This window comes from Pithys albifrons, chromosome 27 (genome assembly GCF_047495875.1).
Source record: "Pithys albifrons albifrons isolate INPA30051 chromosome 27, PitAlb_v1, whole genome shotgun sequence".
NCBI lineage: Eukaryota > Metazoa > Chordata > Aves > Passeriformes > Thamnophilidae > Pithys > Pithys albifrons.
The window spans coordinates 1,111,910-1,380,109 of record NC_092484.1 but is presented as its reverse complement, the minus strand read 5'-3'; the positions used below and the strand labels follow the sequence as shown (position 1 = coordinate 1,380,109).

The 268,200-nt window shown below is 56.9% G+C and overlaps 21 protein-coding genes and 2 non-coding genes across 45 annotated transcripts in view; 14 read left to right on the top strand and 9 right to left on the bottom strand.

Annotated features, from left to right (window-relative positions):
• Positions 1 to 24,946, top strand: part of EFNA2 (ephrin A2) — a 40,386-nt gene extending 15,440 nt beyond the window's left edge. Inside the window, exons 2-4 of the mRNA XM_071578270.1 lie at positions 18,476 to 18,765; positions 21,096 to 21,161; positions 22,419 to 24,946. Of these exons, the coding sequence (XP_071434371.1) occupies positions 18,476 to 18,765; positions 21,096 to 21,161; positions 22,419 to 22,540 (478 nt within the window). The 3' untranslated portion in view covers positions 22,541 to 24,946. The remainder of the gene's footprint in view (positions 1 to 18,475; positions 18,766 to 21,095; positions 21,162 to 22,418) is intronic.
• Positions 24,947 to 39,621: 14,675 nt separating this feature from the next.
• Positions 39,622 to 52,431, top strand: LOC139683296 (calcium/calmodulin-dependent protein kinase type IV-like). Of its 2 annotated transcripts, XM_071578288.1 has the most exons (13): positions 39,622 to 39,739; positions 40,104 to 40,445; positions 40,850 to 40,977; positions 44,294 to 44,372; positions 44,719 to 44,781; positions 47,178 to 47,260; positions 47,344 to 47,416; positions 48,210 to 48,300; positions 48,394 to 48,468; positions 48,840 to 48,915; positions 49,003 to 49,129; positions 49,219 to 49,371; positions 50,112 to 52,431. In XM_071578288.1, the coding sequence occupies exons 3-13, from the start codon at positions 40,880 to 40,882 to the stop codon at positions 50,343 to 50,345; spliced, it is 1,152 nt and encodes a 383-aa protein (XP_071434389.1). In that variant the 5' UTR covers positions 39,622 to 39,739; positions 40,104 to 40,445; positions 40,850 to 40,879; the 3' UTR covers positions 50,346 to 52,431. The 2 variants fall into 2 exon arrangements, with proteins under 2 accessions (XP_071434389.1, XP_071434390.1); XM_071578289.1 differs by lacking the exons at positions 39,622 to 39,739; positions 40,104 to 40,445; positions 40,850 to 40,977 and adding an exon at positions 42,979 to 44,007.
• Positions 52,432 to 53,453: 1,022 nt separating this feature from the next.
• PWWP3A (PWWP domain containing 3A, DNA repair factor) lies at positions 53,454 to 64,601 on the top strand. 2 transcript variants are annotated; one of them, XM_071578168.1, is made up of 15 exons: positions 53,454 to 53,516; positions 55,141 to 55,183; positions 55,895 to 55,990; positions 56,855 to 56,946; positions 57,192 to 57,262; positions 57,656 to 58,615; positions 59,922 to 60,035; positions 60,394 to 60,464; positions 60,938 to 61,014; positions 61,460 to 61,520; positions 61,764 to 61,839; positions 62,117 to 62,167; positions 62,713 to 63,143; positions 63,800 to 63,888; positions 64,096 to 64,601. In XM_071578168.1, the coding sequence occupies exons 3-15, from the start codon at positions 55,934 to 55,936 to the stop codon at positions 64,169 to 64,171; spliced, it is 2,226 nt and encodes a 741-aa protein (XP_071434269.1). In that variant the 5' UTR covers positions 53,454 to 53,516; positions 55,141 to 55,183; positions 55,895 to 55,933; the 3' UTR covers positions 64,172 to 64,601. The 2 variants fall into 2 exon arrangements, with proteins under 2 accessions (XP_071434269.1, XP_071434271.1); XM_071578170.1 differs by lacking the exon at positions 62,117 to 62,167.
• Positions 64,602 to 66,302: 1,701 nt separating this feature from the next.
• On the bottom strand, positions 66,303 to 66,375 carry TRNAF-GAA (transfer RNA phenylalanine (anticodon GAA)). The gene has a single exon. It is a non-coding gene; the product is annotated as a tRNA-Phe (tRNA).
• A 1,224-nt stretch (positions 66,376 to 67,599) lies between these two features.
• TRNAN-GUU (transfer RNA asparagine (anticodon GUU)) lies at positions 67,600 to 67,673 on the top strand. Its single transcript has one exon. It is a non-coding gene; the product is annotated as a tRNA-Asn (tRNA).
• Positions 67,674 to 67,763: 90 nt separating this feature from the next.
• On the top strand, positions 67,764 to 72,291 carry NDUFS7 (NADH:ubiquinone oxidoreductase core subunit S7). Its single transcript, XM_071578247.1, has 8 exons — positions 67,764 to 67,871; positions 68,117 to 68,153; positions 68,938 to 69,003; positions 69,373 to 69,487; positions 70,960 to 71,139; positions 71,212 to 71,258; positions 71,577 to 71,665; positions 72,094 to 72,291. The coding sequence occupies exons 1-8, from the start codon at positions 67,856 to 67,858 to the stop codon at positions 72,189 to 72,191; spliced, it is 648 nt and encodes a 215-aa protein (XP_071434348.1). The 5' UTR covers positions 67,764 to 67,855; the 3' UTR covers positions 72,192 to 72,291.
• GAMT (guanidinoacetate N-methyltransferase) lies at positions 72,175 to 78,548 on the bottom strand. 2 transcript variants are annotated; one of them, XM_071578244.1, is made up of 7 exons: positions 78,401 to 78,548; positions 75,903 to 76,088; positions 75,200 to 75,345; positions 75,053 to 75,116; positions 74,614 to 74,681; positions 73,608 to 73,718; positions 72,175 to 73,517 (listed from the first exon to the last, which is right to left on the bottom strand). In XM_071578244.1, the coding sequence occupies exons 2-7, from the start codon at positions 76,084 to 76,086 to the stop codon at positions 73,377 to 73,379; spliced, it is 714 nt and encodes a 237-aa protein (XP_071434345.1). In that variant the 5' UTR covers positions 76,087 to 76,088; positions 78,401 to 78,548; the 3' UTR covers positions 72,175 to 73,376. The 2 variants fall into 2 exon arrangements, with proteins under 2 accessions (XP_071434345.1, XP_071434344.1); XM_071578243.1 differs by lacking the exon at positions 78,401 to 78,548 and having other exon boundaries at positions 75,903 to 76,156.
• Positions 78,065 to 102,993, top strand: DAZAP1 (DAZ associated protein 1). 3 transcript variants are annotated; one of them, XM_071578241.1, is made up of 12 exons: positions 78,065 to 78,318; positions 84,050 to 84,090; positions 84,493 to 84,659; positions 84,944 to 85,009; positions 85,670 to 85,777; positions 87,798 to 87,846; positions 92,144 to 92,226; positions 95,411 to 95,564; positions 97,504 to 97,533; positions 97,967 to 98,107; positions 98,902 to 99,084; positions 102,015 to 102,993. In XM_071578241.1, the coding sequence occupies exons 1-12, from the start codon at positions 78,287 to 78,289 to the stop codon at positions 102,185 to 102,187; spliced, it is 1,227 nt and encodes a 408-aa protein (XP_071434342.1). In that variant the 5' UTR covers positions 78,065 to 78,286; the 3' UTR covers positions 102,188 to 102,993. The 3 variants fall into 3 exon arrangements, with proteins under 3 accessions (XP_071434342.1, XP_071434341.1, XP_071434343.1); XM_071578240.1 differs by having other exon boundaries at positions 85,667 to 85,777; XM_071578242.1 differs by lacking the exons at positions 78,065 to 78,318; positions 84,050 to 84,090; positions 84,493 to 84,659; positions 84,944 to 85,009; positions 92,144 to 92,226 and having other exon boundaries at positions 85,690 to 85,777.
• A 2,198-nt stretch (positions 102,994 to 105,191) lies between these two features.
• RPS15 (ribosomal protein S15) lies at positions 105,192 to 108,597 on the top strand. The gene is made up of 4 exons (XM_071577980.1): positions 105,192 to 105,242; positions 105,633 to 105,718; positions 107,257 to 107,491; positions 108,443 to 108,597. Exons 1-4 carry the CDS (start codon positions 105,240 to 105,242, stop codon positions 108,554 to 108,556), a joined length of 438 nt encoding a protein of 145 aa, XP_071434081.1. The 5' UTR covers positions 105,192 to 105,239; the 3' UTR covers positions 108,557 to 108,597.
• Positions 108,598 to 110,086: 1,489 nt separating this feature from the next.
• On the top strand, positions 110,087 to 126,462 carry APC2 (APC regulator of WNT signaling pathway 2). 2 transcript variants are annotated; one of them, XM_071578310.1, is made up of 15 exons: positions 110,087 to 110,169; positions 114,431 to 114,589; positions 114,700 to 114,790; positions 114,864 to 115,032; positions 115,105 to 115,213; positions 115,302 to 115,415; positions 115,635 to 115,712; positions 117,187 to 117,267; positions 117,557 to 117,932; positions 118,038 to 118,133; positions 118,268 to 118,407; positions 118,490 to 118,567; positions 118,651 to 118,767; positions 118,848 to 119,062; positions 119,458 to 126,462. In XM_071578310.1, the coding sequence occupies exons 2-15, from the start codon at positions 114,449 to 114,451 to the stop codon at positions 124,835 to 124,837; spliced, it is 7,185 nt and encodes a 2,394-aa protein (XP_071434411.1). In that variant the 5' UTR covers positions 110,087 to 110,169; positions 114,431 to 114,448; the 3' UTR covers positions 124,838 to 126,462. The 2 variants fall into 2 exon arrangements, with proteins under 2 accessions (XP_071434411.1, XP_071434410.1); XM_071578309.1 differs by having other exon boundaries at positions 117,557 to 117,938.
• LOC139683312 (granzyme M-like) lies at positions 125,275 to 128,368 on the bottom strand. 3 transcript variants are annotated; one of them, XM_071578318.1, is made up of 6 exons: positions 128,242 to 128,368; positions 127,973 to 128,150; positions 127,732 to 127,876; positions 126,855 to 127,109; positions 126,454 to 126,670; positions 125,275 to 125,536 (listed from the first exon to the last, which is right to left on the bottom strand). In XM_071578318.1, exons 1-5 carry the CDS (start codon positions 128,300 to 128,302, stop codon positions 126,476 to 126,478), a joined length of 834 nt encoding a protein of 277 aa, XP_071434419.1. In that variant the 5' UTR covers positions 128,303 to 128,368; the 3' UTR covers positions 125,275 to 125,536; positions 126,454 to 126,475. The 3 variants fall into 3 exon arrangements, with proteins under 3 accessions (XP_071434419.1, XP_071434421.1, XP_071434420.1); XM_071578320.1 differs by having other exon boundaries at positions 126,855 to 127,073; XM_071578319.1 differs by having other exon boundaries at positions 127,973 to 128,132.
• A 1,090-nt stretch (positions 128,369 to 129,458) lies between these two features.
• C27H19orf25 (chromosome 27 C19orf25 homolog) lies at positions 129,459 to 130,659 on the bottom strand. 5 transcript variants are annotated; one of them, XM_071578239.1, is made up of 3 exons: positions 130,569 to 130,659; positions 129,718 to 129,891; positions 129,459 to 129,640 (listed from the first exon to the last, which is right to left on the bottom strand). In XM_071578239.1, the coding sequence occupies exons 2-3, from the start codon at positions 129,863 to 129,865 to the stop codon at positions 129,459 to 129,461; spliced, it is 330 nt and encodes a 109-aa protein (XP_071434340.1). In that variant the 5' UTR covers positions 129,866 to 129,891; positions 130,569 to 130,659. The 5 variants fall into 5 exon arrangements, with proteins under 5 accessions (XP_071434340.1, XP_071434337.1, XP_071434339.1 ...); XM_071578236.1 differs by having other exon boundaries at positions 130,573 to 130,650; XM_071578238.1 differs by having other exon boundaries at positions 130,550 to 130,616.
• A 56-nt stretch (positions 130,660 to 130,715) lies between these two features.
• On the bottom strand, positions 130,716 to 135,536 carry REEP6 (receptor accessory protein 6). The gene is made up of 5 exons (XM_071578234.1): positions 135,286 to 135,536; positions 132,993 to 133,086; positions 132,607 to 132,745; positions 132,219 to 132,387; positions 130,716 to 131,091 (listed from the first exon to the last, which is right to left on the bottom strand). The coding sequence occupies exons 1-5, from the start codon at positions 135,398 to 135,400 to the stop codon at positions 131,042 to 131,044; spliced, it is 567 nt and encodes a 188-aa protein (XP_071434335.1). The 5' UTR covers positions 135,401 to 135,536; the 3' UTR covers positions 130,716 to 131,041.
• A 158-nt stretch (positions 135,537 to 135,694) lies between these two features.
• Positions 135,695 to 141,716, top strand: PCSK4 (proprotein convertase subtilisin/kexin type 4). The gene is made up of 15 exons (XM_071577979.1): positions 135,695 to 135,898; positions 136,322 to 136,426; positions 136,510 to 136,605; positions 136,779 to 136,907; positions 137,894 to 137,970; positions 138,053 to 138,141; positions 138,679 to 138,851; positions 138,929 to 139,141; positions 139,349 to 139,449; positions 139,809 to 139,912; positions 140,037 to 140,154; positions 140,354 to 140,524; positions 140,753 to 140,877; positions 141,138 to 141,257; positions 141,331 to 141,716. Exons 1-15 carry the CDS (start codon positions 135,695 to 135,697, stop codon positions 141,714 to 141,716), a joined length of 2,211 nt encoding a protein of 736 aa, XP_071434080.1.
• A 902-nt stretch (positions 141,717 to 142,618) lies between these two features.
• On the bottom strand, positions 142,619 to 143,944 carry LOC139683298 (CTD small phosphatase-like protein 2-B). Its single transcript, XM_071578290.1, has 6 exons — positions 143,860 to 143,944; positions 143,512 to 143,574; positions 143,339 to 143,418; positions 143,132 to 143,258; positions 142,940 to 143,035; positions 142,619 to 142,860 (listed from the first exon to the last, which is right to left on the bottom strand). The coding sequence occupies exons 1-6, from the start codon at positions 143,899 to 143,901 to the stop codon at positions 142,798 to 142,800; spliced, it is 471 nt and encodes a 156-aa protein (XP_071434391.1). The 5' UTR covers positions 143,902 to 143,944; the 3' UTR covers positions 142,619 to 142,797.
• A 1,469-nt stretch (positions 143,945 to 145,413) lies between these two features.
• ADAMTSL5 (ADAMTS like 5) lies at positions 145,414 to 150,566 on the bottom strand. 4 transcript variants are annotated; one of them, XM_071578312.1, is made up of 13 exons: positions 150,358 to 150,566; positions 149,415 to 149,475; positions 149,172 to 149,332; positions 148,743 to 148,803; positions 148,549 to 148,657; positions 148,327 to 148,454; positions 148,125 to 148,248; positions 147,479 to 147,562; positions 146,731 to 146,894; positions 146,402 to 146,645; positions 146,068 to 146,139; positions 145,838 to 145,949; positions 145,414 to 145,725 (listed from the first exon to the last, which is right to left on the bottom strand). In XM_071578312.1, the coding sequence occupies exons 1-13, from the start codon at positions 150,504 to 150,506 to the stop codon at positions 145,464 to 145,466; spliced, it is 1,731 nt and encodes a 576-aa protein (XP_071434413.1). In that variant the 5' UTR covers positions 150,507 to 150,566; the 3' UTR covers positions 145,414 to 145,463. The 4 variants fall into 4 exon arrangements, with proteins under 4 accessions (XP_071434413.1, XP_071434416.1, XP_071434415.1 ...); XM_071578314.1 differs by having other exon boundaries at positions 145,553 to 145,725; positions 145,888 to 145,949; XM_071578315.1 differs by lacking the exon at positions 146,402 to 146,645 and having other exon boundaries at positions 145,888 to 145,949.
• Positions 150,002 to 154,060, top strand: LOC139683311 (inactive serine/threonine-protein kinase PLK5-like). The gene is made up of 9 exons (XM_071578317.1): positions 150,002 to 150,200; positions 151,019 to 151,129; positions 151,430 to 151,537; positions 151,720 to 151,836; positions 152,348 to 152,477; positions 152,562 to 152,649; positions 152,738 to 152,833; positions 153,238 to 153,436; positions 153,515 to 154,060. Exons 2-9 carry the CDS (start codon positions 151,034 to 151,036, stop codon positions 153,824 to 153,826), a joined length of 1,146 nt encoding a protein of 381 aa, XP_071434418.1. The 5' UTR covers positions 150,002 to 150,200; positions 151,019 to 151,033; the 3' UTR covers positions 153,827 to 154,060.
• On the bottom strand, positions 153,712 to 162,778 carry THOP1 (thimet oligopeptidase 1). Its single transcript, XM_071578311.1, has 13 exons — positions 162,659 to 162,778; positions 162,125 to 162,328; positions 160,375 to 160,523; positions 159,759 to 159,866; positions 158,764 to 158,866; positions 158,469 to 158,629; positions 158,204 to 158,339; positions 157,744 to 158,110; positions 157,246 to 157,447; positions 156,978 to 157,164; positions 156,513 to 156,641; positions 156,104 to 156,240; positions 153,712 to 156,018 (listed from the first exon to the last, which is right to left on the bottom strand). The coding sequence occupies exons 1-13, from the start codon at positions 162,672 to 162,674 to the stop codon at positions 155,860 to 155,862; spliced, it is 2,058 nt and encodes a 685-aa protein (XP_071434412.1). The 5' UTR covers positions 162,675 to 162,778; the 3' UTR covers positions 153,712 to 155,859.
• A 280-nt stretch (positions 162,779 to 163,058) lies between these two features.
• Positions 163,059 to 176,904, top strand: SGTA (small glutamine rich tetratricopeptide repeat co-chaperone alpha). 2 transcript variants are annotated; one of them, XM_071578210.1, is made up of 12 exons: positions 163,059 to 163,120; positions 164,835 to 164,995; positions 166,479 to 166,582; positions 166,740 to 166,824; positions 167,128 to 167,227; positions 168,269 to 168,373; positions 168,540 to 168,678; positions 169,750 to 169,812; positions 170,878 to 170,915; positions 171,891 to 171,980; positions 174,642 to 174,765; positions 175,764 to 176,904. In XM_071578210.1, exons 2-11 carry the CDS (start codon positions 164,896 to 164,898, stop codon positions 174,754 to 174,756), a joined length of 939 nt encoding a protein of 312 aa, XP_071434311.1. In that variant the 5' UTR covers positions 163,059 to 163,120; positions 164,835 to 164,895; the 3' UTR covers positions 174,757 to 174,765; positions 175,764 to 176,904. The 2 variants fall into 2 exon arrangements, with proteins under 2 accessions (XP_071434311.1, XP_071434310.1); XM_071578209.1 differs by having other exon boundaries at positions 163,115 to 163,139.
• Positions 176,905 to 178,723: 1,819 nt separating this feature from the next.
• Positions 178,724 to 184,372, top strand: SLC39A3 (solute carrier family 39 member 3). Of its 3 annotated transcripts, none has more exons than XM_071577941.1 (4): positions 178,724 to 178,777; positions 179,531 to 179,686; positions 180,131 to 180,430; positions 181,717 to 184,372. In XM_071577941.1, exons 3-4 carry the CDS (start codon positions 180,224 to 180,226, stop codon positions 182,440 to 182,442), a joined length of 933 nt encoding a protein of 310 aa, XP_071434042.1. In that variant the 5' UTR covers positions 178,724 to 178,777; positions 179,531 to 179,686; positions 180,131 to 180,223; the 3' UTR covers positions 182,443 to 184,372. The 3 variants fall into 3 exon arrangements, with proteins under 3 accessions (XP_071434042.1, XP_071434044.1, XP_071434043.1); XM_071577943.1 differs by having other exon boundaries at positions 178,746 to 178,777; positions 179,625 to 179,686; XM_071577942.1 differs by having other exon boundaries at positions 178,749 to 178,801.
• A 1,702-nt stretch (positions 184,373 to 186,074) lies between these two features.
• On the top strand, positions 186,075 to 190,432 carry DIRAS1 (DIRAS family GTPase 1). The gene is made up of 2 exons (XM_071578009.1): positions 186,075 to 186,321; positions 188,650 to 190,432. Exon 2 carries the CDS (start codon positions 188,674 to 188,676, stop codon positions 189,268 to 189,270), a length of 597 nt encoding a protein of 198 aa, XP_071434110.1. The 5' UTR covers positions 186,075 to 186,321; positions 188,650 to 188,673; the 3' UTR covers positions 189,271 to 190,432.
• A 5,547-nt stretch (positions 190,433 to 195,979) lies between these two features.
• Positions 195,980 to 260,030, top strand: GNG7 (G protein subunit gamma 7). Of its 5 annotated transcripts, XM_071578034.1 has the most exons (6): positions 195,981 to 196,069; positions 200,150 to 200,265; positions 209,893 to 209,961; positions 219,124 to 219,198; positions 253,917 to 254,035; positions 256,001 to 260,030. In XM_071578034.1, exons 5-6 carry the CDS (start codon positions 253,955 to 253,957, stop codon positions 256,124 to 256,126), a joined length of 207 nt encoding a protein of 68 aa, XP_071434135.1. In that variant the 5' UTR covers positions 195,981 to 196,069; positions 200,150 to 200,265; positions 209,893 to 209,961; positions 219,124 to 219,198; positions 253,917 to 253,954; the 3' UTR covers positions 256,127 to 260,030. The 5 variants fall into 5 exon arrangements, with proteins under 5 accessions (XP_071434133.1, XP_071434135.1, XP_071434136.1 ...); XM_071578032.1 differs by lacking the exon at positions 200,150 to 200,265 and having other exon boundaries at positions 195,980 to 196,069; XM_071578035.1 differs by lacking the exon at positions 209,893 to 209,961.
• Positions 260,031 to 264,663: 4,633 nt separating this feature from the next.
• On the bottom strand, positions 264,664 to 266,550 carry GADD45B (growth arrest and DNA damage inducible beta). Its single transcript, XM_071577967.1, has 4 exons — positions 266,359 to 266,550; positions 266,161 to 266,262; positions 265,491 to 265,707; positions 264,664 to 265,349 (listed from the first exon to the last, which is right to left on the bottom strand). Exons 1-4 carry the CDS (start codon positions 266,394 to 266,396, stop codon positions 265,236 to 265,238), a joined length of 471 nt encoding a protein of 156 aa, XP_071434068.1. The 5' UTR covers positions 266,397 to 266,550; the 3' UTR covers positions 264,664 to 265,235.
• Positions 266,551 to 268,200: the final 1,650 nt, after the last annotated feature.

Sequence of the window (268,200 nt, the reverse complement as noted above, 5' to 3'; positions counted from 1 at the left end):
CATGTTGGAGTTGTGTGAATTCCCGAGGGGCTGGTGGAAGGGAGCTGGTGGGTGGATGGTGTGGTCAAGTTGTTGGGATATGATGGAGCCGTCAGGGCTGGAGAATCAGGGACAGTGGGAGAACTCCTGGTTGCAGAGCGCTGGAGGGAACTGGGACCTGCTGTGGAGTGAGGAAGAGGAGGGAGGTCTGGGGCAAGCCACCATCCTGCTCCCTGGAGCTGCTGGGTGGAGCTGGAGGAGAAGGAGCATCTGGGCTGGGAGGGAATGAGCCAGGAGGCTCTGGTGCAGGTCGATGGCTCCTGTCCCTGGTCGATGGCTCCTGCCCCTGGTTGTCACCAAGCCCCAGTGGTGCAAGGAGAGGCACATACAGGGTCTCAGTCCTGGCTCCTCCACAGGGTTTGGGACAGGACAGACCGACGTCAGCGTCCCCATGCTCGGACTCTGCTCCGTGCCGTTAATAACATCCCGGCAATTAAACTGGAACTAATGCAACGATAAAAATAACCTGCTGTCCTTCCGCAGCGCCGTATCCCACAAGCTCAGAGGTGTTTAAAACCCATTTATCGCCAGATCCTGCCGTCAACCTGGCAATGGGGTGCCCGGGGTGGCACTGGAACCTGCGGGACTGTGACTGGGATTTCCAGCCCTGACCCTCTCCCTGCCTTCTGCAAGGTGTGAACAGCTCCAGTTCCCTCCAAGTGCAGAGACTGGTTTACCAAGTGCCAGGTTTTAAATAATCTAAATTACATGAATATTTTATTTTTCTTCTTTCTAGAGTTGTGGAATTCCCAGGGGTTGGTTTTCAGGCTTTTCTCCGTAATGGAGGAGCAGGAACGTGTTCTTTTAATGGTAATTGAGATTCTTGTATCATTGCAGGACTTGGAAGCTGGATGGGCTTTAAATAACAGGAGAGTGGGGGAATTCAGGTTCTGGCTTCTCAGATGGGTTTCTGAGTGGTTTTACTCCCTCCCACCGAGACTGGAGGGCCCAGAAAGCCGTGTCCCCATCCCACTGCCCTGGGAATCCTCCCCAAAGCTGGAGGTGACTTGAGGGGGTGACAGTGACCCTGTGGATGGTGGTGTCCTTCAGGAGACCTCTCAGGAATGGCATTGGGGGTGATGTGTATCATGTGCCCCCATTGCTGGAGCCACTTCCTAGTCCTTTCCCAACCCACGTGCACCCAGATATTGAAGCTGGATCTTCCCAGAATGATGTTTGGGGCTTTCATTTTTCTCTTTGTTACCTTCTGGCTGGCACAGTGAGCACCCATCCTGGGGAACACCCATCCTGGTGGGCACCCATCCTGGTTCTGCTGCAAGGGTGCTTGTGGAGCTGGCACAGGGAGGGTTTGGTGTCCCTCTTTTGCTGCACGAGAGACTGGGGTGGTTTTGGAAGGATGAGGATGAGCAGAGGGTGAAGCGTGGCCACTGTGTGTGGGAGTCCCATCACTGGGAGTCCCAAAACTCCAAACACAGGAGCTGGATTTGCCATCCCTGTGCCCTCCCGAGCTGCCTTGTTCCTCTGCCTGCTCTCACCACGCCAGGGTAGATCCCAGCCCTATTGGCACAGCGCGGTGCTGGCAGGGCTGGTCCCCACCACAGCCATTGTGGGGCGGTGGGAGGGGCTGCCAAGCACTTTCTGGATCGGGGGAAAGCAGTTTCCGGCTGCTGGGGGAAACATCTGGATCCAATTCCTGCTCCACGTGCAGCTGGCTGGGCCAGCCCCACTTCTCCCGCACGGCGTGACGGGAGTGGCTTTGCTGCAGAGGGACCCGCCAGGTCCCTGTCCTGTGGTTGTGAGCCCCATATTGTGTTCCCATCCCGTTGTGAACCTTCCTGCTGCATCCCCATCCCACCAGGAGTCCTCCTGTGACAACCCCATCCCTCCAGGAGCCCCACCACTGCATCCCTATCCCACCAGGAACCCTCCTGCTGTATCCCCATCCCTCCAGGAGCCCCCCCCACTGCATTCCCATCCCATCAGGAGCCCCCCTACTGCATTCCCATCCCTCCAGGAGCCCCACCACTGCATCCCTATCCCACCAGGAACCCTCCTGCTGTATCCCCATCCCATCAGGAGCCCCCTCACTGCATTCCCATCCCATCAGGAGCCCCCCTACTGCATTCCCATCCCATCAGGAGTCCCCCCACTGCATTCCCATCCCATCAGGAGCCCCCCCACTGCATTCGCATCCAACTGGGAGCTCCCGTGCTATATCCCCATCCCACTGGAGCCCCGCCATTCTGCCCTGGAGCTCCCCTTGCCCCGATGGCATCACTCGGGGCCATCAGTGCCCGTCCCCAGCGTCCTGCTGCCCCGTCGGGGGCAGGGGGAGCTGCTGCCCGCCTGTGCTTTTTGTCAGCCTCAGAGAAGTTGACCTTGACGCGCGCTGGAAGAGCCCTGCAGCTAATCGTGTTAGAGGTGTCTGACTGCGGCTCGCGCGGCTCTACCTGAGCGGCATCAGCAACGGGGACGCGGCGGGCTCGGCGCCCCGGCTCAATAATTGATGCGTTTTTCTCAGCTCCCCCTTCCGTGAAAGGAAACCCAAGTGCTGAGTGGATGGCAGGGCTGGGAGGATGGCAGGGCCGGGAGGATGGCAGGGCTGGGAGGATGGCAGGGCCAGAAGGATGGCATTGATGGCAGTGCTGGGTGGATGGCAAGACTGGGAAGATGGCAGTGCCAGGAGGATGGCAGGGCTTGGAGGATGGCAGGACTGGGTGGATGGCAGTGCCAGGAGGATGGTAGTACCAGGAGGATGGCTGGACCAGGAGGATGACAGGGCCAGGAGAGTGGGATGGGAATGAGGATGAGGATGGCAAGGTTGGGTGCCATGTGGGATGCTCAGGGATGCTGTTGTGGGGTCACCCTACTGCAGATGGGGATGTGCTGAGGGTGCTCCACAGTTATGGGGAGATACAGAGAGCTGGGAGCAGCCCCTTGGGTGCCTTCCTGCTCTGCCCAGCTTCCTCCCCTTGGGAAGACCCCAAGTAACACATTTCCACCTGCTTTTTGGGGGATCTCTGCAGAAACCCTCAAAATCTGCCTTCCCATGGGAGCACTGAGCATCCTCACACCAAGGATCTCCCTTTTCCCTGGGAGCATCTCTTGCTCCGGAGCCTGTCATTGTCCCCTTGGTGCCTCCACCACAGCACTCTTGGCACCCCTGGCACAGCCACCTTGGTGCCCCCACCATGGACCCCTTGGCTGCCCCTGCTCTCAGCTGGGTCCCCATGACTCAGCCACCCGGGACCCCACAGAGGGGACTCTGACCCAGGTGCCCCCCAGCTCATCCCCCCTGTGCTGCCCTGAGCTGTTTTGCCTCCACACAACCCTTCCTCCCTGCCTCCCCCTTTTTCCCCCCCTTTCCCCTCTTAGCCGAGTGCGCAGGGAAGGGGAGAGATTTTAACCTTCTGCCTGGAACCAATTAAAAAGGTCTTTCCACAGAGACGAAAGTGCTCGTGCACCTTTGTGTGCTGCGAGCGGGGGGAAGAAAGCAGAGGCGGCCTTTGAAGGGGGGATGAGGTCCCTCCGCTGGGACCCCTCCGGGCTTTCAAAGCCTGCGTTATTTCTTTATTTTTAAATAGCCAAATTAAAGTGCCTCCTGCTTCCTCCCCTCCCCACTCACACATCATGCACGTGGTCCCTTCCAGCTGTGGGGGGGATGCAGGCTTTGGGCACAGCTGGTCCAGTGCAGGGTGTTCTGGACATGGAGAGGGTCTGGGCACCCCAAAACCCATCTGGGACCCTTCTGGGATGGGGCAGTGCATCCCTCCTTCCTGCTGGGGTTGCAAAGGCCAACAGTGGGAGGCAGAGGGACTGGCTGGGCGGTGCTGGGCAGTCCTGGCTGAGCAAGAACAGGGCCACACTTGACCCTCCGTCCAGGGTACCCCCTGCTCCTCCAGTGCAGCCCCCCACTCTCCCCAGCCAGGGCAGCCCCCAACTCACCCCAGCACAGCCCCCCTGTCCAGCCCCACCTCGCCCAGCACAGCCCCCTCCTCGCCCCACCCGCTGCCCCTTGAACTCAACCAGCCAAACGCATGAGTGGGTTTCTTCAAAGGGTCCCCCAAGCCCTGTGCCCCCCTCCCTGCCGCTCCCTCCCCAGCCCTGTAAGCCCCCTCTGAAAGGGCCGCAGAACAAAGCACAGGAAGGGATTCCGGTGGTTTCCGCACGGACCTGAATGTGGAGTCGCTCAATGGAAGAGGAGCCGCGACGCGCCGACGCTTTTCATCCCCTCGCCCCACTCCAGCCAAGGGCCGGGCGCTGCCTCCCCGGCCCCCTGCCCCTCTTGCCTTTATTTTTTTAATTTTTTTTTTATAGTCTCAGATTTATTTTTCCACAGTGTAATTCTGAAAGACAGCGGGGATGAATTATTCATTCCCCCTCTCCGCCTTTGCATACAATCCCGGCCATGGAGGGGGCCGTGGCGAATGTGTTTGTGTGCAGGGCTGGGCCAAGGGGAATTGAAATCAATTTTTAAGGTTTAGTTGGGGGCATTTGGTGATTGGGAGGGTCTGGAGAACAAGGGATGAGGCCAGAAAGTTTCTAGTGGGGAATTATTCCCTTTCCAAAGCTGCCACTGGGTGCTCATGGGTGACCCCAGTGTCTGGGCATTGGGTCAAGGTCTCGTGTGTGTTCAGGGGGCTTTGGGGTGGGCACTGTGGTCCCAGCTTTGCCCACTGCTGCCCACAGGCAGCACCTGTCACAGCCCCCAGATTCTGTCCAAGGGCAGCATTGGCACACAGGGGCCTGGGCAAAAAGAGGGAAAAAAGTGAAAACCACCTTTTTTCCCTAAATTTCTGCTATTAGATGTTCCTTTAGCCCAACTTGGAATGTGAAGCCAGGTTGAGGAGGAGGAGGGATTCCCCAAAGAGTGGGATGGCTTTGGCAGGGAGGCCTGTGGCCGCTTCATCCCCCTCCTGCCACCTCCTTCATCCTGCTCCTGCCACCCTCTTCTATCCTCATCCTGCCACCTTCATGCCCTTCCTGCCACCTTCTTTGTCCCTATCCTGCCACCTCCTTCATCCCGCTCCTGTCACCCCCTTCATCTCTGTCCTGTGCCCCCATCACTCCCTCTCCCCCTCAGCCTCTCGTTCTGTGCCCTTCCCTGGGGACAGAGGGGCAGCTGGTGCCACCACCAGTCCTTGGCATGGCAGTGCTTGCACCTCAGAGTGGCTGCCAAAACCTGCCAGAGGATAAAGGGGTGAAGTGAGGGGTGAGATAAGGGAGTGAGCAAGGTGGGGGTAAGGGGTTGAAGCCAGGAAGGGATAAGGGGATGGAGGGAGGAAGGGAGAGGATAAAGGGGTGAATCGGCGCGAGTTGGGGGCAGCATCCCAGGCAGAGTTTTAATCTGATTAGTCTTGGAGTGAATGGACAAAGTGAAAAGGCTTTAACCCCAGTGAAAGGAGTGGGGAGGGGGGCGAGATGAGAAGTGGAGACTCCGGCTGGTCGCGCCAGATTAGGTCAGATTTGACTGTGGGGGACATGAGAGGAAGGAATAAGAAGGGGAAGAGCCAGGTGAGGAAGTCAGTGCGGGTCTGCTGCCCCTGTGACCTCCCCGGGACTGCTGGTCTTTGTGCCGTGGGCGTTCGCCCCCTTCCCGCGGGACCGGGATCCCGTTCCCTCCAGCCCGGCGCGGTGATGGAGGTGTTGGGGAGAGCCCTCCTCGCTGCTGCCTGCGCCTCCTGTCACCTGAGATGGGGAAAAGGGGCTTCCCCGCGCCCCCTGCCCCGGACCCGCTGGGTCCCACTGCGCTGGGTGCCAGGGTTGCTCCTGGAGCCGCGCTCGCCTGCAGTGCCCGGGGCTGGAGCAAAGGGCTGCCGGGGGCTGCTCCCCGCAGTCCCCTCCGCGGCAGTGGCCGCCCTCCCCTCCATCCCCTTCTCCACCCGATCGATCCTTGCCCCGATCGATGGGCGCTTCCCTGCGGGCGAGGGGCGGTGCTGCCCGGCCGGGCAGGAGAAATGGCTTTTCGCAGAGCCTGGAGCGGGATCCAGCATCGATCTCTGGTGCCTCGTCAGAGATCAATTAGGCCGGTCATTAGCCGTGCCCAGAGCGCCGCGGGAGCCTAAGCCGGGTGGGGAGTGGGGAAATGCCGGGCTGGCAGAGGGTGCCCACCCTGTGGGATGCTCGTGAGCCGCCGAGCGCACGTATCCCACCCTGCACATCCAGAAACCCCCTCCGTGCCTCGGTTTCCCAGATTAGAGCTGGGATAGAGGCTGTTCCAGCATGACCGAGGATCTGGGGATGGTCCCGGGGCTGTGAGAGCCGTTGTTGTAGCAGCCGCGTGGCGGGGTTGGCTCCAGCTCCTCAGCAGCATCGTCCTGATGGGAATGTTTGTTTGTAAATCATTTCGGAGCTGTCGGCATGGCTGGAGCCATCCAAGGAGCAGGAAAGGGCCCGGCAGGAGTGTGGCTGTCCTGGGGGCAGACAAATGATGCAGTGTTTGCCAACACCAGGGCGTGTGTCCAGCCTGGCTTAGGGAAAGCAGCGCGTGGGAGGCCCCGTGGGACCAGCACAGAGAAGCAGGACAGTGGCCAGGTCATTGTCCTGCTGGGAGGCTGAGTGGCTTGGCTGAGACCACCCAGGCAGTGGTGAGGGGACTGAACAGGACCTCTGGGATGGGGGAGTGTGGGCAAACCCTGGGTCGGAGATGGCCATGAGCATTCCAGGGAGCAGGAATGTGAGGAAGCAGGAAGAGTGATGCCTGGGGGGGAGTAGGACCAATGTTGTCTCTTGGGCTTGAGTTTTTAAGGTTATGAAGGACCTAAAGGTCTTTGTCATCTGTGCGGGGACATGTTGTGAGTAACCTCTGCATCCTCCTGACCTGGCATCTCCCACTCTTACATTCCCCTGGCCTATTGTCCTCCCAACCTGGCATCCCCCTGACTCGACATCTCCCATCCCTGACATGCCCCAGCCTCCTCCTTTGCCCATTTTTCCCCCGGCTCGTGGGTTTATGCCCATCCAGGTGCGCTCACAGGTAGCAGAGGGTGGTGGGAGCAGCACAGCATCATGGCACGGCATTTGACATCCACCCTTTGTGCTGCTGCTGCTGCTGCTCTGTCATCCCCCTCCATTCCCTCAGCCAAAATCCAGCTGGAGAGCGGAGCTGAGCAGAGCAAACCCTTGGGTTTGGGCAGGATGACCTGGTGCAGGTACTGCCTGCAGCAGCCGCCTCTGCCTGCGAGCTGCAGCTTCTAAGAAACAGAAAATAAGGAGAGTTTCAGAAAGAAAGAAAAAAAAAAAAGAAAAGTTCCCCGATTACATCTGGTGAAGTGACAAATCTGCCAGGCAGGTGATTATTCCGGGTACGGACGTGCCGAACACAGATGCCGATAGGATTAAAGGGGAAGGGGGGGAGCTCGCCCTGTTAAACCAACACCTGATAAAGGAATAAACCAGCCCCAGGAATAAATTCCCGGTGCTGCCAAGGTCGTGCGATGCTGGGCCCACTGCCACAGGGAGGGGACAATGTCTGAGCTCCAGGGTGACCCATCCAGCACTGAACCCCCGTGCCCGGGCACCCCGGCAGTGCCGCAGCCCCCGCTCCCCGGAGCGCCCGTACCCGGCATGCCCTCGGCTGCCTGGTTGCTTTCCAGGCACGTCCCGGGCATCCCCTTGGGATGGCGCAGAAAATTAACAGCAGTTCAGATCTGAGGAACTTTATGACACGTGTATGATAGGACTGAACCAGGGCGTAATTGAATGACGGATGAGCTTCCAAGAGCCACATTTCCAGGGAGTAATGAAAAATAGAAGTGCTATTGACTAAAGGAGCTTTCGGCGGCCGGGCGGCTCGGCGCGGGATGAGCCGCTGCCGGCGGGGGGAATGCATCAATACGGCGAGTAATAGCTCAGTTATTATAACTCTGGAAATGTCATTCAGGCCTAACCAGAGAACACTGGCTATTAACTAGCCTTAAACAGAACGCGCCGGGCGGGAGCCCGAGCCGGCAGCGCCCGGTAATTATTTTACTTCTTTTCATGGCTCTGTTGCCTTTCCTGTCGCGGGGGGTGGCCTGAGTGCCCACAGCCCCAGGGGTCCTTGTGCCTGCCTGTGCCGTGGCAAGAAGCCAGACTGGGCTCCTTGGGAGCTGCTCCAGGGCAGGGGCCCCATTGCACCTTTGCAGGAGATGCTGTTGTTGCTCCTTGTCACCTGCGGCCACGAGCTCAGGGCCGAAGCCTTTGTGCACATCCCTCCCTGCATCCCTCCTTCCCACATCCCTCCACATGTACAACCCTCCCTTCATCCCTTTCCACATCCCTTCCTGCATTCCTCCCCATGCACATCCCTCCCTGCATCTCTTCCCATGTCCTTCCCCATGTAAATCCCTCCCTGCCTCCCTCCCTATGCAGGTCTGTCCCCACATCCTGTGGTGCCTCTGCCGAGACAGGCAGCTGGCAGAGATGGGATCTGGGCTGGCAGAGGCCGGCTCAGGGCCCAGTGCCCTGCCGAGCCCCAAGGTGTAATGAAAGCCTGGGGGAGAGTATTGAGTGATCCTAAATGGATTTTCTCCATTAGCTCAGCTCCATCAGCCAGTTATCCACTCCTGGAGTGCTCCAGGGCTGCTGCACTGACACTCAGAGTGCTCCCAGCACCTGCTGCCGCAGCACAGCACCCGCTGCCATGAGCAGGACACATCCTGCCATCCCAGCACCCGCCTTGTTACAGGGCCATCTGGTTTCAGGATGCCTCTTTTGGGGTGCAGAATGTCCATGGGAAGGATAGTGGGATGAAAGAGGACCCCACAGCCCAGCCTTAGCTCTGGATACCCCAATATCCCCCACTCTGTCATGTGGGAGATGTGGGGAGGGACATGGCAGGGTGAGGGAGGGGTGGCTCATTCTGTCACGCAGCCATTTCCTGCTTGGCAAGTCAGAGTTCATCATTAGCCAGGAAATAATTAATTGTTGGGCAGACAAAAGGCATCACTTGGCCCCCCCAGAGACCCCGTCAAAAGGAGCTGTCAGGGGCGGGTGTGATAAATTACGGCTCCGCAGCTCAGCTCTGCCAGGATAGGGGGACAGGCCCACGGTGTCCTTTTCCTGGGGGTCGCCACGGGTCTGGATCCCACCCAGTGTCCCCTGTCCACTGTGGTGGCACCAGACTGAGGCAGAGGCAGTGGGGTGACAGGCAGGTCCCTGCCCCGTGTTGTGCTGTGCCTGCTGTGTCCGTCCTTCGAGCTGTGTCCCTGTGCCCGCCTGGCCCCGCCGTGACGTCCCGCTGGGCAGTGGCGGCCGATTTCCACCGCGTCGGCGTTTTCCCGGTGATTGCGGGGCCAGCGCTCACCCGGCTCCCGCCGATCAAATTACTGCCATCGCTCCTGCCGCTCGCCCCAAATTCCCTGAGAATCCAAGTGTTCCAAGGTCAAAGAGTCACCGGTGCACCCGCCACCCCCCGTCCCACCACCACCCAGAATTTGGCCACTGCCGGAAAATAGAGTGACCAGTGACAGAAATAATGCACCAGTACGTGTTTATGCTTGTTAATTTGTGTGTCTTTAACCAGCTGTGGTGGGGAATGTTCTCCTTGTTTGTCTCTCTTGCTGCTGGACCCACACCGTGCAGGAAGCACCAGCCTTGGGACAGGGAAACTGAGGCATGGAGGCAGCAGATGCGACTCTGGTGTCACAGCAAGACTGTGCCACATCCCATTTGTGGCTCTGGGATAAGACCAATGGCAATGGCTCCGGGAAGTACTGGAACAGCAACTGGTTTGTCTCAGAGACCAAAGGATGATACTGATCCCCCAGGTACCCTTTTCTGCTGCCACACATCCCCTCAACCATCCCCTCCCAGCACCCAGGACACCCAAAATCTCCCTCCAGACTGGTGACAGTGGGACTGGAAGGGTGAGCATCCAAGTCTGGACTGTCCCTCACCCCCAGGATGGCAGGGAACTGACAGCAGATGGGACAAGACTGCCACAGTGCCGCTGGCGGTGCTGCTGGGGACCCCCCCAGCCTGGGGCTGTGCCTGCAACATGCCAGAACCAGCCACAACACGTGTTGGGGCTTGGCTGTGCTAACGAGGTCACTCCCAGGGGGCTGTTTACTCCGTCCCCCGCTGGAGACCCCCAAAGGGCGCCTTGATCCGGCTGTCCCAGCGGGTTGTGGCGCGGAGCCGGCGCGGGCGGTAGGGGGGCCTGGCTGTCACCGGCTGATAACCCCCAGCAGCTCCGTCCCGTGCCCGTTATCAGCGCCCGCCCGCCTGGCCAGACGCGGTAATTAGGGCGCTCAGCGTGAGCCGCCGGAGCACGGATGAGCACGCGTGGTCCTGGGCACGGGCTGGCACGTGCACGGGATCCGGCTGGGAGAGACGTGCCGGGCCTGATGGTGGCCCAAACGTGAGCGGGGCTGGCGTGCAAAGAGCTCAGTGTATGCAGAGATACGTGTGCCAGGCTGGTCTGCACAGGTACAGGTGTGTTGGATGGTAACAGTCTGTAATTGGGAGGGTGGCCTCTCCTCTCTCGCTTCCTTCTGGACCCCAGTGCCCTTGTCACCTTTGCTGCCACCGCTGTGACCCCTCTGGCCACCTGGCTCTGCCCCATCTGAAACCATCTGGCTCCACGTGCCCTCCTCTGTTCCTCACCCTTCTCCCTCTTGGACCCTCATTCCTCTCCCTGCTGGGTCTGTGGGATTTGGTTGTCCAGCAAGCCTGTTGTGCCAGCATCACCATGCCCATCCTGTTGTGTCCACCCCTCTGTGCCCATCCCACTGTACCTACCCCACCATGCCCATCCCACTGTGGCCACCTCGCCATACCCACCCTGCCATACCCACCCTGCCATACCCACCTTGCCATGCCCACCTCGCCATGCCCACCTCGCCATACCCACCTTGCCATGCCCACCCTGCCATGCCCTTGTGGCTCCCTGGGAGCAGCCAAGGCATTGCTGTCAGTAACACAATTACTGTTACGCTTTCCAGCCCTCGTCTCTCCGACAGTGAATTTCTGCTGTGATTTGATTTCCGCGGATCCCGGCCATGGATCCCGGCTGGCTGCCGCCATCCCTGGAGCCGGGCGGGCGCCGGCGCTCCCTGGAGAGGGCAAGGGGCAATTGTGGCAAGAGACCCCTCGATGCCATCCCACCACAGTGAGCATTGTGTCACCGAGGGCTGGCAGAAAGGATGTCACGTTCACAGTCCAAGGGGCTGCTGGTGCCTCGGTAACTGGGAGCTGCTCCAATGGTGCCACTGGCAGAGCCGTGCCAGGGTGTGAGGGCAGTGCCAGCTCCCCTGGGCACACACAGTGCTCCCAAAAACATGTGGGGAGGGATGTGGGGCCGCGTGCCCTGCTCTGGGTGGGGTGCTGAGGGGAGACATGTGGGTGGCAGTGTCTGGGGGTGCCACAGGCACGAGGGGGGCACAGAGGAACACTAGGGCGGGGGTCCCAGAGGGGTCATTCACCCACATCCCATGCCAGGGCTTGTGGTGCCTCCCTGATCCCCATCCCGGGGGCTCGTGGCCGGCTCTGCTCGGTGGCCGCAGCATCCGGGGCTGGGCTATGGGAGAAGGAGCTGGAGGGGGACCTCTGCGCCGCCCCACTTTATTATTGAATTTAACCTACAGTCTTCCTTACATGCCACAGTGCCCGTAACTAGTGCAGAGGCTGCTTTTATGTGCAAATGAGGCTTTTTTTTTTTAATCTTTGACAGAGAATGTGCTGTGTTTACATAACAGAGGGCCCTGGTACTCTGGAGAGGGCCACTGACAGTGCTGGCAGGAGATGTTAAGAAAGATCTAACATTTCTGATCTCTGTTTAGCCAGAGGCACTGCGAGGCGGCGGGAGCAGCAGGGGAGGGTGGCTCCGGGGTGCCCGGGAGAGCAGCTCGGCTGTGCCTGCCCGGGGCCAGGAGGGCACCGGGGCCGGGGACCTGGGGCAGAAGGGATGGAGCAGCTGCAGGGACGTGGTGGCACTGGAGGGTCACATCCTGAGGGTCCCCACCCTGGAATGGATACCGCAGAGTCCTCTCCAACCCTATGGTGTGGGGCAGGGTCTGCCCTTCCCTTGAGCTGATGATGCTCCCAGTGGTTTGGGAGCATCCAGCAAGCTTGGGATGACCAAAAGTCTGTGGTGAACTAAAAGCTGTTGGTGAAGCCAGAAGCTGTTGGGATGAACTGTCCCAGTTTCCTTCCTTGATCCACTGCCACCAGCAAAGGGAAAAACTCCTCCTGCCAGGTTAAGTGGAAAAATGACCAATATCCTCCGCCCTGCCAGGTTCAAGCGCATTAATTCTGGGGACTCGGTTAATGGCAGTATTGATTAGTCTCAGCCCTGGGCTAACGAGCATCCATGCTAATGAGGGGTGAGTGGTGGGAATTGCAGCAATTGGAGCAGTTCCAGAGAGCTTTGGTTGGGGGACGAGAGTAGAGCACCCCGAAAAGGGGCTTTACCTGCCTGGTGAGTGGGTTTGCTCCCCCTAGAATAATCTCTGGCACACAGAAAAGGAGTATTTGTGTGCCAAAAATACGATTTCTGATTGACATCTGTGTTTTTTTCTGGACAAGAGAGTGATGTCATGAGTCTGAGGGGAAAAACTGTCCGATCTGTGCTGGCATCATGGCAGGATCCGTCCACCCATCTTGTCCATGCTGTGCTGGGTCATTGTGGAGCAGCTGCATGTGGAGCCATCCAGGGTCATCTGTGGAGTCAGCCAGCTCTGGGCTCATCCCTGGGGTCAGCCAGCTCTGGACTCATCTATGGGGTCAGCCAGCTCCCAACTCATCCCTGGGGTCAGCCAGCTCCCAACTCATCCATGGGGTCAGCCAGCTCCCAGCTCATCCCTGGGGTCAGCCAGCTCCCAACTCATCCCTGGGGTCAGCCAGCTCCCAACTCATCCATGGGGTCAGCCAGCTCTGGGCTCATCCATGGGGTCAGCCAGCTCTGGGCTCATCCATGGGGTCAACCAGCTCCCATCTCTTGTGTTGTCTGCTCTGGTTGGGTTTATCTGAGGCACATCCAGGGCTACAAGCTCCAGGTTCCCTCTCAGGGAGGCCTTGGGTGGGAAGGGATCTCTACAATCCCAATCCTGTGCACGGTGCGGTGGGACCTGGGGCAAAGCCGCCCTGGCTCTTCCCTGAAAAGCTGCTCAGTTTTTGAACTCTTTGCTTTTTTCTTTCTTTTCTTTTTTCACTGCAAACACTTGAAAGGCCCTGTTCCTCCCTCCACTGTTCCTGGCAGCCCCTCCTTGCTCTGCCCCCCTGGCACCATCTCAGCACAGTCCCTGAGCGGAGCTGGAGGGGGTTTGGTGACACCCCAGGTTTGGCTTTGCTTTTTCTTTGTGCAACTTGGCAAAAAGTGGGTTGGAAGGGAAAGAATTAATGTGGAATTTGCAGGAACAAGAGCAGGTGTTGCTTTGGGGTGCCCATGAGTATTCTTTGGGTGATATCACAGTGGGGTACCAGCCCTGCAATAGGGTGCCAGCCCTGCAATGGGGTGCTGGCCCCGAAATGAGGTACCAGCCCTGAAATGAGGTGCTGGTGGTGCAATGGGGTACCAGTGGTGTAATGGGGTACCAGCCCTGCAGTGGGGTGGGGTATCAGCCCTAGAATGGGGTGCTGGCCCCACACTGGGGTGCTGGCCCTGCAATGGGGTACCAGTCCCAGCCCAGTCTGAGCTGCTGCTGAGGATCAGTTTGTACATGGACAACCGTGTTATTCCATGAGTATCCCTGCAGCTGGAGGAGGCTAGGGCTGCCTCAGTGGCATTTTCGGCATCGGTTTGCTGGGAATCCTCTCCGAGGTGCCACGTGCCCAGGCCCCGACAGGCTGACACTTGCATTTAAACAAATTTGGTTTTCTCCTGTGTGCTAAAGCCTCCCCATAGCCCGCGGGAATGGGCTCCGGATCTGCTTCCGGATCCGCAAACAGGCTGAAATAACAGCTCCGGGGGTCCCCATTTATCTCCGTGTCTCTCTGCTCGTACATCCCATCTCATCCCGCTCTGTCGCCCCGTCCTGTAATATCTCAGCATCTCCCTAAAGCAAAAGATGACAATAAAGTGTAAATGGGGAGTGTTGGCTCTGGAGTGTAATGATGGCAATTTAGATGCCAGCCGTCATTTCCCCGCCGTTGCCCCAGGTAACAGGAGCCGCCGAATCCTGTGGGAGCGCGGCCGAGGCGGGACGAGGTTACCTCGGAGGCTGATGGCTGTCCTGGGATTTTCTGTCATTTGCCTTGAAAGAAGGGAAAGGGAAATAGCTGTAAATGAAGGTGTGAGCCTTGGGAGTGCCAGGAGAAGTCGGGGCAGAGGAGCTGCTCCCCCATCCCAGCTGGGCCATTGCTGGTCCCTGAGCAGCTCCAGGGGTACCAGGGTGGGGAAGCACCATTCTGCATGGAATTTGCATTCATTACCCAGTGCCTGCCCCAGTCCCCATCCTGGTCCTCATCCCTGTTCCCATCCCTGCCCCAATCCCTGTTCCCACCTCTGTCCACATCCTTGTCCCAGTCCTCGTTTCTATCCCTATCCTCGTCCCCATCCCCAGTCCTGCCCCCAGGAGAAAGAGAAAAGGAGTGGGAAAGAGAAAAAGAAAGGAAAGGGGAGAGGAAGAGGAAAGGGGAATAGGAAAAGAGAAAGGAAAGGGAAGGGAAAAAGGGAAGGGAAGGGAAAGGGAAGGCAGGGCAAGGAAAGGGAAAGAGAAAAATACAACGAGCATCCCTAAACCACCCCATGCCCATCTCCTGTGCCCCCTGCCCTGTGCCCGTCCCATCTCCCGCCCCCCGCGCTCCCACTCGCTCCTTCTTTATTTTTTTAGTCGCTTTCCTGGCGCCGAAGCGTTTCCCAGCCCCGCACTCAGGAAACCTCATTAACACAGATCAAAAGGAGCTTTTAATGATTTATAAAGGTGCAGCAGTTTGGAGAAATTAAATAATTTAGGTGCTGTGTGTACGGCGGGTCCCTCCGGACCACATTACCGGCGCTCCGTGAGCCGCGACGCCGTCCCCGCCCTGCCCCGCCGCGGCACCGGGGACAGCGCCGGAGCCTCCAGGGACCGAGACTCGGCACCGCCACCGCCCTGGGGGCTGGCGACGATGGCGACGAGATGTCCCTTGAATGTCATCTCATCCCTTCCAGCACTGGGGCTTAGCGAGGGTGGAATGCTGGGATCCTCCGGCACAGCCCGGAGAGGGTTTGGGATGCGCTGGGTGCTGAGGATGCTGCCGAGGTGGCTGTTCTTGCTCTCTGCCATGGAAAATATTTGCCGACATGGTTAAATAAACCTTTACACTGGTGGGATGGGGCGGTGGGATGGGGTGGTGGGATGGACGAGCCCGCTGGGCTGACACTGGGTGGACAAGGGTGTCCAGGTGCATCCGGCTCTGGCTCCATCCGCTCCCGACGCACTCAAGTGGCTTTTGCCTCTTGAGGAGGGAACATGGATCTGCCTCCGGGACACTGGGACCAACCACCACGTGGCCCAAATTCTCCCTGATGGCCTCGCCCGGTGCTGCCGTTTGCATCCCTCGGGATAACACTCGGCTTCACTCGGCTCGGCAGCGATTCCGGCTGCCCAAGGAGAAGGAGAAACAGATGGAAAACCAGCTTAAACGTTCCCGGCGTGAAGTCCATTGCCGACCATGGACATGCCAGGCACCAGCCGAGCAACAGGATTAATGGAGAAAAGAGCCACTGGAAGGGGTCGGTGGGCACCGGCGCCCCAGGGTCCGTTCCCTGCCACCCCCCAGCTTTGTCCCCAATTCTTGGGATGGGGGGCACCGGTGGGGTTTGGGGGGCTTTTTGGGGGGAGTTGGCATTGGCTGCTCTGCAGCTGAATTCCCCTCAGGTTGTGTTTAATAGCCAGGGAGAGGGCGGTGGGGCTGGGGGGGCTGGTTTGGGGGGGCGGGGGGGCAGCTGCTGTGTTTTATTTTGCTCTGTAATAGGCTTATTACTCCTGATCACGCTGTGACTATTTGAATGAAGGAGATTTCGGGAGATGAAAGCGGAAGGGAGATTTTAAGTCTCTCAGTGCCTGGCCCTGCAAGGACGGGTGCCCTTGGAGAAGGGGGGCACCCCATACCCAGCACCTCCTGCCCCAATTCCCCGCTCGCCTCGCTGCCCCCACGAGCCCTGTCCAGCCCCCAGTGGTTACAAGCCTCCTAATTTCCAGCCTCAATTTATTCATGACCAGTTTATACCCATTTGTTTATGTGCCAACACCGTTCCTCAGCTTAAATAGCTCTTTTCCATCCATAATATCCTCCCCCCCATTCCAGCGGGCGCAATCATATCTCTTTTCAAGCTGTTCAGGAAAGAAAAATCTGAATTATTTAACCCTTGGGACACTGGCTGGTCTCACGGGGTGTAGAGAGACAAATCTGCTTTGTTCCTATGCTGGGTTGCCACCTGAATTTGGGGAATTTTGGGGGATGCTGCTGCTGCTCAGAAGGGAAACTGAGGCAGTGGCTGTGGCTGAGGGGACCAGGACCAGGGTTTGGGCAGAGGATTTGCTTTCCTGGTTGACTTTGATCTGCAGGGGCCGGGGGTCTTGGGCTGTGGCTGCCTCTTGGAAGGGCTTTTCCCCTCCATTGTGAATATCCAAGAGGTAAAAACTTGGGAAGCCAATGTGCTTCCAGCTGGGGGACTGTGGCACTGGATCCAGTGATGGCATCAACCCCATCGTGTGGCATCATCCCTGAGAATGGGATCATCCTTGTCCCGTGGCATCATCCCCATCCCTTGGCATCAGCCCTGGTGATGGAATCATCCTCGTCCTATGGCATCATCCTCGTCCTATGGCATCATCCCCATCCTATGGCATCATCCCCATCCTGTGGCATCAGTCTGGGCCACAGGCTGGGGTGCACTGGGGGGAGCCCAGGACCCCCTGCAGATTGGGGTGCACCGTTCTGGGGGTCCCCACGGCTTCCCAGCCCCTCACGGAGGGTGACCCTCTCCCCACAGCCCCCCTGTGAAGGGTGACCCCTTCCCCACAGCCCCCCACCCCACATCCATCTCCATCTGGGCCATTTATCAGCTTTAATCAGCTTTAATTCAGCAATTTGTCAGGCGGGCAAAGGCCCTCATGGTGAGTTTTTCCAAAAAATATAATTATTATTATTATTATTCCCCTGATACCTGGGCCCCCCCTCCATCATCTTTGCTTGGGCTTTAGTAACGATCATTAAAATAAATAATTTTTTAAAATAAAAGGCAGCGAGAAGAGGGTTTTTTGTGGATTTTTTTCCCTCAATATTTTTTATTGTTCTCTGTGCGTTTGAAAATTGTTTCCCAGTAAATTCCAGCCCTTTGTATTAATTTTACATTTTCCAATGTTACCTTGCCAGGGGCAGGGTTGGCACAACTGGCTCGGGAAAGGAGAGGGAAGGAGAGGGAGAAACCCTGCTCCTTAATTAGCGCGTTCTCTGTGTGATCAGAGAGCTTATGAGGCAGGTAATGAGCTGGAGGGGGGCTGCAGGACCCCCCCTCCCTGCACCACCTCCCCTCTTCCCCTTCCTTCCCTTTTTGGGGTGCCTTTGGGATTGCCCTCCATCCTGCTGGCCCCAGGGATGTGGGATCATGTTTGGGGTGTCTGTGTGATGAGTTTAATCCAGTCTCAGCCCCTCTCGCAGCTGCCGCAGGCTCAGGGGGTGTTGGGGAGCCCCGAGATGCTGCTTTGGGGGGGCCAAGGGGGTCGTGGTTACCATCCCATCCCACCAGGGCTGTGCTGACCCCTCTGGCCAAGCCCTGGAGCCGTGGGATGACCCCCATCCCTGGTCATGCCAAGGTTGGAGGGGCTTCCTGCTGAGTGGGGGGAATGCTGTGGAGTCTCAAATTAATTAACAAAGAAAACTCACTCAGTGGAAGCCAAGCTGCCAAATTGGCTCCTGGGGGTGCCTGTGAATTTGGCCTTGAGCTTCACCGGCTGCAATGCCGGGAGCTCCGGGGTCTGGAGTTTGGGGAGGGGGGTCACAGGGGTCACCCCAAGGAGCTGGAGTGGGGCTTGCTGGCATGTGCCATGGAGTTCTCCAGTGCTGCTAATCCCTTAATCTCTTGGATAAGCAGTGCCAAGAACACAAATTACACTGGGATTGTGGTGCTTGGCTGCGGCGATGCTGGTGCTCCGGTGGGATTGCTGGGAATAATCATTTTTGTGTGATTTGCTACCGAGTGGTGCCAGTTTATCAGCGTAAAATAAAGAGGCTCTGGGTTAATCTGGAGGTTAATAGGGATCTTGGGGTGGGATGGGTGGGATCAGGCTCTGGATTATGGTTAGACCAACTGGTGAGGCCATGGCACAGATTCCTAGACAAGCTGTGGCTGCCCCATCCCTGGAAGTGTCCAAGGCCAGGTTAGATGGCGCTTGGAGCAACCTGGGCTGGTGGAAGTTGTCCCTGCCCATGGCAGAGACTGGCACTGGATTATCTTTGAAGTCCCTTGCAACCCAAACCATTCCAGCATTCTGGCGTGCCGGGCTCTCCCCGCATCCCCACGGCAGATCCGGGGAGTTGTCACCCACTGAGCCGGCTCTTCCCACAGGTTCCACCGCGGGGACTACACGGTGGAGGTGAGCATCAACGACTACCTGGACATCTACTGCCCACACTACGAGGAGCCGCTGCCGGAGCGGATGGAGCGCTACATCCTGTACATGGTGAACTACGAGGGACACGCGTCCTGCGACCACCGGCAGCGCGGCTTCAAGCGCTGGGAGTGCAACCGCCCCGACTCCCCCAACGGGCCCCTCAAGTTCTCCGAGAAGTTCCAGCTCTTCACCCCCTTCTCGCTGGGATTTGAGTTCAGGCCCGGCCACGAGTACTATTATATCTGTGAGTGGGGAGGGGATGGAGGAGGGTCTGGGAGTGTATCCTGGGGATGTCCCAGCACTGACCCACGGCTTGGTTTGTGTTGGTGACCCAAAATGCTGCAGAACCCCCAGATCCAGCTGTTCCCTGTGCCACAGATCCCATCAGCTCACACTCAGTGCCGGAATCCTTCATAGGGCTGAGCCACAATCATGGGCATGAGAGTGACCAGGACTGTCCAGGGTCACGGGATGATGGGACACCAGTATCAACCCAGTGGGAACACCACTGGCACCAGTAATGGTGCTGCACCAGGGCAGTGACACAGCCCTGCCAGCCCTGGGCACTGTTCCTGTGTTCTGTGTATTCCTGTGCTCTCCCGTGCATTCCATGCTCTCACATGTAATTCCTCTGCTCTCACATGTATTCCCATCTTCCCACATGTGATTCCTATGCTCTCCCATGTGTTCTTGTGCTCTCACTTATATTCCTGTGCTCTCCCACATATTCCTGTGTTCTCACATGTAATTTCTGTGTTATCCTGTGTATTCCCATCCTCTCCCATGTAATTCCCATGCTCTCCCATGTATTTCTATGCTGTCCTCTGAAATTCTTGTGCTCTCACATGTAATTCCCATGCTCTCCCATGTATTGTTGTGTTTCCCTGTGCTCTCCCGGGTCTGGGCTCCCCTTTCTCACCCAAACCTGAACCCCAAACTGCCCAATCCCCTCTGGAGGAAACTCCCCTGCTGGTGCCTGGCGCTGGCTGCAGGATGGGGGTCCCTGGGAGGGAATTCCCATCTCTGGAGTGTCTGCAGGGGCCAGGGCAGAGGTGGGAGAGAGGAGCCAGACTGGCTTCCTCAGGAGCTTGTTGGAGTCATGGAGAAATAATCCAGCAGTGCTGGGAGCAGGCGCTGGGATAAAGCCCAAACCCAAACAAGGCAGAATGACCCCGGTGACACCGGGAGCCAGGGACACGCCGTCCCCTCTGGAGCCACCACCACACTCTTCCGCCTTATCATTTCTCCCTCTTTTTCCTAAAGCAGCTGTTTTCAGCCCACTTAATTTGTTCCTTTTATCTATATTAAATTACCATTTCCCCCCATCTCCCTCCCCCCTAAAATGTCACCGGTGCAATAACTGTGGCCACAACTCTCTCTCTGCCCCCCCCCGCTTTATTTTATTTTATTTTTTTATTTTTTAATGTCGTTAGGGAGAGATTACACAGGAGTAAATGGGAAGCTGATCATTGCTAACCCGGTTAGAATTCCCGTCATGCGGAACATTAGAAATTATGCCTCTTTGAGGAACCGTATTTAGCAGACATGAAAGAAAAGAAATTACCTCCTCCTCAAGCCCATGGATTGGAATCCATTAACCCTCCGGCACTGGGACACACTTGTGGCCCTGGCATGGGTCAAGGGCACGTTGTGGCCCCGAGGACCAGGGGATGGAGCTGGGATGGGCTCCTGTGGGATGGGATGCTGTGGGATGGGGTGGGATGCTGTGGGATGGGATGATATGGGGTGGGATGCTGTGGAATGAGATGATATGAGGTGGGATTCTGTGGGGTGGGATGCTGTGGGATGGGTTGATATGGGGTGGGATGCTGTGAGATGGGATGCTGTGGGATGGGATGCTGTGAGATGGGATGATATGAGGTGGGATGCTGTGGGATGCTGTGGGATGGGATGCTGTGAGATGGGATGATATGAGGAGGGATGCTGTGGGATAGGATGCTGTGGGGTGGGATGCTGTGGGATGGGATGTTGTGGGATGGGATGATATGGGGTGGGATGCTGTGGGATGGGATGCTGTGAGATGGGATGCTGTGAGATGGGATGCTGTGGCGTGGGATGCTGTGGGGTGGGATGCTGAGGGGTGCCCATGGTGCTGCTCAACACAGCACCTTCTCCTTCTCTCAAGGGGTGCAGGACCAAAAGGGGAAAGAAAAGGGAAGGGTTAAAAAACAAACAAACCATGGAGGGTCTTCAGGAACTCTAGGGATGGAGATGGAGGATGTAGCTGGGATGCTGCAGGATGCCCATGGTACCTCTTGGCTTGGCACCTTCTCCTTCCCTCATGGTGTGCAGCACCAAAATGCAAAAGAAAAGAAAAGGGTTAAAAAAGAAAGATCTTCTTTAATTAAAAAAAAAAATAGAGAAAATCAAATTCCTTTATAAATCTGTATTAAAAAAATCCCATTTTCTCATCCTGAGAGGGACTTTCACCTAGATAATTACTGCAATTCCTCCATTTCTTCCAGTGTTTATTATTTTTGTTCAGTGCTTGACCCTCGTTTTGTCTCTGCCCCTCCCAACCCATCCCTCTCTCTCTCCTTTCCTTCCCCACAGCTGCATCCCCCCCGAACATGGTGGACAGGCCCTGCCTGAAGCTGAAGGTTTATGTTCGACCAACAAGTAAGTGAGAGACTGGGGAGTCCCTGGGAATGGGGACAGGGATGGGGACAGGAATGGGGACAGGTCCCCCCAGTCCTGCCAGAGCCATCTCAGCCTGTCCAGCCCATGGTGGACAGATAGAGAAAAAAAAATTATTAACAATAATCATCTTTGCACAGCAGCTATTTCTCCAACTCGCATAAATCAGCCATTTAAAAAAACAAATTAATAATTTTCTTCTCCTGTTAACGTGTAATTAGCAAATGGCAGCGACTCTCCCTGGGGACAGTGGAATGTCACCGGGTAACGGATCGCTCTTGCCTCCTTTCTTTAGTGGCTTTAAAATAAAACCCAACATAGTGGAACTGTCTGTAAAAAGTCATCATGTTCTGTTCAGGACGAGGGGAAAAAATCTCTCCTGATACTGATTTTTAGTATTTTAATAATGCTGGGATTTTATTCCACCTTGCGGAGGGGAAGGGAAGGGGAGAGGGGCCGGGCTCTGGGAGTGGTGAGGGGTCCCTGAGGGGGCACCTGGACATCCCTTGACTGGCTCTGTCCCTGGGATGAGTCCTGAAACATTCCCAAGTTCAAATGCCTGGCACAGAGGACCCCCAGTCTTGGGGCACCCCATACAGGAACCCTCCAAAATGAAGGGGAACAATAAGATTGGATGGGTGGAGCGATGGAGCCTCCCTAGACAGGACCAGGCTCTGCTTTTCCTGCCTCCAGGTCCATAAAAATCCATAATCCAGTAACAAACTGGAGTGAGCCAAGCCTGGGAGTGGCCACATCTTTAGTCACTGGGTACTGTGTCCCCCCTGTGTGCTCCTGGGTGGGGGGTGTGGGCAAGGGGTGTCTGTGGCCCGTGTGGCCCCCAGCACCAGAGATAATCCCCCCAGACAATGTCACCTGCCTCTGGCACATGTGGGCTTAGGAGGGGGCAGGACACAATGCTCCCTAATCCCATTAAAAGGCAGGAACCAGAGCACTCTGTGCCCTTGCCCACCCTCCATTCCCAGAGAGCACCCCAGTCAGCCCCACACTCTCCATCCCTGTGACACAGGGCTGTGGAGCCACACGTGGCTGACCCTGTGTCAGGTCCCAGGAGTGGCAACAGCACTTTTGGGGAAGCTGGAATTTGGAGGGTGGATCAGTACCCTGCTCCTCACAGGACCCCAATCCCAGAGTGCTGAGCATCACTGCCAGGGCTGGGTCCAGCCTGGATTGCAGCCACCCCTCCGGCTCACACATCCCTCTCTTCCTCCTTTCCCACAGACGATTCCCTCTACGAGTCCCCGGAGCCCATTTTCACCAGCAACAACTCCTGCTGCAGCCTCAGGGTCCCGCCGGCCGCGCTGGCGGTGGTGCCGGTCGTCTGGACGCTCCTGGCCTCGTAGCACCGACCTCGACACGCCGGCAGTGGCTCCACGGGGCAGGAGCAGCCCGGGCACGGATCCTGCCCACCCCGAACCACCTGGATGGTGCCTGGGGCGGTCGCTGGTGCTGCCAACGAGGATCCTGCTGCCACGTGAAGTCCCTGTCGTGGCACGGCCAACCCGTCGGGAACAGTGCCGGGCTGTCCCACTGGATAGATCCGACTCTCATCCCTATCCTGCAGCTCAAGCTCCGGCCGTCCTGGTCAGGCAACGCTTTTTACATTTCTAGACCAAATACAGAGTCCTCGTCCGTTTGTTGTTTTTTTTTTTTTAAGGAAAAAAACGGTTTTTATTTTTATTTGTTGGGTTTTTCCTGGCTGGACCCCTATCCAGGCCAGACTGACCTGCCTGGGCTGGGCTCAGCCCCCACGCCGTGACCCCTGGAGGAGCCTCCGGAGTGCCGGGACCGCCGGACACAGCAATGGTGCCAATGGCTCTGTGGGCATGGACTCCTTCCCAGCCCAGCTGCAGGATGTCATGGAGCCGGTCCGGACACAGCTGGACACTCCTGGACACAGGGGGACTGGACAGACAGAGCCACCATCCCACTGAGCCCCTGGGGGAGTCACCCCCTTCCCTCCACTTATGCCACAGATGGCACCAATGTCCCCTTGGAACGCTGGGACAGCTCCGTGAGCAGCAAAGGAAACTGGATACAGACAAGAGGAGCACCGGGAATGGCCGGCATGGGGGCACTGGGGTGGCCAGTGCTGGAAGCACTGGGATGGTCAGCATGGGGAGCAACAGGAATGGCTGGCTGATACAGGGAGCACTGGAGTGGATGACATGGAGAGCACTGGAATGGCTGGCATGGAGAGCACCGGGAATGGCCGGCATGGAGAGCAGTGGGAATGTCTGGCCAGCACAGGGAGCACAGGGAATGGCCAGCGTGGAGAACACCAGGGATGACTGGAACTGGGAGCACCAGGAATGGCCAGCACTGAGAGCACCGAGGATGGACAGCACTGGAGATGGCTGGCACTGGGAACACCGGGAATGGCTGGCCATGAAAATGGCCGGCACTGGGAACACCGGGAATGGCTGGCAATGAAAGTGGCCGGCACTGGGAACACCGGGAATGGTCGGCTGGCACGGGGAGCACCGCCGGGCGCTGGGAGCCGGCAGGCCGGGCTCGCCCAGCCATGGGCATCATTCCAAGGGTGTTTGTCCGAGGCTGGAGCCCCTGCCAGAGCAGGGCTGAGCTCGCCGGGGCAGGAGGAGGGTGTGCCATGGATTTTCCTCCTCCCCTCTGCACTGTGTGCCCCCAATGCCTTGGGGGTCCAAGAGCCCCCCCGGGGGGCCAGCGGCCACATGCAAGACCCTCATGGTGCTCCCCACGGTCACCCCTTTGTCCCCTGACATTCTGGGGTTGAGCTTGGGGATTTTTCCCTTTTCCTTTGCATTAATAAGCAAAACCCCCTGAACCCCCTGATCCGAGGTTGGCCCTGACCCCAGGGGTGGCAGGTCCCCAGGGAGGGGTTCCCCCGCAGCCCTGGGGTCTGACCCCTCCTCGCCTTAAATCTGGGGCCGTCCCACCTGGGTGGGCCGTCCCACCTGTGCCCGTGCCACAGAGTCCCCCTGTTCCCTGGGGGATTGGTGGTCCCGGGGGGTGCTGGTGATGGGCTCAGACCCGGCCACAGCCCCCCCATTCCAAGTGCATCCCAGCCCTTCCTGCAGCGGGGGCCGGGGGGCTCCGTCCTGTACATACAGCGCTATACTGTGAGCGTTTTTTTTATGTATTGTTGAGAATGGATTTTATGGAAGGGTTTATCTTATTTTTATTTTATTTTTATTTTTTAGACTAGGAAGCTGGAATCTCGCAATAAGCTCATCTTGACCATCCAAAAAAGGGAAAAGAAAAACAAAACAAAACACAAAAAAAAATACAAAAAAGAGAAAAACCCACAATAAAAAATCCGCATTCCCTGCCGTCCCTGTCCCTGTCCCCGTGTGTCCAGACCAGGTTGTGGTTCCCGAAGGTGACAAAAGCATTGTGTTTATGGGGGGGATGAGGGTGTACCCACTGGGCTCCGACACGGAGCCAGCAGCACCCGCCTGGCCTTTGGTCTGTGTTTTATATATATATAGATTATATATATAAATATCTATATTGTGTACAGCGACTGTGGGAGAGTGGAAGGACGGAGGTGGCAGCGGGGCTGGCAGTGAGGAGGGCAGGGCTGGGGGGCCCCCAGAGCAGCCCCCCCTCCTCGGCACTGTCCCTCTGTGCTGGTCCCCGTTGTGCCTCGCTCCGTCCTTCGACATTCCGCTTTCGTCCTCGACGTCGTGCTGATGGTAACCGGATCTATCACCCCCCATTTGGATTCTGTATTTTTTTATAATAAAATACAAATAAATGTCGTGTGAGGCCCTTGCTTTGAGAAATCAATTTCCCTCCCCGGGTGGCTCCGTGTCCCTTGAGGGCTCCGGCACCAGCACCCGCTCCGTCCTTGCTCCCCATGCTGCCCCTCTCCCCTGGTGCATCAGGACTGTGCAGCCAGACCTCTCTGCTGGGTGGTGTGTTAATTACAGGAAGGATTTAATTACCCTGTTAATTAATAATAATGGATATTACATTAATTAATATGCAATTGTTGATAGTACTTAATTATCAGAGGCGATGCTGCCCTGCGGGCGGGCGCTCCGGGCTGGCGGCTCCCACAGCCCCGGCTGCTCACCTGCTGCTGCCTCAGTTTCCCCAGAAATAAGACATCAATCCACCAGCAGGTGACATCCCTGGAGGCCACCAAAGCCAGGACAGACTGCTCAGAGGTGGCATCACAGAGCAACTTCTGCCAACCCTCATTCTCTGCTCTTTTTCTCCTTAAACACTAAACTTTTTTTGGAGCGGGCCGTGCTCGTTTCCCAGCGTTTTATGCTTATTCCAGCATAATTAGCAGAATAGGAACAACCCGCTGGTAATTAATTGAGGCTCCCACAGCTGATCCGAGCTCTGAAGTTTTGCCACCAGAGGGTGAAAGAGTAATTTTGCTTTTTAATAAGGGCCATATGTGTGCCAGGAGCGGGAGTGATGCCACCCACCGCCAGGAACGTGGGTGCCGCCTCCAGCTCTGCCGTCACCGCTGGCTGTGCCAGCGACAGGCTCTGGCAGTGGGAAGCACCTTGGAGAGAGAATGGCAGGGATTTACCAGAAAGTGATTTTTTAGACCAGCTCAGGAGGTTTTTTGAGCCCTGACTCATGACTTTTTTAATGCTGGGTGTTGGAAATAGGGAGGTAAAAATAGCAATCGGGCAGCACAAGGCTGAGACGGATCATCGTTAGTAATTAATTAATGGAGTCGTGGGGTTTTAAGGCCTGAATGGGATCATTTAGAGCCTGTCTCTCTTGCAGAGGCATGAGGTTTGATGTGAGGAGTGGTGGTGATGGGGAGCTGGCCCAGCCCTGGATGCTCCTTGTGCTGCATCCTGACAGGGCTGGTATCACCCACCCTGTATCACCCACCTGGTATCACCCACTGCTCAGTCCTTCATATGTTTAACCTTTATGATGGATGGGGACACATGGGGCTGCATGTGAGGCTGAGGCACATCCAGGTTCCCTGTATCCCACCCTGGCCCCATGCCAGAGGGTCTCTGTGGCTCCAGGATCCCCAGTCTTGTACCAAGGGGAAAGGGAATGTGGTGACCCACTGCAGCATCCCCATCCCATCAACACTGAAACACGAGTGAGTGCAGCTGGATCATTTCAGCTGATGACTGGGGCTGAATCCATGGAATCAAGCTGGGAGGTGCCATCCTGCACTGGTGCTCCCCACCTTCTCCAGAGTGAAGGCACTGGGGGGCGTCCCAAGGCCCCGTGGTGGTCACAGTGTGCTCCTTCCCGAGGTCTCTACTGCTGCTTCTTGCTCTGTTTCAGCATTTCAGCATTAATAGTTTTTTTTCCTTTAATCCCCTGAAGGCAGCAGGTGCTCCGTGCTCCGCTGGCCCGTGGAATATCCCACCTGGTGCGATCTAAAGGCTGCAGAGAGCACGGGGGATGCATCCCCCTCCCAACCCTGGTGTTGTGGTCCGGGTTTGCACCGTGGGGAAGCTCAGGATGTGTCCCAGCAGTCCCCCAGTTCCCTCCTTTCTTCCCTATCCAGTGCTCACTACCACAAGGATGCTCAGCCAGGCTGGTCCCAATCCTGATGGACTTTCCAGCAGGATTTTCATGATCTGTGCCACAGAGGTGCCAGCCCGGTGCCTGCCCAGGCAGGGATGCCACTGTGGCTCCTCAGGCAGCACTGGGGGCAACCATGGCCACCACGTGCCAAGAGGAGTGTTCACCATGAGGCTGAGCTCTTCCCAGGGCTGCTCAAGGCAGAGCAGGGATCTGGGAACATCCTGGGCTACAAATGATCCCTATCCCAGTATCCAGGTTCAATTTTCTCCATTTAAAAAAAAAATTCCCAGTGGCTGGGATGCCTCCCCACCCCCCCGTGGCCCCCATGGCATCGTGCCTTTACACGTGGCTGGTGCATGCTGCAGGGCTCAAGCTCCTGGATGGAGCGGGCACGGTGGCCACCGAGGTTGGCATGATGGCCACCGAGGTCTCGTTCCCGTGTCCCCCCAGTCCCGTTCCACGCAGGGCACCACGACACCTCTCAGCACTCTGTGCTCACCGCGGGCTCACCGGCACCTCCCGGGCTCCGTCACGTCCCTCCGGCAGCTCCCGGCGTGGGCTCCTGCCCCGGATCCAGCTCGCAGGGGTCCCTCCTGTCCCTGTGTCCGCTCCCAGCCTGTCACCTCCGCTCCCCTCCGCACCTGCCCCGGCCATCCCTCTCCCATCCTTATCTCCTGATAGGTAGAAGCGATACAAGCAGGGACGCTCCTGTCACAAGCTGCCGGCTGCGGAGCACCGGGAGAATCCCAGCGCTGGGGATGATTTATGGGAACAGCGCAGAGAGGAGTGCAGGGAGCTCCGCGGCGCGGCGGGGCCGGGGGCGCGGCCGGGGACCCCCACTCCGGTCTGGCCCCTTTGCTGCGTCCCGGCTGATCGGGGTGAGGAGCCCTGCCTGGCCCCGGCGGGTGGGGGGCTGGGGGGAGGCGGGTGGTGGCCCCCCAGCCCTCTGTGGCCATCGATTGCCATGAGTGGCCCAGCCGGGTGTGTAATTGCGCGCAGCGATCGCAGCTCGTTCTGCGCCTTCGCGGGCCCCGCGCGCAGGAAATGGAACTTTTCAGGCCACTGGACATTCAGTTTTGTTCAGCTGTTAATTCCCCCTTCATGGGGAGAGGAGGGGACACTGGCAATGGTGGGAGGGTGATGGAGGGGTGGGAGGGGGCTGCTGGAACCCCCCCGACTGCAGGGGATCCGTGGGAATCATTGAATCATCAAATCCTAGAATGGTTTGGGTTGGAAGGAACCTTAAAGCCCATCTCATTCCACTCCCTGCCATGGGCAGGGACACCTTCCACTAGACCAGGTTGCTCCAATGTGGCCTTGGGTGTTCCCACAGTTTCTCTGGGAAGTCCATTCCACGGCATCACCACCCTCACAGGGAAGGATTTCATCCCAATATCCCATAGATGAGATGGATGAGAGCACCTCGGGAGGTCACTGCATCCAACCTGCACCCTGGGCACCTTCCCTGCACCTTTGCCCCCAACCCAAACCCAATCTGGATGGTGGGAGACACAAATCCATCACCGAGCATCCGCATTCCAGCCCCCGATGCCGGGGAGTGATTTCTCCCCCAGGCACGGAGTGAGCATCCATTCCCCTCGGAGCTGCTCTCTCGCAAGGTAACCAGCATTATATCCGGACCAATTGCTCCAGCATGATCCTCCTGAATGTTGCACAGCATGTACACGGCGTCTTATGGAAAATACATGCCCCTGGGTGAGCCTTTTAATAGCGCCGGCTCCTGCCCGGGGGGCGGGGGGGCCACACTCCGCCACGGCGCTGCCAAGCAATGATTGAAAAGTTGGGGCTCGCCGTAGGAAACCCCCCGCTGTGGGGAACAACGTGTTTTCATTCCCCTGCCAGGTAACAAATGAAAAGAATTGCAATGAATGCTAATGGAGAGGGGAGCAGGATGCTGCGGAGGCTGTCGGGGCTGGAGATGGGGATGGGGTGAGCAGGGATGGGAGTGTCCGGCCCTGGGAATGAGGGAGCTGCTGGGGGACCCTGGTTTTGTGGGTGGAAGCTGGCACGGGGCTGGCAGGTGTTACAGGGAGGGTGCTCTGGGCTCCTGAAGCGCAGTCACTTCTTTTTGCAACAAAATGCAGCTGGAGGAATGCGTTGGTCCCCAAAATCCTCCTTGGTATGCGCTCCTATCCCTTGGGGAGACTCCGCTTTTGCCGGCAGGAGCTGGTCATGCTGAGGAAAACATGCCTGGCACGGAGCTGGTGGGCCCTACAGGGAGGATGCTTTGGGTTCCTGAAGGAATATAACTTCTTTTTACCCAAAATGCAGCTCAGACTGCACAGCAATCTCCAAAATTCCCTTTGAGGGAGTTGCCATCCCGGGTAGAACCCCAGTTTTGCAGGATGGGGCTGGTCATACCACGGGAAACACTCCCTGGCATGGGGCTGGTGGGCACTGTGGTGAGAATACTCTGACGCTGTACCAAAATCACTTCTTTTTGCAACAAAATGCAGCTGGGGTGATACAGAAATCCCAAAAATTCCAAGTTCCCAACCCCAAGGAGCCTGTGCCAGTGTCACAGCAGAGGTGCCATTGAGCTGCAGCAGTCGGAGAAGGGCTGAGCTGTTTGTCACCACGGCCAGGCTGGGAAGCGGGAGGGTAAACACGGATGAACAGCCTTCACCCACTCCAGTAAATATTTTATATCCCACACCAAGAAAAGACACTCCTATTTAAATGATTTATCAAGGAAGATCATGTAGAGGTTTCCATAAAATATGTAGGGCTCCTAATCCCGACATCATCAAGCCAAGAGGACCGGAATCATTTATTACCTTCCCAACAGCCGCGCGGCTGCGGGGACACGACTGACAAATAAAAGTGTGTTTACAGCTTTTGGGCTCCTCTGGGGAGAGGTAAATCACGGCGGGGGTGGGAAGGGGAAAGGGAGCCGGAAATGAAGTGGCAATTCCTGTCTGTCACGGTGGGTCGGGGCGGGGGAGTGCCGGACACAGCCCTCCGGGTGTCCCCTGGTGTCCCCGGTGTCCCCGTGGGCACGTGATGGATGCAGCGATGCTCATTTTCCAGTCGGGTTTGGGAGGTGGGCACTGTAAATCCCTGTGGGATGCCCCAATGTGCCCAGATGTCTGTGCATGTCAGGGTTGTGCCATCTGGGATGGGTTTTCCATGGGCTCACAAGGACCTGATCCTTTTTCCCTTGTATCTGGAATCAATCCCAAGCTGCCAATTCACACTTGGGATCTTGAGAGGGTGGGCACTGGTCACAACCTCCTCTGGGATGCCCAGATGTTCCCAGATGTGCAAGTTGCAGCTGGACTGGGATCAGCCATCCAGGATGTGTTTTCCATGGGCACCAGTAGGGTCAGGATGGGGTCTGCAGGGATTCGGGCTCTTTCTCCTTGGAGCTCGTGCCCACCCCATGCTCGCACTCAGCACTCCCATCACTTCATCCTTTGGGTCCATTTATCGGAGGTTTTCCCGTATTCTGCCACTCAGTGATCCCATCTCCCCACCCTTTTGCACCCATTTATTTGGGATTTTCCCTCCTCCTCTGCCACTCGATGATCCCATCACCCGACCCCTCCCCGCATCCTTTGGGTCCACATATTGGGATTTTTTCCCCCCCACCCCCTGGCACCAGGATCGGGGGGTGCCCCCGAGAGCCGGGCGGCAGCGGAGCGGGGCGATTTGGAATGCGGCGATTTGGAATGCAGCGGCGGGAGCGCAGCCGTGGGGCCGGCGCCGCGTTATTAAGGGATTAGCAGGTTGTCTTGGCGCTCAATTGTAGATAAGTGCCGCGGTTTGTATTATCTTTTCACGCTGCACCGCGAAGGATGACAAAGAGACAACATGGGTGTCATGGCCTTCAGCATATCATTAAGGGTAATTTGTCTTGCGGGGAGGGGGAGGCGAAGGGAGAGGGAAGGAGAGGAGGCGAGGGAGGACAGGGAAAGGCAGCCTGGGAGGAGAGAGGGGATTAAAAACTAAGAGAGGAGATTAGGAGTGAAATGGGAACTGTATGGAGAGTCAGCCAGGCGGGGAGAGGCGATGGCCGGGAGGGGACGGCAGGGGAGGGACGGGGGTGTCACCCTGGGACCGGCCCCTGTTCCGGGGGGCTCAGCAGGCGGGAGAGAGAACCTGGGCTGGGATAGAGGAGGAGGGATGGTGCGGGGCTTCACAGACCATCACTTGTCCTGCAAGAGTCACAAATCTCTCCCCTGCCTCAGTCGTATACATTAATCTACAGTAACGACGGCATCCCGCTGGGTGTCCCGGGAAGTGGGACACACCCCGGGGAATACAGGGAACCCACCCCTGCTCCATCACTGAGTCACCAGAAACATCAGCCCTGGGGTTTCGTGGGGCTGGTGGGGAACAGCAGCGGGGCTGGGGCGTGATGACAACTCCTTAATGTAACCCCCTCCTCAGTGCAACCTGCTCTTTGGTGTAACCTGCTCTTTGGTGTAACTGCTCCTCACGTAACCTGTTCCTTGTGCAACCCACTCAGTAGAATCCACTCCTCGATGTAACCTGCTCCAGTTGTAACCCCATTTCTCGAAGGCTCTGCAGCCCCCCGGCCCCACTCGGCCCCATTCCTGTGCGACCCACGGCAGATCCCCCTCCCACAGGGCAGGGTCTGCTCTCCCCTCTCTGGGCTCCAAAAGGTAAAGAAGGAGTAAAAGAAGGAGCAGTAAGAGGAAGCAGGAATTCCTGAAGCCCTCGGGCCGGGGAGCAGGAGCTGCACCACAGGGATTCGCCCCATCGGTCAGTCAATCCATTGGGAGTAACTGCGCGGGAATCGATCAGTCAGAGAGGTGGCTTTTCATGGAAATGGGAATATGCGGCTGGAGACAGTCAGACAGCACCGCTAATGCCACGGTCACTGCCACGAGGAGACACCGGGGTGGTTTGCAGGAGGAGAAACCCTGTGGTGGCAGCTCTCCCTCAACCTGTGCCCCTTTCCAAAGAGGCCGTGGTGGGCAAATCCCTGAAGGGCTCGTGGTGGGCCCGGGGGGACACAGATACCCCGCAGCGAGGGACATCCAGGTACTGCTGTCATTCCCCGGATACCACCGTGGTCCCCCAACCTCTCCCTCCACCGCAGGGATAGGGTCTCCTGGGACCGGGACCGGGGATGGGGACGGGGCATCCTTCCGCACCCCCTCCCTCCCCTCCCCTTCTGATAATCCTATTTTTGAACCAGGGGATTAGGATCAATACTTCACTCCTAATGCTGTGGTAATACAGTGTTACACCGCCAGCGCCAGTTCCCTGCTGAAACACTTAAGGTAGTTTAAACCCATTTGTGCCGGGGAGTGCCGTGAATCCACAACGAGCTCCGAGCCCGGCCGAGGCTGAGCCGGGTGCCCACGGCCAGCCCTGGGAGTCCAGGGAGCTTCTGGACCCCAGCAGGGCCACACCAGGCAGACACTGTGGGGAACTGAGGCTGCCGCTGTGTCCCTGCAGCCACCCAGGAGTGTGTGGGCACCATCTGCCCACGCTGCCCATCCTGGGGATGCTGCTGATCCCAACAAGCCTCGTGAAAGCATCCCTGTGAAAGCATCCCTGTGAAAGCATCCCTCATGCAATGAGCCCCTGTGCAGTCGAGCCCTTGTGCAAACAGTTGTGGCTCCCCAAGCTCTGGGTGTCCCTAATTTTACCCCAGTTCGGGTGCTCCCAGCTCTGTCTTCCGGGTGCTCCAGCAGCCCCTCACTGGCCTTGTGGCCGAGGAATCCAGACCATCCTTCACTCCAGATTGGCCGAGGGGTTTGAGCACCTCTCGGGGAACAGAAATGCAAACATTTCCATCCCGCGTTAATTCATAATTAGCTGCGTTTTTATTAGGTGCTAATGGAGAGTGGGGATTTGGGATGCTTGGCACAGCTCGGAAATGCTGATTCACCCGGAGACCTCCCTCTTGCCAGGCCACAGCCCGTTCAAAGCAGCTGCTGGTCAAAAAATCCTGGCCAAGCAAACTCCAGGAATATCTTGGGAGCTGAACAGCGTTTGCTGCACACGTGGCAGCTCCAGCTCTGGCAAACACCATCCTCAGGATCCAGGGATTAACAGCACAGAGAGGGCTGTGCCCTCTGCACACACAGGTCAAAACATGCTGGGCACACAAAAACTCACACACAAACACACTCCCAACCCCCCAGTGCCCACCCGGAGACACCCCTGACTCTACCATAATGCCCCTCAGCCTGAGGGTCCCTCACATGGTCCTTCCCTCTCCCATTTACCAGAGATTCAATGTGGGATGCTCATGACATCTGGCATAAACTGGTCCCTCGGTGCTTGGTTACACCAGTGAGGATCCAGATCGGGCCCCTCTGCTCAGAGTAGTTTTCAATTAAAACCAAAATATCCCGTAATAACTCACAGAGGGGTTTTTATTCCCTTCCTTTCTTTAATTTTTTTTAATAAATCTATTATGAGGAGCTTAGAGATGGATGTAAAACCGGCAAGGGACGATTTGAGGATTAGGGATCGGTGTGTTCCTGTTGTGATGAGCAAAGAAAAGACAATTCGTCCGGGGCCGGGCTGGGGCCGGGAAGGGGACAGTGAAGCCAAGAAGGGGACAGAAGGGCTGGGAAGTGGACACAGTATCCAGCCGGGGCAGTGGAGCAGGAGGGTTCCCTGCCGATGGCTCTGGAAGTAGCAGCAACATCCCAAAGTGAGACCCCCGTGGCCGCCCGCGCTCCCGCCGCGCTCCCACCGCTCCCGCCTTCCCGCATCCCGTTTAGCATAAAAGTCATTTTGGTCGGGGACCCCCGGCTGCTGCTCCCTCATTCCCAGGCATCGGGGCCCCCGCGGGATCTCTGCGCGGGGGGAGCAGCGTTTAACCCCCCTGCCAAGGGGAATTGGCTGCTTCACCATTTCCCTGACCCCAAAAAAGACAATGAAATCGTGCACGAAACCAATAGATTTTAGCCACAGGCCTGCGGAGAGGAGAGAGGAATAAAATACAGATGGAGCCTCGTGCGGCGGGGATGGGAATGGATTCCGAGCGGGAGCGGGGACGTGCCGGGGCTGCCCGGGGTCGGGATGGGGTGACACCCCCCCAGTTCCACGTGCACCTCATGGTGATGCTTTCCGGGGGCCCAATTCTGCTTTTCTTTGAAAAATGTTAAGAATTTTCACCCCATGGAATCACCAGCGCGATTTTCAAACCTGCTTTGAGTGAAAAATCCACGTTCTGAGCAAAATCTGCAGCCGGGGGAGAGCGGCCGTGGTTCCATGGGTAGGAACACAGTGGTAAGTGGAGCATCCAGGGATGGCTCATCCCATATCCCTGCGGAGCTGGAGCCCTCAGAGACTGCTCATCCTCCTGCCTTAACGCACCACCTCTATTTATTCTGCTCCTGTAACTGTAAAATTGATTTTCTTGCAACAAGCCGCTCGTCTTTCACCACCCAACGCACCCAAACGCTCCGACATAAGACAGTGGCAATTTTTAATTAGTTTCCTTTCTCCCTCCTGCCTCCCCGAGCAGGCATGTGGAACTGGAACAGGGCAGCCCGGAAAGGAGCGCGATCCAGAGGTGACAAAAGCACTTTTTATCCTTGATATGATTATTAATAATACACTCGTTTACCTAACGAGGCGGGAGCACAGAGCGGGGGGAGCAGGGAGGTGATTAGTGCCTTCTTCAGCTGCAGGGATGGAGGAGCAGCTTTAACCACTGGAATCTTAAATATTGCCTGGGAGCAGCTCTGGGATGTTGGTCCCCTCCACACAAACACCCACTGACCCCCCAGCCCAGAACTGACTCCACTGGTGGCTTCACCAGCACAACATGGTGGGTGCTGTCAGTGTCCCCTGGGTCATGGGGACACTTTGTCAGGAGCCCCTGAAAGTGACCCCCTCGCTCACACGTGGGTGACCCCAGCCAAGGATTAACTGGAAAATCCACCCAGCTCATCCCACCCCTCTGACAATGAGCCTGGTGTAATTAAAGCCTTAATGGCTGGTTTGGGCGAGCCCTGTGACTCTGTCACCCTTCTCCTGCCCCTCCAGCCCTACCAACCACACAGGGGATGCTGTGAGTCCCCAGTTTGGGGGTCCTACCACCCTGTGCCACCTGAGGGACTGTGATAAGGCCAGGACTCCTCAGATGAAGCTTTGCAGACAAAGTGAGGTGCCAGTGCCACGTGTCCTCTGTCACCAGTGCCCTGGATGGAGGTCACTGCCACTGCCCTTGGCTGGAGCTGAGTGGGGCAGCCCTGGCATGACCCTCCCAGCCCCTCTGTGTCTCCCCTGTGCCTGTCTGGGTGGGAGAGGAGTCCAGAGCCCTGAGCATCCCACTGCAGGAAGGTCCCTGGGAGCAGGGAAAGGGCAGAGGGGCTGCAGGGAGGGAGAAAAGCCCCTCTGCCCCAAACAGCAGCACACGTGTGCACCCCAGTGAGCCAACCAGAAAAAGTTACTGCTGGGGGGGGGGAGGGGGAAGAGAATAAAAGAGGGGGGAAAAAAAAAGAAAAAACAGGGGAAAAAAGGGCAGGAAAGTCCTGCGGCCTTTTGCCTTGTCAGTTCTCCGTCTGCTGTCACTCAGCTGCCGAATTCTCCTTCAAGTTGTCATAGCGAGGCTGGTGGGGATTATGCGGCGGCTCTGTCCAGAATTGATTCATGTGGAACGCGTGCTTGACGGGCGGAACCGCTGGGCTGAGCGGGAGCCGCTGAGACCCCCGATTTTCCCACCTTCCTCACACAATCTGGTATTGTTTGGCCGCAGCCTTAGTGATCCCTGCGCCGGGGCTGTGACTGACACAGCTTTGAGGCTCTAAGGCGTATTTTGAATTTCTAAAACCTCTCAGGAAGTCCCCGGGGTGCCTTCTGCCATTGTCTTGTTTCTCCTTTCGCCTTTTTCCCTTTCCACCCCGAACCCCTCCTGCATCCCCCGCTGCCTCCCCCCTTTTTTTTGCCCCTTCCTCCCCCTAATTCCAGCCCCTCAATCCCTGACACAACCCTGTTTTTTTTCTTTCCCCCTATGTTTATGCTCTGACTCTCTCTGGAGCTGCTCAGCCACTTCGCAAACATGATTTTAAAAAAAATTAAATAAAACAGAGAAAAACTAAATAAAGCTCTAAAAGTTCCCAAATCCTTGATCAGCCATAGAGAAGAAGAGCTTTGCTTGTTTGCTTTTAATCAGCTGACACAAACCCTGGGATGTGTTGAAAAATAATAATAGTAGAAATAAATCTTTCATCATAATAGAAATAAATCTTTCGCCTCAACTTAATAGAAATAAATCTTTTAGTTAATCTTAATAGAAATAAAGCTTTCAGCTAATCTATGGTGTGCCTGTGTCTGTCCTGCTGCCCACACTGCTCCAGTCATCCATCCCCATCCATCCTCATCCCTCCCCATCCATCCCTGCCGGGATCATGCAGAGGGAGAGGGAGGGACTATCCCACATGGTCTGGATGAGGAGTTTCCACCTGGATGAAGCTTTCCCACCGGGAGCCTCCAAAGGGGAGCAGAGCCCTCGTTCCCCCTGCTCTGATCGGGCTGTTCCCGGTGCAGGGTCCGGGCCCCCCACAGCCCCCTCGGCCCCTCCGGGCTCGGCACTGTATAACCATTTCCCATTTCCAGTCTTAATCTTATAAGAATGAATTGAGAATGACCAGTGTAAATACACAGGTGCCACTGGGAGCAGAAACCACTCTTTAATCTCGGATATGAAAACAATTCCCTGCTCCGCGCGCTGGCAATCAGCGAGTGCCATCAGCGCCGCGCTCTCCCCGGGAACACGAGAGCTTATAAATATGAATTAGTGCAGAGAAAATCTACTCTCTTACCTAAAGCTAAATGTTATCTGGGTCCCTTTCCAGCAGTGGCTGACATTTCCAGAGTGCTTTTAGTCACATCTGCGGGAAGACAACTCATTTCTTGTCTTAAAAAAAAAAAAAAAGGGAAGAAAGGGTGTAAGGGAAGTGGAAGGAAGCAGAGGAAGAGGCAGAGACGCTGGGAAAGAGGGAATGCTGGATGCCTGGGCCTCCTCCAGGAGAGGGGAGATGCTGAGTGGGCTCTGGGTTGGCTGCTGGAGGTCACTGGGGTGAGGATGGGAAGCCAAAGCCCTGGGGCAGTGGCACAGGGTGATCCCCCCTGAGCAAGGCCTTGGAATGTGGGCACTCATGACCAGGACATCGAGCTGCCTCAAGGTGGGTCTGAGTGCCCCCCTAATGCTGGGGTCCTGCTGGAGGGGACATCGGAACAGGGTCCTTGACCAGCACCTTGGCTGCAGCACCGAGTGGTGAGAGCAGCCAGTGCTGCAGGAATGGTGTGTCCTGTGGGATTAGACTGTCCTGGGGGATCAGTGCCCACAGCCCTGGCATGGAGCTTGCTGGATTCTCATGGATGAGGGGAAAGTGGGATGGTCTGAGTGGGATCCTGATGTGCCACCTCTTCCCAGAGTCCTGGTGATCCATGGATGGCTCTCCTGCTGCTGCTGGAGGGGCACTGCTGGAGCAGCACCTGTGGAGCACCAAGAGCAGGAGCTGATACCCAAGGTGGAATCGGGAACATCTCCAGGGATGTCCAGAGCCAGGGAGGGCCAGCACTCCCAGCCTGGTGCAAAGAGGGCCTGTTCTGCCCTGCCAGAGCCCGGGAAACTGAGGCACAGGGTGGGAACTGCTCCCAAAATCCGGCCATGGGGATCTCCTTGGAAACAGGGGAGTTGATGGAATAGGGGCTTCCTGGGCATTCCCAGCAGCAGGACCGTGTCCCAGACACGGGGCTTGCTCTGCTCCAGGAACATCCCATCCAGGATCTCTCCTGCCTCTCCTAACCTCTGTCTCTGGGAGCAAGATGGACCACCAAAGTGTCCCACAACCCGCCGGGCTGGAGATAGGGCAGGATGTGACCCCCAAAACAGGCGCAACCCCCCATCCTGCTTCTTCCCACCGCCCGGCTCCGATCCTGCTCTCCCCGGCAAACACGTCTGCGAGGGAAGGATCCAGAGCCGGGAGTGGCTCTAATGGGATGCTTAAGCCGCCTTTTAGGTTTTTAATGAGCGGATCCCGGCAGGAATGCTAAACACGGGCAGGTACAGCCCATCCTCGCCGGCAGCCGCGCGTGTTCCCGTGTCCTTGTCTGGCTGAAGTGAGCTCTGACCTCATTTGCTTCGCGCCGTTCAATTAACGAGGCGAGAGACGCTGGAACGGGGGGGGAGAATACTTGGAGGGGTTTCACCCCATGTATTAATTTCCATTTTATGTTCCAAACAATTGAGCAGCACACGGAGGCAGCCGGTCCCTCGCGGGGCCGTTCTCAAACTCCGCTCTGCCCGTGGTGGGATTTGCTGGGGACACCCAGCTCGGTGGTTTGGGGGGTCTGGAGGGACTGTGGGGGTCTCCACTCTGGCCTCGCCATCCCTTTCTCCACCCTGGGAAGGGCCCTGTGGCCGTATTTGGTTAATGTCCCTCCATCTTGTGCTTCATCCGGAACGTCGATGGCTGCCAATGATACAGAAATGATTGGGAAAAGGGCGACAGAGGGAGAGAAATGTTTCTCGGGATGTTAAAATAGAGACTTCAGGCACCTAAATTTATGCTGCTCTGAAATGGATTTTAGTCCAGTGTAATGAGAGAACAAAATAATTAATTCCTCTCCCGCAGACAAAAGGCTGGAGGCTCAAATCCAGCCCCATCGTCCCACCGAGCTGGTGGAGGATGGGACAGTTCCTGGAGCCAGAGCTGGATCATGGAGGTGCAGCCCAGGGGGTGGATCCACACCCTGGGAATGTGTCCCGACTGGGGACAGGGTGCTGCAAAGAGCAGTCCCCTCGTCTTGGGGATTTTGGGGTGCTGGGGTGTGCAGGGGACCAGGGCTGGCCCCTTCCCATCTCCCACTGCCCAGGCTTGATCCAGCCCCACACCCCATCCTGTGCCCACCCATGGCTGCCTGGGGGTGCCGTGGGGGGGATTGTGCCCCTCATTAAGGCCTGAATTGCGGGGTTTTCAAAGGGAAGGGTCTTCCTTTTTTCTTTCAGCACAGCCCCCCACTCTTTTGGGGCCCGGGATGAAGGGGAGGATTGTGCTTGTTTGGGATCAAGTGATAAATATTAATTATGCAAACCAGCCTTTCCCAGCCCACTCTTGTCTCCACAGCATTCCAGGATGGGGGAGAAATGGAGGCAGAGTCAATTTATTCAGGAACAGGTCACTCCCTGTACTAACATCCCTTTCAAAAGGGAGTTGCAACTGGAGGAGATCAAGCAGGGCTGAGTTTGCCTCCTTCAGATATGATAAAATGTTCTAATAAATACTTGGGAAGTCCATGACAAGGAGAATATTTTGTGCCACCAGGACCTTCACGGCAGCGACTTTCATGGGGGTCTCCCTCTATCCCTTGGCCCCATCAGAGGGTCACTGCCTCTTCTTTTCCAATTTCTGTTAAGAAAACATAAAAATCTTCCGAGTTTTGGGTGTTCAGAAGGAATTTCCTCCTCCCTTTGGTGCAGGGAACACAACACCCCACAGGGCTCTCTGACAGTAGGTGGCCCTGGACATGGGTACAACTACACCCCATCCCTATGCCCGCTCCCACACCATTCCTGCACCTATTCCAACTCCATTCCCATCCCATCCCCATTCCCACCCCATGCCCACTCCTATCCCACCCCTGGCCCTATCCCAAGCCCATTCACAGTCCCAGCCCAGTCTGATCCCCAGTCTCATCCCATCCCTGGCCTCATCCCATCTCTATTCCCAATCCCACGTCCATTCATATCCTGTTCCTGGTCCCAACTCACCCCATCCCTAATCCTAATCCCACCCCAGCTCTACCATTCCCAGTCCCCTTCCCACCCTTCCCAGTCCGTTCCCACTCCATCCGCGTAACCCAATCCCGCCCCAATTCCAATCCCAGCTCCGCCTCGTCCACTCCCACCCCCATTTCCCCCCCCGCCCCCCCCCGTTCTCATCCGGTGGGCGACGGCGTCACCGTGCGGCCTCTCCAGGCAGCGCCCGCGCCCCCCGGCAGGACGCGCCCCCCGGTCCCGGGGGGTTACCGGGCTCCGGGTGCTCAGGGAGGGGGGCAGGACCCGGTCCCCGGTGGGTGCTGGGCTGCGGGTGCTCCCCGGGGTGCGGGGCAGGGTTGGGGGGCTCAGTACCCGGGGGGTGCCGGGTGGTCCCGAGGTGATGCCGCGGTGACCCCGCCCCGGCCCCGCCGCGGAGCCCGATCGTGCCCCTGCGGGGGCAATGGAGGGGTCGGAGCCGCCCGGACCCCGCGAGCAGCGGGCGGGTCGCGCAGCCCCGGGGGGCGGGGGGCGGCGGGGGGGATGCAGTGGCGGCGCCGGGCCGGGGGGTGGCACGGCCGAGCCAGGCGGGAGCGCGGCGGGCGCGGGTGATGCTGCCGGGGAGGGTCCCGGTGCTCCGCATCCCCGGCCCCCATCCCCGTCTTCCTCTGTCCCTGCAGCCCCGCGCTCCCGCATCCCGGCGGCTTCCCATCCCTCCATCTCTTCATCCCTCCATCCTCTCATCCCTGCATCCTCCCATCCTTCCAGCCCTCCATCCTCCCATTCCGCTATCCCTGCATCCTCCCATCCCTCCACCCCAACGCCGCTTAGCGCCCTGTGAAGCCCCGACAAGGATCTGAGCTCTGAGCCCCCCGTTTTGGGGAGCAGCGGAGGGGGCGCACGGGCCTTGGGGACCCCCGGCCGGGGCTCAGCACCAGCCCCAAGGCGGGCAGGGGCTCAGGACCCCCCGAGCTGGGGATGAGGCAGCGCCGGCGGGGCCACGAGCAGCGCCGCAGGTAACGGTACGTGCCGGGCCCAGACCCCACCCCGAAATTACCGGAGCTGCGGGGCTGGGCGGGGGGCCGGAGGGGTTTAGGGGTGGTTGCAGGAATCGGGGTGCGAACACCCGACGTGCTCCGTGGGTGCAGCCTCCGGCCTGCTGATATGTGCAAAGCCGGGGCATTCCCAGAAAGGTGGGGATGGGGTGGGAAAGCGGGAGGAGAGTGGTGGGAAAACCGCGGGGGGACACAGGATACAGCATGAGGGGGGTATTATCTTGGAAAAGGCAGCGTACGTGCCTGGTGGGAAGGGGATTTGTGGCTGTGATTCCACGGCGCTCGATAATCCCGAGCGCTGGTTTTTCCTGGGCCATCTGGGCGCTTGCAGGGGGGGCCGTGGCCATGCCGGGGTCTCCCCTTCCCAGCAGCTGGCGGGAGCTCGTCACCCCCGGCCCACCATGCCGTCCTCCAAGAGCGGGAGCGAGTTCTGGATCGATGGATCCCACCGGGAGGTGGCCCTGGAAGATTTCTACGTCGTGGGCCCCGAGTTGGGACGGTACGGGCTGGTGGCGGAGAACAGGGAGGAGCTGGTGGGGACAGGAGACCCCCTGGAGTGGGAGCATGTCCCGGTCGGGACAGGGGGTGGCCTGGTGGATAGAGGGGCGGAAGGATGTGGGGAGGATGGAGGACTGTGGGATGGGGTGGGATGGAAGGATGCAGGGGAAATGGAGGGATGGGGGGAGGATGGGGGGATGTGGAATGGGGTGGAAGAATACAGAGGGGATGGATGATGGGGAATGGAGGGATGCAGGGATGGAGGAGGGATGGAAGGATGCAGGAAAAGATGCAGGAAGGGATGCAGGAAGGGAGGGATGAATGCAGGGGAGTGAACGGATGTGGGAGGGATGGATGAAGGGGGATGGAGGAATGGAGTGATGCAGGAAGGGATACAGGAAGGGAGGGACAGATATAGGGGGATGGATGATGGATGGATGGATGGATGGATGGATGGATGGATGGATGGATGGATGGATGGATGGATGAAGGGGGATAAAGGGATGCAGAAAGGGATGGGAGGATGGAAGGGTGGATGAGGGGGGTTGGATGGTGGCAGACCCTCCCTTCACATGTAACCTGGTCCTTGGTTTGTGCTGTGATGCTGCAAACACGGTCTGGGAGCATCACTGGGGGTTTGCAGGATGGGCCTGGGGTCCCTGTGCATGTGGAGCTGGATAATCCCCACCCCGTGGTGGGGAGCAGGATCCTGGGGAGATTCATCTCCCCTTTGAGCACCCCAAGGCTTTGGGGGTGGACAATAAGGGTCCCACCTGCAGCAGCCCCTGCAAAGGACAGGCAGTGCCAGCCCCACACAGGGACACAGGGTCTGGGTTCCCAGGTCTGGATTTGTCCCACCTGGGTGGAAAAACCTGTCCATTATCCCAGGTGAGGTGTCCCAGTGCCCTCCAGGACAGGGGGTTCAAAGTGGTGCTGGGAGTCCCCGGGGAAGCTGGGAAGGTTGGTGGTCCAGTTTGGAGGTGCTCTGGACTGTACAGCTGGGTTTGGTGGTTCAGACTGGGCTGGTTCCAGCTGCCACTGGGTTTCCATTGGCAGAGGATGCAGATAAACAGCAGTTTTGGTAAAAACAGGAATTTAAGGGTTCTCACTGAGGTGTGGCCAAGTCTGGCCAGGACTTGACAGTTCACAGCCCTGCACAGATGGATGTAGGGACAGGCCTGGAGCCCCTGGAATGAATCAATCCATCCATCCATCCATCCATCCATCCATCCATCCATCCATCCATCCATCCATCCATCCATCCATCCACTCACCCAGTTTCAGCACCCAGCTTTAAACCACACTGGCCTCAGGGTGGGAACCACCCACTCGCAGCCACAGGCCCGGATCCAGGTGGGATCTGGGACATTGGAAGCCCACTCACCATGCACAGCTTTCCCTTAGTGCCTCTCCTGGCAAGGTTGGATCCAGCTGTGGCCAGGAAGCCCCAGGGAGCAGGAGAGGGATGGAAGGAGCAGGGGAGGGATGGGGTGGCAGCGGGGAGGACCCAGCCTAGAGCTGCTCCCGGCCGTCATCCCTGCACGTTCCTGCGCTGACGGTCCGGGCTCTCTCTCAGCAAATCCCATTGTTCTACATTTTCCAGTTCATCTGGAAAGCAAATGCAATTATCTCCTGTCCAGCCAAGGTTGATTGGGGATATTTATTTGAGGCCTTGAGCGGCGGCTGCCGGGGCCGGCGGGGCCGGGGCACGGGGTGTAGCGAATTCCAGCGCGAATCCAACCGCGGCCGTAATTGGGGGAATGTGAGGGGCAGCCGCGGGCACAGCGGGCCCAGGAGCCACCCCGGCTCCTCCTAAACGCCGAGCCGAGAGCTCCTAAATGAGCTTGTTAACGGCGGGAATCAGGCTGGGAATTGTCCGTGTGGAAAAATCTACTGGGAGGGCAATGGGTCCAGGCTGGGATTCAGCTGTTGAGGAGGGAATGGAAGGTCCTGTCCCATCATCCAGCCTGGCTGGGAAACTAGGAGGAAACCTCACTGCTTGTCCCACTGGAAGTGCATTATTGTGGTGGTCGCAGCAGCAGTGATGCAATTTTGGGTTCAAATTGCGGCTTTTGCCCATTTTCCCGGAGCTGAAGCAGAGACAACAGTTTGCTTCCAAATCGCTTCTCGTTTGCAAACTAAAATTTCATGGGAAATATTGGGCGAAGGGATGAAAATGTTTTATAACAGGGCAAGGTTTGGGGTTTGCTCCCCCCCAGGCTCGCAGCATCCGGGTGGAACCCGGTACCCGGCTCTGCCGTTGCCATGGGAACACCGTTCCCAAATTCAGCCGGATGAGTTGCAAAATCCGCTCTGGGTTTGAAGGCAAATCCTTCTTTCAGGAGAGCCCCTGGTAGCGCGGGGGCTGCAGTGGAGGTCACACTGACTGCCAGAGGGCGGGTTTGGGCTGGGGGGACGTTTTGCTGTGGAGGTCGGTGCTTTTGAGTGTCTGTTCTTGCCAGCCCGAGGGCAGGGGCAGCCGGGGGTGCCGGACACCTCCTGGCACAGCCTGAGCTCCGTCCCAGAAGGCAGCGAAGCCAAAGTGCAATAAAACGCGGCCGATTACTCGGGGACAGGAATTAATGTGCTCCAGGAGTCAGGCAGGGAAGATGGAATTGCAAATGAGCCCCGGAATGGCCCCGAGCGATGGGCTGATTTCACCGTCCAGCGCTCAGAAAACGTGATTAACTCGATCTGAAATCGACATCGGCTGAGGGCACCGCGGGGGTATGAAAGGAATGGTCCCCGATGTCACCCGGAGCGGTTCGACCCGGCAGGGAGGTGTGTGGTGACAGCGATTGTCCCGCGTGCCGTGGCCTTGGGGACACGGCTGGGCTGGGGCCCTGGCAGTGCCCCCGCTGTCCCCGAGAGGTTGTGAGAGGCTCTGTCCTGTCGTGAAAGCCGCTTAAGGATTTAAACCCCCTGCGGAACTCGGTTTTAATTACAATGGCTTTGGCCAGAAAAGCTGGGAATGATGCTGGAGGGGGGTGCAGGAGGAAGGGGAGGCAGAAGAGGGATGCAGGAAGGAGATGTAGGTGGGGGAAGCAGGAGAGGGGTACAGGAGGGGGATGCAGGAGTGGGGGAATGCATGAGGATGGGGGCACAGGAGGGGGATGCAGGAGTGGGGAAATGCACAAGGATGGGGGTACAGAAGGGGGATGTACAAGGAGGGGGATCCATGATGAAAGGGATCCATGAAGAGGAGGACCCACACTGAGGTCCCAGGACCTGGCACTGGCAAAGGTGATGGTGAGGGGGCACAAGGAGAGTGGGACCCCCTGCCCTATCCCAGCCTCATGCCATCCATGCCCTGCCAGGGGAGCCACCTCGGTGGTGTTCAGCTGCCAGGAGAAGGGAACGGGAGCCCCGTACGCTGCCAAGATCCTGAAGAAGACGGTGAGTGTTTGGGGAGAGGTGACTGCAGGTGAGGGGGCTGCAGGGTTGGGAATGCAGTGGGAGGGTTTCCCTCCTCTGCTGCCAAAGCACCTCAGCACCAAGGCAGGCATGGGGCACTCCCTGGGCATCACCCCTGTGGTCTGGAGGTCCCAGGTGGAAAAAATCACTGAGATTTGGGCTGGGAGTGCAGCGAGGGGGGCACTGGGTGCATTTTGCAGGGGAAATGGGCCCTAGGACAGACATGGGAATTTGCTGGGAGTAATGAGGGGATCTTTGTGTGGTGGGGTGCCAGACCCAGGCCTGGCAGCACAGGTGACACAAGCTTTGTGTGGGCTCTACTTTCCAGATTGACAAAAAGATTGTGAGGACAGAGATCGGGGTCCTGCTGCGGCTCTCACACCCCAATATCGTGAGTACAACCCCTGTGGCAGCTCCCAGCTCCCTCTGGGTCAGGTCCAGGGCTGCTGGGGGGGGGGGGTTCCCTTCACTCTGCCCACAGGCAGCCCAGTGCTGAGGGAACAGCTGGGATGTCCTTGTCATCGTCCCATCTCAGCACAGGATGAACCCACCACTTCAGGGGAAACCCTCCCTGCACCCCGTGTCCCTTCCCTGCACCCCATGTCCCCTCCCTGCCTCCCACACCGGGTCCAGGTGACTCCCCACCCGCTGCCACATGAAATTCCTGGTCCTTGCAGCTCCTTTGAGCTTCCAGCTCTGATATTAAGGACCCTCCATCCTCCCCCTCCCCTGGCCTGAGATTTCCATTCAGTAAGCAATTTCCAGAGAGGAGATCAAATGAATCCCACAGAAAATTGCCCGTCTGTAATGAATCCTGTGAGGGGAGATAAAAGGGGAGGCCGGGGCCGCGGGGGCTGGGGCCGTGTCCCGCCCCTGCCGTGTCCTTGCTCAGCGCTCGGGGGAATAACAGGAGCTCGGGGGGGCGGAGAACGGGAGCGGGGCTGGAGCGATTCGCAACGCCCAAAGCGGAGCTAATCCCGCGGTGTCAGCACAGCCCCGCTGCAATGGCAGGGGGAGTTGGGGGGCTCCGTGCCCTCCCCGTGTCTCCTTCCAAAAGGCTTATTCCCTGCTGCTTAGTTCCACTGGAAAATCGCAAAAGCACCTTGGAGAGCACCTGAGTTTAGGAAATGACACAAAAAGCCACCGTGGGGCTGAGGTGGGACAGGCCCTTCTTCTCCTGTTGGGATTGTGGCCGGGACATCTCTGGGAATGTCACTGGGACATCCCTGGGACATCTCTGGGACATCTCTGGGACATTGTCTTCCACTGGCTGCTCCTGCCCAGCTGCAGCATCCCTCAAACCTCGGGCACAGGTGCTTCCAGCCCAGCCACATCAACCACCCTCAGAGCTTTACTCTCTGGAGGAGCCCCAAAAACCTTGATAAAAAGAAATGAAACCAAGAGAAATCCAACATGTCCCAAACCCAGGGATAACGGGGGTAAAGTGCTGGGGCTGGGATGTTCCTAAGCCCCTCAGCCAGCTCAGTGTGGGCCTGCCTTGGGGTGTTACACTGTTTTGGGGCAATTTGGTGCTTTCCATGAAGACATGGAAAGCAGATGCAGGGAAAACACCCAAGAAGGGCATAATCCACTCAGAGCAGCCCAGGTGATACCAGCCATGGATGGGAAGAGGCTCCTCTCTGATGTGTTATCAGAAACACAACAGAAAATCCAATTTCTGCCCTCCCTCCTCCTCCCCTCCCTCTCCAGGCAGCAGCTCCAAGGAGCCATGGAGGAGGATCCAGCCACTTTGAATATATAAATCCCTGAGGTTTCCGTAGGGTTCTGCTCATCCCAAGTTCAAGTGATTGTTGAAGAGGAGCTTCTCTGTTCCATTATTGACGCCGGAGCCGTCTCCGCTCTCTCTGTCGTGCGGCACCGACCTCGACAGCGGCTGATAATAGGATTGTAAACTTTTGAAGTTAATAGGAAAATTATAGTGCTCCGTGTATTATTCTAATGCAATAAGCTGCCACATAGTGTCTCTCACCCCGCGGGGGCTCTCAGCTTGTCACCCAGCCTGGGAAGGGAATGATTAAAGCCCCATGAAATTCGTGGTGTCACAAAAGTCTTAAGAAGCATGAAATTCTTGGGTTTCCATTAAAAAAAAAAAAAAAGAAAGGAAAAATTGCATTTTGACGTTGTTTTGAGAGAGAATTGTTAATTCCAGATGGGCTGTGGAGGCACAAAGGGCTCGTGTAGATGTGCTGAGCCCGTGTGGGAGCTGAGGAAACAATCAGGAGACAGACACTGCTTGGTGCCTCTTCTGCTCTGGAACAGTCAGAGGGATGCTCCCAAAAGTGCCAGTGCAGTCCCAGAGTCCTGATCCCAGAGTGGCTGAGACCCCACAGGGCTCTGTCTCCCATATCCTGGCCCAGGGAGATGTGCAGAATCCATCCCATGGGATGCAGGTAGGGCTGGGCAGAGGCACCGAGGCCCTGAACAGCTGATGGAGCCGCAGAATTAAAACGCTCTTGGGGATTTCCTCCTCTGGCAAATGAGCCTGAAGACATGAAGAGGATAAAGGTACCAGCTCTTCCCATTGCCAGATTTACCTTCAATCCATGTGAAGTGAGCGGGGCTGCTGCAAACACTTTGGGAAGCTGCAAACACTTAAAAAAACTGGTGTTAAAACAAATCAAGAAGCAAAGAGGGAAATGTGCTGGTTGCCCTGAAAAAGCTGATTTTCCCCTCGTGGTCAGACCCTCCTTCCAGCACAGCCAGGATGTATATCCCACATCTGCATCCCACACCTGCATCCCACACCTCTCCTGTCACCCTTTCCAGATCAAGCTGAAGGAGATTTTCGAGACGCCCTCGGAGATCGCGCTCATCCTGGAGCTGGTGACGGGGGGAGAGCTCTTTGACAGGTATGTCCTGGGGAGATGGATCCCACCTGGACAGTGGGGGGAGGATGAGGATGGAGGGGGCTGATGGTCCTGTGTGCCCACAGGATCGTGGAGAGGGGGTTCTACAGCGAGCGGGATGCGGCTCATGTGGTCAAGCAGATCCTGGAAGCTGTTTCGGTAACATGTCCTGGGGGACAGCCCTGGGAGGGGGTCCCATGGGGGGCTTGGGGTGTCACTGTGGGACCTGCACCCAAATATCCCTGGGGAGAGGCACCCAGACCTGCACCCATCCCAAATATCCCCGAGGAGAAGCACCCAGACCTGCACCCATCCCAAATATACATGGGAAGAGGCGTCCAGACCTGCACCCATCCCAAATATCCCCAAGGAGAGGCACCCAGACCCACACCCATCCCAAATATCCATGGGGAGAGGCACCCAGACCTGTACCCATCCCAAATATCCTCGAGGAGAAGCACCCAGACCTGCACCCATCCCAAATATCCATGGGGAGAGGCACCCAGACCTACACCCATCCCAAATATCCATGGGGAGTGGTGCTCAGAGTTGCACTTATCCCAACTACCCCTGGGAGAGCAGCACCAGGAGCTGCACCCATCCCAAATACCTCTGGGAAGAGGCATTTCCTCACTCACCCTTGGCCTTCCAAGGGCATCCCTGGAAGGTGGATCCACTTTTAGAGGGGATGAAGGGGAGGAGGGAGGAAGGTCAGCACTGCTCTGCATCCCAGGCCTGCTGGAGAGGGAAACAGGAGGGTTTAAAAATGGGAACTCCTAACTGGAAAGGTCCTTCTCAGACCCTCCATGGTCATGCCAGTGGCTCTGACCCGCAGTGGGGGCTGTTCTCAAAGGACTCATTGAGCGAGTTGGTCCTGGGTTTGTGACACCTCCCAAATCCTGTCCGAGGCTGTTTCCTTTCTTCTCTCATCCCAGTTTTCCTCTCTGTGCAGTATTTGCATGAAAATGGGGTCGTCCACCGGGACCTGAAGCCGGAGAACCTGCTCTACGCTGACCTGTCCCCCGACGCGCCCCTCAAAATCGGTGGGTCTGGGGCCCCACTGGGGGGCCGTGGCACGAGGGGTGTTCCCAGTGCCTCCCCCTGATGGCAGCGCTGCTCTCCTGTGTCCCTCCAAGGTGACTTCGGGCTCTCCAAGATCGTGGATGAGCAGGACACCATGAAAACGGTCTGCGGGACGCCGGGATACTGCGGTGAGTGAGGGGAAGGGCTGGGGTGGGGAGGGGACTGGGGGGTCTTTCCCTGCCTGTGATTGTGCATAGTTGGGGTGGGAGGGGGATTTAGGAAGGGTTTTCCCTGCATGAGGCTGTGCATAGCTGGGATCAGAGTGGGATTTGGGGGGTCTATCCCTGCCTGAGGCTGTGTATAGCTGGGGTGGGAGGTGGATATGGGGGGGTTTCTCTGCCTGAGGCCGAGCACAGCTCAGTGCAGGGATGGCTGGTGGCTGTGCCAGACCTGGGAGACACCACTAAAGCCCAGAAGGTGTTTCCTCTGCCATGAGCTTCCCACTACGCTGGGAAACTCCACACACACACAGAGTTTGAACCCCAAACTCTGCTTCCAGCCCCTGAAATCCTCCACGGGTGCCCGTACGGCCCTGAAGTGGATATGTGGAGCGTGGGCGTCATCACCTACATCCTGTGAGTATCTCCATGGGGCAGAGCCGGGGTGGGAGGGTTTGTCCCGCCCCATCCCACAGGTACAGCTCCTCTCTCCCCACCTCACAGGCTCTGTGGCTTCGAGCCCTTCTTCGACCCCCGGGGGGACCAGTACATGTACAGCCGCATCCTCACCTGCGACTACGAGTTTGTGTCCCCGTGGTGGGACGAGGTGTCCCTCAACGCCAAGGACTTGGTGAGTGGGGCAACCCCGGGGCTTGGGATCGAGGTTGTGACTCAGTGCTGGTGAAATAAAAGAACTCGGGGTGTTTTTGTTGCTTTCAGGTCAGAAAATTGATCGTTTTGGACCCGCAGAAGAGGCTGACGGTCTACCAGGCTCTGGAGCACCCCTGGGTCACTGGGAAAGCTGCTAAATTTGCTCACATGGACAGCACGCAGAAGAAATTGGAGGAATTTAATGCCAGGAGGAAACTGAAGGTAAGGGAGGGAGGCACCCGTCACCCCGGGGGGTGGTTCGGGCTTGTGTCCCCTCGGTTAAAGGGCCAGGACCACCCAGGGCTGTTGTCACTGCGTTTATGGAGCCCTCACCCCAAGCAGAGAAACATCCAGTGACAAGTGACAGTGCTGGGGGGTGGTGTGGAAGGTGAAGGATGATGGAGCTGCTGCAGGAAAAAGCATTGCCAGAGGAGAAGGGCTGAGCTGCCACCTCCCCTTCCACTGCTCCGGGGGGTTGAGAATGGCTTGGAAGGGGGGGATTCTGCCAAAGACCCCCTAACACCCACTAACTGTGCCTGAGGGAAAGGCTGGAGCTGTGTCAGGGAGGTTGGGATGGGTCTCAGGAAAAGGCTCTTCCCCCAGAGGGTGGTCGGGCACTGAACAGGCTCCCCGAGGCTGCCAGAGCTGCCAATGCTCTGGGGGGCAGGGTAGGATTGTTGGGGTGACTGTGCAGGGCCAGGAGCTGGATTGATGATCCCTGTGGGTGCCTTCCAGAGTCACAGAATCACAAAATCACAGACTATTTTGAGTTGGAAGGGACCCACAAGGATCATCGATCCATTGACTCTTCAGTCAATGGCCCACATAGGGGGATTGAACCCACGACCTTGGCGTTATTACCACCAAGTTTTAACCAACTGAGCTCATCTCAGGATGTTCTGTAAATCTGTGGCTCGGTAGTTCTGTGACCCTTTGCCCCTGTTTGTGCCTTTGCCACACAGGCTGCCATGAAGGCTGTAGTGGCCTCCAGCCGCCTGGGCAACCACGGGCACCACGACTGTTCCCGCAGCGGGCGCAGCCAGGGGGGTCCCCGGGCCACCCTCTCACCCCAGGGCACAGCAACCACCGGCCCCGGAGCTGCGGCCAGCGAGGACCTCACCGTGTTCCAGAGCGACCACCCCACCGTGCCCGCCGTGCCCCCGGTGCCCGTGCCCGGCGCCGGCTGCGAGAGTTAACGGGGTTTTATCTTCGACCACCAACACCCACCGAGCCTTGTGGGGGGAGCCGGGCGGGCTGGGAGAGCCCCGAGCCCGCGGTCTAGGGGGTGGGACATCCTTCTGTCGTGTCCTGTTCCCGTGAGTCACCATCCGTGTGTGTCTGTGCCCACCCGGCTCAGGGAACCAGGCGGGGGTGGGATGTCACTTGTCTTCCCAGGAATGAACAGTTTGGGCCACTGGGGCTTGGGAAGGTCCCGAGGGGCTTAAAAATAAGGAGCCAAGAGAACAAGGGATTCCCTCCCCTCCCCTCCAGAGGCAGCGAGTTGCCTTTAGGGGTTTGTACTTTCCTGTAATAGTCCTGGAAGGTTTATTTCTTTGGATTATTGCTGCCCGTTGCTGTGACGTCTCTGTGGGTTTCCTGATGTGTTAGACGAGGTTTTAGGAGCCTTTGAACCCAGATTTTTGATCCTCTCTGGAGAAAAGCCTGTGCCAGTGGTTCCCGTGCCATCCCCAGCTGGCAGCCAACCTCCAATTTGTGTTTTTCCTCCACCTGGTTTTGTGTGTTCCCACCTTGTCTTGCTGTGGATTCGTGGTGGTGCTGGTGGGGTTGTCATGGACTGGGAATGCTGGTCTGGCCTCTCCTTGGGATTCCAGGTCAGGATTTACTCAACAATTTTAAGGAAGAACAACACAACCTTTTCCACAGGCAGGTTGTGGGACTCTCTGACTTAACCTGAGGGAGGACAACGAGTTTATACCTATTTAGGTGGGGGGTTTTTTTAAAGAAATCAGGGGAAAAACTTCTTGAAATTTTTTAGGCAGCACTTCCTGAGCCACAGGATAAGCCTTTACAGATTTTAATACAGAACAAGTGACCAGACAGGAAAAGCCATATTCCACATGGGAATTAGGGAGAGCCAGCAGCTCCACAGCCCCACCTGGGGGGATCCAGCAAGGTTTGATTCCCGAGGCAGTCCATGACCTGCACCCCCATGGTCTGAGCTTATAACTGTGTGTTTAGGGTAAAAATCTCACCTGGAGGAGAATCAGTTTGGGCAGGAGGTTCATTCCCCCAGGATGGCAGAGTAGAACTGAACAGCTGGTACAGGAGGGGCAAAATATCCCCCAAAATGGATGTTTTGCTGAAGCTGCTGGATGGACCCAGGGGTGACAGAGCAGGGTCAGCGGGTTGGGCCATCAGAGCACAGCAGGAAAATGTGGCACAAGGACTTTGTGTTTATTTACAGCACAAGCAGAAATCAAAACGGCTCCATGGAAGGGCTGATCCAGCACATGAAGCTCAGTGATGTTCAGGGAGCTTGTAAAGCCAAATACAGAGGAGAAATAGGATGTTCAAAGGGGGGGTTTACTTTGAAAAATAACAAGTCTGGATCAGAACTGCACCTTTTTAAACTGAGTTGTACCTTCGTGGGATGCCACGGGGGAGGATGTGGATGCTGAGCCCGTGGGATGCTGCAGCACCAGGAAATTATCCCTTTTTCTTTGCATTTTGCAGGAAGGGCAGTTTCTTCTCTCTTTTTTCTAATACCGAGGGCTGAACTTTGCAGTGTGTTCACCTCCAGTTTCTGTCCCACCTCGGTGTGTCCTTCCAGCTCCATGTTGTCTCCATGTGCTCCAGCAGGACCAGAACCCCACCCTGAACCTTCTTGTTTACTAACCCAGGTTTTAAAGACTATTTTATATCCTTTGACATAAAATACTGATTAAAGCACCTTGCAGGACCAGGCTGGAGTGCTCAGCACCCCCAGAGCCTGGGAAGCAGGGACTGGTGCTGGGAAAAGCTGAGTGGCATTGCTGAGCATTCCCAATCCTGCAGAAAAGTGGGAATTAAGGTTTCAATGAGGTAACAAAAAATTACAGTGATGGAAGGCACTGGGGAGGGGGAACTGTGAGCAAAACCAGGAGTTTGCTGCTTATCTTAACAATTATTCCACAGGTATCCCTATTTAAAGGTAGGACAAATGTGCTCCTGGAGGTGCATTTGGGTTTGCAGAGTGTGTTTGAGTAACTGCTCCGGTGTCGTGGTGACAGTTCTGGTATCGAGGTGTTTATAACCAAGTAGAGACAGCGAATAAAGTGTCAAATATCAGAGCGCCGGCTCCCGTTTTTTTCACTGTTATCCTCGGAAAACGCGGCTACAAATGGACAGGGAGGGGGTTGGGTGGGAAGGGAGTTTAAGGGTCACCCCCTGCCATGGGCAGGGACACCTCCCACTATCCTGGAACAGGCAAAACAACAGAGCGTAACATTTAACGCTGATACTGTTACCTTTAACAGTGTCAGAGTAATTTTGGGTGTGACTTTGCAACAGTAAACAGGGACTTGCCCAAAGTGCAGGTAGTTAAAAGAGAAGGGAATTAGAGCTTGCCTGAATATGGGCAATTGAGAAAAGGGGGAATTAGGGACTTGCTTGAATGAAGGTCGATAAGGAAAGCGCTTTTAGCACGTAACAAGCGCTCTTTAGCACAACAATAACGTCGCAGAAGCGCAAAGTTTTAAAAGCATTTAAAAAAAGGAAATGAGTGGAAGGGCACAGTTGCTTGAAATTATAAAAGTTATATAAGTGCCTTATGGTGGAATATACAGGGAATAAGTAATCCAGTGTGGGATTGGGCAAAGTGAACTTGAAGAGTGCTCATGACAGAAAATATCTGAAACTTTCTGTATAAAGCTGTTGAATTTTGGATACCTGAGCCCCCGGGTGACGTAACCGGAATAGGATTGTGCTTTACTGTTTGCATCGAGATTTCCATACACCAACCCCGGGCTGCTCCAGCCTGGCCTTGGGCACTCCCGGGGATGGCGCAGCCACAGCTCGGGTGGAACCGGACCGGCCCCAAAGTCCCTTCCAGCCCAAACCCTTCCACGACTCCATGACGTCACCCTTGCGATGACGTCACCCGTAGCGATGACGTCACCCTCCTGGTGCCGCGCCGCCGCGCGCCCTTCCCCCGGAGTGGGCGGGGCGTGCAGCGAACCCTCCAATGGAAGGCGAGGGGAGGAGGGATGGTCCACTCTGATTGGCTGCGACGCTCGTGTTTTGCGGGGGGGGGGAGAGGGGCGGGGCCGGCGCGACAGGCGGCGCTCGCTGATTGGCCACGGCGGGGCCGGGCGGGCGGTGCATGCGCAGTCCTCATATGGAGGGCGGTGGAGTCGGGAGCGCGCACGGTAATGAGTCCCCTTCCCTTCCCCTCCTCTCATGGCGGGGTCTGAGGGGACGGCGGGTCCTGGGGCTCCTCCGCGCTCCGGGGTGGCGGCATTTGGGGGTCCCGGCCCTTCTCTCAGCAGGGAGAGCGAGGGAGTCCCGACATTCCCCTCATGGAGGAGTGAGAGGCGCGTCCTTCCTCTCAGCGCGGTTTGGGGCGGGGGTTCGTCCCTCCCCTCACTGAGGGGGGTTTAGGGGACCTGTCCTTCCCCTCACTGAGGGGGGTTTAGGGGGCCCGTCCTTCCCCTCACTGAGGGGGGTTTAGGGGGCCCGTCCTTCCCCTCACTGAGGGGGGTTTAGGGGGCCCGTCCTTCCCCTCACTGAGGGGGGTTTAGGGGGCCCGTCCTTCCCCTCACTGAGGGGGGTTTAGGGGGCCCGTCCTTCCCCTCACTGAGGGGGGTTTAGGGGGCCCGTCCTTCCCCTCACTGAGGGGGGTTTAGGGGGCCCGTCCTTCCCCTCACTGAGGGGGGTTTAGGGGGCCCGTCCTTCCCCTCACTGAGGGGGGTTTAGGGGGCCCGTCCTTCCCCTCACTGAGGGGGGTTTAGGGGGCCCGTCCTTCCCCTCACTGAGGGGGGTTTAGGGGGCCCGTCCTTCCCCTCACTCAGGGGGGTTTAGGGGGGCCCGTCCTTCCCCTCACTGAGGGGGGTTTAGGGGGCCCGTCCTTCCCCTCACTGAGGGGGGTTTAGGGGGCCCGTCCTTCCCCTCACTGAGGGGGGTTTAGGGGGCCCGTCCTTCCCCTCACTGAGGGGGGTTTAGGGGGCCCGTCCTTCCCCTCACTGAGGGGGGTTTAGGGGGGCCGTCCTTCCCCTCACTCAGGGGGGTTTAGGGGGGCCGTCCTTCCCCTCACTCAGGGGGGTTTAGGGGGCCCGTCCTTCCCCTCACTCAGGGGGGTTTAGGGGGCTCGTCCTTCCCCTCTTCGGGGTTTGGGGGTGTTCCTGTCCTTCCCCTCACTGGGGGTTTTAGGATCCCCTCCTTCCCCTCACTGGGATTTTGGGGGCATCTCGACTCTCCCCTCACTGGGGGGGTTTAGGGGGCCCGTCCCTTCCCTCCTCGGGTTTTGGGGGGGTCTCGACTCTCCCCTCTCCAGAGGATTTGGGGTGTCTCGACCCCTTCTCTCCCCGGCGGATTTGGGGGGTTCTTGTCCCTTCCCTGGAGATCTGGGGGGCTCATCCCTCAAGGAGGGGCTTGTGGGGGAGACCTGTCCTTCCCCTCGCCGCGTTTTTGGGGGGACTCGTCCCTCCTCTCACTGTTTTTTGGGGGGATTTGTCCCTCCCCTTCCCTCGTTTTTCTAGGGAATTCGTCCCTCCCCTCACTGTTTTTTCGGGTGATTCGTCCCTCCCCTCACTGAAGATATTTAAGGCGCCCGTCCTTCTCCTCACTGTTTTTTTGGGGGTGATTCGACCCTCCTCTCACCGAGCGGGTCTGAGGGTCCCGTCCGCCCCTCACGGGGGTTCGGGGGAGGGTTTTGGTTCCCTCCCGGGAGGTTTGCGGGGTCGGGCGGGCGGAGCCGCTGCCGCCGGTGGGTCCCGCACCGGCCCCGCCGTTCCGGGCTCCGTTAACGGCCCGTCCTCCCTCCCAACACCGCAGAGCCGCCAGCCCGGACCCTGCGGGACCCCCGGACTCGGGCCTGGTAAGTACAGGAGGATTTGCTTGTCCTTAACGCGGCTTTCCTGACGCTCCGGAAGGCTCCGCGGCCGCTTCCTTTGGGTTATCGCTGTGAATTGTGTATAAAAACTGGGCCCGAATTGTATATAAACATTGGTCCAGCAAGCCGCTTTCGGGGTGTAGTTCCCTTGTTTTCGGGGTGTAGTTCCCTTGTTTTCGGGGTGTAGTTCCCTTGTTTTCGGGGTGTAGTTCCCTTGTTTTCGGGGTGTAGTTCCCTTGTTTTCGGGGTGTAGTTCCCTTGTTTTCAGGGTTTGGTTGCTGGGCAGCACTGGTTACTTTGTGACAATGTTTTCCTCACCCAGCACACTGAATGAGACCCACTTAAATCCCTGGAATTATGGAATTATTGAATATTGGTATAGTTTATGTTGGAAGGGACCATAAAGCCCACCCAGTTCCACTGCCATGGGCAGGGACACGAGATCTGGTTGCTCCAACCTGGCCTTGGATGTTTCCAGGGATGGAGCAGCCACAGCTTTTCTGAGCAAACCACAGATAAATGGAATTTAAAATACAATTTTGGAGAATGCTGTGGGGTAGTATCAGTGCAGTGATCCCAAAGGTAAAACAATAATAACTGTAATAATGTGTTTGATTACATCCTATATTTCTTTAAAAAGATAAAGACAAAAGTTGACCAGGGTGGGTGACTCCTTTATCCCTTTTTTTCCCTCAGAGCACCCTGGAATTGCCCTTTTCCACGTGAAACTCAGTCATGACCGACCAAGAGTTTGTTCTCTGCAAGTGGAAGAGGCGTTTGTGGCCAGCCAAGGTAATGAGGAATGAGGAAATGCTTCAGGATATTACTTGGAACGGAGGAAATGGAGCAGGACAAAAGTGAAAGCTCCCAGTTAACTTGTCTCTACTTGCCCAGGCTTGTGCTTGGAAGTGTCCAAGACCAGGCTGGACAGGTCTTGGAGCAGTCTGGGATAGTGGGAGGTGTCCCTGCCCATGATGGGATAAACCTGGAGCAGTCTGGGATAGTGGGAGGTGTCCCTGCCCATGATGGGATAAACCTGGAGCAGTCTGGGATAGTGGGAGGTGTCCCTGCCCATGATGGGATAAACCTGGAGCAGTCTGGGATAGTGGGAGGTGTCCCTGCCCATGATGGGATAAACCTGGAGCAGTCTGGGATAGTGGGAGGTGTCCCTGCCCATGATGGGATAAACCTGGAGCAGTCTGGGATAGTGGGAGGTGTCCCTGCCCATGGCAGGGGGTGGGGTGGGATGGGATGGGATAAACCTGGAGCAGTCTGGGATAGTGGGAGGTGTCCCTGCCCATGGCAGGGGGTGGGGTGGGATGGGATGGGATAAAACTGGAGCAATCTGGGATAGTGGGGGGTGTCCCTGCCCATGGCAGGGGGTGGGATGGGATAAACCTGGAGCAGTCTGGGACAGTGGGGGATGTCCCTGCCTATGGCAGGGGGTGGGATGGGATAAAACTGGAGCAGTCTGGGATAGTGGGTGGTGTCCCTGCCCATGGCAGAGGGTGGCCCTGGGTGGTCTTTAAGATCCCTTCAACCCAAACCATTCCATGATCTGTCTGCCATGGACTATCAGGCTATTCTCATAAAAATGTTTAGATGTCACATCTGTTGGTCAAGGATTTGAAATGAGGATTTTTATTTTTACTGTAGGTTTTGGGCAACCCTGGAGTGTCTGGGAACACTCGTGTTGGCACCCCAAAGAAGACAGGTTTTAAAGCTGAAATCCTTGGCTTGGAGAAGCAGTTGAGTATCCTTGTTCCTGCTACACTGTTGCATTCTTTAAAAAAAAGGGGTTGGACAAAGGAATCACCTTTATCTTAAGGTTCCTGTGGGGTAGGATCATGTATTTACAGAAGGTTTAGGTGTTTAACCTTAACAAGGAGAGGTCTGGGGGGACAAATACTTGGGGTGTATTGGTGGGTGAGAGCAGAGCTGTGCTGTTGGGAGTGTTGTGTGTGCTGGTTCCATGAGCTCTGCTGTGTTTCAGGGTCACTGTGAGCTCTGCAAATGCTGTGCCACTGACAGAGGAGCGAATCAAGGCCATTGCCTCCAGTTTGGGTGAGCAGGGGCCAAAATGTGCTGCTTTGCCCCTATTCCAAGTGTAAAGTAGACACAAAAGCTCAGCCTGGGACATGGTAGCTCTTTATTTCACTCATGTAGTTTTGATGAGCGTTTTTTTGTTTCTTTTTCATCCCTAAAATTGAAAAATAGTTTAAAGACAATCATTTGGCTCTTCCCTGGGGTAGTTTGGTGGTGGGAATAGTGAAGAAATGAGTCACTGGGGGCTTGGTCTTTGTTTGTCTTTATTCTTTGCCTTAAAAATTGTAGATGATTTAAATGTTAAAATTGCACCTTAAACAAAGGAAACTCTATAAGTAAATTTTATATTATGAAATAATACATTATGTAATAATAAAGACTTTGCATTTATTGAATATTCTTCCTCATCAGAGCAAAAGAACAATGTGATTGAGGCTGTGGAGGAACTTCAGTATCGCTGTTCCCTTAAAATTGCCCTGGATATCCTCAATCAAACTGACTCAGACAGACAAGCACCACCTGCAGAAGGGCCAAATCCTGAGTTATCCCGGGAGAACAGTGTGGGATCTGTCCCAGCCACCCCCCAGCACAGGTCTGTGTTGGGCTCTCGCTCCAAAAGGTTGGAGTCTGAGGCTGCCAAGAGGAATAGGAGACACAGTAACCTGAAACATGACACAAAAACACAGACCCTGGGGGGCTCTGTCCCTTCAGAGGAGAGTGGCAAAACAGGTGGAGCTGCAACAAGCCCTGCCAGAGCAGCACGTAGAGGTGGAGCAAACCCTTCCAGATGTGGTCCTGGGGACTTGAGTGATGCACCAGCCCCTGACAGTCACAACTTCAAAGTGCCAGCACCAAAATCATCACCAAGACAGAGAAAGATCCAACCCAAAGCAGGGAATAAAGTGTCCCCTAAGCCAAAAGAGGGAAAAAGTCAGCAAGGAAGAAAAAGACCACATAGGGATGATTCCCCCCGGGATCAAGCACAGCTGCCCACTGAGGAGGGGTCTCTGCCTGTCCCCTCTAAATCTGGCACGGTGGAACCTGCCCAAAAGACAAGAACTCAACCTGGAAGGGCATTCCTGGATTCCTCTTGTGAAAGTGCCACGGATGAATTGGAGAAAAGCATCAGCAGTGAGAGTGAGAATTTGGCAAAGCAGCTGGATGGAAGGAGAAAGGCAGAGGGTGGAAAACAGCTGGAAGGGGCAGGTGTGGCCTCAGGCAGAGACAGGAAATGCAGGAACCACTTTGAATCCTCACCTGGGCCTTCTGGTGCCTTCCCTCAGCCTCAAGAGCAGGAAAACAAGGATCCCTCGTGCCTGGCTGGGAATAAAGACAAGCAGCTGGAGCTGCTTCACTCTGAGGAAGATGAAGGTGGGCAAAACCCTTGGGGAAGGGAGATGTTCATCCCATGTGGATGCCAAGCACTGACTCGGAATGTTGCTTTGCTTTTGGGAATGTGGTTCTTGAATTGTTGATTTAATTTGTTCTGGAGAAGCAAAACTGCTGATCCCTTTGATGCTCAGGTGGCACTTGGGTTGTCTGGAATTACTCAGGGGTTTCCATGGTGTGCTGGTTTAAAGGTAAACCCGCAGGAGAAATGAACCCAACTCAAGAAAGATTACGAGTCAGAGTTACAATTTAGTAAAAAGGTTACAGTAAATACAATGATACAGAATAAAACCCCACAAAAGCAGATGTATAACCAGCACCCTGGGCAGGAACAGTGTGGTGTCTGTTGGCCCCTGTGCTGAGCACCACGTGGGCCCTGAGAGCAAAGGAAAGAAAAAGAAACCTGTTGGGGAGGATGATGTCACAGCCCTGTTGAGGTTCTGCTCCTCTGGATCCCACCAGTGATCCCAGAAGTCCCAGAACCCAAGGATTGTGTCTGCTCAGCTTCAGGAGGCAATGCCCAGTACCTTCCCCAGGGCTCTGTGAGTCAGGGGGTATTTTTGGGTTCTTTGATGGTCCAGGTCGTTGCAACTGCCTGTTGTGCCAGTCCCTGGTGGCCCATTGCATGATGTGACCCCTCGGGTGGGTGTGAAGGTGCTGATGCCTCTCTGGGGGCTGAGTCATTGGTGTGAAGACAAAGAAACATTCCCCTGCCTTGCAGGTTTCTTTAACACCCACCCAGCTTTTAGCTCTGAGGTGTCTCTGGGCAGCTGCTAAATAAGATCCATTATTGACAGTCCATCAGAAATTACACAGTGGGTGGAGAACACACAGTTTTGGTTATACCCTCATAGTGATAAACTGGCCCCAGCCCCTGTATTTTGGAAAGCTGTATTTTGCAGTAGTTGTTGCCCTTTGAGTTCACACTTATCTTCCTTGCTGCTCTAATTAGTGGAGATTAAATGATGTTTTTAAATGAGCAATGAGCAGGTTGGTGCATGGTCCCAAAATCAGCCATATTCCTTCACCTTTTCCTCTTTTATCCACATTATCAGGCTTTTCTGTAACTGAGAGTGTGCAGATATGTCAGACCTTTGTGTCACTTGTGGTGCTCTGGGGTCACTCACACAGGTGGGACAGACCCCGTGTCCCCTCTGGGGTCACACAGATGGGACAGACCCCGTGTCCCCTCTGGGGTCACTCTCAGGTGTGTCTCACCTGCTCTGAAGCTGATCCTGTTCTAATCCCTCCCCACACTTACACCTCTGGTTCTTGCTGCTCTTGACAGGGCCAGAAGCCTCTGGGACATCTACAAGGAGAGTTTCCTCAGAGACTTCCCCTCCACTCTCCCCTCTGGGAGATGAAGAGGAGGAATATCTTCCAAGTGTTCTGTCCTGTCGAGGTGAGACATCACCACACCCTGGTGAGTCTCTTCACCCGGGTGGGGTTGGGAGCTCCAGTTTGCTCATCCCTGGGGATGAGACCCAACCTGCCCAGGAGGGAATCCAACTGTGTCCAAGCTTGGAATAAGATACATTTCCTGGATGCAGAATAAAATGGAAATCCCTGTGAAACTGGGAAAGGGCCTGGGATTGAAATTCCTAAGTTTCTGTTCAGACCTCCTCGTGCTTCATTTTGGGGGATATGAAGAGAAACTGCTGGAGTTTCTCCTGGAGAAACAGCCTTGAGGTGGATAAGAGAGGGTGAGATCTGTGTTGTCTCATTGTTTTTAAGAAAATTTCCTTAATCTTCCACCTCAGAACCCGAGTCCATCAAGGAAGGGATGCTGGTGTGGTGCAAACTCCGGCGGTATCCGTACTGGCCAGCCGTGGTAAGAGCAGCTCCTGCCTACTGATATCCTGCTGATAAGGAGCAGTTTGCCAGTTCTGGAGTGACTTTTACCCTTCCTGACTCATGTAGAGCTCAAAATGTTAAAGATCTTCCAGTAGAAACTTTCCAAAGCTCATAGAAGTGAAATTACATCTGACAAAAACACGTAAAAAGTAAGTGGGGTTAATTCACACCTGGTTGTCCTGGAGCAGAGGATTATCCTGAGCCTTGTGTCAGGGAGTAGGACTTTTTTCCCCAGCTAACAAAAGAAAGGGGATGGTCCTTGTGCACTGAAAATACTCCCTTGGGGTAACTGTTACTCCTTCCAGTTCAATTTTTCATATTGCTGTAATAAAGGAAATTACATAAAAAACTAAAACCGTGGTGTGGGGTGTCAGATATCCATGGAAAAACATCCCTGCTTTGTCAGGGTTTGGGATTTTAGGAGGCTAAACGAGGGTTTTTTCTCTCCAGGTGAAAACAGTGAAGCGAAAGCACCGGAGGGCCTGTGTGCTCTTCATAGATGGGACCACAAATGAGAAGAAAAAAGGGTAAATGTGGGTTTTATCTCATCCTGAACTTTCAGTTTCTGTTACTCCACATCCTACACCCATTTCCTGGTGCAGGATGAGGACAGTTCTTCAGGCTGATCTGGGAGGAGGGGCTGGGTCAGGGGAGGGTTGCAGGTGTGGCTGCAGGTTGAGGCAGGTCCATGTCCCTGGGAAGGGCTGAGGAATTAAAAAGAAAAATGGCCCTGAGACACAGCTAGTGTTTTACTTTTGCTGCCCAAACTTCTGGAAACACAAGCAGTGTTTGTTCTGAACCAGGCATTTCTCACTTGGTAAGAGGTTCCCTTGTTTTAACTTACTCTGAAAAACAAACCTGGTAAAATGTGCTCTCCTGGGAAATCAAATTTTCAGGGAGAAGTGGAATTGCAGAAAATAAACAGGGAGATGAGACAGTTGAAGTGCACCTCTTAACTGTGTTTTCTTTCAGTTTCTCAGTGTCTCTGAAAAGCCTGAAGCACTTTGACTGTGAAGAGAAACAGGAGCTCATTGTGAGTATCTGAGAAATGTGGAACTGCAGCTGTTGGGAAAATCCAGTGGGAAATCCAGGGGAGGAGAGTGTGGTGGGGCCTGGTACCCCCAGAGCTGCTCTAATCCCTGGGACAGCCATGGCAGCAGTGGATTTTACTGCAAGGAACCTTGGATTTGTTATTATTAACCATTTCTGTGACCTGATTGGTGTCTGAGACTGCAAAGCTGCTCTTTTTGGGACTGAACTGGCTCTTGTTTTGCAGGAACAAGCCAAAGAGAACTATCCCCGGGAGATCAAGTGGTGCATCCAGCTGATCCTGGACTATCGGATCCGAGTGGGTAAGGAGGGCTCAGGTGATCACAGATTCATGGAATGCCAGGCTGGATTGGGTGGGAAGGACCTCAAAGCCCACCCAGTGCCACCCCTGCCATGGGCAGGAACACCTCACATAGCCCAGGTTGGTCCAGCCTGGCCTTGGACACTTCCAGGGATGGGACAGCCACAATTTCTCTGAGAATTCCATCCCAATATCCATCAGGAAAAGGTAACCCCAAACTGTCAGCTTTGATTCCTGAATGGAACTGATAGATAAATAACCCTGTTTTGGGTTTTTAGGTTGTCATTCTTTCACTGGGTCCTTCCTGGAGTATTTTGCTGCTGATATCAGTAAGTGAATTCATCATTTTTTAAAATTTTTCTTAGTTTGATAAATTTAACTCCAACATTTACACACAAGTGAGTTTGGCACCAGACCCAGAAAGGGGCTGCCCTTAAATTCACAACACACCTTAATTGCAATTAGGATTTTAATAAGTTTTTTATTAAGTTAAATAAATATAGATGGCTCCAGACAATCGGGCTGCCCTTAAATTCACAACACACATTTATTGCAATTAGGGTTTTAATTAAGTTTTTTTATTAAGTTAAATAAATATGGATGGTTCCAGACAATCAGGTTGTGGAATCAGAGTAGTCAGAGTTGTCACTGGTTCCTTCACATTGTAGATTTCATGTCAGAGGCAGCTCCCTAATCTCTTTTTTTTTTCTTTTTTAAGGCAAATGAAGATTTTGGTGGTGGCTTTTTAACCTCTTTAGTAGGGAAAGAAGCAAAACTTCTCTCTTATCAATGAAGTTTCTTATTTATATATGTAATTATGGATGTGAGAGCCCTTTGTGTATTTAAATAGAAGTGCTTGTGGCCTTTGTTTCAGGCTCCCCAGTGAGGAAAGAGGGACACCAGAGTGCAGAGCAAATGACCTTCCCCAACACAGCAGAGGAGGATCTTGGAGAACCTTCCTCGGACAGTTCCCCCCAGAAACCCCTGAGGAAACTCCTTCCAGACAGGAGCAGAGCAGCCAGGGACAGGGAGAACAAAAAACTCGTGGAATTCATCGTGAAAACCAAAGGGGCAGAAGAACATCTGATGGGCATCTTGAAAAGTGGGAAACAGTCCCGTTGGCTGGAGAAATTCCTGAATTCCCGCCGGTACATGACCTGTGTGGAGACCTACCTGGAGGATGAGGAGCAGCTGGACCTGGTGGTTGATTATCTGAAGGAGGTTTACAGGGAGATGGACACGACAAACCTGCACCAGATCCTGGGGGATGGCATCAAATTCATCTCAGATGTGCTGCTGCCTGAGGTGAGTGAACATGAAGTTGGGAAATCTGACCAAAATAATAAATAAATTAAATTATTTATTACTTTGGTGTGATGTGATCTGTGTGGAGTGACTTGGGGAGAGTTCCCAGAGCTGAGCTGAGCAGGAATATTCACACCTGCCCACGGCCTGAGTCACTTAAATGCTGATTTTTAAGCACAGAAAGGAGAACCTTTAAGTAGTTTGTTGTTTTTAAAGGCAGAATGATTCGGGTTTTGGTGTATTTTAATTACTTCTGAAATGCTTCAAAGCTTTGTCTTGCAGTTTTTACTCTAATTTGGCAAGTTCTGAGGGTTTTCTTGGTCCTTTGGGGGGCTGGGCTGGGGGGGAAGGTGGGTTGGTTGTTTTTGTAGTTGTTTTAGATACTTTTCTGTTCTTCCCAGGAGAAAATTAACTTGTGTAAAAGCAAAATTGTTGTGAAGAATATCTTAATATGGGGATAAAAACACTCCCCTGGGAATGATACAATACCAGTTTGTATTATTTATTTAAGAATTTCAGATACACAACAAGCAGTTTCATCCAGGTTTTCTAAGTGATTGAGGAACCCTTTTCTTGCTCACCTGAGGCAGCTTCAAATCCCTGGCTGTGATTTCTTTTTTGTTTAATGATTATAAAGGAATTAAATGCTTTTCTAGGCCATTATCTACGCAATTGCTGCTGTGGATGACATCGACTACAAGAAGGCAGAAGAGAAATACATTAAAGGACCACCTGTGAGCAAAAGGTATTTTTGTTTTCAACATTCTCTGGAGTTTTTTTACCCGTTAGTACAGAAAGATGCTGAGTGTGAGGGCAGGGAGAGCTCAGTGTCCTCCCTGTGGGGGATGGAAACAAAGAATTAAACATGGAAAACATTCTGGATGGGCCACTCCAACATTGCAAACTTTAGTTTGTCCAGATGGTCTAAAAACTTCCCCATTTCTCTTTTCAGGGAGAGAGAATTATTTGATGAACAGATCCGGGCGAGGAAACAGCTGAAGACAAACCTGGAGCCTGGAGAGAGCTGAGGGGTGGCCTCACCTTCCCAGTGTAAATAACCAGTGGTGATTTGTATAAATGTGGAATTCTTTATAAAATCCATGTGTGTATCCCCAAAACCTGTTCTGGGCTCAGCCCTTGCTGCTCTTCCTGTGGCCTCACTCTGTCCAGCTGCCTGAAAATGTTGCCGTGACCCAACGGATCTGCTGCTTGATCCTCGTCCATCAGTGCCCTTCCTGGGGGCTGGCAGAGCCTCCTGCTGCAACACCGAGTTCTGTGTGGATCATTTTAGCCAAATCTGTCAGGGGAAGGGCCACTGAGCATGGAAAACATGGCCTGGAGCCAGTGGTGCCTGGTGGTCCTGCAGGTTTCCTGATGGGAAATGCTCCCAGTGGGTTCACTCTTATTGCTTCACGTGTCTTCAAATGTGGGAAATAAAATTGGTGCCCAGTGCTGCAACCTGAATCAGAAAGCTTTGATTTTGTTGTCAGGACAGCTGAAATTCTGTGGGGGAGAACTCCAGGTGTGCTTAAACAAAAACATTCCCTTTTCCTGTAACAGGGAGCCCTTGGAATGTTGGTTTGTTGGCTCTTTTGAGGCTATGGATTTAGGGACACTTTTAATTGGCTTTTTCTCATTTAAATTCCCAATTCGATCCTGCCCAGCTTTGCTGGGGCTGTGGCACATGGAATCAGTGTCACCAAGAACTAATTAATGATAAATAATGATAAAACATAGATAAAACCCCCTGATTAGGGTTTCTTCATGATAATGAAATGGGATCTCTGTGCTTGTCCAATAAAACCCAAGATGATTTGAAATGAAGAAGTTTAAATTGGGATCCAGATGTCTATTCTGGCTCTAGTAATTATCTGAATATATTTTAATTACACTTTTAATTGCTCTGTGCTCTCTAACGAGTTTCACTGTGGAATCCTCATTCCCCTTATCTCAAATACCTCAATTACAGGACTAGAACAGGAAGAGGGTTTTATTAAAACTTGTGAGGAGGGATAATGAGTTTTTGGGGATGGGATAAAAAAATAATGAGGGGTTGATGGAGTCAACTTGGAGCTGTGAGTGGCACTTTCCCTTTGGAAGGGAGAGGTCAGGGTGGGGCTTCCTGATCCAGGTGCTGATCCAGGTGCTCTGAGGTAATTCAGAGGTGGGGATCAGCTTCTCCTTCCTTTACACCAACCCTGTATTCCCTTTTCAATCCAAATCCCTTCCCTGCTGATAAGATCATTCTCCACACCAGTGCATGGAAACAATTCCCACCTCACTTTGCCTTCACCTCAATCATGGAATCCTGGAATGGTTTGGGTTGGAAGGGACCTCAAATCCCATCCAGTGCCACCCCCTGCCATGGGCAGGGACACCTTTCACTATCCCAGGTTACTCCAAAGCCCATCCAGCCTGGCCTTGGACACTTCCAGGGATAATCCTGATTTATCCTACACCTGGTTTGATTTAATGTCACCAAATTCCCAATGCCAAACTGTTCCTGTTCCCAGGGCTGTCCCAGGGGCTGCTGTGTTGATGCTCTGAAACACATTTACATCTTTCTCAACCCCTTCCAGCTGCTGCCCCGGGTGTGTCCCAGCTCATTCCTGGGACTGGTTATACCTGGACACCAAATTCAGCCTCACAGTGTGCAGATCCCATGGGCTTAATTAAAGTGGGACCAAGGGAATCATCAAAGACTTGTTGCTTTTGCTTGAATATTTTGATCTGTGGTGGTTGGAGCTCAGGGAGGGGATTCCACCCCGTGTTCACAGCAGGGGAAGGTTATTTTTATAAATCAGGTAAACCTGTAATGTGTTGTGTTGGTGTCTGGGTTTCATGTTATTAATCACAGGGTTGGGAACAGGAACATGAACTCACTGACCTCTTTTCTAGTGCTTTATTTAGAGCAGGGGCTGCCACATCACCTGTGCTCGTTAGTGACTGTCCAGTGCTAATTAATGCACATCCCTCACCTCAGCTGGCTGTGTGTCACATCATTAACTGTTATTTATTATTAATTTATTTAATAATATTTTTCAGTCCCCACCTTCACCCCTCCCTCGTTGTGCATTTCCATGATATTAAAATAACCAGGAGCAGAGTTTGGCGAATTGGTGGCGATTCCAGAAGCCACGGGAGGGCAGGAAAAACTTCTGCCGAAACCCGGGATCGAACCAGGGACCTTTAGATCTTCAGTCTAACGCTCTCCCAGCTGAGCTATTTCGGCTGCTGGAAACGCTCCGCCCCCCGCCCGTCACCGCCGGGGGACACGGACAGGGATGGGAACAGGGATAGGGAGGGGGATATGCGACAGGGATGGGTTCAGGGATAGGGATACAGGACACGGGAGAGGGATGGGGATATGCGACAGGGATGGGTTCAGGGATAGGGATACAGGATATGGGACAGGGATGGGGACAGGGATAGGGAGGGGGATATGGGACAGGGATACAGGACACGGGACAGGGATGGGGATATGGGACAGGGATGGGTTCAGGGATAGGGATACAGGATATGGGACAGGGATGGGGACAGGGATAGGGAGGGGGATATGGGACAGGGATACAGGACACGGGACAGGGATGGGGATATGGGACAGGGATGGGGTCAGGGATAGGGATACAGGATATGGGACAGGGATGGGGACAGGAATGGGACAGGATATGGGACAGGCATGGGGATAGGGATGGGGATATGGGACAGGGATACGGGACACGGGACAGGGACAGGGATAGGGAGGGGGACAGGGATAGGGAGGGGGATATGGGATAGGGATACGGGACAGGGATGGGGATATGGGACAGGGATGGGGGCAGGGGGATACGGGACAGGGATGGGGATATGGGACAGGGATGGGGGCAGGGGGATATGGAACAGGGATAGGGATATGGGACAGGGGTACGGGACAGGGACATGGACACGGGATAGGGACAGGGATACAGGATATGGGACACGGGACAGGGATACGTTACATGGATACGGGACATGGGACAGGGATATGGGATAGGGACAGGGATACAGGATATGGGATATGGGACACGGGACAGGGATACTGGATGTGGACACGGGATATGGAACATGGATACAGGATATGGAACAGGGACACGGGATATGGGACATGTATATGGGATACGGGACGTGGATATGGGACAGGGGGGAACGGCATGGATACGGGACGTGGATACGGGATATGGGATATGGATACAGGACACAGGGGGACACACGGCATGGATGTGGGACAGGGGAGGACACGGAGCATGAATACGAGACACCGTGGGACACTCGGGGACACATGGCAGGGATACGGGACACAGAGGGACACGGGACACGGACATGGGATACGGAGGCACACAGGGACACGACACGGGCACGGGTCATGGGACAGGCGGGAGATGGGACACGTGGGACAAGCGACACGTGGGGACATGCAGGACATTGCGGCGCCAGCGCGGTCTCTGTGGCGCAATCGGTTAGCGCGTTCGGCTGTTAACCGAAAGGTTGGTGGTTCGAGCCCACCCAGGGACGGGGCCCGTCCTTTTCCTGCTCCGGGAACGGCCCCGCCCGGCCCCGTTTTACCGCGGGGCGCGCGGAACGGTCCCGCCCGCGGCGCGCGTTCCCTGCCGGAGCGCTGAGGCGGGGCACGGGCCGCGCCGGGCCCGGTTGGCGGGTGCACCGCGCGCAGAGGTTGCGTGAAGGGCTGCGGAGCGATGGCGGCGCTGGGCCGTGAGCGGGGACCGGGCACGGGGGGACGGGCACGGGGAGGGCGGCGGGGGGCACGGGGCAGTGCGGGCAGGGCCGGCGGACCGCGCTGAGCCGGCAGCGAGCCCTGAGGGGACACCGGGCCGGGGGCGGCGCGGCCCTGAGGGGACACCGGGGACACCGGGCCGGGGGCGGCGCGGCCCTGAGGGGACACCGGAGACACCGGGCCCTTCGCCGGCCGCGCTGAGCGCTCCCCTCCTCTCTTGCAGGTCTGCGGCTCCCCCGGCGCGGCGTGCTGGGCTGGCGGTGAGCGCCGGGGCCTGGGCGGACGGGACCCCTGAGCTCGGGGCCGGGGTGTGCTGAGCGGGCCGGGGATGGTGGGACCCCCGGGCTGGGGGTGGTGGGACCTGCCTGAGCCCAGGGTGGGGGTGCTGGGACCTCTCTTAGCCCAGGGTGGGGGTGATGGGACCCCTCTGAGCCCGGGGCTGGGGTGGGGGACCCCCCTGATCCTGGGCCGGGGGTGGTGGGACCCCCCTGAACCCAGGGTGGGGGTGGTGGGACCCCTCTGAGCCCGGGGCTGGGGTGGGGGACCCCCCTGATCCTGGGCCGGGGGTGGTGGGACCCCCCTGAACCCAGGGTGGGGGTGATGGGACCCCCCTGAGCCCAGGGTGGGGGTGGTGGGACCCCTCTGAGCCCGGGGCTGGGGTGGGGGACCCCCTGATCCTGGGCCGGGGGTGGTGGGACCCCCCTGAACCCAGGGTGGGGGTGGCGGGACCCCTCTGAGCCCGAGGCTGAGGGCACAGGGGGCCAGAGCAGGGAGTGGCACCCCAGACCTTGGGGCTGGGGGCGATGAGACCCCCAACCCACAGCAGAGCCAGAGAGCCCCGAGTGAGCCTTGGGAGGGGTCAGTGGGGGTCTCCTCCCCTGCTGGGGTTGGGGCAGCACTCACTGCCCTGTGCCCAGGGTTGTTCTCCTCCCCTGGCAGGGCCCTGGGGTGTGGTGGGGGCTGTGCCACCTTGTCACCTGTGTCCCCTGTGTCACCCTGTCACCCGTGTCACCCTGTCCCCCCCCGGGCTGTTCTGCCCCCCAGGCCCAGCACTGGGACTCCTGTGCTCACTCAGCTGCTCCATCAGACCGTGGCTGACCATGCAGACAGGTAAGGGCAGCTCCTCCCCTGTGTGGGCACAGGGAGCCCAGGTGGTGACCTGTCCCACCTGCAGGGGCCCTGCTGTCCCTGTCCCTGTCCCTGTCTCCTCACTTTCCTGCTGAAATCCAGGGAGAACTGGCAGCTCTGTGAGCAGCCAGGGGCTCTCTGCAGCCTGGGCTTGGCACAGGGGCTCTGCCTGAGCACAGACCCCACGCTGGGGGACACTCCCCTGCCACAAACTTTAGGGGGTGGGATTGTCCATCCCTGTCCATCCACAACATCCCACGGGTCCCTCAGGGAATCCCAGCTTGCCCAGGGTAAGGGTTGATTATGCAAGGAGGTAATGAGAGACTGAGACCACTGTGGTGTTTCCTTCAGCTCTGTGCAAGTCCAGAAGAGCTCTGCTGTGGTCCAGAAGAAGTCCTATGTCCCCAGCAGCAGAGGGGAGTACATTGTCACCAAGCTGGATGACCTGATCAACTGGGCCCGGCGGGTGAGTCCTGGGGCTGCTGCTCTCCAGGGAGGCCTGGAATCCAGGGAAACCTGGGATCCCAGGAAATGGATTGGAGTCACCTCCTGCTTGGGATAAAAATAGGCTGAGGGCCCGTGGCCAAGTGACGTGGGCAGAGGTGACATTTGGGTCCAGTGACAGAGCAGGACAGGGGCTGAAGGTGCAGGAGCTGTGGAGCCAGAGGGGAACATGGAGCAGGATGGGAGGTCTGGAACTGGTCACCAGCAAAAGGCCCTTTCTGGAGTTACTCAGGCCCTGCCCAGAGCAGCTGCTCTGCTTGTGAAGGAGGTGACATGAGTGACACTGCTCCAGGTCCACTGTGCTCTGCCTTAGCTGGGCTGGCCCTTCTCCAGGGCCCTGGGCTGTCCCTTCTCCTGCCACCACTGCCCCTATGTGGGCTTGAGCTGTTCCTCCTTCAGGGCCCTGAGCTATCCCTTCTTCAGCCACCTCCTGCTGGTGTGAGGCTGACTTCTCCCATCTCCAGGGCTCTGACTTGTCCCTTCTCCAGGGCCCTGAGCTGTCCCTTCTCCAGGGCCCTGAGCTGTCCCTTCTCCAGGGCCCTGAGCTGTCCCTTCTCCAGGGCCCTGAGCTGTCCCTTCTCCAGGGCCCTGAGCTTTCCCTTCTCCAGGGCCCTGAGCTTTTCCTTCTCCTGGGCTCTGACTTGTCCCGTCTCCAGGGCCCTGAGCTCTCCCGTCTCCAGGGCCCTGAGCTCTCCCATCTCCAGGGCCCTGAGCTCTCCCGTCTCCAGGGCCCTGAGCTCTCCCTTCTCCAGGGCCCTGAGCTCTCCCTTCTCCTGGGCTCTGACTTGTCCCTTCTCCAGGGCCCTGAGCTCTCCTGTCTCCAGGGCCCTGACTTGTCCCTTCTCCAGGACCCTGACTTGTCCCTTCTCCAGGACCCTGACTTGTCCCTTCTCCAGGGCCCTGAGCTCTCCCATCTCCAGGGCCCTGACTTGTCCCTTCTCCAGGGCCCTGACTTGTCCCTTCTCCAGGGCCCTGACTTGTCCCTTCTCCAGGGCCCTGACTTGTCCCTTCTCCAGGGCCCTGACTTGTCCCTTCTCCAGGGCCCTGAGCTCTCCCGTCTCCAGGGCCCTGAGCTCTCCCGTCTCCAGGGCCCTGAGCTCTCCCGTCTCCAGGGCCCTGAGCTCTCCCGTCTCCAGGGCCCTGAGCTCTCCCATCTCCAGGGCCCTGAGCTCTCCCTTCTCCAGGGCTCTGACTCATCCCTTCTCCAGAGCCCAGACCTGTCCCTTCACCCCTGTCCCAGTGGGGCTCTGAGGTGGCTTTAGCAGTGTGAGAGGAGCAGCTCAGACTGCACACCCACCTCTCCCCATGTCCATCCCCCCCAGAGCCCCCAGTTTTGCTCCCCACACCTCGAGCTTTTCCCATCCCGTTTCCCTTCTGCCTGACGGACTCTTTCCCCACGGGAGTCACCCGTCCCTGTCCCCTGTGTCCCTGCAGAGCTCCCTGTGGCCGATGACCTTCGGGCTGGCCTGCTGTGCCGTGGAGATGATGCACATGGCGGCCCCTCGCTACGACATGGACCGTTTCGGGGTCGTGTTCCGGGCCAGCCCCCGCCAGGCCGACGTCATGATCGTGGCAGGGACCCTCACCAACAAAATGGCCCCAGCCCTGCGCAAGGTACCGGCACTGGGGGGGCTTGGGCACGGTGGGAAGGGGCTGGACATGATCCCAAATATCCGTGTTCCGCAGGTCTACGACCAGATGCCGGAGCCTCGCTACGTGGTCTCCATGGGGAGGTGGGTGCAGGGGCGTCCTTGTTGCTCTGGGGGGGGATCTGAGTGTGCAGAGAGAGGGAGGGAGGGGATCCCCTGGCAGTGCCCACCTGCTGGGATCCCCTGGCAGTGCCCACCTGTTGGGATCCCCTGGCAGTGCCCACCTGCCGGGATCCCCTGGCAGTGCCCACCTGTTGGGATCCCCTGGCAGTGCCCACCTGCCGGGATCCCCTGGCAGTGCCCACCTGTTGGGATCCCCTGGCAGTGCCCACCTGTTGGGATCCCCTGGCAGTGCCCACCTTCTGGGCTGGCCAAGGGTCTGACCCTGCCCCTCTCCTGCAGCTGTGCCAATGGCGGGGGGTACTACCACTACTCCTACTCTGTGGTGAGGGGCTGCGACCGCATTGTGCCCGTGGACATCTACGTGCCAGGTAGGGTGGGAGTGAGGGGAATTCTGGGCATCCCCACAGAGCTGGGGGGGACCTTTTGAAGGGTTTCCTGTTTCAGACTGTGCTGGTGAAGCTGCAGCAGCTTCGGGGAGCTCTGCTGGGGTTGCAGTGAGGGCTGTGCTGGTGGTGGCACTGTGGGAGGTGTGAGCCGTGGTTGAGATACACTTTGCCTGAAATGAAAGCACTGCTGTTTGATAAAGACCTCTTTTGAAAACCACCATCAATTTAGTTTCTTTAACCTCTTGTCTGTACAAGCAGGCTGTGCCAGCCACAAAGCCAGAGGGAAGTCACAGCTCTGGGATCAATCCCAGGGTTGTCACCTCTCCCACTGGCTCCAGCTCTGGGCAGGTACCAGCCCTGTGAACATCCATCCTTCTTTCCTTCCTTAACTTCCTCTCTCTCCCCCTCAGGTTGCCCCCCTACAGCTGAGGCTTTGCTCTATGGGATCCTGCAGCTCCAGAGGAAAATCAAGCGGGAGAAGAAGATTCAGATCTGGTACAGGAAATAACCTTTATTTATGTCCCCACTCACTGCCCGCGGGCACCGCTCACGTCACGCACAAACCCGGGTCCTCACACGCCTTCAATAAAACTCTACCTGGTCAAGGGGTTTTCTGTCATTAATAAATCCCTCTGATTGAAAAACTGGACTAAAAAGCAGGACCTGGCTTTGGTAAGTGTGTTGGTTTCTGTGCTGAACAAGCTCTGAGTGAAGGAGAGTGGTGTCATATCCCAACATAAAGGCCTTGCCAAACCTGGGATGTGCTTTTTAGCTTGGTTGGGAAGTTTTGAGACCAACACATGTCCAGGTGATCCCAGAGGCCTCCCTGAGCTCTTCCCTTACTCACCACCTGCTCCCTGTTGATAATTCCTACACAGGAACTAATAAATCCCTAATATCTGTGTGCACAGGGGCCAGAAAATCATTCTGGTTCTTTAAGTAAAATATTAGTCCTTAAATCTGACTAATAAAACTGAATGCAGAGCTCCTTAGCAGGGATAAAGCAGCCTGTCCTGGATGTGTGCCAGGAATCTGGGATAAGGAATGGCTGTGGTAGAGTGACAAACACGCTTTGGAAAGACAAATAAATAGCTCGGGAACAGCAGTTTGGGTATTTCATTCCTTTTAATGGACTTTAGCCCTTCTGGGGAGAGAGGAAACATTTACTGAGCTGTGAGGGGGGTGTCAGGACTCTCTGCTGAGGGCTTTGGCCAAAAGGGTTTGGAAACTTCCCTGGGGAGTTGCTCTGGGAGCAGCCAAAATGCCTCAGGATGCCTCAAACTGCTCCACCTTCCCAGTTTCTCTTGTCTGGTTTGGATTATTTGGCTCATGGGTGGGAAGGCACCTTGAGATTTCTCAAAATAATCCAGTTTTTAAAGGAAACAGCTGGTTCTGGAACCCCTTTGGCTAAAGCTCTCAAATTCCAGCTTAATTGAGGAATTGGGAATGAAAACCCCAAGGGGACAGAGCAGGGTTGGATCTTCTTCCACAGAGTCCAGAAGACCCCTCAGGCAGGGAGCTTCCAGTCCTCTTGTCCCCTGGAATCCGGGACTTCCATCCCAACCCTCCAGCTATCTCTGGGTGAATCAGCTTTGACCTCTCTCATGGGCATCAGAGGAGATCAGAGCTTTCCTCCTGCTCATGGTCCCTCTGCTCCCCAGGGTCTGTGTCCTGGGGCCTCCAGGGATTCCCCTCAGTGTTTCAGGATGGTGGGTGTGATCATCCTGGGGAAGGAGTAGTACCGGCACTCCTGGGGCGGCTGCAGCTCCATCACCCTCGTGCTGATGTTCTCCTGCTTGAACCCGGCCTGCACCAGGGGCCCCACCTGGGTCTCCTGTGGGAGAGGAGGGGAGGGAGGAGCAGCCCTGGATTGGGGGTGTCCAGATGGGAGCGGGGACACTGCAGGACATGGGACAACACTCACCTCAAACATCTTCTCGATGTCACTGTACCTGGTTTTCAGCAGCTCCCCCCACGAGGTCAGGTTGCAGTAGGTGAGGACCCCTCCGGGTCGCAGCAGGCGGAAGGCGTGACCCTGCCACGGGAATGCAGGGAGGCTGCTCAGCACCCCCTGCTCAGCTCCCCCCGCTCAGCACCCCTGCTCAGCACCCCCTGCTCAGCACCCCCTGCTCAGCACCCCCTGCTCAGCTCCCCCCGCTCAGCACCCCTGCTCAGCTCCCCCTGCTCAGCACCCCCCGCTCAGCTCCCCCTGCTCAGCTTCCCCTGCTCAGCACCCCCTGCTCAGCTCCCCCCGCTCAGCACCCCTGCTCAGCTCCCCCCGCTCAGCAACCCCCGCTCAGCTCCCCCTGCTCAGCTTCCCCTGCGCAGCTCCCCCTGCTCAGCTCCCCCTGCGCATCACCCCCTGCGCATCACCCCCCGCTCAGCACCCCCCGCTCAGCACCCCCTGCTCAGCTTCCCCTGCTCAGCTTCCCCTGCGCAGCTCCCCCTGCTCAGCTCCCCCTGCTCAGCACCCCCTACTCAGCACCACCTGCGCAGCACCCCCTGCTCAGCACCCCCCGCTCAGCATCCCCTGCGCAGCTCCCCCTGCTCAACACCCCCTGCTCAGCTCCCCCTGCTCAGCACCACCTGCTCAGCACCCCCTGCTCAGCACCCCTCGCTCAGCATCCCCCGCTCAGCACCCCTCGCTCAGCATCCCCCGCTCAGCACCCCATGCTCAGCTCCCCGTGCTCAGCTCCCCGTGCTCAGCATCCCCTGCTCAGCACCCCCTGCTCAGCTTCCCCCCGCTCAGCACCCCCCGCTCAGCACCCCCCGCTCAGCACCCCCCGCTCAGCACCCCCCGCTCAGCATCCCCCGCTCAGCACCCCCCGCTCAGCACCCCCCGCTCAGCACCCCCCGCTCAGCATCCCCTGCTCAGCACCTGGCCCCAGCACACCCCTCCAGGCTCCCACTCCTCCCCAGCCATTAATTACCTTGATGAAGTTGAACTGATGTGTGTGCCAGGTGTCCTCCGACAGCGGGTACGTGTCGTACAGGATCCCTGCCCGGGGACACCAACCCGTTAACCAGGAGAGACCCTGAGGTGCTGTGGGGGCTCCAGTGCCAGGGGAAGATCCCCCTTCACGACCTGGCACTGGGTTTTCCTACTCCAATTTACCCTCCTTGTGTCTGACACTGGACACAGCGACCTTCAGCTCCCCAGGACAAGATGCCCCTCCCAGGACAAGATATCCCTCCCAGGTCCCCATGGGATGGAGCAGGCTGGGTGCTCACCTGCACCCTGGACAAATTGCTCCCCCACTTTCCATGGTCCCAGCACCCACATGCCCTGGGCTTCTGCCTTTCTGCACCCCTCCTTCTGCCATGGGGACCCCCACCCAACCCCTCGCTACCCCTCTGGTGATATCTCACCACTGAAGTGCCCATCTGGCAGCGTCGGCACCACGTCCTCCCACAGCCCTTTCAGGGGCACCACCTGCGAGCAGGGGGGGCAGAGGGGTGAGGTGTGGGGGTGGGACAGGCACCCCCCAACCCTGGCACAGCCCACCCTGGGCTGACCTTGTGTGGCTGTTCCTTGGCCCACTGCTCCAGGCGCCGGAACACGCCCTCGTTGCACTCGATGATCCAGTGCTCCTCGATGTCGAACTGCTGCACCTTGGAGGCAGCGATGGCCATGCCGAACCCCACCTCGAGCACGCGCCCACCTGGGATGGGAGGGCAGCTCAGGGGGTCAGGCCTCCCCAGGGACACACCCAGCCCTGGGTTTTCTCTGCCTTGGAGCCCCCCAGCCCTGAATTCTGCCCTGTTCTTTCCCCATATTGGATGCTTTTGGTGCAGGTTGGGAGCACGTGGCACCGCTGGCACTGGAGGGAGAAGCTGAGCTCAGCCCCATGTCCCTGTCACCTGCTGCCCCACTGGGTGATCCCTACAGTGACCCTTTGCCCCCACCAAGCCCCCCAGGTGATCACAGTGGGAACAAACACCCCACAGCTGTGCTGCCAAACCCTCCCTCCACTGGCATGCCAAAAGTGGCAGGTCCTGGCTGGGAGTGGGCACAGCCACTCCCCCATCCCCTTTTGTGAATGTGTCACCCTGACATGAGCACACAAGTGCCACCACAGCCACGCTGCCACAGTGGGGGACACCATGGCAAGTGGGGCACATGCAGTGGGGTCTCTGGCACAACATCCCCCCACACACCAGTTGCTTATGGGGCAGCAGCACCCCTGGCATGTCCCCAAGCCCGTGGGGTCCCTGTTACCCTTTGATGCAGCCACGGTCGCCAGCGAGTGCATGTAGGGGGTCTCCCAGCGCTCCATCACTGGCTTGCCCAGGATCTCCAGGTGGGCGTCGGGCTCATCGTAGCCGGCACTGGCCTTGCTCCAGGCGGCCCGACAATCCTCACCCTCGGCGAAGATCGGCCCTGCAGCCTCCACAGAGCTCATGGCTGTGGGAGAAAAGTCCAGCTGGACGGGCCGGGACGTGCCAGGGGAGGGAAAAGGGCCACTCGGCTCTTGGCCGGCTTTAAATAGCCGGGCTGGAAAGTGCTGAGTGTGCACAGGGAGCTGGGGCCCCTCTGGGGAGCAGGAGCTCTTATTGGGATTGGGAGCCCTTATCGGGATTGGGAGTCCTTATCGGGATTGGGGCACTGCAGGGTGGGCAGGGGCTGCCAGGCCAGGGTGGTCACACGCCTGGGGGGCACTGGGGTGACCTGGGGGTGCAGGGGATATCCCAGCTCCTGGAGAGGGAACAACCAGCATTCCTGTGTGATGGAGCTGGGCTGGATCGGTGCAGCTGTGGGGGACATGGAGGAAGGGGGTTTCCTTGTGCATGGTGCTGAGCCCCATGCTGTGCCACACTTGGGGGCTGCACCAGGGCCATGCCACACTCTGGGGATGCACACCAAGGCTGTGCCACACTTGGGGGCTCCACACCAGGGCTGTGCCACACTCAGGGATGCACACCAGGGTTGTGCCACACTCAGAGGATGCACACCAGGGTTGTGCCACACTCTGGGGATGCCCACCAGGGTTGTGCCACACTCTGGGACACGCATGGAGCTGTGCCACGCTCGGGGGATGCACACCGGGGTTGTGCCACACTTGGGGGCTCCACACCAGGGTTGTGCCACACTCAGGGATGCACACCAGGGCTGTGCCACACTCTGGGGATGCACACCAGGGCTGTGCCACACTCGGGGTCTGCATACCAGGGTTGTGCCACACTCAGGGATGCACACCAGGGTTGTGCCACACTCGGGGGATGCACACCAGGGCTGTGCCACACTCGGGGTCTGCATACCAGGGTTGTGCCACACTCAGGGATGCACACCAGGGTTGTGCCACACTCTGGGGATGCACACCAGGGTTGTGCCATGCTCTGGGACAAGCATGGAGCTGTGTCACGCTCAGGGGATGCACACCAGGGTTGTGCCACACTTGGGGGCTCCACACCAGGGCCGTGCCACACTCAGGGATGCACACCAGGGCTGTGCCACACTCTGTGCCACGCACGGAGCTGTGCCACGCACCAGGACCGCGCACGGCGCTGTGCAATCCCCTGCACGCCACGCACTCGGGCCAGGCACGGCAGTGTGCGCTGCAGGGGGTGCTGAGCGGGTGGGCGACAAGACCCCGTGGTCGGGCTGTAGGACCCTGCAGTGGGGCATTAGGAGCACGGGGGTGGGTGTCGGGACCCAGCGGTGGGCATTAGGACCCCGCGGATGGGTGCTGGGACCCTGCAAAGGGGCGTTGGGACCTCCAGGGCGGGCAATAGGACCCTGCCGGGGGGCGGCAGTGGGACCCCGCAGGTGGGTGCTGGAACTCCGTGGATTCCCCGCCCAGCCTGGGCTTTAGGACCCCGCGGGTGGATGCCGGGACCCCCGGTCGGGCATTAGGACCCCGCGGGTGGGTGCCAGGACCCTCAGGCCGGGCATTAGGACCCCGCGGGTGGGTGCCGGGACACTCAGGTCGGGCAATAGGACCCCGCGAGTGGGTACCGGGATCCCCAGGGCGGGCATTAGGACCCCGCGGGTGGGTGCCGGGACCCCCAGGCCGGGCTTTAGGACCCCGCGGGTAGGTGCCGGGACCCCAGGATGGGCATTAGGACCCCGCGGGTGGGTGCCGGGACCCCCAGGCCGGGCTTTAGGACCCCGCGGGTGGGTGCCGGGACCCCCAGCCGGGCTTTAGGACCCCGCGGGTGGGTGCCGGGACCCCCAGGCCGGGCTTTAGGACCCCGCGGGTGGGTGCCGGGACCCCCAGCCGGGCTTTAGGACCCCGCGGGTGGGTGCCGGGACCCCCAGGCCGGGCTTTAGGACCCCGCGCTCCCGTCCCCGCTCCCGGACTGCCCTTCCCGCCTTCCCCCGCGCGCGCGTCCCCGCCCCTGCCGCCCCTCCCCTGGGCGCGGCCCCGGAGACCCCGTAGCGAGGGGCGGGTGCGCGCGCAGCGGCGGCGCTGAGGGAGCGCGAGCGCGCGGCGGGGGGGGCCGGGCCGGGCCGGAGGCGGCGGCGGCGGGGGGGAACCGGGACACGGGAACCGGGACACGGCCGGGAGCGCCCGCCCGCGGCCCCGCCACCCGCCGCTGGCACCGCTGCCGCCGCCGCAGGGCACAGCCGGGCGCGGCCCCGGAGGAGCCGCCGCCGCCGCCATGAACAGCGTGGGAGGCGCCGATGAGATCGGGTGAGGGGAAGGAGGGTGGGGGGGGCGACGCGGCGGGACGGGGGGTGAGGGTGAGGGAGGGGACGGGAGGGGAGTCGGTCACCTTTTCCCGCAGCCTGAAGCGAAGGTCGCGCCGGGACTCTCCCGGGCCGGGGGATGCTCAGGGGCCCCACTGAGGGGAGCACCGGCTCCGGAGGTGCTGACGGAGGGGGCCGGTCGGGGGGTTAAAGTGGGGCTGGTCCCTCCTTTGGGGGTGCTGCGGGGGGGCCAGGCCTGGGTCGGTGTTGCTGGGGGGGGGGGGGGGGTTGGTCCGTCCCGACTCAGGGGTTGCTGAGGAGAGGCCGGTGGGTTCAGAGAGGGGCTCAGTGTCAGTGCCGGTGCTTCAGGGGAGGTCCCGGTGGTGGTTCTGGAGAGGGGGGGGGGGGGTCCGGTCCCGCCATGAGGGTTCGGTTCTGTCCTCCCCCCCCCCCCCCCCCATTCCCGCCCCCGTCACGTGACCGGCGCGCGCGGGGCTGCGGCAGGTGCGCGCGCCCAAGGTCACCCGCCCGCGCCGCTTCCCGCGCCCGCCCGCACCGGAGCGCGCCCCCATCGCCACAGGCGACACGGGAGGACCCCGGGGAGACCCACCCCGCCGGCCGAGCGAGGGGGATTGCCCCGCTCTGCTCTGCGCTGGTGCGGCCTCACCTTGAGCCCTGTGCGCGGTTCTTTCCGACACAATGTAGGGAGGGTGTTTAAGCCATTAGAAAGCGGCCGGAGGAGGGCAAGGGAGTGGGGAAGGGCCTTGGGGAGCACTTGGTGTGTTCAGCGTGGGGAAGAGGGGATTGAGGAGAGATCTCATTGCAGTTGGAACTTCTTCGGAGGGGCAGGCACTGATCTCTGCTCTCTGTGACCAGTGACAGGACCCTGTGGGTCCCTTCCAACTCAAAAGGAATTCTGTGAACCCGCTGGGGACTTTGTTCCCGTGACTCATCAGGGCCGCCCCGAGGGGTCTGGCTCCCCACGTGGAGGAGAGGGACTGGCAAAGGTGGCACCGGGAGCCTCCCCTTGCCCCCCATGTGTCTCTGCCGTGCTGCCCTCATGAGCTCCTCTCTGCTTTTCTCTGCAGGGGGTGGGTTCCAGGCAGGAAAATCACGGTTTCAAGGGTTCACAGGAGTTTTGTGCCTTCAAACCAATAACCTGACATAGGTCTGGCTTTTCTGAGGTGTGTTAATAGCCACAAAGGCTTGGGTTGGAAGGGACCTTATGGATTATCCAGTTCCATTCAGTATTTTGGTGCTTCAGAGCTATATCTTAAAACCTGTGACACTGAAATTATCAGACTGCAGGTTTGGGCATGGTAGAGCTCGGAGTCTCAGAAACAAAATTAAAAAAACTCTGACTTGTTCTTCCACTGCAATTTTTGGCATAGAATTTGCCCCTGAGAACTGGTCACCTTGTTTGAAACTGTAGCAGACAAGAACCACTCGTCCTGTGCTGCCTGCAGTGCCTTGTAAGCTGCTTATTTACTGCTTGTTCTTAATTTGTAACTCCTAAAAATACAGGAGGCAAGATAAGGGGTTGGAATATCAGAGTGGAATGGTTTGGGTTGGAAGGGACCTTAAAGGTCCTGTAGTTCCAGCACAGGCCTGTTTAAATATGTAATATTTAAATAAATAAATAAATTTGCTCTGAAAGTGTTTTTATTTGCACCTGGGTCTTAATCACTGTTTGGTGCCTTATGAGAGACCTGGTCAGGTGTGACTTCCTGGGCTGTAGGTGAGTGCCAGGCTCCAAGTTATTCCATGGAATATCATCACCTCCCCTCCTGAGGAGGCTCAGCTGTCCCAGAGCTTGTTCCCAGTCATGGGCTGCTTAGGTTGTGATCCTTGGGGCTGTAATCAGATTGGGAAGGATTGGGGGTTAATCAGAGAAGGGAATTGCTTTGTTCTCCTCCTCCAAAAGTGCTCAGAGAGAAAGGTGAGAGGGTGGAACAAACAGCAGCTCTACTCAGCTGCTCTGGCTGTGTGGAGGAAGTTCTGGTTCAAAGCTGTCCTGAGAGGCAGCTCTGAATGGGAAGTTGTGAATTCAGCTGCTTTTCTAGACTGAGATTTTAAGAACAACCACTCAGGGAGGCTGAAGGACTTTCAGGTGTGCTGATATGAGTGAGGGGTGACCTTGCAAAATGTTACTTGTTGTAATTAATTATTACTTGGGCTGTTTTGGGTAAAAGCAAAGTGCTGATCTTTGTCCTTCTGTCCTGCAGCTCAGACACCAGAGGTGTTAATCAAACCCCAGACTGTTCATGTAGGCAAAGAGTTTTTACTTGTGTTGAGTTTTGGTGTTTTACAGCACCTTTTTTACTAATTCTGGGATTATTTGCTCCAGCAGCAAGTGTGTTTGTGGCAACAAAGAATAAATTTGCAAGTCAAATTCTCACAGGAAGGAGTGAGGCAGAACTTGTGAGGAGTCATTATCCTGCTTTCTGCTCCTGAAGCGATCCCTGTGGGAATTCTGCTGCTTCAGGAGTGCTGCACCTGTCGGGGTCTCACACAGCACACACTGTTCATGGTGCACAGACAGACCTGGTGGTTTGTGTTGTCACCTGGCTGAGCTGGGAATGGCTCTGCATTCCATGGTGATGGACTGTGGTGTGCTCCAAACACTCCAGTCTGTGACTTTGGAGCTTTATGGAGGTGTGGGCTGTGGTGGTGTCAGGAGGTGCAAATGAATAACATGGAAGAGGAACCTGAGGAGAGACTCATGAGGGGCAACTCTGCTCTCTGGGACCAGGAGCAGGACCTGAGGGAATGGCTGGAGCTGTCAGGGGAGGTTTAGGTTGGATATCAGGAAAAGTTTCCCCTCCCAGAGGGTGGTGGGCACTGACCAGGCTCCCCAGGGCAGTGGGCACAGCCCCAAGGCTGCCAGAGCTCCAGGAGTGTTTGGACAACACTCTCCTGGACAAGTTGGGATTGTTGGGGTGTCTATGCAGGGCCAGGAGCTGGGCTCAATCCTTGCTGGTCCCTTCCAACTCTGAATTTTCTATGAATTTCCTGTTATTTTGTGAATTTAATAACTGCCAGCCCATAAGCTGTTTGGACCACAGGTTTTTCAGGATGCAGCCTGGGTGAGACCTGAGGAAGGGGCTGAGCTGGGGGACTGAGCACTCACACAGCCCTCCTGCCACACAGCTGGCCTGTGTGGCATCACATCTGCATCCTTGGGAACTCTGGATTTAATGGGATTAGGAAACTCTGGCCCTGCTCTGTGTTCAGACCAATCCACGGAGGTGCCCAAGGCCTGGAATTCCTGGCTTGTGGCATTCCACAGTGTGTGCCCAAACTGGAGCTGATGGAGCTGGCCCTGGGCAGCCCAACTTTTCTGTCTCAGTCCATGTAGGGTGACTACAAATAATTATTAGTGGAATGGGAAGGTTTTAGTGACCTCCCTCCCTGCACAGCTTGGTGTTCTCTCAGAATGCAGCTGGAACTTTCAGATTGATCTAAAATAGATTGATTGTGTGTGCCAGGCTATCAAACTGAGTTAAAAACACCCAAACCCAATCCATAACTCAAATGTGGTTGGTCAGGAAGGTGTGGCTTTCAAAACTTCAGTGTGAATGTCATGTTAGATCAGCATTTTTTGTTTGCTGTTAGGAAATAGAGTTATTTCCTTATAGAACTTACTTTCCCTGAAAATAACAGCACTGGGAGCACACAGATTTGTGAGTGTTCTGTCTGTGGAGGGGGAACATGGTGAAGGGACAGCTGTGGAAGCCACCAGGAGATCCAGGTGTGGTGGGGACAGCAGGGTGAAGTTTGGCTGTGCCATAACATGACCTGTTGCTGAACCCTGGCTGGTGTTGAGCAAGGCCCTGAGCCTGTGCCAGGAGCCAGAGCTGCCAGAGGGAGCTGGGGGCACTTTTCCAATCCTTGAGGGAAACTTCGTCATCCCGAACATGCAAGTAGAAAACAGGCTGGTCTGGAGAGAGGGCAGGGCAGGGGTGACATGTCCTGTGTGTGCCACCTGGGCAGGGGTGGCATGTCCTGTGTGTGCCACTCTCAGAGGGGCTGGGCAGGGGTGGCATGTCCTGTGTGTGCCACCTGGGCAGGGGTGACATGTCCTGCGTGTGCCACTCTCAGAGGGGCTGGGTAGGGGTGGCATGTCCTGCATGTGCCACTCTCAGAGGGGCTGGGTAGGGGTGGCATGTCCTGCGTGTGCCACTCTCAGAGGGGCTGGGTAGGGATGGCATGTCCTGCATGTGCCACTCTGAGGGGCTGGGCAGGGGTGGCATGTCCTGCATGTGCCACTCTCAGAGGGGCTGGGCAGGGGTGGCATGTCCTATGTGCCACCTGGGCAGGGGTGGCATGTCCTCACGCATCACGATAACACAGGAGCAGATGCAGCCTCTGCCTGCTGTGACACTGAGGGCTGTATTTGCTTTGCATGTCACCAGCTCGGTTGTTTTCTGGCTGCTCAAGGAGACGCTTTGATCAGCTCTTAACAGTTGGTCTGTTTTTTTGAAAGACAAGACTTGTGTCACGTCTCGGCTTCTGACTTAGCAACAAAATTTCCCTTGATGGAACAAGGCTTGAAGGTGCTGCGTAGTATTGAATTTAGTTGCTTTGGCTGGTGCAGAAGGGTCGTGACATGTTGTTGTATCACAGAGAAGTGAATCAGAGTGCAAAGGGCTGGCTGGTTTTGTCAGTGCCCTGCAGGACCTTCAGGTCTCAAGGCTTTCACTGCCCTGATCCTCCCCAGTGCACCTGCAGCTCTGACTGGGGGTGACTGGTCTCTCACCACCCGTTACTTGCTCCTGAAAAAAGCAGATGAGAGGAAGTTTAATTTCTTTTCTTAGGAGAAATTCTTAATCCTACCCTGTTCCTGAGGGAGTTGTTCAAACACTCCTTGAGCTCTGTCAGCCTTGGGACTGTGATCACTGCACTGGGGAACCTGTTCAGTGCCCAACCACCCTCTGAAGGAAGATCCTTTTCCCAATATCCAACCTAATCCTCCCCTGACACAGTTCCAGCTGTTCCCTTGGGTCCTGTCCCTGCTCACAGAGAGCGAAGCTGCCCCTCTGCCTTCCCTTGTGAGGAAGCTGCAAACCCCCATGAGAGGGTTTTTCTGAGCTGGTGCCTCTACTGACAAGGGCTGAGCACTGAGGTGGCTGTGACCAACCTTTAATTACAGAGTAAATGACTTTGATGGAAGTTTTGTCACACCCAGAAGTTGATAAAGACGTGCAGAGCCGGCAGCCTGGCAGGAGCTCCTCTGAGCACCTACCCAGGCACCTGGGCATGCTCTGACATGAACCCCTGCAGATTTGGGTGCTCTTTGCAGAGGATGAGTTGTGTCAGTTTTAGGCAGTTTAGTTTGGGGTTTAGCCATGACTTTCTCATCTACTTGGCAATATCTGGAAACTGGATTTGTCCAATGGTTTCACAACGAGTAGCTGGATTAGTGCTGCTCTGTTATTTAGCACCTGCCACACAGGTTTGTCTTCTGTCTCAGGCCTGAGCTTGGCAGTTGTGCTTTTGCTTTCACTCCAGCAGCAGGTGCTGTGAGGCAGCAGTGCCTGACGGGTCTGTGGGTGAATGAGGGAGCTCAGAGCAGGAACGGAGGGAGGGATTGGTTTAATTGGCATGTTCAGTGTGGCAGTGGCTTCATAGGGCGTGTTGGAGGCCTCAGTACCCCCAGACATCCCCAGAACAGCCAACTTGGGCCTTAAATAAGATCTGATGTGTCCCCTAAACCTGCTGTGCTTTGTTTGCAGGAAGCTGTTTGTGGGTGGCCTGGACTGGAGCACGACACAAGGTGAGCAACGTCCTGCAGGTCTGGGCCCTTGTGAGCATCCAGTGTGCTCTGGGGGGAAGACTGGGCTGAGGTTCTCCTGCTCCTCTCTGTTAATGAATAAAACTTTCTGTAGAGAGAGCTCAGGTATTGCTGGGTTTATATTTTCTACCAGTGTTTGATGCTGGAGTTTTGTCAACTCCACAGCCAGCCATTTTTATAATTATTTTCCTGTGGTACTGTTTGTATGAGTGGGAATAAACTGTTAGACAGCATTGGTTTACAGGAGGTAAAATGTGATAATTTTCAGAAGATGAGTTTTAAGTTGTTTTTCTGTTTGCTTGTCTGTTGGCTCATAATTGCCAGCACAGTCTGGTGATGTCAGTGTCTGATTCTGTTTAATATTTGCTTCTTTTGCTTTAACAGAAACTCTTCGTAGCTACTTCTCCCAGTATGGAGAAGTTGTAGACTGTGTAATAATGAAAGACAAAACAACAAATCAATCTCGAGGATTTGGATTTGTCAAATTTAAAGATCCCAACTGTGTGGGAACAGTGCTGGCCAGCAGACCTCATACGTTAGATGGCCGAAATGTAAGTTGCGTTTGTGTTTTGGTTTGGGGTTTTTTCCTACTCCAGATTCAAAGATTTGCTTTAAATTCTTGCTCATTTGCAGACTGGAGAGTGTCAGAGTTACCTGGTTGTTGGTTTCAGTGATGTATTTAAGGCAGCTCTAACTCAGTGGTTTGTGTGGTGTTGGCAGTGGGTTTGTGCTGCAGGGCTGGGTGTCAGCAGGGCTGGGCTCAGCTGCCACAGTCATTAATTCTTAGAGCAAAGCTCTTCATTGTGAGCTCTGACCAAACTGGCACCTCTTCCAGATTGATCCAAAGCCATGTACACCTCGGGGGATGCAGCCAGAACGGACACGGCCGAAGGAAGGATGGGTAAGGAGAGATCCTTGTGTATCCTGCCTGTTGTCCAAGTGCTGGGTTAGCCTGTAGCCGTTGAACTGAATTCCCTTGGATTGCACCCATGTTTAAAGGCAGCAGGCAGTATGCAGGCCGTGAGTGTGGATTTACTTCTGAAAAATGTCTCACTTACGTTTCCATGGGCAGACTCCAAGTGCAGTGCAGTGATCGGGAGCACTTTGTCAGGTTGGGTGTGGTGTCTCTTGAGCTGTTAGTGATGCTTTTAGCGAGTTCCTCAGACTGCAGGGCAGTGTCTGGAGGGGCACTCGCAGGGCTGATGCTCTTCCAGCCCAACCCACACCCTGCAGCTTCATCACATGCCAGTGTAGAATGAGGAAATGGCTGCAGAGCACAGGCCCTGGATTTCTGGTGCTCTGGGACACTGAACCTCAGAGCTCAGAACGTGCTTCTCTTTCTTGCCAGGGAGACTTCAGGGCTGGAGATCTCCCCTCAACCTGCCCGTTGTTCACAGAATCATAGAATGGATTGGGTTAGAAAAGCCCTCTGAGACCATCAAGTCCAACGCTTGGTCCAGCTCCAGTCCCTTTACCAGATCATGGCAGTTCAGTGTGAAATGACAGAAGCAGCCACCTGTATTGTCCTTCTGACTGAGTTTTTTTCTCCTTGGTTTAGCAGAAAGGATCCAGGAGCGATAACAATAAATCCAATAAAATTTTTGTTGGTGGGATTCCTCATAACTGTGGCGAGACGGAGCTCAGGGAATACTTCAAGAAGTTCGGAGTGGTGAGTTACTGGGGGAAGGTGCTTCCCCTCCCTGCTGCCTCCTCTCACATTTCCTCAAGCTGCCAAATTTGGGGGGAGTTTGGACAAACTGCTGCAGGGGCACATGAAGCATTTTGTGGTAAACTGCAGTGAACTTTGATCATCTGGAAATGTCTCTTGACAGAACTTCCTCCTCGTGTAGAAGTTACTGTGCTGCTTCTGTCTCCTTGTTTAAGTATTTTTGGTGCATTATTGTGTCCCTTCTTCCAAAAACTCCCAAGCTGAGGTGGCTTGAGAATGATGTTTCTCTTCTCCATTGATCCCTTGCAGCTGAGCAGTGCACAATTTCTGTTGATATATTTTTTGGGAACAGCAAGTCCCTCAGTGGGCTGAATCATAAGATCCTGGTCTTTGTGTGCACATACAGGTTAAATTTGGGTCTCCTGCCATTGTTTTGGAGCAGTAGCTGCTTTAAGTCATCCCCTGGAATCAGCTGAGTTCTGGTGTCCCTGAAACCTCCATTCTGAGCCAAACTGCTGCTCATGTTGTGCAGCTTTTCATTCAGTTTGTCACCTCAGACTGAAGTTACTATTTCTTCTGATTTTTTTCCTATTTAGTTTTAATTCCCCTTTGTTCTAAGTCTCACTGCCCCTTTAAGACAATAAACCATTGAATTAAACAATTCAGCTGTGAATAAGTTTGAGGAAATTAAAGATTGCCTGAGGTAAATTCAGGACTGTGCAGTGAACATGAACTTGCCACCTCTGAGTGGCATTTAGTGTGGGGTTTTTATACTTCAGTCACCTTTCTCTAGGATTTCTTAGTGGCAGCAGAGGATTTGTAGAGGAACAACTTGATCAACAATTAAATCAATCATTTATCAATGATATTTAAAACTCCATTAAGATAATCTATTAAAACACAGCAAGGAGTGGCTGACAAATGTTTCTTTAGGAATTAGTGGCACTTTACTCATAGTATAGAAATCAGAATGGAGTTGTAATGAGTTCCTTTGGAGCAGTGGAGTCTCCCAGATGTTCTGTGGCCACAGACACTGATTTTAGCCTTGGTAATGAAGGCCAGTGTGAAGGGGATCCAAATGGATCAGTGGGGGGAAAAGTCTGGCACTGCCCTGTGCATTATCCCCCCTGGGGCCCAATCCCAGCTGGGGCATCCAGTAGGAAATTGCCAAGGGAGTGTGTGTGGTGCAGTAACTCAAAAGTGCTTTCTGTCTGTAAATAAAAGGTAAAATTGTGTCAGATTTTTAAGTTAACTCAGGGGATTCTGGTAAAAGTACTTCAGGATTTGAAGATATGACTTCATGAGATCACATCCATTTTGTGGCCACTTTTCTGCACCTGAGAAATTTCAGAGCAGTTCCTTCCAGCTGTTTTAATGTTGCTTTTGACATGAATGTTCCTCCTCTGATTTGTTTAAATTGTAGCTCACGGTGTTGTTTATTCTGAGAAAAATAATGGTGAAGCCCTTGAGCAGCTTGCAATTTCCATTTTTTCCTTGTTTTTTAAGTTAAAACCACAGTGCTGCTGCTCATCCAGAACTTAGAGGGGGTTTAAAGCTGTTTAAAGCATCAGTTTGGTGCTTTGGGCCACAGGGATGCTCCAGGAATTCTTTCAGAGCACATTTCTAAATGTGTTTGGAGCTCAAGCTGATTCTCATGGTGAGAGTGAGAATGGCTAAAAATGGGAAAAGTCATTTTTAAGAAGCTGCAATGATGATCTCCTGGAAAACAAACCTTTGGGGTGTTTTATGGGCCATGGTGTGGGTACAAACAATGTAATGACCTTAATGTTGGATTAAACTGTTAAGTGTGATGAGACAATACAGCAGATTTTTGGGGTGGAAGAGCTCAGGCTTTCTGAACTCCCAGGAAGAGCAATATTCCCGTTTTTAGTGCTGTGCCTGGGATTGGTGGCTGCAGTTGGATTGTGCTTTGTGGGTGCAGAGCAGGAACCAGCCTGTGGTGACTGTTCCAACCCTCCCCTGGCAGCACAGAGAGTAGAATTTCCCTTCTCTCTTCCAGGTCACTGAAGTTGTAATGATCTATGACGCAGAGAAACAGAGGCCCCGAGGTAAAGGCTGATCTAGTTTGTCCTTGAAATTTCTTCATACTCTCCTCTAGTCAGATGGCAAACTATTTCACACCATCAGAAAAGGTAGATTGTTTTTTTTTTCCTTCTGTTGCCTCAGGAAAAAGAATAATTCACTGGGCAAACATCACTTCAAGTCGAGACTCTTCATCTCTGGCTTCACTTGGGTCTGTGCATTTCAGCTCAGATGTTTCATGCTCATTTATGGGGTTTGGTTTTTTGAGATGAAATGAAATTTGATTCTCAAGCCACTCCTGTGGCTTAAGGTGCTTTAGGAAGGAAAAAAATAAGCAGATTTTCCTTCTGTTGCACATGACAGGTATGTTGGGTCTGTGAGTGCTTGGGGGGTGCTCCGGTCAGAGCACGAGGCAGGACAGAATCCATCCATCACCTGCTTTTTGTTTTGGTTAAATGGCTTCACCTCAAATTCAAGCAAAACCCTTCTTAAACCACACAAAGTAATTTGGAAATATATATATATATTTTTTTTATTGGGACCTACAATCCCTGGATGCCAAACTGCTTTTTAAGAGGGGAAAACACCCCAAAACCTGAAAGATTCACTGGATATTGAATCGAGTTGGGAAAACCTTTGGTCAAAATATGAAGGGAGTTCCATGTCACCCATGTCCCATTGCATCCACCATCAGTTTGCCAAGGAAGAGGCAATACTTTAGCTTTGCTCCCACCCTGCAGCATGTTTGACATGCTAGAGAATAGTTTGCCATCTGAACTTTCATTTCTCTTCTGCCTCATTATTAAGAAGTTTATCCTTCACTTCATATTTATTAAGCTGTTAAGTCTTAGTTTTATTTTTAATTTAGACATACATCCTTAGTGACATATTTAAGTGTTTCATAGTAAAGTATGGTAATGTTAAGTAAGTTCTTTTTGTTTCTTTTCTCTCTGTGAATTGTTTGACTGTGATTAACGATATCTCTTTAGATTTCTTCTCTCTAGGTGATAATTTATCACAGAGGTACAGGCCAGTTCCGCAGTCAGAGGAGGGACGGGCTTTGTCTTTTATTGGAGTGTAAACGAAGTTTCAATATATTTGTTTTTTTGTTTTCTTGCTTTAGGTGTCCTAATCTTCTTTCAACAGATACCTTTGAATTAAGCAGCACATAAATCCATCTGTTACAATGCTCTAGAGCAGCTGGGTTTGGGTAGAGGAGACAAAGACTTGGGGGCATCCCAGTGTGATTTGGGGCTGGAGTTCTGGAACATTTCAGTCATTATTGTGTCATCTCTACCCTTGCAATATTTAATCCCAGCATTGCAGCCTCTGAGCAAAAGATACTAAAACATCCTGCCTAGTCTGGATTAATCCTGCCTCTGCTTAAAGCTCTACTAAAAACACAGGGAAAGGAGGGCTTAGGGTAGAGCACAAGTGCCAGGTGGGTGGGTGGTGAAGGTGGGAGAGCAGGTCTGTCTCCATCCACATGTTCTGCAGAAAACTTCCCCCTTAATCCATCTGATTTCTTAAGCACTTCTTGAATCCTCTTGCTCTCCCTTTCACTTTGTGCTGTTGCATTGTCGTTTTAGAGTTGTAACTAACACTCATCTCCTCAGACAGCCTTGTCAGTCCCTGGGGGGTTCTAGGAAAAATTCCTTGGAGTTTGTATTGGGTTTTCCTGGTAGTGCATCCCAGAACACATTTTCTCTTGCTTTCCCTTTCTGCTCTGTGTTCTCTTGCTACTCTGTTTCCTTGTCCTTTTAAGTGATGCCTTAATGACTGTATTTATAAAATTCCAGGGGCCAGTTCAGTTCCAGCTCTCCTCGTCCCCTCCTGAACTTTGCCTTCTCCCACTGACTTTACCACCCTTCCTTTAGGAGTGCACATCATTTTACTGTTTTGCCTTTAGGAGGGGGGGAAATGATCCCTATTCCCAATCCCTGTTCCTGATCCTCCTGCCTTCAGCTCCTCAGGAGAGCCCTGGGATCCACAGTCTCAGGTGATGCCCTTGAGGAGCTGATGGTGTCAAACATGCACGTCCTCTCTGCTTCCCCTCAGTCCTGCCTGTTCCTGCCAGATCCCCTGCCAGCTCTGCTCCATCCCAGCCCTTCCCAGAGCCCCAAGCACAGGCAGCTGTTACATCCCTAAGGAACAAAGTGGCTTTGGACCAGTCTCTGCTTCCCCTGGTTCCTGTTCTTGGCCGAACCAGCAGCTGGAAGGGACCGACAGGTTCTCACTGTGTTCCTTCTCCTCTTCCCTTGGCTGCAAACCAGCCCCACTGCTCTGGTCTGGTCCTCTTGGAGTCCTGCTCAGTGCAATGTGTTTCTCCAGTCCTTAATAATGCCCTGCCCTTCAAAAACTAAACCTGTGAACTGGGGGCTTTCATCACTTCTCTGTTTAAAACTTCACCTTGGAATTTCGCTGTTACACTCTGAATTCTTCACTGTTCCTGGTCTTGTGGCATTTGACCCTTTTGAAACACCTTTTTTTGTTTCTTTACTGGCTTCCTCAATGTCCTCTTCCTCTCCCTCTTCCTTTTCCTCCCCCTCCAGCCCCATCCCACAATCTATTCCTGTCCCTCAGTCTTGGAATCAAGTTGAACAACCACCATCAGATACAGATGGAATCCATTATTTTTTCTTTCCCATCTCTTTTTAGGTAAAGGCTGGAATATTAAACACATGATTTAAGTACCAATAATTTTCCTCTGGCTCCAATACTCATATTTCTGGTTAACTCAGACAAATATATTGTGATGAAATGCTGCTCTCAGCTTGGAGGCTGCTTTCATCACAGCCCCACTAAACTTCGTTTATACTGCCAGTCTCTTGTGTGTGGGAAATGCCAAGTTTTTTCCTTTTTATTTTCAGTTTATTTTAGTGATGTCTTTTGCTCTTGTTGCTGACAGCAGAATTTGACCTGCTGGAATCTATTTTGGCCTGTATCTTTGTGTATTTTTTTATATATATATATATATATAAACTTCCTCTACACTAGGCCTCTTTGGGCTTACCCAACGCCGTTGGGTAAGCGTGGAGAGACATTCCTGTGCTAGACCCTGTATTCTGTAACGCTTTAGAGCAAGATTTGGCTGCTGTCAGCACTAGCTGCAAAGCAAAACGCAAACCAAGGGGGAGATCTTGGGTTTCAGAAAAGCAGAACCGCATCCATGTTCCATTCGCTTCCGACGACGCTTCCGACGCCGCGCCTCGGGTCTCCTTTCTAATTTTTATTGCTCTCCCCTGAGCTAATCCAAAGAATGGCACAATTCCTGTTCTGCATGTTGTCCCTCCCTGCCCTGGGCCGGGGCTGTCCCCCGTTGGGTGATGGCATGAGCAGCCTGTGGGATTAACCACGATTTTGCCACTCTCTCGGCTGCACCAGCAGCTACAACCTACCTGCAGTGGTTCTCAGAGGGACCTCCAAAGAGGGATCAGCCCCGGGGCTCTGCCTCCTCTCCAGAGTCTCCTCCAGGCATCAAAAGCTGCTGGATCCAGCTGAGCTGCCCCCAGCGAGGGCTGTGGTCAGGGGAGAAGAGGGAATGAGCCACCTGTGGGGAGCTGGAGCAGTTGGGGGCAAAAAGGACTGAGAAGTGTTGTGTAGATTTTAAAGAGAAAACCAGCAGGAAATACAAGAAATAAAGTAGATTAAGGATGTGGCAGCAATACCATGTCCTGTATAAGCAACACCCCACAGGGGTTGCTGTGTTGGGAAGGAGCAGCACCCGTTCTGTGCTTTTAACAAGGTGTGGAAAACTTGAGAACCTCTGATGTAGGTTGTTAGTTTCTGAAGCTTCTCATTCATCCATGGAGTGGTAAAATTTTTTCATGCTTTAACAGCTACATTTCAAAACCAACTTTCTTATTTTCCACGGGCAATATTCCCTAACTGGAAGCTGGGCTTAAGGGATGGGAGGAAGTTGCTTTGCAGCTTTGGGGAGCAGGGGTAAGTTAGGTTTTCCTTGGGAAACTAGGCTGATCTGAGAAGAGCAGCAAAGTTGCTTGACTTTTAACCTGCTGTCCCACAAGTATTTTGGTTTTAGCCCTTTTTTCCATTTCCTGGTAGGTGGATGAGGAATAAAATCAAATTAAAAGCCTGTTAAGGAGCTCAGTTTGAAGCTGCATGTGCGAACCACGACGAGGCACTAACTGCCTCACCACAGGAAGTATCCATTGCAATTTTGGCAGAGTTTCTGGCAATTGAACACAAGTGTCGTTATCTGAAACCCCTGCTTGAACCCTTGGTCTGCCCCTAATACTGTTCATCATCCTGTTTTGTGTCACAACACCCTGCTACCTTGATTCACTCTTCGTCGTTGGCTAGGTTTTGGATTTATTACTTTCGAGGACGAACAATCAGTGGACCAGGCTGTCAACATGCATTTTCACGACATCATGGGCAAAAAAGTGTGTAGTTGTAGTTTTATTTTACCTTAAGAAAGAGCCAAGTCTTGGGCAACGAGTGATTTCACTGGGGAGTAGGACTTAATCCTTGATCCAGGTGGGAGAGCACAGAAGTCCAAATTCAAGGCTTTATCCATGAAGGTGGGGAAAGTCTGAGTTTGCAGGAACAGGTGAGAAGGAAGGGAAGTTGTGGGGACAGCCTGAGGAAGGGAGGGCTGGAGTTCAGCCTGAGGGCTCTTCTGGTTGGGGTGAGGCCTTGTGTGTACAGACCTGGGGTTGCTCTGGCAGAGCAGAGCTCATACTGGGATGAACTGGTGCTCACTCCCTTCAGCTTGAGCACTGCTGTGGTGCAAGGATGAGGCAATTTCAGTGATTTCCAGCTGTCTGAAAACCAGAATCCCAGTGAAATCCGAGTTGTTCAGGGCTTGGTTTGACATACCACTCCTTCAGATGTGACTTGATACTCAAATTTTGAGGTGGTGTGAGACAATCTGCTTTGTGTTATCTTAAACTTGAAAAGAAAAAAGGGAAAAAAAAACATCCTGAAGGATTGGTTTTTTAAAAAATTGGGTCACTTACTGTGAAACTTTGATACCAACCCACATACTCTATATAGTATTTAACCACAATGCAGTTAAGTGACCTCTGGTTGTTTCATCTTCATACTGTGTTGTCAGCAAACGAGTGTTGGATAGGGAGGAATTTTTTAGGCTCCTTTGATGTTACTCAGCAAGAAACGTGTTTCTACCTGTGGAGAAAAAGCCCCTAAAAGCAAAGTAAATTGTTGCAGGACACCTGAGTTTTATAGAGAGAAAAGAATAACTTACAGAAAAATGAACCACAGGAAATTCCTGTAAATTGAAGTCCTTGCAAGTTTAAGGTATATTGAGGTTTTAAAGTAAATGTTAAAACTGCTAAACTTGGAGTGAGGCAATTCAAGAAGATTCTTACATTCCTTAAATAATTGCAATGTATGATTTTTTTTTTGTCTTTAAAGTCTTTTATGTGCTGCTATTTCATAAGCATTTCCTCACCTTGTAGGGGAAATATTGTGCATATCAGTGGAGTTTTGGTTAGTGATGTAGTAAATAATGGCTCTGATTCCTATGAACTTGTTTTGGGGATGAGAGGTGGGTGATTTCCTGACAGTGGAAACAAAGGAATGTGCTTGTGTGATCCAGAACATCCGGGCATGTTCTTGGTTCCTGGTGTTCCCCTCCTGTGGGCAGCCACAGTAAATTACATTGGTATGTGTGTGAATTGCCTGAATCCCACAATATTCCCTCATCTGTCCTTGGAATTGCCTTCAGTGACCCACTGAGGTGAGAGCTGATACCACAAAGCAGCAGATACAATGGGAACAAAGATCCCTGAGGTTCTGGGAGAGGCTGGAGAGCCCCATGTGAGTCACCTCATGCTCTGGGTTTGGATCATGTTCTCAAACAAACCCAATTCCAAACTCAAATAATCTATTTTTTCCTTTTATTCCCCTTCCAATGACACAAAAAGCAGAATTCAGGGATTTTCAGCTCGGAACAATGAAGCTGCCTCAGTTTTGGAGGTAACTTGGGATTTAGGCAGGTGTGGAATAATTTGAACCTCCGTATTGCACAGGGAATTTTCAGTCCTCAGTTTGGCAGTTCCTGCTTCCAAACGTGCACTGAAAAATTAATGGGATTCTTCCACGAGGATTAACGAGCTCCAGGTCCCCTGCTCTCCTCCACTGCCTCATCATGCCTGCTTTAAAAATGGTATCTCTGTCTTTTTGGTAATTAAAAAGGTATTGCTGAAATGAATCCATATGTTGTTGAAAGGAGAGGAAAAAAAATTAAAATTGCAAGAAGGCCTCTGCTTTTGTAAGCAATAACCGAATTCCCTCAAGGCAAATGTGTTAAGACTCATTAATTTGAGTCCTTTGAAAAATTCCCTTGGTTCCTCTCTGGAAGGGCCTTGAGCTGACAGAGATTTGGTTACTGTCATGTCTGGTGTCCTTGGGGCATCGGCGGGAGGGGCACGGGGGGCTTTGTCCTTGCCTTGTGCCTGTTTCCTGTTTGTTCTCTGACATGAATGGCTTTTAAGACATGGCAGGAAGAATTCTGAATACTTTATTTTCCATACTACCCAGGCCCATTGATGATTGAGATTTATTTTCTTTGTACTCTGGCACCCATTAAAATTAATCATGAAATAAAAAAAAAAGCCTCGAATTCAGCGAGTGCTGAGAGAGTTTCATTAAATCAGAGCTGGATTTTTTTTTTTGAGAGGTTTATGGTGAATGTGCAGCTTATTTTAAGTAGGTCAAATGCACTTATTCCATGGCTGGGAACACTAGGATGTTTTATCTTGGAATAAAATAAGTTAAGCACTGTGGCTTACTAATTTTTAAAACAGGAGGGTGTTTGTCACTGACTTAACACAGTATGAAGATTTGCTTCTTATTGACTCAACTGTCCATTTTTATTACTTGCATGTTTGTTTACTTTTTTGTTAGATGTAATGTAAGATTCTCTTATCACATCCATTCCCTCTGACATTGTTTGAGTTAATTGAGATTCTTTAAGCGTTAGCCTGGGGAAGGTAAGTCTTTATCTTCCATTAGACATTTAAATAAAATATTAAGTTAAAAAAAAAGAAAACAACATTAAAAAAATCAATCAAAAATGTGTGTTTCTCAGGTATGAGCTGAAATTGCCATTAGCTGGGGTGGGTTAAACTGTCACTTCCAAATGAACCCCAAAAGTGTTTGGTTAAAGCATTAGTACCCTTTTTCAGAGCAGCCTCTTCACTCAAAATTCTGTTTTTTTAACCGAAAACGTTGTCTTTGTAACTCCTGCCTTGACCATTAAATCAGCCTGTCATGAATGTACAAGATTCTGCTGTTGTAAGTGCAGAGCTGCTGTAAGAGGGTACTGCTGTTTTAAGATTAAAGCCAACAACACTGGAGTGATTTGTAGGATTGTTTATCTCGGAATCCCTCAACAATAGGACTTGTAATGTCTTACCATCACCTACAACACTGTACCTGAGAAACATTGTAAATTACTGGCCTTAAGTTTAATAATTAAGTACTTAGACATAAGTCATAAGATGCTAAGTGTAGTCTTAAGTGTACCTGCGGGTGTGTGTGAGGGGTCGGGGGGTGCAGGAGCCCTCCCCGTCCCCCCTGAGCATTCCTCTGTTTGTTTAGGTGGAGGTGAAACGCGCCGAACCTCGGGATAGCAAGAGCCAAACTCCGGGGCCACCGGGCGCCAGCCAGTGGGGGAGCAGGATCATGCCAAGCGCTGCCAACGGCTGGGCAGGGCAGCCCCCTCCGACCTGGCAGCAGGGATATGGCCCACAAGGTACTGGGATACCTCTCTAGCCTTCCCTGTCACCTGTCTGGCCCCTGCAGCTCCACTGCAGGCTGGATTTCTGGCATTGGTGGTATTCCCAATTTCCCTGCTGGATTACTGATAGCAGGACTGGCATTCATAGAATCAGTTGGGCTGGAAAAGACCTCCGAGATCAGCAAGTCCAACCCTTGATCCAACCCCACTGTGATCACCAGCCCAGGGCACAGAGTGCCCTGGGCTGGTGATCACAGTAGGGTTGGATCAAGACGTGGTGGATCAAGACATGGTGGATTCTCCCCCAGTGCCACATCCATAGAATCGATTGGGTTGGAAGAGACCTCTGAGATCATAAAGTCCAACCCTTGGTCCAACTCCAGTCCCTTTACCAGATCATGGCACTCAGTGCCACGGCCAAGCTCAGGTTAAAAACCTCCAGGGATGGGGAATCCACCCCCTCTCTGGGCAGCCCATTCCAATGCCTGAGCACTCTCTCTGCAAAGAATTTTTTTCTGATAATCCAGCTTGAACCTCCCCTGGCAGAGCTTGAGCCCATCGTGCCCCCTTGTCCTATTGTTGAGTGCCTGGGAGAAAAGACCAACCCCCACCTGGCCAGAACTTCCCTTCAGGGAGTTCCAGACAGTGCTGAGGTCACCTCTGAGCCTCCTCTTCTCCAGGCTCCTCTTCCCCATCCCGGTCCTTCCTGAGGCTGCTGAGGTTGTTCCTTACCTGCTTTTCCAAAGATCTCTTTCATAGGGCACAGGGCAGTGTGTTGTGCCAGGTCTGGCACGTGTCCCAGGTGTCCTTCACCTGTTCCATTGGTATCTGCCTCCCCCTGCCTTGGGGGAACTCAGAGAAGGTGTTGAGAAAGCTCCAGGTGTGACTCCAGCTGTGAGAGCAGCGAGCCCTGCATGAGACCCCAAGGACAAATTGGGTTGAAATAAAGCTTTTCAAGGATGAGTCAATTTCAAAGGAAGCTCTAAGGAGAATTTGAAAGGGATGAGGGGAAAACAGATGGTCTTGTCTTTGGATTTCATTGCTTAATGTAGCCTGGAAAAGCACCAGGCAGCTCTGGGGCTGGTAGTGCAGGAGCTCTTACTGCAGATCAGGAACCCTCCGGGCTGAGGAGCAGCCACGTAGTTGGGTTTGATGGCTGCAACCCCCACGGGGTTCTGAAGGCAGGATAAATATGCTGAGTTCATCCAAAGACAATTTTGATAACTCAGGGGAGAAATGCAGTGGGATAATTGAGTTGGTGTGATTTGCTTGCTCTGAGAGATGAGAAATGTTCACCTGGGGCTGCAGGGAGTATGGCTGCTCCGTCCCTGCTCCCAGGGATGGGATTGCAGTGCAGGGATGGCTCGTTTCCCCCGGTGCTGATTAACTGGAAGGCTGCAGCTGAGGGTTGGCATTGTGCACAGATGTGTTAATCTGCAACTGGAGAAACTCCATTATTTTCCATGCAGTGATTAGTAGGGAAAATGATACCTGATCTCCCAGAAAGATTAATGTCAGGCACAAACGTGTTTATCCTTCAGTCTTAAAGCTGCAGAATGGGGAAGGCTTTTTTATGGTTCAAGAACTTCAAAACCAACTGGGATAAACCTGGTAGTAAACTAAAAATCCTTTGGGTGTGTAATCAGCTGGGATTCTCCAGGGTGTTGGTCTTTATAGTACCACAGATTCTTGCACTTGGTAGATGGCAGCTGATTTGGGTTTGGGGACTGCTGTCTATTCTGAGTGTTATTCCTGAATGCTTGAGAGTCTTTCCAGATTTGCATATTCAGAAAGAGACCCAGAATATTTTCTTGGACCATAAAAATAGATGTGCAAGGGACACTGGGTGGATACCAAGTCTATCCCAGAGCCAGATCCCTTCTCTTGCGTCATCCCTGCTCCAGAGTGCGCAGATCCAGCGATGTCTGAGGCTCCTCTTTTTGTTCTGTTGTAGGGATGTGGGTGCCAGCTGGACAGGCAATTGGTAAGTGCATTATATGGGACCAGTTCTGACAGAAAAAATCCTCCTGAGCGCGGGTGCAGCTTCTTGGGGCACTCACAGTGATTTGTGGGTTTCTGTAGGATTTAACCTACATTTAAAAGCTTGATTGAATTTGTCCTGGAAGAAGGAAGGGGAAGACAGTGGATTCTTAACAGCTCAGTAATGGGAGCTGACACACATCCTGCTGTTCCAGCCACATTAATTTGTTATCAAGGGATTACTTGCTAAACTGCAATTATTTACAGTGGGGATACTTGGAGGACAAACATTTCCCAAAGAAAGGATTCATAGAAGGCTGAGCCTGTGTTTGAAATCCATCCAACAGCCTTACCCCATCTAGAGGAAGCTGACTCCAGCAGCAGCTCCTTGATATTATTCACCTGCTTCATTTTTTGGGTTTCTCTTTGTTTTCCAGGTGGATATGGACCCCCTCCTCCGGGCAGAGGAGCTCCTCCCCCTCCACCACCCTTTACCTCATACATAGTCTCCACACCTCCCGGGGGATTCCCACCTCCACAAGGATTTCCACAGGGCTATGGCACCCCTCCACCATTTAGTAAGTGACCCTCAGGAGCTGGAGCACATCCAGCACCAAATTCAGCTTTTCTCTGGGCTTGGATTTTCCCCCTGTGTTTCACTTGTCCTTAGTTATTTTATATTCTGAGTTGTAATTAGCTGAATCCTTATTTTTGCCAGGGACTTGAATTATTTTTTTTCCTTGGATGCAGTAATAATTTATATTCTCTAGTTTAAATCTGTGTTGCTGACAGATATATTGTGTACCACTGTTACATTTGGGAGAAAACCTGGAGCTCACTGCTGGCGACCTGGGCCAGACACAGGCAGGGATTTTTTGGAGGAGCTTAAGGAATTAAGGTCACAACTGGCATGGGAAGTGTAAATAGGATTTTAGCATCCACCCCCTTCAGGGCACCTTTTCAAAAGTCTGGTCACAAACCTGGTTTAAAGAAGATGGAAAATAGCACCCAGTTATCTAGAGTTGCTCTTCCCTCCCAAGATCTTGGAAACTGTGGCTTCCTCCTCCTTTCTCCTGTGTGTGAGCACAGGGTTGGGTCCCCAGGTCTGCTTTCTCCCCTTCTCTGTGCTGGTTGCTGCAGTCTCTGCCTTTGGGGCGACATTTTTCCTACCTGTGGAAGGTGAGTCGTTGAGGTTTCTGCACCCTGGTGGTTACCATTGTGTGGAGATGAGTTACTGTACACCCAGTTTGGTTTTCATAGACTTAGAAATGGTTTTTTAGAAAATTCCATCATGCTGTAAAGCCGAGCAGGACGTTGGGGTGGTGTTTACCTGTGTCTTTTCACATGTGCTTTGTGCTTTTTTGTGCTCCAGGTTTTGGTTATGGTGCTCCACCTCCTCCACCTGACCAGTTTGCCCCCCCTGGGGTCCCTCCTCCACCTGCCACCCCGGGGGCAGCACCACTCGCTTTTCCTCCACCACCACCACCATCTCAGGCAACTCAGGACATGAGCAAACCCCCAACTGCTCAGCCAGAATTCCCTTATAGTCAGTTTGGTGAGTACCTGGAGCTTTCCTTTCCTCTTGGATAGAGAGTCAGTGTTGGACACAGTTTGCCAGCACTGAGGGCACTCCTGCAGGGTGGGAATGCTCCCAGCAGCTCAAGCCATCTTTAACTCATGCAATACTCAACCCAGAGGGCAGTTTCTTAGTCAGCTCCAAATCGTTGCTTGTGTGCTCTGAAATCACCTTCAGAGGCTTGTGCACTGCCAGGAGGAATTCCTGTTTTCCACTCTCCCCAGATCTGCAGGTAAAACTTTTTCCTCCAAGAGCTTCACAGTTTATGGTGAACTTTTTTTGTGTCACAGACATTGAGATTGGAGAACAGACTTCACGAGGGAGAGCAGCATCAGAAGGCAGGCAGTGCAGGTTTAAGGATCCAAGCTGGTGCCTTTTCCTCCCTTTTTCCATTCCTTCCCCATCTCTCTGGAGGTGCAGTTCTGTAAAGTTTTATTGTGCTCTGTAGATGACTTTCAGGTAGGTGATAGAAGACATTCAGGTAACAAGTTTTAAACCAGACAGACAGGATGACAAAAGATGAAATATTTTAAAAATTGCAAGGCAAGTTCTTGTGCTCCTGAGGAAAATTTCTGCTGCTGTTCCCTATGGAAGCTCACTGGGAATTCTCATTCTCATCTTGCTCTTCTCAGCCTTATTTTCGAGCAGAGCTTTCCCAAGATCTCTCCAAAGAGCTCTGAACTGCTTTTTTTTTTCCTTTAAGGGATTGTAATTGGTCACTTTTACTTCTGAAGGGATTTTTTACAAGCAGCAGCCCTGTGGATTCAGCTGTTCCCTGCTTGAACATGTTCTCCATGTGGTAGTGATGCCTGGTGTGAACTGCCTACAGAAACTGCAATGAGATAAACACTTCACAAAATTTATTTAAATAGATACTATTCAAAGTTCCAGAAGCAGACTCTGAAGGAGGATGAGCCTTTCAGATGTGTTTATAAAGCAGAATTTGTTCCCCTGCTGATGAATTCGAAATGTTTTTTTTTTCATTTGTTTGTTACAAACACAGTTGATTTCATGGATAGTTTTGCCCTTGTGACTCAAGGAAGTTTTTCTTGTTGTGCCACAAGTTGGCTCTTTGCAGTCTCTTGAAGGGGGTGAGAGGCAAGAATGGGGCTCAGATGTTGGGTTTTTGTGTAAGGGCAGTACAGCTCTTGATGTTTGTGAGCTGGTTGGGTGGAAACCCACAGTGACTGCCCCTGTTCCCTCCCCAGGCTGCTGCCTGGTCTGGCTTCAACCTGGTAATCGATCTGAGCTCTGCTTCTTGAGCCAGAGTCAAACCATGGAGCTGGCACAGCCCTGGGAAGAGCAGAGGGATCAGGAATCAGGGAATGCAGCATGTCCTGATAGGATGTGTAGGTGTGTGGGGTGTCCTTTGTGATAAACAACACGAGCTGTGGTTTGCACCACATAACTCGGCACTCGCAGTGAGAACAACTCGGGGTTTGTTTTTCCACTCCCAGCAAACAGTTCAGCTGTAGTTTTGGGTCCCAGCTTAATCTGTGTCCAAACAAACGCCAGGAGAAGCATTTGGGGCTCCCAGAGCCTGTCACAGCTGTGTTTTGGTCTTCAAGTCCTGAGGGACAGGCAGAGCTTGAAACTGAGCTACTGAAGACGTGCTAAGAGACTTTGTTTGGGATTAAGAGAGTTAAACCTGCTCTAAGCCTGCACAGAGAGAGGCTGCACTGCAGAAATGCACTTGGTAATTAGGTGCCTTAATACCATCCTTCAGAGCAGGGGCTGGCACTGATGCCAGGATTAAGAGTTGTATTTAATTATGGGAATTTGAATTAAATTTCTCAATTTCTCAGTGTTCTTAATTTACATCTAGTTGATGTTTCACATTGGCAGCAGGAATTCTGCCCAGTCCTCCATCACCTTGTTTTTCTCCCTGTCCCCAAATTCTGCTCACTCTAAACCTGTTCTGAGTGGTCTGTGGTGTGGGTTATGTCACAGAGAGGTGGTGACAATGTCCCTGAGCTGGGGACAGTGTGGCAGGAGAGAACAAAGTGAGTATTTATTAACTTAAGGTGCTGTAGCTTAACTGTAGTTGAGACACAGCAGCTGTCCAGGCTCCAGGGGTACCTGAGCTTGGAGGCTGTTGGTGTAGGACACGTGGGAGAAGGGCTTTGGAGTTCCTCATAGACTCTCTTAGCCAGGTTGGAAGTGTTCCCACCATCTGCAGCTCAGAAGGTTTGGAAGTGGAGCCTTTTTTTTTTCAACTTGGAACAAATAACACTTCTGACAGTTTCTGGGGAAGGGTGTTGCGGTTAGGGGCAGCTTTGGGCCAAGAGTTCCATATGAAGTATGCCCTTCTGGGTTCTGCTTTGCCCCCTTGTGTTTCAATTCACACTCTTGGATTTGAGTGTTTTGAGAGACTGATTAATTAGAATAAATATTTGGGCAGCTAAACGCGTGTTTTGAAAGGGAAGTTGAAATTGTCTGTTCAGGAAGAGAAGGTGTTTGGGTGTCCCAGTGCTGAAGCTGAGTCCAGCAACTGTGTGTTCAGTCTGAGGCACTGTGAGATTCCAGGGAATACTTCCTGGCCCCACCTCTGCCTGTGCTGGATCTGACATTTAAAAACCCAGCCCCAAGTGAAGTTGCTCAGAAGGAGTGACAGGACAAGCACCCTCAGGAGCCCCCTCACACCTCAGAGCAGTCCCAGTGGGATCTGAATGCCAGCCTGGCTGGGATGACCCCAGAATACAGCCCCCCATTCCTCCACACCTGTCCCCTTCCCTTTGTGCCTGTTTCCTCTGTGTGGAAGGTAAATCCCTGCAGGAATTCAGAGCAGCTCCTTCCCTGAGGTGTTGGGCCCAGAGTCTGTCCCAGAGCCCCAGCACCACAGCATGGAGCGGAATTTGTACCCGTGGCTGCTTCTGGAAGCTGATCCTGTGCCTTTCCCTTCTCCCCAGGGTATGGACAAGACTTGAGTGGGTTTGGACAAGGTTTCTCTGACCCCAGCCAGCAGCCCCCTCCCTACGGAGGCCCCTCGGTGCAGCCATCCAGCGGCCCCCCGGCCGGAGGCAGCGGGTTCGGCCGGGGACAGAACCACAACGTGCAAGGATTCCATCCCTACCGGCGCTAGCCTGGGCTGGCAATCAGGGAGTGCTGTCCACAGGGATCTCTGGGACCAGCTGAACCCCGGGATCCCAGACTTCTGAACTTGTGACAATCACATACTTGATGGAAGAAAAACCTAACAACAATTTTTTTGGGGGTGGGGGGTGGGGGCAGATGGCTTCTGAAGGCAGAGCTGTGGGTGTTTGGACTGCAGTTTTTAAAGATTTTTCCTTTCTCTAACCCATCAGCACAAATAAAGAAAATGTCACTGGTTCAAACTACAGGGTTTTAAAAATGTCTTCAGCTTTAATTCAAAACTTCAGGTTTCTTTTTTTTGAAATTATTTTTCCTGAGCCTTTGTTTTACCGTATATTGTAAACTTTTATGTTTAAAAGAAAAAAAAATATATACATTTACAGATTGTGAAATTTTTAAGAGAAATTTTCTACTATGTATGCTGGCTTATTTTTTAATTTAAAACAGGGTTTCCGTGGGTGCTGTCGGAGGTGGGCGAGGGCTGCAGCCCCTCCCTCCCTGCCCACGGTGGCGCTGGGGCGGAGGGATCCGAAACTCTGGGAGTTGACAGAAATCTACTGAGTGTATTTTGCTGTTGTTGTGGGGCAGGGGGGCAGAGCTGGGCCAGGGCAGGGGCAGGACCTGCGGATGCACAGAGGCACTTGTGGGTCTGGGCTCCGTGTGCCCCCCGGGGTGTGGGGGGCTCTGGGGGCCTCGGTGGGGTGGAGATTTCCCTCAGGCAAAAGGTTTCGGTGCGTTTGGCACTGGAGTGCTGAGCCCTGGTTTGAATAAAGACAAGAACCTTTGGATTAGAAACACCAGCCTGTCTCCATTTTTCTGTTGGTTTTTTTGGTTTGGTTTGGGGTTTTTTTGCTTGTGAGTTTGGGTTTTCCTGAGAAATCTGTTGGCAGAGTCACTTTCCCTTGGGGTGCAGCTTTGCTGTGCCTCTGGGTGTTGTCACCAGCTGTGCCCTGGGCCTGTCCCCATGGGGGGCACAGCTGTGCTGGCTCCCACCTGGGTCACATCCCACCTACTGAAGGGCTCTGACCTGGGGTTGGATCCATCCTGGTTGAGGGCTCTGATCTGGGTTGGATCCATCCTGGTTGAGGGCTCTGATCTGGGTTGGATCCATCCTGGTTGAGGGCTCTGATCTGGGTTGGATCCATCCTGGTTGAGGGCTCTGATCTGGGTTGGATCCATCCTGGTTGAGGGCTCTGACCTGGATTGGATCCATCCCGGTTGAGGGCTCTGACCTGGATTGGATCCATCCCGGTGAAGGGCTCTGACCTGGATTGGATCCATCCCGGTGAAGGGCTCTGACCTGGATTGGATCCATCCCGGTGAAGGGCTCTGACCTGGATTGGATCCATCCTGGTTGAGGGCTCTGACCTGGGTTGGATCCATCCTGGTTGAGGGCTCTGATCTGGGTTGGATCCATCCTGGTGAAGGGCTCTGACCTGGGTTGGATCCATCCTGGTGAAGGGCTCTGACCTGGGTTGGATCCATCCTGGTTGAGGGCTCTGACCTGGGTTGGATCCATCCTGGTTGAGGGCTCTGACCTGGGTTGGATCCATCCTGGTTGAGGGCTCGTGAACACCTTGACCTGTCCCTCTGTGTTGGTGGCAGTCTCACCCAACCTCAAGGCCTCAAGATACTGTGGAGAAATGGGTAATTTATGGATTTATCAGCATCTTCTGTGTCTTTAACTTTGATCTGGGTCTTCTGGAATATCACTCCAGGGTTTGGCTCTGAAATGTGGGGTTGAGCCCATGGGAAAGGAGCTGCCTGGGGTGGGACTGGCCCTTGGGCTGAGGTGAGTGGCTGTGTCAGACCCAGATCTCACAGAACCTCCTCCAGGGGCTGTGTCCTCTCTGCTGTAATTAATCACTGTTAATGAAGTGGCCTTGCTCAGCAGGTGTGCAGTTTGGGATGTGCCCATGGCATGGAGGTCGCTGGTTCACTCTCAGAAGGACTTGGATCAGTTCAGAGGATGTTCTGTTGTTTTATGTGGATCATGCCAATTCCACTCCCTGTGGATTCTCCAGGCTCGGATCTGTGTCCCTGCTCCTCCTCCATCACATCCCTGAGCTCAGAGTGCACGGAGCTTCCCTGGAACAGGAGCTGCTCCGGGCATGTTGTGTTTGTGGAGGTGTCACTTCTGAGACCACCCCGACTCCCTTGGTGAGGTTTGGGCTGCAGGAAACCATGGAAAGGGTATGGAAGAACAGCTCGGAGCTTCAGGGATACACGGAATGGAGAGGATCCCATGTCTTTGAGCTCTTCCAGGATAAAAGGACTTGGATTCACATCCCTCCTGTGCAGAACCGGCTCCTCCAGGTTCCCATGGGCCGTTAGAGCTGCTGGAACCTTCTGTGCCCATGGACAAACCGGATTGACCGGAGCCAGTTCTGCTCTGCCACACCTGGTGTGTCCTCGATTCATCTGGGAACGGCCACGGTGGGGAGGCTGCAGGAGGGGAAGGTCCATGGGTGAGCGATGGAGATCCATGGAGGAAGGATGAAGGTCTGGGTGTGAAGGAGGAAAGTCTGGATGAAAGATGGAGGTCCATGGCTGAAGGATGAAGGTCCATGCATGAAGGATGGAGGTCCGTGGGTGAGCGTTGAAGGCCCATTGGTGAGGGATGAAGGTCCATGGATGAAGGTGGAGGTTTGTGGGTGAAGGATGGAGGTCCATTGCTGCAGGATGAAGGCAGCTCCCGGCAGGTGATGATGCTCACACCTGCCCAGGTGTGGGTGTGAGGTCCAGGTCGAGTTGTGGCTGTGCCATCAAGGTGACTGATCTGTCCCTGTGGTGTCGCGCCCTGGGCCAGCGCCAGGGGCGGTTCCGCTGGACCCTGAGCCCCTCGCTGCTCCCGCCGCCTCCCCGGGATCACGGGCAGCGGGTTTAGCGGGGAACAGAAGGGTCTGTCCCCAAACGCCACCTTGGGCGCGGCCCCTTTAAGGGAAGTGAGGGCGGAAGTGGGGCGGGCGCGGCTTCTTGCCCTTTTCCCCGCTCTCGCGAGATCCGCCGGTTCCCACCCTTTCCGCGGAGCCCCGGACAAGATGGTGGGTGTGGGGGAGGCCCCGGCGGCGCCACCGGAGCTCCATCGGGGCCCATCCGCCGCCACCGGGGCCCATCCGGCCCCGCCCGGGCCCCGTCCGGCTCGGGGGGTCCCGGGGGAGCGATGGATGGGCCTTGAGTGGGGTGGGGTGACGGCCAGGGCGCCCCGCGGGGCTCGGGCGGGCTGCGGCCTTCCCGTGTGTGGGGCCGGGCGGCCTTGGCTTTCCGTGAACCCCCTCCCTGATCCCCTTCTATGAATCCCTTTCCCTGACCCCCTCCCTGATCCCCTTCCCTCACCCCCTCCTTGTCCCCCCTTCCTGAATCCCCTTCTCCTGATCTCCGCTCCCTGATCCCTCTCCCTGATCCCTTTCCCTGATTCCTCTCTCCCGCTGCAGGCGGAGGTGGAGCAGAAGAAGAAAAGAACCTTCCGGAAATTCACCTACCGCGGGGTGGACCTGGACCAGCTCCTCGACATGTCCTAGTAAGGGCCGGGCCGGGGGGATCACCCCGGGCCGGGGTTTGGGGGTCGCGGGGGCCGCCCCTGCGTCCCCTGCTCGGGCTGTGTTCAAATCCCTGAAATAACCGGGATTTGGGGGGTTGGCCGCGGCTTTTGGGGCTGTTTGGGGTCCCTCGGTGGGTGATGCTGCGGGTGGGGGGTTCTGGGGGGCCTCCCAGGCTCGGTTTGGGTAGCACTGTGGGGTTGGGGCCTTGGGGTGGTGCCCCGGGCTGCGTTTGGGTAACTCTGTGACTTTGGGGTCACCCCAGACCCTGCTCGAGGCTCAGTTTGGGGTACCCGGGGGTCTCTCCTGGGCATAGTCCAGGCAGTTTGGGGTCTTTGGGGGTCTCCCCTGGCTGTATCGCGGGCTCTTTGGGGTCACTGGGGGTCTTCTGGGTCCATACCCTGGGCTGTTGGGGATCACTGGGTGGTCTGTCTGGCTGTTGAGGGTCTCTGGGGGGTCTCCCATGGCTATTTGGGGTCACTGGGGGGTCTCCTGGGTCCATACACTGGGTTATGTGGGGTCACTGGGAGGTCTCCCCAGGCTGTTTGGGAGTCACTGGGGGGTCTCCTTGGGTCATACCCTGTGCTCTTTGGGGTCACTGGGGAGTCTCCCCTGGCTGTTTGGGGGTCCCTGGGGGGGTCTCCCCTGGCTGTACCCCAGGCTATCTGGGGTCCCTGGAGGTCTCCTTGGGCCATACCCTGGGCTGTTTGGGGTCATTGGATGCTCTTTCCTGGCTGTATCCCAGGCTGTTGGGGGTCCCTGGGGGGTCTCCCCTGGCTGTTGAGGGTCAATTGGGAGTCACTGGGGGGGTTTCCCTGGCTCTATCCCAGGCTGTTGGGGGGTCTCCCTGGCTGTGCCCTCTGACCCTGTGCCCACCGTGCCCCCCTGGCAGTCCCCCCTGACCCTGTGCCTGCTGTGCCCCCTGACCCCGTGCCCCCCTGACCCTGTGCCCCCCTGGCTGTGCCCCCCGTGCCGCCTGACCCTGTGCCCCCCTGGCAGTCCCCCCTGACCCTGTGCCCCCCGTGCCCCCCTGGCTGTGTCCCCCATGCCCCCTGGTGGTGCCCCCCTGACCCTGTGCCCCCATGTCCCCCTGGCAGTGCCCCCCAGACCCTGTGCCCCCCTGGCTGTGCCCCCTGTGCTGCCTGACCCCGTGCCCCCCTGGCAGTCCCCCCTGACCCCGTGCCCCCCTGGTGATGCCCCCTGACCCTGTGCCCTCAAGCCCCCCTGGCAGTGCCCCCCTGGCTGTGCCCCCATGCCCCCTGACCCTGTGCCCCCCATGCCCCCCTGACCCTATGCCCCCATGCCCTGTGCCCCTCATGCCCCCTAACCCTGTGACCCTGTGCCCCCCTGGCTGTGCCCTCTGACCCTGTGCCCTCCGTGCCCCCTTGGTGGTCCCCCCTGACCCCGTGTCCCCCTGGCGGTGCCCCCTGACCCCGTGCCCCCCATGTCCCCCTGGCTGTGCCCTCTGACCCTGTGCCCCCCTGGCTGTGCCCCCTGACCCCGTGCCCCCTGTGCCCAGCGAGCAGCTGATGCAGCTCTACAGTGCCCGGCAGCGGCGGCGCCTGAACCGGGGCCTGCGCCGCAAACAGCACTCGCTGCTCAAGCGCCTGCGCAAGGCCAAGAAGGAGGCGCCGCCCATGGAGAAGCCGGAGGTGGTGAAGACCCACCTGAGGGACATGATCATCCTGCCCGAGATGGTGGGCAGCATGGTGGGCGTCTACAACGGCAAGACCTTCAACCAGGTGGAGATCAAGGTGAGCTGGGCCAGGGGAGGCAGGTCCTGCTCCAGGGTGAGCAGGGCGGGCACTTGGAATTTGGGTGGAATCCTGTGCCCTGTCTGGGGGGGGTTCAGGGTGTTCATCAGAGCAGGGATGGCCCAGAGGGACACCTGGAAGGTCCAGGCTCCTCCTCGTAGCAGGGATGACCCAGAGGGACACCTGGGAGGTCCAGGCTCCTCCTCAGAGCAGGGATGGCCCAGAGGGACACCTGGGAGGTCCAGGCTCCTCCTTGGAGCAGAGGTGGCCCAGAGGGACACTTGGGAGGTCCAGGCTCCTCCTCAGAGCGGGGATGGCCCAGAGGGACACCTGGGAGGTCCAGGCTCCTCCTTGGAGCAGAGATGGCCCAAAGGGACACTTGGAGTTGTCCATCCTGGGAGGTTTGGACTCCCCCTTGCACCAGGGCCTGCCTCAGGAGGTGCCATCCCTGGGAGTGGCATCTCTCAGAGGGGTCTCAGGGCTTCAGTGTGATTCTGAGGCACCAAAACATCACAACATGTGTTGGGCCCTGGCTGTGCTCAGCCCTGGCTTTCTGCTTTGGAATGAAATGGATCTCCTCACCAGCACCACTTCCAGATGAAACAGATCCCTGATCTTTCCCAGGAGTGGAATAACTCGTGGGGTGGTGTCACCTGATACCACCACTGGCATTAAATGCCACTTAGGAGGGCACTTGGCTCCTGTGTCCCCTCTCTTGGGATGGGCAGTGCTGGCAGAAGAATCTGGGGGTGCTGGGGAAGGCCCCCCATCCTGCTGAGCCCCTCTGGCTCCTTGTCAACCCTCTGATTCCCACCGGACAGGAGGAGCCCATCTGGAATAACCAGCACCGGGCTGTGCCCGCACTGGGATGGAAATGGGGATGGGAGTGGGGAGGGGGCATTTCCCTGTGCCCCCCACCCCTGTCCCCAGCACGGATCTCTCCTCCTGCAGCCCGAGATGATTGGCCACTACCTGGGCGAGTTCTCCATCACGTACAAGCCGGTGAAGCACGGCCGGCCCGGCATCGGCGCCACCCACTCCTCCCGCTTCATCCCGCTCAAGTAACACCGGAGCCTTCCAGTGTAAATAAACACATTCCTCCTGGATCCCTCCTGTCTCCTGCCTCACCATTCCCAGGGCTGGGGGGCTGGGCTGTGCCAAACTCATCACTCTGCGCCGTGGTTTGATGTTTTCCTGAAGATTCCCAGGTTTTTGGCACTGCTTTCCATCAGTGCCTGCAGTGGGTGCTCATCTTCACGTGGGTTTGGGAAGTGAATGAAATTCCCTGCTCTGTGCTGGGAAGTGGGAAATGGCACTTCCATATTATGGCATTTCCTTCTATTTAGCTTTATTAATAGTCTGTGAAAGGCTGGGATTGCCCTGGAAAGATGGAAACACTGGATTGAGGGGCAGTGGAGTTGTTTCCCTGGGCCTTGGAAGCGGCCCTGCTCCTCAGGATGCTGCCAGGGACCCTTCATGGGATGCCAGGACCCCAGATGGTTATTTTCTCAACTCGAATTTGGGATTCCAAAGGATTTTGGTGTCTAGGACCAGAGTAGTGGGAGCTGGAGAGTGAACTGGTGGGATTTGGGAGGGAGGAACGTGCTTTGGGGGAGAAGCTGCTTTCTGGAAGGAGGAGGGTGGTCCAGAGATGGATGATCCGAGAGGTTTGATCCAAGGTGGATGATCCAGTCAAGGCCAGTAGCTGGTGCAGAGCTTGGTCTGAACCCAGGGAACACAATGCCTGCCAACAGAAGCCATCAGTGAAGGAGCTGTTTGTCCCCAGGTTGGTCCTGGCTCCTGCCCCTGGCCAAGGCCCTGTGGGGGTCCCTCAAGGCCCAGCTCCAGCCCTTTGGGTCTCCAGCAGTTTATTCTTTAGGAAATACCCCCCATCACTGGGTCTCTTTTGTTCAAACGTGACCTTGAGGGTCCTTGTGCTGATCCCACTGTGGGGAGGAGACAGGGCTGGGGTCGCTCTGCCCCCTCGGTGCCTTCTGGGGACCCTCAGCCTTTGGAGGGCCAGGATGCCCCAGCAGGGAGGTGGGTGATGGTGGGTGACAATGACCTTGGCACGTGGCTGAGGCCACGGCCACGGGAGGGATCGGCTGCAGGGGCCGGGTGAGGGTCCCGCTTGTACTGGGGGCACACCGGGCTCAGGTGGTGGGTGGTGCCACTCCCGGACTGGTCCCCAAGGACCTGGGGGCAGCACCGGCCGGCGCGGTCTGGAGGGCTCTGGTTCGGTCTAAGGGGGATCAGGTTCGATCTGAGGGGGAATCAGGTTCGATCTGAGGGGGAATCAGGGTCGGTCTGGGGGGTCAGGATCGGTCTAAGGGGAATCAGGTTCGCCCTTGGCAGGGGCAGGTTCAGTCGCGACCAGCAGGTGCATCCCCGTGTATGGGGACGGGGCAGATCTCGACGGTTTTGGGGAGGCCGAAAAAGAGGCAGGTGGGGGCGATTGGGGCCCGCCGTGGGGGTCCCGTCTCCCCCTGCCCGGCAGAGCCCGGGGGGGCGCGGGGAGCCCCCGGTGCCGCCCTCTAACGGCGGCGGCGCCGCTGGAAAATCCCGACCGGGAGCGGGGGGGCGGGGGCGGGATGCGGCTGCTCGGGGCCGCGCCGGAGCCTCGCCCAGCTCCGCACCGCCCGCACCGCCCCGCACCGCTCCGCACCGCCGGGGATGAGGTACGGCCGCACCTGCCCCCCCGCGCCCCCCTGGGTGCCCCCCGAACCCCCCGAGGGTCCCGGCGGCTCTGGCCGCTGCAGCCGCCGGGGATTTGGGGGGATCGGGGGGGTGGGGGAACTGCGCGGTGGGATCGGGGGGCGTTTTGGGGTGCGGTGCCGGATTAGGGCGGTTGGATGCTCTGAGGGGGACCCCCGATGTGAGCCCCCCAGCCCCGCGCTGGTGGTGCCCCCGGCCCTGGCTGCGCTGGATCATGCGGCGGGTGCGGCTCCATCCCGCGGGATCGGGGGGGTTTTGGGGGGGTATTTGGGGACAGGGGGGTCCAGAGCGGATCGGGGGATTCAGGAGAAATCCAGCGGGTCGGGCAGAACTGATTCCCCACACACTGCGGGGACAAAGGCTGGACAATGCCGGGGCTCGGCGGGGAGTCCCCGGGTGGGGGGAGCAGCACCGACCGTTTCCATCCTCATCTTCATCCCCATCCCACCCTAACCCCCATCTCATCACCGTTCCCATCCCATCCCCATCCTTTGGGCGAGGCGGGGGGGTCTCCGCAGGGGCGGCAGCAGCTCCCCACATGTCGATGCGGGCTCTGCCCCCCACAGATCCCCCCGTTGCTCCAGGCCGGGAATTCGGGCCGAGCCCCAGACCTGGAACCCCAAAACCGCACCCAAAACCTCACCCCAAACGCTTCCCACAAACCCGCACCCCAAATCCACCTCCCAAACCGGTCCCTCAAAAATCTCGGCTTCTAAACCAGCACCACGACCCCACCCGAGGGCACCCCAAGGGTGCCAGTGCCGTGTCCCCCCTCAGCCCTGGGTGTGGGGGGGAGGTGGGGGCTGCCCTGGGCACGTTCCTGTCCACCGGTGCCCAAGGGTGCCCTGGAGCGTGAGATGGGCGGGGGGGTCCGTGCATGAGGTGGGGGCTCTGCTGGGGGTGTTGTGGACCCCACACTCACCCCACCATGGCCCCACATCCACCCTCAGGCTGTGCCGTGCGTGTGCACGCGTGTGTGTGCACATACGTGTGTGTGTGGACATATGTGTGTGTGCACATGTGTGTGTGTGCACGTGTGTGTGTGTGCACGTGTGTGTGGACATGTGTGTGTGCACATATGTGTGTGTGCACATACGTGTGTGTGCACATACGTGTGTGCACGTGTGTGCGTGCACATACGTGTGTGTGCACATACGTGTGTGTGTGCACATATGTGTGTGTGCACATACGTGTGTGTGCACATACGTGTGTGTGTGCACATACGTGTGTATGTGCACATGTGAGCAGGTGCTGTGCGGGGGTGGGGAGGGACGTGGGGGCTGCAGGGGGATCATGTGGGAAGGGGACAGGTCCCACGTGCCAATGTCCCTGCGTGTGCCCCGACCTGTGTGCGGGGCCTGTGCTCCCCGGGGGGGGTTTGGTGTGGCCGGAGGTCCCCGGGGCCGGGTCGATCAGCCCGAGATGGTGACAACACGCTGTTTGTTTAACGTCCCCGGGGGGCTCCGGGAGCCGCAGCCGGTCGGGGGCTCAGATGTGGCTCTGGCGAGGCGGCTGCACTTGGCTGATGGGCACGGCCCCTGTTCCCAGCCCTGTCCCCAGCCCATTCCCTGAGCTGCAAGGAGCTGAGGGGTGTGGGGAGCTCGGGGTGCAGCGTGTGGGGCTCCCCTGGCTCTGCCCTTCTCTGCCCGGGATGAGTGGGCACCGTGTGGGGGGCAGAGCAGGGAGTCATGGGCAGGACAGTGCAGAGGACAGTGGGGTGGGGGCCATGGGCAGGAGAGGTGGTGGGCAGCATGGAGAAGGGTGGGATGGGCAGTGAGGTGGGTGGGGAGTGGCACAGAGGATGGTGGGATGGGCAGTGGGCGCCGCGGGCAGCTTGGAGGACAGTGGGGTGTGGTGGGCAGTGCAGATGCTGCTTCATCTGCTGCAGTGTCTGCCCTGCCAGGAACCTGCTGGATGAATCCAGTTCCTGCCTGTGGCCTTGGCCAGTCCTGGGGCTTCCTGGGCAGAGAGGGGCAGCGTTGGGGGTTGGAGGAGCTGGGTGCCCAGCTTTTGTGTGCCCATGGCAGCCCCTAGGACTGCCTGAAATCCCACCCATGCGGGGACACCAGATCCTGTGGGACAGTGACCATCCTGGTGCTGGAGCACAGCTGCAATCCTGGCCCCTCATCCCACAGCCCTGGGCCCCCTTTCCCATAGTCCTGGCCCACATTTCCCACAGTCTTGGACCCCCTTTCCCACAGATGTGCTCCCACTTCCCGCAGGCCTGGTTCCCCCTCCATCCCACAGCCCTACCCCCCTTTCCCGCAGCCCGGGCCCCCCTTTCCCGCAGCCCTGGCCCCCCTTTCCCGTCGTGTCTCGGCGCTTGGCGGATGCAGGTGCGGCCGCAGCCCCTCCCTGCGGCTGCAGATCCCGGCGCTGCTGCGGCCGCCGCGCTCGGCCGGCCCTGCTGGGAACGGGGTGGAGGCAGAGCTCAGACTCCTCTCCTTCCCCAGCAACCCCCCGAATATCCCAGCCCCGATACGGGGGCGCGGGGAGGTGGCCAGAGTACCCCTTGGGCACCCCAGGGAAGGGGGTCCTGCCTCTGAGCATTTTGGTGGGTGCCCACAGGTTCGGGGTGCTGGGGAGGAGGGACCGTGTTCCCCTGGAGTAGAGGAAGCCCCCGGATTCAATTCCTTACCCCTGTAGGGCTGAACCCCCCTGTCCCGGGTCTGGGTGCTCAGGAAAGGCCAGGACTTGCCTGTGTCCCCCCCATCGCTGTCACCATAGCAACGGGAGGCCGTGCTCATCCCGCATCCCGCACCCTGCATCCCCCATCCATTATCCCGTATCCACATCCATCATCCATCATCCTGCATCTCTCATCGGGCATCCTGCATTCCGTATCACACATCCCTCACGCTGCATTCTGCAGCTCTCATCCTGCATCTCACATTCCATATCCTGCACTGATCATCCCTCATCCTGCATCCCACACTCCATATCCTGCATGGATCATCCTTCATCCTGCATTCCACATCCCGCATCCCTCAGCCCTCTCCCATTCTCCCACATGCTGTATCCTCCCTCCTGCATCCCTCATTGTCCATCCTGCATCCCCAACCCCTTATTCCTCATCCCACCCCCAACCCTTCCTCCGCTCCCCCCCCAGCTCCCCCCCATCCGGGGGTTATTTCGTGTCCCGGGGGGTTGTTTTCAGCAGCTGGGGGGGGACTGGCACTGGGGGGGCTTTGTCTCCCTTGGGAAGTGCAGACAGAGCCAGGTGGTGGGAGTTGGGGGGCACAGGGACCCCACAGCAGGACCCACAGGGCAGGATGGGGGTCTCCCACCAGTTTGGGGTGTAGGGATGAGGGAACAGTTTGAGGGGGTCTGGGATGGCTCCTGGGGATGGGAAGGACACCGATGGGGACCTGGGGGGTGCTGGGTCCCAGTGCTGTCCCTGGTGGGGGCCCTGAAGGAGAGGAGCCTGCTGGGACCCCCAAAAAGGGTTCATGGAGGCAGAGGGGTCACTGTGGGGTAGATTTGGGGGTGGCAGCGCCGGGGGTCGATGGCTGCTGTCCCGCTGTGGGAGGGGGGTGGGGACAGGGGAGCAGGGGGGTGCAGTGGGGACAAAGGGACCCCCCAGCTGGGTCCCCCCAGACGCCCACCCATTGCCCACACCCCCTGCACACATGGGGTGCTGATGAAAGTGCTGGGAGGCATCGCCAGCCCAACCCGCTGCGGGGGTGACGAGGGGTCCCTGTCCCCGTCCCTGACCTCCCTTATTCCCCGTCGGGTGTCCGCCCCCCCCGCCCCGGCAGGTGCGAGGGGGGTCCGCAGGCGCTGCGGAGAGAGGATTTTTGGGAGGCTGGGGGGGCACAGAGGGGCTGGGGAGTTTTGGGGAGAGCTGAGGGGGGCGGGGGACGGCGGGGGGGCCGGGGCTGCCCCCGGTGCGGGAGGGAGCGGGAGAAGGTTGGGAGCGGGAGAAGACAAAAGCGAGACAAAGGGAGCGAAGGGCTGAGCTCTGCCGAGGGTGGGAACCAGGCAGGGGCTGGCGGGGGCTGGGGGGCCGTGGCTGGACCCCCACCCCGTGCCGGCTGCGCCCCTCTGGAAGGCTTTGTGGGGGCACCAGCTCTCCCAGGGCACTGGGGGAGGGGGCGTGTGGGTGGTGGGGTTCCCTGTGCTGTGCTGTGCTGTGGTCCCAGCTGGATGGTGGGTGCTGGGGGAGGGTCTGTGAGGGTGCTGGGGGGGCCCCTCGGGGTGCTGCCCGTGCCCACCCCCCCGCAGGCGCTGGAGGGGGTGAAGATGTCGGGCTCCATCGCCTCGTACGACCAGCTGGTGCGGCAGGTGGAGGCGCTGAAGAAGGAGAACAGCCACCTCCGGCGGGAGCTGGAGGACAACTCCAACCACCTCTCCAAGCTGGAGAATGAGACCTCGGACATGAAGGTGGGGACAGCCCCGGGTGGGGGGACACGAACCCCGAGCTGGGGCTGCAGAGAAGGGTTTCCCTCCATGTCCCCCCCCGCCCCTTCTGGACAGCTCCATCCTTGTTTTAGGAGGTCCTGAAGCATCTCCAGGGCAAGCTGGAGCAGGAGGCTCGAGTCATGGTGTCCTCGGGGCAAACGGAGGTGCTGGACCAGCTCAAAGGTGGGTGCCCGGGCAGGGTGGGGAGGGGGGATCCCCATCAAGCCCACCCTGACACTGCTGTCCCTGTGCTCAGCCCTGCAGATGGATATCACCAGCCTCTACAACCTCAAGTTTGCCCCGGAGGTGACGAGCGCTGGACGGGGCACCGAGGAGAGTCCACCGGCCCCCACATCCCACCGGGACGGCCCCGGGGACCTGGGCAGGGCCACCCTCCGGATGCTGGAGGAGCTGGACCGGGAGAGGTGATGGTCTGGGGGGTGCAGGGGGCTGGGGTGGGGGCCAGGGGCTCTGCTGACAGGGTCCCCCCTCCCCAGGTGCTTCCTGCTGGGGGAGATCGAGAAGGAGGAGAAGGAGAAGGTCTGGTACTATGCCCAGCTGCAGAGCTTGGCCACGCGCCTGGACGAGCTGCCCCATGTGGAGACGGTGAGATGGGGCCACCCCCAGCCCTCCCCCAGCCCTGGGTCCCAGCCAGGACCCTGCCCCCCTCATGCCACCCCCTTGTGCCCCCCAGTTCTCCATGCAGATGGATCTGATCCGGCAGCAGCTGCAGTTCGAGGCTCAGCACATCCGCTCGCTGATGGAGGAACGTTTTGGGACGGCTGATGAGATGGTGCAGCGGGCACAGGTTGGGTCCTTCACACCCCATATCCCCCATTCTGCCCCTGGGCACCCTCACACCCAGCTCTGGGCACCCCACAGCAGCTCCTTACACACTTGCACCCAGGTCTTTGCACCCTTGCACTGGCTCTTGGATCTTCACCCAGTTCCTTGCACACTGACACCCTCATGCCTGGGTTTTGCGGTCCTGGGGGGCCCCAGCTCTGATCCCCTCTCTGCCCCCCAGATCCGGGCATCCCGGCTGGAGCAGATCGACAAGGAGCTGATGGAGGCGCAGGACAAGGCGCAGCAGCCGGAGCCGCAGGTAGCGGGGATGGCACCGGGGTGTCCCTGGTCCCCATGGGCGCTGGAGCCGGGCAGGGTGGAGGAGGGGGCCAGCACAGCCCCCCCGCCGTTGTCCCCGCTCTGTCCCCGTCGGCACAGCCAGGGCTTTGTGTGGCTCGGGCACCGTGAAATGGGCAGTTGCCATGGAGACCAGAAGTAGGCCATGGCGCTGCGGGCAGGCGGGCGCGGGGGCTCCCGCGGCATCTGCTGCCAAGCGAGGCGCCAGGACAGGCAGGCTGCCATCATCATCATCATCGTCATCTTCATCATCATCATCATCATCATCATCATCATCATCATCATCATCATGGGCTGCCACTGCCACAGCCCCGCTGTCACCCACTGCCCTGCGATCATCATCACCATCATCATCATCACCATCATGGACTGCCACTGCCACAGCCCTGCCATCACCCATAGCCCTACTCTGGTCAGCATCATCATCATCACCATCATGGGCTGCCACTGCCACAGCCCTGCCATCACCCATAGCCCTACTCTGGTCAGCATCATCATCATCATCATCATCATCACCATCATCACCATCATGATGGGCTGCCACTGCCACAGCCCCACTGGCACCCACAGCCCTGTCATCAAGATGGTGCCACCATCACCCACAGCCCCATGTGGCAACACCCACGGCCCCTCCATCACCTCCAGTGCCTCCATCACCCACGGCCCCTCCATCACCCCCAGTGCCTCCATCACCCACGGCCCCTCCATCACCCACGGCCCCTCCATCACCTCCAGTGCCTCCATCACCCATGGCCCCTCCATCACCTCCAGTGCCTCCAACACCCACGGCCCCTCCATCACCCATGGCCCCTCCATCACCTCCAGTGCCTCCAACACCCATGGCCCCTCCATCACCTCCAGTGCCTCCATCACCCCCAGCGCCTCCATCACCCACGGCCCCTCCATCACCCCCAGTGCCTCCATCACCCACGGCCCCTCCATCACCCCCACGGCCCCTCCATCACCCACGGCCCCTCCATCACCCACGGCCTCTCCATCACCTCCAGGCCACCATCTCCATCAACTCCATGTCCATCAACTGTGACCCCTCCATCACTTCTGTCCTTTGATCACCCTCAGTTCCTCTGTTACCTACAACTCCTCCATCACCTCCAGCCCCTCCATCACCCCCAGACACCCCCACATCCTCACAACCCCCCCATTTTCAACCTGCTCCATCAGCTCCTCAGGCTCAGCCCCAGCCCCCTCCCCGCTCACTCTCCCACGCTCTCCCTTTCCTGAGGCTGTAGCAGCTCCCCCATTCCAACCATCCCTGATTTTAGCTTAAAATACACCCCTGGCACTGACGGAAGCAATGACTGGGAATCACTGTCGGGTTTAATGGCACCAGTGGGTGGTGGAAAAGTGGGGAGGGGATGGGTATGGTGGGTGAGGGCAGCACGATACAGCCCCTCCAACTGCTCCCTCCCCTACAGCTCTGTGGGAAGGTGCCAGGCATGGAGGGGGATGGCAGCCTGGACCCCCCAACCCACCCTGAGGAGGGGGGCAACAGCAAGGTGAGGGGCAGCCATGCAAAGGTCGGGTGGGGTGGGCTGAGTGTAACCCCGTGTTCCCCCACAGGTGGAGGTGGGCTGAGCCTGGGGGGCTCAGTGTAACCCTGTGCCCCCCTTACAGGTGGAGGGGGGCTGAGCCTGGGGGGCTCAGTGTAACCCCATGTCCACCCCAGAGGAGGAGGTGGGCTGAGCCCAGGGGTTCTCAGTGTAACCCTGTGCCCCCCTGCCAAAGAGGTGGAGGTGGGCTAAGTCTGGGGGTTCCTCAGTGTAACCCCGTGTCCTGCTCCTGCAGGTGGAGGTGGTTTTCTGGCTCCTGTCCATGCTGGCCACACGGGACAAGGAGGACATGTCCCGCACGCTGCTGGCCATGTCCAGCTCCCAGGAGAGCTGCCTGGCCATGCGCAAGTCCGGCTGCCTGCCCCTGCTCATCCAGATCCTGCACGACTCCGACGGGGAGCCGGGGCCCCCCGAGAGCCCCACGGGGGCCAAGGATGCCCGGATGAGAGCCAATGCTGCCCTCCACAACATCGTGTTCTCCCAGCCCGACGAGGGCCAGGCCAAGAAGGAGATGCGGGTGCTGCACGTGCTGGAGCAGATCCGCTCCTACTCGGAGACCTGCTGGGACTGGCTGCAGATGCAGAGCCGGGACGGGGGACGGGGCCCTGAGGGTGCGGGTATGGGGGGACAGGGGGTCAGTGCTCGTGGGGCAGGGGGTGGGTGACAGGGGGATCACCGGTGCCAACCCCCAGGAGTGACCTCCATTTCCCCCGCAGTTCCTGTGCCCATCGAGCCCCAGATCTGCCAGGCCACCTGTGCCATCATGAAACTCTCCTTCGACGAGGAGTATCGGCGGGCCATGAATGAGCTGGGTGAGTGTGGCAAGGGGGCTTCTCCCCTTTGTGCCACAGCCAGCCCTGCCCACCCCCTTTCCTGGTGTCACAGCACTGAGCAGGGGGTGCTGGTGGGGACAGGAACCTCCAACCACCCCTGTCCCACCCCACAGGTGGGCTGCAGGCGGTGGCTGAGCTGCTGCAGGTGGATTATGAGATGCACAAGATGACCAACGACCCCCTGAACCTGGCGCTGCGGCGCTACGCGGGCATGGCCCTCACCAACCTCACCTTCGGCGACGTGGTCAACAAGGTGGGGGGGCAGCGGTTTCAAGGGGAGTTGGCAGGGTCAGGGGGTCACAGTGTCACCCTCATCACCTTCATCCTCCTCACAGGCGACGCTGTGCTCACGCCGAGGCTGCATGGAGGCCATCGTGGCTCAGCTGGGCTCTGACAGTGAGGAGCTGCACCAGGTGGGTGCTGGACATGTGAGGGGTCCCCTGGGGAGGGGAACAGGCAGGAGGACAGTCCTGCTCACCCTGCTCTGCCCCTCCAGGTGGTCTCCAGCATCCTGAGGAACCTCTCCTGGCGCGCTGACATCAACAGCAAGAAGGTGCTGCGGGAGGTGGGCAGTGTCACAGGGCTGACACGCTGTGCCCTGCACGCTGGCAAGGTGAGAACCAGGGCAGGTGGGAGTGGACATGGAGCACCTGGACAGGGGCTGACAGGAGTGTGTGACCCTCCCTGGGACAGGAATCCACCCTGAAGAGCGTCCTGAGTGCACTGTGGAACCTGTCGGCGCACAGCACAGAGAACAAGGCGGCCATTTGCGCCGTGGAGGGGGCCCTGGGTTTCCTGGTGAGCACCCTCACCTACAAGTGCCAGAGCAACTCCCTGGCCATCATCGAGAGTGGTGGTGGCATCCTCAGGAACGTGTCCAGCCTCGTTGCCACGCGGGAGGATTACAGGTAAGGGGGACTGTTGGCGGGGGATGAAGAACCCCAGGCACCACGGACCACAGGGATGGCATTGGGGGATGCCATGGCTGGGAGTAGGGTGGAAAGGGGGGGATGGGGGACCCCCAAGGGGCCACAGGCTTTGGGGGATACCACGGATCCCAAGGATGGGCTTGGAGGATGCCATTACTATGGGTAGGATGGAGATGAGGGACCCTGGGCACCACAGGGATGGTGTTGGGCAGTGCCATGGAGTGCCAAAGGGGTGGAGGGCACTGCGGACCCAGGGAAAACACTGGAGAGATGTCATGGCTGGGCAGGGGTGAAGATACCACTGACCCCAAGAAAGGCAGCAGGGAGGGAGCCAAGGACCATCCTGATATCGGGGGCTCCCCTCTGTCCTGCAGGCAGGTGCTCCGAGACCACAACTGCCTTCAGACGCTGCTGCAGCACCTGCGCTCGCACAGCCTGACCATCGTCAGCAACGCCTGCGGGACCCTCTGGAACCTGTCTGCCCGCAGCCCCCGCGACCAGGAGCTGCTGTGGGACCTGGGGGCGGTCAGCATGCTCCGCAACCTCATCCACTCCAAGCACAAGATGATCGCCATGGGCAGCGCGGCCGCGCTGAGAAACCTCCTCACCAACCGGCCCCCCAAGTACAAGGACGCGGCCGTGGTGTCACCAGGGTCCTGCATGCCCTCGCTCTACATGCGCAAGCAGAAGGCGCTGGAGGCTGAGCTGGATGCCAAACACCTGGCTGAGACCTTTGACACCATGGAGAAGCAGAGCCTGAAGAGCCAGAGCGCAAAGAAGCCGCTGCGGCACATGGAGAGCCTGGTGAAGGACTACGCCTCTGACTCCGGCTGCTTCGATGATGATGAGGTGCCCAACGTGTCCACCGGTGTGGAGACAGCCAGCGCCTCCGTCCTCTCCATGTTCCTCAACTCCTCCTTCCTGCAGGGCCAGGCGCTGCCACGGGCGCTGGCACAGAGGCGATGCCCGGAACCGGAGAAGGATGGCAGCGGGAAGCCGGTGGAGCCCAAGAAGCTGCCGCTGCCGGAGGATGACGTGTCACTGGCCGCCGAGAAACTGGCCAACAAGATCTCCAACACGGTGGCCAAGATCGACAAGCTGGTGGAGGACATCTCCACCATGCACAACTCCTCGGATGACAGCTTCAGCCTCAGCTCCGAGGACCACTGCCTGGACTGGCAGTACGGCCCCGAGGAGGGGCACGAGGCGCGTGCACAGTCCTGCTCACCGTGCCGGCTCTCGGACGCCGGCGGCTTTGCCAAGAGGGAGAGCCTGAGCCGGGCACACACCCTGCTGCGGCTGAAGACAGCCTACACCAGCCTGTCCACTGACAGCCTCAACAGTGGCAGCACCAGTGATGGATACTGCACCAAGGAGCACATGAAGCCCTGCCCCAGGGCCGCCTTCCTCGACTATCGCGACGAGCTGCAGCGCTACCAGAAGCGACCGAGCCGGCTCGACCTCAAGAGTATCCTGTGTGGCAAACCAGAGCGGGCAGAGCCCCCTGCACGAGACTCGGCTGAGCAGGACAAACCGGAGCAGCGAGACCTGCCTGAACGGGCCAAGAAGACGGTGACTTTCCCCAGCCCTAAGGCCCCAGAGAAGGAGCCTGAGTGGAAGAAGGAGATGGGCAGCAAACAGCCCCTCGACCCCAACGTCCACACCATCAAGCTCTCCCCATCCTACCAGCATGTGCCCCTGCTTGAGAGCCTGGCCAAGAGTGGTGTGGCTGCCAGCCACCAGCCCTCCCTGCTGGGCAGGAAGCAAGCCTGGCTCCCCCCGGCACTGCTGCAGACAGCCGAGACCCTGAGCAAGATCCCAGAGAAGCTGCCGGCACAGCCACCGGCTACGGCAGAGCAGGAGTCGGTGCAGAAGTACTCTGTGGAGGACACTCCAATCTGCTTCTCCCGGTGCAGCTCCCTCTCCTCCCTCTCCTCGGCAGACAATGTGCTGGACGGACAGAGCCACAGTGAGAACGACCTGGACAGTGACTCCTCCCTGGAGATCCTGGAGATGGAGGAAGGGGATGCAGAAGGGGAGGATGGGAGGCAGGAGAAAGTGGTGGATCCGGGTCCCACCACGCCGGTGGGGATTTCCCAGCCCATCACCATCCCCTTCCCGAAGCGGGATAAGGTTTTCCTGAGGGAGACATCGCCCTCACGCCAGGACGACCTGACGCCCTCAAGCTCCTCAGAGAACTACATCCAGGAGACGCCACTGGTGATGAGCCGCTGCAGCTCCGTCAGCTCCCTGGGCAGCTTTGAGAGCCCCTCCATCGCCAGCTCCATCCAGAGCGACCCGTGCAGTGAGATGATCAGTGGCACCATCAGCCCCAGCGAGCTCCCCGACAGCCCCGGGCAGACCATGCCCCCCAGTCGCAGCAAGACCCCTCTCTTTGAGCTGGGCTGCCAGCCCGAGAAGGAGACCAGCCAGTTCAACATCCAGTGGGAGAACAACGTCAAGAAGTTCATGGAGATCACAGACTTCAAGGAACGCTTCCAGCTGCCCCAGGACCTGGACTCCATGGTTTACTTCACGGTGGAGAAACCCAACGAGAACTTCTCGTGCGCCTCCAGCCTGAGCGCCCTGCCCCTCCACGAGCACTACGTCCAGAAGGATGTGGAGCTCAAGCTGATTCCCACCTTCCCAGAGAAGAACAGCCTGAATTTCGCGGCTCATGAGAAGCGGGAGGAGCGGCGGGAGGAGCGGTGCCTGGAGGGGCGGCGTCGGGCCGACCGCCCCGAGCCCCCCGATGACGACGACATCGAGATCCTCAAGGAGTGCATCAGCTCTGCCATGCCCTCCCGCTTCCGCAAAGTCAAGACCTCGCTGCTGTCCGGCCAGGTGCTTCACCCCCAAACCAAGAAGCCGGTGCACGTCCCCGTTTACATGCTGGTGCCGGCCCACGCCCACCCCGGCGTCCCCCGGCACCTGCGAGCCTCTACCCGCGACCTCTTCAAGGACGACGACTCCTTCACCGACTCGGCCGATGGGACCCCCGTCAACTTCTCCAGCGCCGCCTCGCTGAGCGACGAGACCCTGCGGTACCCGGCGGGCGAGGAGGCCGAGCACCCGCTGCCCGAGGGGCGCCGCGAGGGCGGCACCATCCCGGCCAGGAGAGCCGCCTCCGGCAGCTCGGCACCCGCCAGGATCAACTCCACTGGCAAGGGCAAAGCTGGGCCCGGCCGTGGCCAAGGCGGGGATGGGAAGCGGAGCCAGAACCCCCCCAAGAGCACAGCGAGCCTGGAGGTGGGAGTGGGGAGGGCCAGCGGCACCCCTGGGAGGAAGGATGACCCCCAGGAGGACGAGGTGGTATTCCAGTCGCTGTGCCACACCACGCCGACGGAGGAAGCCGTCTACTGCTTCTACGATCCGGAGGTGGACGATCTGCCCGAGGTGGGCAGGGAGGGGTCCGGCAGCAAAGCCCAGCCCGGCCGGGCGCCGAGGAAGGAGCGCTTGGGCAGCTCCATCCCCCGCAGAGACCCCGAGCCCGGTCCCCGTGCACCGAAGGCAAAGCCGCAGAACAACCTCATCGCCGACGAGACGCCGCCGTGTTACTCGCTCAGCTCCTCCATGAGCTCCCTGAGCGACGCCAACCTCTCGGACGGCGAGGAGCGGGGCCAGCCCTGCGGCAAAGCCACCTGGCCGCGGTCGGCCGCAGTGGGGCAGGCACAGGGGGGCTCCCCCAGCTCCCCCAGCCTCAATTCGGAGGATGACCTGCTGCAAAAGTGCATCGGCTCGGCCATGCCCAAGCGCCGGCGACCCGCGGTTCGCCGCAGGGGGCTGGAGCGCAAGCAGAAACCGCCGGGCACTGGCGGGAGGGAGAGGAAAACTGAGGTCAGGAATCGCCCCGACGAGGACGCCGGCTCCGACCGGGGCTCTGACCTGGACAGTGTGGAGTGGCAGGCGATCCAGGAGGGAGCCAACTCCATCGTCACTTGGCTGCACCAGGCTGCTGCCTCCCTCTCGCGGGAGCCGTCCTCCGAGTCCGACTCCATCCTCTCCTTCATGTCGGGGCTCTCGGTGGGCTCCACGCTGCAGCTGTCCCTGGGCAGGCAGGAGAAGCAGCGGCCCGGCAGTGCATCCGGCCGGGACACGGCGAGGAGGGAGCACAGCAAGGGCCGCCCGGAGCGGAAGGACACGGCGGGTTCCCGTCCCGCCGCCCGCGCTGGTGCCAGGGCGGAGCGGAGCCCGGCGCCCGCCAAACCGGTGCCCAACCTGCCCGTGGTCTTCCGTGGTAGGACCGTCATCTACATGCCCAACCTGGCCAAGGATGCCCCCAGTCCACGGGCCACCCCGAAGAAGACCCCGGCGGCCAAGCCTGAGGTGCCGCCGGCCAAGAACCTCTCCCTGAGCCAGCAGCGCTCGCGGAGCCTGCACCGGCTGGGCAAGGCCCCCGAAACTGGGGACCTGGCGCTGCCCAAGAGGAGCACGACACCGCCCGCCCGAATGGGGAAGGGCCCCCCTTCCTCGGGCTCCTCCCGCACCTCCACTCCCTCCCAGCACGGCCCCAAGAAGCTGCCACCTCCCTCCCAACTCAACAAGCCTGGCGCCCCGGCCAAGACAGGAGGCTCTTCCTCCCCTCCGGGACCCCCGGCCAGAGCCCCGGCCCCCAAATCCCCGGCCCCCAAGCAGTCCAAGACGCAAAAGTCGCCCGTGCGCATCCCCTTCATGCAGAAGCCCAGCAGGAAGGTGCTGCCGGGCCGGGGGACCATGCCGGTGCTGGAGGAGCAGGTGGATGGCTCTAAGGCTCGGGCCGGGGGCCCAGGGGGCAGCCGGCTCAACCTGGTGCGGATGTCATCCGCCCGCTCCAGCGGGAGCGACTCGGACCGCTCCGGCTTCCTGCGCCAGCTCACCTTCATCAAGGAATCCTCCAGCCTCCTGCTTCGGCATCGCGCTGGCACCGAGCTGGCCCCGCCAGCCCCGACGGCCTCGCTGCCTCGCCGGGGGTCCCCACAGCGCAGTCGTGCCACCCTCCCGGCCGTGTTCCTCTGCTCCTCCCGCTGCGACGAGCTCAAGGCGGCCAAGCCGGCATCCCCCGGCCCACGGCCCCTCGCCCCCAGAGCCCATCCCGGCGCCAAAGCCACGGCCGGGGTCAAACCGCCGCGCAGGACCAGCTCCGAGAGCCCGTCCCGGCTGCCGGTGAAGACCAGCGTGCCCGCAGCCGAGCCCTTCAAGCGCTACTCGTCCTCGCCCAACATCAGCGTGGCGCGGCGGGCGGCCAGCCCGTCCTCCGTGCGCTCCGAGGCGGCGGCGCGGCGCGGGCAGCCCGAGGCGGCTCCCGGGGGGCAGCCGGGGAAGCCGCCGGTGGTGATGATGAAAGGCACGTGGCGGAGGATTCGGGACGAAGACATCCCCCACATCCTCAAGAGCACGCTGCCCTCCTCCGCCCTGCCGCTGGCGGGCTCTGGAGACGACGAGCCCCTCGGCACCACCGGCACCAGGAAAACCAGCGACGCCGTGGTGCAAACCGAGGACTTCGCCACCTCCAAGACCAACTCCAGCACTTCCCCCACGCTGGAGACCCGCGAGGGTCCCCCGCACCCCCGTGTCACCGGCGATGGCGAAGCCCCCGTGCCCGCCAAGGCTGCCCTGCCCATCTCCTTTGGCCACGAGGCGCCCACTGGGACCTTCCCCACCAGCCGACACGGCTCCCCCAGCAAAGCCGCCCGGGTCACCCCCTTCAACTACGTCCCCAGCCCCATGGCAGTGACGGCTGTGGCGGACAAGGCAGTGGAGAAAATCCAAGCTTGAGCAGCTGTCATGGATGAGGCCCCAGTGAGGGTCCTGGGACACCCCCAGCCCATGGGAGCTGGGCAGGACTGTACTGGGGGTGGACACACGGTGATATGGGACAGCTGGGGACAAGTGAGTCACCCCAACCCACTACCGACCCCCACTGGGGTCCTGCTGTACTGGAGCATCACAGTTCCCAGTTCCAAGGACTGGACATGTCTGGGGACATGCCGGGGCAGACATGTCAACTTGGAGTGAGTCTCATGGACCATCTCATCCCACTGATGAACATCCCGGGACAGACTGAGGGGGGATTGTGTCCCCGTGTCCCTACATCTCGCTCACCCACAGTGGGCAAGGGTCTGATTCCATATGCCGGGAAGCTGGCACGGCACACCCTGGCACAGGGAAACCCCCATATGCTCCTCTGCACCAACGCTGGGCTCTGCCAGTGATCACAGCTCATTTATTAACAGGAGGAAGGGGATGCAGGGGAGAGGTTTTGAGGGTGTGATGAGTGACCACCATCTGTGCTGCTGGAGGTTTCTCATTGCTGATGGGGGACTGGCAGCCATGGTCCCTGCACTGGTCCAAGGTGGCAGAGGGTGGAAATGGCATGTGGGGAGCTGGGCACGGGCTCACAGGGGTGTCTGGGGTCCCAATAGGCTCATCCTGAGGGCTTTCTGCAGGGTTGTGTCACCAGCCTGGATAACTGCCCTGGGAGGGGACAGGGTGCCGAGCTGGCACCAGGCTGACCAACACCCAGGGAAGGGTCTGGGGTCCCTCACCTCCATCTGCAGCCTCCCAACCTCCCATTCCCAGGGCAGAAGATCCCTGTGCCAGCTCGCAACCAGGATTCCAGTGTGTCCTTGTGGATGTGGACACGAATCCATCCAGGACTGGATTACGCCCACGTGGAGCTCCCAGCCCCAGAATCCCGGGGACACTCCACTCCTGCTGCCAGCTGGGCCCGGGTGCCAAGACTGAGGTGTGCAGGAAGTGCCTCAGTCTCTGGGAGTGGGATGTGCTGCAGAGGGACCCCCTATCCAAATGCTCCCTGACCCCTTGGATATCTCCCAGCCCTCCCACTATCTCTACCTGCTTTGGACGGGGTGACCCATGTGCCCTCCATACCCGTGCCATGTTGGGGCTGCAGGGACAGACACAGGACTATGGGGGCATGTGCAGGGGACACACCTGGGGTGCTGTGTGGACAGTCAGGAGCTCTGGGGACATGCAGTGGGATCAGGCAGATACCAGGACTGTGGGGACATGTAGAGGGTCCCCAGGGATATGCACCAGGGTAATGGGGTTGGGCAGACCTCGGTGCCCACTGGACACCCCCTGCTCTGGCAGTGACCAGCACAGGAGACCTGGCCCGGGGCTGAAGAAAAGGGGGACAAATCCCAGGGGCAGCAGGTGTCCGAGTTCCTGGGTGCTGTGACAGAACACAGGGTGGCAGGAGGGCCAGCACTGCCCCCCTGGGCCCAAACCCACCCCCAAGCCCCTCCATCCCCCTCCTCCATGGACAATCCCACCGGGCTCTGCCGTGCCCTGCTCCCCTGCTGCTGTATCTATGTACTAAGGATGTTATTTTACTGGACTCTGCACAGTATTGCAAATTAAAAGCCAACCTGTGTAAATAGGAAGGGGTGCTCAGTCTGTCCTATGTACTGGGGCTGGGGGTGACTTGCAGCCCCTCCTCAGGGTTTTCTGGATCCATTTCTTGTACTTTATGGTCGAGGTGGCAACTGGTGGCTTGAACGGGTCGGTGATATTGGGGCCGGTGAAGGACATCACACCAGCCACCTCTGGTTGCTTCCCACACACCAACGGGCCCCCCGAGTCACCCTGGGGGAAGGAGGTGACGCCAGAGAGTGAACCCCGACCAGGGGCAGGGACTGCCCCAAAGGCTGGGAGGACATCTCACCTCTCTGGTCAGGGTGAGCAGCATCCCCGGAGCAACCCCCCCAGCCTGGGAAAGGTGGCTGAGGGTGGGCAGAGCTTTGTAGCTCTTGGACCCCCAAATCCTCACCTTGGAGGGGGCTGAGCCCCGGGGCTTTCCCTGGAAACAGATCATGGTGGGGGCGATGCCGCCGTCCCAGAAGCGGCTGTTGTTGCACATCCGCGGGTCCATCACTGTCACCTCCAGCTCCTGCAGGGTGGGTGAGAGCCCCCCGCGTCCCCGGGACCCCCAGCCCGCCAGGCTGCACGTGGTCCCCACCGCCGGCCCCTGCCTCGGCAGCCGGATCAGCTGCCGCGTCCGGCTCAGTGTCACCTTCCCCTCCAGCTGCGGGCAGGGGGCCGTGTCAGACCCCCACCATGGCCAAGGGGGCTAGAAGGGAGCACCCCAACACTGCAGGTGGGAGGGGTGAGGAGCACCCTAATGCCTGGGTGGGGGTTTTGGGTTAAGCACCCCAATGCTGCAGGTGGGTGGCTGATGGGGAGCACCCTAAAGCCACAGGTGAGGGGCTATGGGGGAGCACCCCAATGCTGCAGGTGAGTGGCTGATGGGGAGCACCCCAAATCTGCAGATGTGTGACCACGGGGGAGCACCCGAACACTGCAGGTGGGTGGTCAAGGGGGAGCACCCCAATGCAGTGTGTGGATGGTTGAGGGAGAGCAGACCAACACTGCAGATGGAGGGGCTGAGGAAGAGCACACCAACAGCACAGATGGGTGGCTGAGAGGCAGCACTGAGCTGATGCAGCACCCATGGGAGCGGGGAGATGTTACAGAGGTGTGAAACCTCTCGGGGGTAAGAGGAAATGTCACCCAGTTGCTTGTCCCAGCTGCAGGTGCAGCTGCACCAACACGGTGTCAACACCCCCATTCCCCTGGCAGCGCTTCCCGGCACCGCCAACCCTCCCGCTCCTCCTGCAGACCCTTCCTGCAGCCGGCCCGAGCCCCACCTGGAGCAGGAGCAGGTCGTTTTCCATCGTCTCTGGGTCGTAGCCGGGGTGGGGACAGGCCGCCCGGATGGGGAAGGTCTTCGAGGCCGCCCCGCGGTCCTGCAGGTTGTGCAGCCCCACCACCACCCTCCCGCTGGTCCATGTCCTGCACCAGGACCCGGTGTAAGCCCAGTGCTGGTCACTGGGAGCCCTCCCTCAGCCTCCCATCCCCGCGCCGGGCAGGATGTGGCGCTGCACTCACCTCCGGGCCAGGCAGTGGGCGGCTGTCAGGACCCACCGCTGCTGCAGTAGCGCTGCCCCGCAGACGTGAACCCCCCCAAACTGCAGGGACACCATGTAGGGCCGGGAGTGGGGTTTGGCCTCGTGTCCCCCGATGATCGATGGCTGGAGCCAGGCCCGTGCTGCAGGTAGAGGAGATCCTGTCCTGACCCCCAACCAGCACCTGTCACCACCCTGAACAGCGATGCCAAGACCCCACTGGGCACCCGGACCCACCGCCCTGGTGCTCACCCAAAGGCAGGGGCAGAACCAGCAGCAGCAGCAGCGGCCCCGGGCAGCCCCTCGTCCCCATTCCTGCCTCCGTGTCCCAGTGTGGTGTCAGAGGAGCCCCACGTCGTGTGACAGCACAGCAGGCTGTTAGTGGGACACAGACCCCGCTGAGGGGGGCAGGAAGGGGAAGAAGCACCCACAGGGTAACACCTGTGGGGGTGGGAAACACCCGCAGTCCCTCCCTCCCGGTGTTCAGCTTTGCAGACAGAAAGTGGCATCTTCAGCTCTCCAAAAATGGGGTGTTTATGAGATTTATGACAGTTCACAGCACTGGGTGATTCATTCCCAATACTTTTATTAGCAGAGTGGGACAGTTTTCCCACTGTTACCACCACGGGGCCTGCACCAGGTGACAGCGACCCACCCTCCCCAGTGGTCCCCTGGTGCTGGCCCCCTGCCCTGGCCCCCTCAGCGTGTCCCTTTGGGTGGGACCCTCCTGGCTCGGCTCCCTGGGTGGGATCTCAGGCTGGCCAGGAGCCTCTCAAAGAAGAACTCGCTCTGGTAGTCCAGCAGGATGAGGTGCTGCAGGCACGGGGGCACCTCAGCCTTTGTCACCCCCACGCACACGGGGACCACCTTGGTCCCGTGGTGGTGGATGACGCGGATCAGGTTCCACTCGGACACGCGCTGGCACCACGGGTCACCCACGGAGCGGGCCGAGAGGAGCAGGATGGCCACCCTGCTGGCCTCGATGACCTCCATGGCCGTCAGGATGACAGATGTCCCGGCCACTTGGTCCTGGTGCTCCGTGAAGCCCCGGAAACCCTCCTGCCTCAGGCGCTCGGCGATGCGGGAGGCGACGGGATCGTCCTCCGGGAAGTACCAGAGGGAGAAGTCGTAGGGGAAGGGGCAGCGTGAGGGCACAGAGGACGTGCCACACATGGGGGACATGGCAGACTGTGCAGGGAGCAAATGTGGGGTGCAAGCCTTGTTCCTGCACCGGGACCCTGTGGCTGTGCTGGGCACTGGCAGATCCCAGTGTTCCCTGGAGGAAATGTCACCAAAGTGGCAGAGCCAGGCCCTGGCACAGCACTGATGTCCCAGCAAAATCCCTTAAACCCGATGCAAACGTTTTCCAACACGATTTGGGAAGCTGAAACCACAACGTGCGATGTCCCGAGTTGCCCAACACAGTCCGGGGCACCTTTGGAGAGGAGTCGGAGCTCCGACCCCGACCCTCAGAGCGCCTTTTCCCTCATCTCGGCGATGCCGCGCTCCAGCTCCGCTCCCGCCCGCTCCAGCTCCCGGCGCTGCTCCCGCAGCCGCTCCCGGGATTGCTGCAGCCGCTGGTTCATCCCAACGAAGGAGCGGCTCTGTCGGTACAGCCGGTCCCGCTCCTCGGCCGCGGGCTCGGGGGAGCCTGGGGGGCACAGCGAGGGATCAGCGGGGCTGCGGTTTGGGGGGGTCCCCACGCCCCGCTGCCCATCCCGGGCTCACCTGGAGCGGGGCCGTGGTCCAGGGGGGGCTCGGCGGGGAGGACGAAGACGGGGTCGGCCGGGTGGGTGCCCTGCACGTCCTGCAGGATCTGCTCCACGCTGGGGGGCTCAGGGCGGGTGGGCAGCACCCGCTTGGCCTTGGAGCTCATCACGGGGGAGGCTCATGGAGGGGAGGCTGTGGAGGGGGGAGGCGGATGGGTGAGAGGGATGCGGTGCCCCCATCCCGGACAGACAGACAGATCCTTATCTTCCCTATCCCCCTGAGACAGACAGACCACTCCGTGCTGCCCTTAGGACAGACGGACGGACCTCTCGTCAGTCCCCCCAGCCCAGCAGGCACAGCCCCCTCATTGCCCACCCCCGGATGCACAGACAGAACCCTCCCATTTTCTCCATTCCAGGACAGACAGACAGACAGACAGATCCTTCCCTGCCTCCTTGTCCCCCCCAAGACAGAGAGATCCCCCTCACTGCCCTCGCAGAAGGACACACAGATTCCCCCTTTGCTGTCCCCCTGGACAGACCGACTTCCCTCCCCACCAGACTGACAGACACCCCCTGTCCCCCCAGCACAGGGAGAACAGAATCCCCTCACTGCGCCCTCCCCGACAGACACACAGACCCCCCACTCTGCCACCGGACACACTGACAGACCTCTCGCTGCCCCAGGACAGACAGACTCCTCCTTGGGCCCCGTCCCTGGACAGACAGACAGACAGACGGACACAGCCCCCCCCCGGACACACAGACCGGACCCTCCGCCCTCCAGCACACACAGAGCCCCCCGATGTCCCCGCGGACAGACAGACAGACAGAGAGACCCCGCCCGGTACCGCACACGGACAGACGGACCGACCCCGGCCAGCGCCCGCCACGTCGAGCCGCACTTCCGCCCCGCCCCGCAGTGACGTCACCCCTGAGACCCCGCCTCTTCCACCCAGGCTCCGCCCCGCTCTTAAAGGCGCCGCGCGGTGTCACAGAACACGTGGAAGCGGCGGCTCGTGGGCACCGAGGGTTTATTGTGGAACCGGCGAGGGGGTGGAACAGGGTTGGCTTGGACACATCCAGGATCCCGGATGAGAACGATCCAGGCCCAGCGCCGTGGTGCCAATACTGGAGTCACGGGTGCCGGTACTGGGGCCACGGTGCCAGTACCAGGGTCTGTGGTGCCAGAACGGGGGAAGATGGTGCCAGTACCGGGTGCATGGTGGGGGTACTGGGGCCGTGGTGCCGGTACTGGGGATGCCGGTGCCAGTACTGGGAGTGCTGGTGCCAGTCCCAGTACCGGGGCCGTAGTGCCGGTACCGGGGGGGCCGATGCCTCTCTCAATTAATTTTCTCCAATTTCTCTGCCAGGTTCAGGGATGCTCTGGAGGCTGCGGACACACGGACAGCATTAGTGCCCATCCCCAGTGTCCTGGTGCCCAGCCCGTCCTGGTCACTGTCCCATTCCCTCCCTCTCCTGTGGAGCACAGGGGTGGCAGGCACTTGGGAGCTCTGGATGGGAGCCCCAGGCTGGCAGCAACATGAGGAGCACACGGACTCAGGGACGGACACATGGACAGACACATGGAAGGACTACATGGATGGACTCCATGAATGGACACATGGATGGACTCCATGGATGGACACATGGATGGACTCCATGGATGGACTCCATGGAGGGACTCCATGGAGGGACACATGGAGGGACACATGGAGGGACTCCATGGATGGACTCCATGGATGGACTCCATGGATGGACTCCATGGATGGACTCCATGGAGGGACTCCATGGAGGGACACATGGATGGACTCCATGGATGGACTCCATGGAGGGACACATGGATGGACTGCATGGATGGACACAAGGATGGACTCCATGGATGAACTCCATGGATGGACTCCATGGATGGACTCCATGGATGGACACACAGATGGACACACAGATGGACACACAGATGAACTCCATGGATGAACTCCATGGATGAACTCCATGGATGGACACACGGATGGGGTCTGGCTACGGAGAAGCAGGAGGGAAGCGACTGCTCAACCCACGCCACGGGAGAAGGGGCCGGTCGTGCAGGCACCACGCTGGCACTTGCAGGAGCACAGCCATTTGGTGAGTGCCACGGTGGCCACGAGCTCCAGCCATGAGCTCCGGGCCTGGCGGGCACCTGGCACGGCCCGGCCCCGTCTCCCCGTGGCATCAGCAGGAGCCGTGGCTGTTACATACGGACAGGCTGAGCTGCGGGGCCGCCCCGGCCGCCAGCCGGGCTCTGCTGCTGGCCAGAGTCTGCAGGACTGGACCGTGCAGCACAAAGAGAACAGAGAGGTTAGAGAGGGGACAGTGACACCCCCCAGGGGCTGCTGTCACCACAGGGCACGCGGCTGTGGGAGCACGGGCGGAGAAATAGTCACTTGGTGGGAATTAAAGTGAGCTGCCCACATGTCTGCTCTGGGAGAACCACCTGACCTGGACACACAGAGCAGGATGGAGGGACAGGGAGACCCGAGTTACCTTCTCGGGTGACAGTGGAAGCCGCGTCCAGGGCCTTGGTGCTGATGTCACTCATCATGTTGTCCACGGCCTCGTGGTGCTTGAGGAAGCAGGGCCGGATGATGCTGTGGTACAGCACCTGTGAGCCGTTCCAGGGCACGGGGGCCATGCACCACACCAGGAACAGGCACTGTGGGGACAACAGGGGCTCAGCTGGAAGGTGGCGGGGCCGCTCCAGTGCCCCCAGCCTGGTCCAACAGCAGCTCCCAAGGCTGGAGCTCACTGGAGAGACCAGGATCTGAGCTGATTGCAGCCCCACTACCTGCTAAGGGGCAGAGCCCACCACACTCAGTCCCTCCACACGTTCAGCCATCGGGCAAGAGGACCCTGTCCCTGGCACAGCCATTACCTTCCCAGCATAGTAGCAAGGGAACCAGTAGAGGAAGAGGTCAGAGAAGGACTCAGCGATGCAGAAGACGCCGTACACCACCCAGTAGGTGAGCCACATGGTGTCATCCTCCTTGCTGCTGCTCTCGATGGCTTTGATGCTGTGGCAGGAGAGGGCAAGGGCATGGCTGTTGCAGTCCTGGGGTGGGCTCCTCCTTCCCAAATTCTCCATATCCTGGAGCAAACCTGCCCACCAGGTGCTCCTGCCACAAGCTGGCACAGTCCCAGCCTTTCCAGTAAGGCCTCAAGAGCTTCCCAGCCATAACTGCCTCTCATTGAGCAGGCAGACCCTCAGCTAAGGGCAGGGAAGGCTCTCCAGGTGCTGCAGAGGGTGGGACAGGTACTTACGAGACGTAGGCGGGGTAGATGAAGCCGATGAGGTTGCAGAGCAATGAGGCGCCGTAGCCGAACATGAGGTACAGCCCTATGAAGGCCACAGAACCTGCCAGGGGACAGGGGACAATCACAAACCTGCCACCACGGGGGAGAGACCCCGCAGGCTTCTCCTCCCACAGCGAGAAGAGGCGCATTCCAGGACCCCCAGCTGGGGACAGCGACCACCCCCAATTAATTCCAGTACCACAACACTCTGAGTCACGTGGCAGAGGCCACTCCTTCCCAGGGGACCCACGACCTACCCCTATCACTGTTTGACCCCTCCCTGGCCCTGGAAAGGACTTTACCACAACAATCTGGAGGCGCTTTCGCCCCGTCGCCAGCCTGGAGCGGGGCCAGTCCCGCAGCGCCGCTGGAATCGGAGGCACCGGCACACACCCATGGTCCAAAGTCAAGGCCCTGCTTGTCTCCCCCACAGATGGGGCTCGGAGCCGCCCGGCATTCCGATAACACCCGTACAAGGACAAGCCCTGCTCCCGGAGCCGAGATCCTGCGGCTCCTCCTCGGAGTTCCCCGGCCGCGGCTCCCGCACGTGCTCGCCGTGCTGAGCAGCCCTCGGGGCAGGAGGGATTGGCTCCCCCGGGACACAGCAATTCAATCCCGCTTCCCTGCTATTCAATTAGATCGTTAAATTAAGTGGAAGCCAAAGGTTTTGGTTGCTTGGAGCTTGCCCAGCCCTGAGATGCTGGATCAGCAGAGCTGGTGGATGGGGAAGGTGCGACAGGGAGGTCTTGCTGCCGAAACCGCGGGGCTCAGAGGGCAGGAAAACCTCAGGGACACACAGAGCGGAGCCGAGGGCACTTTGTCCCAGCCCAGCAGCCTCTCCCCTGGCCTGGAAAAAGCTCCTCCATTAGCAGCAGGAAAGCTGGGAATTAACCTGTCTGTGCTGGTAAATTAGAGGAAAGTCCTTGCTCGGGCTTGGAGGGCGGATTATCCCCGCTCTGCTCACTGCAGCATTCCTGGGCTCAGCTCCGGGCCCCGATCCGGGGCAGCCACAGCTCCGGGTCTTTCCCAGGAGACAGGCAGGAGCAACATGGCTTTGGAGCAATCCCAAACCTCCCTTCAAGGAGAACAGGCAGGTCCAGGCAGTGCTGGGTTTCATTCCCCAAGAGCCTTAGAAGGGATTTCACGGGATTTTAACCCCCAGAGAAATTTATGTAACAGCAAAACCCAAGGGAAAGGTTTTGCTGAGGGGGTGGCTGGAGCTGGTGCTGCTCAGAGGCCACAGGGATGGGCTCCCAACCCCAGTCTGTGGGTCACTGCTGGCTCCAGAGGTGCAGAACTGACCTTGCTGGGTTCAAGCACAATTTAGGGATTGCTCCAGAAACAGGGGAGGGAGAAATCGGGAATTTTTAGTTTAGCAGCAGGTTCTCCTTTCCAGGACGGGGATCCAGAACACAGAACCATCATTTTTTGGTGCTTCCACTCTTGTCCTACCCCAAAAAAGTCCCTCAAACCCAAGTTTGACAGAATTCCAAGATCGTCTTGTTTGGAAGACACCTGACTGGCACTGCATCCAAACACAACCTGCAGCACATTCCTGTTCATGGACACTTTTCCCCCTCTGAGAGGGAAAACCAGCCCTGCTGCAGGTGAAGGGCCAGGAAAACACACCTGGAGGCCAAAGGCAGAGGGAGCACCTGGAGAGACCTGGGAAACCTCCCGAGCCCCTCCTAAGAGGTTTGATATGAAATCCCAAATAGGAGCACGTGGATGGGCCAGTTGTGAGTTGGCAGAGAGGGCACAGGACCAAGGGTCAGAGGAGAGGGGGCACTTTGTGCCAGGGGACGTTCCCTGGGGAGAACCCGGCTGGTTCCTCATTAATGAGCAACAGGATCCGGCTCATGGCTGGATCCCCACACTCCCTGCAGGACACAGGGACGAGCTCCCGTCACCAGAGCCTGGTCTGACTGGGGGCTCACCCAGAATGGGGACCCCCCCTTTGTCCTGAGGGTCCGTCTGACACCTCCAACACTCAGACCCCGCTGGTTTCGGGGTGCGGGATTTCGGGATTTCACGCCTGCCGAAGGCGAGGACGGCGCGGTGACAGCGCTGTCACCCCCCGGGACCCCCCGGGCCCCTCCCAGCACGGCCCCGCTCTGCAACCCCCAACTGGGGGGGGCCCTGCCCGCCCTCCCCGTGCCCCCCGTGCCACGGTGAGGGGCTGCCAGGGCGCCCCAGGAAAGAGAAGGGGGTGTGGGAAGAGGACGGGAGGACCGGGGAGGCCGCGGGATACCGGTCGCACCTGAGGCCAGGTAGAGCCGTTGGACGCCGGTACGGGCTTCCAGCCGGCCCAGCAGGTCGCCGAGCGGCCCGGGGCGGTCGAGGAAGCGCTGCAGGCGCTGCTGCACCGAGCCCATGGCGGCGGTGGCGGTGACGATGACGAGGAAGGGCACGAAGGCGCCGGCCCCGCACCGGCCCCGCACCGACCCCGCGCCCCGGGCAGTGCGGCGGGGGGCGTGGCCAACCGGGAGGGGCGGGGCCAATGTGAGGGCGGGGCGGGGCTATAACCCAGAGGGGCGGGACCAAAGTAGTGCTGTGGGGCCAATAAGAAGGCGAGGAGACACCAAAGAGACCAATCAGACGAGGGCAGGCGGGCAGGGGCGGGGCCGACGCCGTTGCCATGGCTACAGGCGCTGCGCCGCCGCGGCCTCATGGCGGTGCGGCCCAGCCGGGCGCTCCCGGTGCTGCTCCTGGTGCTGCTCCCGCTCCTGTTCGCGGTGCTGGTGGTCGCCGCCGCCCCCACCGGTCCCGCCAAGCCCCGCGTCTACCTGAGCAGCTGGGCCGTGCGAGTGGCGGCGGGGCCGCGGGACGCTCGGGTTCTGGCCCGCCGGCACGGGCTGCTCTACCTGGGCCAGGTGCAGGCCCAGCCCAGCTCGTGTCTCACTGTCCCGAGTGCCTGCGCTCATCCCCACCCTGTGTCCCCACTGTTGGCCCCTTCACTCGTCCCCTCTGCTCCTCCCATGGGCAGGGACACCTTCCACCAGACCAGGTTGCTCCAAGCCCCTTCCTGCCTGGCCTTGGACACTTCCAGGGAATCTGGGAATGCTGTCCCAGTGTCCCCACGTCCTCAGAGCAAACAGCCTCTGAGCACGCAGGGATGAGGGACCTCCAAGGGTACACACGCACACCCCCCAGGACCCCACTCTCTCTCCAGGGAACACTCTGCGTGTCCTGCCATGCTCAGCTCACATTAAATTCACCTTTCTGACCCATGTGGAGCCAGCACAGGCACCCCCAGCCGGGATAGAAACACTGACAGCAGCTCCCTGTGCCTGCAGGTGATGGAGGGAGAGCCTTACTACCACTTTGGGCACCGTGGCACACAGCAGAGAGCCCTGAGCAGGCACTGGGGGTGGCACATGCGGCTGATGAGGGACCCCCAGGTAGGGAGGAGGGCACGGGGAGTGGGGGCACAGCCACAGGCAGACCCTGCCTGGCACCCACAGCACTGTCCCACCTCCTCCAGGTGCTGTGGTTTGAGCAGCAGACGCTGAAGAGGCGCACAAAGAGAAGTGCCAGCGTGGTGCCAACAGACCCCTGGTTCCCCAAGCAGTGGTACATGGTGAGAGGGTGCTGCTTCCTCCTCTAATCCTCACCCAGGGCACAGAGTGCCCTTCCCACTGCCCCCCTCCCGCCCCCTGACACACAAACAGGGCTAATGCTGGTGGTGATGAGACAGCACAAGTCCCTGAAGGGCACCTGGAGCTGCTGAGCAACTTTAATCTGTTTTTCCAGAACAATGACATCAGTCCCGACCTGAACATCCTCACAGCCTGGAGCAGAGGCTACACAGGGCTGGGGGTCGTGCTGACCATCCTGGATGATGGGCTGGAGAAGGATCATCCCGACCTGGCAGCCAACTATGTAACTACAAGGGGGTGCAGGCACAGGCTCCTTTGGGGCTCGGGGTCCCCAGGGAGGGAGGGTGGGAACTGGTGACTTTGTCCCACTCGTGGGATTGTGCAACGGGAAATCAGCCTCTCCAGGACTGGATCAAAGGTTTGGAGTCCCAAAGAGAATTCCCACATTGAGGAAACTTTAGAACTTGTACACACACTCGAGCCCCCAAAATAGGTGTAATTATAGCAAGCTGCAAAGCCAGAAAAGCTGGTAAACCCTCACGTGCCCAGCAAGGCAGGAGAGTGAAATCCTGGGTGTTTGTACCAACACAATGCCTGTGGGTTGTAGTTCCTCCCTCCTGTGTGGCCCGTGAGGGTCACCCTCAGATGAGTCACCACACTGGGCTCTGTTATCACTGGAAGAGCAAAGCTGTGCTGCTTTCACCCTGTTTCACAGGATCATTTTCAGTTGGAAAAGTCCTCCAAGATCACCAAGTTCACCCTGTGCCCGATGCCCACCTTGTCACTAAGTGCCACATCCAGGCATTCCTTGGGCACCTCCAGGGATGGGAACTCCACCACCTCCCTGGGCAGCCCCTTCCAATGCCTGGCCACCCTTTCCATGGAGAATTTCCTCCTGTTGTCCAACCTGAACCTCCCCTGGTGCAACTTGCTGCTGTTTCCTCACCTCCTGTCCCTGTTCCCTGGAGCAGAGCCCGACCCCCCCCTCCTGGCAGGGAGTTGCAAAGGGTGAGAAGGTCCTGCCTGAGCCTCCTTTTCTCCAGGCTGAGCCCCCCCCCAGCTGCTCCAGCCCCTTCCCTTCTCTGGACTCGACAGAGCTCCAGTCTAACCCAACACAGCTGGGCACAAAGGGGCCTCCCTGTCCCCCCCGGGCTGGCAGTCAGGGTCCCCAGCAGTGCCAGCTCTGGGCTCTGTGCCAGGCGCCTGTGCTGAGCTGTCACAGCCCTGCCCAGAGCCCTTTGCTCACGCTGGTGCCTCGTTCTGTAACAGGACCCGCAGGCAAGTTACGACTTCAACAGCAACGACCCCGATCCCCAGCCCAGATACAGCGATGGGGACAAAAACTGGTGGGTTCTGCTCCAACTCTCAGGGGGCTGATGGTGTCCCAGGCCTCCCCACCCCTCTCAGGGTCACTCTGCCCCCCGCCAGGCATGGGACACGCTGTGCAGGAGAAGTGGCAGCTGTAGCAAACAATGGGATCTGCGGGGCAGGTGTTGCCTACAATGCCAAAATTGGAGGTGAGACGTCGCTCCAGTGGGATGGAGGTTGAAAACCAGCTCCAGCACCTTGGGAGGATGTGAGACCCCAGGTGGGGCTGCTCTGGGGGCTTGCAGGGGGGCAGAGGGTGCTGCAGTGTTACCGCACATCAATCTCTGAGCTCCCCAGAGGTTTAATGCCCACCCCAATACAGCAGCACCAGCTCTGGGCAGGTTCAGGCGCCCCTGCAGAAGTGAGGGTGGCAAAGGGGGTTAAAAGCTGGGAGAAATCCCTGGGCTTAATTACAAAAGACTTAAGGAAGAGCTTTGGGCTCATGGCAAGAGCTTTGGGAACTGGCTCAAGGCAGCAGCACAGACCCACAGGACCCTGATCTCCTTAGGACAGGGTCATGTGAAAGGTGCTCAGGGATGTGGGGGGTGAAGGGGGAGCTGTCAAAGTGCCTCTCAGCCCTCCCCTTGGTGTGGCACACACGTGGCTCCCGTTCCCCCCGAGCCCTCCCGGCCTCTCTCTCGTGCTGCTGCCCCTCGGCCACGGCTGCTCCCGGTCCTGGCCCGCAGGTGTGCGGATGCTGGACGGTCCCATCACGGACGTGGTGGAGGCCCAGGCACTCAGTCTGCACTCCCAGCACATCCACATCTACAGTGCCAGCTGGGGCCCTGAGGACAACGGCAAGACGGTGGATGGGCCGGGCGAGCTGGCGGCAGCCGCTTTCCAGAGAGGGGTCAGCCAGGTGAGCTCAGCACCAGCCTGGGGGGTCTTGGAGACACCAGGACCCCCCTGCTCACCCCCCCTCTGCCTCCTCAACAGGGACGGGGTGGCCTTGGCTCCATCTTCATCTGGGCCTCGGGCAATGGTGGGATCCAGTATGACAACTGCAACTGCGATGGGTACAGCAACAGCATCTACACGGTGTCGGTGGGCAGTGTCCTGGGGGACGGGCAGAGGCCCCACTACAGTGAGGGCTGTGCTGCCATCCTCACCACGACCTACAGCAGCAGGACCAGCAGCGAGGTGCAGATCGTGAGTGTCGTGACAGCTCTGCCAGAGCAACAGCCCCAGGGCAGACACCAGATCACAGCACAGGGAGGGCTCTTCTGAGCCCTCCCCACCTGGGCAGGGGCATGGGGGCTTTGGAAAAGTGTCTGTGTGGACCCTCAAAGGGAAGCAAAAGGAGTGTTTACTGGAGGACCTCAGCTCCCTGGTGCTGAGACAGCCCCTCTCCCCCAGGTGACCACTGACCTGCACCACAGCTGCACTGACAAGCACACGGGCACCTCGGCCTCGGCCCCGCTGGCCGCGGGGATGGTTGCCCTGGCGCTGGAGGCCAAGTAGGTGACTCTGACACAGCAGGACAGCCCCCAGGGAGGGCTGGTGCCTCACTAGGGACAAGGAAGGTGGGAGCTGGTAGCCGGGAGGTTGGGAGTGCAGAGTTGAATTGTCCCTGAGTTCTAGTAGGGAAGCATCTTCTCCCAGAGGCGTGGGAGAGAAGGGGAGAGGAGGAGAATTGTCCCCTTGAGGTGTTTTTGCTCCCATTTTGGCACTGAAGGAGGTTGTGGGGGGACCAGGTTGGACCCAGGCAGCTGACTTATCCACTTCACAAGTTAGAAGAGCTAAAACCCACCCTTTTAAATCCCACCCTTAAAAACCAATGCAGAGACCTCTGTTCCCACACCCTCGTTGCTTCCAGCCCAGCACTGACCTGGCGTGACCTGCAGCACCTCATCATCAGGGCCTCCAAACCTGCTCACCTGCAGTCCGAGGACTGGGCCAAGAACGGGGTGGGACGCCGGGGTGAGTCCAGGGCTTGGCCCTTCCTGCCCCCCTCACCTGGCCTTCAAACACCTTCCAGCAGCCCCTGGTGCTCTCCCAGCACTGAGGGCTCACAGCTCCTGTCCTGGTGGCACCTGCTTTCCAGTGAGCCACTACTATGGCTATGGGCTGCTGGACGCGGGGCTGCTGGTGCAGGAGGCCGTGGCCTGGCCAGGGACTCAGCCTCAGGAGAAGTGTTCAGTCAAGGTCCTTCAGGCCCCCAGGTAAGGGACAGTACCCCTGGATCCAGCCTCACATGGGGACTCACTGTGCCCACTGCAGGAATAGGGATTGCTTCCCAAAAATGGCCTGTGCTGCTCAGTGCCTGCTGTGGGCACAGGGCTGTGCTCAGAGGCTGTGGAGGAGGGCAGGATGCCCATGGAAGGGGAAGGAAACCCCTAACCTTCAGCTTGTCCTTGACAGGGACATTGGCTCCAAGCTCACCGTCTCCACAGAGGTTTTCTCCTGCTCCCAGAGGATTCGCTCTCTGGAGCACGTCCAGGTCCAGCTGTCCCTGAGCTACACACGCAGGGGGGACCTGCTGGTGGCTCTGAGCAGCCCCATGGGAACCACATCCACACTGGTGACTGTGCGGTAAGAACACGGAGCACCAGAACCCCCCAGGGGCTGGGGGCACCTTACACAGCTCTTCTGGGGCCAGGAGACCCCCAACAAGGGGCTCACTGTGCCCAAACCCATGGGCCTCTGCCACATGGCAGTGTCTCCTTGGAGCAAGAACAGGGTGGCTGCAGGGCCTTCTTGGCCACATCCTGCTCCTCCGGGCTCCTGGCTGGCACTCCCAGCTCTTCTCTCCCTCTCCAGTCCCTATGATACCAGCCAGGAGGGCTACAAGGACTGGACCTTCATGTCCACACATTTCTGGGATGAGAACCCCAAGGGGACCTGGACACTCCACCTGGAAAACAGGGGCAGTGCCCATAACACAGGTGGGTGCCCTGGAAGGGGCTTGAACCCCATTTAGGGGGGTCACCCAGTGCCTGGTCATTCTTCTTCCTTCTCCCACTTGGAAAAGCAACTTGTTGGCTTCTCCCTCCCAGCCACAAGCTCTCCTTATCCACAGTGCCACATCTTTGCTCTGAGGGTCTCCCTGGTCAGCACAGGGCCTGGAACGGGGGCACAACCCCAAAGCTTCCAGCTCCATATCCATCACCTGGCAGGTCCTGAGTGCTGTCCCTCCTGTCCCCAGGCAAGCTGACCAACTTCATCCTGCACCTGCATGGCACAAACGAGGACATGATATCCAGGCACTCTGCAGCCTCTGCCACGGACATGTGTCTCCGATGGGACGAGCAGGGAGCCTGTGAGGGTGAGTGAGGCTTTGGGGGGGACAGTGACAGTTCTCTGGACCCTGGGGGGCTCACCCCACCCTCTCTCCACAGAATGTGGCAGCTCTCTGTATGCCCACCAGCACTCCTGCCTGCCCTACTGCCCCCCACGCTACTACGGCCGGACCCGGAGTGCCACTGCCACGGACACAGCCCGTGTGTGTGCCCGCTGCCACCCCTCCTGCTACACCTGCCAGGGTGCCTCAGCCAACAACTGCACATCCTGTCCCTCCAGCCACAGCTTCCAGAAGCTCAGCCACACCTGCTCCCCCCAGCAGGGCCCCCTCAACCCCGGGGTGCTGCGCAGGTACCTCCTTGTTTTCACTGTCCTGGTCTGCAGCACTCTGGTCCTCGCAGGTGTCCTCTACCCCACGTACTGGGTGGCCTTTCGTGCTGGGAAAGGCACTTCCTGCTGTCCCCAGGCTGGGAGGACAGAGTGACACCAGCCCAGGCTGCACAGACACAGCCGGGGACACCGCTGGGATCTTGCCTGGCTTCCAAAATAAACTGGTTGTTGCCTTCCTGGACCACCCTCTATGAATAAGGGTGATCTCCCTTCCCAGCAGTGCCTGGGCTGATCCCACCCTGTGTCCAGCTCTGCACAGGGACAGGGTGGTGTCTCCCCTTCCCCTCCTCATCCCTCCATGCCCCCAGGGACCTGAGCATTTTCAGAGGGGCCAGGAGCCCTGTGCCCTTTCCCAGGAGCAGAGGGATGAGATGTGATGTGTGTCCAAACAGCTGCACCCAGGTGGCCACAGCAGGAGCTCAGCCACAAGCCCACGCGGCTTCCAACGGAGCAGAGGCAGCAGAAGACAGCCCAGATCCACTCCACAGTCCCCCAATTCCTGTTCACCCCCCAAATCCCTGTTCACCAGCAACTTTTAGGCCTTAAAAAAAGGGATCCCAGGGTGGCTGAACCCCCCAGACACCCTGCTGCCCCCACCACAGCAGTGAGAGGGGGCAAAGACCCCTAGTCCTCGCTGTCCCACGGGGACTGGCAGCAGCACAGTGGCAGCTGTGCCCTGGCACGTGGCACTGCGCAGGGCTGGGACAGGGAGAGCTGCCAGCTGGGGCCCTCCGGGGCCACCGGCCCCACGCCAGGACCCTGGACTGCCCCAGGACTTGGGGAATGTGGTTTGTGTTCCCCCCTTCCCAGCTGTGCCATCCCAAGCACAGTGTGTTTGCTCAGCTGAAGTTTTAGGAATTAAAGGAGAGAGCCAGATCTTTCTTCAAATGTATAATAACCCATGAAAACCCTTGGCTGGACCTTACAGAACACAGAGAAGAGGGAGCAGGGATGGAAACTTTGTTTCCAAAGGCAGTGGAGAATGTGGGGCTGTTCCCAGGGGGACCCTGAGCCCTGGAATGAGCTGGAATCCTTGCAAACACTAAGGGAGAATCCCAAGGCAACCACTCAGTCCAGTACTGCAGGTCAAGTTAGAGCTCAATGCGCCAGAGTGTGGCTTCTCCATGGCCTCTCCAAGGGGCTTTCCCCCCCCTGCTCCCCCAGACCAGCCTGGTCTAGTCCTTGGTGGGCAGCTGGCAGGGATGGAATTGCCTCTGGATCTCAGGGCGAACATCCTCCTGTGTGGGAGAGACAGAGTAGGGAGGGCTGTGCCCAGAGCCCGGGATACCCATTCCCACCCCAGCCCCGTGTCCTCACCGCCCGGCCCAGCTGTCCCAGCAGTGGCACAAGGCGCAGCAGCTCCTCATCCTGTGGGTCCCCACACCACTGAGGCACTGGGATCCAGTTGGCAGCCTGGGGGGAGGGAGAACGCTGGACCCATCAAGCTGTTGTGCTCCCAGGAGGCCAGGACACACAGACTTCCCTCCCTCAGAGCCAGCACTGCCGTACCTGGGCAGGGAAGCTCTGGATGGTGTGATCCAGGGCCACCGTCTTGGCCAGGTCCGTGCCCAGGCGGGTCAGGTCCTTCCAGTAGCAGCCCTTGGAGCAGACACAGTCTGACTGGGAGAGGCAGTACCTGGAGGGGAGACAGAGTTGTGGGGACCCCATCCCTGCCACACAGGGGATCCCCCAGCAGGGTCCCACCAGCACCATCACCTGATCAGCTTCTTCCTGGGGTCCAGCACATCCAGGAGCTTCTTGGCATAGTCCTGCTTTGCAGTGGTGTAGATGAAGATCTGGGGGAGCAGGTGAAGACCCCTGGGTGGGCTGCCAGGTCCCCCTTACCCCAGTGAGGTGTCACCCCACCCAACTCTGGGGCCTCCAGGTACCTCATAGGTCTTGGAAAGGCTCTCCAGGAACTGCTGCACGTGTGGACGCAGCTTCACGTGGATCTGGAAGGGAACAGCATCTTGGAAAACCACCAGCACCCACATCTCAACACCAAGGTGACCCCCAAGGGATGTTCAGTCTCCCAGGTAGGATCTGGGCACCCCCCCACACACCCTCTCCCATAGGATTTCAGGGCTCTTTCCCCTCAATCTACAAGGAAGGAACATTGGCACAGAGGCCACATGTATGGTGTGGATCTTCCACCCCACAGCCCCCACCAACACCCCTCAAGACCCAGCACCAGCTGTCCCAACCCCATTGCTGTGTCCCAACACTGATCCACCCACCATGTAGGAAATTCCCTGGAAGCTCAAGGTGAAGGTGGTCATGGTGTCATCCTGCCTGTTGGCAAGTATGGAGGAGCAGAGCAGGATCCCATCCTGGGGGCAGAGAGCAGAGTCAGCCCCCAGCCCCCAGGGCTGCAGCCCCCTCAGCCCCCCCAGCTCACCAGCTCCAGGACCAGGGTGTGCTCCAGAGTGCTCCGAGTCCTCCGGGGAGTATCCGTCCTGGGGGTCAGTACCCCAGGAGTCAGCCTGGCAGGGGGAAAGCAGCATGTCAGTGGTGCTGAGGGGTCATAGGGACACCCAAACACATCCTGACAGGGTGAGGGCTGCGGGGTAACCCCCCCACATACTCACAGACTGGGGGCTGCAGGGACAGTGAGGTCCCAGCACTCATCCTCAGGGTGCCCTGAGAAGTAGGAGCCCCCAGGGCAGGACAGTGACAGAGGGGTCTCAGGATCTGTGGGGAAGAGTGGTCCTGTCAGCATGGCCGGCGCAGCCCAGCTTTCCCGAAACAGGGATTTTCCCAGGGCAGGGACACACTCACCGCTTCCCCCGGGGCAGTGGGGAGCAGACGCTGGGCTGGGACTCTCCTGCTCGAGCCCTCGCCGGACCAGCCGCCCCTTCCCGGGGGTGGCAGGGGAAGACGGGACACGCTCCCAGCCCCACGGGACATGCTTCCCCTGCTCCCCATCTCTCTGCTGGCTCTTGGCCCGAGTACGAGGCCCAGCCTTGGGGGTCGAGAGCCCCAAACCTGCCATGGCTGAGATTTCCCCCGAGAAGGGCACAGCACGGCACGGCACCAGAACACTCACCCTACCCAGGGGCAACCCTCACAACAGCCCCAACTCGACAAGGAGGGAGATGAGAGAGAGCACTTTCACAGGGTGGAGGCACCTTTCCTGCCCCAGTCACCCCGGAGCACCTGGAATCACTCAGGCTTTACTGGGAGCAGCTGGGGCTTGTTACTGGGCACCGCCAGGTGACCCCAGGGCTCATGTCTGTCCCGAGGTGATGAACTGCCCGATGTGACCAGAACCCTCCAGGACTGGCAGCGGCCACTTGGGGCACCCCAGGGCACCCGCCCCTGTGACCTCACGGCTACCCCAGTTTGGGAACAGCCACCAGCGACACGAGCTGGGAGGTCTCAGCCCTTCCCTGGCATCAGCTCCAAACCCATCTCCCAACAGGCGCAAGACCCCCAAGGGACCCCCAAGCGGGCAATGCCCCCCGGGGTGCCCCAGTGCCCCCAGTCACATCCCGTCCCCGCGTGGGCCCCGCGGGTTGGGTTACGGGCGAGGGGGCTCCGGCACGGGGAGAGGGACCCGCCCGCCTCCGCCGGAAGGGAGATAAGCGGGAGGTCCCCGACCCCGGCAGGGAGAGTCTGGCGCGGGGCCATCGGGGACAGGGACACGCTGCGGGGCGGGAGCCGCTCCAGAGGCTCTGCACGGGGACACTCAGGGGGACCCCCTGCCCGTAGGGACACAGAGGAGATCCCCTTGTGCCGGCTCCAGCCAGGAAAGGGCACATCGGGTAGTTCATCACCCCGGAACAGAGAGAGGGGATAAACAGGTTTATTTTCTGCAAAAATAATAAATTACTATCGCTCTTCACCACCCCCTTCTCCAACACGTGGACCCCAAGGACGGAGAGATGCCCGGCACGGCGCTGAGGGCGGGATGGGGGGGTCCCTGGAGGTCCATCCACAGGCACGGGAAAGGTTCGGTGCACGGCAGGAGCACCGGGTTCGCCCTCGGGGTCCCATCCCGGGGGCGGCGGGGCTCAGGGCGGCCGGGGCTGCGGGCAGTGCCGCGCCGCGTCCCGCACCATTCGGCCCTCGCGGGGCGTCCAGGGCCGGGCGTAGCCGCCGTCCTGCAGCAGGATGCGGTTCAGGGTGTGCTCGTGGTTCACGTGCCGCCGCGCCATCAGCACGTACTCGCCGCCCTCCCGCAGCGGGGGGCACCCGCAGGTGTTGGGCACCCACAGGTATTCCCGGGACACCAGCGGGAAGCGGCGCCGATACGGCGTCTTCACCTCCACCTCGTAGCGCGTCTCCTGCCCCACCAAGCGCTGCGCCAGGATCCGGCCATGGAACACTGTGGGGTGAGCATGGGGCACCCTGAGCCCCTTCCCATCCCGGCACTGTTCCTGGCATCGCCCTGAGCCCTGTCCCGCCCCCGACAGCACCCCGAGCCCCTCCCGCCTGGAGCTCACCAAAGTCGCTCTGGCAGAAGTGCTGGATGCGCTGGGAACGTCCCTTGGCCGGGCGGCACCTCCCGCATCGTCCTGTGGGGACAAAGCTGCAGCAATTTAGGGGGCACAGGGGGACTCTTGACCCCCAAGACCCCCTCCCGCAGCCTTGGGAGGGCGCATGGGGGTCCAGATTGCAGAGAGGGACACAGGGAGCGCCTGAGAGTCCTAGAGAGGGTTTTTAGGGCCCATTTTAGGGCCCCCCCTCTCATTCCTATCCCTGGGCTTTCTGGGACCCCTCCTGCAACAGCGAGCAGGGGTGCAGGGGGTTATGGGGACCCTCGAGGGGAGCAGGTACCTGCAGCAGCCCGATCCAGGCTCCAGCCTGGGGGTCTCCTTGGCGGTGGCTCCGTTGCAGAGCCCCCAGGCTGAGGGGGCAGCACAGGGGCTGAGGTGAGCAGGGGCTCCTGGGGTGGGGGGCTGCCAGCCCCCCGGGGCTGGGGCTGCCTCAAGGGGCTGGTGTCCCCATGGCTGGGCTGGGGGTGCCCGTGGGGCAGCCAGAACTCGTACTCAATGCCAGGGTTGGGCTCCTGCAGCAGGACCTGGGGTGGCAGGGGCAGTGCTGAGGGCAGCGATGGGGGCTGGGGGTGGCTGCCCCCATCCTCGTGTTCCCCCCACGCCCCTCACCATCACATGCAGGTCCTGGCTGGTGGGCCCTGGAGCCTCCAGGCTCTCGGTGCCGTCGGGGGCCCGGGTGTAGGTCAGACGGGTGCCGGCGGCCTCGTAGGGCCCGGGCCAGGCGATGGACCAGTCCCCGTTGAGCACGTAGTGCCCGTCACTCGTCATCAGTGCTGCAGGAGGGAGCGGGTCCGACCCGAGCACCGCACAGCCCCCCCGGACCCCCTGCCTGGGTCCCCACCAGAGGCCTCTCCCAGCACAGGGAGGGCAGCGTGGGCCGGCAGAGCCGCGGTCGGGGCTCCGGGGAATCTGCTTTCTTGTAAGATTTTGGCTTTGGGCCCAAGCCAGAGCCAAACCCTGGTGTGCAACCCCCCACGCACCCCCAAACTCTCAGACCCTGTTGCCAGTGGGGGATGGGGCTGCAGCTGCATGGGGAATGGGGCTGGGGGTCCTGGTTCTGGTCTGTGGTGGCCAGTCTGGCCCTGCTCCAGCTCAGCCCTTCCCAAAAACCACGGCTGCAGCCTCTGGAAAACTGCCCCGAGCGCCTGTGAGTTCACTGACCCCGGGATGCTCAAAACAGCATCTGAGCGAGGGAGCGGCACGGCACGATGTGGGACAACATGAGACAACCCGGGATAACAGCATGGAATGACACGGCCACCCCCTGCCCTGCCCTGGCCAGACCCACAGCTGGCACCAGCCAGGACAAACTGGGATAGGTTGGGGCTCACTGGGATAAAGGCAGTTCACATCCTACCCAGGTAGTTGCGGCTCTTATCCGTCACCTTGATGTGGGTGGCACCAGCCGGGATCTTGGTCACATTCATGTACCCAAAATATCCTGTCAGGGGGACAGAGTCAGGGCAGAGCTGGGGCAGGACCCGAGGGGACATCCTGGGGGAAAAGGGCAGGAGGGGATGGGCCACAATGGGGATCCAGGTCTGGGGCATTAACCCAGCCGGGCCCCACATGCTGGGACATTGAGGGCAGCTCACAGTGGCTGTTGGGTGCCATCCAGGGCTGTCTGCCCTATTGGAATCACTGTCCCCACAGCATGGGCAGCACCCCATGGATACTGGATATTGACACAGGGACTTTGGGTGTCCTCAGGGACCCCTGATCACCCTTGGGGACCCCAGAGACCCTCCCACCCACCCCAGAGGAGCAACACCTTCTGCAATGAGGCCAAGTCACCCCGATGATGGGGCTGCTTTGAGCCCACTGTCCCTGTCCCTGTGTGTTGGGGACAGGGAGGGATCAGGGACAATGGGGGAGATGGAGAGAGACAGGGGGACAGGGGATCCAGGCAATGCCTTGGGGACACAGACTGGGGATGGGAGGACAGGAGAGCCAAGAGCCAAAGCATTCACCCATGGAGGGGGCCGGGGCAATGGTTCATTCACCGGAGGAGGGGTCCGTGCCCTGGAACAGCCGGTGCACGAAGAGGCAGGAGCCGTGGCCGCTGCCGCAGTGGCCGCAGGCGTCGGGGCGGGGGCCCGAGCCCAGGATCCCGTCACAGCCCACGCTCTGTGGGACCCCAGATGCTGCCTCAGTGTGAGGGGTCAGCACTGAGGGTCCCAGGGGGTCCCGGCCCTGCACACCCACCAGGCAGCGCCCGCTGATGCAGAGGTCTGGGGAGCCGGGGCTGCAGCGTGTCCCGTCCAGCACCCGGCCAAAGCTGTAGTAGAAGTTGTGCCCCTCGGCCAGGCAGTTGAGGTCACAGAGGTTGGGGGCTGATGGAGCGGGGTGAGAAGGGATGGGGGTGCCACCATGGGCAGCCGTGGCCCCCTGTCAGCCCCGGGATGCCGTCACTACCCCAGCACTCACCTCCGTGGAAGGGCACCCAGCGGTACCGGGCAGAGGTGCCCAGGACAGGCTTGTTGTCATAGAGGGAGCACTGCATGGCCCGGAAGGGCACGGAGCCGCTGGGACAGTCCTATGGGAGTGGCAGGATGGAGCCCGCGGGCCGGGATGGGGACTGGGACCAGCTACATCAGTGCCGTGGCCCTCCCAGCGCTCACCTGGAGCTGGCAGAGCCGGTACTGCCGCGGGTCGCCTGTGCACGGCTCCTCCTTGGTGGTCCTGCAGTTACAGCGTCAGCGCGGTGGGACCGGGCCAGGGACCCCCTGAGCAGACCTGCCTGTGCCCCCCGTTCGCCACAGCGACCCCCCATCTCCAGTGCCACCATGCCACCAAGCCACCACCGGGAGTGACACGTCCCCACAGCAAGGCAGGAGCTGGGCCCCCAATGTCCCAGGATGTCCCAGGATGTCCCTCATCCTGCCAGAGCTGCACCCCAGCGTGGAGCCACGAAGCTCCAGGTCCCCCCACGCGGTGCTGAGGGTCCTCAGGGACATGTGGGAGGTGGTGGCAGAGCCGTGCCAAGAGATTTGGGTGCTGTGTGGGGTTTGGGTTCTGTCATGGGGCTGGGACCCCCGTCCCCCACTCACCGCAGGCACCTCCGGGTGCGGAGGGCGACGCCATCCCCGCAGGAACTGGAGCAGGAGCTCCAGGGTCCCCAAGACCCCCAGGTCCCCTGGGCCAGCTGTCGGCGGGGCCGAGCAGGGGCTGGGGGCTCGGGGACCCTCGCTGGTGTGCCCTGGGCTGGGTCCTGAGTGAGGAAGGTGACAATCAGCACGGTGGTCAGGGTCAAGCAGGCCCAGGGGTGCCACCATGTGCCCCACACCCCTCACCTGTGCTGTGCCAACCAGGCTGAGCCAGGCCAGGAGCAGGAGCCGCCACGGCCGCCGGCACCTGTGGAGCAGAGAGCCCTGAGCCCCCCGTCCCCAGGGAGCAGGGGGTGGCAGTGGGGTGTCCCCACACCCTGGCGTCTCTGCTGGAGCGGGGCCACTGCCCGCGGGGAGGGGGAAGGAGGAGAGACGAAGGACAAGACCAGACCCAGCGGGAGGGTCCCCAGGGCAGGGGCGTGGGGTCTGGTGCCCCCAGTGGGGCCAGGCGGGTGGGTGACCCCGGGTGGGTGACGCCGTGTCCCAAACACGTGCCCACGCGGCACCGGGATGGGCGACGGCCCCGCCACCCCCAGGGCCCCGCGGCGGGCGCCGGGCCGGGATCGCTGCCTGCCGGGACAGGACCAGACCTGCATGCTGGGGCTCCGCGCCGCTCCCCGGTCCGGATCCGGCCCCGCCGTGGGGCGAGCAGTGTGGGGGACAACGGGGGGCCCCCCGCGGTAAAAAGCGCCTGGTCCTGGAGCCCCCCAGAGCGCCCAGCCCGGGGGCGTGGGGGGTGCTGGGAGGGGTGAGGGAGGTGCCGGGAGTGCAAAGGGGTGCGGGCGGTTCCGGAGGGGTGCAGAGGGGGTGCCGAGGTCCCAGCCCCGTGTCGGGGAATCCCGCGGCCGAGCCTGTTCCTTCCCGCCGCGCAGCTTCCAGGGGAACCGGGAGGGTCGCGACTCTGCGTACCCCCCGGCAGGGCAGGGGAAGGGGCCAGGGGGTCGCGGTGCCGTCGCTCCGAGGGTGGTGTTGGTGAGTCCGGACCCCACCGAGGGTCGGGTGATGCCCAGACCCCGCTGGGCAGCGCGGGGGGCACCGCGTGCCTCAGTTTCCCCGCAGGAGCTCCACGGGTGCGTGGGAGTGCGGGCTGGGGGTCCCGCGAGGGGTTAAGCAGAAATCAGGACCTTACCCAGCGCCGAGGAGTCCCCTGCGAGGCACCGAGCCGCCCCCACAGCTCCCCCCGGCCATGCAGACCCCCGTCCGCGGCGTCCCGGCGGGCTCAGTCCCGGCTCGGCGTCCCGGCGGCGGGAGCGGGGGGGACCCGGCAGGACCGGGCATCGCCTGCGCAGCTCCGGGGGGGCCGGGCGAGGCTTCCCCCCCCCGTCCCGGTTCGCCTCCCGTCCCTCCCCGCCGCGTTATTAATATCCAGCCCCAAAGGTGCGCCCAGCCCTCCCCGGCCGCCCGTTAACCCTTCGGGGCCCGGAGCTCCGGCGGTCGGGGTGGGGGCGGCTGGTGGGGTCCCGGTGGGGCACAGATGCTGTTTCTCTACTCTTGCGCCCTCCCGGGACCCCACCAGCCCCAGCAGCAGAAGGGAAGAGTCAGTAGGACCGCCCCCCTACACGGTTGTATCCTGATCCGGGACCCCCCCGTGCTGGGCATCCCGGAGGGGGTTGTTCCCACTGGGGGTCCCTCCTCCATGATCGAGGTCTTCTGAGGGGGTCTTGGGCTGCCAGAGCGCTGGGTGCGAGGGGGGCACCCAGCACCCTTGGGTCCCACGAGCACCCCCATGCTGGAGCTGAAGGGGTTACAGTGTCGGGGTGTGGGCGTCCCTTGGGGTGTCCCCACCGCAGAGCAGAGCGGGCAGGATGGTCCTGAGGCAGGCACGGGCTGAGTCCCCCGGCTGGTACATCGAGGACGTGGGAAGCGGGATGATCTACAAGCGGGGACGGCTCCTGGGACAGGTAAATGCCCCTCCCTGCACCCCTGAACAGCCCCTCACCCCAGCCAGCACCCCCTCCCCACTGGGCACCCCGAGGGGGTCCCACACTCGGACCCCCCAGGGCTGCAGGGGTCCCCGAGGTGTCCTGCTCTGAGGGGGACCCACCACCTCCCCTCTAGGGAGGGGAAACTGAGGCATGGGGGTGACACGGACTGAGCCACAGCAGAAGGAAGGGCACGTGTGTGGGCACTCCGGCACCCGGGACCCTCTCCTGTCCCCACTCTGTGCTGGGCTGCCCATTCCCATGGGATCTTCCTCGCAGGGCACCTTTGGGTGCTGCTACCAGGTGACAGAGGTGACCAGTGGCAGGGTCTATGCAGTGAAGGTCATCCCCCGAGCCCGGCTCACTGCGGTGGGCATCGGGGCGAGGGTGAGTCCGGGAGGGGACAGTCCTCAGGGACGGGGGGACAATACCCATGGGGACCCTGCAGAGCCCCCCAGCCCTGCCCTTGCCCCGTCCTGGGTGGGTTTCAATCCCCCTGGGGTGTCTGCTGGGGGTCCCCAGACCCCGAGGGTTCCCCCGGGGGGTTTGCCGGGCTCGTGTCGGTGCAGGTGGAGCGGGAGCAGGAGCTGCACAGTCACCTGAGCCACCGGCACATTGTCCGCCTGCACGGGCACTTCGTCGACCGCAGCCACCTCTACCTGCTGCTGGAGCTCTGCAGCCGCGGGGTGAGTGGGCACCTGCACCCCCAAATCGGGCACCTGCACCCCGAACCGGGCACCTGCACCCCCAAACCGGGCACCTGCACCCCGAACTGGACACCTGCACCCCCAAATCGGGCACCTGCACCCCCAAACCGGGCACCTGCACCCCGAACCCGGCACCTGCACCCCGAACCCGGCACCTGCACCCTGAAACCAGGCACCTGCACTCCAAGCAATGCACCCAAATCCCCGGCCAGGGCTTCAGCAGGGCCCAGGCTGGTCCTTCACTCTGTCCCCAGACCCTCCTCACTGTTCCCTTTCTCCTCTGTCCCTGCTCTGTCCCCAGTCCCTCCTCACTGTTCCCGCTCTGTCCCCAGTCCCTCTCACTCTGTCCCCGCTCTGTCCCCAGTCCCTCTCACTCTGTCCCTGCTCTGTCCCCAGTCCCTCTCACTCTGTCCCCGCTCTGTCCCCAGTCCCTCTCACTCTGTCCCCGCTCTGTCCCGTCCCTCTCACTCTGTCCCCGCTCTGTCCCCAGTCCCTCGCCGACATCCTGCGTGCCCGGGGCCGGCTGCGGGAGCCGGAGGTTCGGTATTACCTGCGACAGGTGATCTCGGGGCTGCACTACCTGCACGGACATGGCCTCGTGCACCGGGACCTCAAGCTGAGTGCGTGGGGCATCCACAGGGGGATGACCCAGGGTGGTTTGGGGTGACCCACACCAGCCCCACTCTGCTCATCTCCCTCCACAGGCAACTTCTTGGTGACGGAGAAGATGCAGGTGAAGATCGGGGACCTGGGGCTGGCACGGGGGGCGGCTCCAGATGGACAGCGCTGGGGGTGAGGGGGCTGCCAGGAGGGGGGTCACCCTGCCCATGTCCCCGGGGGGCTCCTGGGCAGGGGTTCAGCCTGTTTGCCCCCAACCCAGGGCGCTCTGTGGGACACCCAGTTACCTGGCCCCGGAGGTGCTGGACCGCAGGGGACACGGCGTGCCCTCGGACATCTGGGCCCTGGGATGTGCCCTGTAAGGGGGATTGGAGGGAGGATGGGGAGAGAGGTGGAGGATGGGGAGAGGGGCTGGAGGGAGGCCGAGGGGGCTGCAGGGAGGATGGGGGGAAATGGATAGAGGACAAAGAGTCTGGAGGAAGGACAAGGTGGGGAGCTGGAGGGAGGATGAGGACATGGGAGGGAGAAGAGAGAGCTGGAGGGAGGCTGAAGGAGGCTGGAGGGAGGATGGGGGTCTGGAAGGAGGTCAGAGGGCTGGAAAGGGGATGGGGGTCTGGAAGGAGGTCAGGGGGCTGGAAAGGGGATGGGGGTCTGGAAGGAGGTCAGGGGGCTGGAAAGGGGATGGGGGTCTGGGAGAAGGTTAGGGGGCTGGAAGGAGGACAGGGTATGTCCTGGCCCCACAGAGCAGCTGGACCCCTCCAGGTACACAGCCCTGACTGGTCACCCCCCATTCGAGGCACCCCACAGGCTGGAGCTGTACCGGCGCATCCGGGGGGCTCTGTACCCGCTGCCCCCCCAGCTCTCCCCCCGGGCCCGGGCCCTCATCACCCTCATGCTGGACCCCAACCCTGCAGCACGGCCCAGCCTCAGGGACGTGCTGGACCACCAGTTCTTCACCCAGGTGTGGAGCTGCCGGGGGGCACTGGGGGGCACAGGGGTGGGGACACACACGGGGGTGTCACTGCTTATCCCCCCACAGGGTTTCACACCACACAGGCTCCCGCCCCACGCCTGCCACTCCGTGCCCGTGTTCCTGGGACAGCACTCCCTGTGCTGGTTGCTGCGGGGGGCTGCAGCACTGGTGGGGGGTGCCTGTGCCCCTGGCACCCCCGAGGGAGGCCACGTCCCCCCCTACAAAGGAGCAGCTGCCTCGACAGGACCTGAGCCACACAAACATCGGCAGAGGAAAACCTTTATTAGTGCTGGGAACCGTCTAAAATCCAGTCATGGAAACAAGCAGGGTGGGGACATGACCAGTACGAACGGCACACACACACCAGTTTGCCCTTAAAAATGTTAACAAGGGAAAAAAAACAACCAAAACCAAAATCCAAACCCAAAAGGGAGCTCTCTTCCCTGCCAGCCTGGAATGGGATGGGGAGGTGCAGCTCCAAGGAGCTGTGTCCTGGTGCTGCTCCTGCGGGATGTCACTGGGAGAGGCACCAGGTCACCCCACTCTGCCTCCAGCCCCACCAGCAGTGGGGACACTGCAGAGGGGACAGAGGGACCTGTGGGCTGGGAAGGAGGGAGGAAAGTGCGTGGTTTCCCTGTTCAGCTTCAGTTCTCTCTCTCCTGAGAGAAGAGCCTGGAAGAAAACGCTGAAAGCTCAGAAAAACAGGACACTAAAAACACCCACGGCGTCAGCGCGGGCCGGGACCACCCGCCTATGCCTAAAACAGGGAGGGGGACAGACAAAGATGCTCCACGAGGCCCCAGAAAGCACCAAGGAGCCACTTCCCTGCCCACGTGTCAGCACCAAAGGGGACAGGAGAAGGGGGGGTGTCACTGACCTTCCAGTGTCACCAGCAGGGTCTGGGGAGAGGGAGGTGACAACTTTGTCTGCAGTTGGGGTGTGGCCTGGCTGGGGGGGGGACAGGGCAGCTCCCACGCTGGGGACGGGATGGTGGGTATGAGTTTGGGGACTTGGCTCTCCCCCCTGTCCTCAAACCATGGCAGAGTGGCAGGGATGGATCCCACAGTCCCCAAATGGCCTCGCACCTGAGGCTGGAGGTGGGGTGGGACACAAACCCCTTTGTGGCTCCTCACCCCTCTCCATGCTCCTCAGCCACTGAGGCAGCAGCTAAAAACCTCTCCCAGCCAGCACGTGTTTCCTCCCTAAGCAAACCCAGGCCCCAGCCTTTGCCCTCGAGGTCAGGGATCCACCGGAGCTCCGACCCCACAGCCCTGCCCTGGCACGGCAGCAGCAGGAGGAATGTCCTGCCACAACACCCCGTGCCATGTGGGCATTGGACTGAGGGTCCCTGGGGACATGGGGACAGCCGGGGGACAGGTGGCACAGCCTGGCTAATCCTGAGGCTGGGCACAGGCCTGGCTGCTGTCCTGTCCCTCCCCATGGCGCCAGCAGCCCAAGGCCTGGCATGGAGCCCACAGGATATTTTTATCCCGGCATCCGTGTTGTTTGAAGCTGTCGGCTTGTTTTTGTGGTCATAAACACAGCCCTCCCCTGTCCCACCCTGGCTCAGAGCTGGCAGCAACACCAACACCCTCCACTGGCACAGCCTGAGCCCAGGAGGCACTGGCTGCCCCAGGATGGCCCCAGGATGGCCCTGGAATGGCCCCGGGATGGCCCTGGAATGGCCCCAGGAGCAGCCATTGGTCCTGGCAGCTCCAATACAGCCTGGGAGAAGGTACAGCCCAGCCAGGACACCAGGCAACACAGGGGGTCCAGGCCATGCTCCCCAAACCCTGCTCTGGGAACACCTGCACCAGCCAGCTCTGCCCCACTCCCAGGCAGGAAGGTCTGAGGGGGTCAGGGCAGGATGTTCCAGTAAATTCCATGGGTTTTAAGCTCTGAGATCTCCCCATCTTTATTCCACAGCAAAGAGCTGCCCAAAGATGGGGAGAGCAGGACTCGCTGCCCTTGTTTGGTGCTCAGGACAGTTCTGTCTGTCCCAGGGCACAAACCAAGCCAAGGTGGGAACAAGAAGGTGGGAATTCTGGTTTCTTAAAAAGATGGGATTTAAAAACAACAATCCAAGCTTGGGAACTCCTCTCCCCCTCCTCCCTGGCTCTAAGTGAGGCTGCAACTCACCCTCGTGCAGGAATCAGGTTCAAAGTTCAGCCAATTTGTGGGGTGACCCACAGCCCCATCCCCGCTGGGGGTGACAAGGGCAGGTCACCTCCCTGTCACTGCAGAGCCCAGCCCAGGGCTGAGCTCAGCTCCCAGAGCCCAGGGTGGGCTCAGAGCGGGACCCTGGAGGGGCAGCTCCAGGCAGGGGTGGCCCAGGGGGTGTTTGGTGACAGGTACCAGGTGAGGGCAGGTGCGTGGGCAGCGGTTTCACTGCACAGGGGCCGAGCAGGGTCTCAGCAGCCCGAAGGCAGCGAGCTGCTCTCCACCTTCAGTCCTTTGCTGGCCAGGAAGGCATCCTGCTTGGGCTCCCGACCCAGGAACTTCTTCAGCATGTCACAAGCATCTACGGAACCGCCGGGATGCAGGATGCAATTCCTGTAATCCATGCCCACCTGCGAGCAGAGGTGGGGCCGTGTGAGGGACACCTGCCCTCACACTGACACCGTGTCCCAGCCATGATCAGGATGTTCTCCCTACCTTGCAGTTCATGATCCCCTCCTGCTTGAAGCGGGTGTGGAACATGTCCATGGAGTACACCTCGCTCCAGAGGTAGCCATAGTACTGGGCATCGTAGCCCCCAGCCAGGTGGCCAAAGGTGGCCGGCATGTTTGTTCCTGAGGGGCAAGGAAGGGAAAGGAAGGGAGTTAAGGGGAACTCACAGCATGAAAACCCACCCTGTGCTGTCACTGTGGCACAGCAGGCACTGCCTTAGCTGGTGACAACCCCAGGGGGCACAGGGCAGCACTTTCCGGCCCTTTCTGTGTGGTTCAGCCCTGCTTTTCCAGGAGCCAGCAGAAACTGTCCCCACTGAGCCAGCCCGGGGAGAACCTGCTGAGCCAAGTGTGCAGGCCAGGCCTAGAGGGACAGGAGGGTGGGACACCCATACCTGGGGTGGCAGGGACACCCAGCACCTCTTCACACAGCCGGGCAAACACCTCCACGGGGTCAGCCTTGGTCTGGGTGTGCAGCTCCTGGTCCACCTTGGCCAGGACAATCTGGCGCAGGTTGAAGAGCCCTGTTTCCAAAGGGAGGAGGAGGCAAACTGAGCTCCTGCTGACAGGTAGGATGGGAATTCTGCCTGCAGGGGTGTCACCAAGGCCAGTGGCAGCAGGGCAGGCTGGGGGCCTGGCAGCTCTTGGCACTTTTGCCAGCTCCCAGCCCACGCTGTGCCACGTCAACCTCGGTCTTCCCAGGTAACACAAGGCAGGTGTGGTTCCTTCTCCCAATCCCCTCAGATCCTCCAGCACCACAGGAAACCAGGCAAAGCCTTTCCTCTACTCAGCCAGGCCACAGAATGTCCCCTTGCCCTTCCCACAGGCAGGGGACTCCAGTTCCCTCCGCAGGGACCCACCTGTGTTTGCCTGCCGGGATTTAATGAGTTTCTCCAGCAGCTCATCCGGGATGGGGCTCCCGGTTTTGTAGTGCCTGGACATGCGCAGCAGCGGCTCCTTCTCCCACACCCAGTTCTCCAACATCTGGGATGGAGCTTCCACAAAGTCCCTCTCCACGTGTGTCCCACTGAACATGGCAAACTCCGCCTGGGAGACATGGCAGGCTCAGAGCAGAGCGGGCAGGAGGGGGGAAAGGTACCAACCTCTGCCAGGGCAGGAAGGCCTCACCTGAGAGCACAGCTGGTGCATGACGTGCCCAAATTCATGGAAGTACGTCTCCACCTCGTCGTGCTGCAGCAGGGAAGGGGCATCCGGCGTGGGCTTGGTGAAATTGGCCACCATGGCGGCCACCGAGATCTGCCGGCTGGAGTCCGGCAAGAGGCAGCCTGGCTGGAGGCCGAAGCAGGCAGCATGCCCGTACTTCCCTTCCCTGGAACAGGGAGAGGACACTCACAGGGATCCTCCCCACAGCCATACACAGCCACAGCCTCCCCCAGCATGGTGCTGCTCTGAGCAGGAGCCCCTGGTGACCCCACTGTGCTCCCAGGGCAGTCATTCCCAGCTCACGCCACTCCCTCCACACACCTGGGAGCAGGACCCTGCTCTTCCTCAGGCTCTGCTCCCCCATCCCAGCCCTGCTCCCCTATCCAAGCCCTGCTCCCCCATCCCAGCCCTGCTCCCCCATCCCAGCCCTGCTCCCCCATTGCTCCTTGCCCTGGGCCTCACCGTGGGTACAGGTCCAGGTAGAACTTCCCAATGGTCTCTCCAGAGGACGTGTCCTTCACCGTGTAGAGCTGGACATCCTCGTGCCACACCTGCGCCTTCTCTTCCAGGTGGAAGGTGAGCCCCAGCAGCTCCTGGTAGATGGCCAGGAGGCCTGTGGTGACCACCTGCATGGGGAAATACTCCTTCAGCAGGTTCTGGTCCACGCTGTACTTGGTCTCCTCCACCTGGTTCATGTAGTAGCGCATGTCCCAGGCATTGATGCGGTTGTCGAACTCCAGCCCGCGCTTCTCACACTCCTTCTTCTTCAGGTCCAGGATCACGGCCCGTTCCTTCTCCCCCAGGGGCTTCAGCTTCTGGGCCAGCTCATCTGGGAGAGGCAAAGCAGGCAGGGTTGGTCCCTGAGGTCTGAGGAGCACACCTTGCCCAGGGGGCCCCTGCTCTGCCCCAGGACCCCACGTACCCAGGAATGTGGCCACTGTCCTGCTGCTCTTGGCCATGTTCATCTCCAGCACGAAGTCTGCGTGGGTGCTGAAGCCCAGCAGATTGGCCTTCTGAGCCCGTAAATCCACCAGCTCCTTCAGGATCAGGCAGTTCTCCTGCGAGGCAGAGACACAGTCAAGTGGGGCATCCAGGTGAGGAGGGAAGCAGGAGCTCTCCTGAGGAAAGAAGCACAAATCCCAGGTGAGATCCCTGCGGTGCCCTGGCATTCCATGTGTCCCACCTACCTCTTTACACCTGGAGTTGAACATCTCCTCCACCTTCCTCCTCGTCTCGGGCACATAGCACTTCTTCAGGAGAGGGAAGTAGTGTGGGTATTTCAAGGTGACTTTCAGCTTTCCATCCTCTGTCTTCTCCAGGGAGTTCAGGAAGTCCTCAGGGAGCCCTCCTAGGAAAAGAGCAGACAGAGCTGACGGAGAGCCCAGGATCCTCCAGGAATACCAGCTCTGGGAATGAGCACGGGAAGGGGAATCCAGGAATCATGGCCATGCCAGCACAGAATTCAGCTCGAGCTCTCCATACCTAATTCCTCCTTGGAGAAGGGCAAGAAGGTGGTGTCTTCATTGAGGTTCTTGTTGAAGTCTATGCACAGGATGCTCAGCTTTTTCTTAATAGCTTTGATTTTCTTTAAAATACAGAAAAAGAGCCAAGTCAGTGCTGGGGGAGAAGTCAGGCCATGCCCTGCTGAGCTGCCCAGCAGCAAGTCTGCACTTGGCTCTGACTCAGCCCCAGCGCTGCACAATTAATTGTGTGCAAGCACTGAGCTCTCTGCCCGGAACAGGCTCCCTGGGATCACACCTGCTGGGGAATCAGCCACCTCAGCAAGGTCCTGGCTGTCCCCTGCCAGCTCAGGAGCTGCAGGTGTTCCAGCAACAACCTCCTCTACCCTTATTTCACCTTGTCTTCTATTTTTAACCCAGCTTTGAGCTCCTTCAGTGGTGCATGGGAAGAGAGGGAGACCCTGAGCCACTCAGTCCCCTCACTCCAGCCCTTTGCATGTGGGAATGAGGTGCTACTTCCACAGTTTCAGCTTCCTGGGAGCTCCACGACCCCCAGCATTGATCTCACCTTGTCAACGTCACCCCTTTAATGGAAAGCAAAAAGTGGGGTACAGAGATATCACCCAGTGGGCCCAAAATCAAGGAAATCAGGAGCAAAACTCAAACCAGAGCCTCAGGTCCTGCTCTGAGGTGACACTGACCCCAAGCCCTGCGGGGCCTCCTCTATCTGTGCTTAATTCATCTCTATGGCAAGATAAGGGGGGACGGATTCAAACTGACAGAGGGGAAGTTTGGATGGGATATTAGGAAAAAATTCTTCCCTGTGAGGGTGGGGAGGCCCTGGCACAGGTTGGGCAGAGAAGCTGTGGCTGCCCCATCCCTGGAAGTGTCCAAGGCCAGGCTGGACAGGGCTTGGAGAGACCTGGAATAGTGGAAGTTGTCCCTGCCCATTGTAGTGGGTGGGGACAGGATGAACTCCCTTCCAAACCAAACCATCCTGGAATTCTGTGATCTCACCTCCTGTGTCTCCTCAGGGAGATGAAGCCCGTTCCTTTTTCCCAGCTTGATCAGCCTCTCCAGGTATCTCTTGGCCTCAGGTTTCAGCAAAGCACTCTCTGCTTTCTCCTGGAAAACAGGACCATGAGCGTGGGGAGCTGCAGCCTCAGGTGCTGCAGGAAGCTGCTTCCTGGTGGGAGCTGGAGGTTATAGGAACACCAGTGACCCTGAAGCAGATGGAAACACCCTCCAGGGAAGGCTTTATTTTGGTGCATTGGTTCCTATGACACCTTGATGCATTGGTTCCTACCAGATTGCTGTAAATACACTTTTTGCTGTATCACAGCATTTTTTGGGGCATCACCAGCCCCTTCTCCACCTGAGCTGGGCTGGGCTTACCAACACCACCTCAACAAAGGCATGATCAAGGTCCTGGCAGGGGGAACAAAGCCCTTAACCCACTGTTTTCCAGCTCTCACTAACAGCCAGATCCCTCTGTCGTGATCATATCGTGATTCCATTCTAGACCTGACTCGGTATCATTCACTCTTAAGCTCTGGGACAAGGGGAAAGGCTTTGTTGTAACCCCAGGAGGTTTCAGTGCCCTGCTCAGGTGCAGCCCTGGCAGAGAACACACCTGGAGCCAGACAATCCTCTGGTACACGTCCTGCCTCATGCTCATCTCCACGTCGAACTCCGAGAGCTTCTTGTCGGCCTCGGTGCTGGCGGCGCGGGTGGCCTTGCAGGGGGACACGTGCTGGGGGAAATCCAGCATGTTCCGACGCACTGCAAGGGAACAGGGATCATGGCTCCATGTCCCAGGGCTGCTGGGGACTGGGAGTGCCCACACAGAGCCAGTCTGACAGCCCAGAGTGGCCACCCACACGAGGGAAGAGCAGCTCCCTTTTGTCCCTTCACTTCCATCTGCTGGTTTTCCACCACAGCCCATCAGGAATTTCATGCCTGTGAGACCCCAACCCCTCTGCCCCAGCTGTGGCATCACAGGAATTCTGGGATATCCTGTGTTGGACTTGCTGACTCATGTGGGTCCCTTCCAGCTCAGGATATTCCAGGATTCCACACTGGCACCATCCTTGTGTGCCTCCCTTGAAGGTAAAAGTGGGACACACTTTCCTCTCCAAAAGCCACCACTCCCCAGGTGTGCCCTGTCCTGATGCATTCCCATTTAAGAAGGGAAAACAGGGAGGACATTCCCTGCCAGCCCTCCTGCAAAGCCTCCAATTGCAGCACTCCAGGTGCTCTCCAGACACCTGGACTCTGCCCAGAGCAGAAGGAGAGCAGGGAGCTCACCCAGGGAAGTGCTGACAGTGGTGCTGAAGTCAACATTCCTCCTGCTTAGTAAGGGGGTTTTCCTCTTATTTCAGGAAAAAGAACTGGGAGAGGAGGAAGGCAAGGCTTGCAGGCTGGTCCCCGCTCCAGACAGGTGTGACAGCTGCCAGCACAGGGATCAGGACAGTGACCAGCTGCCTTGAGGCAGGAGGGGCTGCCTGAAGTGTCACTGCTGTAAATAATTAGCCAGAAAGACACCAAAGCTGCATCACTTTGGTGCCACGGTGCCATCATGTTGTGTTACTTTCCCAAAGTTATAGCAATGTGTAAACAAGGCACGTGGAGAAACATTTATCCACTTAAGGAAAAGAATTAGGAAGGAAATGATGATTTCTCAGATATTTTCTGTCATTTGTTCCCATTGATGCTCCCTGACACATGAATGCAGGGACAGCCTTGGGAATGTAGCTGCTCCTCCTGCAGCCCATCCTGCTGCCAAAGGGTTGTCCTTGGGTACATTTGCTCTTCCCTTCCAAATCTGCTCTTTGTACTTGTACCTTCTTGTATAAACATGAACTGGGAAAAAAACCAACACTCTGCTGGGAGCCAAGGGGAGAGTGAAGGAGGTGACAGAAGAAAAACCACCAAAAAATTGTATTAACATAAAATCATGGAACCCTGGAATGGTTTGGGCTGAAGGGACCTTAAAACTCATCTAGTTCCACCTCCTGGCCCTCCAGTGTGGAATAGAGAAAGCACAGGCTGATGGTGACATCCCTCACTTTAATACTTCATTCCCAGAGTTATGACAATCACAGGATCACATCATGGAATCCCAGAATGGTTTGGAGTGAAGGGACCTGTGGGATCATCCAGTCCCACCCCTGCCATGGGGAGGGACACCCTTCCCTATCCCAGGTTGCTCCAACCTGGCCTTGGACACTTCCAGGGATGGGACATCCATAGAATAAACTGTGTCAGGGCCTCCCTACCCTCACAGGAAGGAATTTCTTCCCAACATCCCTCCTAGGTTGAACCCACCCTGCCTTGTCCTGCCAACACCTTCAGTTCCAGAAAGCCCCTCCTGCTGCTCCCACCTGTGTATTCCACCTCCACATCTGCCAGCGCCTTGAGGGTGTTCTCGTAGGACACCTCGCCCCTCTCCTGGGCGCCCACCCGGTCGTACACCAGCTTGGTGCTCTCGGTGAGCTCGGCAGCCATGGCCTCGATCTGCTCGGCCGTCAGGTCCCAGCGCAGCTGGTTGGCCACGAGCCGGGGGGTCTGGCTGTCCACGACATTCCCTGCGTGGGGAAAGAGGGGAAAAAAAAAGGGGTGGGAGATGTCGCCTTACGCGGGCTGGAAGGGAAAGCCGGCAGTGCTGAAAGGTGCTCAAGGAGAGGCCCAGCAGCGCGGCGGGGGCTGGCAGAGCACCGGGATCAGATCCCAGGCACCCCTCAGAAACCCGACTCCCCCTGGCAGTGCCTGTGCCCTGGGTCGGGACTGTGCCCTGCCCGGGGACAAGGCCCGCGGGCCGCAGAGGTGACTCGGGGGGCAGCAGGACGGCCCAGGGGGGCCTGCCCCAGCCCCTGTTCCCGCCCCATCCCTCCGCCCTGACCCCCACCCGCCTGTACCTGTGGGGGGGGCCATGCCGGGGGTGCCGGTGGTGCCGGGAGACCCCGCGCTGCTGACGAGGCCGGGAGAAGACCGGGCCGGCGCCACGCACCGAGCATGTGCCCCGACCGGAGAGGCGGGCGGGGACAGCGGGGCATTGTGGGAGCGTGGAGGACCGGGCCGCTCCCGCCTTCCCCGCGCCTCACCGGGGCCGGGGGATGTCGCGGGGGAGACGATGCGGCCCCGTCGCGACCCTCAGGGCCGGCCCGGAGCATCCCTGGGGTCCCGCCCGCCCGCGCCGTTGCCATGGCAGCGCCGTTCCCATGGCAACGCCGCGTCTCTATGGTACCGGCGAGGGGGCGTGGCGTTAGAGTGTAAACCCCGCCCCCCTCATGGCCATAGATGGACGTGGGCGGGGTCTCGGCGGCGCAGGCGCGCGGCGGGGTTGGCGCGTGCGCAGAGAGGGAGCGCGCCCGGCCCAGGCGAGTGTTGGGGCGTCCGGTGAGCGGGACCGGGGGGGGGAACCGGGGCCGGACTGGGACCCCCTGGGACACCCCGAGACACCCTGAGACACTCCCGGCCATGGCCCTGCCGTCCCTGAGCACTGCCCACTGCAGGGAACCGCCCGCTCCGGTCCCGCGCCGAGCAGCGGGATGGGCACCGGCGGGTACCGGGGGATACCGGCAGCGGGGCGGGGAGGGATGGACCGAGACCGGGTTGTGTGTCCCCCCCTCCCCACCAGGCTGGGACCCCGTGCTGGCGGCGCCGGGGCTGTGCTCCCCGCGGGGAAGTGCCCACTCCGGGACCGGGGCGTACCGGGGGGCACCGGGGATGGAGCGGGAGCACCGGGGATGGGGGGACTGGGGATGGACTGGGGGCACCGGCACCGGGGATGGACCGGGGGCACTGGGGATGGACTGGGGGCACCGGCACCGGGGATGGACCGGGGGCACCGGGGATGGGGGGACTGGGGATGGACTGGGGGCACCGGCACCGGGGATGGAGCGGGGGCACCGGGGATGGGGGGACTGGGGATGGACTGGGGGCACCGGCACCGGGGATGGAGCGGGGGCACCGGGGATGGAGGGACTGGGGATGGACTGGGGGCACCGGCACCGGGGATGGACCGGGGGCACCGGGGATAGGGGGACTGGGGATGAACTGGGGGCACCGGCACCGGGGATGGACTGGGGGCACCGGGGTGGACCGGGGGCACCTGGACTGGGGGGACTGGGGATGGACTGAGGGCACCGGCACCGGGGATGGACTGGGGGCACCGGGAATGGGGGGACTGGGATGGACTGAGGGCACCGAGGGCACCGGGGATGGACCGGAGGGACTGAGGATGGACCGTGAGCGCCGGGACCGGAGGGACTGGGGATGGACCGGGGGCACCGGCACCGGGGATGGACCGGAGAGACTGGGGATGGACCGTGAGCGCCGGGACCGGAGGGACTGGGGGCACCGGGGGCGCTGCGCGGGTTCTCCCACCGGGAATCGCCCTCTCCGGTCCCGCTGCGGGTACCGGGATGTTCGGGGGCTCTCGGGGTCCCAGTGCTGCTCCGGTGCCTCCCGGTGGGTTGGGCCTGGCTTATCTGGGCTGGACTCAGTTAAACCAATTTAACGTCTCGGTGCAGCCGCCCTGGCTGTGCCACAAACCCAGATAAGGCTCTGGGGGTGGGCAGAGCTGGAGCTGCTTCCCTTGTCCTTCAGCCGTGCTGGGATCCCTGGGAATTCCCAGCCTTGGAATGTGCTTTTGGGGGTCTCTCTGCTTCGGGTCCTCCCTCCCTTTCCCTGCCAAATCCTGAGCCCCAACTCCCAGGGACAAATCCCTTTGCTTTCTTTCTGGGAGCAGAAAAGTGGGAATTCTTCGTGGGAATGTCGGTGCTGGGTTTGTCTTTCCAGGTGTTTTGGTCCCTTAAATACCTGCAGCACCTTTGCTGTGTTTCCCTTGGCAGGAGCCCTTTGGGGAAGGATTGTGCTGAGCAGAGGGGTAATTCAGGCCTGGAGAATTCCCAAAGGGAATTCTGCTTACAGCTTTGGGAGTCTTTGGCCAGGCCTAAACAATCCTTTATCCCCCAAATTCACCCCTGGAGTCCTGAACAACTCCCTTACCCCCAGAATTCATCCCGAGGGGGAGCAGCAGCAAAACTCTTTGACTTCTGCCCTCTCAAGCCATAACTTTTCCCTCTCCAGGTGTGTTTTTTGGAGGGAAGGAATCCCAAGGATTGCAGCCCAGCCCCTCAGAGCCCCCAGCATGGCAGACCAGAAGCGTCTGGCCTTCTCCATCATCCAGTTCCTCCACAACCAGCTGCAGAATGGGAACATGTCTCCAGATGCTCAGGAGAGTCTGGAAGGTGTGTTGGGTCCCCCTGGGTCTGGCAGGCTGAAACCTGGGAAAAATTTGGATGGTTTTCCTGTTTTTGGCTGGGCTGATCCTGACACCAAACCAACCCAAACTGGAGTTAATTTGTCCCTTGGGGAGGTGTCCAGGGGTGCTGATTCCTCCTCCTCTGCTTTCTGAGATCTTTCAAAAGCAGATTAGCTTGAGGCAGGGATGGACCTGGGGTCAGAAACCTCCCTGACCCCGGCCTGGAGGTTTGTCTGGAATGAGGTGGAGGCTCTTTGGGAAGGGTAAAATGAGGATTTTGTGGCTGTAGGGAAAGTGTTTTGTGCTTGAAGAGTTTTGTGGTTGTTTTTCCTGTTGTACCCTCAAGATGCTCTTCCCCAGGATTTATCCAGGCTCTTTTCAGAGGGAAGGAGAGCACATGGATCTTAAAAGGTCTCCTTAAGGAGCTTAAGGTTTAGTCTTTGGCTTGTGCATTTGTCCCAGTGAGAGGAGTATGGGCACCTCTGTGGGGTGGGGGGACATTCCTGGGGGTTGGGTGGCAGGAGGGGGGAATTCCTGGTGGTTTGGGGCTGTAAAATACAACAGGAGATCCCTGGAAAGCTGAGCTCTGTTTTCCCTGGGAACAGCTTCCCAACCAGGCTCCTGATGAGGGAGGGGGTGATTTGGTACCTCTGTGTGGCCACAGCACTTCCCAGAGCAAGTGGAATGTGTGGATTTGTCCTTGCCCCATTCCCAGGTGTGGGAATGCCCCTTTCCTGGCTGTGGGAATGCCCCATTCCCAAGTGTGGGGATGCCCCTTTCCTGGCTGTGGGAATGCCCCATTCGCAGGTGTGGGGATGCCCATTCCCAGGTGTGGGAATGCCCATTCCCAGGTGTGGGAATGCCCATTCCCAGGTGTGGGAATACCCCATTCCCAGCCGTGGGAATGCCCTATTCCCGGCCATGGGGATGCCCCTTTCCCAGCCGTGGGAATGCCCCTTTCCCAGGTATGGGAATGCCCCTTTCCCAGGTATGGGAATGCCCCTTCCCAGCCATGGGAATGCCCCATTCCCAGGTATGGGGATGCCCATTCCCAGCCATGGGAATGCCCCTTTCCCAGCCGTGGGAATGCCCCTTTCCCAGCCGTGGGAATGCCCCTTTCCCAGCCGTGGGGTTGCCCCATTCCCAGCCGTGGGAATGCCCCTTTCCCAGCTATGGGAATGCCCCTTTCCCAGCCGTGGGGTTGCCCCATTCCCAGCCGTGGGAATGCTGGTGCGGCCCCAACTTGATTAATTTGCCCCCCAAGGAGTCACTGAGGGATTGGGATTTGGGATTCACTCAGTCCAGGAGCCTGAAACCCAGAGCTGAACTTTGGGCTAAATTTCATGGATTTGGCCCAAATATGTGGGAATTGTGTGGTTTGGGGAGTTTTTTCCTGCTGTTTTAGAGAAATCCCTTTGCTGAGGGACAGGGATGGGTATTTAGGCTAATTCCTGCCTCTCCTTGTCCAGTGGCCATCCAGTGCCTGGAAACAGCATTTGGGGTGTCCATGGAAGACCAAGGCCTGGCTGTGTCCCAAACTCTTCCCGAAATATTCGAGGCTGTTGCAGGGAAGGTGAGTGAGTGCCCTGAAATGTGCTCTGAGGTTCCTTCCAGGCAGCCCAAACACTGACTCCAGCTGTGGGAGGGAAATGTTTGGGATGATTGGGAAGAGGGAGGTGTGGGACAGCTCTGTGGGAATCCTTATCTCAGCCTCTCCCTTTCCCTGGAAGGAGCTGGAACACACCAGGACAAACTCAGAGCCTGTCACCCCCTCTGAAGATGACATAGCTGAGGCTGAAAGACTCAAGACTGAAGGTAACACCCCCTGGAGCTGGTGGGAAATGAGGTTTTGGTGGGAATCTCAGTGCCCTGGCCCCTGGGGAATGCTTGGAATGGGGAAACAAAGCAAAGGGGTTCAACCCTCCTGTCTCTCTCTGCTCCAGCAGTGTGGGGAGCCTGGCACAGTTTTGCTGTTACAGAGCCTGGAAATGCTGGATTGCCCTTTTTCTTTTGTATCCCAGGAATCCCCTGGTGTGTGGGATGTGGATCCATGACCTCTTGCTTTGGTTTGTCCCTGATTTTTCCCCTTGCTAACGAGCCTTTCCCTCATGTTTTTAGGAAATGAGCAAATGAAGGCAGAAAACTTTGAGGCCGCCGTGTCTTTTTATGGAAAAGCCATTGAATTAAATCCAGCCAATGCTGTGTATTTCTGCAACAGGTACTGGAGCAGCTTCCCCAGGGCCTCACCACTGAAATCCAGGACTCCTCATTGGTCAAAACCCCTTTTTTATGCTCCTGTGGATTTCTTGTTCTGTTCCTGGCTCGCTTGTTCTGTTCCTGAGCTGATGATAACACACTTCCCTTTGCCTCCTGGCATCTCTGGATGGGCTGTGGGTGTGGAAATGACCTTTATTAGGCATTTGAGGAGATAAGGGATGCCAAGAAATAGGCTGTGCTTCCATGGAGTTATCTCTGAGTGGGATGGAGAGGCTGTGTTGGGAAAAAAGGAGTGAAATGAGGCAAATTGAAGGCTTGTTACTGAGAATTGTACAGGCTGGTGTGTGCAGAACTGGCTGTGGAAGTGGAATTTTGTATTTTTCAGTTTTAAGAAGTGTGGGAAAGTTGGTGGGAAAATAATTGTTGGATAAAACAGTCTCTGTTGGGAAAATAATTGTTGGATAAAACAGTCTCTGGTGGGAAAATAATTTTTGGATAAAACAGTCTCTGGTGGGAAAATAATTTTTGGATAAAACAGCCTCTGAGTCAGGATTTGATTTGATTACCTGTTCATTGTGGGCATCTGGCTCCAGGAATGACACACATTGATGACATGGAGAGGTGGTTTGGGGCTGGAAACTGGTGCTTTTAGCTGAGCCCTGTGTGAGAATCAGTGCCATGAAGTTTTGGGCACAGTTGGGAGGTTGTGGCTTTCAAACCATTTTCCCTCTGTGTGGGATGTGGGAGAATGGATGGAAATTGTTATGTCTGGGAAATTGAGGGGTCAGGGAAACAGAGATCCTTTTGTGCCTCCCTGGAGCCCTCTGGGAATGTCATCAGGAGGAATAAGAGCCTGGATTTGTTTGCATAGAAGAATTCCAGGGCAGAGTGTGGAGCTGAGGGTCGGGATTGCTCACCTGGATGTGGCTGGGCTTAGGTCAAGCTCATACCTGACTTTGCCTTGAGGGGTAACAGGGGGAATTTTCCTCAGGATATTCCAGCTGCTCAGTGTTTCCTACCCCTCTCTCCCTCTCCTCTCCAGAGCTGCTGCCTACAGTAAACTTGGGAATTATGCAGGAGCAGTGAGAGACTGTGAACGAGCCATCGGCATCGATCCCAACTACAGCAAAGCCTATGGCAGAATGGGGTGAGTAACAGCAGGATTGGTGCTGGAATTCCAATCCCTCAGCACCTGGTGGCAGGGCTGCAAAATCAGGGAGCTCAGCCCTGCAGTGCCATGGAAAAAACCTCCTGGTGTTCCAGCTCTGGGAGGGCTTATCTGACTCTGTGACTTTGGTTTTTCCCTTTCCCAGCCTGGCCCTCTCCAGCCTAAACAAACACACAGAGGCTGTTGTTTATTACAAAAAGGCTCTGGAGCTGGATCCAGACAATGACACATATAAATCAAACCTTAAAATAGCTGAACAGAAAATGAAGGAGACTCCCAGCCCGGTAAGTTGTGGAATTTGTTCATTAATTAAGGTTTTAGAGGGAGGTTTTTCCACTGTAAAAGCCACAGGTGCTGTTTGCAGGGCCCTGGTGAGGTGGGGGATTGTTAAAATTGCAGATTTTGGGTGCAGACAGAGGGGAGATGGTCAGTGATCCTGCTGGGAACATTCCACTGAAACCAGGAGAGGGAAACTTTTCCTCACAATCTCCTTGGGCTTGTTTGAAACAGCTGGAAAATGAGACTGATGAGGGGTTTAAAACAGCACTTTGCCTTAAGCACCTTTTTTAATTAAATCACTGCTGAATCAGCTTTATTTTCCCAGTGACCTGTTGGCAGCACCAAAAGTGATTTTAGGAGGATCTTTTTGTCCTACAAAGGTGTTTTTTTTTCCTGAAAAGAAACCTGGAAGTTTCCCAGCCAGGTTTGACTGCACTGCTGACCTGCTCCAGGCAGGAGTGTGTTAGTTGATAATTTTGGAGGGGATTTTCACTTCCCAAAGACATTTCCAGTGCAGGGGGGAGGGAGGGAGGTGTTTAATTTGGGAGCTGGGTGACAGAGGTGGGAAGAGGTGAGCAGGGAGTCATGGAAGGGGCTCTGTGAGCCCAATCCCTGGGGCTGGATGTGACCTGTGGCTTTGCAGAGGGGTTTGGGCAGAACCTCTTCCCTCTGTCAGGGTTTAAGGGATGGATTCTGGATCCTTCCAGCACTGAAGGGAGCCTGCAAAAAAGACAGGGAGAGACTTTTTATGAGGGATGGAGTGACAGGAAAAAGGGGAATGGCTTCAAACTGCCAGAGGGCAGGGTTAGATGGGATATTGGGAATAATTCCCCCCTGTGAGGGTGGGCAGGCCCTGGCACAGGTTATTCCATGGGTGTCCCATCCTTGGAAGTGTCCAAGGCCACGTTGGAGCAAGCTGGGATAGGGAAGGGTGTCCCTCCCCATGGCAGGGGTGGAACTGGATGATCCCTCAGGTCTTTTCATTCCAGACCATTCTGGGATTCCATGATGTGATCCTGATGACTCTGGGAATGCAGGATTAGTGTCACCATCAGCCTGTGCTTTCTCTGTTCCAGACTGGAGGCCCAGGAGGATTTGATCTGGCTGGTTTGCTGAACAACCCTGGCTTCATGAGCATGGTAAGGGCAGGCAGAGCTCCCAGCTGGGCCCCTGAGGATGAGGATTTCACTCATGTGATTTGGGGAGCTCTGGTGTCTCTTCACATGTGTTGTCACTGCCTGATCTCAGTGTTGTTCTGGTGTTTCATTAAGCTCAAATGAAAAGCCAGTGATGGACTCACAGGTGTGGAGGGGCCTGTTCTGAATTAGAGCCTGTTCTGATGTTGTGCTTTGCTTCTCTGTGCTGGTTTCAAGGTGAACCTGCAGGAGAAATGAACCCAACACAAAGAGATTCCAAGTCAGAGTTTAATAACAATATTACAATAAATCCAGTGGCACAAAGAGAAATTGGGTTTAACCCCCAAGCCCAGCAGTCTAACCCAGCCCCCTGGGGCACAAACACAGGGGGGTTTGGTGGCCCCTGTGCTGAGCCCCACGTGGTTCCTCCGAGTCCAAAGGAAAAGGAAGGGACAAACCTGTTGGTGGAGATGATGGCACAGTCTGGGCCAGAGTGGTGGCTCCTCCTGGCCAGGGGCTGCTCCTCCTCTGGATCCAGTGAGTGGTCCCAGAAGTCCCCAAACCCCAAGACTGTCTCCCCTCAGGTGCAGGTGGGAGCCCCCAGTGCCTCCCCCAGGGCAGGGAGTTCCACCCTGGGGGATCTGACTCTGGCAGTCAGGGGGGATTTTGGAATTGTTGCTGGCCCCTGAGCAGAGCTGAGCCCTCAGGTGGGTGTGGAGGTGCCAAGGACTCCCTGCAGGGCAGTTCTCCCAGCTCCTCTGCCAGGCTTCTTTCCCAGCCAGCTCCCAGCCTGAGGGCTCAGCTGTGCCCTGGGCAGCTGCTGGTCCATTGGTACCAGTTCCTGGGAAATGGTACAGAGGGTTTAGAATCCACAGCTTTGGTCACACCCACACAGGGATAAACTGGTCCCAGCTGCTGAACTGGGACATTCTCTCTTTGCTCTTTTTGTCCTTTTGCTCTGTTTCAAAGCCTTTCTGCCTTCACTTGGTGGTTGAGTGGCATAACATCTGCACGTCCCCCCAGTCAGTGACTAAACTGGGTGTTGTTTTCTCTCCTCTCTTGAAACAGGCATCGAATCTCATGAACAACCCCCAAGTGCAACAGCTGTAAGTTGGATCCTGCTTGTATTTTCCCTTGGAATTGCTCATTTGATGCCCTCTGTGTGTTTGGTATTTGCTGCAGGTCTGGGCTGGTGGGAGCAGGAGGGAATTTGGGGCAGGGGTGTGTGGGGAGCTTGGAAACCAACCCAGTCCCCTGTTTTGAGTGCTCTGGACTGTATTAAAGAGGGATTTTAGTGGAATCTTGGCACAGGGGAGGCAGGATGGGTTGTGGCTCTGGAATTTGGGGAGCTGGGGATCTTTGGCTCTGCTGCAGCTTTATGTGGGCTGGGGACAGGATTTCTCAGCTCCAGCTTGGTCAGAATGGGAATATTCCCATTCCTGGTGCTGCAGAATTATGAGGATCAGCTCACAGTACTTGTGAGATGCTGGAATAATAACATAAATAAATAAATGGATAAAATTAAGGAGGCACAGACCATTCCTGACCCTCCCTTTGGAGCACAGGGAGGTGAGATGGTTTTTGTATGACACAACCTGGCTCCTGGGCTGGGTGTCAGCCCCCACTTCCATCTGCTTCCACCTCACCTTGCACTGCTGTTCCAGCTGGAATTCCCCCCTTGGATGCAGCCTGAGGATTCCAGAGGCTGTTCAGGCTGCCCTGAGAGTGAGTCTTTGCTGCAGAGCAAGAAAAGAGGTGGTGTGAGGAAGGGCAGTGTTTTAATTCCATAAACAACACACAGACAGTGTTTTAATTCCATAAACACCACCCAGGCCTTGCCCACGGAAGGGGAAATCTGGGAACACAGTAACTGACACTATGAGGAGTATTTTTACTTACTGAGCAGCTTAATGTTCATTACTCCTCTGCAGTTAATGACTGAAAAGTTGTTGCAGGAGATTCCCTTGCAGATAATCCCTAATCCATGGGATGGGAAGTTGCTCCCATTCCTTGATGCTCCTGTCCCAGTGTAAAACAATTAATGTTGGGGTCTTGTCCTGCTCTGACTCTTCTCCCCACAGCATGTCTGGGATGATTTCAGGTGGCCACAACCCCATGGGAGCCACAGGCACCAGCCCCTCCACCAACGACCTCGCCAGCCTCATCCAGGCGTGAGTTGGAGCTGCAGGACCTTGGGACAGGGATTTGGGGGTGGCCAGAGCTGGACTGGACACCTGGGGAGGGACTTAAACTGTTGGGTGAAGTTGTGGATCTTTGGGTGATGGGAGCTGTTGGTTGGGTGAAGTTTTGAGGGTTTTGAGCAGAAAAAATCCTTGATGAACAGTTGAGTGAGGTAAATATTGGGTCAAGTTTTAGATGATGGGAACTGTGGGTTGGGGGAAGTTTTGAAGTTTGGAGCAGAACCAGAATCTTAATTTAAGAGCTGGGGAAGGTTTAAGTGTTTGGTGAAGTTCTGGATGTTTTGGTGATGGGAACTGTTGGTTGAGTAGAATTTTAGGCTTTTGAGCAGAAAAAAAATATCTCTTAATTTAACAGTTGGTTGAGGTTTAAATATTGGATGAAGCTTTGGGTGTTTTGGTGATGGGAACTGTTGGTTGGGTGAAGTTTTGGGCTTTTGAGCAGGAAAATCCCTTGATTAACAGTTGGGCAAAGTTTAAATATTGATTGTTTTGGGTGATGGAGCTGTTGGTTGGGTGAAGTTTTGGGTTCTGAGCAGAAAACCCCCTTGATTTAAGTTGGGTAAATTCTAAATATTGAGTGAAGTTCTGGGTGTTTTGGTGATGGGAAGTGTTGGTTGGGTGAAGTTTTGGGCTTTTGAGCAGAAAAAACCCCTAAACATTTGGGTGAGGTTTAAACATGGAGTGAAGTTCTGGATGTTTTGGATGATGGGAACTGTTGATTGAGTAGAATTTTGGGGTTCTGAGCAGAAAGAAAAACCCCTTGATTTAACAGCTGGGGGAGGTTTAAGTGTTGAGTGAAGTTCTGGGTCATGGGAACTGTTGGTTGGGTGAAGTTTTGGGCTTTTGAACAGAACTAGAACCTTAATTTAACAGTTGGGGAAGGTTTAAGTGTTTGGTGAAGTTTTGGCTATTTGGGTGATGGGAACTGTTGGTTGAGTAGAATTTTAGGCTTTTGAGCAGAAAAAAAAGTGCCTTGATTCAACATTTGGGTGAGGTTTAAATGTTGAGTGAAGTTCTGGGTGATGGAACTGTTGGTTGGGTGAAATTTTGGGGTTCTGAGCAGGAAACCCCCTTGATTAACATTTGGGTGAGGTTCAAATGTTGAGTTCTGAACTTTCCTGGGTGTTTTGGTGATGGGAACTGATGGGTGGAGTTGGGACAATGGGCTGGGGAGCATTTCCAGCCCCAGGAAGTGCTGGGGTTGGGAAAGCTCTGGATGAAGTTCAGCAAGGCCAAGTGCAGGTCCTGCCCTTTGGCCACCCCAAGCCCTGCAGCACTCCAGGCTGGGCACAGAGTGGCTGGAGAGCAGCCAGGCAGAGGGACCTGTGGGGACTGAGGGACAGGAAGCTCAACAGGAGCCAACAGTGTGTCCAGGTGGCCAAGAAGGCCAAGGGGATCCTGGCCTGGATCCAAACTAGCGTGGCCAGCAGGCCCAGGGCAGTGACCCTTCCCCTGGACTCTGCCTTGGGGAGGCCACACCTTGAGTGTTGTGTTCAGTTCTGGGCCCCTCAGTTGAGGCAAGAGATTGAGGGGCTGGAGCGGGGCCAGAGAAGAGCAACGAGGCTGGAGAAGGGACTGGAGGTGGCACTGAGTGTCCTCTGAAACACCTCCAGGGACAGAGAATCCACCAGGTCTTGATCCAACCCCACTGGGATCACCAGCCCAGGGCACGGAGTGCCAGAGTGATCCCAGTGGGGTTGGATCAAGGGTTGAATTTGATGAGCTCAGAGGTCTCTTCCAAGCCAATCCATTCTATGATTCTATGGATGTGGCACTGAGGGAGAATCCACCACATCTTGATCCAATCCCACTGTGATCACCAGCCCAGGGCACTGTGCCCTGGGCTGGTGATCCCAGTGGGGTTGGATCAAGGGTTGGACTTGATGAGCTCAGAGGTCTCTTCCAACCCAACTGAGAAGAACAACGAGGCTGGAGAAGGGACTGGAGCACAAGTGCTGTGGGGAGAGGCTGAGGGAGCTGGGGGTGTTCAGCCTGGAGAAGAGGAGGCTCAGAGGTGACCTCAGCACTGTCTGGAACTGCCTGAAGGGAAGTTGTGGCCAGGTGGGGGTTGGTCTCTTCTCCCAGGCACTCAGCAATAGGACAAGGGGGGCTCAAGCTCTGCCAGGGGAAATTTAAGTTGGAAATCAAAGAAATTCTTTGCAGAGAGAGTGCTCAGGGATTGGAATGGGCTGCCCAGAGAGGGGGTGGATTCCCCATCCCTGGGGGTTTTTAAGGTGAGATTGGATGAGGCACTGAGTGCCATGATCTGGTAAAGGGACTGGAGTTGGCCCAAGGGTTGGACTTGATGATCTCAGAGGGCTTTTCCAACCCAATCCATTCTATGGATGTGGCACTGAGGGAGAATCCACCATGTCTTGATCCAACCCTACTGTGATCACCAGCCCAGGGAGAATCCACCACGTCTTGATCCAACCCTACTGTGATCACCAGCCCAGGGAGAATCCACCACGTCTTGATCCAACCCTACTGTGATCACCAGCCCAGGGCACTCCGTGCCCTGGGCTGGTGATCACAGTGGGGTTGGATCAAGGGTTGGACTTGCTGATCTCGGAGGTCTTTTCCAACCCAATCCATTCTGTGTTTCCCCCCCATGTCCCTCCTGCCCCCCAGGGGTCAGCAGTTTGCCCAGCAGATGCAGCAGCAGAACCCTGAGCTAATAGAGCAGCTCCGGAGCCAGATCAGGAGTCGAACTCCAAGTGCCAGCAATGAGGACCAGCAGGAATGAGCCCTCCAGGTGAGATTCCAGCTGGGAATGCTGGGCCAGCTGGATGGGGGGGGGGGGGTTAATTGGGTGGATTTCTAATGGGGTTTGTGCTTTAATTGAACCATTTGGGGACTCTTTGGGGCTCTGCAGGGCTGAGCTTGGGCTCAGCATGGAGGGGTCAGTAAGAATTTATAAAAAAAAAGATAATAATTAAAGCTTTTTACTAAATGAGTGGGGTTTTTTTTTACCAAAAGAGGGGTTTTTTAACCAAAGGAGAGGTTTTTTTACTACATGAGGGTTTTTATATTACAGGAGGGGTTTTTTTAACTAAAGGAGGAGGTTTTTTACCAAAGGAGGAGGGTTTTTTTTAACCAAAGGAGTTTTTTTTTAACCAAAGGAGTTTTTTATTTTAACCAAAGGAGTTTTTTTTTTAACCAAAGGAGTTTTTTATTTTGACCAAATAAGTTTTTTTTAACCAAAAGAGTTTTTTTTTAACCAAAGGAGGTTTTTTTTAACCAAAGGAATTTTTTATTTTAACCAAAGGAATTTTTTATTTTAACCAAAGGAGGTTTTTTAACCAAATAAGTTTTTATTTTAACCAAAGGAGTTTTTTCTTTTAACCAAATAAGTTTTTTTTTTAACCAAAAGAGGTTTTTTTTTAACCAAAGGAGTTTTTTTAACCAAATAAGTTTTTTATTTTAACCAAAGGAGTTTTTTATTTTAACCAAATATATTTTTATTTTAACCAAAGGAATTTTTTATTTTAACCAAAGGAGTTTTTCATTTTAACCAAAGGAGTTTTTTTTTAACCAAAGGAGTTTTTTTTTTTAACCAAAGGAGTTTTTTTAACCAAAGGAGTTTTTTCTTTTAACCAAAGGAGTTTTTTGTTTAATTAAAGGAAGGGGGTTTTTTTTTACTAAAGGAGGGTTTTCTTACTAAAGGAATTTATTTCACTAAACTTCATTAAAATGCCTCAATTAATTTCCTCCCAGGCTGAGTTTCCCCCTCTCTTCTCCCTCTTTCCACAGCCCATCCCAGGGGAACTTTGGTGTTTGCTTTAAAAACTGGAAGCCACGTGTGTGTTGCCATTTCTTCAGTTGGAAGTGTCCAAGAGGGGGAAAAAATCATGGAGAAAAACAAAAAAAAAAAGAACCAAACCAACCCCAAAAACCCCTTTCTGTGACCTGCATGTTCCAGACAGACTCACTTGATCCCAAATCCTCATCCCTGCTCCTCCCTCTCCCCATTCCCATTATCCTTCTTCCCCCTGGAAGACCCAGCAGGCTGAACACAGACCAGCATCAAGGCTTTCCAACAGGACTGGGGGCTCCACATGGATACAATTCCATGGGATTTGCTCCCTTGGGGATGATTTTTTAGCCTGGTTTGGAAGCACCAGGAGCTCCAGGACTCTCCTTGTTGGTTTTCCTGCCCTTGGGCCACTTCCAAGAAGTGTTGGAGTCCCTCCTATCCCAGTCCTGCCACATTCCTGGGACGATGTGTGACCTCTCTGGAAATCCTGGGATCCTGTGGCCTCTGGAATCCGGGATTTGGGTTCATTTGCAGGGCTACATCCCCCACCCAGGGCTGGGGCAGCTTTGCCAGAGGGAGTTTGGTGCTCCCCATTCCCAGAAAAACATGGGAAGGTTGGGAATGCCCAGACACAACATCCCCACGTGCTCCTCGGGCTCCTTCTCCCAGAAAGTCCTGGAAAAACTTCAGCAATTCCACCTGGGTGGGGGCAGTGAGGGAGAAAAGGGACTTTTTAGTGTCTAAAAGGAGTTGTTTGGGTTTGGTTTTTTTTTTTCCTTGGATTTTTGGTTTTTAAATCTTTTCTGCATGTAAGAATCAACCTGGCTGAGTGTGCTGATGGAGGGGGTTGGAGCAGAGGGGAGGAAATTTGGGATTCAGGAATCAGGTGGGGGCTGGAGCCACCCCAAGCCCTGCCTTGGGCCAGCCCAAAGCTCAGCCCAACTTGCCCAAAATGTCCCTCTGTGGAGACCAGAGACTTTTGTACCGACCTGGACTCTGTTTTAAAGCAGATTTTGGGAGTGGAGGGGCCACGGGGGGACCTTGGGAGGAGGAATTTCCTGGGAAGCAGATGTGTAAATGCTCCAGGAAGTAACTGTGGATCCTGTCACTTGTGAGGAATAAAAAGTTTGGACACTTTGGTTGGGATTCCTCGTGCCCAGGGGGCCCTTTCCAGAGGCTTCTGTGGGGCCCTTTTCATCCCCCTCTTCCCATTTCCCTTTGCTCTTCCCAGGTGTGTTTTTTTTTTTCCTTTTTTTTGTTTTTCCCTTTTTTTTTGTTTTTCCCTTTTTTTTTGTTTTTCCCTTTTTTTTTGTTTTTCCCTTTTTTTTTGTTTTTCCCTTTTTTTTGTTTTTCCCTTTTTTTTTGTTTTTCCCTTTTTTTTGTTTTTCCCTTTTTTTGTTTTTCCCCTTTTTTTGTTTTTCCCCTTTTTTTGTTTTTCCCCTTTTTTTGTTTTTCCCTTTTTTTTGTTTTTCCCTTTTTTCCCTTTTTTTGTTTCCCTTTTTTCTGTTTTTCCCCTTTTTTTTTTGTTTTTCCCCTTTTTTTTTTGTTTTTCCCCTTTTTTTGTTTTTCCCCTTTTTTGTTTTTCCCCTTTTTTCCCTTTTTTGTTTTTCCCCTTTTTGTTTTTCCCTTTTTTTCTGTTTTTCCCTTTTTTTCTGTTTTTCCCTTTTTTTGTTTTTCCCTTTTTTTGTTTTTCCCTTTTTTTGTTTTTCCCTTTTTTTGTTTTTCCCTTTTTTTGTTTTTCCCTTTTTTTGTTTTTCCCCTTTTTGTTTTTCCCTTTTTTTCTGTTTTTCCCTTTTTTTGTTTTTCCCTTTTTTTTGTTTTTCCCTTTTTTTGTTTTTCCCTTTTTTTTTTTCCCCTTTTTTGTTTTTCTCTTTTTTGTTTTTCTCTTTTTTGTTTTTCTCTTTTTTGTTTTTCCCTTTTTTTGTTTTTCCCTTTTTTTGTTTTTCCCTTTTTTTGTTTTTCCCTTTTTTTGTTTTTCCTTTTTTTTGTTTTTCCCTTTTTTTTGTTTTTCCCTTTTTTTTGTTTTTCCCTTTTTTTTGTTTTTCCCCTTTTTTCCCTTTTTTTGTTTTTCCCTTTTTTGTTTTTCCCTTTTTTCCCCTCTTCTAGTTTTCTTTTGCTCTTTTTTATTTTTTGTTTTGTTCTTCCCACTTGTTTTTATTCATTCTGGTTTTCTTCCCAGTTTTTTTTAGTTCTTCCCACTTTTATTTTTGGTTCTTCCCCTTCTTTTTTATTGGTTCTTCCTCTTTTTTTTTTGTTTTTTCTCTTCCCATTTTCTTTTGCTCTTTTTTGTTTTCTCTTTTGTTCTTCCTGTTTTTTGGGGTTTTTTTTGTTCTTCCCAGTTTTCTTCCTGTTTTTTTTTGTTCTTCACAGGTTTTTTTCTTCTTCCCTGGTTTCTTTTTCTTCCCAGTTTTTGGGGGGTTTTTGGTCTTCGGTTGTTTTTTTCTTCCCACTTTTTTTTTTCTTCCATTTTTCTTCTTTTCAGATTTTTTTAATTCTTCCCAGTTTTTTTCTTTTGTTCCCCGCAGGATTTTTATTCTTCCCAGTTCCCTGATCCCTTCTCTAACTTTCCTTCCACACTCCCCATCTCCTTTAGGAGACCCAACAGCCAAAATAATGGAATTTTATGGGATTTTAAGTGCATTTCAGCCCCCCCAGGGGCCTCTCGGAGCCACAATTCGCACAGATCTCCCCCAGGCAGTTGGGCAGCCTCAGGGGCAGGGGCTGGCGGGGCGGAGGGCGCCAACCCGGGGGTTTTTTTCCCATTCCCGGGTTTTTTTCCCATTCCCGGTTCCCGCTCAGCACCGGACAGCGCTGCGGGCCCAGCTCTGCCCCGGAACCCGCGGCGGGGGGGACGCGTTTCCCGCGGACCTGAAAAGCAGCGGCTCCCAAGCGGGGTTGATTGACGGCTCGCGCGGCCAATCAGCGGCCGTCTTTGGCACGGCGGCCAATGGGAGAGCGTCGTGGGCGGGCGCGCGTGGGGCGGCCGGGCCGGGAGCGAGCGGGGCCGGCCGTGAGTGGGGGGGCGGTTACCGGGGTAACGAGGGGGCACCGGGGGCGGCCTGAGGGGGTGGCGGGGCCCGGGGGGGGCCGGGGGGCACAGCGGGGCGGGGGGAGCCGGGGGTGGGCGGGGAGGGGGCCCCGCTCCCACCGTGAGGGGCTCAGGGTGGATCCAGGCCCTGTGTGAGGGGCTGGGCCTGCGCCCCTCCTCGCCTTGAGCGGGCTTGGGGTGGGCGCTCGCTCCGTTTTAGGGGCTCGAGCTGCGCCCCCACCCTGTGTGAGTGGCTGGGGCTGAGCCCCAATCCCTGTCAGGGGCTCAAGGTGGGCCCTGGCGTTGTGTGAGGGGCTGGGACCCCTCCTGGCCTTGAGGGGGCTCAGGGTGAACCCCAACCCCTTGTGAGGGGACCGGACCCCTTCTCCCCTCCATGAGGGGCTCGGGCAGGACCCCCCTCTCCGCCATGGGGGCTCAGGGTGGATCCCAACCCCCTGTGAGGGTCTCCCCAGCTGAACATGCCCCTCCCACCCCTCTCCCATCTCCCCTTGTAGCCCCCTCCCCAATCTCTGCTCCCTTTTCGGGTGCTCAAACAGGTTTTCCCTGTGCTGGAGGAGCCCCCTCCCCATCCCACCTTTTCCAGGGTGACTGGGATGGTCTCAAGGGCTTTTAGGGACAGGTGTGGCTGTGGGGAAGGCATCGTGTTTTCAGAAGGAAAACAGGGATTTAGGGGGTTCTCCCGGATCAGGAAACCCTTTGTTTTTCCTCCCACAGAGCCCTGCCTGCTTTATAGAATATTTTTGGCTGCTTGGATACCTCGTTATGAGCCACTAATTGGAGCAGTACCTGAGCTAATCCTTTGTTCCAGGCTGGTGGCACGGCCTGGGTGTGGGTGCTGCTGCTGGAGGAGCAGCCCAGGAGAACCACCAGGTATCCCTGGGGATTCCCTTCCCTCTGAGCTGCTTCCAGCCCCTCTCAGGGGGCACTGGATGCAGCTGCTCCACCTGCACTCAGGAGCTGGAGCGTTTGACAGGGGTTGATTTGGGTTAAAAATGGGAAATAAGTTAAAATTCCTGAGGTTAAGGGGTGTGTGGGTGGGAGCCAGGCCTGTTCTGGAGAGGGGAATTCCTTTCCTTGTGGTTGAAATCCAGGAGCTGATCCCTTGGTTGGGCTCAGCTGGATCCCACAGCAGAACTGGGTGTTTTCCTGTCCCTGTGTGGGTGTTTCAGATAAAACCTTTAAACCTTGGCTGTTCTGGGGCAGCCCCACCAACTCCTCCAGGACTCCAAAGCTACTTTTTAATGCAGTTTGACTTTTCCCTGCTGGTTCCTGCAGCTCATGAGGGAAAAACTCCCTATTTGATCCCACCCACAGGTGCTGATCCCGGGAGCACCTTCCCCTGGGGGTCTCTCCATGCTGATGTCCCAGCTCTGAGTGCAGCCCCACCATTCCCAGACCTCCCTGAGGATGAGGATCGTGGTGGCCAAGGTGCTGTGCCTGCTGGGCATCTCTGTCCTGGTGCTGGCCGGGGCCCTGCTGCCCGTCAGGGTCATCGAGGCTGACCACGACAAGGCCCAACGCTCCAGGAAGGTCCTGGCCCTCTGGAATTCCTTTGGAGGAGGAGTTTTCCTGGCCACCTGTTTCAATGCCCTGCTGCCTGCTGTGAGGGGCAAGGTGAGTGCTGTGGCAGGGGCACCTGAGCCTGCAGGATTCCAGCCCTCTCTGCTGTGGGAATGGGGGTGAAGGGTCTGTCCAAATGGACATGGAGCCCCCTCAAACATCATATGGTGAGGGTGAGCTGTGCCCACCTCCCTGCCTGCTGCTGGGTGTCTCCATGGAGTCAGTGGAGATTTCTGGGAGGCTGTGGGGTGGGAAGATCTGAACTCCCTGTGTTTGAAACACTTGGACAGCTGCACATGGGGGAGGCAAAAAGATTCCCTGTCTCATGACCAGGCCGGTGTCCAGGGGTGTGTTGGGTGTCCAGGGGTGTGTCCTGGGGTGTGTTCAGTGTCCAAGGGGGTGTTCAGTGTCCTGGGGTGTGTCCAGGGGTGTGTTCAGTGTCTGAGAGCTTGTTCAGTGTCCAGGGGCGTGTCCAGGGGTGTGTTCAGTGTCCAGGGGTGTTTCCTGAGGTGTGTTCAGTGTCCAAGGGGGTGTTCGGTGTCCAGGGGTGTGCCCAGGGGTGTGTTCGATGTCCTGGGGCATGTCCAGGGGTGTGTTGGGTGTCCAAGGGGGTGTTCGGTGTCCTGGGGTGTGTCCATTGTCCAAGAGGTTGTGTTCAGTGTCCAGGGGTGTGTTCAGTGTCCAGGGGAGTGTCCTGGGGTGTGTCCAGTGTCCAGGGGTGTGTTCAGTGTCCAGGGATGTGTCCCGGGGTGTGTTCAGTGTCCCAAGGTGTGTCCAGTGTCCAGGGGTGTGTTCAGTGTCCAGGGATGTGTCCCGGGGTGTGTTCAGTGTCCCAAGGTGTGTCCAGTGTCCAGGGGTGTGTTCAGTGTCCAGGGATGTGTCCCGGGGTGTGTTCAGTGTCCCAAGGTGTGTCCAGTGTCCAGGGGTGTGTTCAGTGTCCAGGGATGTGTCCCAGGGTGTGTTCAGTGTCCAGGGATGTGTCCTGGGGTGTGTCCAGTGTCCAGGGGTGTGTTCAGTGTCCAGGGATGTGTCCCGGGGTGTGTTCAGTGTCCCAAGGTGTGTCCAGTGTCCAGGGGTGTGTTCAGTGTCCAGGGGAGTGTCCAGGGGTGTGTTCAGTGTCCAGGGATGTGTCCCGGGGTGTGTTCAGTGTCCAGGGGAGTGTCCTGGGGTGTGTCCAGTGTCCAGGGGTGTGTTCAGTGTCCAGGGATGTGTCCCAGGGTGTGTCCAGTGTCCTGGGGTGTGTCCAGCGTCCATGTGGGGCTGTGTGAGCACCATGGGAATGTTTCCCTTCAGAGGGATCAAAGTGATGGATACACTGAGGGTCTTTTACTTCCTCCCAGCTGGATGAAATCCTCAAGCAGAGCAACGTGACCACGGACTACCCAGTGGCCGAGACCATCATGATGGTGGGTTTCTTTGTGACTGTCTTTGTGGAGCAGCTGATCCTGACCTTCCAGAAGGAAAAGCCCTCCTTCATCGACCTGGAGACCTTCAACGCCGGGTCAGACGCCGGGAGCGACTCGGAGTACGAGAGCCCCTTCATCGCCTCCCCCCGGGGCCGTGCCCCGTACGGCGCCCACTCCCACCCCCTGAGCATCCCCGAGCTGTCCCGCCCCGGCCCCCTGCGCCTCCTGGGGCTGGTGTTTGCCCTGTGCACACACTCCATCTTCGAGGGCCTGGCCCTGGGGCTGCAGGAGGATGGTGGCAAAGTCATCAGCTTGTTCCTGGGGGTGGCCATCCACGAGACGCTGGTGGCCGTGGCCCTGGGCATCAGCATGGCCAAGGCCTCTCTGCCACTCAGGGACGCGGCCAAGCTGGCCCTGGCCGTGTGCCTGATGATCCCGCTGGGAATCGGCATCGGGATGGGCATCGAGAGCACCCGGAGCGCCGCCAGCAACGTCGCGTCGCTGCTCCTGCAGGGCATGGCCGGCGGCACCTTCCTCTTCGTCACCTTCTTCGAGATCCTGGCCAAGGAGCTGGAGGACAAGAGCCAGCGGCTGCTGAAGGTGCTGTGCCTGGTGCTGGGCTATGCCGCGCTGGCCGGGCTGGTGCTCATCCCGTGGTGAGCCGGGAGCCTCGGGAAGCAAAGCTCACCTCGCCCTTCCAGCGGCGCCGGGATGAGCTGCCCCCTCCTGCCGTGGGGACGCCGAAGCTCAGCAGGCAGCGGAACAGCCCCAGCACAGGTGATGTTTCCAGGATTACCTGGAGGAGGAGAGTTTCTTCCCCATGTGCTCAGAGGGTGGAATATCCCAAGGGATTGTCCCTTCCTGTGGGGCTGCAGAGACTGGCTGACACAAACATTAAGGATCTGGTTAAAGGCTGTGCTTCCAAGAGCTCCTCAAGTGTGTGTGGCTTCTGCAATGTCCACAATCTCCCTCTCCCTCCTTCACCTCACCCACACTCAGGAAGGAGCTGGGAGCCTGGTCCGTGGGCTCCAAGGAGGTGAGAGACAGGAGTGGAGCCAGAGCAGGTGGGAGCAGGGATTGCTGGGCTGCACTAAGCTGCTTTCACTGGCTTAGTCTGGAGCAAAACCTGGTTGTAAGAGCTGCCAAAAATAACATCCCTGTGGGGCTCCGGCATTCCCGGGGTGCTGCTCCCTCTGGCACAGCTTCCAGTGCAACCACCCGGGAGCTTGGCTTTCCCAGGGATTCACAGAAGAAATGAGGCCAGGCCTCTCTCCCCTCCATCCTTCTCTAAGTCTCATCCAATGTTGAGCATTCCCTAAGGAAAACCTCCAGCAGTGTGTTAATGTAGCGTTAGAAAATCATAGGATGAATCCCGGGATGGTTTGGGTTGGAATCCCGGGATGGTTTGGGTTGGAATCCCGGAATGGTTTTGAGTTGGAAGGAAACTTAAAACTCTTCAGTCCCTCCCCCTGCCATGGGCAGGGACACCTTCCACTATCCCAGGTTGCTCCAAGCCCTGTCCAACCTGGCCTTGGCACTGCCAGGGATGGAGCAAATTATTCCATTATCCCTATCCATTCCATGGCATTCCCAGAGCCTGGGATCCAGGAGCTTGCAAGAACTGGGCAGTAACAATTTCCAGCATTAATATTTTATGGAAATTGTGTTTTCAGTGCAGTGAGAGGGATTGCACAGTCGGAGCAGGAGCTGCTCCCAGGCTTTTCCAGGTTTCCAGAGGAGTGGAATCTCTTCCCTTGGAGGGGTGGAAGGGCTGCTGAGAGACACAGGCAGATCTCCGTGGCTGCAGAGCAGAGCCCCAGGGGTGCTCCATGGGCTGCTGATCCCCTTGGATTTGCTCTCCTGGGTGAGGAGCCGGGATCAGAGGCTGGAGCTGGGAACGTGCTCCCTCCCAGCTGCGTGACACAGCCGGGCTCAGGCAGGGGCTGCATGTTAATTACCCGGAGCCTTCGCTCCTGCAGCCGCTTCCGCCGGGCTCCTGGAAGCGCTGATGGAATTATAAAGGATGGCGCAGTGCCGGCAGCGGGAAGCAGGCTCGGAGCCGCCGCGGTGGCCCAGCTGCAGCATATGGAGGCAGCTGAGCATCATCTGACAGATCCTGGGGCTCGTTAGTTTAATTGCTGCAACATCCCCGAGTCAATTAATCTTCCTTTGAAAACCTGGAGTGGAGGGGGAGGGCGGAGGGAGGTTATTTTGGGCCTGAGATGACACAAACGAGCAGGGTGAGGAGAACGTGATTTGCCTCGGCGTGGTAAAGCCTCGGGGCTGTTTCACCTCTCCTGGGGGGTGACATCGCTCCCTCAGCGGGTTCTCTGTGCTTGGGGAACAAGGAGGGAGAGGTGACACTGGGCTGAGTGTCTCTTTTTGGCTGTACCCTCCGGTTCACACCCTTTTCTTGCTGGAGTTTTGGATTGAGGCTGCCCTGGGCAGGGGGAGCTGTGAAGTGCCAGGAGGTGCTGAGCTCCCCCATCCTCCTCCTGCTGCCCTGGGTCGTTTATCCACAACATCATCCCGTGCTCCAGAGTGGGTGTCGGAGCTGGAGGAGGCTCCCAATAAATTCCCTGCCCTTCTCCCCTCGCTGTCACTTGGTTTATTTTATGTCCCCCGTGGCTCCTCCACGTCCGGCTCACGTGGCGGCTGCACGTGTTGAGCCCCCCTATCCTCAGCAGCCAAACCCCCTCTCCGGAGCCCCCCAGAGCCCTGCTGAGCTCAGAGAAGGGGACAGGACCCCCCAGCGCCCCCCGAGTGATTCAGCCCTGCGTGAGCAGCCGCCCCGGTGCGTCAGGCCTGGCGGGGAGCTGGAACTCAATGGATCGAGGAGGAGCCGCGGCAGAACGATCAAGGAAACTCATTCATTCCCTCTAACGAGGAGTATCCGCGCTGCGGGGGGACTGGGGGGGGCTGTGGCTGCCACCCCCCACCACGGGCCCTGTCACCTCACGGGGAGGGCTGGGGTCGCCATGGGCCCCCCCTGTTCCCGCTGGGATGTGATGCCAGGGCGTGGGTGCTGCCGTGGCCGAGTGCCTGCTGCCTGCTATTAATAGCAGCTGCGGATTTTAATTGCTGCTGCTCAGGAAGGGCAGGGAGCAGGAACACCCCCCAGGCCCAGTCCTGCCAGACCCTGACTGTGACCTGCAGACCCCCAGGCCCACCAGTCACCTCCAGCCCCCCATGGCAGTGGGGGGGGGCAGAGAGCTGGGGACAGTCACACTCAGGTGTTCTTGTCACTCTCAGGCACTGGGTGGGGGCTCAAGCAGCACTTGGGGGTCCCACAAGTCCCCCCCCAGGCTTTTAGGGCTGTGCCATGGGAAGGTGACACCAGGTGGTGACAAAGGCTCTGTGTGTGAATGGACTCCTGGTCCTGCGCTGGGGTGGCACTGCAGGCACTGTGTCCCCAAAGCCCAGCCCTTCTGCCCAAGACACCCCCAAATGCTGCAGGGGCTCAAGGCACCCTCTGCCACCTGCGCCCTGCCAGGCTGGGGGATTGGCATCCATTTGTCCTGTCCCTATGTCTCCTGTCACCCCCGTCCATGTGTGTCTGGGCTGTCCCTCATTGGTGGGTCCATGTCCACACCTGTGCCCGTGTCCATGTGTGGTTCCTGTCCATGTGTCCTCATCCCCAGGTATCCCTGTCCTTGTGTCTGTGCATCCATCTGTCCCCATCCCATGTCCCCATCTCTCTCCATGTATCCCTGTTTGTGTGACCCCCTCCCTGTGTATCCCTGTCTGTCCATCCCCATCTCTTGCCGTGCATCGCCATCCGTGTCTGTCTCCATCCCTCTCCATGTGTCCCTGTGTCCGTGTGTCCCTGGGTGTGTCTCTTTCAGTGTCCCCATCCCATGTGTTCCTGTCTGTCCCCATCCCTGTCCCCATGTCCCTGTGTTTCCATGTGGTGTATCCCCCCATCCCTATCCATCTGTCCCCATCCTCGTACATCCCTGTCTGTCTGTCCCTGTCTGTGTCACCATCTCTGTCTGTCCCTGTCCATGCACTGCTGTCCATGTGTCCTCATCTCCATCCCTGTCCATGTGTCCGTGTGTCCCTGTCCGTGCATCCCCATCCCTGCCCGTGTGTTCCTGTCCATGCATCCTTGTCCGTGTGTCCCCATCCCCGTCCATGCATCCCTGTTCGTGTGTCCCCATCCCTGTCCATGTGTTCCTGTCCGTGTGTCCCTGCCCCTCTGTCCCCATCCCCGTCCCGTCGCCGGAGCCCCCCGGGGCCGGGCTGGGGGTCCGGGGCCCCGGGCGGGGCGGGCGCGGCGGGCGGGGCCGGCGGCGGGGCGGGATCGGCTCTGCGGCGGCCGCACCGCACCGAGCCGAGCCGAGCCAAGCCAAGCCGAGCCCCGCCGAGCCGAGCCGAGCCGAGCCGGCCCCGCCGCACCGGCCCCAGCCCCAGCCCCGCCGTACCGAGCCGAGCCGAGCCGGGCCGGGCGGAGCCGCCGCGCCGGGGCCGCCCGAGCCGGGCCATGCGCTGAGGCCGCCGCGCCGCCCGCAGCCAAGGGCGGATCCCGGGCAGGACACGGTGAGGCGGCGGCACCGCAATGCGACCGGCGCGGCGGGGGCCGGGGGAGCGCGGCCGGCGGGGGGACCGGGCGGTGGGACCCGCGACCCTGCCCCGCCATCCCTCCATCCCCCGCTCCTGCCTCTCCATCTCCATCCTGGGCGGGATGCTCATCCATCCTGCCCCTTGTCCTGTCTCTCCATCTCCATCCTGCCCCTACATCCCACCTCTTCTCCTGCCTCTCCATCTTCATCCTGCCCTTTTCCCTGCTCCTCCATCTCCATCCTGCCCCTACACCCAGTCCCTTCCCCTGCTTCTCCACCTCCATACTTGCTCTTCCCCTGCCTCTCCATCTCCATCCTGAGCGGGATGCTCATCCATCCTGCTCTTCCTCTGCCCCTCCAATCCAGCTCCTTCTCCTGCCCCTTCATCCCTCCATCCTGCCCTGCCCCTTCCCTGCCTGTCTCTCACCATCCTGGACCTTCCTCTGCTCCTTCACCCCTGCCCTGCCCTCCATCACGATCCTCAGCCCCCTGCACCAGCTGTTTGCCACCCCCAGCACTGGGGGCCCAAGTGGGAGGGTGCTGGGGGAGCAGAGCCCCTCGGCAGGATCAGGCCCGGACTGGCAGGTGTTCCCGTGCCCAGGAACTGAGGGGGGGACACCTGCTGAGCACAGGCCATGGGGTCACCCCAAAGGACACCCCCGGGTTCCATGAAGGTCCACCCAGCCCAGCCCCTCACCCCAGTGCCCCCCACTATGGCTGCAAGGCCAGGGGTGCTTTTGGCTGTGCCTTGCACAGGTGGCACAGGACAGGTGGGACAGGACAGTTGGGACACGCAGGTGAGGTGGGTGGGACAGGGCAGATGGGACACTCAGATGGGATGGGGCAGGTGGGACACTCAGGTGGGATGGGGCAGGTGGGAAAGGCAGGACCATCTCCAGCCCTGGCTGAGGTTGGACGTTCCCACACACCAGCTCAGCCCCGGCCCCCACTCCATCCCCAGCCCCCGTGTGTGCCAGTGACGATTCCAGCGTGGTGGGATCCGAGGAGCCCACGGTGGGATGAGCTCCTTGGGAGCCCGAGGCCGCGCCATTCGGCTCCTTCTCCAGCTCCCAACCTCACTAGCTCTGGTGTTTGGGGACATGCCAGAGTATTGGGACTACTTTGTGGGACCCAGATCCCCTGGTGCTGTGGGATGGGAATGGAGGAGCCGTGGGAAGGGGCTGGTTCCCACGGAGGAGCCCAGGGATGTGGGAGCTGCTGTGCCTGGGCCAGCCGCCAGCACGGGACTGCCTGAGGCACTTTGGTGTCCCCCCTTCCCTGCACTGGCAGGGGGTGGCAGGAGTGGAGCTGACTGGCAACAGACCTGCCTGGAGCAGTGCCCAGGGTCCCCATCCCTCCCCTCCCACCTGTTCATTCCTATGCCTGGACACCTTTGGAAAGCCCATCCTGTGCCAGGTTGAACAGCCCTGAGGCTCTGGGACACTCCCACACACCCATGGGGACCCTCATGGGGCAGAGCTGGTGCTGCCACTCCTGTGCTGCACTGGGGACCCTGAGGCAGGACCAGCCTGGGATTTGGCATCAGTAGCTCTTTGTGCCCCCTCATTTCTCACCCTGGGACTGCATCACTCGGTGTGGGGGGCACCGGGGACCCTGCCCAGGCCTGGGTATCCCCCCCAAGTGTGGGCACTGAGGTTTGGCAGTGTAAGGGTGGCCATGGGGGTCTCTGAGCCTGCAGGTCACCAGCCCACAGCCCACCACTGTGCCATGCTCTCCCCAGTGCCCACGTCCCTCTGCTCCCTGACACACCCCCAGGTGGGAGCAGAGCAGGGGGATGGCACAGGGTAGAACAGGATGGCAGGGGGTGACAGGGCACAGTGCAGGCTGACAGGGGCTGACAGGACACTGGTGGCATGGCCTGTGTGTGAAATGGCACCTCTGTGCCCAACAAGGCCAAATAGCCCAGGTGGGCACTCCAGGTGCCACCACATCCTCACTGGGCTGGCAGCCACCCTGCAGAGCTGCTCCTGCTGTCTGGGGGTGGCTCTGCGGGCCCCTGCCCCGCGTGGCCCCCCCAGCCTGCTGCCCCAGCAGCCTCAGCCGCAGCTGCGGTGCCGGTGGCCACGCTCGGCCATATGGCCACAGCGGGCGGCGAGTAAAAATAGCCAAGGCGGCTGCACCCCAGGCCGGGCAGCAAGGGCATCCCAAGGGCACGGCATGACCCCCACGTGGCACTGGCCTGGCTGGAGCTGCATCTCTAGGGGGGCTGCCAGCTGGATTTGGGGCGGGGGAGGCCATCCCAAAGCCCCCTGCTCCCGGTGTGACACCTCCCTGTCCCTCGCAGCATCGGCAGCACCTCCGGGCCAAGATGCCGGAGCAGAGCAACGACTACCGGGTGGTGGTTTTTGGTGCCGGCGGCGTCGGCAAGAGCTCGCTGGTGCTGCGGTTCGTGAAGGGGACCTTCCGCGACACCTACATCCCCACCATCGAGGACACGTACCGGCAGGTGATCAGCTGCGACAAGAGCGTGTGCACCCTGCAGATCACCGACACCACCGGCAGCCACCAGTTCCCGGCCATGCAGCGCCTCTCCATCTCCAAGGGCCATGCCTTCATCCTCGTCTTCTCCGTCACCAGCAAGCAGTCGCTGGAGGAGCTGAAGCCCATCTACCAGCAGATCGTGCAGATCAAGGGCAGCGTGGAGAGCATCCCCATCATGCTGGTGGGCAACAAGTGCGACGAGACGCAGCGGGAGGTGGAGAGCAGGGAGGGGGAGGCCATGGCCAAGGAGTGGAAATGCGCCTTCATGGAGACGTCGGCCAAGATGAACTACAACGTCAAGGAGCTCTTCCAGGAGCTGCTGAACCTGGAGAAGAGGAGGAATGTGAGCCTCACCATCGATGGGAAGCGCTCCAGCAAGCAGAAGAGGACAGACAAAATCAAGGGGAAGTGCAGCATCATGTAGAGCCCCGGACTGGCCCGCGCCCCCCCTCCGGACCCCCTTTCTCCCTCCCCTCCCACGGCTGGACGTGGCAGTGGCATCGCAGCGGGACCGTCCCCTCGTCCTCCGTGTGCCATCACTGTGACTGTGTGGGGACCTCTGCGCTCGCCCCAGGGCTGGGGGTGAAGATGGGGCGTCCCCATGAGCCGAGGGACACGTGGCCGCCCCCACCGGGCACGGCAGGAACGGGGACACACGGCTGGGACCCCTGGACCACCCGCACCCCCCAACACTCACAGCACAACTGGTGGCACCGGCCCCGGCCCCCGTCGGTCCTCGTGGGAGGGAAGGACCTCGTGGTGGTGTCAGTGTCACCCTTGGGGACAGTCACACACGTCCCAGGCCCTCGCCACGCCCCCGTCCCCACGCCATAGTGCTCTGCTCCTGCAGGCAGAGACCGGGGGCGGGGGCAGCCCCTGCACGGTGCCATGACCCCCCTGAGCCCCCAGCCCCATCCTGGCACCACAGCCCCCTGAGTCCCCAGTCCTGTCCTGGTGCCACAGCCCCCCTGAGCCCCCAGTCCCCTCCTGGTGCCATGGGCCCCCCCCAGCCTCCCAGTCCTGTCCTGCTGCCGTGGACCCCCCCAAGCCCCATCCTGGCGCCGCAGCCAGAGCCACCAGCCCAAGCACAAAGCATCGGGTCCAACGGGAGGTCCTGACCCAGCACAATCCTGGTGAGCTCTGGCGGGAGACCCCCGGCCCCACCGCCAGCCGGGCCCCCCACCCCACGTCCCCCGCTGCCCCCTCCCACGCAGGATGTGCCCCGATGCCCCCCGGGGCGGGCGCTGCCGCTCCTGCCGCTGTGCCCCGCCGGTGTCCCCCCACCCCTCAGAGTCCCCGCTGCGGGGTGGGCTGTCCCCACACCCCAGGACGCCCCGCCCCGCCTCCCCCCAGCTCTGTTGCAGCCCTGCTTGTTCCCCTCTGGCCGGAGCGGGGTCCCCGCGCTGTCACCAGCCCCTCGTCTCCGCGAGGTTTGTCCCCTCGCTCCGGCCCCGCTCTCGCTGGTGTCCCCAAGGGGGTGTCCCCAAGGGGGTGTCCCCGGGCAGGCTGAGCCCCCCCACCCCACCCCACAACCCCCCCCCAGCTCCCCGCACCCCCCGGCTTTTTACACGAGGACCCGCGTGCCCAGGGGACGAGGTGACGATGTAGCCTTTACTCTAGAAATAGTCTTCCTTCAATAAAGAGATGAGAAACGCTCCGCGTCCCCGCCCGGAGCCGCCCCCGGCCGGGCGAGAGGCCACGGGTGGGCAGGGGGGGACCCAAAAAACGGAGCGAGGAGGGGTTGGGGGGCGCACGTCTGTGCACATGTGTACATGTGTGTGTACATACGTGTGCACGTGTGTGTATATGTGTGTACATGCGTGTACACGTGTGTACATATGTGTGCACATGTGTGAGTACATGTGTGTACACGTGTGACTACATGTGTGTACACGTGTGTCTACGTGTGTGTACACGTGTGACTACATGTGTGAATACATGCGTGTGTACGTGTGCACACGTGTTTACATGTGTGTACACGTGTGACTACATGTGTGTACACGTGTGTCTACATGTGTGCACACGTGTGTCTGCATGTGTGTACACGTGTGTCTACATGTGTGCACACGTGTGACTACAGGTGTGCACACGTGTGTCTACATGTGTGTACACGTGTGACTACATGTGTGAATACATGCGTGTGTGCGTGTGCACACGTGTGTTTACATGTGTGTACACGAGTGACTACATGTGTGTACACGTGTGTCTACATGTCTGTGTACATGCGTGTGTACATGTGTGTGCACGTGTGTGCACACAGGGCCCCATGCCAGGGCACACACATGCACACGTGTGCCCTGGGCGCACACACACAGAGGCACACACACACACACATGCCCCACATGGACACACACACACACACACACACACGTGTGCCCCACATGCACACAGACACACACACACACGTGTGCCCCGCGCGCGCGCACACACACATACACACACACAGGCACACACAGATACATACACACGTGCCCTGGGCACACAAGCACGCACACACACACACACACACACACACACACGTGCCCCGCACACACACCCGCGTGCCCCGCGCCCCCCGTGGGTGCCCCCCGCCCCTCGCTGCCCGTGGGGAGGGGGTGGGAGCGTGGCGCGTGCGTCATCACGCCTGTTGCCATGGAAACCATCTGCTCCCCGGGCGCGGGAGCCGCGTGGGCACGGCGGGCGAGGGCGGGGGGAGTGGGGGGGGGGGCGCGGAGCGGGGAGCGGGGCCCAAAGGGCCTCGGCAGGGGCACGGTCCGTGGGGATGGGAGGGATCAATGGGGCTGGCAGGGATCTGTGGGGCTGGCAGGGATCTGTGGGGATGGAAGGGATCAATGGGGCTGGCAGGGATCTGTGGGGATGGGAAGGATCTGTGGGGATGGAAGGGATCAATGGGGCTGGCAGGGATCTGTGGGGATGGGAGGGGTCCATGGGGATGGGAGGGATCCATGGGGATGGGAGGGATCTGTGGGGATGGAAGGGATCAATGGGGCTGGCAGGGATCTGTGGGGATGGGAGGGATCTGTGGGGATGGAAGGGATCAATGGGGCTGGCAGGGATCTGTGGGGATGGGAGGGGTCTGTGGGGATGGAAGGTATCAATGGGGCTGGCAGGGATCTGTGGGGATGGGAGGGATCTGTGGGGATGGAAGGGATCAATGGGGATGGGAGGGAGGGATGAATGGGGCTGGTCATGGATTTGTGGGGATGGGCAGGGATCCGTGGGGATGGGGAGGGATCCGTGGGGGTGGGAGGGATCTGTGGGGATGGGAGGGATCTGTGAGGATGGGAGGTGTCCGTAGGGATGGGCATGGATCAGTGGTAATGGGCACGGCTCCAGGGGGACATGGACATGGATCCGTGGGGATGGCAGGGATCTGTGGGGATGGTCATGGCTCCGTGGGGATGGTCATGATTCTGTGGGGATGGCCACAGTCAGGACTTTGGGACAGTCATGCCTTCCTGGGGAGGTCACAGATCCATGGGGATGTCATGGATCTGTTGGGGTGGCACAGATCCATGGGGATGGTCACAGCTTTGTGAGGATGTTGTGGATCCATGGGGATGGTCACAGCTCTGTGAGGATGTTGTGGATCCATGGGGATGGTCAGGGATCCATGGAGAGGGTCATGGCTCTGTGGGGGTGTCAGGCTTCTGTGGGGATTGTCATGGGTCAGTGGGGACAGACACAGTTCTGTGGGCATGGCTGTGGTTCTGTGTGGACAGCCAGACTTGTCCTTTGGGACAGTCCCAGCTGTGTGGGGACAGTCCCAGCTCAGTGGGGACAGTCATGGCTCAGTGGGGACAGTCATTGGCTCCATGAGGACCATCACAGCTCAGTGGGGACAGTCTCAGCTCTGTGGGGTGGTCACAGGTATGGGCACATGGCCACCAGCAGGTCCCTGGGGACATCATGGCTCTGTGGGGATGGTCACAGCTCCGTGGGGATGCTCAGAGCTCCAGGCAGCTCTGCAGGGATGTCACAGCTCTCTGGCACCAGCCATGGGAACCACTCTTGTCCCTGTATCCCTCATGTCCCTACATCCCTCTGTGGGCAGAAGGGGAGCCAGGACCTTCTGTGGGGGCCAGGACAGGACAGTGGGATGGGCACTCCTGGGCACAGGGACACCCACTGGGACCTCTCAGGACCCTTTATGGGGCTCACAGGTGTTTTTTAGGGCACCAGCTCACCAGAGACCATCACACCAAAACTCAGAGCACCTGTGCCAGAGCACCTGTGCCAGAGCACCTGTGCCAGAGCACCTGTGCCAATACCCAGCGCTTCCAGCTGCTCCTCAATGCCTTGGGGACAGAAAATCTCTGCTTCCCCCCATTCCCAGGTCTCCCACCCCCATTTCTGCTCCCCACCTTCTGTCCTCTGTCTGTCCCCACCCTGATGGTACCAATGGGCACCTGTGCCCGCCGAGGCAGGAGAGGCTCTGAGGGTCCTCCGTCCTGCTGTGGCTTGGGATGTCCCTCTGGATGCTCCAAGGGGTGGCCCTCAGGATACTCTTGCTCTCAGTGGAAGCTCCCAGAAGGGGCTGGGTCGCTGCAACCCCCCCCAAGCCCCAGACTGAGCCCCCCCAAAATCAGCGCAGGATCGGTCTGGAGCATCCTCGCCGGGCGCCCAGAGCCTCCCGCGGGGCCAGGCTTTAAACAAGCTGCTCCTGAGCGTTAATTAGCGGGATGAGCGGCGGGATGAGCCGTGGGATGAGCTGTGGTGCCGCCCGTTCCCGTCGCTCCCCGCTGCTTCATCCCGCGGCCATAAAATGCACAAAATCCAGTTTTTGGGACCCAAACCGGCTCCTGGCTCTGTGCCTCGGGCCGGCCCCGGTGCTTGGGTGGGACACTGTCCCTTCCTGCTGCCCCCCGGGGGACACCCCGGCCCTGCCACCCCCTCAGGGGTTCCCCCTGTGCCCCTCTGCCCATCTGCAGCCAAAGCGGATTAGGACACCGCGGGCTGGGACATACGGGAGCAAACTGGATTAAGGGGAAAATCAGCCTTCTTCCCACTAACAGGATTATTGGGTTTTCAGCCCAATTTCAGCGTGGCCGCCGCCAGTGGCAGTGGCGTGAGCCCAACAGCGGGGACATGTCCCCACTCCCCCGAGATGGGGACAGCCCGTACTGGGTGTTTCCCCACCTCAATTCTTGCAACTGGTGTGGACTGGTGTGGCCCCACTGCCAGACTGGGATGCGCTGGGAAGCAGCCGGGGAGCGATGGCTGCAGCCCCTCCTGCCCCGGGCACGGGGCTGTGTCACCCCACAGGGACCCCCGAAGGGACACGGGACCCCCCTGGCCCCGCCGGGACCAGGCACCACCCGGACCCGGTGGCAGCTGAGGGGGAATCAAAGCCTCGATTCAAGTCGTGATTTCCCGTGACTCCCGCCCGCTGCTGATTCATCCCCCGGGATTTCGCCCCCCGGTGCTCAGCGGGAGCAGCTCCCCGGGGTGGGGGCACACGGAGGCTGCAGCCCCCCCGACACGCAGGGCTGGGCAGAGCCCGGCCTGGGCAGAACACGGGGGGACACAGTGGGGTGGGGGTCTGCCCAGGGGCATGGGGGGATGTCTTCTCGCCCCCACCCCAGGTGGGAAGGGCTCTGCCCGCAGGGTTTGGGGTGTCTCAAGTTCTGTAAAGGGGTCACAAGGTGGGTTTCCAAGCCCTGGAGTCCCGTGGCCTTTCCTCGGGACCAGCAGCCACGCAGCCCTCGGGGGGGTCCTGAGTGGGCACAGGGGGGGATTCGGGGGTGGGGCTGCACGGGGGGGATTCCCTGGGTTGCATCCAGGAGATGAGGGACTGGCATCTCCCTGCAGCCCGTGCCCTCCACCCATCCAGCCGTGTGGGGCGGGGAGGGCACACGACATTCCCGGGGGTGTCCCGGGAGCATCATCCCGGCTGCGTGTCCCGCCAGGACCGGGCGGGGCTTTGGGATCGGTGCACGGGGCAGCACCCACAAGTTTTGGGGGTGTCCCAGGGCAGCACGGGGGGCTCACAGGAGCCTGGCCAGGCTGCATGGAGGACCCTGCGGAGGGGGACACAGACCAGGAGATCCTGGGAGGACCTGTGGAATCCTGATGGGATCCCAAGGTGGGGACACAGATGGGGGGACCCTAGAGGGGCCTGCAGGGACCCTGGCTGGAATGGGGGACCCAGGAGGGGAGACAGCCTGGGAGATCCTGGGGGGACCTGTGGAATCTTGGTGGGGTCTGGAGGCACATGAGGGACCCAGGAGGGGACACAGACCGGGGGATCCTGGTGTGGTCTGGGGGGGACAGGAGGGGACACAGACCGGGGGATCCTGGTGTGGTCTGGGGAGACAGGAGGGGACACAGACCGGGGGATCCTGGTGGGGTCTGGGGGCGACAGGAGGGGACACAGACGGGGGGATCCCGGTGGGGTCTGGGGAGACAGGAGGGGACACAGACCGGGGGATCCTGGGGGGTACAGGAGGGGACACAGACCGGGGGATCCTGGGGGGGACAGGAGGGGACACAGACCAGGGGATCCTGGTGGGGTCTGGGGGGACAGGAGGGGACACAAACGGGGGGATCCTGGTGGGGTCTGGGGGGGACAGGAGGGGACACAGACGGGGGGATCCTGGTGGGGTCTGGGGGGGACAGGAGGGGACACAGACCGGGGGATCCTGGTGGGGTCTGGGGGGACAGGAGGGGACACAGACGGGGGGATCCTGGTGGGGTCTGGGGGCGACAGGAGGGGACACAGCTGGGGGGATCCTGGTGGGGTCTGGGGGGGACAGGAGGGGACACAGACCGGGGGATCCTGGTGTGGTCTGGGGGGACAGGAGGGGACACAGACCGGGGGATCCTGGTGTGGTCTGGGGGGACAGAAGGGGACACAGACCGGGGGATCCCTCGCGCCGCGGCCACCACGTGCCGCCCCTCATTAATATTAATCAAAACATTTGCATATCAACGCCCCCTTTCCCGCCCCGCCCTCTGATTGGCCTCTCCCCCCGCCGCTCCCCGTTGGCCCCGCCCCCTCCCTCCGCGCCGCCGCCGCAACCGAACTTGGCGGCCGCTCCTGGCCCCGCCCTCCCGCTCCAGCCCGCCCCCCGCGCGCAGTGCAGAATGCGCTCCCATTGGCTGGCGGAGCTGTCCGTCAGGCCAAGGGGGCGGGGCCGGCGCCGCCCGGGCCAGCAGGGTGCGTTGCGCCGCGCGGTGTCTGAGGCGGCGGCTCCGCTGCGCGCCCGGTCTCGCCGGTACCGGTGAGGAGCGGCCGGAGACGGGGCGGGACGGCCGGGGAGGGCGCGGGGGACGCCCCGGGGGCTCAGGCCACGGCTTGGCGGGGCTCCCGGCATGGCGCGGCCCTGCCTGGGGCCCCCTCGGGGCCCGGCGTTGGGGGGGGGGGCGGCGGGGCTGGGCTGGGGGAGGTGAGGAGGTGAGAGGGTGTTTGGAGGGTGAGAGGGGGTTTGGGGGCTGTGAGAGAGTTTGGGGGGTGAGAGGGGGTTTGAGGGCTGTGAGGGGCCTTGGGGGGCTGTGCGGGGTCTTGGGAGGGTGTGAGGGGGCTCTGGGCGGGGTGAGAGGGGGTTTGGGGGGGTGAGAGGGGATCTGGGGGGCTATGAGGGGCCCTGGGGGGCTGTGAGGTGGTTTGGGGGGGTATGAGGGGGCTCTGGACGGGGTGAGAGGGGCGGGGAGCCCAGAGGGGCAGTGGGGATGGGGGTGAAGGGCTGGGAGGTGTCTGGGAAAGAGGTGGATTGTGAGGACCCTGGGCTAAAGGGGTCTGGGGTCGAAGGGGCCCTTGGGAGGGGGCGAGGGGGGCGTGGGGTGCGAGGGGGGAGCTCTGCTGGGTGAGTTTTGGGGGGCACAAGGGCTGGGGAAAGGGGAACCCCCGGGCAGAGCAGGGCAGGGGGTGGGCTGGGGGCAGCGGTTTGGGGGTCTGGGGTGGGCAGGGAGAGCCTGGGGGGGCTGGGGCCTGGTGGAGGGGGAGGTTTGGGGTGAGCAGCTGAGAGGGTCCCAGCGGGGGTCTCAGCACTGGGGGGTGTTTTCAGTGAGAGGGGGCGACATGGGGGGGGGTTGTGGGGTGGGGGGCACAAAGAGGGGTTGTGGTGGGGGTTCCCCAGGTTTTTGGGTGAGGGATTGGGGGGGATGGGGCTGGAGGTGGGTGGGGGGGCAGTAGGGGGGTGGCTGGAGCTGAGGGTGGGGTGGTGAGGGGCATCTTTGGGTGGATGAGATGAGAGGGGACAGTGGGAATCCATGAGGGAGAAGGTTCAGCTCCAGCTGCTTGGGGAGTTGGGCGACTTAATGGAGAAGGGTGTAGAAACTGTTTCGGGGTAAAAAAAAGAGGTTGGGGGCTCATCAGAAGGTCGAACATCACATAATTTACTTGTTTATTTTGTGTGTGTGAGTCGAGGGTGGGTTGGTGTGGGGAGGAGGGATAAGAGCTGGAGGAGCAAAGGACAGGGATGGTATCCCGCCCAATCCAGGCGGAATTCGGGAGGCACCGGGGAGTTGTGTGGGTTACATAAAGGAGGGGTGGCTGCAGCAGCTGGGTTTGTGTTACTGAGGTGTAGAGGAGGTGGGTGCTGCAGACAAAGAGAGAGAAACCTGCCTCCTTCTCCTCACTTCCAAAGAGAACTGTGGCATGGAAAGCTGGGTGTTCTTTAGGAGTTTGGAAGTGAAGGGAAGCAGGGACTGGAAGGTGTCCCAGTGCCTGGAGCAGGTGAATGGGATTCACTTCCATCCTGGGCTGTGGCCATCAGGTGTGACCTCAACTAAAAGCCCAACAAGCTGTGCTGGAGCTGGGTCTGCTCTGAGACAGTTCCTGCAGCTGCTTGGGAGAACTTACTGTAGCTTTTCAGGGGTTTTCTCTGGAAAATTGACCCCCTTCAGGTTGGTTTGTAGCTCCTTGTTTGGGCTTCTTGTAGCACCAACACAGAGACATCCAATGGTGGTGATTCCTGCCAGGAGAAGAGCTGGTGTGTGGTACAGCACAGGAGGCAGTAACTTCATATTTAGTCTAAGACTAGGTAAAATTGGGGCATTTTAGGTAATTTCTTGGTTTTCTTCAGACCAGTGGCTTCTGAAACTCAAAGCACTGAAGCCAGACCTTCATCCTTGGGAGGTTCCACAGGTTTTTGTCTCCCTGCCCTGTGGGACAATCCATTGGGAGCTGGCACATGAGCTGATCCCTGATGGTTTGGGATCCCATGGTTCCCTCCATGGCCACAAACCAAACCCCTGTGACTCCACAGCACCGTTTATCCTGTCCTGGTGCTGCCAGGGCTGGGGGAGACTCAGCCAAAAGGCTGGATCAATATTGCTGAGTGGGGTTTGTTGTCCCAGAGCTTTTCTCCTGCCATCTGTGGCTGTGACATGAATGGAAATGCCTCTTCTGTGTGGCTGGGGGTTGTAATGGTTTACACAGTTGTGGTGTCCATACCAGTTTTCCAGCTGTATCCATCTCATCCCTGGATATGGTGTTTAACTGGTGTTGCTTAATTAACGTGCCGAGTGTTGCCTTAGGGGAGGTTTATCCTGCTTTGAAGGAGTGGGAATGGCACCACACCAGCAGTCTGACTCCTCCTGGCTCAGACAGCCCAGAGGAGCCATTCCATGGCCAGCAGAGGATCCTGTGACTTTGGGGACACTGAGGTTTGTCCCCTGCTCATCTCACTTCCCCCTGGGCCGGGCCCAGGCTGTGCCTTCCTGCCCGGGGTTTCCTTATCTGCCAGGGGAGATAACGGGCTCTGCCTCGAGGTTGTCATGCCCTGGAGCTCGTTAGCCTAACGAGGGGAGTGCCTGGCTCCGGGACCTGCTGCTTATCCCTGGACTTGGCTCCAGAGGAACTAAACACTCCTGCCCTTTGGAAAACACTGATTTGATTGCTGGGAACTGCCGTTCTCGACTTCCTTGCGTGCAGTGAAGGTGTCGGGGGGTTGTGGTGAGATCCAGCCCCAGAATAACCACCCTGGGAACACTCTGGGTTGTGGAGGGGCTCCCAAACAGCCGCTTGTCCACAGGGAAGTTGTCTTGGATCCCACTGGGAGGTGGAAAGTGCTGAGCTCATGGTGGCACTTAAAAAAAATCACTTTCTAAAACAATCACTTTCTTTTCAACCTTAAGGATGAGCTCAGGGTGGAAAGATGGGCTTGTGTTGGTTGTCCTGGGCTTGTGTTGGTTGTCCCGGGATTGGTCCCCGGGGTTGGTTTGGTTGTCCCTGGGGTTGGTTTGGTTGTCCCTGGGGTTGGTTTGGTTGTCCCTGGGGTTGGTTTGGTTGTCCCTGGGGTTGGTTTGGTTGTCCCTGGCGTTGGTTTGGTTGTCCCTGGCGTTGGTTTGGTTGTCCCTGGCGTTGGTTTGGTTGTCCCGGAGTTTGTTGTCCCTGGGGTTGTGTTGGTTGTCCTGGGGTTGTGTTGGTTGTCCCGGGGTTGGTCCCTGGCGTTGGTTTGGTTGTCCCTGGCGTTGGTTTGGTTGTCCCTGGCGTTGGTTTGGTTGTCCTGGAGTTTGTTGTCCCGGGGTTGCGTTGGTTGTCCCGGGGTTGGTCCCTGGGGTTGGTTTGGTTGTCCTGGCGTTGGTTTGGTTGTCCTGGAGTTTGTTGTCCCTGGGGTTGTGTTGGTTGTCCCGGGGTTGGTCCCTGGCGTTGGTTTGGTGGTCCCTGGCGTTGGTTTGGTGGTCCCTGGCGTTGGTTTGGTGGTCCCTGGCGTTGGTTTGGTGGTCCCTGGCGTTGGTTTGGTGGTCCCTGGCGTTGGTTTGGTTGTCCCTGGCGTTGGTTTGGTTGTCCTGGAGTTTGTTGTCCCGGGGTTGCGTTGGTTGTCCCCGGGCTTGGTTTGGTTGTCCCCGGGCTTGGTTTGGTTGTCTCAGGGTTGTTTGTTGTCCTGGGTTTGTAGCTCCCAACAGGGCTCTGGAAGAGATTCCAAAGGTTGTGGGGAGCAGCAGAGCTGGTGGAAGGGCTGGAAATCCTGGGAAGTGGGGCTGGGTCACCCAAAAATCACAGAAAACAGGGTGGAAGTTTGGAATTGGAGATTCTTGTGCCAGGAAGGAAAGAAGGAGGAGAAAAGGGGTTTATAAAACACAGCACCTCTGCTGACATGAGAGGATGAAATGAGGCACCTGCTGTGGTAGATCCAGTTTGGTTTTCCCCATCTCTCTGAGGAATCAAAGGAATTGAGATCATCATGGAATGGTTTGGGTTGAAAGGGAACTTAAAACTCATCCAGTTCCACCCCCTGTGATGGGCAGGGAGACCCTCCTGGTTGCTCCAAACCCCATCTGACCTGGTGTAAAGATCTAACAGTTGAACTTTGAGGTGGAAACCTCTAATTGCTCAAATATCCCTGAAATTCTTGCAGCGGTTCAGCCACAGACCAGGAATCTTTCCGTGTGTGTTCCGAGCAAGATTCCCAGTTGGAGCATCCCTGGTGTCTGCTCAGTGCCTGCCAGTTCTTCTCACCTGCTGCCAGATAAGGTGTTGTTTTATCTTTCTCTCCTCTGGGTTTCCCAGCAGTGTCAGAAGGAAAGAAATTGGGAAGGGAACAGAAAATATAAATCCAATTCCCAGTGAGGAACTCACAGGGACAAACCCGGACAGAGCTTTGTCTTAAAAAAACCACTCTTAGATTTACCCGTTTATTTTGTATTTTAAAATAAATTCCTGGGATTTACACAACTGGAAGAGCCAGCCCTTGTTGTTGGTTCCCTCTTATCATCTGCTCTGGGTTCTGCCAAGAGGCCCTTGCTGAAAACCCCGGGACAAACAGCCCATTGTGCCACTCAACACGTTTGGCATTTGCAGTTTCCGAAAGTGAAACTTCTCTCTCGGCTCAGCTCGAGTTTCTCGCATGTAAATTTTTCCCCCCCTCGGCGAACCCAAAACAGTTTCAAAATGTCCTTGGCCTTGCGCAATCCCGCTGTTTTCCTCCTTCCTGCTGCTCCTCCGAAATACCTGAAAAGCCACGGATTAGTTAAAAAAAAACCCAACTAAAAGTGGTCAGGGGGACAAAGTTGTTTAATTCGATTAATTCCTGCTGGTGCTCTTGGGGCGGGTCTGCAGCCGAGGGGGGTTTAATCTTTGTTTCAAGGGGTAGAGGAGCTGGATTTTTCCTGGGAATGAGTTATGAATTCTGCTGATAGTTCCAGCTTGGAATCTCCAGTAGTTCTGGGCTCAGTTTGTGTGAAATGGGTGGGCAGGGATTGGCTGTGACGTTAAAAAGGAGGAAATTTGGGCACACTGTTAATGCCGAGACACAAAACAGGAAATTTAGTTAAGGATTGTACTTTTTCATAATTTATTGTGTGTTTTTTCCCCCTTCTGACAGACAAGGTGAAGTTTTAAAGTAGTTTTAAAGTACTTCAGCCTGGGTTGGGTCTGTGCAACTGAAAATATTTCCAAATTTGCACTTAAAGGGGGGGTTTTAATGGATTTCTACAAAAAGCTGACAAACCTCAGTAACTTCTTTGCCTTGTCTTCATTCTGCAGAAAGGAGGGAAAACTAGAAAACAACCACATAAAAGTGACTTTAAAAATATCCTGGGAATGTGGGAGCAGGAAAATGGGCCCTAATGGGAATGTGGGAGCAGGAAAAGGGGTGGGGGGTGGTGGGTCTGGGGGTGCTGAAGGACATTCCCCCCCTCTGACACCTCCCAGGCCCACTCAGGGAGCTGCCAGGGACTGACATTCCCCCAACGTTCTCCAAAAGCTTTTTGTTTTATTCCCAACTTATCCCCTATGAAACAAAACAGAACAAAAAAAGAGTTCTATTTTTAAATCTATAGAATAGTTTGGGTTGTTTGTTTTGGTTTTTTCTCTTTTTTTTTTTGAGCCCTGAAGGCATTTTGTCCATTTCTGCCTCATCTGCTGTCAGAAAAATGCACAAGATCTAAATGTTCCTGCTCGGGTGGTTTAACCCTTCCCAGCTCATCCCAAGCTGGGAATCTGCAACAGGATTTCTCTGGATGTGCTGCAGAAGCTGCTTTTGGGAGCTCATTGTGGGTATTTTCTGAGGGTCACTTCTCTTTTTTTTTTTGCTGGCAAGAGCTCAGTGTTGATGCTCAATAATTTGTGACAAATCCCACCTTCTCTTTCCAACCCTCGCTGGGAATTACCTGCAATTCCCAAACACAAACAAATTTAATGGGAATTTAATGTTCCTGGGGAGGAAAAAAAAGGCCTGAGAGGCTCTTTATTTCCTTTATTTTTTTTTTTAAAGCAAGACCCTTTGTTAAGGCTGAGAACTTTGTGCTTCCAGCTTTGGAATTGTGTCAATAAGTGGGATCTCAGCAGTTCTGGCTCTCGGGGTGTCTGAGCAGGAAGCTCCAGGTTCCCAGTGATCCACAGGATCTGGCAGCTCTTCCAGGGATCTTCATGTCCATTGTGTCTTTAGCAAAGTGTTGGGAGCCATTTTTCCATAACCCAGGAATGTTGGGAGCATATCCAGTAGATTTTTGCTGCTAATCCCAATTAAACATGGACATTCCCAGGGTGTGGGTTGTGCCATTGATCTCATTGCTTTGGGTTTCATCCTTGGAAAACATGGAATGCAAGTGGTGCTGATCCCCTGGCAGGATGGGAAGTGGGGGTTTGTGGGAAGCTGGGCAATGGAAAGGGAATTCTCTCCTGGTTCTGATTTGGTGTCAGAGCACTGAAATTGTTGCTCAGAAATGGGTAGTCAAATTCCTTATTGGGAACTGACCTCTCTCCGTGTCTTTCCTTCCCATTTAAATCCATGTCCTGCTTTCCCTGGAAGTGCCAGGTGTTCCCTGGAAGTGTCCAAGACCAGGCTGGATAAACTTGGAGCAACCTGGGATAGTGGGAGGTGTCCCTGCCCATCCAGGAGGTAGAACCAGATGAGCTTTAACGTCCTTCCAACCCAAACCATTCCATGTTTTCCCAGTGTGTCCATTGTCAGGAATGTCTGGACATGGCACTCGGTGCTCTGGTCTGGCTGGCAAGGTTGGACTCAGTCTGGGAGTCTTTTCCAACCTCAGCAATTCCATGAACTCCAGTGTGGTGAATCCACACACCTGTTCAAGTGCTCTGAAGGGGCTTCACTGCAAAAACCTCTCTTGGAAAGGCAACAAAATCCCATATTTTTTCCGGATTTCCACCACACAAGTGCAATGCCAAGTTCCTTTGTCAGCGCTCCCATATCCGGAGCTCCGGCCCCTCCTTGAGCTTTGGGATTGAGAAACAGCAGCCACACTTTGCAGGGACATGGACAGAATCCCCCACAGCGTTTCTAACACTCAGGACATTGAGGTGAAATCCAGGATTTCCCATTTGTTAGCACAGATCCAACGGGAGCCGCTGGAAGTGGCAGCACCGGAATACCAACGCTGAGCGGGCTGGTTGGTCGCCAGCCCTTGGTCGTGGGGCAACACCCACTCTGGGAGAGCAGCCCAGGGCTTTGGAGAAGGGATCATTCCCCTCCATCCCTGTGGGGCACGAGGATTGGGCTGGTGGAGGCCAAGGAAGGGCCTTGCTCCAGAGCTCTGTGTGTGTGGGAGCTGCAGCTGGGGACGACCTGCCTGGAATTTCATTTATCCAGGCATTGTTTGTTCCAGGCACTGGGAAGACACGAGGCTGGAACAATTGCTGACCTGGGAAGAGCTTTTGTGGGTGGTGGGAGCAGGAGCTGTGGTGGGCAGGGGGAAGCTGAGCTGCAAAGATCCATCCCAGAGGAATCCGAGGATCGGGGATGTCCATCGGGATGAGCGACCCGGAGCAGCTCTGGCTGTGTGGGTCAGTTCTGAGCACAAAGAAGTGAACGTTCTCCCTGATCACAGAACTCCTCTTTCTCTGATTGCTAATTAGCTGGTTAACATTCCTTGCCTTATTATCCCACCCTCGGCTTTTCTTCCCAGGGATCTGGGCTGACACTTTTCCAGAGGCTCCCAAGGAGCCGTTAACTCGTAGATGGAAACGCTCTAAAAAGCACCTGCTCTTGGGGTGCCTGTTTGTCAGCAGCTTTTGTGGTGCATTTGTGTGAAAATCAGAATTACACGCTCCAGATGTGGCAGTTTTTAGGAATATGTGCCCTACTGACTCCGTGTTCCAGCACATTTTTGTATTTCTTTGGATTTATGGCTATTCCTGTGGACAATTCCCACATGCTGTGGCTGGGACTTGTGAAGGACTCCCTTGCCAGGATAGAGGGAATAGATAATTCCCTGCTTGCTGTGGCAGCTCAGGTTAGGACTATCCTGCTCATTCCAACAGGGATTTTAATTCCATTTTAATTCCATTTTTTTTCCCATTTCAGCCACTCCACGGGTAAAAGAAAAGCTCATTAATACCAGCAGACCTTGGCTTTGCTGCACAGGGTTCTTCACCCTCTGGCAAAAACTTAAAAAACCACGAATTTTTTTTTTTTTAGTGTGAAAAACGCTGCTCTGGTGTTATCTGGGAATAGTTCTCACCTTTGGAATAATACTGGAGTGCTGAAAATAGCAGGAGCTGCCATAGGCCGAGTCGAGTGAGTTGTGTTGTCAGTCATGGGAACATAAATCCAATTCCACCTGCAGATGAGCATTCCTGAAATAGAAGAGGGTTGTCAGCTACCAGAGGAGATGTATTGTTGCATCTCCCCTCGTGCTGCATGCAGGAAAAAAAGAAAATCAAATCCAGAGTTTTTGTGGTTCAGCTGGAGCTTGGGAGAGTCCCCATTTCCTGCTCCCTCCAGGAATAACGGCCAGGAGAGGGGGGTTGGCTAAAAACTGGTGTTTTGGAGGCAAATCCAACCTGTCTGCGGGAAACCCCTTCAATTCCAAAGGGTTTTTTTCCCTGAATTCCTCCTGAATTCTCACAGGGAGGTTCTGCCGACCTGGGGAGGAAGGTGGGAATGTCTCCAGGATCAGGGAGAACTCTCGGGAAGGTCAGTGGAGGGGCAGGAAGTTTTTGTGAGGCTCCACAAAGTGACCTGAGGGAGGTAGGAAATGGATTCACACCCAAGCCCGGGGGGAATTGCTCTGCTGGAGGTGGGAAATGTCACTGCTTCCCTGAATTTCAGCCCTCAGGATCCTCCTGAGTGCTCCCGAGGCATTTCAGGTACAAAGTTCCCCCATGCCCAGGCATTTTCCTGTAGTTAAAGAAGCCAAAGAGCCTCTGGTGCAGCTGGTTTTCTTTTAGAAACTTCCTGAATCCTTTTGTGCATTCCATGAGGATTCCTGAATCCCAAGTTTGTGCATTTAACCGTTTTCCCCCCAATTTAATCATCTCATCCTCAAAACTCTTGTCCCCTGCACAAACCAACCCTCCCTCCTTCCTGTTCTCCATGTGCAGGCTGCTGTAATTGAGGGTTTGGATTCCTGTGGGGACGGATTGTATCCAGCTGATCCGAGTCCTGGTGCCCCTGGATTGGGTTTGGGATGGAGACTACAATAAACCAGAATGGTTGGGTGGGAGGAAGGATGGGCTTGGCCACGTTCCACTCCATCCTAGAACAGGCTTTGAAAGGCTTTTGTCCACATCTGTTTCTTCTGCTGAATGTTCTCCCAGGTTTCATCCCACCAGGAGTGTTTCCTCTTCCATGTCTGGGGTGTTCATAAATTGTGGAGTTCTTAGAATTGGGTTTTTTTACTCTTTCTTGGGTAAAATAACCTCGTTAATTTGTTATTAAACTCTTCACCCCATGGCCTGTGTAGCTCCATAACCTTCAGTGGGGATTATCCAAGGAAAAAGCTGTTCTTGCCACCAGTGGTTATTGTTGTTGAGCTAAAATAGAGGATGATGAAGGTTAACAGTGCTCTTCCTCCACAGATATTCCTTCCAGGATAACTCTGTTTTCCTGATTAGCATCTTGATTTAAAGAGTTCTGGTGGAACTGGTGGTTGGAGTAGAAAGCAAAGGAGCAGGGGAAGCTTTTCCATGATTTAATACCTGTCCCTGAGGCCTGGGTGCATTTCCATTAGCCCAAAGGAAATGGGAATGATAAAGAATTCTGGGAGCAGAGCTCTGTGAGCTCTATGGATGTGCTGGGAAAAGGGTGGATTTGGAAGGAAGAGCCTGTAAAATCCATCACTCTTGTCACCCTCACACCTCTCCAGGAATGGGAATTTGCTCAGTTCTTTGCCCAGCAGGATTCCCAGCAGATCCTGCTCTAATCCAGGTCTATAAATACTCATAGTTTGCTTTCCTGGCTCACGTGGCACTGACAGGGATCTTGTTAGGAGCAGGTTTTTGTGGAATTCAAAGGCTTTCCAGTTTTCTGCCAGCAGTGGCTGCTGCTCTGCACTGCTCTTGGGAGGTTTGTTGATGCAGCTGAGCCTTCATCCATGCTTGGAGTGAGGATGACTCCGCCCTGGCACAGGTTCCCCAAAGAGACCCAGTCCCTGGAATTGTCCAAGGTTGGATTGGAGAGGGCTTGGAGCAACCTGGGCTATGGAAGGTGTCCCTGCCCATGGCAGGGGGTGGAACTGGATGGGCTTTAAGGTCCTTCCAACCCAAACCATCCTGAGATTCCATGATTCCCAAAGTTTTTATAAAAGGCCTGTGATCCTTGAGTGTAATGTTACATCTTGTGAAGGGTTTTCCTGTAAATCCAGGGCTGGAGATTCCAAGCAAATAGAAAAAGGCTCTGTTAGACACCAGCAAACCTGCACTTGGTTCTGTGGTGCCATCTCTTAATCCCAAGCAGTTTTCCTGGTTTATTCCAGCATGTGGTGAGAGCATTGCCACTGTGCCCTGTGCCAGGGCTCAGCTGGGCAGGGATGGGGCTGGGATCCCCTGGAATTCTGTCCTTGTGCTCATGGATGGGCAGCGAGTCCTGTGGGCGACATTTGGCTCTGCAGAGGCGGCTCCTGGAACGGAGCTCCGGCTCCCAGCTGGGTCCAGGGCCTGGAGCTGGGACACAGCGACGCTTTAGCCTCAGGAAGGGAGCCCAGATGTGGCTGCTGACCTGCTGCTGCCTTTGCCAAGGGCTTTGGGGGTGGAGATTTACACTTAAATGTGTTCAGAACATGCCTTGGAGAATCAGGTTTATCCCAACAGGGATTTTTTGGTGCTCAGTGAGGGTGATGCAGGTGGCACTTTTTCCATGCTCATCCATGGAATCTGTCTGTGTGTGGTATCAACCCCCCCCTAGTTTATATCATCTTAAAGCAACCTGGCTTAGCTGTGTTTAATTTTAATTAATCTTCTCTCATCAGGCTCCAGGTGCTGCAGCTTTGGGGGTTCCAGGGAGGGGGTTGAGGTGGACACCCCTCCTGGATGGAGGGCCTGGGAATCCTGTGCCTGCCTGGAAGCTCAGGGGGTTTGCTCTCAGCAGTTGCCTCTGGATTACAGCCCAGAGAGAGGGTTTGAGAGGAAAGGGAACAAACACCTCTCTGTTCCAGGGCTGGTGGGATTGATGCCTCACGGAGTGAGGGAATCTGGTGGGTGTCTGAGCACTGCAGAGTCCTTGGGAAGGGCGAGAGGACTTTGGTGTTTTACGTGTTGTTTTGGTGGGGTCTGTGTTTGTGACAGCCAGGTCAGGGCCCTGAGGACTCTCAGAACCTGCAGGTAGAATCATGGAATAGAATCCTGGAATATCCTGAGCTGGAAGGGACCCAAAAGGACCATCCAGGACCACCCCTGGCACTGCACAGACACACCAGCAATCCCACCCTGTCCCTCAGAGTGTTGTCCAAACACTCCTGGAGCTCTGACAACCTTGGGGCCGTGCCCACTGCCCTGGGGAGCCTGGTCAGTGCCCACCACCCTCTGGAGGGAAGAACCTTTTCCTGTTATCCAACCTGACCCTGCCCTGGCACAGCTCCAGCCATTCCCTGATCCCAGAGCACAGAGATTGGAGCTGCAGACCCCCATGAGTCTCTCCTCAGCCTCCTCTGCTCCAGCTGAACAAGCCAAGTGCCCTCAGCTGCTCCTCCTGAGGCCCCTCCAGGCCCTTCCCTGTCTCCACATTCCAGGCTCGTGCTGATTCCCTGGATCCGCATCCTGCCCATCCCCAGCCAGGTGTATCACGGGGCATCTGGACTCTCTCCTGCTTTAATTCACCTGTTTCCCTCTCAGCTCTTTCAGGGCTCCCACCTGTGTGGCTTTGTCACAGCAAAGGCTCCTCCAGGTGCCCCTCGGGTTTTTTTGCCCTCCCAGGCAGGGAATGGGGGGGACACATTTCCACTCCTGGTTCTCCTCCTCCTCCTCCTCCTCCTCCTCTGTGGCAGCAGCAGCAGCAGAGTGAAGGCCCTGCTGTGTGAGCACAGCTGAGCCTGTGCCTGCACCACTCACTCTCAGAGGTTTGGGGAACAAATGGATGAGTGTTCCCAATTCCCACCGACGCCGTTTCCTGCCCTGCTGTCCCCTCTGTGGAGGAACCACAGCAGAGCCATAACAGGAACAAGCAAACATCCCGCACTTCCTGGTGACTGGAAGTGCTCTGCTGGCTCCCAATGCATCACTGCTGCAGGCCCTGACTTTTATCTGGGGTGGTTTTTGCTGTTAATGATTAGACAGGGAGCAGTTCCCTCTGGAAGCAGCTCCTTGCCCAGCTGGCAGCAGCTGGTTTGGTGCTGTTGCCATGAAAACAGGCTGAGCAGCCCTGGCAGTACCCTGTGGCCTCTTCCAGCACCAGCCGTGGTTACCAGGTCAGTTTTGTCAGCCCTGAGAGAAATCCAAGCTTGAAAAAGAGCTAAAATAATTATATTTATATTCTCTGCTCCCTGTGTGGTTTAATCTGTTAAAATTCTAGCGTGGTTTGGGTGTTTCTCTTTGGACAGTGAAGGGTTTTTTGGGGGTCTCGCAGCCTTGCAGGAACTGTCTGTGTGCTGGGAGTGCTGGGAATGAAATCCCAAATTAAATCCCTCTGCTGTCACTGGGAATTAAATCCCCAAGTCCTCTCTGGAGCCTCGGACACAAAGCAGTGGAAACACAAACCCGACCAGGATATTTACCCTCAAGTCAATGACAAACCTCTCCTGACGTCGGCAGAGCTGGGTTTTATCAGGGGTGTTTTCAGAGGGATAAATTAAACATTGGGAAAGTTCCTGAAGGAAGGTTTGTTAGGGAGTCAGAGCTCTGGAGCCTGGGCCCAAGTTCTGTTTAAAACAAACCAAGGAACTGTTGAGGTATAAAACTTGTTGAGGGCAGTGTCAGGGATGCAGCTGCACTGAGGATGTGGGGGAAGCATTGGGATCTTTCCACATCCACTTGTGTCCTCTGTTCACGGGGCTGGAGCTCCCCAGGTCAACCCCTCCCTAAGATTTCCTTGCTTTCCTTCTGGTTCTGGTGTGCTGGGTCCAAATCCTGCCTTTTCTTTTGCAGATGTCATTCTCTGCCACCTGACAAAGGAATATAATGCAGCAATTTTCCTAACCTAAATAGTGGTTCTGACTGCCTGTATTTCCAGCTCCCCTGGAACTGGAATTAATTTAGTGTGTGGGCTTTTTAATTGGCTCGTTGTGGGGAGGAACAGAAAATGAAATGCTGCAGCTCTGCCTTCCTCTTCCCTTTCTTTAGTTCAATCTTTGTCATTCTTTGTGTCTTTGACTTCCATGAGTTGCTCAGGATTTTTCTCTGGTTTCTTTTGTTGCAGTTTCCATCTCTCAGCCTTAGGAATATCTAAGGCATGGATGGAGCTGCTCCCAAGCCTTTGGAGCAGCGTCGTTGTCAGCCTGTGACAGATCCCATGTGATTGATTGATGGCTGACGAGGCATTTGGAATATTTCTCCATCCTTTGTGTGCCTAATGCTGCTCTTCCCTGGGCTCGGGGAGGCAAAGGGGTGGCATCCCTTGTTCCAATGGAGCCATCTTCAGTCTTGGATATGGAATTGCATGGAGTGCAGGCAGGTGTTGGCCTGGGAGCTGCCTGACCATCCTGGTGGTGGAGCTGCTCCTCCTTGACCTGTCCCTCATGTTACTGGTGACTTGAAATAGTTCTGGGATGGCCTGGGGTGGTTTCCAGCAGGGAGAAAACAGATCCAGTGTGTGTTGGGATCAAAAGGGGCTTTGTAGCTTTGTGAGTGCTCTGAGTGTTTGCAGGGAATGGGGAAAAGGGGTGAGGTGCTTCAGCTGGTGGGATCAAGCCTGGTGTTCAGAGGAGCTGGGAATCCCTGTAGGAGCCTCTTAAGTGCTGAGAACTCTCTCAATTTCCTTTTTTTTAGGAGATCTGTCCTTTTCCCAAGGCAACAAGTGCACCTGCCTGTGCTGGAGGAGCGTGAGCGCCCGCCCGGGTACGTGACCAGCAGCACTCACAGACCACCCAAATCCTGCCCCACAGCTCGAGTTCCCCCCCTTGGAACCCTCATTCCCCAACCAGGAATATCATGGAATCACAGAATTTGGGTTGGAAGGACCTTAAACCTATCCAGTGCCACCCCCTGCCATGGGCAGGGGCACCTTCCCCAGCCCAGGTTGCTCCAAGCCCTGTCCAACCTTGGACACTTCCAGGGATGGGGCAGCCACAGCTTCTTTGGGCACCTGTGCCAGGGCATCTCACCAGGGGACAGTCAACTCTCCCTCCACTGAGAGATGGTGGCAAGTGCCTGAAATTGCCCCAGGGTCACCCAGGCCTGTAAATTGGAATGTTTTTTCTGAATTACATCAATTTGCCTGATACCACGTGGGTGGAAGTGGCTGATCTTTAAGGTCCCATCCCACCCAACCCACTGTGGGATATCCCAGCATTCACCACCCTTTAGATGGTTCCATATTCCCCCAGGCAGGCACTGCTGTGCTGTGCATTGCCTGATTTATTGCCTGATTTACAAGTGCAGATTAAAAGAGCTTTGATAGGATGATATAAAGGTACCTACAAGGTTATTGATCCAACTGACCTACCTCAGAGCAGCTCTTCCCAAAGGGGTCACATTCCTCCCTCAAAGGAATGACCAGGCAGGGGAGCAGGGCCAGAGTTGCTTGGGCAGGAAATCCTTTTTTAGGAGATTCCTCAGTCCTTCCATAGGGCTGGATTTGGAATTCTCCAAGAGAGGGCAGTGTGTCCCTGGACCTGCCGCGTGCTCTGTGAGCTGAGGAGAGCGCTGAGCCTGGAACTCCTCATCCTGAGCTGAGTAATTAACTGACAGCCTCATTAGCAAACTGCGCTCGGGGCTGGGCATCGTCACGTGCTGCGGTCGGTCCTTTCCCCACGCCCTGGCAGGGATTCGGCAGCGCTTCCTCTTGCCTCACTTTCCTAAGAAAAAAAAAAAACAAACCCAAACGTCCCCTCCCGGTTCCACGTGCGTCACTTTTGCCCTACTTTGTGCTCTTGGTGTGTCCTCCAAGAGGGGACGGATGTCGTGGGATCACCCGGAGCGTTGCTGTGAGTCAGAGGCAGCCAAAGGTTTAATTCAAAACATGAGGAATCTGGGAGAAAACCTGAAAAAAAAAAAAAGGAGAACTCCACGAGGTTGTTCTGTTGTGAGGGCACCGAGTGGGAAGTGCTTGTGCTGGGTCTCCAGCTCCATCCAAAGCTTTGTTTGCCAAGGGATGGGTTTTTATGGAAGTGTTGGAAGGATCTCCCCAGCCCAGGGGGCTGTTGAGGGCTCAGGGGGGCCTGGCAGGAGTGGGGGGACAGCTGGGGGTGGGCTCTGCTCCCAGGGAACAACAGGGCAAGAGGGAATGACCTCCAGCTGTGCCAGGGCAGGGGCAGGATGGGCATCAGGAGGAATTTCTGCCTGGAAGGGATGGTCAGGCCTTGGAAGGGGCTGCCCAGGGAGGTTTGGAGTGCCCAGCCCTGGAGGTGCCCAAGGCAGGACTGGCTCTCAGTGCTCTGGGCAGGGGCACACGGTGGGCGTCGGGCACAGGGTGGACTTGATGACCTGGGAGGTCTTTTCCAAGCTCAGTTATCCCATGATTCTGATCTTTTTTCCTTTTTCAGCTGTTTTTGGTGCCCATCAGGACTCTCACACCCCCCTCTTATTTAGGAGCAGCTTTTAATGCTCTCAATTCTTGCCCAGTTGCTGAAGTTACCTGGAGGCCCCTTTATTGGTGATTTATATCCTGCAGAAGTGGTGCTGCCCTGGCCTGGAAATCACTGATAGATCAAGAGCTCCCTGTTTCCCAGGGGTCATTAAGGCATTTAATTTTTTACCTAATTGGCTGTATAAAATTCTTGATACTCCCTAGAAAATTTAGGGCACTTGTGTAACATGAAAACACATTGAAATAACCTCAGAAGTTGCTTTGAGGTGAAAACTTATCCCAGGAGAAACAGCCACATTTAAACCAAAACTGTAACCTGGATTCTAAATCCTTCCTCAAGACATTATTTTTTTTCTTTCCCTGTTTTCCAGAACAAGGTGAACTTCACCCAGCTGGAAGGGAAGGGGGAAAATCCCCTCCCTGGGAAGTGTTTTATTAGTTTGGGAGCAAGGCTGGTTTATCAGGATTGGATTTTATTGTGGTGTTTCCAGTGATTTGAAGTCAACAGCCTGTTGTTGTTTGATATTTGTTTTACTGGAGCAGAATTAGGGGAGCAGCCTATGGAATAATTGTGTTTTACAGCCCTCAGCTGCTCCTCAGAATATTGCAAAGCAAATTCCTGCTCACTGTTAGGATGGCACTCCAGGAATTCCAAACCTCAGCATCCCATCTGTGCTCCACTCTGGTATTTACAGTGCAGGGAATTCAGCTGGATCCTCTTTCACCTCCTCTTCCTGTTCCAAGCAGTTGTTAAGTTGTTGTAGGTTTTAAAATTCCTACAATTTCTGGGAGGTTGTCAGGGATATAAAAGATCTTCTTGTGTTGCTGGTTTGCCTGGGAGAGGCTTTGAGCTGATCTAATTCTGTTAAACCTCAGTGTCCCTGGAGCTGGGACTGGGATTGTCCCTGGTTTGATCTGTTTGGGACAGCTGGAAGCATTTGCTAAAACTGGAGGCTTTTTTTAAAGAATAGTCTTTATAAACATCTTTTACTGCAGCCATACAGACTTTTTGGTTGCTATTCTGCCCTCCAAAAGGAGGAAAAGGTGATTTCTTTGGGATGGAGGGATGTTGGAAACTCAACCCCATCCCTGGTGTATCCCTGGGAGAAGGAGCACAGTGTGTTCCATTAGTGTTTGTACATTTTAAACCTCATTTTCCAGGCAGCTTCAGGAAATTGGCATCCCATAAGTGAAACCTTTAAAAATAGCTCTGCTCCCACTGAAGTGAGTCCTGTTGTTTCCATGGCCCGTTGTCCCAAGTGTGTTGCAGGATCCCTGAAGCTTTGGAAGTGTTCAAGGAGATGCTGCTCAGCAGAGCTGGAGCCCCAGATATTTCCTGAGGAATTGGTTCCTTTCAGGAATGAACTCCTGCCCATGGAATGCTGCTGTCTGCAGGGTTTATTTTAAACTTTTTCCTGCTTTGCTTAGGGGAAAAGCAAAGCCTGAGCAGGAATGCATGAGTGGGTTGGAATGATCCTTTGGAATATCCCAGCCTGGCTGGGTGTGGAAATGTGGTGCTGCTGTACCAGCCTGAGCTGCTCCTTTTCCTTAAATCCACGGGTGTTTAAGGCATTTCACACTCAAAATTCAGTTCTGAATTACCCCTTTTTTTGTGTGGTTTGGAGTTTCACCTTCCCCCACGTGAAACCAGCCCTTGCACAGATGCCTTGGGTGTGAAATTGGGGTGTTGGGCTGTTCCTGTGTGCCAGAAATGCTCCCCCTGCTCTGCCTGAAGACTCAGGAGCAGCTGCTGGGAAGGATTTGCCTTTGGAGGGACTTTAAAGCACCACTGAGGTCAACACAGGTCCTGTCAGATGATTTCTGCATCTTTCCAGCCTCAAGCACAGACCCCTGGAGGTGTTGAAGCACTTTCAGACCTCAAGAAAGGCCCTTTTCCCTTCCCTCTCCTCCAAGCCTTCCCTTTTTAGGCCTTCAAAAATGTTCCAGAGTGAGTTGCCAGCACAGACTTCCCAATTAGCAAATGTGTGCTGGCTGTGGCAGCTGCTCCTGAGCAACAACCCTGGGCTGTGTGTGCTGGAAAAGGGCACAGGGAAACAGGATCTGCTCATCCCTTGGAGGAATTAATGGGGAAAAGTTAAACTTTAGAGCTCTCCCTTTGCCATGGATATTTTGTGTTGGATGCAATTGTTTGATAATTTGTTATTTTTAGTCGGATATTTTTAGGGATGTGACGAGTCCAGCTCTGGACCTCAATCTGTTGCTATTATTGGAGCACTAAGTGGCAGAATTAAACCAGTGTTGCTTATCCCATTAAGGTTACTTAATTTTGAGATGTGTCTGAGCATTGAGACAGACTCTGAGGGGCTGGAAGTGGAAATGGGGAAGGGCTGGAGCAGCTGGGGGGGCTCAGCCTGGAGAAAAGGAGGCTCAGGGGGGGCCTTCTGGCTCTGCAATCCCTGCCAGGAGGGGGGACATGGAGGGGTTGGGCTCTGCTCCAGGGAACAGGGACAGGAGGGGAGGGAATGGCCTCAAGATGTGCCAGGGCAGGGACAGGGTGGATATTGGGAAAAATTCTGCCTGGAAAGGGTGGTCAGGCCTTGGAAGGGGCTGGCCAGGGAGGTTTGGAGTCCCCACTCCTGGAGGTGTCCAAGGAGTGACAGGATGTGGCACTGAGTGCTCTGGGCTTGGGGACAAGGTGGGGATGGGGCACAGGGTGGGCTCAGTGACCTTGAGGGGCTTTCCCACCCTCAGTGATTCTGTGATAACTTCACCTTCAGCACTTGAACTTCTCTGTTCCATCAGGCTGAACTCCAGGTGTGTCCGTGGCAGGTCCTTCCCTTGGGATTGGAGCTGCTCCGAGTCGCAGCCTCTGACACATCCCGGAGTGGGATCTTTGCCTGTGGCTCAGCAGCACCTGCCAGCAAAGCCTTAATGCACCCTCTGCCCTGGCTGGTAACAGTTCCCAAATTCCCTGGGTAGGGATCCAGCAGCATCCTGAAAGGAGTCTTTGGCACTGGGACACCTTAAGGTGCCATGAGCTGTGCTGGGGGTGCTGAATGAGGTCACATCATCCCCAGGACAGGGAGGGCAGAGCTCCCCACACCAACTGCTGGGATGGGAGCAAGGCTCCTGTTGGAATGGGAATGGGAATGTCCAGGCTGTCCTGCACCAACTGGCTTTTCTGAAATCCTTGGCTCAGTGTTGGAACTTGGATAGCAAACCAGGCACTGCAAGCAGGACTCACTCGGTCTTTGCTCCCCCTGCAAATGCAGCTTTTTGTACTTCTTGCCTTAAACCCCACGTGAGTTTGTCAGGAACTCTGGACATGGTTCCTGCATGGCACATTCCTGGCACATGGACCTGCATGGCCCAGGTGGGAATGCTGGGGCTTTGTTCACTGTTGGAACGCAGAGCCTTTGATTTTTTATGCATTTTCATGTGTTGAACCATTCTTGGACAATCTGAAGGCCCAGCAGCATGACCAGCAGCCACCTGCTCCAGGATCAGCATTCCTGAGCTCTCTCTGATCTTTCCATGGAACTTTTTATTAATCTCAGTTGGAATAGTTGATAAAACATCAGGCTCCCCCTGCTCCATGACCTGCCAGATCTCAGAGTGTCCAAGAGAAGCCCAGCAATTCCAGCAGCACAGCAATTCCTCCTGCCAGGGAGCTGGAATTCCTTCCTGGGAAAGGCCCTGGTGCCTCCCTGAGGTTCTGGTGGTGGGCTGGGGTGGAAGATCCTATTTCCTTCCAGCCTTTCCTGGACCCTGAGGGAGCATTGGCAGCTGCAAGGATGCTTTGCATTGCCAACTGTTGCTGCTTCCAGTTAGTTGGGAAGGAAATTCCCCTCAGTTCTGCCCACACCTGTGAGAGTCTAAATTATCCCAGTCTGGGGGAAAAACTGGAATCCTTTATTGAACACAACACACAGTGTAAGGGTCTCGTAGGCAGGACATGCTAATGAGGATGGATTATGGTAACGTGTTAATTAGGGGGTTATACAAGTTTCAGCTGGGTTGCACAATTAGTTAATATTTTCCATAAAAGGGATTTACATGGGGGGAAGGAGACAAGGGGTTTCAACATGAATTGATAACATTATCCCAAGGTCCATCTCTGTCTTGGAGCCAGAGACAGCTCATCAACGTGGTGGAACATCAACAGGCCTCGTCCTGTCCCTGCTGATGGGATTTCTCTCAAACTCTTGACCAAATAGTGTTTAAGTTTGTCAATTCTTTTTCTGCTGGTCGCTGAATTTCCATCCCTACACACCCCCACTCCAGGGGTCTCCCAAAGTGACGGTTCTGCCGCGGCAAAGGCCTGGATAGAACAAGGTTTCTGTTGGTGTGGCACATTCCCAGGATGAGCTGCTGCTGCTCCTGACAGGGAGGCAGAGCCTCTCTGAGCTTTGCAGGGCAGCTCTCCTGCCCCGAGTTGCTGCTGTGCAACATCCGACAGAGGAAATTGCAGCCACTTTTCTCCCGCTCGGAAGCGGCTCCGGAGGGGCCGGGGGAGTGTCTGGGAGAGCGTGGCCACCCCTGGGATGAGCTCAGCAGTGCCAGCTGCCTCCTGAGGGCCTTTCTCCAGCCGGGAAGTGTGGATGGATTGGCAGCAGGAGCATGTCCAGGCAGTTCCCCTCCTTGGCCAGTAAACAGCAGTGTGGGGTCACGCTGTGGGATATCGTGTTCCTTACCTTTGCACTGGGAGAAGCCTGGAAGGAAGGAGGGGGCAGAGTTTATTCCAGCACGCTGAGGTCAGGCTTGTTTTCCTTCTTGGAGCAGGAACAGCTCAGCCCCTGGAGTTGGATCCTGCAAGGCTGTAAACAGCAGGCTGTGGAAAGCCAAAGATGGGATTGTGTTCCTCTGGAAACTTGTTGGGTTGTTTTTTGTCTCCTGTTCCTGGTGCCCTCACTGCCAGTTCACAAGGAATGGGGCAGAGTTTGGGGGCTCTGCAGAGGGGAGGGGGCTGCAGTGTGGCTGATCTGAGATCCAAACACTGGCAGGGCAGGAGTCCCTGTGTTACCTTTAAAGAGAAAGAAGAAGTGCTCCAGAAGTTACAAATTTCAAGGAAAACTAATCCAAATGCAGAATGTGTGTTGTCTCTTCAGGGTTTCAGTTCAGTTGCAGCTTCAGGGCCCTGTTTAGTCAGAAGGTGGATTGGATTTTGGGTGCTTTGTGTCTGACTGAGGTGCTGAGCTCTCCTGCAGAGTGGAGGTGGTGGCTGATTCCTGCAGCAGGTTGGCATTTATGGAATAATTTGAGTTGGAAAAGCCCTCTAAGATCTGGAAGAGCTGGGAGATGGTGGGGTGGGATTGCAGCTCAAGGCTGGCTCTTTCCCAGGTTCTTGGTGGCCTTTCCTGCCTGTGGGACTTTCCAAGTGCTGCTGTGCTTATTTTTCAGCCCCACACTCCTGTTCATGCTCCCTCCCCATCTCCATACTGGGTTTTGTTGACAAATTCCCCTGAATTTCAGTCTCTTTGGGTTTATTGCAGGATTCCAAGGGGAATCAGGCAGGGCTGAGCTGCCCCAGCAGGAATGATCCTGATGAGTGAGGCCCCAGTTGCTATTTTGAACCAGGCTCCTCTCCACCTGCCCTTCCCAAATCCAGCCAAAGCCTCCCCAGATCCAGGGGCTCCTCAGGATGGCCCTATGGAAAACTCCCCTGGAGTAGAGGGAATGGCTGGAAGTGTCCAAAGCCAGGTTGGACAGGACTTGGAGCAACCTGGTCTAGTGAAAGGTGCCCCTGCCCATGGCAGGGAGGTGGGACTGGCTGGGCTTTAAGGTCCTTCCAACCCAAACCATCCTGGGATTCTGTGATCCCAAGGAATGGCTCAGTGGTGGACTGGGAGCCATTCTGAGGCTGATTCCAAACATGCCTTTTAATCCCTGCTCTCCTGACCTGACCCAAGTTTCTGTGTTCCATAGTAAAGGTTTTCTCTTGCTCTCACCTTTCTGTTTCCATGGGTAGCTGGCATTGACTCTCTGGTTTGGAGTGTGGCATTTGTAAAAAATCCTATTTAAAAAAATACTTTCAAATGCTTGTTTTGGCACGAGGGCTGTTCCTCACCCCTTGGTTTACTGAAATCTGGAGCAGAGGGAGGTGAGAGGGGCCAGAGAGCCTTGGCCTGAACCCCAGCACAGAGTCAGTGACGTGGGTTTTACTTCTGTATAAAAAAAAAAAACTGTTTGTGTTCAGGCAGTAAGTGGAGAAAACAAGCAGGGTTGGATTTCAGCTCTGCTGGATTCTTGGAATTAGTCCCTCTCTGGCTCCCAGCTCTGACTTCAGCATGGTGAGCTGGGCTGGCCAGAGAGGGTTGAGCAATGGTTTTACTGGTAAGCAGGAAGGGGCCATGCTGGGGGGGCAGGGGGGGGAGGAGACCCCCCAAAAATGTGCAGCACGTGCAGTTCTCAGGGTGCTGTTACAGCTTTCTTAGAGCCAGCTCGTTCCTACTCCCTGTTTTTGTGCTTTCCTGGGAGCCAAACCTGCCAGTGTGTGTGTTTAGGCAGAGGGCTCTGGTGGCTTCTGTGCTAAAACACTCTGAATTCCCCCCAAACACCTTTCCCTGTCTGCAGCCCCCCAAAAAATGATGCAAGTGCCTCAACTCATTCCCCCTAAAAGGGTGCAAACCCCTCTCCTTCTTCACATTCCCCCTAAAAGGGTGCAAACCCCTCTCCTTCTTCACATTCCCCCTAAAAGGGTGCAAACCCCTCTCCTTCTTCACATTCCCCCTCTAACTTGGTGCAAACATCTCTCCCTCTCTGTATTTCCCCCAAAATGATGCAAACACCTCCTCTTCTCCACATTCTCCCTTCTCCAAATTGGATAAACTCCTCTCCCTCTCCTCATTCCCCCTCTAACTTGGTGCAAACCCCTCTCCTTTTCCTCACCCCCTCCCAAACTGGTGCAAACCCCTCTTCTTTTCCTCATTCCTCCCCAAAATGCTGCAAACCCCTCTCCTTTTCCTCACCCCCTCCCAAACTGATGCAAACCCCTCTCCTTTTCCTCACCCCCTCCCAAACTGATGCAAACCCCTCTCCCCCTCCTCATTCCTCCCCAAAATGCTGCAAACCCCTCTCCTTTTCCTCACCCCCTCCCAAACTGATTCAAACCCCTCTCCCCCTCCTCATTCCCCCCCAATATGAAATCCAGACCCCAAATATTTCAGTGCCTTCTCTCCCCCAGCAGCTGGAGCTTCTTTTCTCCCTGGTTTCAGGTGCCATGTTCAGTGTCTGGAATCCAGAGTGTGACCTCCAGGTTGTGGGTGTTACAAAACCAAAGGAAAATGGGTTCCTTTTTATTATTGCTAATTGATATCAGCCCTAATTTTCCAGTGAATCCCTTGGATATCAATCAGAGCAGAGTCATGCAGTGAGTGTAGCACTGATTGATTATTGCTCACTATTGCTGTGGTGGGACTGCAGTAAACATTCCAAATTATAACTTCATTAATTATGCACCCTCTGCTCAGTGTACCAGTGATGGAACTCCCGAATTCCTGTTTCCTTGGCAGGAGGAATCAACCAGGATCCCTGCAGCACCTGACAGGACAGGACAGTGGCCGAGACTGCTGTGTGGCAGTAGGAAGGTGAGCAAGGACAACTCTGCCCTCGTGGGACTCCAAAGGATCATTTCACTATTCATTTTCCTTCCACTGGGGGTTTGATCTTACCTGCCATGGTGTGGCTGAGGGGGTTGCTGAGCCACAGGTGGGATTTGGGGGTAGGATTTGGAGGTGGTGACTCCAGGTGAGGCTGGTGATCCACTGCCCACGTGGAGCCTCGTTATGTAACACTGATCACCTCCTTAATTAGGGAGGGACATCCCTGGATTCCAGAGGAGATGTGTCCCTTAGTCAGCAGCAGCAGGAGGTGTGGGATGAGGGGAGTGGGAGGCTCTGGCTGCTGGAGGAGGAGGTTGTTCCCTTTGTCCTGGAGATTTGCTGGAGCGTTGGGATGTGTGTGTGGGGCAGCAGGGGCTGCCAGGGGGGGCTTTTCATCCTGTATGAAGTGGTTTATATTTTGTGTTAAAAATATTGGTGCCACAGCTCAGGGCAGTGACTGAGCCCTGTGGTGGGCACTGCTGAGGGGAGTCCTGTGTCCAGGTCTGGGCCCCTCAGGACAAGGAGCATGTCCAGGGAAAGGGCTGGAGCAGCTGGGGGGGCTCAGCCTGGAGAAAAGGAGGCTCAGAGGGGACCTTCTGGCTCTGCAATCCCTGCCAGGAGGGGGGATGTGGAAGGGTCAGGCTCTGCTCCAGGGAACAGGGACAGGAGGAGAGGGCACGGCCTCAAGATGTGCCAGGGCAGGGTCAGGTTGGACATCAGGAGGAATTTCCTCATGGAAAGGGTGGTCAGGCCTTGGAAGGGGCTGGCCAGGGAGGTTTGGAGTGCCCAGCCCTGGAGGTGTCCAAGGAAGGACTGGATGTGGCTCTCAGTGCTCTGGGCTGGGGGACAAGGTGGGAATGTGGCACAGGGTGGGCTCAGTGACCTTGGAGCTCTTTCCCACCCTCAAGAATCCTGGAATTCTGGTTTTGCTCTGTGCTGGAACGTTAAATCCTGTAAATGTCCCATCTCTCCTCATCCTCTGTGAAGGGCAGGGGTAGGAGGTTCACCCCTGATGGGGGTGAGGCCCCTTCCCTTTGCTGATCCACCAAAACTGTTCCTTTCTGGAAGTGTGGACAGTGTGTCCATCCTGCTGAGCTCAGCTCTTCCTCATCACCCTCTATCCCATTATATTTCTTCAATCCTGTGCTCCAGCCTTCCTTATACCAACAATCACACTGAAGCACTGCCTGGTGGTGCCCAGTGACACATTGCAATTAGTGATCTCCAGTTAATGAAGCAGCTCAGTGACTAAACCTCATGACTTTTCCAAGTATCAGTCAGGGGGTTTGAAACACCCCTAGAGCTTCGTGTGGCCTCAGAGCACAGAATGAACTGCTTGGGCTGCTCTGAAATCTCCCACTGGTTTTTCCATCTTGTCAATATTTCCCCTGTGTGCCCTCAAATACAATATTTAAATTAGATTTAAATTGGATTGGGGCCTGTAATGGTTGTTCACCTTCAGGCAGCTTCCCTGACCTCGCTGTGAGGAGATGGGCCACGTTGGGATATATTAGGTATGAAATACTTGGAAATCCTTTAGTAGGCTTTTAAAAAGTTGTATTTATTGCTGCTGGGAACACTCAATAGCTGGAAATTCCACAGTGGGATCAGGCTGTGTGGTATGTCGGGGTTGGTGTCCCTTTTCCCTGGTCACCTCCAGCTTCGTGGTGTCCTTGGCACGAGGATTTTCCCTGGAGCCTCTTTTGTGAAATCCCATGTTTCCTGCCCTGTGTGAGATGCCAGGAAGGTAAAGGAGCTCAAGCTTGGTGAGGTGACAGACCCAGAGCTGGGGATTGTGTCTTGCTCACGTAAATTCTGTCCCAGAGCTGGATCATCTTCAGGGGCACTGGGATTCCAAGAGGAGCAGGAACATTCCTGGATTCTGTTAATGCACCCTTGGGAATTGAAGAGGCAGGAGGCTGAGCCTGTATTTCAACCCTCCCTGGTTTGGGGAGGCATTTGACCTCCCCCAGGAGCTTTGGGAAGCGACAGGTCAGGCAGATGCTGCTTTGGGGCTGGAGGAGATGTGGGTGATGATGATGATGCTGCTGAGCAGTTGCTGTTCTTGAGTCACTCTGAGGAGTTGAGATCCATGTGACTCCACAGCCAGTAGTTCTGCGCTTCCATGTGTATCCCAGCCAGGCTTTTTGGGGGGGTGGAAATGATGGTTAAATACACAGTTGTGGTTTTTGAGTGTCAAATCCTCTAAAAATCCCTTTTATTTGAGGGGAGGAAAACCAGCGCCTGCAGTTCCCGCTGGGGGCGGCAGAGGGCGGTGTTGGGCCACCCGAGGGCGCCCCATTGTTGTGCTTGTATTTTAATATTAATTAATGGATATCCTGTTAATAAAAGAGCCTCCCAAGGCTTTCTAATTGCAGCTGCAGCCAAATGTGGGCCGGCCAGCACAGCGGGGTGAGGCCCTGCAGGGACACCAGGACTCCCTGAGCACTGGGAAGGCACAGCTGGGCTTTGCCAGGAGGGTGAGGATGGATGTTCTCCCCACTCTCAGCACCAACCTGAGCTCTGCAGGGCAATCCCAGCCCACAGACCCCCCAAAATCCCAGTTCCAGCCCCCAGCGAGGGTGTCAGCAGGTGGCAGCAGCCTGTCCTGCCTGTGTTATTCCTGGCTGGGAGATTCTCTGGATTCAACACCACAGTCTAGACTTACTGACAGACAGGATTCTTCTCCTGTTAGGTAAGCAAGATACAGACACCCATTATGCAAATTCCCAGCCGTAGTGGCCCTCTGAAACATTCTTCAGATTGTCTAAATAAGGTGCTGTTTCATACTAAACCAGGCCTTTGGGTGCCTTCCAGCTGCCTTGCCCTGGAGCTGGGGTTTTTTATTTTTTTCCTTTTGGAGATGCTGATCAGCACAGACTTTTGGACTTCCAGATGTGCAGCAGGACAAAGAGGCAGGCTGGGCAAAGAGCTTGAATTGTGCAATTAAAAAACTTTAAGGCCAGTAGTTCTTGTGCCTGTGTCTGCTGCTTGTGCAGGCAGTGACATGGGTGCTATTAAATGCACTTCATATGCATTTTATAAATCATTGCACAGACTCAACAGGCTTTTTTTTTTTTGTCTCTGAGCACCAAAACTCAGTTTTAGGTGTCCCCCCCCGAGGCAGGGGAGGGTTGGAGGGTGCAGTGACCTGGCACTGTCAGCTCTGCACGGAGGTGTTGCCCCTCTGCATGTGACTCATGCCCTGGGCTGGAGGAGGTGGGAATGGATCATCACTGACTATCCAGAGGGCTTGGAAGTGGCTGTGGCATTTGCACTCTTTCTTTTTGTCACAGACAAGTTCAAAGAGCCTTTCAGCCCCGATGACTGTGGAGTTATTCGTGCAGCTCTTCCCAGAGAGGCCCTTGTGGGGTTCTTGTTGCATGAGCCCAAATTTCTGACCACAAATACTCTTCCAGTGTTTTATACTGTGGTTCTGTCACTAAAATCTGTCCTCCTGAAGCTGCTTTAGACTCCTCAAGCCTCACAGCACACAAAGGGCTGGGAAGGGATGACTGGCAGCTTCCTGAGCTGCTCCTGAGGTCAGGATTTGGCAGGCGCCCAACGAGGCTTTGGAATGGCTGTGAGTGCTGTGTGGTGAGCACAGCCCTTCTCAGGAAAACATTGGAAAGCTTCCTGGTCCTGAACTCACTGTGCAGGCACGTGATTTTCTGGGAATTAGCTTGAATGTGCTGCAGACTGCTCAGAAATCCCTACATGGGGTGATGTTGGATCACAGAAAAGCAAGAACAAGGCGGTTGGTCAGGTTTCTTCCTGGTGGCCCTTCAGCCTGTTGACACCAACCAGCTCTGCTGCTTCTGTTTCTTGCCTAACAAAGGGGAAAAGTCTGTATTGTTGGGGTTTTGTTTTGTTTTGTTTTGAAATTGCAACATTGCTCCTGTTTTCCCGAGCATTATTTGTTTTGGGACATAGTTAATCCTCTAAAGAGTTTTCAGGGGAATTGCTGGCTGCACCCTGTGCTGCTGCAGAGCTCTGGATGTTGCCAGCCAGCAGTGAGACTTTGCCCTGTGCTGGCTGGGACTGTCCCTTCCTGTCCTGCAGGTTGTGATCCCATCCCTTCCCACACGGGAATTCTGTCCTTGCCTCCCCACCCTCCCCAGCTCTGGGCTCTGCACCTCAAGGCTGGCTGTGGATGATCACAATAATGACCTTTCCTCGCAGCTTCCCCCACGTCTGAGCTCCTGCAGGAGCCAACCCAAACACCTCCCTGCTCCCAGCAGGGTCTGTGAACTCTCTCCAGCTCAGCTGCTCTGTGTGTTTCACCATTTCTGCTCAAAGATCTGAGATAAGGAGGCGAGCGCTGCTGACTCAGATCTTACTGGCTCTGGGGTTTGTCCTTCCTGCCCTCCCACACTCCACCTGCACACCCAGCAAACCTTCCCCCCCCCCGGGGCTTTCCTCCCCAAAACACAGCCTGCTTTGCAATCCTACTGCTCTGTCACCCCAGAGAACAACCTCGAGTTTTTAGGGAAGAGATTTGGTTGGAGATCTGGGAAGGAAAAGAGGGGTCACCGAGGTTTGTGGCCTGGCAAAGAGCCAGGCTGAGTCAGCCAGCCTTTTCTTGGGAGCACCTGAGTCCTGGGTAAACACCAGTATCTCCCTGTAAACAGCAATATCTCCCTGTAAACACCAATATCTCCTCCTTCCAGCTGCAGAGCTGAGCTCTCAGGGTTTGTCCCCAACCCGGAGCTGCCGAGTTAACTCCGGGCTGAGCAAACCCAGCCCCTGTTCCTGACGCTCGTGCACACTCAGGACATTCCCCTTTTTGCTGTTTAACAGCCTGGTGTGGCGACATCCACAGTGCAGGTCATAAAAATCCCGGATTTGGGGGTTGGTTTTTTAGGAAACCAGCAGTGCTGGCAGCGTGAGGTGCCCTGGGGGAGCCTCAGAGCTGCTCACCAGGGTTTGGTGCTGGTTGTGAATTCTCCGAAGTTCAGATTGCTGTGAAAAAGTTCTGTTACTGTGAAAAAGTGCTTAGTGGGGTTGGTAAAGTGAACCTTTTCTGGTCAGATAGGAAACCTCCCCTGGGGCTGCCTGGAAGAGCAGTTCAGTCCTGTATGAACTCACAGGCAGGTTGGGAAAGGTTCTGTCCTGCTGGGAAAGGTTCTGTCCTGCTGGGAAGCTCAATCTGCTGAAAGTGCAAATAGCTGTGAGGGCACAGGGGATTTGGGTGAATGTTTTAGGTGAATAACCCAACTTTCTCTTGTTTCTGTAACTGATTTCTTCAGCTTTCTGGTGTGCAGCCCTCAGTCTCTCACCTGGATCTCAGTGCATTTGTGCTGTTGTGTTGCAGAGACAAATGGCCATCAGGCAGCTCTGTTTGTCCTTTAAAGTATATATAAATATAATTCCCTGAGCAGCCCTGGATTCCCATCCTTCCCAGCTGGTTTCCCATCCCATCCAACTGCAGTCTGGACAGGCTCACATTCCTCACTCCTGAGGCCAACATTCTTCTGCTCCTCTGCACCAGCTCATTTGCTTGGGATTTGTTTAAAATTTGAATCCCAGCCCTGTCTCCAGCTCCCAGACACCTTTATTAGCTGTACCTCCAGCCCCCTCTCTCTGGAGAGTTAAATCTTGGTCATATTTACTAAAATAAGATGGATATTGGAGCTGGTTGTTGCTGGAGTTCAGTGGAATTCATCTGGAATCCCCACATGCCATTGGCTTGAGTAAAGGCATTGCAGTTTGCTGATTAAGCACTCAGCTATTTCAGTGAAAAACCTGAAAGGAAAGTTGCTTTTTTAAGTCTTTGATGGCAGTTTGGAGAGGAGAAATCCCTGGTTTGGGGCTTCTCCTCTGCTCTGGGTGCACAGGAGCTCATCCCTGAGCTGTTCTTTCCTTGGAATTGCTGCCAGTCCAGCCCCAGCCCACAAGGGAAATGTGTGTGCCAAAGTGTCAGGAGAGACATAAATCAGTCAATAATCAGTTTCCACACCAGTTTTCCTCAGCTGGATTTATCATTGGTAATTATTTAATGGAAACAAAATCCACATCCCCCAGGTCAGAGCAACCTTTGGGGGGAAAAGAACCCAATCCAGCTCCAAAAATTGGACAATCCCTCCTGTCCTTCGGTGTCTGTGAAGTCATTCTGACCCTGGTGCCTCCAGCCTGAGCTGGAACTGGACTAAGACACCACTGCTGGAATTCTTTATCTTTTAAAAACCAGATCTAGGGAGGTTTGGATAAATCTGGATTTTCTGTGTGGCCACAAGGACGTGACCAGGAGCAGTAAATCATTGCTGGGAAGAAACAGGCACTCCCAGGACAAACAAATGAAGGACTTGAACTTTCCTTGGAAGCCTCTGTTTGAGTGTTCCCATCACCTGATGGGGAAATGGGATCAATTCCAAGCAGTCCCAGCAAGTCTCTGACCCTTAAAAGCCAATTTTGTTGGACAAAGCCTGATTTGATCATGTTCCATCATCTCCACACCAGCAGCCTCTCAAACCTGAATCCCCTGGGAATTCTTTGCTCCAGCAGCTCCGAGCTGAAGGGATGGAGCTTGGAGCACCCATGGATAGTGGAAGGTATCCCTGCCCCTGGCAGGAGGTGGAGCAGGATGGGCTTGAAGTCCCTCCCAACCCAAACCAATCTGTGGTTTTATTCCCAGGGCAAATCTCCAGCCTGGTTTGATGTTCCTGCAGGTCTTCCCCTCTCTGGGGTTGGCTTTGGTTCTATCCAAAATACCTGCTGGGAATTGCCTTGTGGAATTTAAAAAAAAAAAAAAAAGAAGCCCCAAACCCCTCAGGAAGACAAGGACAGGCAGTTTCATCCAAGGAATTTCCTTATAAAGAGCTGCTCTGGCTGCAGGGCTGTGCCAGCAGGAGTGGCCCCACTGCCAGGAATTCCTTCCTCTCCTTTCCCTGGAGTGTCACACCCACAGCTCCGGATCGATGTGGGCACAGGGATTGCCAAACATCCACAGCTTGTGGAATTCCTGCCTGACTTTGGCCATGGAGAGGGGACAGGGGGGTCCTGCAGAGCTGCCAGGGGGGATTCTGTTCCAGCCAGTTCCTGAAGTGATTCCTCAGCTTTGCTTTCAGGCTTTGAGGGGGGAAGGAAAAACCCATAAGTCACCTCAAGTGCTCTTTTCCAAGTCTTTGCCCCTCAAACCTGTCCTGCTGCTCCTCCTTCCTCTGGCACTCCGAGGAAAGTGGCTGAAAACAAACAAACCAGCTGGGAGGTTTTGGGGGACAGCAGCAAAACATCCACAGTGAAAAAAAAAACCCTTCTTGTTTCTCCTGAACTCTTGTGCTTGAATTAATCAGCACAAAATGTTGGCAGGATGAAAACCTTTGTCCTTGGGTGCTCTTAATCCCACTGTGACCGAGCTGGGGGTTGGCTTTGGGAAGCTCAGATCTCCCAAGAATGCCCAAATCTTGGCACAGGGAGGTGTTTTGAGGCTGTCCCCAAAAAGCCTTGAGTTCTGTTCAGAACAAAGCAGATTAACTCAGAGAGCAGAAATCCAGGGGGTTTGGGGTTGTGTCCTCCAGAGTTGGGTTGTCCCAGGGGAAGGTGGAGGGGACACAGCCCTGAGGGAGGGCTGGGGGCTTGTCCTGTTCTTGGATGAGGGGACACAATCCTGAGGGATTTTGTGTCCTGGCTGCTGGAGTGAAAGTTACTCATCATTTTTAGTCAAACCTCGTGTTCAGCAGAAAGTGTTGCTCAGTCTGCAAGCACAAGAAATAAGCTGTAATTCCACCTGTAGGTAATTCCAACCCTTAGGTAATTCCAGCCCTGAGGTAATTCCAACCTCTGGGCTGTCTGGAGCAGGGATTTTGTTCCTCAGCTCCCTCCCAACACTGGCTGCACCTTCCAAAGTCTGTGGTGGGTTTTTTAAGGGTTTGGAATCCCCAGAACTGTGAGATCTTGCAGCAGGTGATCCACAGAGGAATTGTTAACTCGTGCACTGTGCCAAAGGTTTCCTGGGGAGCTGCTGGGCCTTGTGCAAGCACATTCCCAGCTTTATCAGTGTCCCAGGAATCCTGCCTCCTCTGTGACAAACACTGTGTTCTGTCTGGGGGCTCTGTTGGAATTCCCAGTGCCCTGGCAGCACAAGCAGGAAAGTTTTCCCGGGGTCAGGCAGAGGCAGTGCAGGAATTCTTCAGGTCTGTGGTTTGGCCTCCAGGTTGTCCTTGGAGCTCTGAAATGGGGGGAGAGTGGAGAGTGAGTTACTCAGATCCCACTTATTTTTTAACTGCAGTTTGTGGCTCTGCAGAGCTCGGTGTGACTGTGCCGAGGGCACTGAAGGTGTGCTGGGAATGCCTCAGTTTGGAAAAAGCCTGGATAAATCCAAGCTGTCCTGCCACCTTCTGTCGAGCTGACAGGTGCATTTGTGCTCATGGAAAAGAAAAAAAAGAGACAACAAACACTTCTAAATTCAACAACCACAGCTCAAAGTTGGAGCAGGGCAGGACTTGTTTACCCTGAGCTCAAACAGGGAACAACTCCAGGTTTTCCAGAAGGTCCCTCTCATCCCTGGGTGACACCAGAGTTACTGTCCCCACAGTGTGTAATTTGTGGGTGTTGACCATCCCCTGATGTCCCTTCCCTTCTCCCACACCCCGACTCACAAACCAGCTTTTCCTCCTTCCCATGAGCTCGAGATGCTTTTCTAAGAATTTCGTTTCTGCAGCATCTGCAAAACCCCCTGAGCTGGATCAGGCACTGTCAGCAGACAGTGAGGGAGAGGCTGAGCTGGGGCTGCCTGGGGGGGGACTTTCTTGGTGTAATTAAGATAATCCCAGTTTAATATGTCAAAAAAGATCTGGGCCAACCTCCTGGTTCTCCCTGCAGTGGCCTCATTCAGGTTTCAGTTCCCCAGGAGGTACCAGTGGTTGGTTGTAGCTTGGTGAGGGTTTTCCCTCCCTCCCCAAGTTTTCTCCTTTCCTTTTATCTCTTGATACTGTCAGGGTTGAGTTTGTATCAGACTAAAATTTGGCTAAAAATTGACTAAAATTCAGTTGGATTTCCAGTGGTGGCTTTTTCTCTGAATGCAGAGGAGGGATGATGAGGCTCCAAAATAAACACCTTTGCCTCAAAAGCTCAGAGTGTAGGGTTGTTGTGTTGGAGATTTGTGTTCAGAGAACAGATTTGCTTTGTAGCAAAGTCACCAAACGACTCTTTGGTGTCTTCTGTCACGAGTCACCCCTAAAACATTCCTTTGCAGCAAAACTTGTGAGCACTGGGGGAGCAGAGGGATGGGGAGGTGCACTGGGAGCACCAAGTACCTGCTGCACCTGCTCTTCCCTCCTTCCCAGAGCTGCCAGGATGGTCCAAGATCTGGGATTTGGCTGACTCATGGAAAAAGGAGAGGGGAGAGCTGTCTGCCCTCATCCACCCCGGGTGCTGAGGCAGTGAGGGTGAAATCAGCACCCAAAATCTGCTCTGTCATCGCTGGGAGTGACGGGAAATGCTTGACCTGGATGTGACTGGAGTGCTCCAACTGCAGTGAGGGGTTATTTTTCTTCTCATGGAATCTCTTCCCATCACTCTCAGACTTGATGCTTCCTTTGTTCTGCCTGTCTTGGGTGTTGCTGTTTGTTCCTTAAACGAGTTGCCACCTCTTTGTTTTCCTGAGCTTTGGGGAATTGGCCTCATCTTTCCCACTGGATTCCCCGCTGGCTGCACCAGGATGGGTTTCCAGCCGGGTGCCATTTGAGCAGCTCAGCTGGGAAAGGCATTGCTGGCTCAGAACAACTTCAGGTGGAGTTCCCAGGCCCAGTTTGAGGAGAGCAGTTGGTTTTGAAGAGCTGCTATTCCAATAACCTAAATCTTAATGCCAATTAATGCTGTGATGGCTAAAAGAGAAGTCCCAGGGCATGGTGTGCATTCCATGGGGTGTTCCAGAGGTTTCCATGGAGGCTGCACAGAGCCAGGGCTGCTGTGGGTGTAAAGGATGTACCTGCCATCCCCCTTTCCCACAGACAATATTCCCTTTTCCTGACCCTGGCAATGCTGCTCGGCTCTGGCTGAGCCCACCTGGAGCTGCAGAAGATTTAGGAAGTTGCCAGTTGATTTCAAGCCCTTTCACACTCATAAACTGGTACCTGCAGGAGAAACATTTCTCTGTCAGACTCCTGAAATCTGCTGGTGAGTTTTGGTTAATTAGGGAAGTTCCTTTAGGATTGATCTTTCCTCTTTTCTCCTGCCCAGGCAGAGGAGGTGGAAGGGAAGGGGCAGGTGGGCAAGGGAATATCTGCAATTCCTGCTTTTCCTGCTTCCAGCACTTTCTCCCTTATATTGGCCTTTCCAGCAGGCTCAGACCTCCTGTGCAGGTTCATATTCCAGATGTGTTGAGGGCTGTATCCCTGATTTCCTGTGCTGGAAGGATCCAGCCCCAATAAGGGAAGAGCCTGAAGTCATGTTCAATCCTGGGGCTTTAGGAATGCTCAGACCAGGAGCTGTGGCCACCTGGGCTGGCTGGCTGGCTCCTGGAATGTATTCCTGCCTCTCCTGCTGGCTGCTGGCCAGGATCAGCAGCTTTTCCCTGTGGATCTTTGGGCTGCAGAGGTTGTGTGGGTAGAGGTTGTATGGATAGAGGATATATGGATAGAGACTGTATGGATAGAGGATATATGGATAGAGACTGTATGGATAGAGGATATATGGATAGAGACTGTATGGATATAGAGGTATGGATAGAGGATATATGGATATAGAGGTTGTATGGATAGAGGTTTTATGGATAGAGACTGTATGGATAGAGGATATATAGGTAGAGACTGTATGGATAGGGATTTTATGGATATAGAGGTTGTATGGATAGAGGATGTATGGATAGAGATTTTATGGATAGAGAATATATGGATAGAGGTTTTATGGGTAGAGACTGTATGGATAGAGGATATATGGGTAGAGACTGTATGGATAGGGATTTTATGGATATAGAGGTTGTATGGATAGAGGATGTATGGATAGAGGATGTATGGATAGAGGATGTATGGATAGAGGATGTATGGATAGAGGTTGTATGGATAGAGATTTTATGGATAGAAGTTTTATGGATAGAGACTGTGTGGATAGAGGATATATGGATAGAGAGGTTGTATGGATAGAGATTTTTATGGATAGAGAATATATGGATAAAGGTTGTATGGATAATTTTATGGATAGAGGATATATGGATAAAGATTGTATGGATAGAGAATATATGGATAAAGGTTGTATGGATAATTTTATGGATAGAGGATATATGGATAGAGGTTTTATGGATAGAGGTTGTATGGATAGAGGTTTTATGGATAGTGACTGTGTGGATGGAGCCTGACTGGTTTTGGTGGAAACTCCCTCCCCCATTTCTTCATTTAACTTCGTGGCTTTCAAACACTCTGAATGCAAATTAATCTGAGTCTGGGAGATTTATAAAACCAGAGTCTTGTGGGCAGAGCAGCTCTTGATCCTCCACCTGTAGCTGTTGTAATTTTAGGATTCTGCAGAAGCAGTTGGAGTGTTCCAGGGAACAGCTGGGCCCAGGCAGGGAGGGCTGAGCAGGAGCAGCTCGGAGCCTTCTGTGCCTCTGGTCAGCACAGCCTGAGCTGCAGCACAGGAGCTGCACAGCCTGAACTGGGTCACTGTGTCTTTGCTGGGTTGCTTTTTCCCCTGTGGATAATTGGATAGTTCTCCAGATGTGCCTGAGAGGAGCAGCAGGACCCGCCTGGAGCCGCGGTGAGACGGCGGCGGCCGAGGTTTATCAGCACTGAAGCTTTTTAATCATGCCCAGATTTAATTTGTGGGATTATTTACATGCACTGAAGGGTTTCTTTTATCTGGTTTAATTCTGTTGGGGTAAACTGATCCCAAGCCAGGCCTGAGAGCACCCACAGTTGGTGCTGTTTTATTTAACCTTGTCAGATCCCTTTTCCAGGGAAAGCTGCTGGTCTCTGGGATCAAGATTCCAGCTGGCCAGGACTGTGGTTGGTCCATGTGGATTTTAATTCCCTCCCTTGTGCTGCTCTGGAAAATGATACACAGCAAAAATGCAGCCTGTGGGTTGCATGAGGTTGGTGGGGGAAAACAAGTGGTAGTGAGGGTTTAGGTTGGATATTAGGAAAAATTCCTTCCTGGAAGGGGCTGTCCAGCCCTGGCACACACTGGAGTGGAGACCCCATCCCTGAAGGGGTTGGAAAGCTGGATGTGGCACTTGGGGACACAGGTTAGTGGTGGCCTTGGCAGTGCTGGGGGAACAGTTACACTCAGTGGTCTCAGAGGGCTTTTCCAGCATAAATGATTCCATGATTCCATGTCCTTTTTCCCCCTGAGTGGAATATTTTGGGCCAGAATCACAGTAAGCCCCCTGGGATGGGCACTGGGTGCTCCGTGCTGGAGGTACAACCTGGGCCCTGCAGGAGGGAGTGCATCCCAAATGGGTGTTTACCCACTTGGAAAGGCAGTGACACTCACCAGGCACTTGCTGGCACGGTCCACTGGGAGCCAGCACATGGGGATTTATTTCTGGAGCTGCCTTTGTTCTGCAGGGTCGCTGCTACTCCCAACTGGAGCTGCTTTTTATCAGCAGCATCTGCGGAGCAGGAGTGACTCATGTGCTCTTTGAGTGAGGATGACAAATGGAGAGTGGAGACAAACAACTCCGGGACCGGCCACCGTCCCAATCACTGCCCTCACGTGGGGCATTTGGCCTTTTGCCCCTGGAGAAATCTAATTTTGGGCTTGTTTGGAAGCAGAGGAGGCAAAACAAACATCGCTGGGAAAGCGGAGCAGCCTGGCCTGGCACCTCTGGTGCTGCCCAGGAGCCATCCTGGCATTCCTGCAGCCCTGGGGGAGGGAGGGCAGGTGCTGAGCAGCCCCTGCACATGCTGCTCACAGCTGGAATTTTAACACCCTGTGTGACAGCCCAGTGGCCTGGGGTCCCAGAGCAGCCTGTCCCAGGCGGTGGGACAGGTGGGGACAGCCAGGGTTGGCTGGTGGGGGAGCTCAGTCACACATTTCCTGGGGTTGGGGATAGCTGGGAAATGTTTGCTGGAGTTTAACCTCTTTTTTTTATCAGGTGACATTTTAGGGATGTCCTTGTCCCATACAGGGACCCCTGAGCCGTGTGTTTGTGGGACCCCTGGGCCGTGTGTTTGTGGGACCCCTGGGCCGTGTGTTTGCGGGACCCCTGAGCTGTGTGTTCCCTCTGTGGGACCCCTGAGCTGTGTTTGTGGGACCCCTGGGCCGTGTGTTCCCTCTGTGGGACCCCTGGGCCATGTGTTTGTGGGACCCCTGAGGGGTGTGTTTGTGGGACCCCTGGGCCATGTGTTCCCTCTGTGGGACCCCTGGGCCGTGTGTTTGTGGGACCCCTGGGCCGTGTGTTTGTGGGACCCCCGGGCCATGTGTTCCCTCTGTGGGACCCCTGGGCCGTGTGTTTGTGGGACCCCTGGGCCGTGTGTTCCCTCTGTGGGACCCCTGGGCCGTGTGTTCCCTCTGTGGGACCCCTGGGCCGTGTGTTCCCTCTGTGGGACCCCCGGGCCGTGTGTTCCCTCTGTGGGACCCCTGAGGGGTGTGTTTGTGGGACCCCTGGGCCGTGTGTTTGTGGGACCCCTGGGCCGTGTGTTTGTGGGACCCCCGGGCCGTGTGTTCCCTCTGTGGGACCCCCGGGCCGTGTGTTCCCTCTGTGGGACCCCCGGGCCGTGTGTTCCCTCTGTGGGACCCCCGGGCCATGTGTTCCCTCTGTGGGACCCCTGGGCCGTGTGTTCCCAGCTGTGGATGGAAGGGCAGGGAAAACAAAACAAAGCCCTTTCCCAGGACCACCTTCTGAGCCTCAGTTGTCACAGCCTCTGTTTTCCCTGTGCCCCCAAGGGCTGGGAATGCAGGTGGGACACTGTGAGGGTGGGCAGGTCCTGGCCAGGTGACCAGAGGAGCTCTGGCTGCTCCATCCCTGGAAGTGTCCAAGGCCAGGTTGGAACAACGTGGGATAGTGGATGGTGTCCCTGCCCACGGCACAGGGTGGGACTGGATGGGCTTTAAGGTCCTTCCAACCCAAACGATCCTGGGAGTCACTTGTGGATTCTGAGGTGGCTTTTGAAGAGATTTGGGGCAGGTGGAGGAGGCTCCACACAGGCCCCAGCTCTGATGTGCAGCCAGGGGTCTCTGGGTGGGTGGGGAGGCAGATGAGGCGGCACTTCCAAAGCCTTTCTGGGAAAGAGGAGCCCTAATTCCAGCAGTTGTTGAAAGGGAATTGCCTCCAGCCATCCTTTTTAGGAATAGTGTGAAATTAAGCTGCCTGATTTCCCTTTGATGTTCCTTTTCATTTGCACCAGAACATGCCCATTTTCTCTTAATTTCCCCGATGAAAAATGCTTTTTTTTAAAATTATTCCTTAGAAGAGACCACGAGCTGAAACTGAAATAGAGTCTTCAAGAAACTGGACAACTTTGATCACTGAAGTTAAAAGCTGGATGGGATCAGAGCTGTGACTTCTGTGGATAAATATTTGTGAGCATTTGTGGCTTGAACAGAAATTAAAGGGGGAATAAACCTCTGTGCTTTGATCAGCTCCCTGGGGAGTGCAGTGTCTGGCCAGAGGGTTCAAGGCCAGGGAGGGTTCAAGGCACATGAAACCATCCCAAATATCTTCCCCTTTCTGCAAACAGTGTTTTTTTTCCAGGGGTGTTTTGTTTGTTCTCTGGTTTGGGTGACAAGGCAGCGATGGGTCAAAGGTTGGACTCGATGGTCTTGGAGGGCCTTTCCAACCTCAGTGATCCTCTGATTCTGTTACTCTGTGTTCCCTCCAGAGATGCTTCCTCCATTTCCAAACATCTGACCTGGATTTGTTTAATTCAGGAAGGTATTCCCTGCAAGCTTCTGGCTTTGCCTCATGAAATATTGCAGGTTTCTGCTCACAGTTCCAGCCGAGTGTCACTGCCCGTCCCACTCAGGGATTCCAGGAGGCATTTTGTCCTCTTGCTGCTGCCAACAATTTTGGGTTGGCAGCCAAATCTTGACGTGATCCTGGTGGGAGCAAGGAGGTGGTGTGATGTTCTTTGAGCTCCGAGGTACTCGACGTGACAAGTCTCCAGCCTTGGCTCAGAGTGGCTTTTCAGGCTTTGTTTACAGAGATCCACGGAGTTCACAGAATCCCGGGATGGTTTGGGTTGGAAGGGCCATAAAGCCCATCTTGTCCCATGGGCAGGGACACCTTCCACGAGACCAGGTTGTTCCAAGCCCTGTCCAGCATGACCTGGAACACTTCCAGGGACTTGGAGGAGCAGTGAGGGCTGGAGTTGATGGAATAGGTGATTGAAGGGTAATGGGAGACTTGGAGAATCCCTGCAAAGCCAGGAACCTGCTGTCCTGTCCCAAGTCATCAAATATCACCAACCCACTGGTGAGACATGCCATGGATTCTTTGTCCTGCTGTGTCCATTCTCAGCTCCTTTGGAATGGTAATTAATGGAGCACTGATCTGCCTTAATCAACCTCTGGAAAATTTATTTAACAGAGTCACTTGAAGAGTCCCCTCACATGGCAGCAAACCCAGGAAGGGAAGGCTCTGCCCTGCTCCTGCCATCTGTCTCCAGCTGATGCAACATCCATGTGCCAGCTCCAAACAAACCCTTTATTTTTAACAAACTGCATTTAAGGCACTTTATGTCCAGCCAGCCCCTAAATTTGGGGCTGTCCTTACTTAATTCCTCGAGGCACGTTCCCACTCTGCATCCCTGGGTGCTGGAGCTGGCACTGCCGAGTGCAGACTCCTACTCTGACATTTGGGAAGATGGGATTGTGTCCCACCAGGGGGCTGATTCACCGGGAACGAGCAGTGTTTGTCTGCAGGGACGTGTGTGCTCACACGTGTGTGCTCACAGGCTCATCCTGGGGGAGGATTTGGGGGATAAATGGGATTTGGAGCCAGGGCTGGGCATGAGGGACCAAAGCTCAGAAGCTGGAGGTGCCACCTCGGTCACAGCTCAGTCTCTCTCCATCTCCTGCAGGTTGTGCTCAGGTCACTGGTGCTTTCCATGAACAGTTTATTTACAGGGGACGTTTTTCCTGCCCCTTTCACCCCCAAATGATGGTGCCTGTGGTGGGGAGGAGAGCTGGGATGGGGCTCCTGGTCCTCAGGGCTCGAGGAGGTGGGACACGACTCACAGCCTGGGGGCTGTGGGAGGAGGAGGAGGAGGAGGAGGAGGAGCTGCACGATGCCAAGGACTGCACTCCTCCTCCTGCTCCAGGCTTTTTTTAGCAGTATCTCAGCAGCTTTTGGCCACCCCAGCAATCCCAAATTGGCATTTTCCACAAGATACTAAATCCTGCCATTCTTCCCTTTATTTTTAGTCTGCAAGACTCCAGCCCACCAAGGGGCCCTGGCTGTGCCAGGGGGTCCTGGGAGAGGGTTCCCCAGCCCATTGAGGGGTCCTGGCTGTGGCAGAAGATCCTGGGAGAGGGTTTCCCAGCCCATTCAGGGGTCCTGGCTATGTTGGGGGTTCCATGGGGGATTCCCAATCCCATTAAAGGGTCCTGGCTGTGTCAAGGGGTCCTGGGAGAGGGTTCCCTATCCCATTGAGGGGTCCTGGTGGTATTGAGGGCTCCATGGGGGGTTCCTCAGCCCACTGAGGGGTCCTGGCTGTGTTGGGGGTTCCATGGGGGGTTCCCAGTCCCATTGAGGGGTCCTGGCTGTGTTGGGGGTTCCATGGGGGGTTCCCCATCCCATTGAGGGGTCCTGACTATATTGGGGGTGCTGTGAGAGGTTCCCCATCCCACTGAGGGGTCCCAGCCATGCCAGGGGGTGCTGTGGAGGGTTCTCTATCCCACTGAGGGGTCCCAGCAATGTTGAGAGTGCTGTGAGAGGTTTCCCATCCCACTGAGGGGTCCCAGCCATGTTGGGGGTGCTGTGGGGGGTTCTCTGTCCCACTGAGGGGTCCCAGCCATGTTGGGGGTGCTGTGGGGGGTTCTCTGCCCCACTGAGGGGTCCCAGCCATGTTGGGGGTGCTGTGGGGGGTTCTCTGTCCCACTGAGGGGTCCCAGCCATGTTGGGGGTGCTGTGGGGGGTTCTCTGCCCCACTGAGGGGTCCCAGCCATGTTGGGGGTGCTGTGGGGGGTTCTCTGCCCCACTGAGGGGTCCCAGCCATGTTGGGGGTGCTGTGGGGGGTTCCCCATTCCACTGAGGGGTCCCAGCCATGTTGGGGGTGTTGTGGGGGGTTCCCCATCCCACTGAGGGGTCCCAGCCATGTTGGGGGTGCTGTGGGGGGTTCTCTGTCCCACTGAGGGGTCCCAGCCATGTTGGGGGTGCTGTGGGGGGTTCTCTGCCCCACTGAGGGGTCCCAGCCATGTTGGGGGTGCTGTGGGGGGGTTCTCTGTCCCACTGAGGGGTCCCAGCCATGTTGGGGGTGCTGTGGGGGGTTCTCTGTCCCACTGAGGGGTCCCAGCCATGTTGGGGGTGCTGTGGGGGGTTCCCCATTCCACTGAGGGGTCCCAGCCATGTTGGGGGTGCTGTGGGGGGTTCCCCATTCCACTGAGGGGTCCCAGCCATGCCAGGGGGTGCTGTGGGGGGTTCCCCAGCCCCCCAGTGGTGCAGCCATTGACGTATTTTCGCTGCATCAAAGCCCCGTCCCCGCTGCCTCACCAAGCCCAGCTCTTGTGTGTGTGTGTTGTGTTTAATATTAAAGTTCAAAGCTGTGCAGAACCCACATGCTTTGTGGCCCTTTGAAGTGGTCCTGGCCAAGTGCCTGCAAAACATTCTCCAGTGGTGGTGGAAAAAAAATATCCCATTACTCTTTACAAATATTTTTGTTTTATTTCACCCCTTTCTTTTAGAACTTGTCAATAGTTCTCTGGAGGCTTGAGCAGAGGCTGAGCCATCCCTGCCTTCAGTGCTGCAAACAGCACTTGTAATTAAGTTTTGCACCAATCAAACTTGCATTTAGGTGGTTGGGTTTGTGTTTTGTTTTCTCTTGACAAGCCCAGAGTTGATCGTGTGCCTGGAGTTTTAAATTCAGGACTGAAATCCAGAAGGGTTTAAGCAGGTTGGGTGTTTAATATGGTGGGATTTAAGGTAAAAACGTGTAATTGCAAACTTTGTAGTGCCTGAGCAGAAAATGCTGGACTCAAAGTTGTTGGAATGGGCAAGCAGCAGTGGCAGGAGGATGAGCTGGAGGTGACAGTGTGTGACAGGGCGTGTGTGTGTCACCTGAGCCTTCTCAACGCCCTGGCAACGAGTCCCTCCTAATTTCAGCTGCTGAATGAAGATGTTAATTAGCCAGGGATTACCAGCTGTGCTTTATGTATCACAGCACCAGGTATGCACAGCCCAGGTGAGTCCCTTCCTTGATCTTTATCCAGGTTTGGTCACTAAGAGGTGGCATTTTGGTGACAAAACCCCTGACTGTGGTTCAGCACAGCTGGGCAGGTGGCACAGCTTTTTCTGGCAGAACAGAGATATTGTTTGTCCATTTTCTACCCAATCAGCACTAAATAGCAGGGATGCAAATTAGGCTTTGCAGCTGGGAGTTCAAAGCCAAGCCATGTAAACACCTCTGGGTCAGCCCCAGAGTTCCCCCTGAGCTGTTGCCAACGAGCAACGTGATGTTGGACAAGCAATGCCAGCAAGGGAGGGTGTATTTGTGTAAATAATTATAAAAACTGGTAAAATTCCACTAATCCCTCTGTTAGTGAGCTTATCATGGGATATGAGTTTCCTGCTGCCTGTCCCTGGCTGCTGGATCCAATAAATTGGGCAGCCAGAGCATCACGTTGGTTCCCGTGCAGGAGGAGCCTGTTATTTGTTCCAGTTGGGCTTCCCTTGCCACTGGAGAGGGGATGGTTTCCAGTTTTCCTCTAGATTTAAACTCTGGTTTGGGAGTTTATTGCTGAGCTTTATAAACATGTCCTTTTAAAATATATAGGCATGATTTTTGGTTGTGGACTCCCCAGGTGTGCTGAGCACCTGTCCCTGTTCATCCCAGCTGGACCCTGTCCTGCCCTGGAGCTTAAATACCTTATAAGGGGACATTTTATTCTTGATTTAAATGGGAAGACTGGGCTGGATTGCTCCTTTTTCCAAACTGCCATGGCTGTCAGGCATCACTCCCACGAGGGAGGAGCTGTGACTGAGGGTGGGAGATCTGCTACTCGCTGTTCCAGCAAATCTGTCTCCAGTTATTTGGGCTCAGCAGGTCCAGTTTTACGTGGAGGTGCCTTAGGAGGCCTTAATTCCTGAACTGAAAGGGAATGTGGGTGGAGAGTTTCCTTGGAGGTGCAGGTCAGTGGGTGCCAGGGGTGCTCAGGTGTGTGCAGGGGAAGCAGAGGAGGGTGGCATCTGTTCCATGGGGAATGTGTGGATTCAGGAATCAGGGAATCAGAACAGTTTGGGTTGGAAGGACCTTAAAGCCCAATTCATGCCACTCCCTGCCAAGGGCAGGGACACCTTCCACTATTCCAGGTTGCTCCAACCTGGCCCTGGACACTTCCAGGGATGGGGCAGCCAGAGATTCTCTGGGCACCTGTGCCAGGGTCTCACCACCCTCACAGCCAGGAATTCCTTCCCAATATCCCATCTGGCAGTGGGAAGCCATTCCCTGTGTCCTGGCACTCCAGGCCTTTGTAAGTAGCTCCCTCCATCTTTCTTGTGGGCTCCCTTCAGGTCCTGGAATGCCCCAATTAGGTCACATGAGCAGTTTGGCAGCTCCCAAATCTGTTTTTTCGAACCTGTGGTGGACAATTTCCTAAACAGAAACCCCAGAGAGCCAAATGCTGCCTGTGGCCTGAGGGCAGGTCCCTCCCGTGCCTTCTCCTCCTGCTCCAGCCCTTTCACACAGCAGGGAAGCTCCTTTTTTAGCCTCCCAGCCCGGGCCCTGAGCTCAGCTCTGGAGCTCTGCCAGCACAACGTGACTCCTCTTCCTGTAAGAGACACAAAAGAGAACGACCTTGTGCTTCCTCTCCGTGTCTGCCCAGCAGATTCCAGCCCCGGCGTGGGAGTCGCTCCCTCTTGCAAACCCTCACATGATGTTTCAGTCATCAGTGTAACCAAAAGGCCGGGCTTTCGCAGGAAAACAGCCGTGGAGAGAGTGGCCTTTTCTTTGAAGGGGATTCTTTGGGTGGTTAAAACAAGTGCACAAGAGTCATCAGGCTGAGCAAAGTGTGGCCTCATCCCGGTTTGGATGGAGCCTCTTTTTGCTGCTCTGGATGATTTGGGGAGGGAGGGAGGGGGGCCCAGCTCTGCTGACCTGTTGTGACTTTTCTCCCAACCATCGTTTTTCCCCTCTGTAGCTCCAACAGGAATGAAAACAAGTTGAGGAGGGAAAGTCACAGGACTGTGTTGATGGGTGGAGGAGGAAAACAGCAGCTTTTGCACTCATGTGATGGCTCTGCTGCAAAAGGTCACTCACATGTCCAGTGGAATGGGAATGAGCTGGTTCCCAAATGCAAACAGGGAATGAGCAGCTCAGCTCAGAGTGCCCCCCAGGATCCTCAAGCTGCTTGTTAGGCCTGAAGGGAGTAATTAAAATTTTGAGGTCTTTGCTTCCCACCAGGTCTGAACTCTCCTGGTTCGGGTGAGGTTCCTGCCTTAGGGAAAAGATCCTCAGTTTGGACTTCTGAGGCTTAGTTAGCAGTGAGGTGTTAATTATAGAGTCCTGGAATGAGTTGGGTTAGAAGGACTTTAAAGTCCATCCAGTTCCACCCCTGCCAGAGGCAGGGACACCTTCCATAGACCAGGTTGCTTCAAGCCCTGTCCAACCTGGATTTGGACACTTCTAGAGATGAAGAGTCCACAACTAATTAGTGGGTGGGATCAGAGGACTTGGGGGTTTTGTTGGCAAAAAAACACCTGTATTTATTGCAGCCCATCCCCAGACATGAGCAACTCCAGCCTTGGAGTGTCTGGGGCATTGTGTCCAGCTGTGCCGTGGTGCTGGGATGTTTCAGGAGGAATTTCCTCATGGAAGGGGTTGTTAAACATTGGAAGGGACTGCCCAGGGAGGCTTGGAGTCCCCATCCCTGGAGGTGTCCAAGGATGTGGCACTCAGTGCTCTGGGGCAAGGTGGGAATCAGGCACAGGTTGAACTCGATCCTGGAGGCTTTTTCCAACCTCGGTGTTCCTGGGATTCTGTGGCTTTGCTTTGTTCAGCACTGGGCTGGTGCTGGAGGGGAGCCTTCCACCAGGACATACCTGTTCCCTCATCCCAGCCCAGCAGCTCCTTGGCCTGTTCCCTCACCCCAACCTGGCAGCTCCTTGGACCTGTTCCCTCATCTCAGCCCAGCAGCTCCTTGGCCTGTTCCCTCATCCCAGCCCAGCAGCTCCTTGGATCTGTTACCTCATCCCAACCTGGCAGCTCCTTGACCTGTTCCCTCATCCCAGCCCAGCAGCCCCTTGGACCTGTTCCCTCATCCCAGCCCAGCAGCCCCTTAAACCTGTTCCCTCATCCCAGCCCAGCAGCTCCTTAAACCTGTTCCCTCATCCCAGCCCAGCAGCTCCTTGACCTGTTCCCTCATCCCAGCTCAGCAGCTCCTTGACCTGTTCCCTCATCCCAGCCCAGCAGCCCCTTGGACCTGTTACCTCATCCCAGCACCCCTTAAACCTGTTCCCTCATCCCAGCACCCCTTAAACCTGTTCCCTCATCCCAGCCCGGCACCTCCTCAGCATCCCGGGAGTTACACAATCCCCCACGTTGCTTCATTCCATCCTGGATCGCTTCCCTTCCTGCTCCCAGCCATCAGGAGCTCCCCATCAGCCTGTGAGGTGTGAGCAGGGCCGGGGCCGGTGTTTGTTCCTCTCCAAGGTCAGGGAAGGGCTGGCTCAGTGGGAGCTGCTCCTCTCTCCCTGCCCGAGGCCGGTGCTCCATGTCTGGATGTGTCTCTGTCGGCTCTGGAGTCGATCCCTCTCTCCAGTTGTGTTGCAACACTGAACTTGCTTTGGCAAGAGCCTGTCTGGGCGCTGTGTTTTTCGGGGCACGCTGGCCTTGAGTCAGGGGTGGCACCAGAATGTCTGCAGAGAGTTTTGCTGTCGGTCTCCTGCCCTTGAAACCCTGTTGTTCCACTCCAGGGCTGTTTACAGCTCGCTTGGCATCTCCCAGGTGACTCTGTGGGGAAAGCAGCAGGTGAACATTCCACACCTGAGTTTCACGGGGATGGAAAGGCCTTTGCAAGCTCTCCCTGTGCCTGATTTCTTCACTGACTCCAGTGGAATTCAGGATTTTTGGCCTGTTTTGCTGCACCCAAACTCACCCCAGAGAGGGTTTGCAGTGTGACCTCCCCCACAGCTTTGTAAACTCTTCACTGCTGGAGTAAAACCACATTTGCAAACCCAGCAGCAGAAAAACTGTGGTGGGGAAGCCAAGCAGGTGTGACCCAGGGCAGAGGTTTCCATGGGGCTGTTCCTGGGTGAGAATTGGGGTTTAAGGCAAAGGGGAAAATCCTCATGAGCAGCTCACACTGAAGGTCTCATCCATGAGCCTGGAAAACCAGATTTTCTGTGGTTTTGGCAGAGTGGAGCAAGTGCCACTTGATGTTAGTTGATGTTTCAAGTCTGTTTGTTGAGATGGGCTAAAAATTCTGCTAAGAAATGTAATTTAAAGGCCTCCAAGGGGTTGTTGTCTGTCCTGGGAGATACCTGGACAGAGAATTGAGCAGAGAAGTTTGCAATTCTCTTTTAACTGACTTGGCCAACCTTGTAGTCACAGCCCATGGTGGCAAACAGGAGCAGCAGGAGGCAAGTGCTGGGAATGCTCTGGTTTGGAGAACGTGGCTTCCCAAAGCCTTCCCGGACACAGAGAGTGTCTCTGACAGCCCAAAATACCCCGTGATGGATGTTTTCCTTGGAGCTGCTTCAGGTGAGCTGCAGCCAACCCTGTGGGAGCCTCTGAAGTCACACAGGAGAGGCTGGAATGCTCTTGGCTCCCATTCCCCAGAGGTTTCTCCACACTCTGAGACTCATCCCGGGGCCAGTCAGCACTTTTGTTGTTTGCTCAGCATCAGCTGCTTCCCAGCACGGGGAGCTGAGGGACAGGAGTCCTGCAGGGAGGATTCCTTATCTCCCTGCCTTCAACAGAAGGGATTTCGTTTCAAAGTCAATATTTCTGCCGTAACCTCAAGCTGTTTTGTCACTTCTGTTGTTGTTTTCCAAGCCTGGTGGATGCAAACACTCCCCTCGTGCAGACATGGGAATGAAACCGGATCCACTACAGGAAATCATCCCCCTCCACAGGGAGGAGAGATGATTAATCCCATGGTGGCATGTATTCCCAAAGCCTTCAAGGGCACACGTGGGGCTTTATCCCTTTGATTTCTGACACTGCAGGAAGTGGGATGAAGGGGGAGAATCCACCCCCAACTCCTCAGATTCAGCGCAGACAAAAGCCTGGAAAGGAATAAATCAGCCTTGAATGCTGTTCTGGAAGTCAGGGAGTGACGCTGGAGCAGATGGATGAGTCCCTCAGGGTGGGATATCTTGTCCTTAGGCATCAGGTGACCTCACTGTGCCACCTCTGCAGTGCCACCAGGGTCAGGGGGTCCCCCTGGATCCCACTGCCCTCGGAGGAGTAAGGAAAGGTCTCTGTGTGTGCAGAGAAGAGGCAGAAGAGGTTAAATGTCAGTGAATTGTGGTGATTTCTGCTCCCAGGCTGATTCCCACCTGTGTGGGATCAGGAGGCTGCTCTTCCTTCCACTGGAACTGTGCCAGTTCTGGGGGAAAACACCCTCAGCTCCAGGGATCCCACCTGGGATTGGGGCTGGAACCTGCTGGGACAGGACGGGGCTGGAAGTGTTGCTGCAGAGGGTCGGAAACAAGGAAACAGGGCTAACTGGTGCTGGTTAATGGGCTAACTGGTGCTGGTTAATGGGCTAACTGGTGCTGGTTAATGGGGTAACTGATGTTGGGTTAAGGGGCTAACTGGTGCTGGTTAATGGGGTAACTGATGTTGGGTTAAGGGGCTAACTGGTGCTGGTTAACAGAGTAACTGGTGTTGGTTAATGGAGTAACTGGTGTTGGGTTACTGAGGTAAGTGGTGTTGGTTAATGGGGTAACTGGCATTGGTTAGTGGGGTAACTGGTGTTGAGTTACTGGGGTAACTGGTGTTGAGTTAATCAGCTAACTGGTGTTGGATTACTGGGGTAGGTGGTGTTGGTTAATGGGGTAACTGGTGTTGGGTTTACAGGGTAACTGGTGTTGCAGTAATGGGGTAACTGGTGTTGGGGTAATGGAGGAACTGGTGTTGGTTACTGGGGTAACTGGTGTTGGGTAATGGGGTAACTGGTGTTGGTTTAATGGGATAACTGGTATTGCAGTAATGGGGTAACTGGTGTTGGTTACTGGGGTAACTGGTGTTGGTTAACAGGGTAACGATGTTGGCTACTGGAGTAACTGCTGTTGGTTCCTGGGGTAACTGGTGTTGGTTACTGGAGTAACTGGTGTTGGTTTAATGGGGTAACTGGTGTTGGGTAATGGGGTAACTGGTGTCAGGTTTACAGGGGTAGCTGGTATTGGGTAATGGGGTAACTGGTGTTGGTGAATGGGGTAACTGGTGTTGGTGAATGGGATAACGTGTTGGCTACTGGGATAACTGGTGTTGGGTAATGGGGTAGCTGGTGTTGGTTACTGGGATAACTGGTGTTGGTTACTGGGGTAACTGGTGTTGGTTAATGGGATAACTGGTGTTGGTTACTGGGGTAACTGGTGTCAGGTTTAGCAGCTGGAGACTGTGCAGCTGCTTTGAGGTGAGATTTGAATGCAGGGAGGTGTAAGAGCTGCAGCAATGCCAGGAACAAACCCTTTCTTTTCCCATAAATCCCAAAAAGGTGGCTGAGGGGCACCTTGTGCTGGGGAGGTTCCTCCCAGCTCCATTCCCCCCAGTAACTCCCAGTTCCCTCCTCCAGCAGAGCCCTGGGTGAGCTGTGCCAGCCACACAATGCCCGGATTGTATCCTGTGGTTCTGATGTAATTCCCACCAAAAACTCTTTCCACAGTGAAAACTCGAACCCAAACTTGGAGCCCTTTCCCTCCCCAGCACTCAGAGCTGGGGGAAGCTCCATAAACACACTCAGCCACTCGCTGGAATCCCACAAAATCCTGGAATCTTGGAGTCCACAGAGACTATAATTGGCACAAAGATCCTTCTGAGGGCTCGTCCTCACAGGGTTTGCCTCGAGTTCCTATTTCAGGGTTTTCCCGTAATCTTCCCTAAATTCCCTGTGACTTAACACTCCTCCAAACACGTGATCCTGTTTTGGGGAGAGGTAAAATAAGTTTGGGATGATACAAATTAAATCTTGGTGCTGCAGGAGAGAGGTGGCTGGGAATTCATCTGATCCCTGTGTGGCACGGGAGGATTTGGGCTGTTTGCAAAGGGAAAACACTTATTCCTGGGATAAGATAAAGGATGAAATTTTATCTGGACATCACAGTGACTGTGTCAGGGATTTGTTCCTGTAATAGTGCAGCTCCAGGAGGGAATTCTGTGCTGTTTTCCTCACTCACCTGTGCACTCAGCTCTGCTTTTCTTTCCTTTTCCCTTATAAAAGTTTGGCATCTCCTTTTACCATTCCCAACCTATCCCAGGGTTGGGTGTCCCAGGTGGAGAGTGAAGGCATGTGTTAAACTGAGCTGGAAAGTTTGGGATTGGGCAACAGGGAAGGAAATACCCGATCCAGGACACTGTGGACACAACTCCCAGTGCCCACAGGTCCTCCACTTCCACACAGGGTGGGATTTTGGGGGGCTGGCAGTTGTTCTCCCTGACTCTATCCCTGTTTTAATGAGCAGATCCAGGTCCATCCTCCCATTCCTCTACCTCCTATGTTGCATCCACGTGGTCTCTCTGCTCTGTTTCAGGTTTGGGGGGGAGGATGAGCGTGGCTGCCTCACTCAGAGGGTTCTCCCTCTTGGGATATTTGCTTAGAAAAATCCAAAGTCACTTCCCAGCCTTCCCACCTCTCAGCCCATGGAGCAGAGTTGATGCTGGGATGGAGATCCCAGTGGATTTGCCGAGCTCACCACGAAGTAACTTGTGCACACGAGGCTCATAAATCCCTGGGACTTCATGGAAGAGCCTTTGTGTGCTCCATAAAATGGGAATGAAACTCTGTGCTGTGGTAAAACTTCCCCTCCTGGCTTTAAACAGCCTGAGCACCAAAGCTTGGGGTGTTTCCCAGCTCAGATCTCGGGAGTGATGGGAAGTTCTCAGGAAGTTTTTGTGATATTCAGCCTAAACTTCCCCTTCTTTTATCTCCTTCTCTAACTTAATCCTCCCATGCCACAGCCCAGCTTCCTGCTTAGTCTTTATCTGTTCCCATGGAATGTGGAGCTGCTGTAGAGCCCTCCCAGGCCAGGACAAATTCCATGGTGGTCCAGCCAGGAGAGACAAATTTAGTTCCCAGTCTGCCCTCTGGAATCCTCAGGTTGGAACCTCTTCCTTTTCAGGCCATAATTGGAGCCTGAGTGGGAATTGCACTGGGCAATTGCAATGTGTGGGCTCAAAGACCTGGAAGTTTATCCCTTCCTAAACAATTTCATGTGGAAATAACAATTTAACAGCAAAGCCATGAAGATTTTAGTGGGATTGCTGGGGTTTGGTGTGCTGGTGTCATGGATTTGCTGCTGGAAGAGGGGAGCCAAGCCAGGTGATTCCCTTGCAGGACAGAGCAGTGTGTTTGCAGTTCGGGTTTTCATGCTGGGAAGGAGATCCAGGATTTTGGGAGGCTCAGGAGTTCTTGCCATGGTTTGTGCAAGCACAGGATGAACCCAGGGGTGCTCCAGGCCTTCCAGGGCTATCCAGATCCCCCCAGGAGCCCGTTCTGTGCTCCACATCCACATCCACAGCCAAGGAAACCTTCAGGTGCCCCCGGCTTTGCATTTCCAACCCCCAGCCCTGGTGCTGGTGTGTCCCAGTCCCTGGGCAATGGCTCCTGGGAACAGCTGATGGAAATACCTTTGCACTCTGCTTTTATTTTTTTTTTTTAATTTTTAATATGTGATCTAAAAATAAGGCTGGAATGTGCTCCAGTGACTCAGGGCACGGAGCAGGGAGTGGGGTGGAACTGCCCTGGCAGCGCTGCCAGAGATCCCCACCCAGCTGGCACCACACCTGTGCAGGGAAATTAGGGAGAAGGGAGATTCCAGCCAGAGCTAATCCTGCAGCCTGAGTTCCCTGGAGGGGCTCCAAACTGCTCTGGAAAAAAAAGGGATGAATCCCCTGGAGGAGCTCCAGGCTGCTCAGGAAGAAAGGATGAGTGCCCTGGAGGGGCTTCAGGCTGCTCAGAAAACAAGGAGTGAGTTGCCTGGGAGGCTTCAGGCTTCCCTGGAAAAAGGGATGAGTCCACTGGAGGAACTTCAGGCTGCTCAGAAAAAAGGATGAGTCCCCTGGAAGGGCTCCAGGCTGCTCAGGAAACATGGAGTGAGTCCCCTGGAGGGCTTCAGGCTTCCCTGGAAAAAAAGGATGAGTCCCCTGGAAGGGCTCCAGGCTGCCCAGGAATAAGGGATGACCCTGGAGGGAACTGCCTGGAAACAAGGGCTCTGGAATGTTCTGCAGCATTGCTGGCAGATGTGACCTGCAGGATTCCATGCCCTCCCAGCCAGGTAATCATGGCCTCTAATGGGAAGGAAATGGAGCTGCACATCCCTAGGGATGCTTTCTCCTTCCAAAATCCTTGCCTGGTTGGAAACTGGGGCAGTTCAAGAGAAGAAATGTTAAAGCAATTATTGGATCAGCTGCTAAAGGCAGAGCTGTACCTGACAGGTCCTCCCCTCCATCCATACAGATATCCAGGAATATCCAATGGGAAGCAGCCGTGCCATCCTTCTCTTCCAACCACCTGCGAGCAAACCCTCCTCTGAAATTTGGGCAGAATTTTGGGGCACCAAATCCGTGCCCTGTGTCACTGTGACTGTGTCCCAACACTCTGCATTGTGCCACCAGCCTTGGAGACACCCCTTGCCTTAGGAATGCTGCATTCCCTCAGGGAAACCCTGAAGATTCCACTTGGTGCAACACAGAGAGAGGAACAAACACCTTTGCTTTCCCACCTGGGTTGTGCAAAAAGCAGATTTACTTCTGTGCCTCAAATAAAACCTCCCAAAGCTGAGCTGTGGATTCAGGTGGTTCCCACCTGGGAAGGGCCATCCTGAGAGGTTGAATTTGGGGAAAAATCAACCCCCAAACTCAGGCTGTTCTCAGTGTGAACCTGAAATTGAAGAGAAGGTTTCTCTTGACCTGGTAATGATGGAATTTTAAGCTTCTAATTTATTAAAATTGGGCTGGAAGCTGGAGCTCCAAAGGGTCCATCTGTGCCAGGCAGGAGCTGCAGGAGGGACATGGAATGTCTTCAAATACCTGGCCTAGTTACAACCTGTTGTAAGGAGGTTGTAATTTATCTGGGGAGGGACAGTTTGCAAACCTAAAGGAGCTCCTGGGTACTTTGGAAATGTGTTTCTTCCCCAGTGAAACACTTTGGCATCCCAGAGCTCCTGGTGCTGGTCAAGCTGCAGGAGAAGGTGTGGAAAATCAGCAGGACGGTTTCAACTCCAAAATGTGGATAAACCCCCATCCTGAGCAAGAGGCAGAGCCGAGCCCAGTCGTCCCTAAGGAGTTTCCCACCCTGGGATGGCTCCTGGGCTCAGGTCCTGGCTGTGCTCTCCTGAGCATTGTCCCACGCCACAGAAATCTGGAGGTCTTAAAGGAGGGGAGTAAAAAAAGAATTAAAAATTGCTGCACTCAGGAAAAAATTCAATGGCTCATTGAGCTGTGGAGCTGCTGCTCAGGAAGTGTAAAAGGAAAATGGAGCCAGCTTTGTTCTGCCCAGACAAGGAGTAAATGCCACGGCCCCAACAGCCGCTCTCTGTTCCAAAAAAGCATGAGGTCATCCCTAAAAGCAGGGATTGACACTGGGATCCCAGTCCCAGGCTCCCCCTTCGTCTCCCCCTCTTTCCTGGCACCAGTCGGGCTCCAGGATCGCTCGGTGTGGCTCCGCTGCGGTGCCTGGCGCTGCTCCAGGAGGGGATCCAGCCTCCCACCTGGGCAGGAGCTGCTCCGGCCCTGGAGGGGCTCTGGAGGGGCTCGGACACCCTCGGGCTGCGGGCAGGGGTGGAGTTGCCTTCCTGCAGCTCCGCGGCTCCTGTTTTTGGGATCGTCGCAGTACGGGATGCTGTGGATATGGCGGGGGGGGGGGAAAACGCTCTTTAATTAGCTAAAAGCACAGTTTGATTAAGGCTGAGATTCAGGACCGTGTCCTTCCCTGACAATCCCCCCACATCCCTTCCCAGCACGGCGTGTCCCGGTCCCTCATCCCACCTCCCCGAGCGGGGAAGATGCAGTTGCTCTCCCGGTGCTTCCCACGGGCACATCCATAAGCACCAATCCCACATTTGGAGGGGAGGGAGGAAGCCAAAACCAGCATAACTCGGGCAATTACTCAGATATTCGGTGTTTATTCACCCTGCAAGGAGTGGCAGCTCCCAGCTATGAGAGGTATGGGAAGCATCCACTCCGAAACGAGAGGGATCAGTGCATATTTGTCCCGTGTCGTAACTCTCCTGCCGGAGCGGAGCGGGCAGGTGGCACCCAGGGATGAAGGGAACGGGGATTGTGCCAGGCAGTGATGGATGAATGAGCAGGCTGGTGTCGGGCAGAGCAGGCTCGGGCAGGCCCTGGCTCCCGGTGCCAGTTTCACCCTCGTGACCTGGATCCGTGTTTCGGTGCAGGGCCGGGGCCGTGCCGAGCCCGTCCCGCCGTGACCCGCAATCCCAGCGCGATCCGGCGGGGCCGGGAAGCGCCGCCGGCGCAGGGGTGGAACTGGATGAAAGGGCAGAGGCTGCTCGGAGCCAGCAGAGATCTCCGATGGATGGAGGAGGCGGCTGCTCCAGCACGGAGCGGCTGCTGAGTCACTGCTCGTCAGAGCCAGCGCTGTGTCACCGCTGCTGTCACCGCTCTGTCACCGCTGCTGTCACCCCGCTGCTGCTGCACGCGGCTGACTCAGGAGCTGCGCGGGTCTGGGCTGTCTCTTCCCGGGAAAACAGCCCAAATGAAGCCTTTTGCAGCCTGCCTGGTACAGAAAGAACTCTCTCGGGAACAAGGGAGGCTCTGTGAGACACGGAGGTGCCACCCCGGCTGTCAGTCGGTGCTGCTCTGACGTCAGGGCTGTGCAGGATGGACCTGGCACAGCCCCGAGTTCCCACCTGCTTGGAAACGCTGAGCAGCCTTTTTTTGGGAAGGAACATGAAGAATGTGAACACAAGACTTGGTGTGATCCTTGAAATGCTTTTGTTTAGTGATGGAACCCAACCCAGGAGAGATTTGGGGCTGAGCTGGTGCAGGACATGGTTCTGAGCATCCTGAACCTGCTCTTAGTCCACCATATGCAAACCAGTTTAAAACAGCAAATCCTGATTGTTACAGGATTTATCCTGATTTAACTGTTGGGCCTCAGTCTCCCAGTTCCTAAAATAGGCAGGAGTGTTCCCAGGATGTTTGTGCTGCAGCCAGAGTGTCCCTTGGGTTGTGTTTACATCATTCCTGAGCCCGCTGTGCCCCTCACCTGCACTCCAAGATCCTTGTCCAGGTTTCACAACCTCCCTCAGGGCTGTTTGTGTTGGCCTTGACCTTGGAACACCCCTGGGTGATCTGTCACTGCTCGTGCTCTTGTGTTGTCTGAATTTCTGTTCATTCCCAGGGGTTGTAGTGCTGCAGCATTTTCCATCCACCATCCTACACCAGAGGTGGGAAATGTTGCTGCAGCCCCAAGCCCTGGTCATGCCTCCCTGGTCTGGGATCTGCCAGATCCCTCTGCTGCCAGAGGAACAGGGATAAGAGCCCAGAGAGCTGCAAGATCTGGCGACTTCATCCCTCCTGGAATCACTTACTGACAGAGTGAGAAATGAGCTGACGTGGTAACGCAACGAGAGCCATTCCCGAAAATGTGGCTGTCATTCTGGGCAGCCCAGGAACGCTGCTGGGGAGCAGGGGGGGATGGATGAGCCGGGAAGGCAGAAGGTGCTCTGGCAGAAGTACAAGGAAGGTTTGTTTTTGCTGAGTGGTGAGTGCTGGTGACTCAGCGAAACACAAACGGGGCAGTTCTGCTGAGTCACGACACCGGCAGGGCCAGAGCCAGCCCTGGCCTGGCACCAGCAGCGCCAGGAGGTGGGTCCCAGCCAAACTCCGAAGGCTTTGCCCCTCTGGCAGGAAGGAATTCTGGCTCTGTGGGTTATTTCTCCACAGTAGATGCCAGCAGAGGAAGGAGGATGTGCAGATGGCCTGGGTGTCCTGACTGTTCTGTGCTTCCTGCCCAGGCCCAGCTGCAGGTGTCACATCCCTGTCCTTTTCCAAACACTGATTTCCTTAAGATGGACAAAGGGACAATGGAGCTGTGTGCGAGTACAGGACAGTCCTGCTGTCACCCTGGCTGACATCACACACACCTCACTCCGCTGCTCTGGGGCTGCTTTCCAGATTCCTTTACCTCACAGGTTGTTTCCACACCTGTCCAAGAGACATCTCCAAAGTTTGTTTTGGCTTTTGCCAACTCCCGAGGACGCCCTTGGGGAGCCAAGATGGGCCTGTGGATCGATGGCCTCTGGTTGCTAATGACGCGCCTGGTTAATTGTTCACTCAGGGAACAGGAGCCCTTTGCAGCTCCCGCCAGGAGCAGCCCCGGAGCGTGGCCGGGTGACCTGAGCCCAGTGCAGGTCCTGCTGTGGCACCTGGGACTGGGAGAGCTGCAGGTCCTGCTGTGGGACCTGGGACTGGGAGAGCTGCAGGTCCTGCTGTGGGACCTGGGACTGGGAGAGCTGCAGGTCCCGCTGTGGGACCTGGGACTGGGAGAGCTGCAGGTCCCAATGGGGGACCTGGGACTGGGAGAGCTGCAGGTCCTGCTGTGGGACCTGGGACTGGGAGAGCTGCAGGTCCCGCTGTGGCACCTGGGACTGGGAGAGCTGCAGGTCCTGCTGTGGGACCTGGGACTGGGAGAGCTGCAGGTCCCAATGGGGGACCTGGGACTGGGAGAGTTGCAGGTCCTGCTGTGGGACCTGGGACTAGGAGTGATTCAGGTCCCCCTGTGGAATCTGTGGAACCTGGGACTGGGAGTGTTGCTGGACCCACTGTGGGACTGGGAGTGATGCTGGACCCGCTGTGGGGCTGGGAGCAATGCAGGTCCTGCTGTGGGACCCGGAACTGGAGCAGGAGCTGCTGAGGATCCCTAGGGATGCATGGGATGAGCAACCACTGCAGGCTGCAGCCAGAGGAGGCTTTTACATGCAGCCCTTGACCTTCCTGGGCTGCTGAGATGGGTCCTTGAAAATGTAAACATGGGAAGAGGAACTGCACTGTGAGTTTGCTTCATTCCTGGCTACCCAAGGATCCCTCAGGGAGGGAGCAGAACCTGCTGCTGGAGAGTTTGGTCCTATAAAACCTCTAACCCTGAGCTCAGCAGGAACTGATTCTGCTCCTTGGGAGAGAGCCAAAGGCATTGCTGGGATAGGGGAAATGAGGATTCACTGGGATGGTGAGGAGCTGAGGAGCAGTTGAAACAAAACTTCTCCCACTTGCCAAAGACTTCAGGACACTTGTGTGACCATTCCTGCCATGCAGCAGGACTCTCTCCATGCTGTCCCTCCTCCAGCCAGGTTGGGTTCCCCGGGATGCTGCAGGGACAGGGGTGGGGACAGGGACACAGGCTGTGTTTCTGCAGAAGTTCCCTGAGGTAACACCCTCGGCTGATTCATCAGCCTCATTCCATAAACAGGAAGCTGGGAAAGTACAGGCAGGTGATCCTGTGCTGCTGCAAACATGAGATACTTGGAAACACAGATTGCTTGGATTTTTTCCCCCAGCTGCCTGCTGATTCCTTACCCAGGTGGACATTGTTTTGGCCATGAGGAGGGAGCTGTTTGCAGCGTGAAGGTCTCTTGAGTTCACAGAACGAATTTAGAAAGAGCTTGACTTTGAGACAGAGCTTTTCCTGCTCCTAATCCCGCCTGCACTAGTTTGGAGCGCTTCAAATTGGAGCAGGAGAGCAGGATCCTCCCCCTGGGGACCAGCCTGCTTCCTTCTCCCATTTTCCACAGAACCAGACTCGCTTTCACCCCCGTGTCTTCCCTTTGTCACCCTGACTAAAGTCTTCCAGGACTGGAGAGGCGGAGATTCCCGAATAACGCTGCTAGTTCAGGGAATTGTCCCGTGGTGGAGTCGGGAACACTGTCTGGAGCGCTGCTTGTTTTCTCCCACAGCATTCTGTGTTCCAAACGTCCCTGCTCAGGGATTGAGGAGTTCAGCACACGTTGGGTGCTGCTGCCAAGCAAAATAATCCCTGAGAGTGCTCTTGTGGTCTGGAATAAACGCCCTTAATGTCTAAACACAGGCGAGACAGCCCGAGCCGGCGAGGATTTGGGATGGGACAGGAGCTCCCGCCTGGCTCCCCCTGGGAAGGCTCAGCTTTGAAGCTGCCGGGCCTGGGGAGGACGTTGGAGGAGCCTCTAATTAAGGCAGGCACAGAAGGGCTCAGTGGGCGGCTGGAGGGGCCCGGGAGCGCCGCTGGGATCTGACTCCGTGTTTGCTTTGGCTCCTTCCTCCTCCCGGCGTCGTCTCCTGGTTTGGTGGGAGGTGGGAGCTGCACCCTCTGCCCCGGCCTGGGGCTGAGTCAGCGCCGGGCAGGGCGGGGAGGGGGCTGTTCTGACACCTCTGCAGGGCACGGCACAAGGAAAACGACCCGGGAATGGTGTCTGGCCAAAGGATCCAGCGTGGCCGGAGCTGCCCCCAGAGTGCCCAGCCCTGGCTGCCGCCCCATGGCCCCGTGACAGGGCTGGATTGTTTGGGGCTTGGACACAAACTCCTTCAGTTGCTGCTGTTGCATTTGGAGGGAGGTGGTTTAACCACTGCCTTGTCCTGCCAGGAGAAGCTGTGGCAGGGGGTGCAGGGACACGGCCCTGCGGGAAGGTGGGACATGATCCCATGGGCATGGCCCTGCAGGAAGGTGGGACATGATCCCATGGGCATGGCCCTGCAGGAAGGTGGGACATGATCCCATGGACACGGCCCTGTGGGAAGGTGGGACATGATCCCATGGGCATGGCCCTGCAGGAAGGTGGGACATGATCCCATGGACATGGCCCCATGGACACAGCCCCACAGAAGGGTGGGACATGATCCCATGTGCTGGTCAGACACGACCCCAAGTGCAGGATGGACACATCCCCATGTGCCAGGTTGGATACAACTCCTTGTTCAGGTTGGACACAGCTCCTTGGTCAGGGTGGACAAGGCTCCACAGGCAGGTCGGACACTGCCCCACAGACACAGCTCCATGTGCAGGTGGCCCCTGCCCAGGTGACAGGGACACTAAAACCCCCTCCCAGGGGTGGTGCAGGTGTGTCCTCGACACCCTCAGAGACCACCCTGGTGCCCAGCTCAGGGTGGAGCTTCAGCCAAAGTTTTGCTTCAGTGGAAAAAGGTTCATTTTTCCACTCTCCTCTGCAAGTTTCTGCTGTTTCAGGGAAAGGGGAACTTGAAGCAAACCCAGGAAACGTTCGACTGGTGTTGTCAGAGCTCCTGGCAGCTCTTGGCACGTGGCTGTTGGGACACACACAGAGCATGACCCTTCCTGGGGTGGGAGTGGAAGGTGTCCCTGCCCAGGGCAGGGGGTGGAACAGGATGTGCTTTGAGGTCCTTCCAACCCAAACCATTCCAGGATTCCCGAATGGTGCATGGCCACAGCACCTTCATGGCACGATGCCATCCCCAGTTTTCTCCCTCTTTTTTTTTCAGGATTCTCCTGTGCTGGGGCCTGGAGCCGATGGCACAGAATGTCAACAACTAACAACATAGCACAGGCCCGGAAGCTGGTGGAGCAGCTCCGCATCGAGGCCGGGATCGAGAGGATCAAGGTGAGGCTGGGATGGGGAAAGGACCCCGGGCAGGTGCTTTGGGTTCTGCCATCACTGCTGTGGTGTCTCCAGCTCAGATGTTGCAGCATTCCAGTATTCCCTCCGGGATGTGAAGGGACCTACAAAGAAGCTGGAGAGGGAGTGTCTGTCAGGAGCTGTAGGGACAGGACAAGGAGTGATGGGGTCAGATGGAAAGATGGGGAATTTAGGTTGGATATACAGATGGAATTCCTCCCTCTGAGGATGGTGAGGCCCTGGCACAGGTTGCCCAGAGTAGCTGTGGCTTCCCCATCCCTTGAAGTGTCCAAATCCAGGCTGGACAGGGCTTGGATCAACCTGGGATAGTGGAAGGTGTCCCTGCCCATGGCAGGGGGTGGCATTGGATTGGCTTTGAGGTTCTCCCAACCCAACCCATTCCAGGGTTCCCTGACTCTGTGACAGGTCTGGAGGAGCTCCTGGAAGGGGTCCCACCACTGTTGCTCCTTCCCAGCAAAGCCTTTAAGGCACTCACAGCTCCAAAGGTCGGGAAGTTCACACCCTCCTCCTCCTCCCTCTGTCTGGGATCCTGGAGCTGAGCCACTGTCACTCCCCTTGGGAGACTCAGCAGTGTCTGCTGGGGGAAGACCTGTAATTTAGTTTGTCTTCCCTAAAAAGCCTGGCTGGAGCCTGGAAAGGCCCTAAAAACAGCTACAAAACCTCATGGTTTAAAAAAAACCCAACCCAGGTTTCTCCAAGCCCTGTCCAACCTGGCGTTGGACACTTCAGGGATGGGGCAGCCACAGCTGCTCTGGAAAATCCTTTCCATTTCCTCACCCCCCTCACAGGGAGGAATTTGCTCCTCATGTCTCATCTAAACCTCCCCTTCTTATAGTTTTGTAGGATTTTTTTTGCAGTTTTTCAGAACTGACAGTTCTGTGCTGTCATTCAAAGTTTCAGCAGGAACCAAAAGCTCAAAGTGAGGAGGAAAAATGGGATAAAACCCCCTTTTTGGACAAACTCCTTCAGTCTGTGCTTCCACCCCATGGAGTGGGACTCTCTTCCTGGTTTTTGGTGTCTCCTGGAAAGGCAGATCCAGATTTTGGGGGAATCTCTGAGCATTTTGCAATATTCATTGTTAAACATTTCAAACACCCTCAGCACACAAATTGGGATCCCAGAGCAGAACTTGCTGCAGGGACAAGGTCAGGGCTCTGCTTAAAGCAATTAATCCCTTAAGACATTAATTACCCCCAATCCCAGAGCGGGAGGGATTGGCTTGGCCTGGGGAATGGAGGAACCTGTTATGAGAACAAGTGGCCTGGAAACCTCCACATCCTTTGGGAGCTTCAGTGGGACACTCAGGGTGGAGGAGAAGGGAGGGATGAGCCAGGGGTGGATTTGGGAATGATCTGACCCCAGAGAGGAAGAAAGTGGGGGCTCTGAAACAGGTCTGGGCCTCCAGATGTGCTCTGGTTCCATCTCTGCTCTGTGTTTGCCCCGTGTTCACCCAGTGATTAAGGGAATTTGAATAAAAACTGGGATCTGTTGGTCTCCAGAGCCTCTGGCAGCTCCCTGTGGGCTCTTCCCCTCCTTGGAGCCTCCTTGGAGCTCTCTGGGCTCGCCCTTCCCAAATTCCAGCTTTGAACTCAACCAACCAGACCCTTAAGGAACAGTTTCTAAGGGTTTCCAAAGCTCCATTTTAGCATCAGAGGCTGCACTCCAACAGGCCTTTCCCTTGCTTTTCATCCCAAATCCCATGAAAACAGGGACAGTAATATCTGCTTTTAAATCTCTCACTCTCAGCCAGGATTATTTCCCCACAAAAACACTCCATTTCCACATCCAACTCCCCTGTTTATTTCTCCCCATCTTTGTAATTTTCTCTTGGGAAAAGCTGGAAGTCAACTCCCTTCCCATGGAGCACAGAAACACCGGCAATGCCAAGCTGGGAATAATTAACCTCCTGCTTTCTTCCCAACATTCCAGGTCTCCAAAGCATCTTCTGAGCTCATGAATTACTGTGAGCAACATGCCCGGAGTGACCCACTGCTGGTTGGAGTTCCTGCTTCCGAGAATCCCTTTAAGGACAAAAAGCCCTGTATCATCCTATAGCTCCGGATCCCTCCGGAAGGGCATCCTGCTCCATCCTCTGAAACTCAGCTCCACACCTACACCTGTGCCCGGGGGTAAACACTCAATGTTGGGTTCAAACAGAACTTAAATTCCCAAAAAAAAAACCAACAAAAAAACCCCAATATAGAGATAATAATTTGGGAGTGGTTTAGGGAAGGAAGGGTGTCTGTTCCCGGGCAGGGGCTGCACGTGGAGAGGGGTCAAAATTTAAATCAGAATTAAAAATAACCAGGGTGGAGGGAGGGAGGGGGGAGGATTTTAATAGGGATAGTGGAATTTTGGAAGGGGGTGGTGGTGGAGGCAGTGGGGGGGGTCACGGTGTTCCCAGTGGGATGTGAGACCAGAGCTCCAGGACCTGGCTCTGGGCACGGCTCTGATCCAATTAGTCTCCAATCAGCAGGAATTTGCTCTGTTTCTGGAGAGGGAACAAGGAGGGGGCTCAGGTGGGAGCGATTTTGTAGAAAATTAGTACAAAAAAAAAAAAGAAAAAAAAGCTGACAAAAAAATCCAACCAAAATCCAGCTGGAAAAATCCCTGTTGGGAATGGATGAAGGGAGGGTGGAGGCTGGGGGGCCCCTTCCCTGCATCCCACGGCTCTGCTTGGATCAGGGAATGGCCCCACGGGGGAACAGCTGGTGGCTGGGAGAGATCCCAGGTGGAATGTTAGAGAGCCCCAGGGATGGCTTTGGGGGGTCTCTGTGCTGTCCCTGAATGAGGGGGGGAGGGAAAGGGGCTTCCTGGTGCACATCCAGAATCTGGGAAAATCAACCTTTTGGGGAGTTTCAACCCAAAACACTAAAATGAGCAAATTCCCAGCATTTCCCATCTCCCTTTTCCTCACGGGGAGCAGCGAGTGGAATTCTTTCCACTAAACCCAGGGAATGAGGTTCAGTGGAAGGTGTTTGGTGAAGTTTAGGGGAGATGAGGGTGAGGAGAAGAAACATTTCACTTTCCATCCCTTGGGAATCTCAGAGTGGGATTTAACAGGGAGCATCATGTTCTCACAGGGATAACCTGGCACGGAGCAGCCCGTGAGGAAGAGGGGGAGCAGGAGAGGGGGAGCAGGAGAGCCTTCCTCCCACAGAACCCTTGGAATGTGCCAGGGCTAGGGATGTTTGGGAGAGAGCCAGGAGCTCAGGGAAGTCCCATGGAGCTCCCCAGCCACTGGATCTGTCAGGAAGGGGATGGATCCCAGGAGTTGGGTCCAGGTGGCCAAACCCAATCCGTGCCCACAGTGCAGATCCCGAGGCTCAGCAGCTCCTTGGAATGCAGCCAACACTCCCAGAATCCCAGAATTAGGTCGGGAAAGACCTCTGGGAATGTCAAATCCAACCTCCCACCATAGGCAGAGGCACCATTTGTGGCCATTCCCAGTTATCCTGAACACAGGTGTTGGTTTTGGGAAGAGAAGGAAAATATCAACCAACCACACCTGATGGGAAATCCTGGGAGTTTCCCCATTCCCCCAAAGCTTTGGATTTGATTTGAAGCTCCAGAACCTCCACTGGGATGGAAACCACAGGGAGCAAATCCCTTCATGGGACTGGGAGCATTTCCCATGGGGAAAGGGGGGCTGGAGGAGACCCCTGGACTCAGCTGACCCCCACCAGTTGGAGGGAGGGAGAATCCCTGCAGCCCAGACTGGTGCTGCTGGTCAGAGTCACTGGTGCAGGCAGGACACTGGGAGGTTCTCTGGCTGCTTTCCAGAGGCAGGTGGAATTCCCAGGGCTGTCACTGCCTGAGGGGATGCCAGAGCCAGCTCAGAGCCTGCATGGCTGGTACCTGAGGAAGGGGATTCCTCCCGGGATATCAGTGGGCTGGGATGGGCAGAGCTGCTCCATTTCCATTCCTTGGTTGCAGGAATCTCGCCATTCCGTGTTTTCAGTCTGCCATCACTTGCCTTTTAAACAAAATCGGGAAAATCCCACATTTCTAACACTAACACGAACCACGCTGTGCGTCCACCGCGGCTTTCCCGGAATCCTGGGAAAGCTCCTGTGTCCCCCCCGCTGTGTCCTGGGCTCCTCACCCACATTCCAGGGCACAGGTGAGCCCCTGGATGTCACCCCATCCCAGTGAGAGGGAGCAGAGCAGGGAAAAGGGGGATATTTCCCTCTGTGTCCCCTCCCCATCCCTCAGCCCTGGTGCAGCAACAACAAAGCCTTTTTTCCGTGAGTTCTGTCCTAAATCTCATCCAAAATAACTCCAAGCTCCTGCCAGCCGGGAAGCACCGGACACTCCGAGTCCAGCCTGGGGTCAGCCACAGCCGGGCTTTCCCTTCTCCAGGAGGGAATTCCCTCTGTCCTTAATCTCGTACAGTTCCAGCCTTATTTTTCTACTCCAGATCGCTGATTCTTCCTCTGTGTTAGAGACCAGAGCATGGTGCTATCCCGGAGCCACGGGGATGGAGCGGGGACGGAGCTGGGAATTCCTCCTCCTCCTCCTCCTCCTCCTCCTCTGCCACCCGAGCAGGGGCTGCCGGACCCCCCCGGCATCCTCAGGAGCTCCAACATCCCACCCCAGGCAGGGCCAGCCTGTGCATCCCACCCTTCCCGGTCCCAGCTGTGGGATCCTCTGCAAATCCTGTGGGATGCTCGGCCAGTGAATCCAATGGGATGCTGGGCTGGCAAATCCCAATCAGGCACACCAGGATCCAGCATTTTGGGGCCACTCTGCCTCCCTTCTCTTGTCCCTCCACCCACCCCGGGGTCCTGCCCGAGCCGTGTTGGAGCTGGGAGAAAAAGGGGCAGGGAGAGGGGAGGAGCGGGGAGCTGGGAGAAGGGGCAGGGAGAAGGGAAAGGGAGCTGGGAAAAGGGGCAGAGAGCTGGGAAAGGGGCAGGGAGCAGGGAGAAAGGCCATGGAGCATCTCCCATGGGAGCCTGGAGGCTCCTGGTGTGGGGACTCCGGAATGTGCTGAGGGTCCCGCCGGAGCCGAGGGGTGGGAGCTGCTGGCAGGTGCTGGGGCTCTGTGGGTGACTCGTTTCAATGGAAAAATCCTTGATTTTGATTATTTTTTTTTCCTTTTTTTTTTGTTTTGTTTTGTTTTTGGAATTTTATCCTCGTCTGAGTAAATCCGTGCTCATCCTGTAGGTGTTTTTGTATGGCATAAATAGAAGTGCAGATTCCAGTAGTTGCTTGTACTTTGTTAGTGCATTTGCCAAATAAATAAAAAAAAAAAAAAAGGGAAAAAGATAAAAAAAAATGACCACAAAAAAAAGACTTTTCAGGACTTTTTAAGTGCTGCAAAGGCAAAGGGGGAGCAGGAGGAGCCGGAGCCCCAGCTCCACAAAGGCCTTTTTTTGGAGGTAACCACATGCCCAGATTATCCAGCCTTTCTTTATGGCATGTGGTGAAGCCAGTGCCAAAAATAGAAAACTGGGAAAGAAAAGGGAGAGGGAAACATTGCTTCTATTTTATTTTTCCTCTCTTTTCCTTGTCCTCCCCTCCCTGTCTCTGGGAGGACGGAGCCGGGAGACTCCTGGTGTGGATCCTCCCAAATCCCTCTTGTTTCCAAGTACTTAAAAAGTCAACTTTATTTAACAAAACCCAAATAACTCATTTACTCTGTTGCGCAGAGGCCACGTCGGACCCTTTGCACTCCTCGTTTTCTCCTCTCTGGTCTATTCTTATTATAATTATTATTATTATTATTATTTGCCAAACTCTGATCTCGTTGCCAAACGCCAGTCCAGGTTTGTACAGACTGTCCTTAGGAAGTGGTCGGTGTCTGTGCCGTAGGCTCCTCATCCGTCTGCAATTCCCGGGTTTTTCTTTCTCGTGTGCCATAGCCTGACTTCTCGCACAGTGTTTAATAGTTTGTGGAATTGTTGTTCCAAAGTGAATGGATAACACAATAAAAAGGCTCACTTTGCATTTTGCCAGATTTCCTCGCCAGCCTGTCCTGTGCTCAGCACCGAGGGGGGAATTGTGTGGGTTGGGAATTCTGGATCCTCAGGGATTGGGGGCCCTCTGGGGTTGCAGCTCCTCAAGGATTGAAACCCTTTGGGGTTCCCTTTCTCCTGCCCTTGGGGTTGCCCTTCCCTTGCCCTTGGGAATCCCTTTCTCCTGCCCTCAGGAGCTGCTCCCACTCCCTGGTTCTCCCCTCCCCATCCTTGTGTTCTCGGGTGGGATCAGGGATACCAATTCCTGATGTGGACCCTCAGGGATCACAGACCCCCAGGAATTGCTGCAGCCCCTGAGGGATTGCAGCTCCTCCGAAATCCCCTTATCCTACACTTGGGAATCCCTTTCTCCCACCCTGGGGAGCTGCTCCCACTCCTCTAGTGCTCCCTATCCCTGGTGGCTGCTGCCATTGGGCATCTCCTGATTCCCAGAAAGCTCCGGAGCCTTCCCACCCCTTGGAGCCGCAGGGAAACGAAACCAGGCACAGCGTTCCTTCCCTTTTCAGAGAAAGAGGATCTCGGCCTGCCCCAGCTTCCTGCTCTGCTTCCCAGCAGCTCCAGGCTCCGGAACCGGAGCTGCCAATGGAGCCGCTTTCCTGGAAGGCAGCGGGATCCAGGCCGGTGGCTCCGGGAGAAGCTTGGAGCGAGTCCTGCAGGAATGTGCCGGGCAGGCTGGAGCCGCGTGCCGGGAATAGCTGGGATTTTTCATTGTCTGATCCAAGCGCCGGCTGGGAAGGGCAGGATGGGCAGTGGGATGGACAGTGGGACAGGTGACAGGCAGTGGGATGGACACTGGGACAGGGAGAGGGACAGGCAGCAGGACAAACAGCAGGACGAGATCCCCTATCAGTGTCCCACGACCAGCTGGGGACAAGCAGAGGGTCCCTGCCCCGACCGTGCCACGGTGCCCAAACTTCCCCAAATTCCCTGAAAGCTCCGGGACGTCGGGAGTGATGGATCCTCTCCCGGGAACGCGCTGCCAATCGCCGGAGCTGGCAGGGAGTTGGCGGTGCCACCAGACCTTGTGCCAATGCAGAGCGACACCGGCCGGGTGGCACCGGGCTGGGAGCGGCTATAAATAACTCTTCCGCCTCCGCCGGGCTATTTTTAGCCGGGCTGCGGCTCTAATTAAGTCCCTGCAGCTCTAATTGCCTCCCTGCCCTCGGAGCCGCTGGCATCGGCGCTGCCCGGACGGCACCGGGTGGCCCAAGGACAGCACCGGGTCCCACCGGGGTGGCACCGGGGTTGGCAGCGTCCGGGTGGCACCAGGGTGGGGACATGGGCGCAAGGGGGTCCCCGTTCAGTGCCACATGACCCCGACTCAGCCCCCACCGCGGGGACCCCCCTGACCGCAGGGATTCGGGGGCTCGGAATCCCTCCGTGTCTCCCCACACGTGGGGGATCCCACGATGTTCCCCGCCCCGAGTGACACGGGGACACCCGTGACGCAGCGGGGCCACCGCCGTGACGTCACGGGTTGATGTCTCGCTCCGGCATCGCGGGGGAGGAAGGGGCAGCTCCTGCCTCAGTTTCCCCACGTGCAGCACAGCCCATTTCCAGAGGTTGTGGATCTCGGGATGGGCTGAGGGGCCGGAGGGGGTCCCGGGGGGTGGGGTGGGCCATGTCCCCCCCATTCCCTGGTCCCCCAGTGTCTGTCCCTGGGTGGAGACAGAGGCCGGGGCCGGGGCCAGGAGCCGCCGGAGCCATCCAGCCCAGACTCGTAAATCAGCGGCTCCAGAGCGGGATCCGGCCCTGCCCTGTCTGGCTGCAGCCGCCCCAGAGCCAGGAAGGGGCTCGGCCCCCCCTCCAAAAGCTGAAACCCCCCCATTTTCACCCCCTCGGAACCCACACGCAGCTCCCACCTCCGTGTGGGGGGTCCTGGGGACACGGGGCGGGTTCGGATTCACCCCCGGGACCCCCCACCCTTCCTGCACCCCCAAACACGCTCTCCCTTCCCTGTGTCTGGTTTTGGGGGGGGTTCTGTCGTGCCTGGCACACATCCTGCGACCCCAGGGCTGGATGCGATGCCCTAATTACTTGTTAATCACCCATGATTTAATTACCCAGGTGGTAAAAGCAGGGGGCGATGCTGGGAGGGCAGTCACACTGGTGGGGGTTTCTCCAGCCAAGCCAAACGAGACCAGGACACCCATTCCCAACCCTGGGATTCCTTTTCCCAGTGCTGGGATGCTGGCAGGGTGCCAAGGAGGTGGAGGGGGGGCCATGTCTGGCCCTGCGTGAATCAGGAACCCCCCAAAACTCCCGCAGCCGCCCCCTGCCCCCCTCCCGGTGTCTGGATCGGCTCTGGATGGGTGGAAAGTGTGGATCAGTGTCCAGTCGGGATCCCACCGCCCCCACACCCGGCTGGGAGCGTGTGAGTCAGGCCAGACTGGGAAAGTGGTGGTTTGGGGGTGCTGGGGAACCCTGGCTGGGGGTTGGGAGGGGCGAGCTGTGGCTACACGGGGTGGGGGCCCCGTTGCCTCTGCTGCCTGTGGGATCCCATTGTCCCCCCTCTTGCTGGGGGGTCCTTGGGGGTTTCCCTGGGGGAGTCTGGGAGTTCCTGGACCCCTGGGGTTGCCCCACACTAATGTTTGCAGGGGGACTCAGGTGGTCCCTGTATCCATGGAGGGTGCAGGGACAGGACACTGTGGGTGGGTGGGATGTGCGTGACCCGGCCCAGGGTGGGCGGCTCCTTTCCATGTGCACTCCCGGGTGGGCTGCGGTTGGGGCTGCACCGTGGGTGTCCTGCCCGGGTGGGGGGGGCTGCAGGGAGGGTCTGTGGGGCTGCAGGAGGGTCTGTGGGTCTGCAGGGGGGGTCTGTGGGTCTGCAGGAGGGTCTGTGGGGCTACAGGAGGGGTCTGTGGGGCTGCAGGGAGGGTCTGTGGGGCTGCAGGAGGGTCTGTGGGGCTACAGGAGGGGTCTGCGGGGCTGCAGGGGGGGTCTGTGGGGCTACAGGAGGGGGTCTGTGGGGCTGCAGGAGGGTCTGTGGGTCTGCAGGGAGGGTCTGTGGGGCTACAGGAGGGGTCTGTGGGGCTGCAGGGGGGGTCTGTGGGGCTACAGGAGGGGGTCTGTGGGGCTACAGGAGGGGGTCTGTAGGGCTGCAGGAGGGTCTGTGGGACTGCAGGAGGGTCTGTGGGGCTACAGGAGGGGGTCTGTGGGGCTGTAGGGAGGGTCTGTGGGGCTGCAGGGAGGGTTTATGGGGCTGCAGGAGGGTCTGTGGGGCTGCAGGAGGATCTGTGGGGCTACAGGAGGGGGTCTGTGGGGCTGTAGGGGGGGTCTGTGGGGCTACAGGAGGGGGTCTGTGGGGCTGCAGGAGAGTCTGTGGGGCTGCCACCCCTCCTGGCCCTGTGACGCTCCCGGCTTGACGCGCTTGTCACACGAGTGGCCCGCGGTGACACCGGGGACAGGAATGGCCTCGTGACCCGCTGCCTCATCAGTGAAACGAGTTTTGGGAGCCTCAGCCGCCCTCGGGCCCTTTCCCTTGGATTTTCCCAGGTGATGCCAGGGATCCCCGTGCCCCCATTGCAACCCCTTCCCGGCTCCCAGCTGAGACCTCCCAGCTCGTGTCAGTGTGCCCAGGCAGACCTGAGGGGGGCACAGTGAGGGAGGCACAGTCTGTTGCCTCCACCTTGTCCCTTAAGACCCCCAGGATACACTGGGGGGATACCCGTGCTGTGGGGGGCTGGGTGGCATCACTTGGGGTGTCACATGTTCCCCCCGTGCCCTCTGCAGTCAGAGCCCCAAGGGAGGGCACAGGGCACGTCCTTAAGCCACAGAACACCCTGGGATGGCCACGGTGTCCCAGCCAGGCTGGATGGTCAGTGTGTCCCTGCCTGGCCGGACAGGGTGTCCCAGCTGGACAGGATTGTCCTGGCTCCCTCCCGGGGCTGGCACAGCTCCCGGCCCAGGCAGGATGGGGGTGTCCCAGGCCCACCTTGGCCTCCCACTGCACACACCTGAGGACACCCCATGCCCAGGCAGGTGGGTTCTGCCTCCAGGAAGGCACCTGGGGAGCCCCTTGGGGGTCCCCACACACCACCACAGCTGCAGTCGCTGCCTCAGTTTCCCCACAGCCTTTGGGCTTCTCAGCCTGTTTTCCTTGTCCCCAAATCCAGGTTAACCCCGGGGGATTCTGAAGGAAAACCCAGAGACCCCAGTGTGGAGGTGGGAGGGAATTCCCACAGCAGCAGTGGGAGGGGGTGGGGGCATGGGGGTTTCCCAGGCTCTCCCCACCAGTGGGTGGCTGGTCCCGGTTCCCACGGCCTGAGGGAGTTGTGGTTTCTGTGGGGTGGGGGGAAGAAGCTCCATCCCATAACCCCGGGTCAGCCCCCACCCACGGGGGGCTGTGCCTCAGTTTCCCACAGAGCTTCGGGTAACCCGGGGGTGTTTTTCCTGGAAAGACCTTTTTCCAGAGAAGGGTGGGGTGGGAATTTCTCCTTCTCCAGCAACGTGTGGGGTAGGGGGGCCCACACAGGGGTGGGATTAAAGTGCCCCCACCAAAGAGCCCCAGGGGGAGGTGGAGGCTGGAGCCCACCCCAAAACCCACCCAGGAGTGGCTGATCCCACTCCCCGTGGGAACAGCTCCAGCACAACAGAGGGAAGAGCAAACATGGGTGATTTCAGATATTTTATTGCAAATAAATTTAATTCCTCACTCAGTATAAGAATAAACTCTGGAAAAGGTTCAGCTCAAGGGTCTCCAAGTGCAAAAGCAGCACCCAGGGGTGCAGGTCCATTTGTGCAGACGTCGATAATCCCTTGGAAATAAAAGCAGTCTCTTGCAACAAAAAAAAAACTCCACCCCTCTACAAGTCCTCGCCTCCATCGGGTCCCAGCTGCCAAAAATCGCGACAGTCTCCAGCTCCGGGGTCACTCCCCCGCGCTCCGCAGTGCCTGCCCGGGGCTTCCCAGCTCCGGCCCCATGTCCAGCACGACTCCTCGGCCGGCGGCTCCGGCCAGTGTCCCCTCCGGGCTCGGCACGGCTCCGCTCCACTCCCACCGCTGCGGCCGTGCTCCCTTTCCTCCTCTCCGGTTAAAAAGAAAAATAAAATCGGTGGGTTCTTGGGATTGTGGGTTGGAACTGGCTGTTTTCTCCTTCCTTTTTCCTGCTGTTTTATGTCGGTTGTTTTTTTTTTTTTGGTTTTTTTAATCCTTCAGGCCCAGGCCGGGAAGGGGCCGGGAGGGGCTCAGCGCTCCTGCAGACACACGTAGGGCACCCACTGGTTCCTGTCGCGACTCTCGGCGCAGTAACTCGCCACCTCCGCCAACCCTTGGCCCTTCCAGGCGTCCGTGTGCGGGTTCTGGGGGAGCAAGGAGCACGAGGTTAGTGCCACCAGCGCCCCGACACGTGTCCCCGAGCCCTGTCACCCTCCCCGGCCGCTGGCGCGGTGCCCGCCGCGGTCACGGGGCCACCGGCGCGTCACGTCCCGCCCCGCGCTCACCGTGACCAGGAGGCAATGGAGGTCCCGGGGCTCGGCCCCCGGCTCGGGGTCCCCGCCGAGGATGGCAGCGAGTCGCTGCATCCCGGACACGCGCAGGATGTGGATGTCGTTGTCGCAGCAGAACGCCTGGATGAGGGTGAAGTGGATCTGCAGGGCGATGTCGCCTTCGTCCTCCTCGTCGGTGGCCAACACGCACAGCACGACACTGTCGGGGTCCCTGTGAGGGGCCACGGGAGGGGTCAGAACGGCTCTGGGGGGTGTAACCCCTCGCCCCCAGAGCTGTCACCCCCCTGTCACCGAGGTCGCCTCACTATATGCAGCCCCCCACCCTTGGAGCTGCCACCCTCCGTGTCACCGGGGCCACCCCTCTGTGTGCGACCCCTCACCCCCGGAGCTGTCACCCGCTATGTCGCTGGGGGTCTCCCGCTGTGTAACTGCCCCCCGGAGCTGTCACCCCCCCGTGTCATTCCCCTGTCGCGCTGAGATATGGGGGACAGACCCCCTAAAACTCTGCCTGGAGTCGTCACTTCGCCCCACCCCCGTACAAGCCCTGGCAAGAGCCAGCCCTGCACTAACTGGTCCAGGACGGACACCCATCATGCGAACCGTGCTGGTGCTGCCCGGACCACCCTGACAGAAAGCCGTGACAGAGCCCTGTCGCGATACTCACACATTCATGAGCTTGGCGGACTCGTAGACCCCCACGGTGAGCCGGTCCTGCCGCTGCGCCGCCACCAGCACCCGCTCCACCGCCTCGCTCACCGCCTGCATCCTGTCGCGGAGGAACGACAGAGCCGGTGAGCACCGGCGGCGACAACGACAGACTCCTCGCTACCCACCCAACAGCCCCGAGCTTCCCGCGACTTACTTGCTGCTATCGCAGGGCACCAGCTCCTCCAGGGTCATGGTGCAATTATAATCCCAAGCGAGAGAAGGCAAATTCCAAGAGTAATAATCCAGAGAGCAGTTATCACGGGGGTATCACGGAGTATCGCAGAGATATCGCGGCTTTATCGCGATCCCGGTTCCCTCTCAGCTCCTGACTCTTCTTCAGCGCGATCGCTCTGAGGCTCAGCCGCCCTCGGAGCCTCCTTTTATAGTCTCCTGCCGTGGGCGGGGCCTCACGCGGCGCCCCCACGGCGCCCATTGGCTGGCGCGGCGCGAGGCCGCCCGCGGACACGGCGCTGATTGGACGCCGCCAGCGGGACCCACGTGGGGATGAGGCGCGGGGGGGGGCGCGGGGGGAAACTCACACCCTGAAACTGCCCCCCCCACCCCCAAAAAACCGGGATCGGGGAATCGGGATCGGCCTTTGGGTCCGGGGCTGCACCGGGGGGGCGGCCCGGGGGGCGGGGTCCGCCTCCGGGGGTCGGGCCGTGCTCACGGGTCCGGCTCGTTCAGCGGGGGCTGCACCCCGGGGGTCGCGTCTGTACAGCGGGGGGTCTGCAAGGACGGGACGGGTCCGTGGGTCGGGGCTGCACCGGGGGGTCCGTGAGTCGGGGCTGCACCGGGGGGTCCGTGCGTGGGTCGGGGCTGCACCGGGGAGTCCGTGGGTCGGGGGCTGCACCGGGGGGTCCGTGGGTCGGGGCTGCACCGAGGGGTCCGTGGGTCGGGGTCTGCACCGGGGGGTCCGTGCGTGGGTCGGGGCTGCACCGGGGGGTCCGTGGGTCGGGGCTGCACCGGGGGGTCCGTGCGTGGGTCGAGGCTGCACCGGGGGGTCCGTGGGTCGGGGCTGCACCGGGGGGTCCGTGGGTCGGGGCTGCACCGGGGGGTCCGTGGGTCGGGGCTGCACCGGGGGTCGCTCCGAGCACCACCGGCAGTTGGTCCATGCACCGAGGGATCGCTCCGTGGCCGGGGGGGCTGCCCCGGGGGTCGGTCCGTACACCGGTGGCTGCACCGGGGCTCGGTCCCCGCACGGACCGAGGGTTGCCCCCGGGATCGATCCGTGAACCAGGGGCTGCACTGGGGGTCTGGAGGAGCGGGATCCGTCCATGGTTCGGGGGCTGCACCGGGGGTCTCTCTGTGGGTCGAGGGTCTGTCCGTGCACCGGGGGCTGCACCGGGGGTCTCTCCGTGCACCGGGGGTCTGTCGGTTGAGCGGGGGCCGCACCGGGGCGGCTCTGTCCGTGCACCGGGACCTGCAGCGGGGGCGGCGGGAGCTCGGTGCGCTCAGAACCGGGGGAAACGGGGACACGCGGGGACCTCCGAGCCGCGGGACGGGCGGCGGCCGCCACCTGCCGGGGACACGGCCCGGGCCCACCGGGGACGCGCTCGCGGGGACGCGCTCCCGGGGACGCGCTCACACACCGCCTCCCAGGCGCATCCCGGGATTCTGCACGCCGGTTCGCCCCGCCGGGGGTCCCGCTGCGTGTCCCCGGGGCCGTGGGGTCGCGGGGAGCGCCCACGCCGTTTCTCGTTTTGTCTCGGCCACGTGTCCGCCCGCCACGTGTTTCCACGCTGCCACCTGCCCACGGCGGTGCTGGCGCTTCGTGCGTGTCCCCACCGTGCCCTGCGCCCCCTCCCCACACCGCGGGACCCCCCGGGCACGGCCCGCCCGGTGTCCGAGCACGGCCGCAACTCGTCACACCGATGGCCTCCGGCACGGCAGGGGGCGCCCTGCGCTCCGCCGCAAAGCCCTCTGGGAAATGTAGTCCGTGCGCGCCAGCCCAGCCAGAGCAATGGGGCTGGGACTACATTACCCAGAGTGCTCT

Coding starts and splice junctions, on each gene's coding strand:
- DIRAS1 (XM_071578009.1), top strand. CDS start 188,674: ATGCCGGAGCAGAGCAACGACTACCGGGTGGTGGTTTTTGGTGCCGGC.
- SLC39A3 (XM_071577941.1), top strand. CDS start 180,224: ATGAGGATCGTGGTGGCCAAGGTGCTGTGCCTGCTGGGCATCTCTGTC. Junction 180,431..181,716: donor TGCCTGCTGTGAGGGGCAAG/GTGAGTGCTGTG, acceptor ACTTCCTCCCAG/CTGGATGAAATCCTCAAGCA.
- DAZAP1 (XM_071578240.1), top strand. CDS start 78,287: ATGAACAGCGTGGGAGGCGCCGATGAGATCGG. Junction 85,778..87,797: donor ACTTCAAGAAGTTCGGAGTG/GTGAGTTACTGG, acceptor TCTCTCTTCCAG/GTCACTGAAGTTGTAATGAT. Junction 97,534..97,966: donor GCCAGCTGGACAGGCAATTG/GTAAGTGCATTA, acceptor TTTGTTTTCCAG/GTGGATATGGACCCCCTCCT.
- ADAMTSL5 (XM_071578312.1), bottom strand. CDS start 150,506: ATGCCCGGTCCTGCCGGGTCCCCCCCGCTCCCGCCGCCGGGACGCCGA. Junction 148,658..148,742: donor ACCGGCTCTGCCAGCTCCAG/GTGAGCGCTGGG, acceptor CCACTCCCATAG/GACTGTCCCAGCGGCTCCGT. Junction 148,249..148,326: donor GCATCAGCGGGCGCTGCCTG/GTGGGTGTGCAG, acceptor GGGGTCCCACAG/AGCGTGGGCTGTGACGGGAT.
- GAMT (XM_071578244.1), bottom strand. CDS start 76,086: ATGAGCTCTGTGGAGGCTGCAGGGCCGATCTTCGCCGAGGGTGAGGAT. Junction 75,117..75,199: donor CCAAGGAACAGCCACACAAG/GTCAGCCCAGGG, acceptor CCCTGCTCGCAG/GTGGTGCCCCTGAAAGGGCT. Junction 74,682..75,052: donor GCCAGATGGGCACTTCAGTG/GTGAGATATCAC, acceptor GTCCCCGGGCAG/GGATCCTGTACGACACGTAC.
- GNG7 (XM_071578032.1), top strand. CDS start 253,955: ATGTCAACAACTAACAACATAGCACAGGCCCGGAAGCTGGTGGAGCAG. Junction 254,036..256,000: donor CCGGGATCGAGAGGATCAAG/GTGAGGCTGGGA, acceptor CCAACATTCCAG/GTCTCCAAAGCATCTTCTGA.
- SGTA (XM_071578210.1), top strand. CDS start 164,896: ATGGCAGACCAGAAGCGTCTGGCCTTCTCCATCATCCAGTTCCTCCAC. Junction 164,996..166,478: donor TGCTCAGGAGAGTCTGGAAG/GTGTGTTGGGTC, acceptor CTCCTTGTCCAG/TGGCCATCCAGTGCCTGGAA. Junction 169,813..170,877: donor ACCCTGGCTTCATGAGCATG/GTAAGGGCAGGC, acceptor CTCTTGAAACAG/GCATCGAATCTCATGAACAA.
- THOP1 (XM_071578311.1), bottom strand. Junction 158,867..159,758: donor TCCCTGAGGAGACACAGGAG/GTGAGATCACAG, acceptor TGTATTTTAAAG/AAAATCAAAGCTATTAAGAA. Junction 158,630..158,763: donor CTTCTCCAAGGAGGAATTAG/GTATGGAGAGCT, acceptor CTCTTTTCCTAG/GAGGGCTCCCTGAGGACTTC.
- C27H19orf25 (XM_071578239.1), bottom strand. CDS start 129,865: ATGAGCTCCAAGGCCAAGCGGGTGCTGCCCACCCGCCCTGAGCCCCCC. Junction 129,641..129,717: donor GGACCACGGCCCCGCTCCAG/GTGAGCCCGGGA, acceptor TGTGCCCCCCAG/GCTCCCCCGAGCCCGCGGCC.
- APC2 (XM_071578309.1), top strand. CDS start 114,449: ATGTCGGGCTCCATCGCCTCGTACGACCAGCTGGTGCGGCAGGTGGAG. Junction 115,033..115,104: donor GAGGAGCTGGACCGGGAGAG/GTGATGGTCTGG, acceptor CCCCCTCCCCAG/GTGCTTCCTGCTGGGGGAGA. Junction 118,134..118,267: donor GCGGGCCATGAATGAGCTGG/GTGAGTGTGGCA, acceptor CCCACCCCACAG/GTGGGCTGCAGGCGGTGGCT.
- PWWP3A (XM_071578168.1), top strand. CDS start 55,934: ATGACCGACCAAGAGTTTGTTCTCTGCAAGTGGAAGAGGCGTTTGTGG. Junction 61,015..61,459: donor ACAAATGAGAAGAAAAAAGG/GTAAATGTGGGT, acceptor GTTTTCTTTCAG/TTTCTCAGTGTCTCTGAAAA. Junction 63,144..63,799: donor CAGATGTGCTGCTGCCTGAG/GTGAGTGAACAT, acceptor ATGCTTTTCTAG/GCCATTATCTACGCAATTGC.
- PCSK4 (XM_071577979.1), top strand. CDS start 135,695: ATGGCGGTGCGGCCCAGCCGGGCGCTCCCGGTGCTGCTCCTGGTGCTG. Junction 136,908..137,893: donor CCGACCTGGCAGCCAACTAT/GTAACTACAAGG, acceptor GTTCTGTAACAG/GACCCGCAGGCAAGTTACGA. Junction 138,142..138,678: donor CTACAATGCCAAAATTGGAG/GTGAGACGTCGC, acceptor CCTGGCCCGCAG/GTGTGCGGATGCTGGACGGT.
- LOC139683296 (XM_071578288.1), top strand. CDS start 40,880: ATGCCGTCCTCCAAGAGCGGGAGCGAGTTCTGGATCGATGGATCCCAC. Junction 40,978..44,293: donor GTGGGCCCCGAGTTGGGACG/GTACGGGCTGGT, acceptor ATGCCCTGCCAG/GGGAGCCACCTCGGTGGTGT. Junction 44,373..44,718: donor CCAAGATCCTGAAGAAGACG/GTGAGTGTTTGG, acceptor TCTACTTTCCAG/ATTGACAAAAAGATTGTGAG.
- LOC139683298 (XM_071578290.1), bottom strand. CDS start 143,901: ATGACCACCTTCACCTTGAGCTTCCAGGGAATTTCCTACATG. Junction 143,575..143,859: donor TCCAGGGAATTTCCTACATG/GTGGGTGGATCA, acceptor GTTCCCTTCCAG/ATCCACGTGAAGCTGCGTCC. Junction 143,259..143,338: donor CCCAGGAAGAAGCTGATCAG/GTGATGGTGCTG, acceptor TCTCCCCTCCAG/GTACTGCCTCTCCCAGTCAG.
- NDUFS7 (XM_071578247.1), top strand. Junction 71,259..71,576: donor TACGTGGTCTCCATGGGGAG/GTGGGTGCAGGG, acceptor CCTCTCCTGCAG/CTGTGCCAATGGCGGGGGGT. Junction 71,666..72,093: donor CGTGGACATCTACGTGCCAG/GTAGGGTGGGAG, acceptor TCTCCCCCTCAG/GTTGCCCCCCTACAGCTGAG.
- REEP6 (XM_071578234.1), bottom strand. CDS start 135,400: ATGGGCTCGGTGCAGCAGCGCCTGCAGCGCTTCCTCGACCGCCCCGGG. Junction 133,087..135,285: donor ACGGCTCTACCTGGCCTCAG/GTGCGACCGGTA, acceptor GTCCCCTGGCAG/GTTCTGTGGCCTTCATAGGG. Junction 132,388..132,606: donor CTTGCTACTATGCTGGGAAG/GTAATGGCTGTG, acceptor TTGTCCCCACAG/TGCCTGTTCCTGGTGTGGTG.
- LOC139683312 (XM_071578318.1), bottom strand. CDS start 128,302: ATGGGGACGAGGGGCTGCCCGGGGCCGCTGCTGCTGCTGCTGGTTCTG. Junction 128,151..128,241: donor GGTTCTGCCCCTGCCTTTGG/GTGAGCACCAGG, acceptor GGGTCAGGACAG/GATCTCCTCTACCTGCAGCA. Junction 127,877..127,972: donor GCCCACTGCCTGGCCCGGAG/GTGAGTGCAGCG, acceptor GTCCTGGTGCAG/GACATGGACCAGCGGGAGGG.
- LOC139683311 (XM_071578317.1), top strand. CDS start 151,034: ATGGTCCTGAGGCAGGCACGGGCTGAGTCCCCCGGCTGGTACATCGAG. Junction 151,538..151,719: donor CGGTGGGCATCGGGGCGAGG/GTGAGTCCGGGA, acceptor GTGTCGGTGCAG/GTGGAGCGGGAGCAGGAGCT. Junction 152,478..152,561: donor GCACCGGGACCTCAAGCTGA/GTGCGTGGGGCA, acceptor CTCCCTCCACAG/GCAACTTCTTGGTGACGGAG.
- RPS15 (XM_071577980.1), top strand. Junction 105,719..107,256: donor CAGCTCCTCGACATGTCCTA/GTAAGGGCCGGG, acceptor CCCTGTGCCCAG/CGAGCAGCTGATGCAGCTCT. Junction 107,492..108,442: donor TCAACCAGGTGGAGATCAAG/GTGAGCTGGGCC, acceptor CTCCTCCTGCAG/CCCGAGATGATTGGCCACTA.
- GADD45B (XM_071577967.1), bottom strand. CDS start 266,396: ATGACCCTGGAGGAGCTGGTGCCCTGCGATAGCAGCAA. Junction 266,263..266,358: donor GTGCCCTGCGATAGCAGCAA/GTAAGTCGCGGG, acceptor CCTCCGCGACAG/GATGCAGGCGGTGAGCGAGG. Junction 265,350..265,490: donor TCCATTGCCTCCTGGTCACG/GTGAGCGCGGGG, acceptor TTGCTCCCCCAG/AACCCGCACACGGACGCCTG.